General features: G+C 36.6%; 1 protein-coding gene and 1 long non-coding RNA gene across 2 annotated transcripts; both read right to left on the bottom strand.

The window, feature by feature from the left end:
* Positions 1-57,200: 57,200 nt before the first annotated feature.
* LOC131669740 (uncharacterized) lies at positions 57,201-197,908 on the bottom strand. The gene is made up of 4 exons (XM_058944850.1): positions 197,803-197,908; positions 197,540-197,713; positions 197,233-197,433; positions 57,201-57,329 (listed from the first exon to the last, which is right to left on the bottom strand). The coding sequence occupies exons 1-4, from the start codon at positions 197,830-197,832 to the stop codon at positions 57,294-57,296; spliced, it is 441 nt and encodes a 146-aa protein (XP_058800833.1). The 5' UTR covers positions 197,833-197,908; the 3' UTR covers positions 57,201-57,293.
* Positions 74,124-74,723, bottom strand: LOC131669779 (uncharacterized). The gene is made up of 3 exons (XR_009302395.1): positions 74,596-74,723; positions 74,284-74,518; positions 74,124-74,184 (listed from the first exon to the last, which is right to left on the bottom strand). It is a non-coding gene; the product is annotated as an uncharacterized LOC131669779 (long non-coding RNA).
* Positions 197,909-282,120: the final 84,212 nt, after the last annotated feature.

The raw sequence follows: 282,120 nt of genomic DNA, 5'->3' as shown, positions 1-282,120 counted from the left end.
GCTTCTCCCGCACCAGCCCTTGCCTACTCCAACGCGGTAGGGGATGACTCGGCCAGCGAGACACGGGTCTCGTCGGACGACGACAGTGGCGCAAGCTCCGCGGAGACCACACTGGATTTCCCCCAGAGGAAGCTGCGCAGGCCGCTCCGGCCAAAGAATAGCGAGGGCCGTAAAGACGAGGATTCGCCGGACCGCAGCCCAAAGCGCACCAACGCGTCTCCCAGTTCCGCCCTGGCGGCCGCAGAGCGCTTGGAGGCAATCCTGCGTCAACGCCGCTACGGCGACCCCAGCTCTACCAGTGGCTTCAACTCCGGTCCCGAGGAACGCGACGTCGCTACGAGCCTCAAGGCCAAGATAGATCCGACCCCAGCGACGAAAGAGCCACCCACTCTCGAAGAGAAGTGGAAGGTCCTCCATGCCCATTTCACCGCCTGCAGAAAGGCGCGATTAGCCGCAGAAAAGGAGGAGGAGAAGGCCTACCGAGACGGACTCGCTTTTATCAACCGCCATGGGTCCCGCGGTCTCACCATCGCGGGAACCTACACGACCAAGCTACAGGAGGCCATAGAGCTTAAGGCCTACACCCAGGAGATGATCTCCGAATAGCGGAGGGAACGCGAGGAGACGCGACAACGCTTGCAAGAGGAGCAACGTCGAGCCCAAGAGCATCTCGAAATGGTGAAACGGCAGCTTGCAGCCTTGGGCGACCCGCCGACGTCCCACTCCCGTCGAGTGTCCAGCCAGGCCATCTCAAATGACCGGACGCGCCGCACGCCAGGCTTCTTTGCCCTGCAAGGAGCCGCAGGAGACGAGCCGTGCAACCGCTGGGCTGGTCCCCGTCCTGACCTCTTCGGCATGCGGGCTTGCTCCAGTTGCGGTCTTACGGGAGTGCCGCGAACCTCCGACTGCCCGAATTGGTCGAGGCACGAGCTTTGGAGGAGCGGCGGACAGCAGCCGTACTCATATAGCACGGTCGAAACGCGCCAACGCAGAGAAACCTTCCTTCGAGATAAGGAAGAGTCGTCGGCCACCCACGCGGACGGCGGCAACAGACGAGGCGTGACCAGGCACTATGTCTGGACCTAGGTGCTACGACCATCCTCGAGTCCTCGCTCTCGAAGTTCCCCCCCCCCCCCCCCCCCTCAAGAATCAGGCATTAACGCCCACGTTTTTTTTTCTCTTCTCGTTTTTTTTATCACATATTACTCTATAAGATTTGCGACCCGCGCAAGTAGAGAGAGTCGCGATAAGCTACATTCCACCCAAAGCTTCAAGTGTATAAAATGTTGAAAAAATATATTTTTCTACCACTTTAATGTTTTGATTTTTTTTTACCAATTAATTTTCCTTACTTGGTGGAGAGAGACAGGTTTTTCGACCTGGTACACCCTGCTACTCAGTTCTGGGGGAGGGGCATATAACGAGTGGCTAGACCCTCGTTATGTCTCTCTCTCTATACATAATTATAATTATCCTCATATGTATATGTATACTTATCATATATTTATTTCACATGTATGGCAGCCAAAGGTATGTCAGAGAGAGCGCTAATAGATGGCGAGCTAGAGAGAGAGAATTCGGGAAGCCGGCGCGATGCTCGCGGGAACGGGAGTGGGGCAGGAAAAAGCACCGCGAAAAGAACTCACTCTTGTACCGGCGACTTCGAAGCACGTGGACGTGTTACGAGCGGCTATACACGTGCTGATACCGCCTGCAGGGCTAAAGCCGAGACATCCTTGTAAGTACCATCTCGAATACGTGTCTCTCTCGCTAGCTTTTCGCCGCTCTGTCTCCCGCTTACGCTGCGTCCTAACTCTGTACCTTTCTCTGTAGTAAACTCAATGCTTTTGTATATCTGCTCTCTTTCTCCGTGCTTTCTTTACCTATCGTAATCAATCCCGTTCCGTCCGGCTCTCGCCCCCTGAATTTCGTGATTGCTCAAAAGCGCCCAAAGGACCACACGACGCTCTCTGCGGGCTAAGGCAACAGACGCTGCACCACGCCGTTCCTGTTGCTGCTGGGTTAGGCTTCGCGCAGCCTATTACGAGGCCCACTCCGAGCTGTTTCTAACTCCCTCGTAAATTATATAACGAGCGACCCGCGCTGGGTCAAAACCCCGTTATAAAATTTATTTTCAAACTTAGATATAAAAAACGAAATTACATATCACGACTTTTGTGAACGAGAATATATATATATATATCCATCTACTGATAGTCAGCGCGTTTTTAAAGGCACACGGTGGATTTGATAGATACGCGTTGTGGTTACTGCATACGGAAATGCTATAGTTTGAAAGATACTTGAGTGATGGACAACCCAAATCTTCAACGTTAACCACAGTCGTTCTGTAACAAAAAAAGTAATCATTAGATATCATTTTTTTCTCTTTACGATGATCTGCGACAAAAAGAAACTTACTGTGCATTGGTCAACAAATTTCTCAGCCATTTTGTTTTTTCAAGACCTTTGACAAAAATAGTTGCTCCAAAAAGTGTTTTTTTCATTATTTTTCCAAGATCGTCGTACGGTAAATCGCCAGATTCCCATGGAATACCATGAAAATTTCTCGCTAACACCGGTTTTTGCACCGATTTTTCTTTAATAACCACTCCCATGGGTAAGGTGGTTTCAACAGAAGCACTGATGGAGTTGGATCTTCTTCCAGAGGACAAACAGCAATCTCCTTGAATACGAATTCGTTCAAGGTAGTTTTGAAGCCCTGTAAGTCTACATCAAAATCCATCATAGTAACTGAGGAATCGACGTCGACGACTGCGTCAATGCAGTCGAATGAATGTCTTTTTATACTGAGCTTGCACTTATTGATGCCCCACTATAATTTTTCGATCAATCACAATCGTTCACCCCCTCCATACTTTTTCCAACCTCTTTGCATTGTCGAGTAGTGAATATAACGCGATGGATTTGTCAAATTTGCTCAGTTGAGGAACTAGTAACATAGCTGAGTATTTCAAGAACACAGCTTTGTTGCTTTTGCGCGCACATCGTCTGGCGAATGCAGGTTATGCTAGTGTCAAAGACATCGAAAGATGGTTAACACTGGGTTCATTGGCTTTGCGCAAAGCCGATGAGCTTTCTCTTTCTCCTAGCTTGATCGTGTATGGCAGACAGAAGCTGCAGGCAGTTATGTGCATGATTAGAAACGTTTTACATCTGCTAACGAATACAAGAGTAGGCTGATGGCACAGACCCCCATTGCCACCTCATCAATTGCCGAACCTGTCGTGAGCAAGCGAACAATCGATATACGAACCTTTCGTTATTTTGGATGTAGTTGGTGAAGGTCTCGAACCGGCTACTACTACTACTACTACTACTACTACTACTACTACTACTACTACTACTACTACTACTACTACTACTGTTGCTGCTGCTCCTGCTACTACTACTACTACTGCTACTACAGCTACTACTGCTACTACTACTGCTTCTGCTACTACTGCTGCTACTACTGCTGCTACTGCGGCTACTACTGCTACTACTACTGCTGCTACTACTACAACTACTGCTACTACTACTGCTACTGCTTCTACTACTGCTGCTACTACTACTAGTACTGCTTCTACTGCTACTACTGCTTCTACTACTGCTGCTACTACTACTACTACTGCTGCTGCTACTACTGCTACTACTGCTACTACTACTACTACTGCTTCTACTACTGCTTCTACTACTGCTTCTACTACTACTACTACTACTACTACTACTACTACTACTACTACTACTACTACTACTACTACTGATGCTGCTGCTACTACTACTACACCGGCTGTTGTCAATCCAGCTCAAGACTCAACAGTTCGCTGGAGCGATATCAATAGTTTGTTCAAAGGCAGAATAAAGACTGGTGTGATAACCAATATGAAACATCTGGATTTAAATGCGTTTTTGAGGCATGCCAAACCATTATTCGATGCTCAAATTAAGAAGACCTTGAAGATTCATAGTTCTTTAAAAGTGAATGCCGTACTGGATGCCGAGTATGCAGCCGAAAAGAATAATTGCGATGAAAAGCTCAATGTGAAGTATTTCAATACGACGATGGCGCCGATATACCTAACCACAGACATAGACGAGTGGTTCGTCGAAAACGTTTTGCAACCAGTCAGTAAGAGCACGGAAGAATTTCAAGAGCAAGACTCGGACTGGTCTCTTCGCGTTATATTAAACTTAACCGTAAATATCTGCAAGTACAATCCTATGAGGGCTGGTTCTTACGTTGACTTACCCAAGCCTATTAGAAGAAAGAGAGCCTGTGTGAACGTGCGGAATAACGATAACGAATGCTTCAAATGGGCCATCCTTTCGGCGTTACATCCAGTCGCAAGGAATGCATGCCGTGTCACTGCCTATATTGCTCATCAAGATAAATATAATTTCAAAGATCTATCATTTCCCGTACACCCGAAAGAAGTCGTGAAATTTGAAAAGCAAAACAACGTTTCAGTGAACGTGTACTTTTTAAATTTGAATAATGGGTCCTACGATGTGTTGCCGCAACATTTAACCGATGAGAAAAAAGACAGGCACGTGAATCTCCTTCTAGTGGAAAATTAGTATATCGATGTTGATGCCGATGTGAACGAAGAGCAGCAGCAGCAGCAGCAGAAGCAGCAGCAACAGCAAATATAACGTCCCGGTATATCTTACAAAGTGCACTACGTTGGGATAAAAGACTTATCTCGATTGATGTATCGACAGTTGTCATTTCGCAAATGTAAGTCGTACAAATGTGATCGTTGCTTGCACTATTTTCTAACTGAAAAGAGATTGAAAACGCACAAGATCGACTTTAAAAATGTGAATATGTGTAAAATTGTGCTTCCCAGTGACAAGGATAAATTTTTACAATTTGAAAACTTTAAAAATGAGTGCGCGGTACCGTTCGTCGTCTACGCCGATTTTGAGAGTCTCTTGGAAGCGGTATCCAACGACGAGCGGATCTATCAACGTCACAAACCTTACAGCGTTGGCTTTTTCGTCAAGTGTAGCTACGATGACTCTCTTTCGCGTTATCGAAGCTTCAGACAGAAAACCGTCGATGACGTTGGTCCGGCCAAGTGGTACGTTTGCAATCTTCACGATTTGGCTAAGTATCTGCACGAGTTGTACAGAAGCCCGTATCCTATGGAAAATTTTACGTTCCAAGAGGCATTTAGCTTTTTTTGTGTTACGCTATTTCATATATGTAATAGGCCTTTTGTCGAGAAAAAAAAAGACAGAAAAGTTCGCGATCATTGTTACTTTACGGGAAAGTATCGTGGAGCTGCTTACAGCACGTGTAACATTGCTTATCAAGAATCGCGAACTATACCCGTTTTTTTTTCACAATCTCCGTGGATACAATGCGCATCTATTTATCCGGGAAATCGCGAACGAATTTCCCGGTCGAGTGAGCCTCATTCCTGAAACTAAGGAAAAATACATATCTTTTACGAAGTACGTGGAAGGTACCGATATAAAGCTGCGTTTCGTCGATTCGTTCCGATTTATGGCGTCTTCACTCGACAAACTATCGTCGTACTTGAAAAACACGACATTCTAGAGCGACATTTTCAACAAGATGACGGATACACTCTGCCGCAGATTGCCCTACTCAAGAGAAAAGGTGTATTTCCGTATGACTATGTGTTGTCGTTTACAAAACTCGAGGAGACGACGACGCTTCCACGAAAGCAAGATTTTTACAGCAGTCTGTACGATTCGGATATCAGCGACGAGGAGTACAGACACGCGGAGAACGTTTGGAGAACGTTCGACATCACCGATCTCGGCAATTATTCAGATTTGTATCTCAAGATGGACGTTCTCTTGTTGGCCGAAATTTTTGAAAATTTCAGAGCCAAGTGTCGAACGGCGTATCGTTTGGATTCGGCCCACTACTATACGACGCCCGGATTGAGTTGTAACGCCATGTTGAAGTATACGGGAATAAGGTTGGAGCTCTTGACGGATATCAACATACTCATGTTTGTCGAGCGCGGCATTCGCGGTGGAATTAGCCAGTGTTGAAACAGCTACGCTGCCGCGATCAATCCATACATGAGCGACGACGACTACGATCCACAGAAAGATGACAAATATTTGATGTATTTCGACGTATTACCTTTATGGCTGGAGTATGACCGAGCCACTTCCACTCGGTGATTTCGAATGGTGCGACATTGACGTCGCCGCCAACTTTGTGAAATTTATATTTGTAGAATAAAGATATAACGTAAATATTAAGCTGAACTTAAATTAAAGGACCAGCGTAAACATCGCATTTAAATGTCGGTAGAGCATAGATGAAAAGGCAAACAACTAAGAGCTCATGAACAAGATCGTGGCAATAGCAAATTAAATTGATTAAAATTAATAATTGTCAAATTTATTAGATATGTTTATGGTTTACGTGATCACGCTTGCAAAATTCGCAATACTTCGATACAATAAATGATTCTAGATTAAACGGTAATCGTAATTATTACACTTTCGTCAAAAGCCATCTCGGTTTCGCTAAAATCTTTCTATTTTCCGATTGTTCTTATTAGAAAAAGTGCGTCTTACATGGTTTTCGTTTATCATCGTGCAATAATCCGCCGTTCGCAGACCAATCCTCCAAATTTTAATGTAAAGTAGATGAGTTTCTCCTAATTTTCCCTTAAAATCTGCGGTGGACTCGTAGATTCAAGGTCACTGTCAGTAGTTGATAATTACGAGATATCTGCGTACGCGTGTGTATGCTTGAAGCAGCAGGTAGATCTCTTTATGAATCTTGTTTGAGGATAATCTTGAGCTACAGTTGACACACACACCACGTCCTTATCAAAGACAGCGAGTCTCAATTACTTCTGACACAGCGCTCGGCTGTCGTCGCTTTTAAAACCTTGCGAAGCGGATTAAGGAGCGCTCATAAGCAATTTTAGGAGGAAATTTGGTGCGCAAGATGGCCATCAATGGGCGAGAGACCGCTTAATACCGATCAAATGAGAAAGAAAATCTCATTGTTACATATACTCCGGAAATTTGTAGTTACGAGTAGCAGAGACAATGATGCTCCGGATCTTTGTGATAATCCAAGAACAAATTTGTAAAATTCAAAAGACGAACAGCATTCTCCATAACCTACCAATCAACCATGTACATGATTTAAATACTGATACTGGAAACGCTTAAGACATAGTAATTTTACAGTTATTCCATCTGTCAATCAATAATCCAGATCTGCTACAAGACCGCTGCTCGATGACTGATATGATCCAGGCTAAGATACATATTCAATCTGACATACCCGGAGTCAGAACACAAAGTTATAAAAAGCATAAAAATTTACTTTTATTTTTCATTTGATATAGCAATATCAAAAATACAATGATACTAGAAGAAAGGACAGAAACAGCATATGACAATCTGATAATTAATTATTTGACCGATATAGACGTAGATTCGTGCGATTATAGGTGCCCTTAACCATCTCAGAGTTAACCGGATCTACCAGAACAAAAGCGTTTTCCCTACCAACCTCCGAGACACGGTACGGACCTTCATAGAGGTGAAAAAATTTATGCGTAACTTTGTCGAGTGAGTTTGATAAATGCCTGATTCTCAGCATCACTAAGTCGTTTATTTTTATTTTTGCCTTCGAAATCTTTTGCCCCTTTAATCGATGTTTAAAGCATCGCTCTATATTTTCGCGTGCTAATGTTATCATTAACCGCTTATCAATAACAGGTTGAAACGAAAACCTAACAATCCTCATTATTTCATCTTGAACCGATTTACCAAAATGCAATTCTATGGGAGCATAACCAGTCGTAAAGTGTGTAGTTATGTTTAATAGATTTTCTATTAATGGCACATAACCAGCCCAAGATGTATGAATTTTTTCGCAGAAGTTCGGAATAAATGCCCTATTTCCCTCATCACGCGTTCCGTCGGATTAGACTGGAGGTGACGAACACTACTGAAAACGACCCTAATACCCAACTCCTCCAGTTTATCAATCCACCGACGCGAGGTAAACTGAGTGCCATTATCGCTCAAAATTCTTTTCGACTTGCCGCACTCCGGGATATAAACATTAATTATTTTATTGATCGAAACAACCGCAGTAGCTTTTTTCACTGGATAAAGTCTAACCAGTTTCGAAAAGGCATCAAGGACAACAAATATATACTCCACTCCCCCCGGGCTCGAGGGAGGGATCCATAAAAATCTACAGTGACAAGATCTGAAGGGGCTTCAGATGCCACGAGATTATATGGTCCCTCCATCGCAATCGAGAGATATTTTACCCTTTGACACAAGTCACAAGCCAAAAGATACTTTTTAACATCTTTGTGCATAAATCGCCAATAATAAAAGCGTTTTGCATACATCAATGTTTTAAATACTCCAGGATGTCCAAGTTTATTATGAATGTATTCAATAATTTGGTCTTTCAGTGATACCGGGATCATTGTTCTGTAATTTTGATTATTTCGATCATAATTAAATAAAATTTGTTAATACAAGCAAAAATCTTCATTAGTTTTATTATTTTTATTTTTATTTAAACTATCTATCATACTTTTACAAATTTTATCTTCCGACTGCAATTTATTTAAATTTTTTACTATTGTTTTTAATGTAGGATTATCATGATTCACAGTCATGATAACCATGGCAGAAATATTTTCATCAATAAGAGGCAATGAAAATTGATTTAACAATCCAATCATAATATTATTATCATCCTCAGAAAATTTACCATTAAGATTCCTACTTAGAAAATCCGCGACAATATTATCTGTGCCTTTGCAATATTTGACATCAAATGTATATTGCTGCAATAAAAGACTCCACCTAATTAACCGAGAATTGTGATATATTGTAGAGGCCAAAAATGTCAAACATTTGTGGTCAGTAATTATATCAAACCTGGTACCAATCAAATAATGTCTAAATTTAGTTACACAATAAATTATAGCAAAAAATTCAACCTCGGTAGTAGTATACCTCGTTTCTTCTGAAGATAAACAACGACTACTACAGAAACAATACAATGATTATCATTATTATCAATCTGATATAAGATCCCACCTATTCCAGCGAGACTACCGTCACACTGAAGTTTGAAAGGCACATTAGGTATTATACAGGGTGTCTCAGACCACCCGTCCACCCCCCAAAGTGTGCCGAAAAAGTTTTTTTTTCAAAAATTGATAACGCAATTATATATAAATCGAGTACGCTCTATCGATTGGACGTAAAATAAACTTCCGGTTCCAACCGGAAAAGGCCTATTCAGACCGGAAGTGCATGAAAATCCATTTTTTTTAAATGGACCATGCATACTTTTTTTTCAGATTCAGATTCTACGGTAAAAAATACGAAAATTTCATAAGAATTTTTTGAAAAAAGTTGATATTTGACCTTTAATTGACGTCTGAAGTCTGTAATCCACCAGTTCGTACTCAAGCTGCGAATATGCACGTTTTAACAATGGAATAGGATAATATGGCTCCTCTAAGAGGTTTTCGGGGTCGCTGAGTCCAAAGCCAAGGTGAGTTTGATCTTATCAGGTCATTTTGAGGTCAATTCAAGGTCATTTAGAGGTAAAACAAAAAAAAATATTAGATTTATCAAGAATGAAGTACTTTTAAAATTTTAGCCTTAATGTTACAAAAATATGAATCTCGTCGTTTTTTCATTTATTCTTGTTATTATTAATCTATGTATTTACATAGCGCACTTTTATGAAATTAGGGGAAATGAAATTCCAAAACAAATTAGTTTAGCGAGATAAAAATCTTTATTCTCAAAACATAATAGATTTCGTTGCAGTAGCAACATTTGTTTATAATAACATAATATAACGGGGTTTCTGCTCATCTTCGCCTGGACAGGAACAGTATATAATTTATAAGTCGCGGGAAATAAATTAGGTTGCTCTCCAGAGCAGCACGGTGCTCCTGCACCGGGTGTCCTGGGTCCAGCAGCTCAGTTGCCTCCTTTTCGGTCAGAAAGCTTGGCCCGCGGAGAGTGTCGTAGGCTACGCGTGAAGATGCGCGACGTCCAAAGAGAGAGATTCGCGCGTGTATAGTCGCATACACAATTGCAATTCAAGGAACAGGGAGTCGGCGGATAATAAGCACTCGAATATAATTAAAAGTAGAGGCGTATAAATTTTAATTAGCAACAAAGGAATACATAGTATCGGAACGCGTCGATATAAACAATATTAATCGCAACGCAACAAACTCGCAATAGTTTGACAGTGAAGCGAACGGAACTGCGCACGCGCTACGCGGTTAAGGTCGCGCAAGCACCCGCTCTGTTGTGAGTTGTGCACACTGGCGACAGCGAATCGGCGCGCACCGTTCGAACGTGGAAGCGACAAAAGAAAAGGCGAGCGTAAACGCGCGGTTTAGTTAACGCAAAAAGGGAGAGAGCGGTATAGAGAGAGAAGCCAGGTACTAGATCTGCTACTTACAGTATGGTCGCTTGTACGCCTACTCTAACCCGCAAACCGAGGGCACACAATAGCGGGCTCGCTTCTGCCGCGCACTCGCTTCCGCTGGTCGGCTGACTCGCAACAACGCCTCTCTTATTGTGTAGGCAGCGTACGTAGGCTGGATGTCCGCGGTAGGCCTCGGCTCGCCAGAAGGAAATTGAAGAATACTCCTGACGACTCGCGCGAGGGACGTTAACCCGTCGATCGTCGAAAACGGACTATCTCAATATTCGAAACTCTCTCTCTCTCTCCTCGCAAGGAAGCGTCTCTCCGCGAGGTCCGCGCCGCGAGTCGATATCGATTATCGTACGCAAGTCGCGTCGCTTACCAGTTCGCTGACGTCCGTAATGCTGTAATTATTCAAACAATATGGTAATTTATAATGATTATTAAATATATTAGTTACTGGCTTCTTGGGGAGAGAGAGACATAACGAATATACAAACGATTCGTTATATCCCCCTTCCCCAGACGCTGGTTGCCAGTGGGTACCAGATCGAAACCTAGTCTCTCTCTCTGCATGCATATGAGTTTATTTACCTCATAGGGAAAATTTAAGACGCGGGCCATCATATTGGGGCGGAATAAGCGCAACCACAAAAGGATAGGAAGGGTAAGGTAGTTAGAGTAACTCTCTCCTTTACAAAAATGGGCGTTTATTCGCAACAAATGTAGTATAAAGGTAAAACAAATAAATACATTTTTTTTTTCCATCGATTAGGGGCACAGCCCTCGTTTAGCGTTACGCGCGCCGCGTAACAATCAAGTACATGAAAGAGAAAAAAAAAAGATGTGGTAGCGAAACTCGCTTTTAGCGTGTACGCTATACGTAACGCTTATCTGCTGCCCTTATGGGCGCGCAGCTCATTCGCCGTATAGGCGTACTGCGCCTGCTGCTCCGACAACCACAGCGGGTGGAGCGAAAAGTTCGGGCAGTCCGTGGAGCGAGCAACGCCAGTCAGGCCGCACATGCGGCAGAACCTCACGCCTATGAGGTCGTCGCGTGGTCCATCCCACTTTCCGCAGGGTTCCGTGCGGAACGCGTTCTTGAGGGCCACGTGGTCGGGTGGCCGTTTAATGGAGTCCCGCGCAAGGCTCTGAGTCAGGCCTCCAGGCCTGGCCGGAGCCTGGGCGACGACCATTTCTGCGCACGGTCCCGCCTGGTCAGAGGTAGACTCCGTGTCCCAGGGTCTTCCGGCTTGGCAGATACGGAGCGCGTGGCGACGGGGATCCACCGCCAAGCGATCCAGCTGCCTCATCTGGGCACGGAGGTCGTCCACCTCCAGCAGCTTGGCCTCGACGGCCTCAGCGAGCGCTCGCTTCTCCTCCTCGGCTATGCGCTGCGCCAACCAGTCGGTACGGACGTCAGCGACGTACGCCTTCCAATCCAGCTCCTGCTGAATCTTCGCAGCGTATTCGCCAGCGACCCGCCTTGCCTCGGGGCCAACGACGCGGATGAAGTCCGCCGCCTCCGTAAAAACGGCGGTCTCCTCCAGATTGGCGGCGATACGGGCAGCACGGGCGCCTTTTACCCGCTGGAAGAGTTCCTTCCAGGTCTCTTCAAGGGCCCTTGGCCCATAGACGGGGTAGGGAGCGTCGTCGCTGGACTCGGTGTCGTCCTGGGCCGATGACGAAACGGCGTCCACGGCAACCTCCGAGCCTCCCTCAGCGCTCTGCTGCGCAGATTCCATCTGAAAAATCCCAAGGTAAAAGTGGTATCTCTTGGAGCTATCAAGATGACTCAGCAAGCAGAAGAAGATCAAGCATTAGAGAGCGATGGAGTAAAGCAGCAAAGCAGAAGTTGAAAAGGCAGTAGATCGAGTAAAAGCATAAGCAAAACAAAGCAAAGAAAAACAAAAATAAGGCGCAATTGGGTCGCTTAATTTCGGTTGGAACGGAGTCGTCTCGGTGACGGCGGATTCGTACGCAACGCGAGTCTCTTCTTGCCTTTCGGTCGGCCACGTTTTCTCCGCGGTTCGGAGTTCGTCTCGCAGTTTTCCGACCTATTCGGTTTAAACACGCTCTCGACGGGTACTGGAGAAAACAGATCGTTGAGATCAAACTCTTTTTCGAACTTAGGTTCCTCTTCTACTTCTTTGTCCGCGTCCGGACATTGATCCTCGTCGTGGCAAGGTCGTAAGTCGCAAACGGCAACTTTACCCACATCGTGGCCTTTTTCAGTACTCAATTGGTATGAGTTCATGCCTAGACGAGCAGTCACGACGAAAGGTCCTGCAAACTTCGGGCTCAGCTTAGCAGCTATTTTCATCGCTGCTGAAGAGAGTAGGCGGTTCTTAGCCCAGACTTTATCTCCAATGCAATACTCTACGTTTCTTCGTTTTAGGTTGTAATACTTCTGTTGACGATCTTGCGCAATCCGAGTGTTTTCCATGGCAACAGCGCGGAAATCATATAGCTTTTCCATCCTCGTGTGCCAGTGTTCTATTGCAGCAGCTTCAAGGTTACGAACTCGGTCCCTGTCCTCTTTCCTTTTCTCGGAGTTAGGAAGTTCGGAGTGCCGACCATAATTGAGGAAAGCTGGACTAGCGCGCGTCGCTTCATGTATTGCCGTATTGTAAGCGAAAGCGAATTCCGCAATATGAGCATCCCAGGTGGTGTGATTTTCTTGAATGAACGCACTAATCATAGTTTTGATAGTGCGATTCACTCTTTCGGTCGGGTTGCTCTTTGGTGAGTATGGCGCGCAGGTACTATGCGTTACGCCAAACGAATCCAAGAATTCGTCCACCAGTTTGTTTTTAAACGGCGTACCGTTGTCCGATAAGAACTTATCAGGCACCCTGAATCGCAAAAAGATTCGCTCCTTCAGCTCGCGGCGAATCGCTTTTCCATTAGCCTTGCGCAATGGAACGCACTCGATCCAGCGAGTGAAGAGATCAATAAAAATCAAGAGATGTTCGTGACCTTGTGCTGACCTTGGAAAAGGGCCCATAGTGTCACCTGCCACTATTTCCCATGGCCGAGAAACTATGTGTCTTCCCATTAAACCGGCGGGAGCGACTTGCTCTACCTTGGTTTGTTGACAGACAAGGCAATTACGAACGTAATGGGCTACGTCTCTATTCATGCCAGGCCAATAATATTTTAAGGCTACTCGCTTCAGCGTCTTATATCGCCCCAGATGTCCAGTTGTCAGACTATCGTGGCTTTCTACTAGCGCTTGGGCTCTGCGTTCTCTTGGAAGCACTAGTTTCCATGCGTCCTCATCCGCGCCCATCAGATCGTCAACAAGAGGATCTGGCTTGTAGATATACAGCTTGTCTCCGCTATATTTCCGATATGGGTGTTCAGTTGGGTTTTCTTGAATCTTTTCGACCCATTTCAAGTACCAAAGGTCCTTGATCGGAGATGGCGCTGAAAGCGATGCTAAGTTGGTGGCCGTAGTTTCGTTATCTTTCTCGTACATCCGTGACAAAGCATCTGGGACGACGTTGAACTTTCCTTTGCGGTGCACTATATCGAAACTGTACGATTGTAGAATCAACGACCAACGTCCAAGCTTGCCGTTAGGGTGCTTCAAATCACGTAGCCATTTTAAACTGTAGTGATCAGTTATCACTGTAAAATGGTAGCCCTCTATATAAGGCCTAAATTTCTCGATCGCCAAGATTACTGCGAGACACTCCCTCTCGGTTACAGAGAGTCTTCGCTCAGTAGCGCTGAGTGCCCGACTGGCGTAACAGAGTACTCTGTCCTCTTCTCCAATTCGTTGCAGGAGGACGCTGCCCAGTCCTGAATCGCTTGCGTCACATTCCACTATAAATGGAGCCGTGAAATCTGGCCGTGCCAAGACAGGGGCGGTGGCGATCATTCCTTTTATTCGCTCGAAGGCGTCTTGTTGCGCTTCACTCCACTCGTACTTGGCGTCTTTCCGGGTTAACAGGGTAAGCGGATCGGCTATGCTTGCAAAATCGGGCAAGAACTTCCGATACCACGACGCCATGCCCAGGAATCTGCGCAACTGCTTCAGATTCTTAGGCGGCGGATAATCCAGAATAGGACGAACCCTTTCAGGATCAGGACGAGTTCCGTCCTTGTTGACTAAAACGCCTAAGTAGCGAACTTCCGTCATACAAATGCGCGACTTCTTATAGTTGATGGTTAGGCCCGCCTTTTTGATCCGGTTGAGGATACACGAAAGCCATTTCAGATGATCAGCATAGGTCTCGGTGGCTATGATGAGATCATCTATGTAGGCGAAGGCATAGGGCTCCATCTCAGGCGGTATCAGCATGTCCGCCAGCATTTGGAAGGTAGCGGGTCCTCCCGCCACTCCATAGGGCATTCGCACGAACTCGAATAACCCTAGGCCAGGGACAGTAAATGCTGTAATCGGCGTGGATCGCTCCGTAAGAGGGATCTGGTGGAAGGCTCCTGAGCAGTCGAGTGCGCTAATGTACTTAGCATGCTGCAGTTTTCGCAGGATTACGTCCATAAAGGGAAGCGGATAAGCGCTAACCTTGGATACCGCGTTGACCTTCCTGAAGTCTACGCAAAAGCGATACGACCCATCTGGCTTTTTAACCATAACGACTGGGCTCGACCATTCGCTTTTCGAGCGCCGAATTATCTTCGCCTCAAGCATCTTATACACCTGCGCGTGCATCTCCATTTCGATGACATGCGAGACAGGGTAGTATTTCTGCTTAATTGGCCGGGCATATCCGATGTCGATGTCATGGGAGATCCACGACGTGCACCCAACATGGCCATTCTTCGACTCCGGCAGTATCTCTTCAATTATTCGGTCAATCCCTTTTCGTTGTTCTGGAGTAATCTCTGCAATACCAAGTGCGGACAGAGCGAGCGGACTATCAACGCTCAGAGACGACAGGGTGAGCGGCACTCGTTGGTCGCACCCCTTTACCCGTAAGGTATTCGTCTCGGGATCAAGACAAGCGGAAAACGTGCGAATGAAGTCTCCTCCTAGAGTACATTCAGGCTCAGCTTCGCTTAGTATAAGGGCATCTATCATATAAGACGCTCCTGCGACCGAAAAAGGTAACTGAACACTGCCGATGATGGGCACGTAATGTCCATCGATAGCGCGTGCTCCTGGGCCATCGTACAGTGTGACTGGACGATCCAGGGCTGCTGCTATTTGAAGGTCAATGGGGCTTAAGACAGTCCGAGATGCACCGCTGTCATAAAGTGCTCTAAACGTGAAATGGCCTACTTGTACTGGTAGCCACCACCGAGGGTACGTTTCAACTAAAGCGCACGTCGCAGTACTTTGGTCTGGCAGAAGCGTAATCGCTTGATCGTTCCGTGCCGGCGAACGGACGACTTTCGCTGATTGCTGTGCCTGACGGTCTCCTGAGTCGGCGTTCGTTGATGAGGCCCTCGCAATAGGGGGAGCGATAGGGACCCCGTCTACTCGCTCCTGTCCGCGTTTTTTGCGCGCTTATTCTTCGAGCATTCAGGGCAGGTAGCCTTGGTGTAGCCGGGCCAACTACACTCCCAGTAGAGTAACTTATCTGCATCTGGTCCAGGAGCCTTATCCTTATTTTTGTCTGAGCGTGGCGTAATAACTCTCGCTTGACTTCGAGACCTTTGGTCACTTCCTCGACCACCTTTAGCGCTCCATCGCCCTCTGTTCCTGCCTCCTCTGCCTCGAGTATCAGATCCTCTTCGTTGCGCCGTAGATGACGATAGTACGGCAGTTTTTGTCGAAGTTGGAGTAGTATCCACACTAGCGATAGGCAGGCTTTTGGGAGAAGACACTGTAAGCTCCTGGTATTTCTTCAGTAGGTAATTGTGGAGAGATTTCTCTAACTCAGCATCTGATAAACTCGAAGTTTCCGCCATTGAAGCGATATTCGCCTTTGACTTCGTCGTTGTCTTGGTCTTCGGCTTATATGCGGCCTCTGGGAGCAAGCTCTGCTCTGGAGATGGCGGCGGCTTCCAAAGTTCATCGAATTCCGCGATTTCCACCTCTTGTGCTCAATGGAGGAGCTGAGCTAGCGATGCGATGATGTGTTGCTGCTTCTTTAGCTCCTTCTTGAGTCTTGGAACCATGTTATCTATTGCCAAGTCCACTTGGTCAAGGATACTCCATGGTCGCTCAAAGCGGCTGAAAATCGTATGTAGAGCTGACAGGTAATGTCTCACGGGTTCATCAGGTCCTTGCGTCCTTAAATGCGCTTCCACCGACAGGTTTCGGCTGTACCGACGTGACTTGCTATAAGCGGTTAGCGCTGCATCTCGAAACTCTTGGTAGATATTCCATGTTGGTCTCAAGAGGCGGTACCAGTGGAGCGCTTGACCTCTGAAAAGCGTAGATATTGAATCCAGGATTTCATCCTCCGTGATACGGTCTAAACAGCAGTTTTCTTCTACACGCTCCAGGAATTCCTCGATGCTGGCACTCGAGTCGTTGGAGAACTGGATCTTCCAGTCTCTGACCGTTTTTCCCAGGTTTCTTGTTTGAATTCGTGTATTGTCGAAGCCGTTAGCGTTTGTTCTCCAATTTGGAAGTCCGTGACTAGTGGTCGCTTGCCGTGTTATATTTGTTGGTTGCGATCCCGTAGCATGCGAGAGCGAAAACGCTTCGTCTCTTAGGACCCCCCTTCCCCAGCTCGAAGCTGCGGGGGTAGAAGTCATTCCGCAAGGCCGAAGGTCTTGCGTACTTGTCGCATTAGCTGTTCCAGTAGGTATTGTATTCCTTAGTATGCTTGTTCTGTTGGTAGCTATTTGCGATCTTCTCGTTGATGAAAACAAAGCTGCATTCGGATTCAGTTTTGGCTTTTCAATTACTGTTAAATCGTACTCTGGATCTATAAGACTGTAGGTATCACGAAAATTCACATTTTTGTCCTGTCTTGTTGCTTTCCAGTTACTGATAGTTTCCGACATCGACTTTATCTGTTGTTGCTGAGACTCGATTTTGTGTTCGAGTCTAGCGTTCTCGTTTTGCATTCTTGATAAGTCGTTTTCCATGTTATCGACTTTTTCTTGAAGCGTAGTCGCAGCAATTATGGCTTTTTTCAGCTCTCTAGCCGTAGATTCTGGTATGTGCTGCGTTTTCCCTGTTGGTAGCAAACACCATACCATTTTCTCCGGCGTCTGTGATATTTCGCTTGTAAGTCTGTTCTCCCATGTCGATGTCCTCGGCCTTGTATTGACAAAACTTGTTGTTGTCATTGTCTGTGCCGTATGTGTGCTCCCCGCGATCGTATTGTTGATTAAAGTTTCCTTTGTTAAAATTTGTGTCGTGTTAGATGTTGGTGTTAACGACATGTCCTTGTGTATGTTGTCTTCCTCATCGTTGGTGTTATCCGTGTTGTCAAAATCTTCTTCCTTATCCCATTCCGCAATAATTTTAAGATCGTCGCATAAAGATTCTGGTATGACTTCTGATTGCATCAGCGTCACCCATAATTTATCGCGTCTTTCTTTCGCTTTTAGCGTTAAATTATCGATCGTTTCCATGAAGTCATCCGTTGAATAATCGCCTTGTAGTCGCCTGTAAAGTTTATTAGCGCGCTCATACATTGAACCGTTATTATCTATTTCAAGGTCATTTAAAATGTTATTTAACGTGTCGCTGGGTAAAGATTTTGTCCAATCTTTAATTTTGTTATCAATTTCATCTTTAAATATCGTTAAATCGCTAATGTTATCCATCTTTAATTTAATTTAGTTTGTTAATTATTTATACTTTATTTATTTATTATTAATTATTATTTCTTGTTATGACTCTTGATTTGGTTCTTGTATTTCTTCTTAGATAATTTTATATTATTTAATTTAGAATTTATTTGATTTATATGCGCGTTTTAAATAATTATGGGTTATGTTATAATCGCTATAAATTATGACGATATATAATATAAATCAGGATTGACATGCATACACAGTAGAATTCAAAATAATCGCTTATATTCGCAGTAACTATATACGTAATATATAGCGCAAACGCTTAAATTGAAAATGTTCGGACAATACGCATTAATATAAATATACGCTTGGGTAGCGATTTTCGCTTCGAACGCTTTTCTCGCCGAGTATGTCTGTACGACGTAAACACTCTGAATTCCTCAACACTATTTATATCGCAAGCAGCTTTTGTAACTAGCTTGGTCAATTTGTTGTGTTTGCGTTACCACACGTACGTCTCTCTAAATTTTCCGCGAAGGATATCACAGCAAAGTCACACGAAAATCGATGAACACGTTGGGCGCCAAAATATAACGGGGTTTCTGCTCAGCTTCGCCTGGACAGGAACAGTTGTATAATTTATAAGTCGCGGGAAATAAATTAGGTTGCTCTCCAGAGCAGCACGGTGCTCCTGCACCGGGTGTCCTGGGTCCAGCAGCTCAGTTGCCTCCTTTTCGGTCAGAAAGCTTGGCCCGCGGAGAGTGTCGTAGGCTACGCGTGAAGATGCGCGACGTCCAAAGAGAGAGATTCGCGCGTGTATAGTCGCATACACAATTGCAATTCAAGGAACAGGGAGTCGGCGGACAATAAGCACTCGAATATAATTAAAAGTAGAGGCGTATAAATTTTAATTAGCAACAAAGGAATACATAGTATCGGAACGCGTCGATATAAACAATTTTAATCGCAACGCAACAAACTCGCAATAGTTTGACAGTGAAGCGAACGGAACTGCGCACGCGCTACGCGGTTAAGGTCGCGCAAGCACCCGCTCTGTTGTGAGTTGGGCACACTGGCGACAGCGAATCGGCGCGCACCGTTCGAACGTGGAAGCGACAAAAGAAAAGGCGAGCGTAAACGCGCGGCTTAGTTAACGCAAAAAGGGAGAGAGCGGTATAGAGAGAGAAGCCAGGTACTAGATCTAGTACTTACAGTATGGTCGCTTGTACGCCTACTCTAACCCGCAAACCGAGGGCACACAATAGCGGGCTCGCTTCTGCCGCGCACTCGCTTCCGCTGGTCGGCTGACTCGCAACAACGCCTCTCTTATTGTGTAGGCAGCGTACGTAGGCTGGATGTCCGCGGTAGGCCTCGGCTCGCCAGAAGGAAATTGAAGAATACTCCTGACGACTCGCGCGAGGGACGTTAACCCGCCGATCGTCGAAAACGGACTATCTCAATATTCGAAACTCTCTCTCTCTCCTCGCAAGGAAGCGTCTCTCCGCGAGGTCCGCGCCGCGAGTCGATATCGATTATCGTACGCAAGTCGCGTCGCTTACCAGTTCGCTGACGTCCGTAATGCTGTAATTATTCAAACAATATGGTAATTTATAATGATTATTAAATATATTAGTTACTGGCTTCTTGGGGAGAGAGAGACATAACGAATATACAAACGATTCGTTATAATAAATAATGATAATTTGTTTTATTAGAACCTAACATAATGAAAATTTTTATAACATAATTAGATTTTATCTTCTATTGTTCTGTAAATAAAATTTTTTTACGAATAACGCTGAAATAATTGTGCGAAAATAGACGGTGAAGATTTGACAAAAACTTTAATGTTCAAAATGCGCTCCGCTTTGAAAAATACATGCTTCAACTTTTCTTTGGAAATTATCAACAGTCTTTTAATTTCTGCTGCCTGCAGCGACCGAATTGCATCCGTGATTCTGTCTATCATATTGGCTCTCGTTGTCGGACGTTCTTGGTAAACTATGTCCTTTACTCTTCCCCACAAATAGTAATCCAGGACAGTCAGATCTAGAGATCGAGGTGGATAATTGACAGGACAAAACCTTCCAATCCACCTATTGGGGTTGGGAACATAAGATTTAAACTATTTCGGCAGATATGTGCCATATGTGCAGGATATGCATCTTGCTGAAACCACATGTTACACCGTAACTGCAGCGGGAGGTTTTCCAAGAAAACAGGTAACTCATTTTCAATGAGATTCACGTATCTGAACCGATTTATATTCTCATTAAAAAAAATTGGACCTACTATTTGGTTATCAATAATTCCGCACCATACATTGACTTTCCAAACCCGCTGGTGATCTATAGTTCTCAACCAGTGGGGATTTTGTGGTGACCAATAACGACAATTCCACGTATTAACTTCTGCATCACTCTTGAAGATACATTCATCCGAAAATAGAACAGATCTGTGAAACTCATTTCTTTGGCGGATTGACCAGTTGTAAAACTCAAGTCGTTGGCGAATATCATTGTCGTCCAGATCCTGATCAGTTCTATTCGGTAAGGATGGAATTTTTCTGCATTAAGAATACGCTGAATTGTGTCTTTACTAATGCCAAAATCAAGTTCCCGGCGTCTTAAAGAATCTCGTGGTTCAATGATTGCAGATGCGATAATATCCGCTAAACGTTCATCCCGAACTCGCCGCCGAATAACCCTTCGTTTATTATGATGCGGTTGAACAATTCCCCCAATTCTAATTCTTCTAGACAGTCGACTAAAAACCTTTCGAGAATGAGGAAATCTGTCAGGGTAGTGTCGTCGCCACAATTGTTCAGCAGCGGAAAATGATCCTGCTTGAAAGTAAACTTGTAACATGTCGTGTGCTTCTTCATTAGAGTAAACCATATTTGTAACTTGTTTCTTTTAACTCTGTGTGGAAAAATGATGATACAATTAGTTTTAAAATCGATATTAAATGCGCGTTTAATTGAATCAACAAACATTTTTAGTCGAAACCTACCTTAGCAAATATTGATGAGCCTGTATGCCGCCCTACATGTCAAGAGAAAATGTACTAAATATGATAATAAATTACGCAGGTATTAAAAAATCAGCATACTTAATCGAATGTTATGTATTTCAAACTCTGCGATCGCGTTATACAAGATAGGTCTTAAAAAGCAGCTTTGAAAATTTTCGCCAACGACTTGAGTTTTGCAACTGGTCAATCCGCCAAAGAGATGAGTTTCACAGATCTGTTCTATTTTCGGATGAATGTACCTTCAAGAGTGATGCAGAAGTTAATACGTGGAATTGTTGTTATTGGTCACCACAAAATCCCCGGAAAACCTCCCGCTGCAGTTACGGCGTGACATGTGGTTTCAGCAAGATGCATGTCCTGCACATACGGCACATATCTGCCGAAATAGTTTGAATCGTATGTTCCCCAATAGATGGATTGGAAGGTTTGGTCCTGTCAATTATCCACCTCGATCCCCAGATCTGACTATCCTGGATTACTATTTGTAGGGAAGACTAAAGGACATAGTTTACCAAGAACGTCCGACAACGAGAGCCAATATGATTGGCAGAATCACGGATGCAATTCGGTCGCTGCAGGCAGCAGAAATTAGAAGAGCTGTTGATAATTTCCAAAGAAGAGTTCAAGCATGTATTTTTCAAGGCGGAGCGTATTTTGAACATTAAAGTTTTTGTCAAATCTTCACCGTCTATTTTCGCACAGTTATTTCAGCGTTATTCATAAAAAAATTTTATTTACAGAACAATAGAAGATAAAATCTAATTATGTTATAAAAATTTTCATTATGTTAGGTTCTAATAAAACAAATTATCATTATTTATGTTATTATAAACAAATGTTGCTACTGCAACGAAATCTATTATGTTTTGAGAATAAAGATTTTTATCTCGCTAAACTAATTTGTTTTGGAATTTCATTTCCCCTAATTTCATAAAAGTACGCTATGTAAATACATAGATTAATAATAACAAGAATAAATGAAAAAACGACAAGATTCATATTTTTGTAATATTAAGGCTAAAATTTTAAAAGTACTTCATTCTTGATAATTCTAATATTTTTTTTTGTTTTACCTCTAAATGACCTTGAATTGACCTCAAAATGACCTTATAAGATCAAACTCACCTTGGCTTCGGACTCAGCGACCCCGAAAACCTTTCAGAGGAGCCATATTATCCTATTGCATTGTTAAAACGTGCATACTCGCAGCTTGAGTACGAACTGGTGGATTACAGACTTCAGACGTCAATTAAAGGTCAAATATCAACTTTTTTCAAAAAATTCTTCTTATGAAATTTTCGTATTTTTTACCGTAGAATCTGAATCTGAAAAAAAAGTATGCATGGTCCATTTAAAAAAAATGGATTTTCATGCTTCATGGATTTTCGGTCTGAATAGGCCTTTTCCGGTTGGAACCGGAAGTTTATTTTACGTCCAATCGATAGAGCGTACTCGATTTATATATAATTGCGTTATCAATTTTTGAAAAAAAAAACTTTTTTGGCACACTTTGGGGGGTGGACGGGTGGTCTGAGACACCTTGTATGTTCGAGACACACAGAATTAATAAAATTTTGTTTTAACAGATTGAAATGTTTTGAATGTTCGGCAGTCCAAGTGCATACAGAATCTTTGCAAAACAAATCTCGAAAAGGGGTAGTGTAATTGTTGTGATTAATTGCAAATCGACGGTAATAATTACAATTTCCAAAAAATTGTTGCAAATGTTTTTGATTTCTCGGTTGTTCAAAATTCACAATTTCTTTAATACGCAATGGATTTGGCTCAATACCTCTATTTGAAAGTTTCTATCCAAGAAATAATGTTTCATTTACAAAAAATTCCGATTTTTTAATTTTTACAGTAAAATTAGCTTGAATCAACTTAAAGAATCTGTATATGTTCGGTAAAAGTTTCAGTGGCTATTATTGTATCATCAATATACGTATGTTATGCATTTCTTTGGAATATCATAAGAATTATTAAAAGCCTTTATTGATTTATTATTGATATCTAATGGCAACAAAAACTTAAAATCCCGAGGGAGAGGAGCTTGCAATGCGATACTAAAAGCTCTAATAAACGCGCTACCAGCTGTTTTTATTCCGTACGGTACGCGTATCTATTGAAGCATCCTTGATTCAAATCGAAACGCTGTAAGGGAATGCGATTCAGTTTCAAGTTCAACCTGCCAAAAGCTATTAGTTAAATCCATTTTTGAAAAAAATTTACAATTAAAGCACTGCTGCATTGTTTCTTCAATTATTGGAGGAGATTCATAATCATCCTCAATATATTGATTTAATTCGCGAGCATCCAAACAAATACGAGGAGAACCATCTGCCTTCTCGACTATTCTAATAGGATTACAATACGGACTCGTAGATGGTTCGATAATACCAGCATGAAGCATTTCCTGAATAACCTTACTAACTAATTCTCGATAAGTAAATGGTATGGGGTAATAGCGATTTATTTTCGGATTTTGTTTAATAAGTTTTAATTTGTGTTTATAACCAATCGCGTATCCAGTTTTATCTGAAAATAAGCATTTCGAGTTTTGCAATAATTTATTAATGACAAATTTTTCCCTATCATTCAGCATTACAGTTGAAAACGCGATACTCACGAAGTCGTTTTGAGAGAATTTTAGACTCATTTTTTTTAATACAATATACATTGAGATTTTCATTCTGAAGCCTCTCTTCATATTCATTATCTTTAATAATTTCATTAGATAAAAGTTCAATTATATTATCAACACCAATATTTGAATAACAATTATCGTTATCTTTTTTAACTTATCTAGGTTTGTATTTGTGTTTTCAACAATTTCAATGTCATCGCATTGTTTCTTCTTTTTCTGCGAGGCATTTAGAATTTTCTCATCACTTTTTCTATTCTTTCTTACATTTCGTGAGCGATTATTATAATTATATTCAATTTGATTATTCTTATTTTCTAGATTAGCATCAAAGTTTAAATTCTCATTACACATTATTAGTATATAAGTTACTTCATCTTTATTAGATAAAATAATTCTCTCTGAATTTCTTCGATCGAATAACACTGAATGATTCGGGATTTTATCTTCTCTAATCCTAAGTTCCGTGTTCCAATAATCAATCACTAATCCATTCTTTAAACAGAAATCATTTCCCAGAATTATTTCGGTTGTTAAAAAAGGTATTACTAAAAATGTATGGTTTATGTTAATACACTACCGTTCATAAAGATTTGCCATCCCCTTGCTGAAATCATCAAAACTTTAGAGTTTTATGGCTCAGTTTCTATAAGAGCTATCAAATGCGCCACTCAGAATTTAAAAAAAAAATTTTTTTTTTCACGTTTTTTAGAATTGAAATTTTTCTAGAAAAAAAACTGAAATTACATATATTTAATAAAATTAGTAAGTAACTAGTATTTATAACTGAATGGGCTTACAAACAATAATAACAAGATACATTTATTGAACCATAATTTATTACTTACTCAGAATAGATTAACATAATTTGGTTACAATTTTTCTACAAAATTTATTTATTACAACGTTTCAATAATAACATAACAATAATAATTTCATTTTTATAATACTAATAACGCTTGTAATTAATATATTATCACAATCTGAATATAAATTTCAGTTGTAAACAAAAACGAAACAATACTAATTATTTAAACGTTTTTTTCATCGAAATGTCCACCTTTGTTTGCTATAACTACTTTACAAATTCGAGGCATTCGTGCTACAAGTTTCTCTAAAGTTTCTGCACTTATTTTTTTCCACTCAATTTCTAACAAGGAAACCCCCCCAACCCGACCTCACCGATTTCAATAATCTTTTGATATGTTATAGTTCATCAAAAAATAAGACATACGTATTTTTTTTATCGGCGGAAAAACACTTTGAGGGGGTGAAAACAACCCTCAAAGTTCACCCCCAAAAATAGATTTTCCAATGTATCTCAGCATCTAATTGATATTTTACGACCAAACAAATTTCATATCACTTCTCATGTGAAAAGCAAACTAGCACATGCAATTCCGACCACAAGAGATGCAACCCTTATTTTTTTTATTTAAAATACTATCTATTTCATGGCTATTTTTATGAAAAAAATTAAAATAACCCGAAAAAAATTGGAAAAAATATTACCCTACATAAAATACAAAAATAAAGTTAATCTAGTCAAGCTTTTTTTCAAACTACCCCCTTAAAGTTGAAAAACCACCCCTAAAAAATTGTTTACAATACATTACAGGTGGTGTTGATAATTTAGTGTAAAATACGTTAAGCATCATTTATACTGTACAAACACAACTATCTCGTGCAGTTTCGACCACAAGGGTTGCAACCCCTAATTTCTGTCATCGAAATTTTTACCTTCTTTGTACCTATTTTTGAAGAAAAGTTCATAATGAGCTTAAAAAAATTAGAAAAAATATTACCATGGATAGAATAAGAAAAAAAAATTTACTTCTCATTTTTAAAACCACCCCTAATGTTGAAAAACCACCCCAAAAAAATTGTTTCCAATACATTACAGGTCCTGTTGATAATTTACTGTAAAATACGTTGCTCATCACTTATAATGCACAAACACATTTATCTCGTGCAGTTTCGACCACGAGGGTTGCAACCCCTAATTTATGTCATCGAAATTTTTACCTTCTCCATTCCTATTTTTGAAAAAAAGTTCATAATGAGCTTAAAAAATTGGAAAAATTATTATCGTGGATAGAATACGAAAAATATGTACCAATTCAAGATTATATCACCCAACAAGACCCAGAACTGGGACAACGTTTTTCCAAAGTATTTTGTTGCGCCGATTCCGAATCTGTCCGGAAAAATGATCCATCACCCAGTAGCAATTTCTAAAACTCCCCTTATATCCCAATGGTAATTTCCCGCACTAACCCGCACTATCAGAATGCTTACAACCCCCCCTAATAACCCCCTAAAAACCTCCAATGAAAATGCCGTTAGCCCCCCACTAATAGCCTGAAGACATAGCTGAGCCCCCTTGCAACCTTATGGCAATGCTTGCAACCCACCGAATAACATAATGGCAACGTTATCAACCCTGCTAACTACTGGGGTTATTAGGGGGTTATTAGGGGGAGGGTCTTATTGGGGGGGGGGGGGGGGGAGTTATTAGGAGGTTAATGGGGGGTTGTAAGCAATGCCATTGGGGGATATTAGGAGGGTTATTAGGGGGAGGTTTATTACCATCGCCATTCGGTGATTAGGAGGGTTGATAGCATTGCCATTGTTTTTGTTGGTTGAGTTTTTCTCCTTACTTGTGACTAAAATTGTAAACTGCCAAGTAATATATATTTAATTGATTTTTATATGCGTTACTATCATTCATTCAGTTACCAATTAAAAACAATCAAAAAAATTAGGACGGATTTATTGTTCATACTTCTTACAATAATGATATTCTTCATAGAAGTGCTCGAAACATAATGATTTTTTGCACCAACCGCAACGTATAATAGCCACATTTTTGCATCCTTCTATGTCACAATGTGTATTGCAGGAATCTCCAAAACTGTAAGCAACAGGATTGTCAACATTTTCTGGTTTTTTAGTGAGGTAACCACTCTTGAACCAGGAATATTTAAAAAGATTAGTATATCTTGGTGAAGATAATTGATTGTGGACTAACGACTGAAGTTTAATAATGTTGTTTCTTTTATGTAAATCCAAATCATAATTCATCAAAATTACGGTATCTGAAAATTGGCGGACAAAGTTCTTCCATATGCGAAATCCAAAAACATCAAGTGGCTGAATTTTTCCCGTTGTGCCAGTCGGTATTTTTTTAAAATTTATAATTTTATCACGTGGAGTTACAGTTTCTATGGCACTGTCACAATGACCGCTCCAGGAGTCAAGCAACAGCATCGTATTGGAACCTACATTAGGGAAATATACTTTTTGCAGCCATATTTTAAAGAGATCTAAAATCAAAAATCTTATTTGTAAAATCATTTATAATGACATTAATTGTAACTAGATGGGATTATGTATACCTGTAGTCAACTTTCCAGATTTAGATGCTTCTACGTAAACATTTTCGGGTCTAAATAAAGTGGTTTCAACAATGGGTCCAAACTCACCGCTAGATTCCTTCAAAACTAAAAAGAGTGGTGACAGTAATTCTCCTGCGGCTGATATGAGTGGCTGTATAGTATAACTGTGGGTTGTTGAAGAAACTGACTGTACTAATAAACACTGTACCTGCTTTTCTCCTTCAACCGCTAGCGTTCTTCCGGAGTGCATTTCCAGTTGGAATCCGCTCTGATCAGAATTAAACACATTATGAATTCCAATTATTCTTATGCCTGCTTTAACATCAGCAATAAAAGTATTTGCTTTAATCGTTAGTTCTGAATTACTTTCTAGTGTTTTCTTGGTTATAAACTTATTTATTTTCCGGGATACTATTCTATGAGCTTTCTTGAATTTACAAAGCCAGTTATCCGAAGCTTTGAATCTTACATCTTCTGATCCTATAATCTTTTGAGCTTGCAATGCCCATCGACGTATGTCACGATCATGAATGATTTAACCAGCGTCTACTGCTGCTTTAAAATTATCAAAAGTGTACTGACAAATTCTTGCAATTTTTTCTCTATAAGTACCACCATTGTTGACTGTATGAGCCCAACGTTTCAACTGACTCACAGATGAAACTTTCTTAAATTTTTGACGTACACTTTCAATACCTAAATTTTTTTTTTTGCCACTTCTCCAGTATTCTACGGCTCTTTGCTTATATTCAAAACTGACATCTTCATTGTCTTTGGTACAATGGTCGGTGGGTGCTTCGAAATCGTCAGGAAAATGGTGTTGAACTTCATCTTCTACTATTTTTGCAGCATGATCTTTGTAATCTTCTTGAAAATCTAATGTATCTTCAACGATCATATCTACTTCATTGAAATCATTCACGGAATCTATTAAAATGCTTTTAATTCTTTCCGACAATTGAATCTCTTTATAATTTGTCTCACTTTCAGGTATTTGTAGAGTTTGAAAGTAAGCTAATAATAAATTTAAAACGTTCAGAGCGTTAATTTTCATTTTTTAATCTGAAATAAAAAAAAATATATATATATATATCTTATATATCTTCTATTATATTAAATAGAAGACGCGAAATTCTCCGTGCGTCCGTCCATCCATTCGTCCCCTTTTTTTCCTTATTTTTCCTCTGTATAGGTCTCTCCTGATATCGCTGGGGAATAAGAAATAAACTGAATAACAAATAAACAAATTAGGATAAAAACAAATAAATAAACAAATTGATAAGTAAACAATAATGATAAACAAACTTATAGAAAACGGCCAGGTTGTCTTTAGACACATAACAATTCTACAATGTTTGATTCAACATAAATTTATTAGTTCAATTTTTTGTACATAATAGCATTTTATTTGAACATAACAAATAAAATGTTATTTATTACAATGAAGAATGTTATTGGACTGCTGAATTTCTAACACAGACATTAAATAAAATTTCTACACATCAAGTTTGTACATTTGTTATAATAATTACTACTTTCAATATCTAAAACACATAAAAATGTACAATCTTGATGTGAAGGACTTTTCATTTGTATTTAAAGTCTGTGTTGAAAATTAAGCGGTCCAGTAACATTTTATATTACGATAAATATTATTCTATTTATTATGTTCAAATAAAATACTATTTTGTTGAATAAATTGAACGATTAAATTTATGTTGAATCAAATAATGTACAACGGTTATGTGTATAAAGACAACCTGGCCTAGAAAACATTCATGAAAAAAATTAATTAATAAATTAAAAAGTAAACATATTAATTAATAAACAATAATAATAAACAAATCAATAAGTAAACAATAATTATAAACATCATTAATTAATAAATCCTCATAATCAGTGTAATTTCAATTTTTTTAATAATAAATATTAAAAAGCCGTAAAATTATTTGCATATAAAAAATAATTTTATAGTTATACTTACGTAGCAGGTACTACGAAATACGAATTAACGAAATAGTATCTTATTATTATTTGTACTTATAATCTTATATTCTTATTACTATTTATTATGCTGTTAGTTCAATAGTCGATACAATACGTTCAACAACAAGAAAGTTGTGTTGGCTACTGATGAAGAATTACTTACTCATATTTATCAATCATGAAAATAACAGACAATCGTAAGAGACGCTGATAGTAGGACGTAAATAAAATTCTGATAATACTATCACTCATATACCAAAACTTTTGCGTATCCGAGAAACTATACTTATCTTCTAGGTATACTTATAATATTATATTATTCTTGACTTTTTTTTTATATAATAAAAGTTATTTATTTTTTGATAGAATTAATAAACGATAGAACGTAAAAAATTTAAAAGAGAGCAACAAAATAGCTATGGAATCATAGCTTATTTGATTTAGAAGAGATTGCAACGATATGTCAGAAACTTTTTTTAGGATGGTTTTTCAACATTGAGGGTGGTTTTGAAAATATGTTTGAACAGGTAAATTTTTTATTCTTATTCTATCCACGGTAATATTTTTTCCAATTTTTTTAAGCTCATTATGAACTTTTTTTCAAAAATAGGATTGGAGAAGGTAAAAATTTCGATGACATAAATTAGGGGTTGCAACCCTCGTGGTCGAAACTGCACGAGATAAATGTGTTTGTACATTATAAGTGATGAACAACGTATTTTACAGTAAATTATCAACAGGACCTGTAATGTATTGGAAACAATTTTTTGGGGGTGGTTTTTCAACATTAGGGGTGGTTTTAAAAATGAGAAGTAAATTTTTTTTTCTTATTCTATCCATGGTAATATTTTTTCTAATTTTTTTAAGCTCATTATGAACTTTTCTTCAAAAATAGGTACAAAGAAGGTAAAAATTTCGATGACAGAAATTAGGAACTGCACGAGATAGTTGTGTTTGTATAGTATAAATGATGCTTAACGTATTTTACACTAAATTATCAACACCACCTGTAATGTATTGAAAACAATTTTTTAGGGGTGGTTTTTCAACTTTAAGGGGGTAGTTTGAAAAAAAGCTTGACTAGATTAACTTTATTTTTGTATTTTATGTAGGGTAATATTTTTTCCAATTTTTTTCGGGTTATTTTAATTTTTTTCATAAAAATAGCCATGAAATAGATAGTATTTTAAATAAAAAAAATAAGGGTTGCATCCCTTGTGGTCGGAATTGCATGTGCTAGTTTGCTTTTCACATGAGAAGTGATATGAAATTTGTTTGGTCGTAAAATATCAATTAGATGCTGAGATACATTGGAAAATCTAATTTTGGGGGTGAACTTTGAGGGTTGTTTTCACCCCCTCAAAGTGTTTTTCCGCCGATAAAAAAAATACGTATGTCTTATTTTTTGATGAACTATAACATATTAAAAGATTATTGAAATCGGTGAGGTCGGGTTGGGGGGGTTTCCTTGTAAGATATTCCAAAGATCCTTCTGGGAAGTAGGTTCTACCTTCCTTACATCTCTATCTAGATCATCCCACAACAGTTCGATAGGGTTAAGATCAGGAGAGTAGGGTGGCCATTCCATCACAACTAATTTTTTTTTCTTCTCCAATTGAGCAAGATAACTTTTACATAACTTTGAAGTATGCTTTGGGTCGTTATCTTGTTGGAACGTAAATTTGCGACCAATTATTCTTGTTCCGGAAGATACAACATTTTTTTCAAGAATTTTTTGTAACCTTCTTTTTTCAACTTGCCATCAATTTTAAGAAGGTCACCAACCTTAGAACCACCAAAATAACCCCATACCATTACTGAGCCGCACCATGTTTAACCGAAGCACACATATTTTTCTCTAAATGTTTTTGCTTATTTTTTCTCCGCACAAAACATCTGCGTTTACTACCAAAAACCTCGAATTTGCTCTCATCAGACCACAAAACTTTTTTCCAGTCATCAATGGTCCAAATTTTATGTTTTCTGGCCCAAGCTAATCGTTTCTTTTTATTAATCGGTTTTAGTAAAGGCTTTTTAATTGCTATTCGACCGTATAGTCCATCTTCATGAAGTCGTCTCTTTATCGTAGTAACACTAAGTTTAACATCATACGCTTTTTGAGTTTCAATAGCAGGTTCGGGTGCCGTGAGTCTTGGATTATGTGTACTTGTACTACAAATGTGTTTATCAGTAGCGCTCGTAGTTTTCTTAGGCCTTCCTGAAATTTTTTTGTTTTTGATATTTCCTTGAGTTATGAATTTTTTAATGTTATAATCAACTGTTCTTCTTGGAATATTCAAAATTTTGGAAATTTCATTATTACTTTTATTCACTTTATGCAAGGCTACTATCTCAGATCGCTCTTCAATGCTTAAGTTTCTTTTTTTCGTCATTTTTAATGAACAAAAAATACATGCATAATTTACTGACTAGATTGGAGACATTGATATTTCACCCATTAAAGCTGATAAGAGACTGAATTTCCATACGTATTCTCTGCTATATGTATACATTCATGAAAGTCAAGTAAATCAAACCACGTAAACACTCAGTGATTATCACAGTGATTATCGGTGAGCACAATACTGTAGAAAGTCATTAAAAATGAAAACAATGCAAATTCCTCTGTTACAAACGTCGAATACAATAAATGTATCTTGTTATCATTGTTTGTAAGCCCATTCAGTTATAAATACTAGTTACTTACTAATTTTATTAAATATTTGTAATTTCAGTTTTTTTCTAGAAAAATTTCAATTCTAAAAAACGTGAAAAAAAAATTTTTTTTTTTAAATTATGAGTAGCGCATTTGATAGCTCTTGCAAAATGCTACATTTTTTCTCCTGAGAGTTTTTTCTTTAGAGTTGAAAATAAAAAAAATACAGCCTATTTTTTGAAAATCTTTGTTGTTGTATAAAACACCATATAGCTCATAAAAAATAAAGGTAAAAAAATTTTCCGGATATGGATTTTGTAGCTTTTTGAAAGCTCTATCTAATGGCTTATACAGTTTTTCTATCGTAGAATCCGTTATATAAATAAATCGGGGTCGAAGTTAATGTGAAAAAATTAAAAAAAAAACAATTTGTTTATGACGTCACTAGTTGTACAAAAAACAAATAAAATCAATTATGTTTTACAACATTTGAAAGGTCTTGGCAAGATGAATTCAAATGAGACCTCGCAGGATTTTCAGGCTCTTATAGAAACTGAGCCATAAAACTCTAAAGATTTGATGATTTCAGCAAGGGGATGGCAAATCTTTATGGATGGTCGTGTATGATCTATTTTTAAATTCAATAATACTTGTTTTTTAATATTAGTCGCGCGCTTACCGATAGCTGTTGATACAACTATATTTGAAACCGGCAACTCCAGCAGGTGCATTTTATTTTTTAATTTATTATAAAAAACATCCAAGATAGCGGTGATTTGACTACCGCTATCTAGTAATGGCCAAATACTATAATCTAAAATATTAATTAAAATATGTGGAGATGAAGGTATTTTCTGTACTAAATTATTATTATTATTATGACCCTTATTATTTAATATTCCATGTGTTAGATCGTTTTATAAATCTTCATAATGACGCATTGCCGGGTCAATGTTCAATACGTCTGCTCCTAGTTTAAATTATTTTGTTGAGTATTTGTTGAATTTAATATATTGTTAGAATTATAGTTTTATATATTTGGCGGTGGACACGAAGTATCAGGCAGATTAAAGTTCTGATGACTATTCGATAAATTGTTTTGAAAGGGATTATAAGATTGTCTGTTTTGATATGTGTTACACGGAGCCCGATTATTCACGCGACCTCGTCGTCTGTTATTATTATTCATATTGCTGGCTTTTTCTCCCTTTATTTTGATTTGAATGTTGGTATTGTTTTTGTTTTTTATGTACAACGAATCGAGATTTGACAAAGTAGAAGTTAGGGCATTTGAATCGTTACAATCCGCTACAGCCAACGCTTGTCTTACCTTGAAAGGCAATTGTAGAATTATATTGTGATTCTTTTCAAAATTTGACATTGCCGGCTCAATAAAGCTAGCTTGTTTCAATTGTGAAAAATAATAAGATTGCAAGTTTCCATCCTTTTCCTTACTAAAATATCTGGTTAACTATTTATTCTTTATTTTTACCTGAATTTTTACCAATTTCTAGCATTGTTTTTTAAAATTATACTAATAATACTAATTTTTCGACTTTCATTAATTTGTTTAAAACGGAAATAACGCTCCAGTTCATTTAAAAATTCTAAAGGATTTTTCGTATCTTCATCGTGAAATTCTGGCACTTTAATATTAATTTGGTTAACATTTAAATCACCTAGAACCGCAAGAAGATCTGCAGCAAAATTCGTATGTTGTTGATTCTGTTGAAATTGAGGCTCATGATAATTGCAATTTGCTCTAGCCTCTTGGAGTTCAAATTCAAGTCGCTGTATCCTTGCCTGAAGTTCGTTTGTCAAATGTAAACTTGTAAAAATACACTTTCTTTATATTTTTTTCAAATCAAAAAATGTTTGTGTGTGTGTGTGTGTGTGGGTGTTTATTTATTAATTCTTCAATCTACATAGTTTTCTTTTTTTTCTCTACAATTCGGTTCTATCTATCCCACTATTGTGAGAATCATCAAATCCTAACCACTTTACGAAAACTTGATTACCACGCCTCTTAATAACCTTTTCCACTACATAGATGTCGGGATATTTGGCTTTCTGAAGTTACTATTCCTAGCCACCTAGGATAGGCATATTTTGATAATCTTCCAAATGATAAGTAGTTGGATTTGTTGATGCCACGCGCACAATTGTAAATATTTCCGTTGACCAATTTAGTGTATATCCCTTTTCAAATATTTGCTTCGCTTTGCTCACTCTGACTTTGTCGCCAACTTTGAACTTTGGCTTTCTTCTTTCTCTTCTTCCAATGTATTGTATAAATATTTTTAATAGTTGAGCTTGATTCGCCACTGTGACTTGGATAGGTTTTATACCAATAGTTTTGTGTTTGCGATTATTGTAAGCAGCTATGAGCTCCGGCAGTACGTCGAATCATTTGTAGTTCCCACGGAGACTAAACTTTTTCCACATAGCGTTCTTCAACGTGCGATTAAATCGTTCGCATATTGAAGCTTTGAGCGAACTATTGGTAGAATACAGATTGATATTATATTTTTTCACGAGAGCTTGAAAATCTGCATTGTAGAATTCCTTCCCTCTATCCGTATGAAGATTCTTTGGCCGTCTACCTTTCGCTAAAATAGATTTCATGGCCGCTGTCGCGACTGGTTTTCCTTTTCACTGGCACAGTCCACGCATGCTTGGAAAAATTATCATTTATCGTGAGAAGTCAATTGTAGCCGCGATTTTGTCTAGAATAGGCCTGCATATCGACGAGATCGATTCGCCACGTCTCATCGATACCTCGAACGTCGTACTTTCGTCTCGGATAATTACGTCTCGTTGGTTTGTGCAACTCCTCCACCACCACTTCCATCTTATCGACTGTTTTCTAAATTTTAAAACACTTGACTTTATTCGTGGTAATTCCTCCTTTGATAATTGCATCCAAATCCTCAAGATCACTCCTTAATCGTGCGATCACGTCTCTCGTAGATTTGAGTGCCATCTGAACGATGTTTTCTGCAGTTTCCCAATTTATAGCGTCTTTAGCCTGCCGCGAAGGAGCAAGATTTTCCAATCTTTTATTCTCTAGATCGTAATGGTACCCGCTCGTGAGCTTGAACCTAATACCGGGCGGACCGCGAAGACCGTGGACTCCTTGCTCTTTATATTTACGTCTGAATATGTCGACGTTCATTTTGATAATGCTCGAACGATAGGTGTGCTCTTAGTGTATATATCTCCACCCTCGCGTAATTCTTCGATTATCGAATGAATTTCGTTGATGTGATTATTGTTACCAGCTAATTGCTCAGCCACTAACAATCGAAGACGATCAACCAGCTCATTCGGATCATCCCAGTATACGTAATCCATAGAAGTATTGTTTCGCGCAACCTTGTAGATAGGCAACGACGTACCAGTCGTCTGTAGCAGCCCCTCGCCTCTTTTTGTATTTTTTTAGTCAAACCAAATAACGGATCAATTATGTTATTGAATTTATTACTATTGTGCGCTCGTATAGCCTCGTTTGGATTATTTTTCTTCCTATGAATATTAGATATCTCCAAGATTTCTTTGTAACTCTTGAGATCATTGGAAGTGATTAAACTTTGATCAGGTTGCTTTGCAACCAGTAACTCCATTAAACCCTGTGTTTTTGGATACTTGAAACCATCGACGTCTACGTTATTTTTGTCAAAAACCACCGTAGATTAACCAAGCGTGTATGATCCATTTCGTTCTTTACGTACTCCATAAATCAAGTCCACAAAATTCGAATCACTTTTATCCATTCGTGTACTTGTCGCCAGCTAAATGTTCATCCTCGCTCGGCTCGTCGGATAAACTGTTATAAAACTGTGTAGTATTATCGCGTATCGTATTATAAAACTGTGTAGTATTATTAGTGACAGTAGTATCGCTATCTCCGCCACTAGACTAACCGGTTTCATACTTGTCGACATTATCAGCCGAATTAATTTCGTATTTTAATTTTTTTTTGTTTAGAAATTTCGGCTTTTTAATAACTGTAACGGGAGTTTCGGGGGGAAGATTTTTTTTCCTTCTCACTTATTAAATTTCTGATTGGATCCACTTCGCTTATTATGACTTTAAGAGGATCGACTATTGGTTTGAATGTCTTATTCAAGACTTCGTCGGTATACTCTCGACTATGCTTCAATAAACTATATCTCTGTCTTTGTCGATCACTAAAAACCCATATTTATCATCCAACCAGCATTTTGCACAAAGTTCTTTAAATTGATTGTAAGTCATATCTAAATTCACATGACCGTCGTATATATGTTTCATATTTGCTTCGTCTTGTTGAAAAATTGCTAATAAATTGATGTTATCTCTCACGAGATGCTTAGGAATACGCGCGTACATTTGCGAGAGATAGAAACAGTTGAAGCTCCTATGTCTGCCCATACAAAAGAAAGCGCGTACGTTGTCCTGTTTCTCACAGGCGATGTCGTCGAATATCATAAATGAATTAGGCAATGCATGCTCGGGATCGATCACGGATTCGTGCTCCTTGAATGGAAAATACGTCACTCCGTCGATCGGCTTTAACATCTCTTCCAATAATTTATACTTTGGCTGATCGAACGATTTCGAGTACACGTAAACATTTTCGAATCTAACGCCATTGGGGTGAGTGATAAGCGCCAAAAGACTGTTGGTCTTGCCACAGTTGGACGGACCACAAAAAATAGCTCTGATGCTATTCGGCAGTAAATCTCCGTGATGCTTTGGTTGCTTATCCTCCCGCACGATGACGTCAAAATTTTCTACGGGAAGTTTCACAGTTTGTTTCTTGAAATTCATACTCACGAGACAGAGTTCGAACGATAACTGACCACATGGCTATATATATACCTGTGTTTATAGTTTCAAACGTTAGTCGTGTTTTGGACATGATCCAGTGATGATCATATGCAAACGTCAAAGAGTAAAGAAAGGACGAGGATTCGTCATTGATATCATTAATAAACTTCCATTTGAACTCCATATTCCAGGCTATCAATATTGCGGACTAGGAACTAAGTTACAGACACGTTTAGCTTGCGGCGATCCAGGAATCAATCCTCTCGACGCTGCTTGCAAGCAACACGATATAGCGTACTCGAAAAATCGAGAAAATATCCAGGCTAGAAATATCGCAGACAAAATTTTAGCTGAAAAAGCGATCAAAAGAGTCTTCGCTAAGAATTCTAGTTTTGGTGAGAAAGCAGCTGCTTACGCTATATCTAACGCCATGAAATTAAAATCAAAGTTTGGTATGAGTCTCGCGAAGAGAAGAAAAAAAATCAAGACGAAAGGATGCAAGAAAACGAAAAACTTAGTTAATTTGAAAAGCGTGATCAAAGCGGCCACATTCAAATGGTCCAAGGGTAAATGTGCGCGCAATGTCATCGGTTCTGCTTTGAAAGAAGCTCGTACAACCGTTAAAAAAGCTGGTGGAAAAGCAAACATCAACGTTCCACGAATTCTGCCAATATCAACTAAGATGGATGGAGCTTTGCCCTTCCTCATACCACTTTTTGCAGGCTTGAGTGCAACTGGCACTCTAGCTGGTGGTGCCGCGGGAATCGTAAAAGCCGTGAACGATGCAAAGTCTGCAAAACAGCAATTGGAAGAGAACAAGAGACACAACAAAACGATGGAGGCCATTACTCTGGGAAAAGGCTTGTATCTCAAACCTTATATAAAAGGCTGTGGACTTTATCTCAAACCTTATAAAAAAGGCTATGGACTTTATGTCAAACCTTATCTGGGATCAGGTTTGAAAAAAAAAGTTCAAAATAAATCTACTGGATAGAGCCCTCACAAACACCGACTTGATAAAGCATGCAAAAATTTTGAATACACCATATCTTCGCGGAGTCTTCATGAGAAATGACTTACCAAGTTCTGGACCATATTATCACGAATCAGCTATAGTCAATCTTGATGGCGTCGAAGGAACAGGAACGCACTGGGTGGCTTATCGCAAAATCGGAAAAAACGTCACATATTTCGATAGCTTTGGTAATCTTAGGCCACCTATTGATTTAATGATGTATCTTGGCGATATCGAGATAAAATATAATACGAAAAGATATCAAGATTTCAATTCTCACGTATGCGATCATCTTTGCTTACAGTTTTTGTATGAGGGTATAAAAGTAAAGGCAATGTGAAAATATCGGTAGTCATGTTCGGACAGTCATGGAGGATTCGTTAACTCTGACGCTCTCAAGTAATTCTTCACTGTTGGAAGAGCACTATTTCCCACCAATCGAACTATCACAGCATAAACGTTACAAGTTGGGCTTAGTCGAGTTCCTAACGTTCAACTCGATACCTAATACGACGTACATAATAATAAATTTTACGTCGCAAATCAAATTATCGACATACCTGTCGGGACCTACGAGATCGACGACATTGTTAAAATTCTTCGCAAAGCTGTGCAGCCTCTCCGTACTGATAATAATAATAATAGTATAATAGTACAATCAAGTATTTCAAACCTATCGATTTTCGTCCGCAGAATTCTATCGGACGATTGTTGGGTTTTTCACAACGTACATTAGAGGCAAACGTTTCTCACAACTCTGATCTGCCCGTCAGCATTCTCAGAGTGAACGCTGTGAGAGTCGAGTGTAACATAACCGCTGGAGCTTACTTGAACGGAAACACCGTTCACGATATTTACGAATTTTTTCCAGCAGTACCGCCTGGATATAAAATTATTGAAATTCCCTCTCACGTGATTTATCTTCCAATTACGAAAAAGTCTATAGATTATTTACAATTACGCATCGTCGATCAAGACGGAAATTTAATTAATTTTCGCGGTGAAGTCATAACCATCAGATTACACCTCAAAAGCGTATAATGGAAATTGTTTACGATTCAAAGAGTGGTAGGGGCTATATAAGCATTGAAAAATGCAAACCCACCATCAGTCGTCGACTGCAATTGAAAACGTCAACACGACGAACTCCAGTCATCAATCGTCATCGGAAAGCGAAAGCTTTAACACGTGAAAGCATAAAGTTTCTAAAAAGTCTTGGGTTAAGAGTACTTCCGGGTGGAAAACAAATTGCCTAATTTTTTTTTTGCTGCTGCTTTCAACGAAACAATGGAGAACATTCTAGAAATACAGTCACCTGTCATCTTCGATGAATCTTTGGCTCATTACGAGATCCACGCTCATCAACCTTACACCAATTCATCGTTCAAAAATAGTGACGAGATTTGTATATCAATTCAACATCAAGACTTGTACCTTTTACCATCTCACAGCTCGTTACATATTTGTGGACGATTACGTAGCAACAGTAACACTTTGTTAACGAATACTGATTTTATTAATAATACCATTTATCACATGTTTGAAAAAATTAGGTATGAGCTGAATGCTATAGAAATAGATAAATGTAAAAACGTTGGTCTCACAACCGTTATGATGAACTGGTTATCTCTCACTCCAAGTCAAACCTTGATTGCCGAAAATGCCAGATGGATAAATACCTTATAACAAGAGGACCGTAAATAACTAATGCGAATGGCGACTTTGACATTTTGATTCCTCTGAGCTTCATACTTCGATTCGCTGAGGACTATCGCAAAGTGCTAGTGAATATGAAACATGAATTAATTCTCATAAGATCGAGTACCGATTTAAATGCAGTTTATCAAACGAAGAAGACCGTGGCCGACGTTGAAGCTTACGAAGAATTCAAGATTAATGTAACACGTCTCGAATGGCTTATGCCATATGTGATTGCATCGAATGCAAAGAAAATACGTCTACTCGACTTTCTAAAAAGCGAACGAAGTATTTCAATGAGTTTTTGTAGTTGGGAACTGTACGAATATCCAGCGCTGCCTGCAAACACAAATCACGTCTTGACACTTAAAACGACAAATCAGTTGGAGAAGCCAGGCTACGTCATCTTAGCCTTCCAAACCAATCGAAGAAATGAACCAAACTCTAACGCTAGTATATTTGATCCCAACATTGATTTCAATAAAACCAATACGCAATATTGTACAATATGTATGCCAATTTTCAAAACGTATACTACGGTAAGGATACCGAATCGAAGCTCAAAAAACTCGAATATAAAAATTACATGCCACTCGTAGTGATTGACTGTTCGAAACAAAATGAATCATTAAAGACTGCTCCAGTAGATGTGCGCTTTGAGTTCGAAACCAGAGAAAATATTCCCGAAGGAACTACAGCGTATTGTCTTATTCTACACGATCGCATCGTTCAGTATAATCCGATAAATGCTGATGTGAAGAAACTTATTTAGGAGAGGGGGGAAGGGTATTAAAGAATTGACTCTTTCCTTAAGCAGCTCAGTAGTAGCTTTCTATCGCAATGGAGTACGTAGTGGATATGCAAGGCTTCATGATGCCTGGCAAAACTTATGCTGTGAAAGAGTTAGCGATACTTCCACTTATCTACAACGAAGAACCGCTCATACGCTTGTTCAAACCTCCCTTTCCATGGCGAAAACTAACAAAGAAATATAAGCGAGAAAATCTCTGGTTAGAACTCTACTATCATAGATTAACATGGAACTCTGGCGATTATAAATACGAAGAGCATAAATTCATCATCACAGATACACTCAAAGATGCCACCAAAATTTTCGTTTCCGTAGATTTGAAAAAAGAGTGGTTAGAACGATGTGGCCTCAAAGTTTTCGATTTGAATGATTAGGGCTATTCACCTTTCGAAAGATTAAAATCAGTTACCGTATGTCCTAATCATAACGGCAAATACGTAACGACATGTGCACATCAAAACGTTAAATTCATGAAAAAGTTTTACATCGATGGCTGTTGTATGGATTGGGAAGAGAGCGATGAAGTCGTTGAAGGATTTCTATAGTGATTTTGTTTTTTTTAAGTAAGTACTTTGTAGAATAACATGTATTTTTTAAGAACATGTAGAATAAAATATATTTTTTATCAATAAAAAATTTTTGTTTCAATTGATACAAAAAAAAATATTCTTTTATTTTTTTTATTAAACCATACAAAAAAAAAGCTAAATTCTTCGCTGACTCTGACGATGACAGCAGCAGCAGCAGTTCATCTTTTTATAATAAATTTTGTATTTTTTATCAACAAAAAAAATTTATACAACATAGAATTTAGATGAAAAAAAATGTTTATTTATTAGTTGAGGTGGTGTACAATGATGACATGTATACATATGATTATTAGTTCTTCTTTTCGTTATTGAACTGCTGATAGCCTTTTTGTTCAGGAAAATTTTTAGTATTGCTCGAAAATTTGGAAATACTTTGTTTCCAAGTCAATGATTCTTTGGTCTTCTTTTTGTCCGGGTCTTCCTGTGGAAGACGAGAGTACTTTACTTTAGAGTAGCGATCCATTTTATTGTAATGCCGGTTGACGAATGATTCGATAATTCTTAGACTGTGCTATTTATAGTAGCTTACAATCACGAAGGCTACAAATAAAAGAAAGTAAGCAGAATTTTCAGTTGCATTTTTTTCATTTTTGTCTTCACAGGTACTTGCATGTTTTTTCTGTTAAACCATCTTCGGTAGAGGAGACACGCACGCACACACACACATCACACGCGCGCGCGCGCGCACATTGAATAGCAAAAGAAATTATTCATGATATACCAATTATAATAAATTATTTATGTATAATATTTATTAAATTTATTATCATTTGTATGTATTAGCGCTTGGGCCCTCCCCAGCAGCCGTTCCCCACATATCAATCGTGTAGCTAGTATACGCAATACGGTATTGCCCGTAGTACCAGTGGCAGTAGCTCTAGCGGTAGAACATCGGCCTGCCGATCCGGAGGACGCGTTCGATCCCCCGATCCGTCCGTCCATTTTTTTTCCGATAAATCTAAAAGTTTAACACACACACACACAATAAAAAATCAAAATGCATAACACATAACGCGCTCGCATCGAGAATACATCAGATCACGAGGAGAGAAGGAGGAGGAGGGGGAAGTGCAGAGAACGCACGTTGCGTCAGAGAACATCACCACACAGTATATAGGAATTAGATTAGTAGGCTGGTAGGGGGAAATGCAGAGAACGTGCACGGGCGTCAGAGTACATCAACATAGTATAGGAGAGGGGAGGGTGGAGTGCGTAGAACGCTCGGGCATCACAGTAGAGCAGGGGGAGGCGGAAGAACGCACGCCATTAGATCAACTCAGTAGGGAGGGGAGAGTGGGTAGAACGCATCGGTATAAGTTAGTGGGGGGGGGGGGTGAGTCGACAATGTATGGGCGGCTCAGTAAGGGGGGGGGGTGCGGTGACAGTGCTGAGTTGAACATGCACACACCTCAACTCACACACTTCAACTCAGTGAGCTGATACCCCTCTGAGTTAAGGCCCCTCTGGTTTACCTACTATAGTCATGGGAATTGTCTACCAATCGAAGCTTTATCTCCTACAAGCAATTCTATTAAGCTACATATCCTTCGATCATTTTACATAGTACATCTGCAAGCCAACTGTTTTTAGACTAACATTAACGGATTAGATCCGCTATTAATTGGATGGGTTTAGGATAATAACTTGCTCTTATCAGAAAAAATTCACGTACTCACACCCCCTTCTAGCATTCTAGTTCCTCTGTGTTCTGGAAAAGTATTCTCAAGCAAAACTTGTATTTGTGTAGCTAATGGATTAACTTCTATTACATTTTGCGAGTGCCAAAAAGAACATATGTGTAGAAATGTACATAATCCTTGTAAATAGTGTGAATAGTTATTATGAATTAGTTTAATAAATAACCAAAAAAAAATGATGTGGCTCTTTTTTTTTATGTAAACAATATTTATATTTACAAATATTTGAAATAATTATACACTTTTCAAGCGAATACTTGAAAAGTATAATTATTGATATATAATTATAATTGAAAAATATAATTTATGATGCGCACAAGAAATTTACTGTCATATCATATCATACGAGTCATATCATACAAGTGAAATAGTAGCAAAAATCAATGCAGGAAATGCAATCAAACTAATAAACAGCTCATTCATTATATGCCAGGAGCATCCAAATTTTGCACTAACATCAAACTTGCCATATGGGGACCTAAGTGAACAAGCTAGTGCTTTTATAACACAATTCAAATTTGTAAGCAGAGAGGAAATAAAACAAGAAATACTAAATGAGCTCGTGCATGAGAAACAAATAATGAATGAAAACGATGAACATATGGATTTAACACAAGTAAGTGAATTAGATGAAATACAACAACTAAAAGCTGAAAATAACTTATTGAAAGAACTCTACAAAGAAACAAAGGAAAAAAATGAATTACTAAATGAATTACTCATCAAAGAAAAGCAAAATAGGAATGAGTTATTAGCAAAAGAAAAGAAAAATAAACCAAATAACATATTTAAAAATTCATATGCAGAAACATTGAGTTTACCAAAGCCTAAGCCAAAAAAGGTACCAAGACTTATTATCAAACGAACTAATAAAAATGATACCACTAATTTAGAAAATACCGTAGCTCATTATCTTATCAAAGATAAAACAATACAAAAAAAAAATTAAAACAGTAAATAACGATACTGTCAAAATTAACTGCATGAATGAAGAGAGTATTAACACTATAGAAAAAACATTACACAAAAAAATACACACTTTTGCTAAAATTGAAAAAGAGCAAATTAGGAAATCAACAGTTAAAGTTACTGGCATCAGCAAATCTTTCACACAAAATATGCGAGACATTGAGTCAGATATAAACCAAAGAAATTTCCACAATTATGATGACAAAGGTAAAGTAATACACACATACACAAATGATAAATTGCAAACTATGACAGTTATAATGGAGGTATCAGCTAATTTGTACAAACACATTAGAGAGAATAAAAGCAGACTTTTTGTTGGTTGCCAAAACTGCAAAGTCTATGACATTATAAATACAAGCCCTTGTTATAACTGTGCTAGGTTTGGACATAGTGGGAGCAGATGTAAAAATGAAGCCACGTGTTACAAATGCGGCGGTAATCACACTGGTAGTCAATGCAACAATAAAACACAAACATGTCCTAATTGCACATACCACAATACTAAATACAAAACTAAATTTGATACTAAACACAGTGCAATTGACAGCCAATCCTGTGAAATTTTAAAAGCAAAAATAAACAAATACATTGAAATGACAGACTACCCGATAATGCCAACGCACCAACGCTACTTCGGAAAAATAGAACACCCGGCTGCAGAAAAACCAACAATTAACGCGCGTCCTGCTCTATCAAGCGGCGCATCATTAGCGTCATTAGCCTCCATATCCTCGCTCAACTTACATGGTAACAATAATACGAAATACAAATAAAAATGCATCCCATCGATGAAAATATTAGCAACGAAATTATTATTAATAACACTGATGAATTAAATGAGCACATAATAACAGAAAAGGAAATTATTATCTGTGTTAATATCAGAAGTTTGAATGCCAATTACACCAAACTTCTAACATTTATAAACAACCTACAAAAAAAACCAAGTGTTATAATATGTACTGAAACATGGAATTTACAACATTTCCTAGTCTTCAATATTGAAGGATACAGTATGTACTATAACAACAGTAGTATTAATAAGGCTGATGGCGTGGTGACCTATATCAGAGACGACATAATTGAATCAACAGAAATAATTCAAATACAAAATTTAAAAATTTTACAAACTACAATACAGTTAGAAAATGAAAAAACTATACTGTTAGCAGCTATATACAGATCACATGACCTACACAAACCACAATTCATACAATCGATCAAAACATACATAACTCAACACATAAAGAAAAAAAATTCAATACTAATAGGCGATTTCAACTGCGACATTTTAAGCCAAGATCCTTGGGATCAAGAATTCTTGCAAATGTTAATGGAAAAAGGACACCATCCAGGATTTAATACGATTACCAGACCTTCGCTGGACAACAACAACAGTGGAACATGCATAGATAATTTTTTTATAAAAATGGAAAATAACGCATACAAAACTTTCAACGTCAACACCCCGTTCAATGCCCATTATCCACTAATAATGGCGTTGCAGAACCAAACAAAAAGCATAAATCACTCACATAATAAAAAACAAATTAATTACCGAAAACTTCAACATATAGCTCAAACTATAAACTGGAATGAAAATAGTGAAACTAATGATACAAATCAATCTATCAATAACTTAATCATGAAAATACAATATTGCCTTAAACAGGCAGAAAAGAAAAATGTCACAAACAAAACTATTAATAGCTTGAAGCCAAGAAAAAAATGGATCACCAAAGGCATAATAAACTCATGTAAAACTAAAGAAAACCTAAATATTGAATGGAAAAATAATCCTCACGATACAACAACAAAAAATAACTATAAAAATTTTATCAAAATTTTAGATAAGATAATTACAATAGCAAAAGAAAATTACGATAAAAAAATCATAGAAATGGTGCAACATGATCCTAAAAAATTATGGTCAGTTGTCAACAACAAACTAGGGAGAAATACTCAGAATAACAAAACTATTGATTACATCACGGACAAAAATAATAGAATCACCAATCCAGAAGAAATTGCAAACAAAATGAACACATTTTTTTGTGAAATCGGAACGGAACTTAGCAATAATATAATACAACCGCAAAATGCAACGCTCAACCTCCCAAAAATAAACCCGAAAACAATATTTTTAAATTTTACAAATGAACAAGAAGTAAAGAAAATAATTGGCAGACTAAAAAACAAAAAAGGAGGAGTTGATGGAATTAATTCATTATTATTAAAATCATTAATCCACTACGTATCTGAACCACTTGCACTTGCTATAAATAAGTGCATTATTAATGAAACTTGGCCTGATGCTTTAAAAGAAGCGGATATTATACCAATCCACAAATCAAAAGAAAAACATTTAGCAAATAACTACAGACCTATTTCTCTAATCTCCAACATAGCTAAAATCTTTGAAAAAATAATACATAGAAGAATTCAATCTTTCATTGACAACTGTAATTTGCTTTCCACAAATCAATTTGGCTTTCGAAAAAACAGAAGCACAAAACATGCACTAAATTATATTTCAAACAACATTTATGAACAATTAGATGCAAGTAAACCTATAGCAATAACTTTTCTGGATCTTGCCAAAGCCTTCGACACAGTTGACCACAAGATACTGTTACAAAAATTATACAACTATGGTATTAGGGGTAGTGCCTATAACCTTATCAAAAGCTATCTAACAAATAGAAAACAATGTGTGAAGGTAAATAATGCAAGTAGCGATAAACAAATAGTAAAAATGGGAGTTCCACAAGGAACTATACTGGGTCCGCTACTTTTCCTACTATACATAAATGATCTACTAACGATACTACCAGAAAAATCCATACTATCTTTTGCAGACGATACAGCAATCATAGCAAAAGGTAAGAATTGGAAAGAAGCTGAAACTAATATGAACAGTTATCTAAAAATAGTGGGAATTTGGCTTGCTCTTAATAAACTATCTTTGAATATAGACAAGACAACGTACATGGAATTTGGAAATTATCATGACAGTACGCCAAAAAACCTGAAAATTGAAATCTTAGGACATCCAATACACCGAGTTGAAAACACAAAATATCTTGGAGTTACTTTTGACAGTAATATGAAATGAGATTTACATCTACAAATCCTATACCAAAAAACAAAATATCTATCATTTGTCCTATATTAGCTATCAAAAATAATGAATACTAGTACATTAAAAATGATCTACTACGCACTCTTTCACAGCATAATGACCTATGGAATTATAGCTTGGGGAGGAGCGTACACAGGTCGAATTAAAGTAATACAAAACTTGCAAAACAGATTACTAAAAATAATCTATAAAAACCAATTTGTGACACATGAATACCCACTTAACTTAGATCAATGCTTTTCATTGGAATCTCTATTATTCCACTACGATACTTTTAAGGACAAATATATTGGAAAAGAAAGAAAAACAAGATTCGCCTCAATCCAACACCCAAAAAGAACACTAACTATCAGCATAAAAAACAGTTATGTAAGAGCAACTATGTTATACAATAAACTACCAAATGACTTGAAAACAATTAGCAACACGACAACTAGGAAAAACAAACTTAAAAAATGGATCAAAGGAAACCCAATATGGCAAATAGATTAAACTGCAAAAATATAAAACAATTAATTGATCTCTATGGTACTCTGTATCCGACATCGGAAGTCCATGAGGATGCAGTAGACCACAACAAATTAATACTAGATATTAGAACATTTATTTGTGCAAATAACAATTGCAATTTATCTCATAAAAGATCACACAAAAGAATCACCCAGTATAACTATGAAAAAATGCTGAAAGGATCAACACAAGAAATCAACAGGATCGCAAAGCTAGCTAACAGCCTCTTGAATAATATGAAAACAACGACAGCTACACAAATCAACAGAATAAAATTCACTAAGTCCACACTCGAAGAACATAACATAAACAGTAATAACAAAATGTCCATAGAAATAGTTTTCGATGCAATTGATGAGATGGCAAATGAAAATAACTATTAGAGCACTGTCAAGAAAACCGATGCCAGCCCCTGGAAAACTGATAGAACAATCAAATTGTATCAGAATGACCTATGGAGACATAAACTATCTAGGCAACAATAAAGCCCTGTTAAATTTTGACAGAGGTATTCAAGAAGCACAAATTTTCAAGAACTCAGCATCACCTCTAGAATATCAACCACAACACCTAGACATTGTAGTTGTCGATGACATAGTGTTCACCTCAACTTGCAAATGTGTCTCGAACAGACAACACAAAGAAATTTTTCCACACTATAGAGAAACTTGCGCAATAGGACTAACATGTCCAGCAAGATTAACAAGCTTAGAACGTGTCATCTACAGAAGAACCAAGAATGCAACAACAGGATATTTCACTACAGCCAGACAGATGCTAAATAGAATATGGGATTAGAACAACAAATCACGAATATTTTTATACAAATTACTAATTAGTTTTAAGTATTAGTATTAGTTTATTAAACATGCCAGACCAGCGTACAGGAAGAAATTCCTCTGCTGGATTACATGTATATGTAATGTAATTGTATATTATTAATTATTATTAATGTATATATACTCTGGACTTAAATAAATAAAAAAAAATACGGAGAGTGCGGCCAAGAGTCGCGCCGTGCCGCGCCACGCTTGCGCGCCGACGAATTTCCATTCACAAAAATCGCTGTAACTCCAGTTCTAATGAATATTTTTGCTATTTTCAAAAATCAGTGTATTCGTCATACAATAAGAAATCTATTCGTAGTTAGCCAGCACACTTAAATTATGCAGGAACAAATTCACGGGTTTATAAACAATTGCATTGTCTGAAAATGAGAAATTTTTGTTTAATTAAACTGCAATATTTTCGTCGTTAATCAATATTTTTGCAAAATCAAAAATCTGACGTATTCGCTATAGTCTAACGAATATTTCAATACCTTGCTTAGGTTTCTAACTTGAATAGAACCAAAGTTATAGCCTGTTAAACAACAAAATTTACTGCTATCAAGCTTTTTGTTTAGTTAATTAATAATATCTCGGGTTCTATTTCATATTTTTTCAATCTGGAAAAACCAGCGTCTTTGGAATTAAATTTGCAGTCATTCAACATGTTGCACATTGTTACAAGTTGAATAACAAAAAAGTTATGGTCATTTAAACATTTAATTTGTTAATAACAAAGTAATTTCACCACTTACAGCTTGGTACCTTCGAAATTCGGACTCAGCATGTCAAAATACATAAAAGCCACCTATAAGATCCCATGGACATTAAAGGGCCACGAAAACCCCCCTGGCGCCTAGACTAATACTCCTGGAAATAATATGACGGTTGATGAACAGATGATAAGTTTTCGCGGACGGCAAAGATTAAGAAATATACGAGGTATGTTCAAAAAGTAAGGTGACTTTGTATTTTTAAGAAAAAATATTTATTTATTTATCAATATTTATGTTGTCCCCTTCAAAGTAATCCCCCTCAGATACAATACACTTATGCCAACGGTTTTTCCAATCCTCAAAGCACTTCTCATAAGCACTTTTCGGTATAGCCTTGAGCTCTTCCAGCGATGCAGTCGTTATCTCTTCAATCGTTGCAAATCTTCGTCCTTTCATAGGTCTCTTTAGTTTTGGGAACAAGAAAAAGTCACATGGGGCCAAATCTGGTGAATATGGTGGCTGAGGCATGATTGTGGTGTTGTTTTTGGCCAAAAAATCTCACAAGCAAAGATGAGTGAGCAGGGGCATTATCGTGATGCAAAAGCTATGAATTGTTTTTCCACAATTCTGGGCGTTTTCTACGTATTGCTTCTCGCAAACGGCGCATAACTTCAAGATAATACTGTTTATTGACCGTACGTCTATATGGTAAGAACTCCTGATGCACCACGCCATGGTAATCGAAGAAAACAGTGAGCAAAACTTTGACATTTGATCGAACTTGGCGTGCTTTTTTCGGTCTTGGCTCATTTGGGCTCTTCCATTGGGACGATTGGACTTTGGTTTCGATATCATAACCATATACCCATGATTCGTCAACAGTTATGACCCTTTTGAGTAAATCTGGGTCGTCGTTGACGTCATTCAACAGTTCTTGAGCGATGCTCATGCGACGGTTCTTTTGGTCAAAATTTAGCAATTTCGGAACAAACTTCGCTGACACACGTCTCATGCCCAAAACGTTAGAAAAAATTTCATGGCACGAGCCAAGCGATATACCAACATCCTCAGCAACTTCTCTGATAGTGATTCCACGATTTTCCAGAACAATTTTTTTCACTGCTTGAACGTTTTCATCAGTTGTTGACGTGCTTGGGCGTCCAGAGCGAGGCTCGTCATTGGCATCTTCCCGGCCATCTTGGAAGAGTTTGTACCACTTGTAAACATTTTTTTTACTCAGAACAGTTTCACCGTATATCACCGTCAACATTTCAAGTGTTTCGGAGCACTTCATTTTATTTTTTACACAAAATTTGATGCAAATCCTTTCCCCATATTTTTCGATAGCAAGAAATCACCGAGCACGCAAAACACTTATAACCTTTACGCCTCTCACAACCAAACAAAAAATGCTATACACTTGAAACTTGATACAGATGTTTGAGAAGAGTGTACCAACATAACAAAATAAAAAAATCGATAATCGAAAGTACGTTGCCCGTGAAATTTGAAAAGTCACCTTACTTTTTGAACACACCTCGTATAGATGAAACTGTTTACAGTGTGGAACCAATACTACATAGGTATCATGGTAAAACAGGTTTTATGACAAAATGGATTGATGCAGAGAACAATCCTATCATACTAATTGATAAATCACGAAAATGATGGCTAATTCAAATACAAATAATGGTATACTGGAAGAAATAGAAGTTATTAGTAACAATAAAATAAATACTAAGAGTAAAGGAAGGCAAACCAAAAATGGAGGACAAGCATAAATGCAATAGTAATATTGACTTCGATTTATTTCCTGAAGAAAGCTATATAAATTATGCTACTGATTTGAATAGTGTCGAAAAAAATAATTTCAAAAATCTTGAAAAAATGGTTATATCAATGAAAATAAAATCTATCGTTATAGTTTGTACTGAAACCTGGAATGTTGAATGGCTATAAGCTAAAAGGATATAACATATTTTATAAACAGAGTAGACTAAATTAAAATGATGGGGTTGTAATTTACAAATTGAACTCTATAAATGAAAATACTGAAATAAAGGAGTTTGATAATTTTCAAATTCTACATACAAAAAAAAACAATTTCAAATAAGATTATTGAGATATCGGCGATGTATCGCTGTGAAGTGATATCTAAGACTGATTTTTTACCGCATAGTAATAACATTTTCATAGACTTTCAAAATTCACATAATTACCTTGTGACTAGAGATTTTAATATTGATATAATGGATTTAAATGTAATCAGTCAGAAATTCATAACAACTTTTTATATACCGTGCTTTAAGAAAATTACAAGACCAGATAATTCAGGGTTAAAAGGCGCTTGCATTGACAATACATTTATGAAAACGAATCTCTTGAATTACAAAACATTTAAAACGAGTATATCATTTTCTTATCACCATGTACTATGTCTAAGCTTTAATAATATAACATTACAAAAAGATAGAGAAAACAATACTGGCGATAACATTAACTATAATAAGCTAAGCAAAATAGCAAGAAGAAGTAATTGGAATGATTTATTATTAGGAGATCGGAATACAACTGTGATGATGCGTCATTACGCGAAAAATATACACTACCGGCGCTAGCCCGCTCCGGCTAGAAAATGCGACCGAACAGCTACGGCCGCATGCACCCGCCCACGCACATCCGGATCTCGCGATTTATGGCCCCCAGAAGTCTCCCTGACCGATGCGCACGACCCTTACGCCCGCATACAATCCCTCGCGCACTCACGACCCGATCCGACACTCCCCCGGGAAGCTGAAAGCCCTTAAAGTTTCCAGCCGCGATCAGCTGATCGCAAGCTCCCGTTAACTGAGGCAGACTTAGCTAGACTAAAGTAGGGGCAACCGAGCGCGTGAGAGTAAGCGAGACCGCCGATACGAGACCGATCGGACGCGAGTGAGGGGAATCGGCAAGACCAACGAGCACCAGATAGACAAGGATAGACAAGCGACGCTAAATGACCAACCAATCGTTATCGGCTTAGGGGAAGCTAGACTAATGGAGCGAAACCGACGCTATCCCTGTAGCCAGTAGGCAAATTAGGCGCCAACGTCCGACCAATAAACAAATTACGCGGGCTAAAAATATCGGTATAGACGGCGCTGACACCCGGCTTAGCAACAGGCCAACCAATCAGCTAATGACTAAGGGGAGGTAAGTGAAGAGAAGCGGCGCGTCGCCGAAAAACGGCGCGCCAGTACCCGCTGAACTCTGGTGACGAATAGTATCCGCTGAACTCTGGTGACGAATAGTACCCACTGAACTCTGGCGACGAATAGTACCCACTGAACTCTGGTGACGACCAGTACCCGCTGAACTCTGGAGACGACGAGTACCCGTTCAGCCCTGGTGCCAACTAGTGCGCCGCTGAGCCCTGGAGCCAACCAGGGAAATTCTGTGCAAGCATTAGCAAGTGAGCAAGCATTAGCAAGTGAGCAAGCATTAGCAAGTGAGCAAGTATTAGCAAGTGAGCAAGCATTAGCAAGTGAGCAAGCATTAGCAAGTAAGCAAGTATTAACAAGTGAGCGAATATTAGCAAGTGAGCGAATATTAGCAGTGACCGAGTATTAGCAGTGAGTGAGTAGTAGCAGTGAGTTAGCATCAGAGCAGCAGCAGCAGCAGCAACAGCATTAACAATAGCAGTAGCCCTAGTAAAACAGCAGCGACAGTATTAGCAGCGGCATCAGCATCAGTAATAGCCACAACGGCAGTACCAACAACGACGATCGTAGCAGTAGCTACAGCAGCCTTAGCGGCGGTGACCGCGACCGCAATTGCCCTAAAAAACTGTCGGAGTAAATACGCTTCTCTACTCTTAATTTTAGCGTGATTGCCGAACGTCCGCGTTACGGGAGTGCCGCACGACCCTCGCGCGTCCAATGATGTCGTTTTCGCGCATATTCTTGTCGTACGACCTTCGCGCGCCTGAAACTTCACTATCATGTGTGTTTTGTCGTTGAATTTCCGAACATTCCCCTTGTTGCGCCGTCGCATTGTCCCGTGTCCGAAAGACGAGATCGCCGCGTGATTGCCGAACGTCCACGGCGCGGAAATGTCGTATGACCTTCGCGCGCCCATCTTCGTTATTATGCGTGTTTTCGTCACCGACCTTCCAAGCATTGTCTTGTGCGTCGTTATACTGTCTGATATCTGAGGAACGAGTTCTCTGAGTGCGCACGTCTATAAATTCCTTCTCTGAAGCCGGTTGAATACATTGCGCGAGTCGCGCCCGACCTTCGTTCGACCGGCGAAGTTTCGGGCACACATCGCTTGTCTTTGTTTCGTTACGCGATTATTGTTGTGAGGCGCTAACAACATCGCGAGCAGTGACTAACCTTCGCGCGATCGACCGAATTCTTGCGCGTGTTTACCTCGGGCGAGCTGGAATCCTCGCCGCAAATAGACGACTCGACAACGCGTAATTGTGTTCGAAATCCGCGAAACTGTCTGCCCCGGCTATTATCCGCCTAAGTCGACTCTGCGTCGAGGTATGCCACTCGTGCCCTTGTTAACCTAGATCAGGCTGACCATCGCGAGGGGTTGACTACTGGGCTGACCTGGGAATGTTGGCCTAATAAATTCGAGTCTTATTAAAATAGGTTTCACCATTGACTACACCCACTTGATTGCCTCATCCCCCGTAGCTTTCGCGATCGGTCTCAGGACTAGTAAGCGCGTACGCGAATGATTTAATCGCCAGTTCATTAGATAGCCTTTGTCGTGGAACCACGCTGCCAGTCCACGAAGGATCGGAAGGAGCCTCTTTCCAGACCACTGACCCGTTAACCGAGGTGCCCTGTGACGCCTCCCTCGATATACCCGCTTCTGAGCCAAGAGTCATCGTGCCCCGAACCACACCTGACTAGCCGAACGAGCCGCAGCCGTGGGTGGCCTGTAAAAACCACCCGTTGTCCCTTCTCTCTTTCACTCGATGTGTTTCCCTGTCTCGAACCCAACCCGAACGATCTCAGTCTAGGACTTCGCGCTCCCACTTTCATCTTCTACAGGTGATAGCCCGCGCGGGACCGACGACGACGAGGAAGAAGGCAGCGGGGAAACCACCCGTCAATCATCAGCGACCAGGACCGCCGAATCAGCTAACGTTGCAGCGCTACCTGCTCTCCTAACGCGAAAGCCCAACTCAATTAATAAATAAAGCTGCATACGTTATTCGGCTAACTGCGCCGTTGGCGGCAGTCGAGACCGGAGAAATTTGTGTCTACCAACTCACTTATTTTTCCCCTCCTCTTCCCCGTCGCACAACAACGGATTTAATAATAGAAGAAATTCAAAACTGTATTAGTCTGGCAAAAGAGAGTAATAAAAAACATAGGAATGAAGACATGCCAAGAAAAAGTTGGATGTCTAAAGCTATTATTGTATCTTGTAATAGAAAAGAATACCTATATAAAGAATGGAAAAAACAACCATCCAATATAGAACTTAAAAATAAAATTTAGTAATAACTCTAGAAGGTTATGGAATAATATAAATAAAAAAATTGGTAATATTCAGAAAGACACTGTAGATATTGATATTTTACTCATAATAATAATGTTAGAATAGAGCACAAGGAAGTAATAGCGGATAGGATGAATAACTACGCTTGCTGAGTGGGCAGGAAGCTAAGGGATAAATTATGTTACTCAAACAATATATTAAATCTACCTAAAACTGTTGATAAAACTATGTATATTAAATATACAAATACTGATGAAATCAAGACTATTGTGACGGCCAGCTGTAACTTAGTTCTTTTTCAATATTAATTAATAGAAATAAATATGAAGAACGGAGCGGGAATCTTCCTGATTTCCCACGATGAAAACGCATTCGAGATAAAGAGTTTATATAAAACTTGATAGTGGCCCGAGCCTGCGACGCTCTATCCTGCTTTGTCCCACGCGGATGTGTTGACAGGAGCCTACGATCATCGCGTATACATCGTGAAGCGTTATCGCGCCGATAATGGAAGAGGGCCATAAAAATACAATTTACTTTTTTTTTCCCACCGAATTTTAAGAAAATATCCGTAATATTTCATGGATTTTAATCAATTTTGTAAGTTACTATTGTACCATAATGCGCATCTTTTAAAAATATATCATTTATCAAGTTCAATCCTTGCAATAACAAAATAACTAATAAATAATTTTATGTTTTAAGCGAAAATAACAATAGTAACGTAATGCATATTATAATAACCCTTGGAAGTTTTTGGATTTTTATAATAGTTAATTATTGAATTATTGTAATTTATAGTTATTAAATAATCACTATGTATCGTTAAAATTAACTAAGTTTAGTACGATTTTGTATAAGTAATTCTAAACTATAGCGTCACTTTTGCTCTTAAAAATGGCACTCCGAGAGACATCTCTGGAGAAAAGGGCCCAAGTTAAAAAGGGACCGCCCTTTCTCTCACTGAACATTCACGCCCACAGACCAATAAAGAAATCCTAGATACGATTAGAAAATTTCCCACCAATACAAGATTTGGCCGTTATCGCTTCATGGGCCTGAGGAAAAGGATTTCCACCCAACCACCCACTGCTTATAAAAAGCTCTGTACAAGACTGGAGGAATGGAGTGAGTACCAGGAAGTGCCTAACAAGAAGTGACTACCAGTGAGTGAGTGCTGGAGGAAGCATTAGAGAAGAAAATTTTGAAGAAGTCAGACAAAATTCAATCAAGAAGTCACCTAACTACATCTAAAATTGAGAGAAAGAGAGATAAAGAGATCAAAGAGCAGAGAGAGCGCAGCCTTAATAACAAATAATTAAATAAAATAAAAATAAGTAAAACCTTATATCTGGCTATCCTTTTCTTTCTTTAAGCAATCCGTTTTTTTGGAAATTCATTAAGCGTGAGTCTGGTGAATTTTCATTAAAGTCCCTTAAGAACACATTAAGCGTGAGTCTGGTGTGTTCGTAATAACATTTGGTTATTACATACCGCGCTAGCATACAGTTTTCTCCACGCAACAATATTGCTCGTCCCAGTTTATGTGTTACACGATAGCCAAATCAGAGCAACCCTGAGTTTACGCTTACTCCAAGAGTACCTGAGAGTGACCCCGATGTCACACTATTGTTAAAAAAATGACGATAAAAGCTGGAGGAGTAGATAATATAGGTACGAAAGTTTTGAAATCAATTGATATTTTGGTGGGACCATTGGCTTGTCTCTTTAACAGATGCATTGAGTTAGGAACATGGCCAGAAGCATTAAAAATATAAAAGTAAAAGTAGTCCCGATTTATTAAACGAAACAAGAGGAAAAAATTATTAATAAATAGGAAAGCTCGCTCGATTTCCTTGTCTTCTAACCTAGCTAAAATTTACGAGAAAATAATGTACAGGAGGATTTACCACTTTATTCAGAGCCAAGGAATCATATCCAAACAACAATTTGGTTTCTTAAAAAATTTGGGAACAAAAAATGCTTTAAGCAAATTAACATTAATTTTAAATGATAACATCGATAAGAATATATCAACAATTGTTACTTTTCTGAATCTGGGCAAGGCTTTTGATTCAGTCGATCATGATATATTACTGCAAAAGTTATTGAGATATCAGCCCCCAAAATACAAAAAAACTTTCGTCAAAAACTCTAGTAAAATAGTAGCTATATAATATTTTAATTTATTGCCTAAAGACTTACAGACACTAGAAAAAAATGAGAAAACTATAAAAAATAAATTCAAAGAATGGATAAAAAAGAATACGTGATACAATATACAATTTTTTTTTTTTTTTTTTTTTATTTAACGTCGCTCTATTTATGCTCCATCAGTGCTAATCAGCGACGGAGGCTTGCAATGTGTTTGAGAACAAAGCATATGAAACTTTTTTCAGTGGTGCTTGTATCAATCAGCAGGAACTGGGAATCGAACCCGGGCCTACCGGGTGCGAGTCCGTCGCCCTACCGACCGAGCCATTGCAGGCCTCACAATATACAATTTATAAATTTATAAATGCAGGAAAACATATATCTTACATTTATAAATACAATATACAATTTATAAATGTAAGATATATGTTTTCCTGCATGTATAAATTGCAATGATATACGTATTGTGAATAAAGATTAATTGGACAGATTGTTTTATTATGATAAATTGTTACAGCTATATACTGAAAAGATTTATATTAACTTAAAGCTAGAGTTTAGTTAAATGCGTAATTTTCGATCGACAAAAGTTTGCTACGAAATTTTGAAAAGCGTAATTTTTCAATAGTTAAATATTTATTCCTTCGTTAATTAATAATAAATAACACGTTTTTTTAATTTCCTTCCCCTCACCATAAGAACCTATGTATAATCTATAAAATTATGCACTGATAAGTTGACTTTAGATATATTTAAAAATTATAATTATTAATGATTGAATAATTGATATGCGATACTGAATGATTATTAATAAAAAAATACTTACAAATATAGACTTCGGAAACTCTTATTTGAATACCAACAATAAGCAATACTAGCAAAACTTATTTTGTTTATTACTTTGTTTTTTTTTTGCCTTGTTTTTTATAATTTAGATTCCTTTTCTGATTTCCTTGTTTTTGTAATTATTTATTGTCCTTATTGCTGTAATAATTTCTATTTGCCAACTATCTTATTCTACATTTTTTCTTTTTGACAACAATGAAACCTACAGTAGAAAATAAAGGTCTTTATAACAAATGTAAATTATAAAAATTATTTGAGATACACACAGATATATATACATATATTTATATATATATGTAGTTTGAAGATATGTACAAAGTTTGCTCGAATATATATATATGTATATGCAATTATGTGCTTTGTCAACCATACCAGGAAGTACAATTGACGCTGTTATATCAGTACTTTTATTATAACTAGAATCACACAGCGTGCTTCGCGCGCCTAATATTAAGATTTACTAATAGACAGAAGAAGATTTTTAAGAATGAAGCTCTTTGAAAACATAATTTTTAATATTATTATTATGTTGTTGATTTCCAAGAAAAATTTTTAGCTTATCCCACGAGCGCACTTTCGACATTGCTACGTACAATTTACCATGATTAAACACATCTCTACAAAGATCACTAATAATATCATCAAACGTTTGACCTTGAGCTTTATTTATTGTCATTGCAAACGATAATTTAACAGGAAACTGGTGTCTTTTGAAAGTAAATGGATACTCATTTGTACAAAATAATGAAATTCGATTTAAGAATACAATATTCTTTGATTTGTCTTCAGTTAAAATTTCACATTTCAACAAATGGTTAAAAAAATCTAATACTCTCAAACGTGTACCATTACACAAACCTTCATGAATACTTCAATTCCTAATTAACATTACAATACAGTTTTGTCTTAATCGTAATTCGTGTAGAGGCAAACTGGAAGGATTTAATGAGTTTAGATATTCTGGTAAAAGTACTTCGTCAAATTCACCATTGTCACAATTTTCGGTGCTATCAATACAGGTATAAATATGTTCAGTAGTTTTGTCTAATAAATCAGTAACTAATCTATTTAATTCATCAACGTCAATGTTTCGCCGAACAAAATAGTACATTTACTCATTGCATCGAATTTCTTTTCTATGATCAATCGTTGAAACACACTAAGAACTATATCATCATTTTTTTTAAAAGACAGTGATCAGGTAAAACTAAATTGTCATTTTGATCGTTCAGAGTTCCGTCACTAACTAACAATAAGAATTTAGCGAAATTAATTTCATGAGGTAAGACTTTCATATTTGTGGTAAGATTATATTTGTGAAAATGTTGCCATAATACGCTATATTTAATAGAAAGATTTAGAGTTTCCGTGCGTGTTCCATTAAGTTTAATGGGAAGAAGTTGTCTAAAATCACCACCTAAAACCATAATTTTACTTTCAAAAGGTGAGTCATTACCGATGATATTTTGTAGAGTTCTGTTTACTATTTCTAGTGCATATCTCGGAGCCATAGGCACTTCGTCCCAAATAAAAACTTTTGTTTCCATGAGTAGACGACCTTCCTTAGATTGTGCTGTAATGTTTGATGATGAATCGCTATACATTGGAACAGGAAGACCAAATGTTTTGTGCACTGTTTTTCCTTTTGGAAGTAATATTGCTACAATACCAGTAAAAGCCATTGAAGATACTTTAATATCTTGTGAACACAATAAATTGTAAATAGTTGTATAAATAAAAGGTTTTCCGGACTCTCCTGGGCCATTGATATATATGCAATTATTGTCGTGATTATTGTTATTAATAGCTTTATTCAAAACAATATCAACAATTTCTTTTTGCTGTTCATTCAACAGCTCATATTGTTTTTTACCAATGTCTGCAAACTCTATTTGTGATAATTCATTATCATTTTCCGGTAATAAATGTCTAATCACTGTTTGGTCCATAGAAGGGAACTCAGACAAACTTTTACCTTCACAATTTAACAAATTATTTATTTCAGTGTATGCCATTTGATGACTCACAACAGAATTATTTGTCCGTGAAAAATCTTCAGATAACGCGTCTTTAAATTTATCCCATAATTCTTCAGGATGTATTAGTTGGCAGTGTATTAAAATTCGAGTAAATAGTTGTCTAAGTTGGCGTGGCATCATCCACATTGATGCTTCTTCAATTGCTTTGGCCCATTCTTGATCATCCTTTATTAGCCCAAGTTCTAAGCACGCTGCTGTAAACGTAGGTTGGACTATGCCATCAGCTGGTCATCAAAGCTGGTAGCTCCTTTTACGTGCAATAATAACAGTCGCAAGTGAAAGAGCTCTATTTGTGTAGGACTGACAGAAAACATTCGCCCAATATAGTTAAACTGTTTTTTACGTGTAGCCCATTTAGATATCATGATCCCATTAATTTTTTCTTTTTTATAAGTAAAAAAAGATGGAATATTGCTGTAAAAATACTTGCGTGTATTTTCATTTTCAATGTTTAATTTGAAAAAATCAAGTAGCTTACTACTTGCTTGATTTAGATTTTCTACAAAATTGTTTACATTAAAAATTATAACGGACTGTCGATTTGGTAAATGAACTGGTAATCTTTCTACAGCGTGACTTTTATCTTGTAATGGCTTACTGAAAATTCTATAACATGGGTCCGACATACCGAGTTTATATAAAATTAGTAACTTCATCATGGCTGATAGTTTTAGATACATTTTCACTTCCAATAGTTATAGTAGCTGCGTTGTACCCTTTATAAATGTATGGGAAGATGGGACTGCAACCGAGCCGCGTAGGAAGAAGCAGCGGCGTGGTGGCCGTCTCCGACGTGAGAGAATAGAGAGGAAACGAGCTCTCGAAGCTGAGCAGGCCGGTCCGGACGCTGCAGTCTTAAGGCTGCGAGAGGACGCGCGGCAAGAACACCAGGCTGCGAGTTCTCTTCAGCGAGATGCCAAGATTGCCCTGCGGCACACTCCGCCAGGATCCGGCGACGATGCGGAGAGGGCTGGTCCTGCCCCTGGTCCCTCTGAGGAGCCTTTTCAACCCCAAGCGGAGGTGGTAGGATCGACGCTTGGGGAGCCATGGACGGACGAACAGGCCGAAGAGTTAGGTAGACTGGCTGGGGCGGTTAATCCTAGCCACCCCACCACGGCCGAGTACATCAGGATGGTACGGCTGCGACGCTTTGCGTTGCAAGCCAGCACACCTGATGCCCGGAGTACCGACTAAGGCAAATGGGGTGAGTAGTGGTGAAAGTTAATTTTAATTAGAGTAAATGTTGAGTTTGATGGTTGACGTGTGCGGATGTTACCCTTGTGTTATTTCCGTTTAATGTCCCTCTGAATTCCCGAGACCGGTGGCGGCGGTGCTAGGGAGGTCGAGGTGGTCGTCCACCGATGATCGGGGGTATCGTTGGACTTGGGAGGGGGTGTGACGGGCGAATCGATCGTTGGGTTCGATCGCCCTGTTCGCCTCTCTCTCTCTTCCGCGTGCCTTCCCCTGAGCTGCTGCCACATCGGTCTTGGTTGATTAAAACCGAGTATCGACGCACGATGTGGCTTTGTTGCAGGTTTGATTCCTGATCGGCGGAGATGCCTGGCGTTGGAGGGATAGGGCAAGAGCGGCGAGCAGAGGAGGAGAGAGAGAAGTAGTGTCGCCGGCATGAGTCGCACATGTGTGCGTAGCCGGCGGCGCTCGGCCGTTTTGGGTGCCTGTGGGGAGGGGCGCGTAAGACGTCGCGGAAGGCGCGAGATCGGACAGTAGTAGGGTTTTGACCGGCAACTAATTGCTAGCTGGTTGAGCCTCACGACAAAAACCAGTGTGTATGCAGTTGATTGCCATCGAGCGACCATCATCAAGGAGGAAGACCAGCTACATCCATCTAAATCCGCCTTTGAGGACGACATCGTTGGCCCAGTGGACGCGGACTTTCGCAGTAGCGCTCCCTCCCAAGCTCAGGTACCCTTTTTGTTTTTCGATGAGCGCCTCGGTTTCTCTCTCTCCAAGCATCGTATCGGCCGGACGCGGATGAGTGACTGTATGCGCGAATCCGCATCACCCTCGTGGAATTCGCGGGATAGTTGTAAGGCGACGGTCTGTTTCCTGTGAATTAATTCGCACGGAATGGACTTAGCCCGGACTTGGCCGACGCACACACGTCAACGCCATATGTATATTGTTATTTTAATAAAGCGTAAAATATCCGAACCGATAAGTTTATTTATGCAACCTGTCTCTCTCGTAACTAGTCAAACCGCGATTATCGATATTACTGGACGACATAGCCCTCGTTAATTTTCCGCGACGAAGCGAGTGCGCCTTCCGAGCCTTTCCCCTTAAATAATTTGTGACGCAACGTTGTTCGGGCTTAAATTATTAACGTACGTGTTACAAAATTTTTTGGAAATTTCTTTGAACATTTGTTGACTATCATACACCAATCACCGCAAGGTCCATGAGTCATATTTTCTACAACGATGTCATATAAAAAAGGATCGCGTTCTTTATCAGGAAGTTCAGCTGATATGAATTTATTAATAATTTCAGGTGTGGTTATTTTATAAGCATATTTTGAAGTAAGCAATAAGTGCATATGTAGTAGACCACGCTTTTGAAATTTAATGACATAAATGTAAGATGCTACATCTCCAAAAAACTTCCCTTTCGCGACTACATCAAGCAAATAATTTCTGTTCAAATGGAGTACGCGAGCTACAATATCAGGTCTATCACAGGTTTGTTGACCTGATAAAAGATTTTCCTGTAGCTCCTTCCACCTAGAATTGCAAGTCATTGTAAGAAAGATGTCAGGCTTACCAGTTTTACTGACTGAAGCCATTGCATCCTGATAATTTTGTTGCATATGGCGGGAATATGCATTAGCAGATTTATGTAAATAATCGTGTAGTTCTTGGTAAGTATATGCTTTTATCTGTTTTTGATTATCTTTGCACCACTGAATCCTGTCTTTTTCAATTTTAACAATCCACTGTTGAAATAATCGACGACCAAATAAAATAGCGTTAAATTCATCTGGCCTTACAGCAATTTTAAATTTAGTGTAAGCCAAACGTGTTACTCGACGATTTATATCATTATCGTTGATCTTGATACGTTCTAAATTTCTATGCCATTGTGACGGCGGACCATTTTAAAATTTTAATTTTTTGTAAGAATATTTTGTTTGTATAGCATCTAAAACAAGCACAGAACGAAAACAGCTGCTCAAAAGTGACTGGGACCGAAACAAGTGTATAAAAATTTTCCTCGAAAAGCAATAAAACAACGACTGTATCCGAGCCAGCGTTCTCCAACGCATGCAAAGACCGTGTAGCCCCCTTGCACGTGTTTAACAAGTGTCAACATGTCGATGAGAGGAGAGAGTTGTAAAACCGCGACTGCATCCTGTATGCTACTTTTCCCAACGGATTTTTCCTCCTTTTAAAATGCTCAAAAATTTACCATTGAAATGAAATAAAATTTAAAATTATCCAAACGTAATTATTTAACTATCGCAATACATCCCGGATAATTATAACTTTTCAAACCTCTCATCGAGTTCTCATTTCGAAGCTTGGATTAGCTAGAAAACGAGAAAAACAGAGAAAATAAAAACGAATATTATATGCGCGCGCTATGTTATTAAACAAATTATTGTAAAGAATTAAGAAATAAATACCTTGTTAAGTTGCATAAGTTTCTCCGATTAAAAATAGAATTGTATGATTAATGTAATTTAGTAAACCGCCCGTGAGTCTGTACGATACAGCGTGCGATATAATAAATTACATTTTATTTCCTATTTGAATACGATTTATATACTGATAATTATTTATAATACTTAAAATTATAGTTACCTTGATACAAATTATAATCAATTATAATTGAAAAAAAGCTTATAATATTAATCCCTAGTACTAGGTAATTTGTAAGTTATCAAGTTTAATTTTTAAGTTATTGTAAACCCGCTTATTAGATAAATCTTGGTTGAGAACGGTATCGGGGAGTCATCTAGCGAGCCAAGGCCTGTATCTTTGCGTCCGCTCCCCCGATTTTCTCCACGCCCTCGCTCCAATTAGGGCCCCGAAAACCCAGCGAGGAAAATAGAAGAGACAAACTAGCCAATGAACGCATCATCGTTTGCTCCACTCCTCCCAAAACCAAGACGCCGGGAGAGGGAAGACTTACCACCCAGCCACCCCCAGTGTATAAAAAGAGATGTACGAGCCTCAAGCGACAGTAGTGGAGAAAAAAAAATCAGAGTGTAAAAAAGGGATCACGGAGAAGAAAATCCTACAAGTGCTACCGGTGAAGGAGCAGAGAGCCAAGCAGCCAAGCAACAGAAAAAACCAGGAATAGGACAAGGAGAAATCGACCGGCACCAAACTCGCCAATACTTTTTAATAAAAAAAGACAGTAAGCAAATAGAGAAAAATCTTTTTTTCTTTTCTTTTATCTCTCTTTCCTCTAGTGAAGAAATAGCTCGTACTTCCTTTTCCTTTTATTTTATATCTGGAGACTACTTTTGATAGGCTCCAGGTATTACTATCGTTAGGAAAACCCGGGTACTACTATTGATAGGACCCGTGGTGCTTCTCGCCCAAAGATTACGACTATCGATCGGAATCTGAGAGTAGAAGTGTAGGCTCTGTGGCACTATTCCCCTCGATTTAGAAAATTTCTTGACGAGTGATCCACGCTAGTTTAGGCGAGAAATCGCTGTTCTGGCGACAACGAAACCTAAGACTGCGCTAAGCCTCAGACGCACCTGAGCTGTGTCGTTGCCACGACGTCACACCATGCTCGTGATCCATAAGGGTAAAATAATGGATAAATCCATGGTTCAACATTTGGATCCATAGTACCAACGTATTACAACATTTTGTATTTTTATTTCTAATAGTTACATAAGACTCTGGGATTTCTCCATCAACTGTTGTCGAAAAAATAGCAGCAACTTCATTTGTTCGCTGTAAATTGAATCTTCGTCTATCAAATCTCGGTTTTAAGGAAAATAGTAGTTGTAATTCTGGTTCATGTTCCTCATTCATAAGCGATCTCTGATTGTTTATTTCTTGTTTCATCATTTCGTTAGATTGTGCAAAAATATTATTCTCTCTTATTACTTTATCTAACTCGAGGGGAGTGTGGACGTGACTTGGATGTGAGCGCGAGTTTTGGTGGGAAAGTTAAAATGGAAAAGTGTTTGACAAGAGAAATAGAGGTGAAAAGAGCGTGGAGGCGGAGGAGGAGTGGAGAAGAGAGAGAGAGACCTGGAGAAGAGCAGGAAAAAGCAGAGAGAGAGGAATAAAGAAAAAAATAAAAGTTGAGGTTAAGAGAGAAAATCAGAAAGCGGGAAAGGCAGGCAGAGAGAAGGGACGGTAAGAAGTAAAGGCAGAGACAGAAAAGGTAAGACAGGGAATAAAGGTGGCATCATGGGTAGATATAAAGAGTCGAATTAGGGCGTACGGGATAGGATGGAAAGATTTGTGACAACAGAAAAATTAAGAAATAAAGGTGGAAGGTTGGATAAGAAAGGCCCAGAGGAGGAAAAGAAGAAAAGAGTAAAGGAGGTGAGGGGGAGAGAGAGCGGGGAGGGGCTGAGGGAGAATATTAGAGGAGAAATGAGAGAGGCAAAGAGATGCAAGAGTGAGAGCGAGGGAAGCGAGATGGATGGGGAGGGGGGAGAAGGATTGGACAACACGATAAGAGAAGTGGGAAAAAGTAGTGGTGCAGAAGATATAATGGAAAAGATACGGAGAGATATAAGGGAATTAACAGAGGTATGGGAGGAGGAAAGGAAAGAATGGACAGAAATGTTTAAAGAAATAATGGGAAAAATGGAAAGAATGGAGGCAGAGGGGAAAAGAAGAGAAGAAAGATGGGAGAAGGAAATAGGAAAAGTTAGGAAAAAACAAGAGAGAGAGAGAGAGAGAGAGAGAGAAGAAAGAAAGAACGAGACGAAAGAAGAAAGGGAAAAAGCAGAACGTAGAGAAAAGAAACTGCAGGAAAAATGGGGAGAGAGGATGGACTAGTTGGAAGAGGAGTGCGTGAAACTAAAAGAAAGCATAGAAGGAGGAAACAAGAAGCAAAGAGGAACAGAAGTAGGCAATAAGGAATAATTAGAGCATATGAGAGAAAAAATGGATAGAGAAAGTAGGATAAACAATATAATAGTGACAGACTTAGAGGGTGAGTTAAGATGGGAAAAGAGGGGAAAGGCAGAGGTCTGGTTAAGGCAGGTACTAGAAATGAAAGGAGAGATAGTGAATCTGAGAAGAATAGGAGGAACAGCGAAGAGGGATGATCGGAGAGAAAGAAGGAAAAACATGTGGCAAATTAGATGCACTTCATGGGAACAAAAAGAAAGAATTGTGAAGAAGAAAAAGAATCTGGCACAGAAAAAGATATACATAGATCAGAACTGGACGTGGAAGCAGAGAAGGATAAGAGAGGAAGTAAGAAGGAAAGCCAAAGAAATAAAAACTAAAGGTAAAGAGGTAAAGATGTGGTATAACGGGGTGAAGTCAGAGGAAGAAGAATGATGGTGTAGCGAGAGAGAGGGAAAAATGGTAGGAAAGGGGGTGGAAGGGTTTCGAAAACAATAGAGATAAAGGAGAGAGAGAGGAGAGAAGGGATGAGTAAGGTTGAATGGAAGAAAGAAAGGACAAGTGAGGTAATAGTAGGAGAAATAAAGATCGGAGGGAGGGAATACATGATAACATCGGTGTATATGCAACATGAGAAGAAGGAAAACTATGAATATCTAAGCGAAGAGATAGAGGAGAACAGAGGAAAAACAATAATTATAGGAGGAGACTTCAACGCAAGAACAGGAAACGAAGGAAGAGAATGGGAGACAGAAGAAAACCTAGAGGAAATAAAGGCCAAGGATAAAGTGTTAAACGCAGAGGGAGAAGAAATGATAAAATGACTAGGAGAAATGGGCTTAGTGATAACGAATGGGAGAAAAGAAGGAGATGAAGAGGGAGAAATAACATATATAGGAGCGAGAGGAATGTCAACGATAGACTATGTAGTAGGTAACGAGGAAGGTGATGAGGCGATAAAAAAGGTTCAAATAAAGGAGAGGGTAAAGTCGGACCACTTACCAATAGAGGTGGAATTGGGAGACAAAATAGCGGAAGAAAGAAAAGAAGAGGAAGAAAGAATGATAGACTACTGGAGCGAAGAAGGTATAAGGGAGTATCAAAGATGGATAGACGCAATAGAGGGAACAGAAAAATGGAAAGAGATAAAAAATAGAGTGAAGAACGCAAAAAAGAAGATAAGAAAAAGAAAGGATCGAAAAAAGCTGGTGGAGAAAAGAATGCAAGATAAAAAGGGATAGGGTGATGGCAGAGTTAAATAAGGTAAGAAAAGGGCAAGGAGACAGAGGCAAATACTTAAAAGCAAAGAGAGAATACAGAGAGGAAATAAGAAAAGCAAAAGAAGATGAAGGGAAAAGAGTGGTAGAAGAAATAAGAAAAGATAAGACGGGAAGAATTCTGGGATAAAGTGAATGGCAATAGGAAGAAAAGAATTGGATTAGATGAAAATATAGGAAAAGAAGAATGGATAAAGCACTTCAAGGAACAATTGGGAGAGAAAGAAAAGGAAGAAAGCAAAGGGGTAGAAACCGAAGACAGCGAAGGAGAGGAAGGTGAAGAAATCAAAGAAAGAGAAGTAAAAAAGGTAATAAGAAAAATGAAAAAGAAAAAGGCGACAGGAGAAGGTGGTATAGCAAATGAAGCGTGGATGAAAGGCATGGAAGGCTTGATAAAAGATATGACAAAATGCTTAAACGGAATATGGAACGGAGAAGGATATCCGGAAGAATGGAGAAAGGGAATAATAGTATCAATATATAAGAAAGAGAGGAAAGAAGAAGTCGGAAATTATAGAGGAATAACGCTGATGGATACGGGGTATAAAATATATGCGGAAATACTAAGGAAAAAGCTGGAAAGAGAACTAGAAGCTAAAGAAACGCTAAGTGATACACAGATGGGATTTACGAAGAAAAAAGGAACAATGGACGCAATATATATATTAAAAACAATAATAGGGAAGAAAATAAGGGAAAAAGGAGGAAAAATGTTCGTATTCTTTGCAGACATGAAGGCCGCTTTTGATAAAATAAAGAGGAAGAAAATATGGGAAACAATGAAAGAGAAAGGGATAAATAGAAAAATTAGAAAAAGAATAGAAGAAATATACAAGAAAACAGGGAGTAAGGTAAAAGTTGGAGGAGAAATAATTGGGGAGTTTGAGACTTACAAAGTTGTAAGGCAAGGGTGCCCTTTGAGCACCACGCTATTTAATCTTGCCTTCGCCGACCTGGAAGTGAAGATCAAGCAGGTGCAGGAAGGAGGGGTAGTGATAGGAAGGAAGAAAATATGGACATTAGGATACGCAGATGATATAGTGATGATGGCAAAGAGTGAAAGTGGAATGAAAGCAATGCTGGAAAAATTAAAAAGATACCTGGAAGAAAGGGGATTAGAGTTAAATGTAGGAAAATAAATAAAGATGATGAAATGCAGGAGAGGAGGAGGAAGGGGGAAGGAAGAAGAATTCGAATGGGAAGGTGAGAAGATAGAGATGGTGAAAGAGTACAACTACTTGTGATATGTGATAAGCAGAAATAACGGAAATGAAAAGCAGATAAAGAAGGTAGAAGGGAAAATAAATATGGGACTCGGAAAGCTATAGGGGCTAGGAGAAAAGCTATTTAGAGAAAACTGGGAGCTAAGGATGAACCTGTTCGATGCTCTGGCGAAAAGCGTGATTATGTATGGAGCAGAAATCTGGGGATGGAAGAGTTATGAGGAAATAGAGAGACTACAACTAAAATACATAAAGTGGGTATTAGGATTAGATAGATACACGCCAAGTTACCTAATACGATGGGAAACAGGAAGACAAGAAATGAAAGAAAAAGCATTAGAAAGAGCAATGAAGTATGAAAACGAAATAAGAGAAGAAAGAGATGGCTCAATAAAAAAAGAAGCATGGAGAGAATTAAAGAAAAGGGAAAGAAATGAAAAAGATAAAAAGGGTAAGAAGGAGGAGAGAGAGGAAAGGCTGGAAAAAAGTTAAATATACAGAAAGAGGGAAGAGGGAGATGAAATGAGAGAAGAGTTTTGGGAAGAAATAAGAGATGAGCTAAAGAAAAAAGATGAAAAAGAACTAGAAGAAAAACTAGAAATATCGAGATACATAAATGAGTGGAAAGAGCTGAAAGAAGAAATGAAAAGGTATAGGTTAAAGGAAATTCAAGGAGAGGGAAGAATAAAAAGCCTGCAAATAAGGAAAAGGTTTGGGTTAGGTAATGATACGAGAGGAAGCAGGTATTGGGGAAAAGAAGAAAATAACAGATGCAGAATGTGTATGAAAGAGGAAGAAAATTGGAAGCACATGGTAGAAAAATGTGAAAAAAGCAGAAAGGAATTGGGAGAATGGGAAAAAATAATAATAGGAAGCAAAGAAAAGATATCGTGGATGATGGAGACAAAATGGAAAAGAAGAAGAAACGAAGAGAAGAAAGAAAAAGAAAAGCAAGAAGACGAAGCTGAAAGACCCTAAGGAGAGACGTAAACAGAAAACAGAGAAGCAAGACTCGCAGACACATCTACACACACACACATACACACACATACACACAAAACACGAACATACGCGCAAACATAAACATACACATGCACATACACACAAGACACAAGTAACAGTAACTATACAAGTGAGAGGAAGCAGGTATTGGAGGATGGAGCAAAATGGAAAAGAAGAAGAATCGAAGAAGAGAAAGAAAAAGGTAAACTAGAAGATAAATCATAAGATATTAAGGAAAAATAAGTGAAGTTGAGGAAAGGAAAGGCAGAGGGTGCAATAGGAAACAGGAAAAAGGTGTCAAAGCTTTAATAAGGAGAAAGATAGATGAAATGATTAGCAAGAAGGAGAGCAAAAGCAAAGGAAAGGCAAAGGTGAAAAGGCAAAAGAAAGTAATAAAGGAAAAGCTGAAAAGAAAACAGAAGAGCGGAAAAGGCAGATCTTGGAGAGAGAAAGAGGAAGAGAAGATTAATCAGAAGAAAAATGAGAAGAAAAGGGGAACAGGCAGGCGCAGAAGACAAGGACACAGGAGTTGCAGAGACACCTACAAATGCACATATTTACACAACACACACACACACACACACACACACACACACACACACACAAAACACATACATAATCAACTACACAAACTGGATACGAGACACAAATAGTAATATAAGAAGTGTAAACCAAATGTAACATATAAGTTGTAAATAATTAAACTAACTAACTAACTACTTTATCTAACTCAAATTGAAAGCGTTTCTTGATCAAGATGATGTAACGGAGAATTCCGGCCGTACCCAACTGGGTTGCTCGCGACCGTCCGCACAAATTATTTCTTCGGGGATTCGGAAAGCAAAAGACGTTCCCACGACTGAATAACGTGTCGAACATGACTACGTTAAACGCACAGATTCGAGATCGGGATGAGGAGTGATACAGCGGCGAATAAACACAACAGCGGATTAACACACTAGTCTTTTAATTGTCAACAATCGATTACAATACGGCGACCTCGGACTTATACACTACGAGCGAAATGCCCGACAAACACTTTCCGCCGATAGACTACCAACGGGTAGCCAGCAGGTCTGCCGTGCTACCAGCCATAAGCTAGCGCCCAAACATGCAAGAGAGAGGGAGGTAAGAGAAAAACACGGCACCGACCTCGACCTTCAACCTCTCCGACGGCTAGAGCGCTCTGCACCGTGACGTCACTGATGTGCTCCCCGCTGACCGTCTCGCTGATGCTTGTTGTCGTCGCTATTTTCCTCCTTCTCGTTCCCTCGTTCGCTCCACAATACTGCTGCCTCAATCCGTACCTCGCTCGTTAATTGTTGTTGTTGTTGTCTCCGCCGCCTCTTTATTGTTCGGTACTGCAGTACGTCCAGACTGCTCACGCGCGCACCCGCACACCTCGCCGGTTACCCACATGCACCGGTGCCGGTATACTTCGGAACACGGCTGGGCGCGACCCAGCCTCATGCTCCAATACTCGTCCGCGCACCGGGCGGGTCTCCGAAACGAACGTCAACGAGGTCGCGGGGCCAACTTGGAAAACCGTGACCTTTCGGTTTTATCTGCGCGCGCGACTTCCTCTGCTCATCGCTAGCAGAGACTCCCCGAATTTTCCGCGGCGATTCGCAATTCGAGCTCTCTCTCCCTCTCTCTCTCTTTCTCTCTTTCTCTCTCTTCTCCTGTGCCATCTGCATCGCTCCGGTCGTCAGCTCAGCCCGTGTTCAGCACCTCGTAAACAAAAGGTCCAAACATGAGTGTGTGTACCAAACGCACACACTCTCAGCCTGGCGCGGCGCACGGACATGTGCGAGAGCCAAACGGACGAGATCGGTCTAGCCGAGATTCTCCGTTACAATGAGGATTTTGAGTTTTTCTAACATTAAGAGCTTCTTCTTGATCAACCAAAAACAGTTGTCCATACAGCGGATTTTCATTTTCACAAGGATAAAGAGCTGTATTAATTTGATAGTATACTCGTATTTGTCCACGAGTTTTGAAACAAAAAGGTCCAGGACGGCGTGATTGAAAATTAACCAGATTAGCATTAAAAGAGGCGAATAAAGTGAATTATTATAATAATGAATGTTTTCAAAAAAATTATTTGATTTAGGATAATTTCCATTAAATAGCCTATACAGTTCTGGAGGAAAATCTAATATACTTTCTAAACCCTGCTAAAACAAGGACATTCAACTGGATTAAAAATCCACTCCGCTTTGAGTCTATTTCTGAATCCTATAAATGATAATTGAAATTCATTAAAGTAGAATGAATCTTAATTCACTTTAATGTTTTTTTATCCCGAAATTAATTTTACATATTATAATAATTAATTTCAGGATAGAAAAATATTAATGGGGATTCAGATTAATTCCAGTTTAATATATTTAAATTGTCATTTGTAGGATTCAGAAATAGACTCGAAGGGGATTGGATTTTCAATCCGGTTGAATGACCTTGTTTTAGCAAGGAAGCTACAGCCTCATGAGAACAACAATCATTAAAAGAAAAACCTTTATTTGCCACCTTTTCTGAAACAAAATGTACTGCTTTACAATGTATACATAATATATCCATTTTTCCTAAATAATTTTCTTCCACTACAGCATTTAGTTGTTGATCACTTACACCCTATTGATAATAATGACGTATTTTCCTGACGTCTTTCAATGACGTCAAAAATGACGTGATTTGATGTCATAAATTGGAACACTTATGACGTCATTTATAAAAAATTTTTTTCATCACTTCCCCCGTGAAAAATGACGTCATTTTATTAAAACTTTTGTCGGTGGATTTTGGCCAAGAAAATGATGTCAGTTTATAAAACTCAATACCGCTCTGTCTTCACAAATGACATCTTTTTTATAAACCCTTTTGCTGAATTCCCCAAAAAATGATGTCATTTTTTAAAGACTTTTGTCGGTGGGTTTTGGCCAAGAAAATGACGTCAGTTTATAAAACTTGATACCGCTCTGTCTTCGAAAATGACGTCGTTTTTATAAACCCTTTTGCCGCTTTTCCGTAGAAAATGACGTTCTTTTATAACAACTTTTTTCATTGCTTTTTGCCTAAAAAAATTACGTCATTTTTTAAAACTTCTTCAACTTTTTATTTCTCGAAAAATGACGTCTTTTCGTAAATTTTTTCCCATAAAATGACGTCTTTTTGAAAAACATTTTTTATTCGCTTTCATTGGTAAAAGAATGACGTTATTGACAAGCATAACAACATAATATTCCCATTGATTTAAATATTAGAATAATGACGTCATCGATTGCTATTATTTTCATTGGACAATGACGACGTCATTTTCCTACATAATTCTATTTTGTTTAATATTATTATACGTATGCATGAAATTATAAGTTAATTCTTTATTAAATTATCCATTATACATCGTTTAATAAATGATAGCATAATTAGAATCGTTTTTTTTAAACTTACATATAAAGTGTAATTTAAAATTACTTCAATAAAAAACATTATGTAATTTTCTATATAATAATTAAAGCTCGAAGACGAGACATTGCTTGATTCTCGTGAAATTAAATGTATGCTTATGAATTAATATCTGTAACTTAATCATTAAATAAGAAAAAGAAATATGCTTACAGTGTATACATCGCTACAGTAATATAAGTAAGTCATACAATAATAATTGTATACAGTATATACAGTAAGTACACAAATCAGTCAAGGAAGATTACTAATGCTGATGTAACAATCGTAGATGAAATTAAAAATGTAAATAGAGAGAGAAAAAAATAGTTCTCATTTTGAAGTTCAAATAGAATGATCATTAGTGCCACACGAGAAAACTTGAATTTCACGCTAAAAGAGAAAATGAAACGAGTACTTTTACATGAACTGATACGAATGAATGTGCACGTATTTTGTTGAAAGTTTGTACAGTACTATACAAAATCGTAAAAAAACTGTTTCTTATTTCGCGGTTTATTCATCACAATAAAATGAAAGTGACGCCGTTTTTGAATAAATGAATTCAGCTTACTCAACAAATATTTCTTCTACTTCTTCTTCACTGGCATTCCCTTTTTCAAATTCTGGCAGCAACCCTGCCTTTACTAGATTGAAATTAAGTCCGAATTTGATTGATCACCACTCCCAGTTAACGACCAAACCCATAAATAATTTTCTGACGTGCTCGGGTTTCTGCAGCATCAGTGCATTTAGCCTTGGTCATTTTCTTCTTTACGAGAAAGTGTAGCCAAACTTCTGCAAATTTATAATAAATTAGTAATCATGGATAATATTTTAATTTTTGTACAAATATAATAATAAAAAGTGTCATACTTCTCAGTACGTTATATTGCCTTGATGGCACATATTTTCTGTCAGCGGATCATGCAATCCTCGTCACTTATACAGAAAAGGTCGTACACTCTTTGGGCTCAAAAATCTGCAACAGCATGACCTTCAGGAATCTCGGCGCTGATTTAGCAGCCAAGGCATTACGCCAACTATCCATGCTAATAGAAATACCGAAATGCAAATGGATCATCTCGACCTGTAAGAAATACATAGATTATGGATGTGAAGATTCGAATAATTATCATTTTGTAAAAATGCATACATATGTGCTCTTCTTTTCCGTTTTCCAATATAACCTTTTTAGTCCATGGAGATAACTCAGTTCGTATTTCTAATCCTGAATTTTTATAATCTTCTAAAGTGTAGGTGAAATTGTGACCAGTTTTCACGACTTAGATCCTTTTTTTTCTCCCCTTCATCCAAGTTTTGCTTCTTTGCTTTCGGAATTGAATTTTCTTCTTCAACCTTCACTTCGACGTCCACGGTTCTGTCTCCATCAACCACACATGGACTTGTTGTGTTCCCAGTGAGTCCTCTTGCATTCAATCTCGGAGTGGTACCTAAAACAAATAGTTATGACGTAAGTAAAAATACAAAAATGAATTTCGATGCCATATACGTACAGTATTGTGAAGACTTGGATGAAGAACTGAGATTCGATGGACTCTCAGTACTTGAAAGTTTTTGTGCCGAAATTCGAGGACTTTCTGTTACCAGTGAGTCCTCTTGCATTCAATCTCGGAGTGGTACCTAAAATAAATAGTTATGACGTAAGTAAAAATACCAAAATGAATTTTGATGCAACATACGCATAGTATTGTGAAGACTTGGATGAAGTACTGAGATTCAATGGACTCTCAGTACTTGAAAGTTTGTGTGCCGAAATTCGAGGACTTTTTCTGTTCCCAGTGAGTCTTCTTGCATTACATCTCGGAGTGGTACCTAAAACAAATAGTTACGACGTGAGTAAAAATACAAAAATGAATTTCGATGCAATATAATACGTACAGTATTGTGGTGATTTGGATGAAGTGATGAGAACTGTTGGACTCTTCGTGCTTGAAAATTTTTGTGTCGAAATCAGAGAAGTTCTCCGAGGACTTACTGCAATAAAAAAAAAACATGGTTAAAATGGCATGTACAATATAAAAATATATGCAAGTGTAGTGAAGAATATCTGATCTTCAGCAGATGGTACATTACTATGGGATTCAGGGCTGCCTTCAAGCCAAAAGTTATTCTCACTTTTCTCTTGCTGTTTTCGTAAAGCCTCCATCAGATCTGCAATTTTGGCATCCTTTTCTGCTAATTCTCGTGCCATATCCTCATTCCTCGAGCTACGAGCATTATCCAAGTCACCGAATTGCAACTTCTTAGTAGGTATGATGCCGGAGCAATTCTTGAGTGCAACGTCGAAAGTGTTCGGAGGTGCCGGTATCTACAGCATATAAAGATCAAAGGGGTTAGAAACAAACAGACAAATATTATTATATTATAAGGGTGTGTGTGTTTTACCTTGGATACATTATTCTTTGGATTATTCCCTTTTAGAGTACTCTTTTTAAGAGATTTTTTGGAGTAATTTATTTGTTACGTCGAATTTGTTTCTTCAACTTCCTGGACTTTTACGTTTTCAAGTGCTAGTTCGCGCAATACATCGCTTTTCCTGTAGTTTGTTTTTGGCCATCTAGTTTTCTTCTCTTTCAGGTAAGTTATACTATCTGAAAAAGAAATACAAGTAATTAAAATTCAGCCCAAACAATAGTTCATACGTATCGCTTGAAACGTGCGCAAGTGCTGAATTACATCACAAAATGCACAATGAAAGCATCGTAAGAGAAACCCTTGCGATTTCGATCAAAATTTTTAATATCATCTTCCGAAACAAACTGGACTTCTCTGTGGCCGAGGTGTATGCCTACTGCAGCATATACCTTCGCAGTCTTTCCTTTACATTCCACTTCTTCGGCAGGCTCCGAATCGCTTCCAGAGAAACCGCTTTCGTCTTGGACTTTGGATATGATTGTCTATCACAAAGGAAGAAACAGAGATGAGGTACGGAGTATGTACATTTGGTTGAGAATTATGACATAGGGAGACTTTACATGATGACTTATACACTTATTAATTTACTTTCAAATATAATTTCATATTGTCAATTCAGTCATTCGAATACTGATATTCAAGTCAATATCAATTAGTAATAATTTATTCTTTCGATGAGAGTTAAATTTTATTTTAATAGTACTAGTAACAATATCAAATCAATTATATCAGTCTCTATTTGAATTGTGCAAGCTTTTGTTATATAAGATTGTTTAATCAACTTTTAAAGCTCTGAGCTTCATCAAAATACAAAATCAATATCAAAACTAATGAGCCAGTTAAACATGACTATACGAAGAACTGAGCTGGCATAACATGAAACTATTCGAATGTCACTATACGTATAAGTGAGTTGATACTTTGTTTACCTATGCGGCCTTTACCGCCAAATAAATTATATAGACTTATAGAGTACACTGATATCAATATTTTTGATCTCTACACTTTTTCCTCTACAATTAATAGATTTTGAGATACAGACAAAATGAGATTTTCAAGTACGTAATGACAAAATTGAATATTCAACTATTTTGAACCAAACTGACAATTATTAATAGTAGCTGACTATAAATAGTATTTTATTATGGTATTTCATCATACCAATTATTATGCAAAGCCTCATTAAAAAATATCAACTAGTACTAAAGTTATGATCAAAAAGAAATGTCATATTCAGTGGTAGACATGCATACCATGGACAGATTGAAAATATAAAATCTCTTTTTCATTATAACTTTAGTACTAGTTGATATTTTTTAATGAGGTTTTGCATAATAAATGGTATGATAAAATACCATAATAAAATACTATTTATAGTCAGCTACTATTAATAATTGTCAATTCGTTTGAAAATAGTTGAATATTCAGTTTCGTACTTGAAAATCTCATTTTGTCTGTATTATAACATAATTGCTCAAATATTTGGACGAGTCCTATCCGAAGTAAGTAATTCAAAAGTACTGACGAATAATACAAATAATGGATTCTAAACGTTATACCATATAGGTTAACTGCGCGCGAATATTCACATTCAATGAACTAGCTTTCTTTTGCATTACGTACTCATATTGACCACATTTCAATAAAATTCCAATTTGCCTTATGTTAAGCCTTTCCACTTAAGCTTATGTTAATAAACGTAACGAAATTTATACTCCATTTAAAACTGCAGTTCCGCTAACAAACGAACTGGGCGGCTACTGACCGGCGTGCTGGGTGACGTCATGAAGAAATGGTGGCGCATGCGGCGAAAATTCATATATCCGTTTGTCACTATTTTCAAGTAATTTATAGCAGAGACGACGTACTTGTAATTGAGGCCAATGGTTAGAAAAAAATTAATTTAAACCACAAGGCATCTTTCCTTGTTACGTTACAATTCAAAATTATAGGTATAAGAATTTCCCACTAGAATTGTTAATACTGTGACGAACGGACACGTCACGTTACGTCTATAACATATGTATATGACAGGTATGAAATAAGGCGCAAGCGCAAACAGCATATGTACACCCGCGAGATTTATGAACGTCGATAATATAAGCGAAAACGTGTAAATGGTCACTTGAAAATGCAACGCTTACTACGAATATTCAAAGGGAAAAACAAACGAATAAAGAAAGATTTATTGCACTACAATAAATCTCGACTACGGCATCTACTCGAGCGTGCCGACGTCTGCGCTACACATGTTGCTCACCTGGACAAATTGCGAGCGCAAGATTGGCGTCGGAGCAAACAGCAGAAAAAATGCTCTAAACCGGCAATAAAGGATGAAGCACGTAGGTCCGAACGTGCCGCGAAAACTTTCCCTTTTTACTGCACCCTTTCTTCGAGGCCTTTCTCGAAGAAAGGATGACGCCCACTTCATCAAATGACTGGATGCCGAAAAAACTCTTACTCTTCCCTCTCTTTGGAGGTGTTGATGCTAAACCTACCCCTTTGGGAGTGACAGAGGGGAGCGCCAAGGAGAACGCTCCAGGACAACGACAAGTCAGTCAGAGCAGAGCCCTCACGAGAGAAACTTGTGAAATTTTTCTTGTATCTTTCGTCATTAAAAAGCAATTGGCAGTTTGAAGCATAACTGATCTCTCTTTTTTCATTTGAATTTTCCACGCTACCCAAATTATAAAGTCGGTCAATGAACGCTCTCATTCCTTATTTTATCGAGTCACGTTCAAATTCATCACGCGCTTACAACTAAATACAAATTATTCATTGTTCGCGCCAACGGCAAGGGTGGGGTTATTACAATACCGTGCATATACGAATACTGTTGAGATGGCGCTCCTTCAAATAACATCGAGCCAGTTCGCTGTTCGCGTTACCTCACTCTCACTTTACTGCTCGCTCCGAAAACACGATACGAGTAGCCCACGAGTTCGCGGCAGTTCTTTGTTCTCAGATTCACTTGTTCACGTGCCACGCTGTTTCCCGCGAAATTTCCCGGTCAACCAGCAAGTAACATTCTATGAGAATGTAGCGAATTGTATTCCTGTTCGTTAACGACATACGTATGCGCCGAAACTCGAAGTGTAATATTGGCTTAGCATGAATACCTTTTCTTTGTTCGTTAATCTTTTGTTGAAGCAGCAGAGCAAAATATTTCTGGTAAGGTATTGCATACAATTAGTTCATTATCATAAACTTGCGTTTGCAGTGATGAAAATAACAAAAAAATCTGTAAATGACTAAAAGATGGATTTACCGCAAATTTCAGTATTCGTGTGCAACGTTGCGTCGATTATCTTTTTGTATTCGATCATTTATGTTTATTTCATGCACGAATCCGTGGAGTGGAATATTTTGATATTTCATCGATTTTATATAAAAGAGAAATGACATTGAGTTGTGGCTGTCAATATCATTGCTCGTGTCACATTTTTTTCACATTATTTAAAAATACAATATTGAAATATATTATTTTTCTGTGCAGTTCACCTATTGTAGTCGTCAAGGTTTTTATCTCTCAGTGGATAGTGAAACCATAGAGGAGTCAGCGTTCATACCTATCAGTTTGTCTAGTCATCACTTTGATTTGCCTGATTGTCGAGGATAATGGTGAGATTTTTACATGTACGTAGTTTTTATATTGTTTATCTATCTTTTTTAGACGTTGCTCTCATTCTCTAACAGAACAATTCAGATAGAATTATTAAAATATTCAACAGAATACTTCTTTTGAAGTACAAGATACAATGCAGTTTTTATTGTATTTGTCATTATTGTTTCTATTGTCACTCGTTTCTCAAACACCATCAAGACATATCTTATTATTGTTTTCAATGTGTAGAATACCTGGTGTGAATATCGGTCAATGCTCTTTAGAATAGTTTTTTTTCATCAATTCATAGTAGAGTAAAAAATAAATGCTGTATAAATGAAGTGTACAATCTCAGTTTCATATCATTTACGTAAGACATTAAAAATCAATGTACTATATTGTGTTTATTTCACTATGCGGCCTCTACCGCCAAAAAAAATCAACTCTTTCAATTTTTCATTTAAGACAAAATAAATTATATAGACTTATAGAGTACACTGATATCAATATTTTTGATCTCTACACTTTTTCCTCTACAATTAATAGATTTTGAGATACAGGCAAAATGAGATTTTCAAGTACGTAATGACAAAATTGAATATTCAACTATTTTCAACCAAACTGACAATTATTAATAGTAGCTGACTATAAATAGTATTTTATTATGGTATTTCATCATACCAATTATTATGCAAAGCCTCATTAAAAAATATCAACTAGTACTAAAGTTATGATCAAAAAGAAATGTCATATTCAATGGTAGACATACTCGTACATACCATGGATAGATTGAAAATATGACATTTCTTTTTGATCATAACTTTAGTACTAGTTGATATTTTTTAATGAGGCTTTGCATAATAAATGGTATGATAAAATACCATAATAAAATACTATTTATCGTCAGCTACTATTAATAATTGTCAATTCGTTTGAAAATAGTTGAATATTCAGTTTCGTCTTTACGTACTTGAAAATCTTATTTTGTCTGTATCTTAAAATCTATTGATTGTAGAGGAAAAAGTGTACAGATCAAAAATATTGATATCAGTGTACTCTATAAGTCAATATAATTTATTTTGTCTTAAATTAAAAATTGAAAGAGTTGATTTTTGGCGGTAAAGGCCGCATAGATGAATCAATACAATACATTGATTTTTAATATCTTACATGCGAGATCTGAGATTACGATTTTACGCAGAATTTTGTATGAGTATATAGTTCAATAAAATGATTAGAGTAACATGATCTGATAGCTTTTTTAAGAATTAGATAAAAATTACTTCATTAAATTATTTTAAAAATAAGAGATTTTTATAAAGGTTTACAATATTCAATTTTCGAAAAATCTTAAAGTTAATATAACATTGATCAAAGGCATTTACCATTTCGTAATTTTTAAAGAATATCTATCACAATTCAGGTTCCTTTGCTGCATAATGGTACTGTACAACGTAAAAAGGATCAATCCTAATGCAAACACCAAGAACAACAAGATATAATCGTCGGATGCGACAAGAGCTTCCAACTGGTTCGAATTCAGAAGATGAATATGCTCGGTGGAGGGCTGAATATGCGGTTAGTACTAGCCTTTCACGGATAAGTAATGCAACAGCAATATAACTAACATGAATTTTTTTCATTTTAGGACGTCCAAAGAATTGAAAACAGCGACGGTAGTCTTAACGAGGATTCAGCGGAAGACTTACCTGAAGTATTGTCTGATGCATCACATAGAGACAATCATGTACATGAACATTCAACTAACGTAAACGAAACATAAATATATTACAACTAATATGTCATTTTATAAATTGTTCCTATTCCTATATTCTTAGTTCAATTTTTTTTCAGGGCTCACATTCGATGTCTGAAGATGCTCAATCATCGCATGATGAAAGAGTTGGGATAGATGGATCATCAGAGGATACAATATCTGAATTCGAGGTAAGCTGATTCATTCATTCATTCATAGTTTCAAGTGAGCCATGAGTCGATACCATTTTTGTTACCATTACCATGGCTAGCCAAATGTAGCTTTTGTTTTTTCGCAAAATTCATATTAAAAGTTATATATTCCTCAAACAGACTCAACGATTTTCCATTTTGAGTAACTTTTGATGTTTTTTTTACTTGTGTAGCATAACGTGTACTTACATACTTTATGAAAATAACGTAGAACAAAGTTGAAAAGAAAACATCATTGTTGATTAAGTTTTCCCACGACTCGAAAAATATATTTTCTCGAATAATATATCTAGATTGAAAATTGAATATGTGTTAAAGGAGGCTAGAATAAATTTGCGATATCTATTACTTAACCACTTAGACGATGAGTACGCTACTGGAAGACCTCTTTGATTATCAGGAAATAATTGATGATCCCTTGTTGCCAAACGACGGTCCTGGGAACAGACTGCGTCAAATATTAGTCGATGAGGACACGAATGATGTTATGAACACCCGAGTGAATGTATCGAAAGTCGAAATTTTGTCATCAGTTTTTAAGTTCTCTACGGTTTACAATTTACCGCAATCGGCGATTGCTCACTTATTTAAAATGTTGAACATATTTTTCGATACAGCTGAGTTTCCTGAATCTCGATATCTAATCGATAAAATTTTCAATTGTGACACTGATGTCGACTATTATGCATTATGTCCTTGTTGTAAAGATTTCGTGGGAAGATTCGATAGCGAACAAGACCGACTTGCTGTTTGTCGTGCATGCGGTTTACAATTTTCTTTAAAAGATCCTACATACACAGACTTTTTTTGTTTTATTGATCCAGAATGGGAGATAGCTCAATGTCTTAAAGATAATTGGTCTCATTTCGAGTCTGTTGTTAGAGCCCGATCACGCGATAACGATGATATCAATGAATTTCATAGCGGATTCGTTTCTAAAAAATTGCGACAGTGGTTACCATATCACAAAAAAGATCGATTCGTAACTGTTATGTTCAATAGTGATGTTTCACCGGTATTTGAAAGCTCTGCTTTTTCTGTTACGCCAATTCAAATAGAGATTATGGAACTGCCATATAAAATAAGAAATTTGCACCCCATTGTTTGTGGTTTATATTTTGGAAAGACAAAAATTGACATGAACATATTTTTTGAGCCATTCGTATGTAAAATGAATGTATTCGCGGATGAAGGAATACAATGTAGTGTTAATGGTACTGTTCACACTGTATACGTATACGCAATATGCTGTTGCTCGATGCAGTAGCCCGCGCTCCAATGCAAGGACTCACCCAATTTAACGGCTACTTTGGATGTAACTGGTGTTTGCACTCAGGGTATTATATTGCTGTAGGTAGAGGCGGAAGTGTCTAATATGTAGTAGTAAATGACGAAATACCTGATAGAACTGACGCGGATACTCGTGAACACATGAGACAGGCTGTTGAGTCGGGAGATACCGTATTTGGCGTTAACAATGAATCAGTAATGATATTTTTGACGTATTTCAATATTATATTTGGCTTTGTTCCTGATCCATTGCATTGCATCGATTTAGGGATCGGAAAACAGAGTGTTAAATATCTTGTAGATGTTAGACATTTACTTTGTTCGTTGACTAACGCGGAAATCGAAGCAATAGATAATCTTCTTCGAGCCTTTCTGGTGCCTTCAACATTGGTTCGTAATTCTCGCTCTATAAGGGATCGAAAATTTTGGAAGGGGAAAGAATATCAAAATTGGCTTTTGTTTTAAGTACACCTGTTCTTTTAACGATACCCCAAATACGAGTTTATGTTATACTTTGGTGTCATTTGATAAGAGCTTATTATATTTTATTGCAAGAAAATATTACAAGAGATAAATTACGCGAGGCACATCGTTTACTAACAATTTTTGTATCGCTGTATGAATTTTTTTATGGAAGATCTGCGATGACTTTCAACATTCATCAGCTACTTCACGTTGTACAAAGCGTTATAAATTTTGGTTCCTTGTATCAGCATTCTGGATATGGCTTTGAGCATGGGAATGGACTAATTGTAAAACAGGTGCAAGCTGCGAAAGGTATTTTACGGCAGCTATATAGAAATGTTGGTCTGCGAAAAAGCCAGTTACTTTTGAAAAATTTCTTGGTGGAAAGAGATCCACATTGTAGTGCTCTTTCATATGTTCAGTGCTTAGAGAAAAACGAGTGTGCAAAAGTGCTAAAAACTGACATTATTTTGGAGGTGCCGAGGTATTTTGGAGCACCTGCTCGGCCACCAGTCGACATGATTAGAGAATTTAATTTATCTGACTCAGCCGTGATTTATCTTAAATTAGTCAGAAACGAATGTACTTACTTGTCTTGCAAGGCAATGCGTTTGCGATCTGATAATTCTTTTACAAAGACAAGCGATAACAAATATATACATGTTTATTGTTTTATCATCGATGAACTGCACGGTCAGGAATATACTGTATGTAAGAACATTGATGTTGACTATATTGCTGATATTGAAACCTACGTACCAAACTTCCAAATGAAAAGAATACTTGTTATCGAAGAAAAATTGCGAGTAATAAATACTAGCACCATTAATAAAATATGTGTTTACATGGATTGTGGCAATGAATCTTACATTTGTGCAGTTTCGAATGTATCCTCATACTAAAGGTGTATTTTACAAATCTGCATGAATCTTTTCAATATTGTAAAAATTTTATTTGGATGAAATTGTAAATAAATGAAAATATTGTATTATAATCCTCACAATAAAATACAATTCTATATTTAATTTAAATCAAATATTATTCATTCTAATATAAGTTATTTGTTAAAGGGGGTATTTACAAGCTGTTTTCCTCGGTGGAAATGGTAAAAAAAAACGTCATCAAGGTGTTGTGAAAATACATTGTATTTTATGTTTTCTAAAATACGTTATTGCTAGCCCGTGAAATTCAACAGGAAATGACGTCCACTTAATGACGTCATTCTTCTGCTAATAAAATTAAAAAAAAACGTTTTATAAAATGACGTCTTTTATGGGGAAAAAGTAGTAAAATGGTTTTATAAAATGACGTGATTTTGGGACAATAACCGCAAAAATATTTTCCAAAAAGACGTCATTTTTCAAGAAATTAGCCAAAAATGATTTATCCGTTGACGTCATTTTCAAAGACAGCGGTATCGAGTTTTATAAACTGCCGTCATTTTCTGGACAAAAACCTACCGACAAAAGTTTTTATAAAATGACGTCATTTTTCACGAGGGAAAGTGATGAAAAAAATTTTTTATAGATGACGTCATAAGTGTTCCAATTTATGACATCAAATCACGTCATTTGTGACGTTATTAAAATACGTCAGAAAAATACGTCATTATTTTCAATAGGGCACAGTAGTTACTACGTACAGCTTGTTCATTATTCGTAATATTATCATTATCGCGTATAGCTTGACGTCTATTTCTCGTATTTTTAAAACGTTTTAACCGCTTTTGAATTTGATAATTTTTTTCCTCTTCTGGAGTACGTATAATTTTTTTTTACCCATTTAGAAAAATCAAAATGACTAAATCAAAACTTTTATCTTTACAATATATACAATAAATACAAAGTTATTTATGAATATATGTATAGGCTATTTACGGGAAGTCGAGGATTGGTAACTAAAATAACTCTTATTAACATATCATAATGTCACAGGGATTGTGTTAAATGAGTGTGTTACGTCTCACTTTTCGTGAGGTGAAGATTTCTAATCCTTTTTGGGCTGTGATTTCTCACTTTACCCGGGTAAGGAAAGATTGGTGTTGGCTAAAATACAGAAAAATTTAATGCACACGGCGTGGGTGCTTTTCTAATTCCTGAATCTAAATCGATTATTCTAGCGCCAATCTTTTCGGAAGGCACAGAGAATTATCAACTATAGATTCCACTCAGACATATAAAGATCCTAATGATCCAAGTTCTGAGCGTTAAACTATTGTATCAACTCTATCCAACTCGTTTTTCAACGAGAGGACCGAGCGATACGGAATTGGGAAAAATGGATTGTGAAAGGTGAAGAAATAAAAAATTAGTATTAGAAATAAAACTTACTTTTATATATTTTTTTACTTTGTAGAGTCCTTTAAAACGATCAATGGAAACTTTGATGATTTTCGAAATAGAATCCTTGGGCTTCTTCAGAGAGAGTGTATCCTTTGAGCGTGGCACTTCTTGCTGCGGGTGGTGTAGCAGCAGTGGCGAACAGTTCGCGCCTTACTTAGCACATTCCCTCGTGATGCGCTCTCTTTCAAAATAAGGCCGCAAGGGACTCTGAAGGATTTGGGCATGAAACCTTCAAAACTGATTGGTGGAAATTTTCCCGCATTAGGAGAACGTACAGTTTCTTTAAGACAGATGGAGTTGCTCATGCCAAATCGCGTATAAAAGTACCCCTTTCTTACCGTGCAAGGACTTAACATACTTATTATTTAATTATTATCTATTATTCGTTACTAAATATATATAAATAACAATCTGAGAGTTATATTTAATTCTCAAATGTTATTTATTCACATCTTATAACGAGTCGCATTCTCGTTATGTCTCTCTCTCCCTGCAGCCAGTTTGTTTATTAATCATAATTATACTTTACCATGCATTATAATAATTTGTAATTTGTAGCGCAGTTGAAATGTCAGCGAACAAGGTAAGAGTCGAGTCCTACGATCTATACTATCGATAGTCCTTAGCGCGGATGTCGCGGAGAGACCGCGATCACGAAGGGGAGAGAGAAAGAGAGCGCGTAATGGGTCAGTTGGCGAGCGAGCAGGGACGAGTACGGACGCTAACATAGTTCGACAGTAACACCTTCTTTTACGTCACGAGAGACTTCGAAGGAGTAAGCGAGTACGCAGTGGCGGTTACACGAGCCCAAGGATCGCCAGTGATAATCGAAGACGTACGGTTGGTGCTGACAGGAATCCCGTCGGCCGCAAAGCTTAGAAGAGAGGACGCTCGTGCGAGTATAGGGCAGGAGTAAGCGAGATCGCGATCTATTGTTCGCGCGATACCGCCGTCCTGATAACCGGCGATGACTACTGTAAGTACCTGCTCGATTTCCTCTCTCTCTTAGGCTCTCTCTCTCCTATCGCTTGCTAACCGCATTTGTTGCCCTAGTCTTTCGTCCGACTTGCGCACTCTGACCTTTTGCTCGGCATTGCGTCTTGCCTCGAGCCGCTCTAAGTGAATTCGTTGTCCGATCTTGTTTGGTCGCTGACAAGATCGGTACGCTGCGCTTCGCCGCCGCCTCGTTCGCTGCCGCTCACGTGTCGCCAACGCACGCGCGCTTGTATGTATTCGTTAGTGCCTGAAATATACGATTCGTTTCTATCAAAATCCGCAGTGACTTATTCTGATATACCCGTTTTATTGTGTAACTACCTCGCCGCGAGACTCTTTAGGTTATCCCTCGCCAAGTAACCTGTAGCTCACGACACTCTCCGCGGGCCGAATTTCTACGTAAGGAAGGAGGCAAGCTGATGCGGCTGGACCCAAGCACTATTCGCGCTGGCGCACAGGGTCGTCTTGGATAGCGCACTTCGTTTTATCAAAATATTAATCCGCGAGAATTATTTATTATGTAACTGATTTAGCCCGAAAAGAGCTCGAGCTAAAACGTTATAATCTTTAAACTTAAATGAAACGTAGTTTAAATGATAAATCGTACGACTTAATTTATCTAACTGCACAAACTATTCAATAGAATAAAATAATTTTTAAACTTTTGATGACTAAGCTAAACGGAAAAATGAAAACTCAGTGGAAAACGCATGAGAGGAGGTTTCTCTTTTTTTTCTACATTCCGCATAGGGTTTGGGCGTCGGCAGCCCATGCTGTTAATACAAGGACATCTTAAGCATATGGACGCACATAACAAAGTCGTAAAATTTCTTATACCTATTTTCTAATCGCAAAATATTTGGTCAGCTTGTCTTCTCTTGGAATTTGTAGAAACCTTGAGAAGAGAAACTTTCCAACGTATTTTCGTTTCTCGAAATTGTGCAGTTTGAACCATTGAATTCGTAATAGAAAAAAAATAGTACTATTAATTATCCGACGTTACAAGTGTAGACGGTAAACGTTATTTATATTTTATTGATTTTATTTTTATGGTTGTAGAATAGTGTACATAGAATTTTGATTGTAAGCTATAACGGGGTTGATACCCGTCGTATTATTTATGCGCGCGATCACGTCGAAGAGCGCGCGGGATTATCTACACGTTCAAATTCGTAAACCGGAGAACAGGAGGGAACGGGTGTCAGTCAACCAACTTTCTACTAGCGCGAAATAATAACATCAAAGTTACAATCAATATCACATTCGAGATCGTTTATTCCCTCTTATTTCTACAATGTATTCGGCCCGCGTGTTTATGTTTACAAAGCGCGCGCGCAACGATAATATGCAGTGTCGGATCGCTCGCCGCTCTTTGTTCGCTGGGTTAATACATGCACGCTTCTTATGGAGTACGAGAGATTAGTTATTAGCAATTATATAACAATCGCGAAATTAAGCTGGCCAGTTTACCTTATTAGCAGTCGCACGGTGAACGAGAGAAAGTTCAAACTCTAATTTCGGGAGAACCTGTTTTTGTCACGAGGTATCTCGCGTTTTCGCCTTCACTCACGCACACTAGCACGCACTCGATCTGGTGTGGCTCAGGCGAAGGCACAGCTCCTGTCGCTCCTTATTAGCTCGTCTCGACACTCAGGAAAACTCAGGAAAAACTCTAATTGTCAATAGCCGCAACTGAGTGTGCGGGTTCTAATCCTCGACTGGTTCATTTTCATACGCGCGCGTTCCGTCCCTTCGCGTGCCGAATTCGCTCATTACATTTGCCTCAACCGGTAGGTGCTGCCCTCGCAGGCAGCCGCATAGTTGGGCTGTTAGCGCTAATAAGACGTTTACCGTCACAAAGCAAAAAATTGTTTGTTTTTTTTTATTCTGTATTTTTTTTTGTCAGTATATGTTCAATTTATTTATTATATATAAATGCTTACTTGGCTGTAACTTAAATTTCAATAGTCAGAAATTTTGATTCATATTATAAATAAAGGCTTGGTTGATTATCAGTAAAATTGTAATAGTCAAAAAGTCAGATTTAATGTCAGATTTTATTTTGTGTGACTGTAGACTTTTGAAGTAAAAGTCCAGTAAAATCTTTTCCTTCGTTTTTATTTGCTCATGTTTCTCTGTATTTTTAGATATAATTCTCTGTATTTCAGATATAATTCGACGACTGAATCACAATATTTTCTGTAAAAGTCAAATTTCTTATATAGTTTAATTTTTCTCATAAAAATACCATTCTTTTAAAATCAAAAAAATTATGGCACCACAGCAACCTGAAAAAAAATCAAATGACTTATAGAATCATAAAAATAAATTAGAAAATAAGATAGATTGGTATATTTTTAGAAAAATTTTCATGTCAAATGTAAAGAAAGTAATTAAAAAATGTATAGCATACATCATAATCACATATTCTTTGTGTAAAAAAAGTGCAATGTATTAAACATTCATGTTGGCTTATTACTATTAAATTTAGAATTTTTTAATTGACTCAAATTTGGTAAACTAAATTTTTTATATGGATCAGCTTACCATTGTAGTGAAAAAAATTATTATGTTTGGTATAATAGCACTCCCTTGATAACATCAACGTAAATTATAAATAAACTGGAGTTTCCTAATAGCAGGTACCAAATATAATTTCTTTTCATTGTGATGGTAAACGTCTTATTAGCGCTATCACCTCAATCATGCGGCTGCTTGTCAGGGCAGCACCTACAGGTTGGGGAAAATGGAATAAGGGAACTCGGTACGAGACGGGACGGAACGCGCGCGAATATAAATGAACCAGTCGAGGATAAGTTATCTGAGCATCCAGCCGCAGTTAAGAAAAGCCAGAGTTTTCCCCAAAGTTTTCACGAGAAATACGAAGTGAGCCAGCCAGAATTTCCAGGACGTTGCGTGGAAATGACACCTCCGAGAAATTTGTTTTCGTCGCTGTCTTAGCGAGTGTGTGTGTGAGCGTGGGTGAAGAGTTTCGCCATCGAGGGCGAAACCGGGAGCGGACAGTTTCCTGTGTAGGACTGATAACGAACTTGTCTCCTTTCCCCCTCGCTAGTAGTGCGACCGATACGAAGGTAAGCTGGCCAGCTTTATATCGCAACTTTGTCTTATTTTTCTCACGACAACGCGGAACTAATTGCTAATCCCTCGTACTTTGTAAGAATCGGTAGCGTGCATGTGCTAACCCTGCGAACAAAGAGCTGTGATCGCTCCGACGCTGCATGTTATTGACGCGCGCGCGCTTCGTAAATATAAACACGCGGGCCAAGTGTACTGTAGAGAATAGGTAAATAAACTAACTCGCATGTGATGCAGATTATAATTTCGCTGTCATCATTTCTCACCAGTAGCAAGTTGGTTGACTGACTCCCATCCCCTCCTGCTCTCCGATTAGCGAATTTGAACGTTTCGACAACACCGCGCGCTCTTGGATATAATTAGGCGAATAAATAATCAAAATAAAAGACGGAGTATTCACCCCGTTACATTATATAAAACAAATATGTTACTATATATGAAAAATATTAAAGCATAAAAAATGTGATATTTAATATTCACTAATAATAACAGGACTAATGTAAATAATTTAATCCCGGATAATTAAAAACCTGATTGTAAAGTTATACCTGATTGAAAATTATAATTCCGATGTTTTTCAATGAAAAATTAGTTGAATATTCATGTGCTAATAAGGTGCTAAAACTTATCTAATAGGTTATAATTTGATTGCAAAGTTGTACTTTTTAGTAAATAATGTATTCGACGTATACTTACGGTTGGAGAGAGGGGGCGCGCAATCTTTTGAATAGGTAGTTACGCCTCAGCTGTGAAGGCGAATTTACAGCCGATTTGTGTTGCACTTTGTTTTCGCCAAATAATTAGTTTTCTGGGACAATTTCGTGCGTGAGTGCAACGGTATTCTCGAGATAAAAAGCAGCAGCAAGTAGCAGTGCAGAAGCAGCAGATTATAGCTAATTGGAGGCATAACAAGGCAGCGGAGCTGATAATCAAGGGCAGCGGCAGTTGATATTTTTGCAATAACAATTACGGCTGATCACCGTAATTGCACCGCATGGTAGGTGCACCTTCCGTCATTATAAGCGATACAAAATACATTCGGTATTTTCGTGATCGCGTTATTTTTTTGTATTCGTGTCGAGCGTTAGTTCGCGGTATAATTCGAATCTTCTCTCTCTCTCTTTCTTACCGAATATAACTAATTGTAAAATCCTATTCGCGTGCGTTAGTCTTTCGACCCTACAAAGACTAGTAATTTTTATTAATTAAAGTCTGTTAAATTTATTCGCCGTTTTCGTAATTTAATTTTCCTCGTAGCTTAAGTAATTGAAAAAGGCTTAGGTTTTAATCCAATTACATCTAAGGGATTAAAATTAGGAGTAAAGTCACTCACACTTAAAACTCAACGAGTGTCACAAGACACGTGACTTAACCCATTAAGGCCCATGCCAAACCTGGGAAAGATAGCGCCAAACTAACTATGCCAATCGTAGCTAAATCGAAAAAAAAATACCCGTGTTTTTTCTTTTGCCATTTTCAATTGTTTATAAAAAATTATTTAAACAAATTATCAAAAAGTTATTATTTTCAAAAAACTGATAGCGGCAATCGATTCTACGGGAAAAAACATGAAAGAAAGGTATATAACGTTTTTTTGTCAGACGTCAATTTGTTAGTGTAAAACGGCTATAAACAATTGCAAGTCTGTCAGGTACATGTGTATACGCCAAATCCCAAGCAAAGTCTATTGCCGATAGCGCCAAACTAACTATGCCAATCGTAGCTAAATCGAAAAAAAAATACCCCTGTTTTTTCTTTTGCCGTTTGCAATTGTTTATAAGAAATTATTTAAACAAATTATCAAAAAGGTATTATTTTTAAAAGACTGATAGTGGCAATCGATTCTACGGGAAAAAACATGAAAGAAATGTATATAACGTTTTTTTGTCAAATGTCAATTTGTTCCAAAAACAAATAACTGTAAAATAAATGTACTAGAAATGTCCAAATATACTAAAAACTTTTGTAATGAAAACTGAATCCATAATATTACATAAAACCGTTAGCCCGCCACTCAAACGTGATCTCTAACACAGTTTCAATAGAAAAAAAATTTTGCAAACTCTTTGCAGCTTCGTAACCCAACAATTACTATGTTAGTCAAATTTCCAAATGTACAATTTGTGAAAATTCAAAGCTTTCTGTCCTATTTTCTTAAACAAATTGACGTCTGACAAAAAAACGTTATATATATTTCTTTCATGTTTTTTCCCGTAGAATCGATTGCCGCTATCAGTTTTTTGAAAATAATAACTTTTTGATAATTTGTTTAAATAATTTTTTATAAACAATTGCAAACGGCAAAAAAAAAAACAGGGGTATTTTTTTTTTGATTTAGCTATGATTGGCATAGTTAGTTTGGCGCTATCGGCAATAGATTTTGCTTGGGATTTGGCGTATACACAGGTACCTGACAGACTTGCAATTGTTTATAGCCATTTTACACTAACAAATTGACGTCTGACAAAAAAACGTTATATACATTTCTTTCATGTTTTTTCCCGTAGAATCGATTGCCGCTATCAGTTTTTTGAAAATAATAACTTTTTGATAATTTGTTTAAATAATTTTTTATAAACAATTGAAAATGGCAAAAGAAAAAACACGGGTATTTTTTTTACGATTTAGCTACGATTGGCATAGTTAGTTTGGCGCTATCTTTCCCAGGTTTGGCCTGGGCCTTAATGGGTTAAGGTGAGTTCAACTCCGTTTGATAGAAGACAACTAGAATAAATCATCTGACGTTAAGGCGAATACACGTACTATTATACGTGTGTAACGGAGCGGCGGTTTGCTCTGCATCGTAGGAATTTATTCTTAAATAAATTTCCCATTTTTCAGATAACCTCCCCCGTTACAAATAATATATTAAATTATTTATTAAATTAAATTGAAATAAAACCAGAGTCTTATTAAAATATTTGTTTATTTTAGTTAGTATGGAAAAGGATGAAGGGCAAGGTTTTTTTATTAAAGTTTTCCGATTCCGTTAAAAAATTTACACTTTTGCAATGTATTTATAAAAATAAATCAAAATTAATATTTTCAATAATAAGTAAAAGTACTTTGTAGTATAGTTAATCATTATAGCTAATAATACTATTTTATATTCTATACAACTACATCTGTCAGTCAGTCTACATTATATTATTTACATATTATTGAGAATATTTCAACTTTGAAGATTGAAAACTATGGGGCATGAAGCCCTTGTCAGTTATAAATATTATTTGAACAATAAATTAATAAATTGAACCACACATTCATAATTACATATAAACACCTTATGTAGTCGTCTATATAACAAATTTTAATCTTTGATATAAAACCTTGAAATTGTATGATCTGTATTGAAAATATAGAATTATTTATTTATATCCGCTCAAATAAATAACTTTCAAACATATTTTTAATAAATACTTTTTTAAGTTAATAATAATACTTGTTATTTTTACTAAAATTACTGTAATTTGAATTTGAAGAAACATTATTAAATTTGAAAAAAAAAAATGAATAAACTAAAAAGTATTTTAGAAAAAAAACTGCTTCCACAATTGATTATTCAGCAAATTTTCTTTTTGGGAATCTATTCCCACGCATAAGTTCTGCTGGTGTCATTTTGGCAGCTTCAGAATCTAAAACAATACCTGTTATGTCTTCGCATTTGATTGTACCCAAACCATCTAAAACATTAAAAGAATTAATTAAAGGTTAAATTAAAAATAAAAAGTTTTTTCACATTCATTATATCTGTGTTGTTGAACACACCAGTCACTGTCACACGTGAGCCAATTTCATATTCAATGGAGGTGTAATTTGTCACATCGACATTGACTTTTAGTTCTATCAGTTATGGCAGCACTCCCATAACTCATATTTGCATAGCGACTCTCAATGACTCTAAATGTCTGTTTTAAATAGCTATCGATAGCTGTAATATAAACAGAGTATTAATTAAAGAATTAAATTGTTATGTGACACTATAAGCACACATAAGGAACACACACTACAGTCATACATAACAAAATAAGAAAACAATTTAAAATATGCTTGAAGAGCATAATAAATAAATTTGAAATTATACATAACGCAATGAAGAGTATACTTACATATCAATTGATTGTTATGGTCCAGAATATTGTCAAAATTAACAATTCTTGCCGGTATAGGATGTGGTAGTTAAACCATGTGCTGAGTATAATAACCGAGATAATCCACTGCTGTACTTTGCATTATTGTAATTTCAAACGGTATCAAACTGCTGTCTTTCAATTGATACACCTTGGAAGATTCTGTCAAGCCATCAGTAACATGCACAATCTGCAGAAATCAAATATGTTATATTTATTCTCTTTCAAATGTCACAATTTATATTCTGTCAGTGTTCAATTTACTCACTCTGTTTAGTTTAATTTCTGGCTCATATTTTGCAACGACGTCATTCCAAATAACACATGCCGCTTGTCTCTCCCCATTTGTTAAAATAAACTTGAAGAGTTTGTATTCCAGTTTTTTTCCATCTATCGAGTAGCATGCAATTCATTTACATAGCCTAGTATCTCACTGAAACAAACAAAATTAAATGTTTTATGTTAATTACTATTTTATAACAAAGGTAGCACATTTAATAATAAACTGTAGTATAAAAATACTCACGTAGTTTTGTCCTAGTCAGTCAAACTATCAAAAACTTCATTGGGAGAAAATGGGATAGAATCAGCCATGATGAATAGGTTATCTGTATAATATATACAAGAAAAAATTAGTAACTGCGTTAAGGACGTTCTCTTGAAAATACTTTTCTATAGATTTTTCTGTAACTCCGTAGATAAGTACTTTTTATCATTATCTAAAAAACGGTAAAAAAATTAGTATAGACAGCGGTATTCAATTTCGAGATATTTAATGTTCAGTTCTTTAACACGTGTTAGATAGGGCTGCCTCACTTCCAAGCTACATTTTCTGAGATTACAAACACAATTTTCTATAGAATTTTTTGAAAAACTAGTATATCATTCTAGAGGTTATAACGAATCATTTGCAATAATAAAAAACATAGGAAGCGGTATTATTTTTTATGCTACACTTTCTCAAAGTTTGAAACTTCGCGAGTCTTTGATCGGATCGGAGAGAAAAACATGGCGATTTGGCAACACCGCGTGAGCTGCGCCGGCCGAAGCGTCGACGCGCGCGATGGAATTGTATATACGGTACGACGTGTTACACGAATGACATATGATTTTATTTCAAAGCTTTGAAAGTAATTGGAATATATTATAATAATAAATTAGGAAAAGCAAGAAATGACTACTATATATAAAGAGTAAACACTTAAACATAATTTAATATCAACAACAATATATAAACATTATTTGCTGCAAGCTTCACAGGTCAATTCTAAAATCTATTAATCATCAAGTATTTATTAATTACTGTCAGTCTCAAGAAAGTAAACTAGTGCATTTAATAATTTTTTATCCTTAGTAATTTTTATCTTACCTTTCTTATTCTCGGTAAACATTTTATGAATACCATCAGACCCTTCATTTTTGTACAATTCGCGAATTTGTTTGTATGTTAAATCATATTTAGCTAACTTTTTTAAAAAAGTTAAAGATATAACACCTCTTAACTCTCTCCAATATTGCAGTTTGAAGTTAATCATGTTAATTTCGATCATTTGATTGCAACAATTGTAGAATGATTTCTGTAAAGTTTTAAGTAATTTTGCACACGAAAAGTGTCTTACAAGTTTTTTCAGCATTCGAACATCAGCGAGAGCATCATGAAAATTTTCCAAATCTGTAGGCGCTAAATATTTTGTTGCTAATGCTTTCAAAGTAAATTGTCCTTGAGTCTTCGTCTTTGGAATCCATTTTTTAAAAGCTTTCAAAGTGTCTGAAAAGCCTAAAATTATTTCAAAATCACGCAGCATATTGCAATTCGCTAACTGTCGTAATAAAATTCTAGTATCAAAAGTAGCATTATGAGCCACTAACAAACATTTTTTTGACTTCGATACTGATTGTAAAAATTGATTGAAAGCTATCAATGCTTCTTTGAGACAGACACTTTCAACAGGCTTTCCATGATGACATAGCATACCTCCGCTATTAGATAACCCTGTTACTTTAGTAGCACAGCGTGAAATTTCTTTGGTCGTATTTACATAGACACTGAAGTCATATCTATCACACTTGGCAGTAATTTGAACTATTTCGGCAGTCGATCCAGGCCAGTAGTTTCTAAATCAAAATATACTATACGATATTTAACATCAGTATTGCATTTCTCTGGCATATCCATAGGCTCCGTAGGCATATAAATATCCATTCCACAATTACTTTGATATGTGATACCCTCTGCTTGCTCCATACTTTTTCTCAAAGCTTCTCGTTACTGTTTCAATATAATTCTTCGTAATTTAGCTTCCTTCGATGAGATCTTTGTTTTCCTTTTTAAACGCTTGCCATCAACTAATTTAGCATATTTGATCGTGTAAAAGCCTGGGCTTAAGCTTAGTTTCATTCGAAACTTAGTGATACAATTTTCACCATCATTCCAGACGCATACACCATCGCCGACTCTAAAGTCGCAAGCTCCACTGTGACTGAGACATTGATTTTTGTGTGCCTTATGTGCAATAACATTATTAAAACTTTCATTACCTTGACTAGAAGCTGCTACTGAAAATTTTCCAGCATTTGCAGCATATTTATTGTAAAATTGCACTAGCTTTTCATGTAAAGTTTCATCTGCAAGCTTAATCGTATGGTTCTCTTTATTTTTATACCATAAGCCACAGTTTTCATGACGATCATACAAATGGTCTGGCATCCGGCGAAGTTCTCTTGCTAATCTATCACTATTGCCTTTATTTTGAGCAACAGCATAAGCAAAGCATTTTTTTATGTGAGGAATGATACGCTTTCTATTCAATTGTTTATAATCTTCGCTCATCTCATGCAATTCGCTAGCAAAATTTTTGACTAAATGATTTTTATCAGCTAACTTGTGAAAAGAAACAGAAAGATTATCTTTCCTAACAGCTGCAATCATGGAGCTATCTTCGTCGCCAATAATCACACGTACTTGTACTTTAGCATCTTTCAAAATATTATACTGTGGTTAATTAATTGTACACCTGCATCCGCTTCCATCCCTTTCGCACTACCACGATAATTAAGACGGCAATCGTGATCACTTTTGTCGTGACCCAGTTCACACATCCGACATTTTCGATTTCTTGTTGCATAATCTAATATCTTGCCCGTCAAAAATCCAATGATTGCACTGTAGCCGTTTAGGCTGTCGTAGCTCCGTCCGTTGCCGCGTTTAGTCCAACCTGTATCGTATGAGACTATGATATTGATAATTTCACCTAGAGCTGAATCAAATGTTGAGTTTGTACTTTCATTAGTTTTATTGGATTGAAGAACTTGTAGGTGAGGATATATGTCTCGAGAAAAATACATGCATATACGTATATAACATGTTTATGATTTTTTTTCTCGAAAACTATCAACTTTTGGAAAAAATTAGAAAGAACAAAAAATACTTAGAATTCATCAAAAAATATACTGGAATTTTTCCAGAATTTTTTATAAATTTTTTAAAATTTTCAAAAATCAAAAAAAAAAATTTTCAAAATTTCATGAAAAAAAATCTGAAAAAATTCCAGTGTATTTCTTGATGAATTCTAAGAACTTTTCATTCTAAGCATTTTTTCAGAAAAGCTCATAGTTTTCAAGTTATAGCATCCTGAAATTTTTCAAAAAAATTATCACTTCGGACGCCATTTTGAGAACGGCCATGTTGGATTTTCGATTTCGTACCCCATATGTCTTAAAATTTAGGACTTGAGGACACATTTCTAGCTGTAAAAAGATGTGCATCTTTATCAATTTCTTAAAAAAATTTTGAATAAAAAATCTTTTTAAGTTGAAAAAATCGCTTTCTTTTGCAAATATTTGATTATAACTTTTTTAGCAGTGACTTTAGACAAATTCTGAAGCCATATTTTGAAAGAACATCAAATTTTACGTCGGATATGGTGTGTTGGAAATTTTTTTTGGTGCATATAATATGAAAAATAACTGCATGAAGATTCGTTGAAAATTTAGGACATTTGGGCCTTAATGGGTTAAAGTAACTATGATAGTTGATATTGTGCAAATATTTATCACGAAATTCGTATAAAAGTGTATAAATCAAAAGTGTAAAAATAGACTAATAAAAATAAAATTTTTAAACAAAATAACAGTAACTATTTCACAAACTGACAAGAGTAGAAATTTCAACAGAAAAGAAGTAACATAATGTATAATCAAGTAAAAACAAAGTAATTGTAGCAATTGATTTAGTAAAAATATTTTCAACATTTTAAAATATATGAACAAAATAATTGCGAAAAATTGTAATTGAAAAGAAATCACGATTTATCAATATTCACATAGAAATTTGATTGCAGATAAAATGCATTCGATACAAATTGCAAACCTCTAAGCATAATACTTTTTTCATATCAAATAAAATTCTTACAGTTCTTTTATACACTTATCAATATTTTTTATAACTAGTTCTCTCTCTTCCAACGCAGCTCTCTTGCAGCTATCCTTCGCCTCTTCTTCAATAATATTTCCAATCATTTTTTCATATTGTTTATAAATATCATTGGATAATTGGGGAATATTTGCACAGGCAAGAATTTTATTCAGTGCTGTCTGTCCTGCGCCAGAATGTATTGCACCTGAAATAATAATAATTTATGATAAAATTTTTTTCATAGTTTCATATTGAAAGTATTTATTTATTAAATTATTTTTGGTCGTAAAAAATGAACTTTACACAACGTACCAAGAACTAGTCCAGCATTTACTTCAGAAATTTTTTTTTCTGTTACTTTTGCAGTATGTACTTTGGTTACAATGTTGCATTTATCACAAGGAATCGATAATATGGAATGGCAACCAATCAATCTTTCTTTTGATACTTTTGACAAATCTAAAATCTTATAACATTCTCTGCATCTCAGATTCTTTCCGAGTTTATTTATATTCACGAAGCGTACCCGGTTGAAAATAATAACGTTATTTCCTGACGTCATTCGATGACATCGAAATGACGTTATTTGATGTCATAAATTGGAACATTTATGACGTTATTTTTTAAAAAAAATTTTTGCTAATTTTTCCTTAAAAAATGACGTCATTTTTCAGAATCTTTTTGGATCGCTTTGTCCCCTGCAATAACGTCATTTCAATATAACTTTTTAACCGCTTTGTTCTCGAGAATGACGTCATTTTTAAAAACTATTCTACATTCTTCGTCTTGAAAATGACGTCATTTTATAAAACTTTCTTTAATTGTATTTTTTCATCAAAAGAATGACTTCATCTAGCAGACATCATTTCTTGTCCATATTCACGGCCCAGCAAAGACGTAATTTAGGAAATCAAATTTCTTTTTTTACATGGTACTGATGTTATTTTTAATGATATACACCAAAGAAAACAGCTTGTATGTATCCCCTTTAACAAATAAATTATGTTAGAATAAACAATATTATCAATGCGTTAAATATAGATTTGTATTTTATTGATATCATTATAATACAACAGAATATCATTGTGCAATGACTTCACTTTGATTTTTTAATGTTACATATAACAGAAATGCATTTTTTATGATTATTTACAATTTATATAAAATTTATACAATTTAATATGATTCATACATATTTTTATAAATACAATTTTGTACATATTTATTATCAAATGCAATCGCATTTTCCTACAAAACAAGTAAGTACATTCATGTCTTACTAATTTAAGATAAACTACGGCAGAGTCTGATAAATTAAATTCTCTAATCATGTTATCTGTTGGACGTGCAGGTGCTCCGAAATACCTTCCAACGTCAGTTATCAGTACTTTGGCACACTCGTTTACCTCTAAGGATCGAACGAAGGAAAGTGCATCAGAATGCGGATCTCTTTGCGACAAGGAATTTTTCAAAAGTAACACGCTTTTGCGCATACCAATATTTCTGCACAGCTGGTGTAAAACACCTTTCGCAGCATGCACCTGTTTTACAATTAATCCGTTTCCATGTTCAAAGCCATATCCCGAATGATGATACAAGGAACCAAAGTTTATAACGCTTTGTACAACATGAAGTAATTGGTGCATATTGAAAGTCATTGCAGATCTTCCATAAAAAAATTCAGTCAACGATACAAAAATTGTTAGTAGGTGATGTGCTTCACGTAATTCATCCCTTGTAATATTTTCCTGCAGTAGAATATAATAAGGTCTTATTAAATGACACCAATGTATAACGTAGACTCGTACCCTGGGTATTGTTAAAAGAACAGCAGTGCTGTAAAACAAAAGCCAATTCTGATATTCTCTTCCTTTCCAAAATTTACGATCTCTGATAGAGCGGGAATTGCGTATTAAGCTTGTTGGCACTAGAAAGCCTCGAAGAATATTGTCTATCGCTTCAATTTCTGCATTAGTCAACGAACAATTTAAATTTCTAATATCTATAAAATATTTCGTATGTTGTTTACCAATTCCTAAGTCAATGAAATGCAGTGGATCAGGAACAAATCCAAATATAATATTGTAAAAAGTCAAAAGTGCAAGTACCGATTCATTATTAACGCCAAATACAGTAGTTCCAGACTCAACAGCTTCTCTCATATGTTCTCGAGTTCTCGCGTCAGGTCTATCAGGTATTTCTTCATTTATCACTACGTACTTCACACTCCCACCTCTACCTACAGCAACGTAATATCCCGGGTGTAAGCACTAGTTACATCCAAAGTAGCCATTAAATTGGGTGAGTCCTTGCATTGGAGCGCGAGCTACTGAATCGACGCAACAGCATATTGCATATACAAAGACAGTATGAATAATACCGTTAACATTACAAGATATCCCTTCATCCGCGAATACATTCTTTTTCTGCACGAATGGACCAAAAAAGACGTTCATGTCTATTTTAGACTTTCCAAAATAGAAACCACAAACAATGGGGTTCAAGTGTCTCGTTTTAAATGGTAGCTCCATGAGCATTATTTGGATCGACGTTATAGAAAAAGCAGAGCTTTCAAATACCGGCGAAGCATCACTATTGAACATAACAGTTGCAAATCGATCTTTTTTATGAAACGGTAACCATTGTCGCAATTTTTTCGAAACGAGTCCACTGTGAAATTCGTTTATAAACTGGGAGTCGCGTGACCGAGCTCTAACAACAGACTCATAATAAGACCAATTATTTTCCAGGTAATGAGCTATCTCCCATTCCGGGTCGATAAAACAATAAAAATCGGTATATCTCGGGTCTTTCAAAGAAAATCGTAAATTGCAGGGACGACAGAAAGCATCACGATCTAGTTTGGGATCAAATCTTCTCACAAAAATTTTACAACGAGGACATAATGCAAAATAATCCACATGACTATTGCAATTGAAAATGTTATCTATTAGATATCGAGATTGAGGCAAGTCAGATGTACCAATAAAAAAATTCTGCATTTTAAATAAATCAGCAATCGCTGTTTGCGGTAAATTATAAATCAATGAGAATTTCAATATACATAACATCATTTCTACTTTAGATACATTAATTCGCGCGGCCACAACATTATTGGCTTCTTCGTCAGCTAGTATTTGAATCAGTCTGTTTCCGGAACCGTTCTGTTGTAAGAGGGGATCATATACCATTTCTTGATAGTCGAAGAGATCTTCTTCGCTGGCATAATCATCATCTAATTGATGCAGTATTAAATCATGCAAATCGACTCTTGCTTCCTTGAACAAATATTCAATCTTTAACCTAGGTACAATGACGTTATTCAAAACTACATTATTCTTTATCTATTTTCCCGACGAAACTCATTCAATAATGGTGTTGATTTAAGAAATTTTGTGTTCATAGTTATTTCCTTTGCATATAATATGTTCAAAGTATATTCACAATATGAATTCTGTTTAACGTATTAAATAAAATAACGTCATTGTATACAAAACATTAAACGACATTTCGCTTGCCAGTTGTTTGAAAATTCTCAAATTTTATCTCAAACGTAATATTACCACTAAATAAATCAGCCTACCTCAGATTCAGGTATTGTCTCTCCTGACGACTCACTTGTTCAGACTCTCTCATCATCTGGCGATTGAGCAGATTCAGACATCGAATGTGGGTCCTGAATATAAGAAATTGAACCATCAATACATTAGAACATAATACAATACCATAATAATTATGTGAAAGCTTTCGATTACTTCATGTAATTGTTGGTTAGGAGGGTGATCGACATCAGATAATGTATTAGGTAAATCTTGCGCTGATTCCTCGGTAAGACTACCGTCGCTATTTTCCAAAATTCTTTGTACATCCTACAATAAAATATAGTATATTAATTCCGAAGGCCGCGAAAGTATTGGCAGGCCCATAGCACGATGTTAAACCCAGATATTCGTGAAACGCTCTATACTAACCGCACTTTCGGCCCTCCACTGAGCATATTCATCTTCTGAATCTGAATCCGAATTAACTTCTTGCCTACGTCTTCTACGATTGTATCTTGTAGTTCTTGGCGTTTTTGCATTGCGATTAATCCTTTGCAAGTTGTATGGTACCATTATAAAGCAGAGAAATCTGTAATTTCACATATATTCTTTAAAATTGTCATGAATGATTACGTGTTATTTAAAAGTCAATTTATATCATTTATTAAAATGATACAGTAACATTATTTTTTTTAAAAAGTATTATCATGAGTAGCCTTTCACTGATAATTTTTTTGGCAGAATGGTGTGTTTACCTCTATTCAGAAAATCAATACTGATTTAAAAAATCAATACCAAGTTTGTACGTAGGCACTAAAAATAAGTAGCATATTACCTGGAAAATAATATCTCCAATCTCCTTCACAACCAAAAAAGTGTTAACGATGGCAACAGGAATTCAATATATCCTGGTAACTTTGAGCTACCTTCGAAGAACCCACTTCTGCTCCAGGGTGTAGTATAAAAAAGGTGATCTCAATGTTTCGTGTCAACTGGTTTTCTTCGACAACTGTGATCTGCATAAAACAAGAATATATTAGAGAGAATATATGAGTATAAATGTATGTACGCTTTCAATTCAGCAATACATCAAAACAAAATTAGTTATTTAATTCTCTACAATACTATAAATTTAAATTTTTAATAAAAATATTTTCATGAGTGTCCTTCAAATTATCAATTGTTTGGTAAAAAATAATATGTAATATTTTACCTGAAAAAGTATATGTGTAATTTTTTGATAGCTGCAGAACTGCTAACGATGATATGAGATCCTTAATGCTCCATCGATGTTAAATCCTTCAGAAAACTCTCATCATGGGCTTAGGACAGCGGCTACAGCTTCTCTTGCACAACTCTTTTCTGTACACAATAAAATTATATGTCAGACATAACTTTAATTTTGAAAAGATAAAGAAAATTTGACATCACTATTAGCAGTCAACAATTGAACACACCAAGTTATCCACACACAGAGTGCGTTTGAGAAAAGAATGGTTACATATATATAAATTTTCTTATTGTTATTGTTGTTATCACCGTGTCGAAAGTAATTATTGTAAAATTCGAGTTCGTTACTTTACATACTAGGAATCTATTTGAAAGCACAAATTTTTACGTAGGTTATGTTTTATGTTTGTGTTTTTACCTTTGATAATAATTATTATTATCGAAAATAATTATTGTAATATTAAGATGAGGCATGTGTCGAGTAATATAAAATTATTAACGCGTGATTATTAGCGAGGGAATGAGATCACAATATTACTGATTATTTTCGCGCGATAATTCACAAGTGTGATTTTCCTGAAATATTTCGTAATCACATTTAGTACACTTTATTAATATTTACGCACGTTCCAATAATAATTCAATTAATAATTTACAAATAAAATTTACATTTTATTTATCTCACCTATTCAGACAACCGGCAGATGCACGAAGCGTGTAAAGGTAGTCACAACGAATATAAAGGCTTAGCCTCTATGTACGTTGGTAGTCATTTGCACATGTGACGTCAAGAATCACGGACGCGCATCTGCGGAAACGATACATATAAATTTATGTATAACGGAGACAACCAATATATTTTATTTAGATTAAATTGTAACATAAATTTTGTATTTTCTTGAATTGGTTTAATTGTAGTTTTATCTTTTTTTACAACTCATAATGCTACTTATAAACTTTTGGCGTCAAAAGTGCATTTCCCGCTCAGTAGGCTGTGCCAATACTCCAGTCAACTTCCTTGCTGACTTCCTTCCCACTGCCTTCCCATTGTTCATACTCATGCGTTGCCGGTCACACATCATTGCACAGAACAGAGAACGCCGCGGGGCGGCTTCCCGCTAAAATCTTAAGGGTGAGATAAATTAGTTTTTCGTACGTACTTACAACATACATCCGAAGCATATATGCGATCGTGTAACATAACGAATCCGTGTCTATGATAATGTAAGTATCAATAATTAATATAAGCAGTCGTATCTCGAACGCTTATCAAAGGCAAAAGCAAAACATAATTTTTTCGACACGGTAATAACAACTATTACAAAATTGGTACACATGAATAACATTAACTTCACAAATATTATTAATTATATTTAGATTATCACAATCATATGAATTATAAAATAATGAAATAGGTTAATTTTTTTGTGCAGAAACACTCTCAATATATACTTGCTATATTTTTTATTTAATGTGTGTATAACGTGGTGTGTTGATTTGCAGTTCTTATGCAGCCTACTTTAAGCAAGCTCGATGTTCAATCTCTTGTGAATACTGCTGAAAAGTCTGTAGTTGATGACAGAATTGGTGATATAGTTCAATGTATGTAAAATAATACGTTTGCAGCTTGCATGATAAGAAACTTTATATACATGTGACCATAATTTTATTATTTACAGAAAAGAGTTGTGCAAGAGAAGCTGTAGCCGCTGTCCAAAGCCCATGGTGAGAGTTTTCTGAAGGATTTAACATCGATGGAGCATTGAGGATCTGTTATCATCGTTAGCAGTTCTGCTTGATAGTTAGCAGCTTGACGCTTAGCAGTTGACACGAAACATTGACATCACCTTTTTTATATTACACCCTGCAGCAGAAGTGGGCTCTTCGAAGTAGCTCAAAGTTGACATTATATAGTGAATTTCTGTGGCCATCGGTAACACTTTTTTGGTTGTGAAGGAGATTGGAGATATAATTTTCCAGGTAATATGCTACCTATTTTTTGTGCCTACGTACAAATTGTTTGTTTGGTATTGATTTTTTAAATCAGTATTGTTTTTCTCAATAGAGTTAAATACACAGTTTTGCCAAAAAATGTATCATGAAAATACTTTTGTAAAAAAGGAATGTTATAGTATTCTTTAAAAAATGAGATACTTTTAATACATAAACATTCATGAAAATTTTATAGAACAGAAGAAAAATTTTAATTTATAGTATTGTAGGGAATGAAATAACTAGTTTTGTTTTGATGTATTGCTGAATTGAAAGCGTACATACATTTATACTCATATATTCTCTCTAATATATTCTTGTTTTATGCAGATCACAGTTGTCGAAGAAAACCAGTTGACACGAAACATTGAGATCACCTTTTTTATACTACACCCTGGAGCAGAAGTGGGTTCTTCGAAGGTAGCTCAAAGTTACCAGGATATATTGAATTCCTGTTGCCATCGTTAACACTTTTTTGGTTGTGAAGGAGATTGGAGATATTATTTTCCAGGTAATATGCTACTTATTTTTAGTGCCTACGTACAAATTGTTTGTTTGGTATTGATTTTTAAATCAGTATTGTTTTTCTCAATAGAGGTAAACACACAGTTTTGCCAAAAAAAGTTGTCATGAAAATACTTTTGTAAAAAAGGAATGTGATAGTATTCTTTAAAAAATGAAATACTTTTAATACATAAACATTCATGACAATATTATAGAACAGAATAAAAATTTAAATTTATAGTATTGTAGAGAACTAAATAACTAGAGTTTTGTTTTGATGCATTTCTGAATTGAAAGCATGCTTAAATATATACTCATATATACTCTCTAATATATTCTTGTTTTTTTTGCAGATCACAGTTGTCAAAGAAAATCAGAATCAGCAACAATGGAAAGTGGCTACTCCGATAATGAATCTGAAGGAGCATGGAATTCAGAAGATGATGGAACTGCAGAAGTATTATATGCTGCAGTACGCATTTACATTGGAAATCGATCAGTCCAATTCGTCCCTGTCGATGACATACAAAACTTCGATCCAAAACGTACAAACTTCCCATATCGTGCTTTCATTGCAAATGATGTGGATGAGGATGAAAATATTGTGTATGAGCCCGGTGATGTTCTAGATGTATCAGGTTAGTATATAAAATTGTTTCAACACTTACCTTGGTCACGAATCTCGACTATACGATGGTATAGCCGCCCATGCAGCTTGGCGATAATTTTTTTTTCTTGCATTGTTTATTTATATTTACTTTTGCCAAAATCTAATACAAAAAACGTTTTATGTTTTGAGACCTAAGAATGAATAACACTTTTTTCTTTCGATGAGTTGAATTCAATTTTTAATTTTTCAAAAATTTCACTTTTTTGTTTATGTTCATCGGTATATAAATGAAATGAAAAAAGATAAGAAAAAAAGTTGTTTGCAAAATAACATTTCACATTTTTAGACAGCAAATCGGAGTTGGAAAACAAGAATGTACGATGGCGAAAGCCAAATTTAAGAAGAAGTGATGCTTTGCGCGAACTGGCTCGTGATAATGTAACAGTTAACGAAGTACAGGTAGAAGCGGAAGGTACTTTGACAAAATGCAAAAGTAATCTTAAGATTGTTCCCAAAGCTCAGCAAAAAACATGTTCCCGCAATAAAACATCACATGTAAAACACATAGAAATAATATATTATAACCATATATTTACAATTTATAATATTCATTTCTTTGCATTTCTATGTACCGTAGATACCAGCAGTTCCCAATACTTTCGACGAAGTACTGAAAAATTGCCATGACGTAATACCAGCTAAAGATTTGAACTGTGGTGGAACACATAATGTGAAGAATAACGAACATATTGCTCAAGAATTGTCTGATAAAGATGCACAAATTGCTATGCTGATGGCAGAATTACAAAGAGAGCGCAACAAGAATCAAAATGTGCAGAGCAGTGCTGTTGAAAGGACTATTTCAATTACAAACTTCAGCAATGAAGAAACCAACAATGACACGGAGGCAGTTGTGAATTCTGTGACCTACAGTAAATCAACAAGTGGGCGTCGGTCTCTTCTAAAACCAAAGAAGTTAATTTTGGGTAAGTAACACATTATCTAACTGTGATTATATTAAAAATTGGATTTTGACTCGATCCTCTTCATTGCAGAAACTCCTCCTCGTAGAAGCCCTCGAAATGTAAAAGATAAATGTGCAAATACTGAGAGCACGATGGAAGCGACAACTTCATCCTACTCACAAGGATACTGTAAGTTTTCTCTATCAACATGTTATTCCTATTCATTTTCATATTTACTTAACAACAATTTTTTGTTGTAGCCATAACTCCGAGAAGAAGTCCAAGAGGACATACTCAGAACAGCCAAAGTTCAATTGTAAGTCCTACTGTCAAACCACGTGATAAGATCGATGTTAAGACAAGAAGTGAATCGCCAGAAGTAGAAGTGAATGTTAAGCAAGAAGATTCAAGCCAAGAAAATTCATCTGAGCCACATGTCAAGAAGCAGAAGATAGGAAAATACGTAAAAAAAACACACAATTTTAGTTATACCATTGAAGATTATGAAAAGTCTGGCTTAGAAATTCGTCAACCAATATCTCTCTGGACCAAGAAAACTATTAATCCAAACACGAATGCAGAAACGAATGTACGTATGCATTATTACGTAATTATAACCATTCGAATTGTGTATTTAAAATATATAACTTATTTTTCATTGTTGCAGATTGATATGATTCACCTTCATTCTGGCGTTTCAATTAGATTAACTGCTTGGCGCGATGCCTTAAAGGAAAAAACGCATAAGCAATTCTTGAAGAATTTTATGTTGCAGATATTTGACCCAAATGAGTGTATAAACTTTGCTGTAAAAGTTCAACGAACACATTCATCTACCAGCCGTAAATATGTACCATCTAGAGAATACAATGTTCTAAAGAGTATGTTTCTTATTTTGCAAATGAGTCGTGTCTTAATAATAATGAAATTTTTTTTATTAATTTTCAGAACTTTGGCTGCAGTATCTCAGAAAAAAAACATCATAAAGGTTAAATGTACAAATGCTGCAGAAACTGCGGAACGCCAAAAGATTATTGCTGGATTTGGTCGGGAATTGGGCATAGTGATTAGCCAAATTCGTACGCAGTATTTTGCTGCTGAAAAGAATGGTTTGCTACACGAATTCTGTAATCGTAACGACGATGAAGAAGAAGAACCGTACGAGGATTTTGATGAGTAAACTTATTATAATTTTTAGATTATTAATTTCTGTTTTGTTTATTTCCTATTATTGTAGTTCAGTTGGTGGAACACTAAATGAGAGTCTATTTTTAAATTTACGATTTTTGTAACGAATTTAGTGCCACGATTATCTCTATTATATTTTGAGAATGTCATAAATTTACCTAGAAATAGACGCAAAAATACTTATTATATTTCTGAACAATTCATTTTATAATTATGACTTTGACCGTCAACATTTTCTATTTTCTATTAGAAAATAAAATGTGTACTTATTTACGTCGACTAATGTAATTAGTGATGTAAGAACGACAGACCTTATCTGAGAGAAATTCATAGATTTAACTAGAAAGAAATGCAATACAAATTTTTCATTTGTAGTACAATTTCAACATTACATTTTCTACTTGTTTTCTACGATCTAAGCATCCATATTTTTATTTTTCTGTTGGTGGATTATGTGTATAATTTCCGAGATGACTGAAGTAGTGATATAACAAAGATAAAGAGTTTTTAGAGGGGTTTAAGAGATTTAAAGAAAATGTGGACAAATTATTTCCATTATTTAGTTTTTATAAACACGTATTACACTTGTACTGAAGCAATTTTAAGTTGCAATTTAGTTATAAGCTATAATGATTGTAATTCCTATTAACTCCTGTTAATGTTTCTATGTACCAATAAAAAATTTAGTTTTCATTTCAAAAATAGAATAAAATTTGATAAAAAAAATTTCTAGAAGAATCACATCATTGTTGCCCAATATATGAAATAAATAGCAGTAAATGACGATTCTTTTGTTAATACAACTTACAAAAAGGTTTTTAAAAATGACGTCATTCTCGAGGATAAAGCGGTTAAAAAAGTTATATTGAAATGACGTCATTGCAGGGGATAAAGCGATTAAAAAAGGTTTTATAAAAATGACGTCATTTTAGGGGACAAAGCGATCCAAAAAGATTTTGAAAAATGACGTCATTTTTGAAGGAAAAATTAGCAAAAAATTTTTTTGAAAAATAACGTCATAAATGTTCCAATTTATGACATAAGATAACATCATTTTGATGTCATCGAATGACGTCAGAAAATAACGTTATTATTTTCAACCGGGTAGACCTTCGCAAATATTCTTTTGACTGTTTAATGATATTGGTTCTAGAACGCGCTGTTTTTTCGCATTTGCCATGGCTTGTAGTGCTTTATTTATATGTGCACGCCTTTTGTTAAACACAATCCGTCCATCTCTTATACGGCAAGGACTCGACATTATATTCACTTATAATTATTATAAACTAAATTACGACGACAGTACAAAATCAACGCGTTCATAACCTCTTGTAAACATACTTGCAACTCGCGAGTTGATACACACACAAAACCAAGTACGGCGGTGTTGGCGGTGTTACCAAGTCGAGGAAAACGACGCGGAAACCGCTTTCGGGGTTCTGCGCATGAAACGGTGCTCGTTTCATTTATGCGGAGCCCGGGGGGAAAAGGCCGATCACCTATGATGCTTAAGATGGGCACCACTGATAGGCAAGGGAACGTCCTTAAACTAAATGTATTGTAGAATAACAATATGTGCCAATATATGCCAATGTGAGGCCAAATGTTGTGCAACAATACAAATTCTAATTGAATTACGATGAAACACTAAATCAGTATCTCTATCACTAATCTAAATGAAATAATTAAGTAGATTGTAAATCAACCACGTGTTCGGTGAGGTTAAAAAATTGTTTAACGAATTGCATCTCTTTTTATTTTCTCGGAAACAAAATTTCAATATATTTTTTGCCGGTAACTTAGAAATGAAAGAGGCGGAAGTGATAAGCATGACATCTGACCACGGTGTAAGATAGAAAGGTAGTTATCTCCCTACCTCCACCACGGATTTCATGTGCCGATTTTGAGGAGCCGTCAGTCACGGCCACGAGAGCGGCGCCACAGGAAAATATTACTCCTGGCCCACACCTATAACAAACTCTCAGACTCGTGCATGTGTGTGAGTGAGTAAGCGCATTGCTCCTCACGATTGTTTCTCTTTGCAAATTTCGAGAATTTTTTACAGGTTTTTCATGTTTCTTGATTCTATTATTCAAATTCGATGATGATTCAGTATTATATCGAATCCATTAATGTACCTGCTATATTAAATAGAAATACTTATTGGATTTTGCATGGATAAAAAGTTGTTTTTGTTTATTCTGTTATTATATTGTGTGCATTAGTAGAAATTGTTACACCAATTTGTTAAACCTAAGCACCGAATAACTTAAGCAGGACAAGAAAATCTAATTACTTAAACTCAAGCCCCCAAGCTCATAAGTTTATCAGATACTTCTAATCATATTCAAACGTACAAGCACGGTAGCCGAGCGGTAGCTTTTCGGCTTACAGATTTTGCGTCGTAGGTTTAAATCCCATTGCTATATTTTTTTTGACGTCATTATTTTCACCTCAGCCACTCAGATTACGACTGACATTGACTTACGCACTTTTTTTTGAGGTCACACTCGGCCATTCACATCACGAATAAAAAGGCTACAACATGGCTTCCATCACTTTTTTATAAAGGGATAACTACGTAATAACTTGATGTGACAAAGCCAGAACTTACAAACTTTTTTTTTATATATCTTAAGAAGCATACGACCTGTTCTCATGCCATTTCCTCAAAACAAGTAGAGAACACGAGCAATTAATTGTGTTCAATGTGAACCATAGCTATTATTAACATAATTAATTACTTATGTTCTTTAATTAGTTTTCATTGGTAGATATACTCCGTGAGCTGGTGGTGGCTCCAGCCTCCATCGTTGTCCAACTGTGGGACCCCAGGATGTTCCATGCTCATCTGAGCTTCCCAGTTCTCCCAACTTAGCATTAATCGGTCCATTGTTGCTGCCGACGTCCGGTTGTTCAATATCTGTTCCGTCGTCCAGGATCTGTTGGCCCTCTTGTGCGGCGGGCCGAGTGCGGTAGTTGCGGTACGCTTCATGGTGCTGGTTTATGGTGTATCTCACATGACAGGGGGTATGTTAGTGCTTTTATACCCTTTTTTTTATAAAGTGAGGAGAGGTGGAGGAGTATCTGTTGTTTCGGATTCTTGGAGTGGGATTGCTTGCGCGGCCATGGGTGGGGAGTGAGGAGTGTCGTAGTTGATTGGTAGCCTAAAATACTTTCCGTCAAGTAATGTCTGTACAGATTTGCAGATCATTCTTTTTTGAGGGTTTAAGGGCTGATTCAGTTCTTGCATTGGTATATTTTCGAGCCTATGATCTTTGTCACTGCACACTCTATATGCGCAGAGTATGCAACTTACTGCTATTACAGATGCGATAATGATTACAGTGGTTTCTCCTAACGCTAAATACGCTTGTAATAATTTCACTCGGTCCGAGTGTTCGTATCTGTTCTAATTATTATTTATTTTTGGGCTTTTTTATTATTATTTCGTTTGTTGTTATCAGAGAAATTTTCGGAATCACAAAATTTTCTGCCTTTAGTTTTTTTTTAGCCACCAAATAAATATGGTGGTCCGTTCTAAGTTCGCACAGCTGAGGAATCTGTATTAATCCAGTGCTATTCAAAAGAATGGGATGTACTACGCCGTTACAATTTACATCAAAAGAAGTAGTGAGAGTCACTGAGTATAACAAAACATTATTTTGTAACGTCGGTATAAGATAGTAGTTAGTTTCAGAGCTAGTTTCAAGTTGAGAAAATACAAGATTTGACTCTTCCGATGATGTTAACAGACTAAACTCGCAGGAATTATTGTTTGACTTGCGTATAGTTGGGCGCGGGCACAGATAGAAGGAAATAATACGTTTACACTCTTTATCAATTGAATTTTTGCTTACAAAGGCATGGGTAGTTTCTCCCTTTGTCACAGTCAGGTAATCATTTTTTGGTCTAATGAATTTAGCGACTTGGTTAGTTTTGTTAAGATACTGAAATACTAGTAGTAAATATAATTTGAAACTCTGCGTATTGCTGCTTGCGACAAGAGGAAAAATTACTTCGACAATGATGTTCTTACGAAAGTAAACTACGTTAACTTCTGCAATTTATTGTAGTATTATGATATTGATTTTTGACATATATACTGGCAACTTTGAATTAGTAGTTGCCCTGATAGTTGTTATTGCGTTTAGCAAAAATTGCGGATTGAAAGAAAATTGTTTGTTTTGCAGGAGTTGACGTACTTCAGTTGATATGTAAATAAATTTATGTAACATGTCGTTAATTCCGGCTAAAATAAGGCTAATGCGTGTAGAATTATATACTGGGTTCATTGCGCTAGTAATGAAATCTGCGCGAGCTTTTCTAAAAAGCAAAAAATTTGTTTCTAATTGTAAATTAATTATTTTCGGTAATATAAGATGAGTCATACTCGCCTATGTGTTCGGTCAAATTACTCTCGCGCATATAGAAAACATCTTCAAGGGCCTTATCAGCATGTTCGAGTAAGAGGCTGTCTGGCGATACTAGGGCATCCCGTCCCCGTTGAGTGTGTCAAAAACGTACCCGTTGAGAGAGGTGCTGACGACTTCGTTGACGTGTTGGAGTTTTTTTGTTTCTTCGTAGGCTGTGTATATAGAACTTTTGATGAAATCGTTTATCTCGATTGTCTTGCAAGCTGCAGATATTTTTTTCAGCGTTTGGGTGAAATTCTAATGTGAGTTAAGTACTGAGTTGATGTAAAGAGCGGTGATAATAGTCCATTTTTCTTGAATAAATCATATGGTAGGTCCTTTTTCAAAAGCGATTCCAGGTTGACTATCATATTGCTTTGTAGTTGGTTGATTTGGGCATATAACGGTAGTTAATAGACTGATGAGAAGTACTCTGGGTAAGAGCATTTTGCTGGTGTTAGCTGGAAGAGTTATTTTTTTATTTTTAAAATTTTTATCTAGCGCTGTCAGTGATTTGGTGAAAAGCTCAATCCATTCCCAATTATCTATTTGGTCAAAAATGTTTATTAGTATGACTGGGGAGGTGTTATAATTTCTACGGAGCAGGAGTGGTGCCACTCGTGGGGGTGTGTCAGAAGAGTAATTAGTACTGGGTTTGAGTAGCTCGCTGAGCATTGTATTTTTATCTTGGACGTCGCAATGATGACTCATGGTGTAATGTGTCTGTGTAGGGGCGTTTTTGTAAGTGCATTTCTCAAAAATATCTCTTATTTCTGTTATATACTTCATGGCTATGTGTAAGCAGTTAAAGTAGTATTCATGAAATTGTTTTAAGGAGCGAATGTTTTTTGTTCGGAAAGGTAAAAGGTTGCTAATGCCGGGTGGTTTAGGAAATGAGTCCATAGACAATTCGAGGTTTTGATAGTGTCGAACGACGTGATGTATGCAGTTTGTGCATTTGATGCATCGTATGGTGTATGGTGGTTTGTGAGGGCCGATGATTTTGACGTAGACAAGGTTATATGATAATTGTTGTTGTATGGGTAGGGCCCATTGACAGTTTGTGCAAGTAGGTGAAAAGTTATTATTTACGTAATAAGTAACTTCTGCTTCCATTACATTTGGTTTGTTATTTATAGTGTTTTCAGTATGAGGTACTTTGCTGGGGGGTGATTGTTCATTAGTGTTATTTTTGTACATTTTTGTAGGATTTGACGGAAGGAAATTGATAACAGGTAAGGTCTTTCAGTGTTTAGCAGCTGGTGACTACTGCAATGTGTTGTAGTTACTTGTCGGTATCCTAAAAAAAGAAAATAATGCAGAACAGTTGTTTTATGTGTATTGTTCAGTGTTGTTATTTTCTAAAAGACTCTGATATGGGGCGGATTGAATCTCTTTTGATGTGATTGATGTCTATTAGATTTTTTTCTATCCGTACCGCATGTAATCGTGCGTCTTGTAATTTGTTGTAAAAGGTAAAAGGGCAAGCGTAACGTCTGATCTCATGTTTGAGGCTCTTAATAAAAATGAAAGTAGCTAATTTTTCTCTCTGAGTTTCGTCTTCTGTAACTTCAAATAAGAACATTTGCGTGACCTTTCTCATGACAATGTATTTTTGTAAATATGCATTTATTCTGTGTCCGAACTCCATTGCGGTTTCTTCCTGCATTTGTGTTGATAAACTTAGTCTCTTTTTTTCTATTATTAATTCTTCGAGTAATTTTCTTTTGGCTCTGTGATCCATGCTTTCAGACATATAGCTATTGTTGACTTTTATGTTTTGTTGATTAATGGTGAAATTTCTGGTTCTGATAATACTGGATAGATCTGTCTCTCTGTGTAGCTTGGTTTATGGGTCAGTTGATTGTCACGTTCGATTTTAAAGATTGCAGTTCGCTCTTCGGGCTGTATTGCCGGCGGGCTTCCTTGTTTAGCTTGTCTGAGTTTGTTTCTCTTTCAGATTTCCTAGCTAAGTAAAGTAGCAAGTTAGTCAAAGAATTCCAGAATCCGGCAAGCAGGTGTATGCTAAAGCCATAGAGAGAATGAAGGGCATAACTATGTATAATGGTACCAAGAACAAATTTAATTGCTCTAAAGATCATAAGGATGGACAAAATAGCGGCGCTCGCTGATCCGAACGTAATGAATCGACTCCATAGCGATTCCCACGTGGAATTCGCAATACGATTCACAGTATCTTCGTCAAGCAGTTTAGATACGGATATTCCCGGAGCTAGATTGGATTTTCCAGCGAAATCAAGCGCCATTTGATTAAGGACCGCGTTCCGTTATGTAGGGAACATAATAAACGTACGAAGGTGTTCGATGTCGTTATATGTGTAGATTCCGTTTGTTACTGTGTTTATGGGGCTATTATATTCCCAACTTTGCTTGGCCTGAGGTTTGATTACGTGCGGAGCTTCTTGGCTAGTGACATCCGGAATAACCTTTACCCATGTGTCACCGAATTTATACATTACCGACATTTTAGTATCGCAAGCTGTTTTGGTTCCGTATTGTTTTATTATATGCGTACGAGGTGTGATAAACATCGGAGTCTCGCCGCGCGTGACCAGTAGTTCTTGGTAGCACGTTTCAGCTTTTTTGGCTTTGACTTCTGCTGGTACGTATTTGATAATGTACCTCACCTGCCATCATGGTCATGTATCCGGGTTCTCTAAAAGATCTGGTGATAAAGTGGCAATATTTAATGCGTTTATAATAACTTTTCTTTCTAATTCGCAATGCTGTAATAGTATATCATGGTATAATTTTTGCAGGTGATTTTTAATGTTTTTCAACGAATAATATTTTCGAATTTACATAAGTGAAAAGATCCAGATCGTGCATATTTTTAACTTTGTTAGAAATGAAATGTTCACCGGGACTATTTTCTAATATGAATAATATCGGGTGTTCTGTTTTAATAATTTCAAAACCGCACTGAATCATTCTACCGAGGTTTTTGAAAGCAAAAGATATATCCTCAGAATACAATACATAAAGTGGTCTTCGTTCATAACCGACCTCTGTTACTTTAGTGACGGGTCCTGAATATAGATAAGTATACTTGCTGGCTTGGCATGTCGAGACTCGGTTCTGTCCCAGAATGCGTATCCGAATATGCTATCAATGCAACGTTCTTTGGTAAATTGACAAGAAGTTCCGGACTCGAGTTTAATTTTATTTGTTTCCAGCGTTACGGAATTAAGTCTTTCTTCGAGTGATACTTTAACATAGCCAGTAACGTGTACATTGCTGAATGTGCCGTAAGGGTCGGAGAAACTTCCCGCGTTAGTGCATGTGTCGTCTATGGCAATGTATCCTGCTAACTCTATAGGGTGTACGGTTGTTTGATTATCATTAAGTTTTATACTAGATTATCTCCGATCGTCATTATTCGATAAGAGTGCATTATAATGTATTCTCCTCCTGTTACTTCCTTAATATATTCTATTTCGGAAAAAGGAGTGGACCATTCATGAGAGTGTGCGCCGCATGTCTTGGCTGATCGTTTGACCTCTATTTTGCAATAACGAATTTTTACAGTTGCAAAATCATTAAGTTGGAGGAGGCATATTTCAGTTACAGTAGAATTGATTATCGGATTAGGAATGTCGCATTCAGCAATATCTACAAGATAGAAGGTAGTAAAGTTAGTAAAACGTTGAAAACAATCGTAGGCTATGAAAGGAGTGACTATTTTGAAGTATTGTTGGAAAAAGATGCTGAGAATTACTGCTTTTATCTGAAACATAATTTTTCAATAACTACTTGTTTCGATGTATGATTTTTTTAAATGATTGGCGTGGACTGTTTGAGTTTCTTTTTCGTTTATTTTTATTTTAATATTTTCTTTTTCTCCCACTTCCAGGACCAAGTAGGAACCGGCAAAGTGACTGCCTATGAGTTTATGTGGCTTTGAACCACTTTTTAGAAAAACTCATTGACCGACTTTGAATTTGCTAGGATTTGTTTTTTTATCACAATGCATTTTGGTTTTTTCTTTAGATGTTATTAATTTTTCTCTAGCTATTTCATGTATATTATGTAATTTTTTGACCAAGTTTTCCACGTAACCTTCGTAGGTAGGTAGTAAATAATGCTTTAGTAGGGGCTCTGTGCTTGGTAGGCGTGGCTTACGAGCGAACAGCAGTTCCCATGGCGAGAACTGGTAGCTGCTGTGCCAGCTTGTATTATAATTAAATATAGCAAGTTCGACATACTCGTCCCAATTTTTGGTCTTGGAAGTGAACATTTTTAGATATTCAATTAATGATAAATGAATTCGTTCAACATTGTTAGCCTGCGAGTGATAAGTCGTTGTAGTAATATGCTTAATTTTGAAGCGAGCTGCAATACGTTTCATTAGTTTTGAAGTGAAGTTAGTGCCTCTGTCACTTACTGTGACATTAGATGCTCGAAAGAAACATATTAGTTTTTTAATAAGGTTATCAGTTATAGTAGTAGCTGTTTGGTCTGAGTCTGGGTCTGGCATGGGTGCCGCTATGGCGTATTTGTTAAACATGCACATGCAGGTAAGTAAGTAAGCATTGGCCGTTTCAGTAGGTTCGAGTGAGCCTACTATGTCTATGCTGACTTTAAAAAAGGGAACCGGCGGAGTATCGGTTATGATCATTTTTTGTTTGACATTATGTCTATTTAATTTTCTCAATTGACATGGTAAGCATTTTTGAATGAACTTGCACATCTTCCTTCAAATGTACCCAGTAGTATTTATTCTTGATACGTTTGTAAGTTCTATTGCAACCGTTATTACTGCCTATCGCTGAACAGTGGGCCTTTTCGATTATTTGTTGACGATGCTCGATGGGGGCGAAGACTATAAGTCCCTGACATACTATAATCTTTACTTCAGAAGGACCCAGTATATTTTTTATCATTCGTAAAATTTCAAAGAATTCGACGAGTTTAATTTTTTTACTTTGGGCTATATTGACGGTTTTAATTTTATTCTCAGTTAAATTTATTACTAATTGCTTCAGTGCCAGATATATATAATTTCTAATGTTTTCAGTCGTCTCTCTATTTTCATGACAGATTGGGATAATAAAATGCATCTTGTTCCCTATTTTGATTACAGTGGGAACGGCTAATTGTAATTTGTTCATTTGTGGTAATTTATCATATTTAAATAAGCTGAGTGCACCTTCATCCAGGGAGGTACCAAAGGTGTCAGTGAAGTATAAGTAATTGTCTCGCCTCATAAATAGTGCTTCCCGACAATAGATAATGTTTTCGTGAGGTAACGTCACGAGTTCGGTAGGGGAATTGACTGAGTTTTTAAGCATCACGTCTTTTAAAAAGGTCATATCCTGTTTTGGTTGTGTATCCAGTTTATTCTTAGAGTCTTCATTATGCGTATTATATTGTGTGCCAATTTTATTGCCTTCGGAGCAGTACGTGTTTTCGGTAACTGTAGGATAATTAGTATGCGTGTCTGGTTGTTACTGGCTTGTCTACTTCCTGAGGAGGCGGATTCTTTTTCTGACGCGGTAAGAGGGACTTGATGGCTTCCAGGTATTTTGTACTTGGTTGTCGGCCCCTCGCGCGTCGCGTGGTCATGGCGTGCATGTTTCCTGGCCTTTTGGTGTCATCATCTAGTTGAGCTGTCAAGACCAGCGTTTGAACCGGATCTTGCCTAGTTGCTTACAAATGCTTATTGAGCTGTTCGACTTCCTGTATAGGATTTCAAGAGAGTGCGTCTACATTGTCATTCGACACGCCTTTTTTATATCTGACTTCGAAATTAAAATTTTGAAATAATAGTCGCTGATGAGTTGCTTGTGAATTTGGGTCGCTTATCGAGTATAAATGTACCAAAGGTCTATGGTCAGTAATGATGATGAATTTTCGGCCGTACAGATATGGTCTGAATTGTGAAATATTCCATACTATTGCTAATAGTTCGAGTCGAATAACAGGGTAATTACTGTCAGTAGGCGTGAGGGTACATGAGATGTATGTTACAGCGTGTTCTCGCTCTTCGTCATCAAATTGAGAAAGCGACCCTGCGATTTCGATTTTGAATGCGTGAGTGGTAAGAAAAAACGTCCTGTCGAAATCCGGGTGTCTGAACAACGGAGGTTTACATAATTTATCACGTAGTGTCTCGAAAGCTCTTTGCTGCTCTTCCGTCCAAACGAACGGCTGGCGTTTCTTTAATAGAATAGTAAGTGGTTTAGCGATTTTAGCAAAATTTTCTATGAATTGTCTATAGTATCCTGCCAGGCCGAGCCATTGTTTAACATTCTTTGGCGTGCTCGGGAATTCTTTTACTGCGCGCAGTTTGTCGTTGCACGGGCGTAGTCCGTCTTTCGAGATTATACGTCCGAGATATTCAATTTCCGGGCGTAGAATTTTGCATTTCTTCGGATGAAGGACCAGATTAGTTTCGCGAAGGCGTTTCATTAACTCGATGATGCTCTCGCAGTGTTCGTCGAATGTTTTAGAATATACGCAAATATCATCGAAAAATGCTACTACATTTTTTAAGTCTGATACTAGTATATTTATTAGTGACAGAAAAACTGGTGCTCTAGTTTTCAGTCCAAAGGGCGAGCGACAAAACTGATATAGGTCTGACTCGCATTGAAATACCGTTTTATGCCTGTGTTCCTTTTTAATGCTTATCTGATGTTATGATGAATACAGATCGAATGATGATGTAACAAAACTCGTTCCTTTGTTACCAATTCTTTTGCGAGGTAAGTTTCGCTCATGACAATTGAGGGAGAAGAACGAGGGGAGGTTGATAAATAAATTATACAAAGACAGGAATCAAATCTCACTTACAACCTATTACTATTAATAATTAATCACACTGAACATACGCGCGCATAACATAATCTAAATTACCGACCAACAAACTGCAAATAGAACAATAAACTACTTAAGATAATCACAAATGAACATTTCGCATTTCACTAATACCTAATCGCGTACTTAATCTATTACAAACTTACTTAAACTACGCGAACTAATACCGGGTAAATTGCCCGGCACGTGGGCGCCTGGACAATTCACCGGTCGCAGCTTACGTCACTATGAATTAAACTTAGCGCGAACCTTCAGATAGCCGGCACGTGAGTGCCAGGCTATCTCTTTCAACGCGCACCGGTCGTCGCATCAACAGAGAGAGAGAGTGTAGAGAGAAAGAAGAAAAGGAAGACTTGACCTTTTATCTCCTGTTCCTCGCAACGTCGAGAATCCTGAGCGATGCGCTGCCGCAGGAAGTACCGGGTGTCGTCGCTGGTCAGATCGTCGCTAACCGCTGTCGCTGACCAGGTATCCGTAGGCGACGTTGACTCTCCTAGCAGGTGGGCTGGCTGCAGTTGCTGGCAAGGCCGTTGCCGGTAGGGTTGATCTTCCTTCCTTCCGGCTATCCCAAACTGCTCTCTCTGCTGGGCTCGGACTTCCGCACTCTAGTAAGACTAGGCTTCGACTCCCTCACTCTAGTAGGACTTGGCTGCGACTCTCTCACGCACTAATTCTTGCGCGCATCTTGCAGCCGCTCAGCGGCGCTCGCTCCTCTGCCTACCTTGACCTATTAGTTAGGCGGCACGCGACGCGTCGCTTATCGGTCACGCGTTGCGCGCCTGCCAATCCCGGCATAGGCCTAATACTCTCTCTCTCTCTTTTTCTCACTCTCTCTCTCTCCGCGCTCTTCAACTTTTCTTGCGCTCAACTGCGCTGGCTCGTCCTTGGCGCTGAAACAAAAGGCCAAGTGTTAGACGCATACTTTAATGCGCCTAACGTTGGCCAACACGCCTTGCCGAGTGGGGGAGGGAGAACGCAGACGAGAGATCGGCACGCGGCCTGCTCTCGTCACAATGAGAATAGTTGCGCACCGGCCATCCGTTCAAATAAGTCGACAGGTAAAGGGACTGGGAAATTATAATCCGGAATAATTTTATTCAGCGTGCGATAGTTAAATACGATGCGTGGCGGTTGCGGTTCGCCATCTTCCGTATTCTTTTTGGGCACGCAAAAGACTGGTGCGCGGTATGCGCTAGTTGATTTTTCGTTAATCCCTCTTTCTAATAATTCCTGCATTTATTCATTTATAAATTTACTGATCTTCGGGGGGTGCCTAAACTGTCGAAGTCTGATTGGTACTTCGGAGGTAGTATAGATCTCGTGCTCGATAATACTCGTGGCTCCGAGCTTTTCGCCCTGAACAAAAATTCTGACGCTGTAATTTTCGACGATTTCTTCAATCTTTGCCCGTTGATCTTGTTTGACATGGTCCAATTTAATCAATTTAAATAACTGTTTGATTCTTTCGTCATGATTATTAATTTCTGGGTTAACAGGTAGTGCTCCACGACGCGCTCTAGGTACTTTTCCTCTAATAATCGAGAGGGCTGTTAATAATGCATTTAATGCATTACTAACTACATTTAGTTTTTGTAAGTTACTTTGTGGATCGAGGTATCTATTTAGTATTTCGAGCAAGTATACGCGATCGCTATTAATTTTAGATTCTTTATTATTTAAACAACTAATAATACTGTTTTTAATTCTTGTATTAACGGATAATCTGATTCTGATTTTTCTGATTTTTTAATAATTTCTGATGCTTTGTTTAAAGCGTAGAATAAATCGGATTCGTTTTCCAGAGTTTGCATGCGCATGCCAGAAGTTACAGATACAGAATTAATTTTTTTTGAGTTCTCGGATTTTGTTTTCAGACAGCTGAGGTATATACTCTTTAGGAGTCAGTGTGTCATTCAGTTTTATGGCATCGTTACTATTTTTTTTAGATGGGTTTTGTATACAGGCGCGTTCGTCCTCTGAGTTTCGACCGCTAGGTCCGGCAGTTTCCCGCTAGGGCCGTCGACCGAATACAAATTATCGCCAGGCTGTGCCTGCCCTTCGTTTGCGAGGGGTATCTTGCTGGGTGCCTGGTTAATTTTTTTTACTACGGGATTAGCTCCAATGTAACAGGATTTACTTTCGGTGAGATTTGGAAAAAACAAGTCGTTAATTTTTAAGAGATTCCTGGCGTAATCAATATGCACTCTGTACTTTTTTAATGACTCGCTTCCTATTATACCGTATTCTAAAATAGGACAATTTTCCGGTACTAGGTGAAAATCTAGTACAAAGTTATGAAAGGTCAATGAAATTTTTCCTAATTCGAGATACTTTCTTGCGAGATCCCTCGTAGTTCGTATCTGCCTAAAATATTTATGTGGACACCGTCTGATTTGCTTGAAATTTTAAGTAGTGAGACTGCTACCCCGGTATCTACGATGAAGCTAAATTTTTGTTTAGTTGTATTTATTTCAAGCTGTATTATGGGTGACTGACTGTTAAGATGCAAAAGGATGACTTTTTGTGCGTGCGAAGTTTGAGGCGCTGTATTTACAGGGGTTCCCGGGCAGTGCCGAGGGTCTGGGAACCCTTGTCTTTTTCCGCTTGTTGCAATTTTTGATTTCTGAGTTTTAGTTTTTCTCAATCACTCTTCTAGTGTCCCGTTTCTTTACAGTAATCGCAAATCGAGGAATTAGTTTGTTGCAATTTTTCTTGCGAATTTAAATTGGCTGGGGCACTTGTTTTTACTTGATTTTGGACGGCCTAATGTGGCTGCTAGTTGGAGCGGGGACTAGTGCTATTGTTAGCTACCGCGCGAGGCTCCGCCCACGGCTGCTGTTTGGGCTGCTGCCGTTGCTGTTGTGTAGTTGGCCAAGTCTGATTTTGACTCTGCGGTATCCGATACCAACAGTCTTTAGCTGTGTGTTTTGGCTTATTGCAAATTTGGCAGATGTTAGTATCCTCCGCTTTTATTAATCGAACCGGCTCTATTTTAGGTTGGATTAGCGCTTTCACTGTTTCCGTTATTTCCTCAGGTTCCTGTACGTTGAATTCTCGTTCAATTTCTATTGCTTTAGTTGTGGCTAATTCTAAATTTTCGGCTTCCCCCATACGCGCTTTTATGACCCAATATAAACCGCGGATGAAGAATTTTACTTTATCTTTTTCAAGTTGGCTTTTAAATCTAGCATAGTTTCGATTTTCCCTTACTGCTGCTTCAAAAAATTTGTCAGCTACTGTATTCACTCTATTAGAAAATGTGACTACATTCTCACTACGTTTTTGTTTTAAGGTTGCTAATTCGCCTGTTAATTAATTACATGTTTTTGCTGATCCGAACAGTAGATCTAAAAATTTAATCATTTGTTCTACATTATCAAAGGTTTTTCCTTGCGCTCTTTTAAGTGCCTCACCGATTAGTTTGATTTTAATTAACTTGGTGAGATCATTTTCATTGATTGTCGGGTCTATGCTGCGTGCCTCTCGACAACCGTCGATAAATAAGTGTAAAGGTATGTTAAATCCATCGAATTTCGGTACGAAGTTAACAGCGTCTTTCAAGCTAAAATTTTTTATTGGTGATACTATGTTTTGTGTGGAATTCATTAGTCCTATTCTGAAAGTCCCCGGCGTATAATACGTAGTAAATGGGCTGCTTGCAAAATTAGTTTTGTTTGTAGTGGCAAAATATCGAGTTGGAGTGAAATCAACTTTTTCCGATTTATTATGAGTCATTTCTGGTGATTTGGAAGCGGATGGTGTATTAGTCATAGACACGTTTGTAGTGGGCGCGTTATACGTGTCTGAATTTTCAATTGCTGTTTCGTAACCTGTTTGATTTTCAATGAGCTCAAGTAATGGAATTTCAGTTTTATCTAATTTTAATTTTTCGAAGTTTATATCCGTAATAGCGTTAAGGAGGAATGCTGGATTTTTATTTTTACTAGTCATTTCAATGAGGATGTCGAATATTAGGTCATCTTTGCATACAAAGTCCAATGGGTTTGTATCAATGTAGTCTTGTAAATTATATTTTAATCTTTGTCATTCCTCGACTCGGGTAATTTGCTTTGTTTCGGCGGGTGGATGTCTTTGATACAGATATGTGAGACATTCTGTAAGCGTAGGTTCCCTGTTTGTCGCACAGTTTGGTTCTATTTCGCTAATTTTTTTATTTAGTATTTTGAGTGTAATTGGTTTTTATTCGTAAGGTGTTTCAACCATTGTAATTTTTTTGCGATAAGATCCTAATTAACAAGAATAAGGGGCCCCTAATTGTTATGTCTAGGCGAGGAGATGTTATAACTAGACGTAATAATGTTTAAAATACTGTCGCGTTGGTAAAAGTTGGATCTTAGTCAGGAGTTAAGCGGAGGTTGGTTAAAGGGATAGCGCCTTTATTATATGTAGCGTGTTTAGGTAGATAACTTAGTTTGTTACCTTGTTAGGACTGGGTTTCAGAAGAGATTTTTATAAACAGTCTCAGGTGTTTGCACTTGAGTAAGATTTATTATTTAAAAACAAGTTTATAATGCTTAGCAGAGTATAATTCCGATTCTGAGTAGCCGGATAGCGAAATTTAGAAATAACTAAATCAGTATAAGTACGAATATAAGTACTAGCTTAAATATCAACTTGAATATGAGTGTTAATCTGAGCTTAATCTGAACTTAATCTGAGCTGCTAATATGAGTGATACCGCGGACCCCGATCCAGCCTTTTTATACCATAGGCTGATGTGCCCCTTCCCTTGTTTTAGCTGAATTAAGATACGGTGAGTAATATTATGTTGTTATAATATTATTATGCGGAAATATTATGGAATGTGCTTAGACTAATCTATCTCGCTAGATAGATTTACAAATGTTCCAGGGAGAGTTGATACGATAGGAAGTTAAATTACCGATACCTGGTTAGTTACTATAACCCGTTATGTGAGACATTTACTTATCATAGTTCGTCACGTACGTTTTCTTAGTATCGACGTGATACAAGTAATTAATTATGTTAATAATAACTATAGTTCACATTGAACACATTGACAAAGCCAGAACTTACAAACTTTTTTATATACCTCAACAAACACAACTATTATTTTGTCATTATTATATATTATTTATTTTGTCAACTATTATTTTAAGTTCTGGCTTTGTCAGCATATATAATAGTTATTATAATAATACTGTTAACAGCAAGATAATTGTACTTCCTAGTGTTGCTGACGAGGCCAGAATTTACAAACATAATTACTCGCGTGTTTATTACTTTTTCTTTGGGGGAAAATGACAGAAAAATAGTAAATGTACATCAAAAATAATAATTTCAAAATAAAAAAACTTACCTATGAAAATGTTCAGCTATTCATTCGTTGCGGATCGCTATGTTTCTCTCAAAAAATCAAGTTTTATTATAAAAAAAATTTTTACAACGTGACTTGGTTCGCGAGGCTGAATCGGAAAGAGGAATTGTTATATATATAAGTATAGTAAGAAGAGAGCCACACTACATGGCCATGGCGAACAATAAACTTAAACTTAATAGAAACTTTATTGGCTCAACGTATGTTACATTGCCATGATACATAGAAATATGCCTTCAGGAGGGCGCGCAATACAATTGTAATATCTTTAACATTTAAGTTGTATATAAACGCTTATAAAATTATAAAATTATTAATTATTAATATTAATAATATATACAAAGAGAATTTACATGTAATTGTCTAAGTATGTTCGTGCTACAAAGGTATTCGGTTAAGTTAAATAATTAGAGCTAAATCATTATACTTTTATTTTTATGATTTCTAGAAATTCAGCTATAGCACCGATAACATTTTTATCGTTAGACGCTAATAAGGATATAGCGGAGTATGGTCCATATTTATACATTTTTCTAATTTCCTTGAGGAGTTTTTTCCTCGGAAGGTGTGTCAGTTCGCATTCCCAAAAAATGTGTTCTACCGAGTCTTCAGATGAGTTACATTCGCAGTTTTTATTTAGTACTATGTCTTTGCGGAATAAGCTACTATTCAGAGATGAATGATTACTTCTAATTCTATTTATAGATACAATGGCTTTTCTTGATAGCCCTAGATCAAAAAACCAGGGTTTGGTTTGATCTCTGTAAAAATTTTTAAAGTAGAAAGTACCCTTTGTAGAGCTTAACTGGAGAGCCAAGTTCTCATTTTCCTTTTTATATTCTTTCTTATATTTGGAGAAAAAGTCCGAAACGGGTATTGGATCGTCCAATAATATCCCATTTTTGGCTGCATCTTTGGCTAGGGAATCGACTATTTCATTACATGGCGAACAATCGGCTGAACCATAATGTGGCGCCACCTCGCGGGCTCGCTTCGAAACTTCAGCAGCATTATATAGTGAACTTTAAAAAATATAAATTACTAAATCGATGAAATTTGCTTAATAATTTTTCCAAAAGATAATTCAACAATGGAAATTTATTGTCCATAACAAACCCCGTTGGATTTCTAAAACAAATCACACAATAATTTTTAGTAAGGTAAGTGGTTTTGTTGTGGGCACGGTTCGGTTGTGGACACCCCTGCGTTTCTGCTGACAGAAAACAGATGAGGTTTGTCTAAGAAATGTCATTTATGTATTATGGCAGCCTTTTTTTTATGCCAAATATTGAATCGAAGAAACGCGTTTGCTTTGTTTTGTGAGTAATTTAATTTTTCTGTGCTTGAAAAAAAATCACAAAAATTTATTTAAACTTTTTCAATAGTATTAGAAATCTAAGTGAATCATAGAAGGTAAGTGTAATGCATATTTATTCAGTAGGAAGTTACTCCTACTTTGTCATGCAATATCGATTGCAACTTATATGTTAAAACCAAAAATTTCTTTTCGCCACTTCTTAAAATACCTGGCAAGTTCAATTGTGGGCACCGAAATTAGTTCTGTTGTGGGCGCCCGTTTTTTTTTTTTAAATGGTGAAATATCGACGTTAATTGAACCTAATTACTAAGTTAACAATATCTAATGAAATATACGTATGTTGATAATTTTTTTATGTTCCAATGTATTTTTAAATTAAAATATTAATGGTGTTTTCATGTATTTTTCGATTTTTTTAGCCATGTCGCCCAAAGATAAATCGAAAAAATCGTCCGGTATGGATTTTAATGTGCTACTTGTTGCGATTAAACGTTGTTCTGTCGATAAGCTGTCCATAAAATCGACTGCCGCAATGTATGCCATTTCCCGAACCACTCTTCAACGCTACGTGAAGAAAGTGGAAGAACATTTCGAAGACATCGAAACCGTCGAGGATGATGCTTTATTGGATTTTCTTCGAGCATGTAACAAGTACGTGCCACCGAATCAGGTCTTCTCGACAGCCCAGGAGAATGACTTGGTCACATACATTTTGAAATGTTCCGATCACTACTACGGACTTAGCATAAATGAGGTGCGTGAGTTAGCATACCAGTTTGCTGTAAAGCTTGGCGTTGATTTCCCCAACAGTTGGAACAAGGATGAAAAAGCGGGCATGGAATGGTATAAAAAATTCAGGCGTCGACACCCTCAATTGACTTTGCGCACCCCGGAGCAAACATCGTTGAACCGAGTAAAGGCTTTCTGCACAACTAAGGTGCAGAAGTTTTTCGACCAACTCAGCGCGATGTACGATGAGCATCATTTTCTGGCTACGCACGTCTACAATATGGACGAGTCGGGGTTTTCTACCGTTCCAACGAAAATTGGCCGAGTGATCACCTTGAAGGGCACACGGCGTGTTGGTAAGGTGGAAGCCGCTGAACGAGGCACCATGATTACCATGGCATTGACAGTCGACGCTAATGGAAACAGTTTGCCGCCGTTTTTCTTGTATCCAAGGAAAAACATGCAAAGCTGCTACCTACATAATGCCTCTTCGGGTACGGATGCTTTGGCAAACGGCTCTGGATGGATGGATCAGCCGTCATTCGTTCGCTACATGCGGCATTTTATCGCGTTTGCCAAACCAACGCCAGCTTCTCCTGTTTTGCTACTCCTGGATAATCACTCCAGCCATCTGTCGGTAGAAGCGCTAGACCTTGCCGTCGAGAATAGCGTGCATATTCTTTCATTTCCACCGCATTGCAGCCACTGGCTTCAGCCTTTGGATGTTTCTGTGTTTGGACCAGTGAAGACTTTTTACAAGTCACAGTGTTCGGCTTGGCAAAAGAACAATGCCAATAAGGGCTTGGAAATCCGTCACCTGGCCAGCTTGATCTGCAAAGCGCTTGATCTGGCGTTGACACCAAAGACAATCAAGTCTGGTTTCCGCGCAACAGACATCATGCCATTCGACCCAGACATTTTCAGTGAAGCTGATTACGTTAAAGACATCGGACAAACTCCAGAGCCATCTACTTCGACTTCGCGTGCAACGTCAGTGAGCAATCTTTCGATTTTGGATGACGTCGGTCCATTGCGCGGTGCGACGCCGAAGAAGCCATTGAATCGCGGCCGCAAACTAATGGAGAGCTCGATACTGACTTCTCCGGACGTTCTTTCTGGTTTCAAGAGGAAAGAAGCTGAGCGGAATGCTAAACAAGCAGCCAAAGAAGCGACAGCATCTAAGCGCGCCAAATTAACTCCAGGCAAGCGCACCAATCCAACTTCATCTAAACCACCAGCTAAGCGCGCCAATACAACTTCATCTAAACCACCAGCTAAGCGCGCCAATACAACTCCAGCCAAACCATCGGCTAAGCGCGCTAAGCCAAACAAGTCTCCGCTATCTGACGACGATGTGGACTTCTGCCTGATTTGTTTGAAGCTTTTGCCACGCAAATTGACGGACGCCAACTCCATCAACTGTAGCGAATGCGATCGGCCCGTCCATCTGAAATGTGCAGGCATGCGCGCCAAGTATTTCACATGCAAACATTGTGTTTCAAACGAAGAATAATGTCACAAATTTTTAAAATGTTGTTCTAAAATAGTTTGTTCTAAAATGTTAAGTAGTTGTTCTAAAATGTTAAATAGTTGTTCTAAATTGCAAAATAGTTGTCTAAAATGTTGTTCTGCAATATTCTTCGAAAAGAGTTATATTCTAAAATAAAAAAAACTTTCACTTTTTCTATATTCTTGGTGATTTTTCTTCATATTTTTCCATTTTCAGCAGATTTTGCAAGGGTGCTCACAACCGGACCAAAAAACTATTTTGGCCGAAAATGACCACTTCACAATATTAACAAAAAAATGTTTCTATTTGACGGAATCAATTTTGTCCCTTCGTTGGTAGTTAGCTAAGGTCTCTAGCTTTCCACAGATACCCATATGCCGAAGAAATATGCACTTGGTGAAATGTTATGAGCCAAAAAAAAAGTGGTGTCCATAACCGAACCCTTTCCCCTAGAGTATATCATTGTCAACCTTTAAAAGTCTGCAAAGGTTCCAGAAAACTTTTGCAACCTATTTTGGAACTACGTTGTGCGCAAACTCCAAACTCGCCGTGCAACGTTTTTGAGAATATATCTCTTTCTATTTTTCTGTCAAAAATAATACTACTATGGAACCTATGATATTTCCAGACATTTTTTCTAAATATATTATGAAATATAATAAGAAAAACTGGGAAACGATTGTAGAAACATTTCCAGGAAGTATTTTAGCCATTATTTCATAAATATTGTGGCAATAGTTCTAGAAATATTCCCTCCAACTTTCCTGAAATTTTTCCTAAAATCTGTCGTGCAATTTGTCTGTAAGTGTCCTGCTAGGTTTCACCGAAATATTTTTAAACATGGAAAATAATATGTCAGTGGACGGTTTCAGCAAGTTTCGGAAATATTCCCTGAAACTTGCTTGAAATTATTCCCGAGATATTCCGTGCAATGATTCTGCAAGTTCACTGCAATGTTTCACTGAAATATTTTTAAACGTGAAAAATGATATTTCAGTGTAAAGTTTCAGCAAGGTTTCTGACATATTTCCTGAAACTTCCTCGAAAGCTTTCCGGAGATATTTCATGCAATGTTTCTGCAAGTTTTCTGCCAGGTTTTACCGAAATATTTTTAAACGTGAAACATAATATTTCAATGAAAGGTTTCTGCAAGGTTTCTGAAATATTCCCTGAAACTTCCTAGAAAGCGTTCCTGAAATATTACGTGCAATGATTCTGCAAGTTCACTGCAATGTTTCACTGAAATATTTTGAAACGTGAAAACAATATTTCAGTGTAAGGTTTCAGCAAGGTTTCTCAAATATTCCCTGAAACATCCTTGAAATTTTTCCCGAGATATTCCGTGCAGCTTCTGCAAGTTTCCTGCAAAGTTTCACCGAAATATTTTTAAACGTGAAAAAAAATATTTCAGTGAAAGGTTTCTGCAATGTTTCAGAAACATTCTCGGAAACTTCCTTGAAATCTTACTCGAAATATTTCTTGCAATGTTTTCGCAAGTTTCCTGCAACGTTTCACCGAAATATTTCTAAACGTAACAAATAATAATTTAGTGAAAGGTTTCTGCAAGGTTTCGGAAATATTCCCTGAAACTTCCTCGAAAGCGTTCCTGCAATATTTCGTGAAATGTTTTCGTAAGTTTCCTGCAATATTTCTAAACGTAACAAATAATATTTTAATGAAAGGTTTTTGGAAGGTTTCTGAAATATTGTCGAAATATTTCACTGAAATATTTTATATAACTTTCCGAAACCTTCCTGCAATATTTTCACAAGGTTTCTTTGAAATATTTCCTGGAACTTTTCACAGAAAAAATATTTCATGCTATGTGAGACTTGTTGAATGTTCTAATCTGTTTTATTGATTCTTTGGTTTTCGCAGTATCACATCATCCTCACTTTCTAAGTTATCTTGAGCATAATATTCATCAATGATTGACTGGTTTAAACGAGGAAATATTCCTCTTAAACTTGCAAACTGTATTTTTTCCTCATCACTTTCTACAACTATCTTATTTTTTTATTATAAGATGCATTATATACTCATATATATTATGTCAAGTAACCAAAATTAATACAAAAAACTAACCGCCTAGCAACCAAATTTGAACAGGTAATACCAATGCTTCAGGATTTTTGTCATCTTTATATAAACAATCGTACAGCCAATTTTTATCAAAATCCATTATATTTTCTGGAGGATTGTCTTTAAATCGTAAAATATTAAAAATATCAGTGTCTATCATAGTTTTATCATCTAAAAACTTGACTTTAGCTATGTTTACAACTTTAGACATATTTATTAAAAACTTTCACACTGGACGTAATACTGACGATTTGATATCCTACAATCAAAAAGTATGATAAGAGGATTCAAAGCTATATAGTACACTATAAAAAAACTTGTCAGTAGTTCTTTATTTTTTCTTAGAAACATGCTTTTGTTCTCTGAGGCTTCCTTTACATGAGTATAAGCTGGATTATGGCAAATTCATGACATTGTGCAACGAATATAGACGCTTATGTACGATTCTCGTATATACAATCTCGTATATTCATTGCATTGTATCATTGTATGCATAATATCACTGTAGTAGAAGTGCAACGAACATCGATCAGCCGATTAGCGCCACCATAATGCGATGAACGTCGGTAATATTTGAAACTGTTTTTCGAATTTGATTGCAAAAAATTAGTGTCTATATAAAATTTGGAGATTTTTGTGATGAGTGAATAATAAACTGAAATGAATGAATAATAAATTTCTTTCAATTCAGCGATTTTAACTATATTAATTCGTTAGTGCAACTGTTATACCGCAACAACTGACTATATTCCCTGGCTCGGATATCAAAGTGATTATTTTTGAGAGTAAGTATGTAATAGTATTATTTACAAACAATTAAAATTAAAAATTAAGATTTAAAATTTTATATAATTTTGTTAGAAAGAATATAATGTAGTATTAACAAGTTGTGATGTTTGTATCACTTACAAAATAATAATTCGTACTCCCGTACCTAGTTACGTTAATGAGTAAGAATTCGTTTCTAATAAATCTCCTCTACTTGTCAATAAAATAAATTGATAAATTAAATATATGCGAATATGAATAAGATTTCAAGGAAAGTCAGACGATGCCCTAGTTTCTTATGGTGCGAATTGTCCCATAAGCAGAGCTAAAGTCTTTCTTGGATAGGATATAATTTGGCCCAAGTTTCTTATAGCGCGAGATGTTCTATAAGTCGAGCTCGAATTATAAGGAAGAAACAGTCTTGCTCAGTTAATCACAATGAGAGAAAGAACTTAGGTATCAACCAAGTTTATTCAGACTCATGCGCTCACCTTGCAAGGCTAGAAGTGAATGCTCGCCTGTGCAAAGGTGGGCGTATTTATAAGTACACAGATTTTCCCGCTTATTTTTGCAGGAGAGATGTCATCGAACATTCGAGAGACATTCGCGAATTTTGAGAAATGAGTTTTCTTAATTTACAAGTAAATAACCATTAATAGTAAGCTTTTAACACATGTAAACTTTACAGAATTTGTTATTTGTTGATTTTATATTATATACATTTATCGCAAATAGTGTCGTCAAAAGTTATTAACTAATAAAGTTAATTAACGTGATATTACAATATTTACAATAGAAATTTATTAAATATTTATATAATTTTATAGTTACTTAATTTCGGAAGTATTTTCTAAAAAAAATATTTAAATTAGTTAATAACGTTTGAATTATAACTAATTTTTCATATTTGTAACGGTTTTTTCTAATCTTATAATGCAATTATTAGATTAATTATCTGAGATTCCTAAATCATAAAGTTATTATTATTAAGTATAAAATTAATACTTTTGTTTTATATATAACTTATTGTTTAAATAAATTATTAATTGTTTATTTATTAATAACAGTTATTATTCAGCTGTTATTAATGAAACCAATTCTTACTCATGTTCTATATTTATTCACTTTGCCTATGGATTATTTACATTTTTCTAATAATTCATATTTTTAGCGTAATAAATAAATCCACTTTGCATGTTGAAATTCATTATTATTCAATAATTAAATACAATTTGTGTTATTATAGTCTGAATCTATGTACTAAAATCTATATAATAAATGCTTTGTTATATTAAAATTATCTCTAATTAACATATTTTTCTTAATATCAAAAATCATTATACCTATATCTATTACTTTGTAACGTCACGCTATTTATTTTGATTATGAAATGAATACAATCGAGTAAACAGTGAGATAGCGCCGCTTAATGTATTGATTTGAATAAACAGATAGATGCGTTAGACTGGTTGCAGTGATTCAGTGATATAATAAACTAGCTCATAGATAGGACCATTACAAAGTAAGGTATTGTTTTTTGCTTTATTGATGCATAAATATAGCAGAAAGATAAATCTCCTCCGACATAACCTTATTTTTATAAATTGCAACTGCTTTCGATTTCATATATGCATAACATAAATTCTATCACTGTTGCAGAATATGAATCCGAGTACTAGTTCAAGTTCAGATGATGTAAATTATTCATTGTCGATAGAATTAAGGAGGCTCCAGGGCAGAAAGTCAGTATATCAGTAATAGTGATTTCGATAGATTAGATTGCGCTGAATCCAACGATATATTTATTTACCCCGCAAGCCATGAAAAATTTTGAGATATTTCATTTTCAAGTTTACACATTTAGCATGTCTTCATATGAAACCAACTGCGGATAAGATTTAAAATCAAATTGTTACTAACCTGAAATGAGTAGTTATAAAATAGAAAAGTAGTATTCTTATAGATTAAGAGTTCAGCTTTCATATCGTATGTTTAAAAGTATAGGTAGTCGTGGAAAATATCAAGATATTTCTGAAAATTGTTTAAAAAATTTATTAGGCCCTCGGATATCCGGCGATTGAACGGCAGCCATATTTGTTTTGCTGTTAAAGAAAGTCGTGCAAGTTTGAATTATGCGAAATATGTTACATATTCGCAATGAAAAGTTTCTATAACTTACGGCTGAATATTTCGATAATTTAAAATTTATTAAATAACACAGCTCGTGACTGCGCGATATGCAATTAGGTTACGATAGATATAAATAAACATTTCGTATTAACCATATGCAGTATCAATAAAAGCTAATTGCTGATTGGCTCATTACAGAAAAAGATTAATTTGGAGAATATTTATTACATTTATAAATAAATTGTTAATGGCTACTTTTGAACAAATACTATTTTAAAAATAGTTATAAGATTTTTTAAACTAAATATATACTCCGTTGCACAACTTTATTTGTTTAAGCTGTTTTGACTTTTGCTGTAGTCTCTGGAGCTTCCTTAAATAATTCTTCTCCTACAAATTCAGAAGATGAAAATGCAGTTATTGAAAGCCTTCGTAAAATATCAAATGATGGCACTGACTCAACAGGAAATGTAACACTTCGTTTAAGGAGTCCAATCTCATCATTTACTGCAAATAGTATATAATATTGCAACGATTACCGAAAATCCTTCGACTCGCGCGAGGTTAATAAGCGGCTGAACGAGAAAAGCCGCGATCGGTTCGCGAGAGAGAGAGAGAGGGCGCGTAGGGGCAATGACCGGGAGGGGAGAGTTCAACAGGCAGTATGACTGTGTCACTCAGTCCGCCTGTGTCGAGCTAACCCGTTTTTCCGAGCCGTTTACGCGTTTTCTTTCGGTGGTGCGAGATCCAGAGGCGAAGCAGCTTATTAGCGACTTGAGTGCGGCGAGAGCAGCAGCAAGAGCAGCAACAGCAGCAGCAACAACCGTAGCAGCAACAACAACAACAACAGCAACAGCGGAGAGCAGCGAGTGGCGGAGCAGCAAATTAGCGACGCGTACATCGGATACGGTTGGCCACCGTATCCTCATCGTTCTCGCGGTAGGTGCACCTTCCCTTCTTTATTGTTGTCAGCGTGCGATCCCGCGCAGCGTGCGCGAAGAAATTGTTTGTTGTGCGTGAGCGGTTAGTTCGCGGCGATCGCGATTTTCTCTCTCTCTCTCTCCCTCAGCGTGTGTTGTCATTCGCGCTAGCGCGCGCAAGTCTCTCGGCAAAACCCCCGTGTAATAGAATCGTTTAAATAAAGTGAACGACAGTTTTTACTTAATCAAGTCATCGTTATTTTGTCTTTCCTTTGTCCGGAGGTCGCGTCTGTTTACATTCGGTTCGAATTAGCCGGTAGTCTGTCGCGGACCGTGTGGAGGTAACTAGAGGCGCACCGCAAACCAAGTTTCCAGCAGCGGCCGCGCGAGCGCTACTAAGCGAGGGCGACAGCGTCGCCAAGCGGCGAGATGGGGGAACCCAACTCGGATTAGCAAGGAGACTCTGCGCAGGCGCACTCCAAGACAAGGTAGGTTGATGTGCTTCGAGCACATAGATAACAAGGCGTCGTTTAGCCATTGAGTAGGTATATTCTAGGGAAACTCACAAGTTAAACGGTAGCCTGTTACAATATATAATTCTAAACTTTTATTTTCTGCTCTGTTCTTATCCATATGTTAATATTATTTCAATATTGTTTAGGTAATTCTATGGAAGGAAATTCGACTAAAGAGCACAATATAAATAACGAAATAAGGTACATAAATGATCAACCTGCCATAGATATTGAACAAGATAATTCAACTATTGTAAAAGTAAACGATATCGATATGGATAATATAAATGAAAGGCGACAATTAAATAGACACGGTAATGACAACATTACTATTGAAAATGTATATGTGAGTCATAAGTTTAATTTTAGTTTTTTTATTTACAATGTTATTTGTTAAAGTAGTTAATAAAAATCGATAAAAAGATTTGACTTAATTGAAAGAATTTCTGCCATTGATATAATGAAAATAAAACACAAATATATAACTGAAATTATTTAGACTACTCCCCACACTTGTTCAAAGCCTGAAAATATCTTACTATATGTTATAGCATTCAGCGATTGACCACTGTAGTGTACAGACGTGCAAATACAGCGCTCTAGCCGAAAAGCGAAAGTATAAACCGATCTAAGTGAGGTGACAGTGAATTTACAAAAATTGATTGTAATCAAGAAGTTAAGGAATGTAATTAACAAAGTTAACAAAAGAAACGGCAGAAATGGCCACTCAGTCGGGAGATATTACTCCCAATAAAAACACCAAGGACTGGAAAATAGCAAGCGTCAAAAGAAAAAGAGTTAGCCCTGACAATCAAACCCACGACAGGGAAAGACAATCAAAATTACCTGAGTATTGGCTAAGTAACACGAAAAACAGGTACGAGCTTCTGCAGGAAAATAATGAAAAAGGAAATGAAGAAGAAAACGGAGTAAGTAAAGATTTAAATACACCTAAAGTCAAATCACCTCCGATCTTCGTATATAATGTAGAGGATATTCGTTAGAAAAACTGCTAAATGAGATAGCAAAAGACAGCTATACCTTAAAGATAACCGGTCAAAACAAAATAAAAATACAACCGTTAATAACTGAAAAATACTTGCCAATTGTTAGCGCTTTGAAAAAAAAACACACGCAGTTTTACACATATCAACGCAAAGAAGAAAAAGGATTTAGAGTAATTTTAAGAAGTATACACCCTTCAGTAGACATAAAAGAACTGAAAGAGGCTATAGAGGAACACGGTCATAAAGTGATGAACATCAGCAACATTCGACATCGTACCACAAAAATACCGTTACCATTATTTTCGATGGAAATAGAACACGATTACAAAAGTCAAGAAATTTATAAAATAAACAGGCTATTAAATACAGTAATCAAATTCGAACCACCGAACGTTAAGAGAGAAATACCGCAATGTCATAACTGTCAAGAGTTCGGACACACAAAAAATTACTGTTTTAAGAGCGCAGTATGTGTTAAATGTGCTAAACATCACTTAACCAAAGATTGCCCAATAAAAGAAAAAATCAAAGAAATAGTATGTGCAAATTGCCTAGGAAATCACACTGCTAGCTATAAAGGATGCCCTACACGAAAACAATTACAGCAAAAATTATATCCTAGACTCCGAGAAAAAATATTACATCAAAATCAAAACAATACTCAAATTCAGTTAAATTCAAATTTAAATCTCGACAACAATAGTATCAGACCAAACACATCATATGCTCAAGCTGTTTCAAAATCAAAACATAACGATCAGAGAGAGACAGATATACCAAAACAAATAGATGTACAAACAGACTCAAATAATTACTCACAAGACCAAACAAATAACAAACTTGTACGCATGATGGAACATCTAACGCAAAAAATGGACAAAATGGTAAACTTACTAACAATACTAGTAAATAATATGGCAAAACAATGGAATATCTAAAAATTGTAATCTGGAACGCAAACGGTCTTATGCAAAGGCATCAGGAATTACGAGCATTTCTAACGTACGAAAACATTGATATCATGCTGATTTCAGAGACTCACTTCACAAGCAAAAATTTTCTACACATACCAAAATATTCAGTATACAAAACAAATCATCCACACGACAAAGCACACGGAGGTACCGCAATCATCATCAAAACAAAAATAAACCATTACGTCAATGTACACATTAGTGAAATAAATATACAAGCAACTAGCGTAACCATCAACGACAACAACGGTCCTATAACTGTAACAGCTGTTTACTGCCCCCTAAATAAAGCAATAACAAAAGAAAACTGGACGTACTTTTTCCACTCATTAGGAAATCGCTTCATAGCAGGTGGCGACTACAATGCCAAACATCCGTGGTGGGGTTCGAGATCATCAACTCCAACATTCAGAGGCAAAGTGCTATACGAGATAATACAAACAAATAATTACACCCCAATATCCACTGGAGAACCAACATATTGGCCAACTGACATGACAAAAAAACCAGATTTGATCGACTTCGCAATAGTTAAGGGTATTAATAAATCACACATTACAGCTTCCTCATGCTTAGACCTTACTTCAGATCACTCGCCGATAATAGTCACTTTAAACTCCACAGTAAACAGAACAGTAAATAATCTCACAATAACAAAATGGAAAAAATATACAAGCTTCATTGAGAAACGTATCAAATGTAATGTCTCTCTTAAAACAACAAGGGATATAGATAACAGTATACAAACACTCAATTCTCTTCTAACTGAAGCCATCAATAAATGCTCTACTACTGTAACAAGGAGAGAATCTCAACTAAGTATCTCCTCAATAGTAGAGAAAAAAATCAAAGAAAAAAGACTACTGAGTAAAAGGTATCAGATTACAAGATCGAGCCATGACAAAACAAATTTAAATAGAGCAGTAAAAGAACTGAAGCAAGTATTGATTATAGAGAAAAATGCAGAGATACAGAAAAAACTCAGAACACTTAGCCCAACTGATGCAACGGACTACTCACTGTGGAAAGCAACAAAAAGGCTAAAGAGACCAACCTCATTCATTCCACCCATACGTAGAAACTGTGGAACTTGGGCCAGATCGGACGAAGAGAAAACGGAAACTTTTGCTAAACATCTAAGTGAAGTATTCAAACCACATAAACGGAAAATCACAAAACAAGAAGAGGAAATATTACTCGAAGAACATAATGCACAGGACAGCACTTCGTTTGAACCAGTTAAACTAAAGGAAGTATACAAAATCATCAATACCATAAATAATAAAAAAGCCCCCGGTTATGATAGTTGTTAAAATATATGAATTAATATTTCAAGAGTATGTATGTAGTAGCGCATAAGATGTATGTAGTAGCGCATGCGCAAAAGCGCTTAAGTACGCGGCGAGATGTATCTGTACATAACTTTAAGTACAGTCGTAAGAGAGCGTTTGCTCGAGGCAGACCGTGTCTCTAACTATGAGACTCACCTTGTACATATTTGCATGACATTATATTTTACTTAAAAACAAACTCAATCGTTCTTTTATCCCAGTCATTTTTAACATGGTAGCAGAGCCTTGGTTAATAGTGTGATCGATTAAAAGTGAGGTTGATTCAGTGTATGGTTGACAAAGTGAATGAAGAAGATAGGAATGAATGAATGTTGTCTGAAATTTGTTTTTAAAGTTGAAAAAGTGTATAAAATGCGAAAGTAAAAAAATTATTGAATGATCAAGAAGATGCAAGTGAATACGATTGTGAATTTTGCCGTCATGCGGTGCTTGGCAGGAACACATGGAAATTTGAGGCTATACGACTAAATGAGGAGAAACAAGATAATATAGTACTCAACGTAATGAAACACCGAGGATATTGATAAGTATACTGTAAATATCAAGGTAATAAATCTTTTATCGAAAAATGAAGTTGTTTGAAACAATAATAAACAATTAGAAACGAAAATAAAGTTAAAGCATTGAAGCTTAATAACATATCAACAAGAAGTAATAAATATTTTATTAGATATATAAAGATAGATATATAAAGATATAAAGATAGATATATAAAGATATAAAGATAGATATATAAAGATATAAAGATAGATATATAAAGATAGACATACTTGCATGAACGAGAACGTTGAGTAAAGTTGTGAAAAACTCTACCTGATTCACTCGCATACATTGGAGACTTACAAGGAAGGTACCCGAGGTGTACCTCACCGATTTTCTTGAAATTGTGATATGTTGTAGAACATCAAAAAATATTCGACGCGTATTTTTTTATACGTGCCCATAAGCCCATTTAAGGGGTGAAACCCACCCTTGAAGTTCACCCCTAAAAACAAATTTTTTTTAATTTCTCGAATACAATTCGTAATTTTTTACTGAAACAAAGTGGGTAACACTTGTTATTGAAAAGCACATATTTATGCATTGTTTTTAGTCATCAGACTCGTAACCCCCGTTTTTTATTAATGAAAAACTATATTTGATAACCATTTTTTTCACTATACACATTCCAAAATCTGTTAAATCTTGACAAAATTAATTGTTTTATGCACAATAATCAAAAATAAAGTTGACCTGTTCCGGCATTTTCAAAAAAAAAATCCCTTGAGGGGGTGAGCTACCCCTAACATTTATACTATTATATTTCATTATTCCATTACGATATCATGGTGTAAATCTCTTGGATACTATTAAAATTGTTAAGTAGTTGATGTAGTTTGAAATTTTCTGAAATCAGCCCTTACAAATGAATTCATCCCTAAAACTCAATCTCAAGTATTATTTTTTCATTACTTGAAAATACCCTAGGACTATTCAGTGGCGTAAAACGTGTAATAATATTAGTTCACATCCTTGGTATTGAATTAGAATTCTTCACCCCACTAATGTATCAACCCCTATTTTTCAATAAAAAAATGACACCCTTTTCCATATGAAAATATTAGTTTCTTCAGTTTGACGAAAAAAATTTTGGCAGTATGCACAATATTCAAATACGAAATCGACTGTTCTCACCTTAATAAAAATAACCTATAATAAGGGGTGTACCAGCCCCACAGGAGATATTGTCGTATCTCTATGATTTTATTCTTTTTCTATGGGACTTTCAAAAGTAATAAAAAATTAATGATTCAAAGTACAAAAAAATTTTAAATTTAATATTTCAATAGTTTCGAGTTTTAATGTTACTTTTTATAATCCTGGCAATAATGATAATCATTAAAAAAATGTTTCAAGCATAATGATTTCTTACACCAAGAGCATCTTACAATTGCTGAGTTAGAGCAACCAGGAACTTCACAACGCTCATTACAATCATTACCAAAACTAAAATCTACGGGGTTATCAAATTTATCTGGCTTTGATTCAACGTAGCCACTTTTATACCATGAATATTTGAATAGGTTATTGTATCGAGGAGATGACAATTGATTATGTACCAAGGATTGGAGTTTTATAATGTTATTTCTTTTATGAAGTTCTATATCCTCATTCATTAATGTTACACTGTCCTCGAAGCGACGGACGTAATTTTTCCACACTCGGAAGCCGAAAGCATCTAGTGGCTGAATTTTGCCTGTTGTTCCTTTTGGAATTATTTTTACATCAACAATTTTGTTTGGAGGTGCTGCTTCCTTTACAGCATCAGGGCAATGCCCACTCCACGAATCAATTAATTTAACCGTTAAGGTTTTTCCCACCGTCCAATCTCGACAACAACAACAAGAAAATGATAAATTTAATCTTATCTTGTTATTTTAAGCTGTTCACTTCTCTTAATTTGTTTTCCAAGCGTTTATACGTTTATTCTTCGTATGCATTTATTCGATAATTAGTTAGTTCTTCTTGCTTTGAATCATTAATTTTTTATTACTTTTGAAAGTCCCATAGAAAAAGAATAAAATCATAGAGATACGACAATATCTCCTGTGGGGCTGGTACACCCCTTATTATAGGTTATTTTTATTAAGGTGAGAACAGTCGATTTCGTATTTGAATATTGTGCATACTGCCAAAATTTTTTTCGTCAAACTGAAGAAACTAATATTTTCATATGGAAAAGGGTGTCATTTTTTTATTGAAAAATAGGGGTTGATACATTAGTGGGGTGAAGAATTCTAATTCAATACCAAGGATGTGAACTAATATTATTACACGTTTTACGCCACTGAATAGTCCTAGGGTATTTTCAAGTAATGAAAAAATAATACTTGAGATTGAGTTTTAGGGATGAATTCATTTGTAAGGGCTGATTTCAGAAAATTTCAAACTACATCAACTACTTAACAATTTTAATAGTATCCAAGAGATTTACACCATGATATCGTAATGGAATAATGAAATATAATAGTATAAATGTTAGGGGTAGCTCACCCCCTCAAGGGATTTTTTTTTTGAAAATGCCGGAACAGGTCAACTTTATTTTTGATTATTGTGCATAAAACAATTAATTTTGTCAAGATTTAACAGATTTTGGAATGTGTATAGTGAAAAAAATGGTCATCAAATATAGTTTTTCATTAATAAAAAACGGGGGTTACGAGTCTGATGACTAAAAACAATGCATAAATATGTGCTTTTCAATAACAAGTGTTACCCACTTTGATTCAGTAAAAAATTACGAATTGTATTCGAGAAATTAAAAAAAATTTGTTTTTAGGGGTGAACTTCAAGGGTGGGTTTCACCCCTTAAATGGGCTTATGGGCACGTATAAAAAAATACGCGTCGAATATTTTTTGATGTTCTACAACATATCACAATTTCAAGAAAATCGGTGAGGTACACCTCGGGTACCTTCCTTGTTAGTCGATACTTTGCAAGATAAAGATAAAAATTGCAGTTATATAAAAAACAAAATTAAAATGTATGAAATTCAACATAGCCAAGATAATAATAAAAAGTCAAATTTATTTAAAGTCGAAAAGAAGGATATTGAATGCTTCATTTGCCACAAAAAAGGGCATACAAAAAAGGATTGTAAAACTAATGCTTTTCCGAATTTCCGAGCAAGTTGGCGAGGAGGTGCTATAACCCGAGGCAGCTGGCGAGGCAACAACTCTCGTGGAAGCGGTCAAAGGGGCAGCTACAATCAAGAAGAAAATTACCAAAACAACAACTACAGAGGTTATACAAACAACAACAATAGAGGTTACGGCAACTACAGAGGCTACAGCAATAACAGAGGATATAATAACAACAACAATCGAGGTTACGGCCAACGAGGAGGTCACCGAGAGTTCAACAATCAACGAAGTTTTCAACAAGAAGGTCAACACGACGCACGCTATAGTTATAATAATAGGTATTGCGATAATACACCACAGACGTTTTATTTGCATGCAAATATTGATGTTAAAAATTTTAATAGTAGAGTAAATTCCATAAATCGGAGTCAAAGTACTCAAATAAATTGGATCTTAGATAGTGGTTGTACAGACCATATAATAAACGATGATTCTTATTTCTCAGATTTTAAAAGATTAGAAAGACCAATTTATGTAACTATTGCAGACGGTAGAAAAATAAAGTGTGAAAAAGTTGGAAATATTATAACATCATTTTATCAAAAAAGTTTTAGAACAGAAATAATTATGACAAATGTTTTTTATGTAAAAGAATTGGATAGAAATTTAATAAGTCAAGCAAGAATTACAAATAATAAAAATTTTAAAATCTTATCTCAAGGAAATCGATCTGAAATTTACGATAGAAACAATAATATAATTTGTACTGCGTATAACGATAATGGTCTATATAAAATTTCGTCATATGTTGATAAAAGAAATATTAGCGTAAATAATTCTGGAATAATAAGTCAAAAAGAAAAATTGCATAGGATTCTTGGCCATGTAAATTTTAATTATTTAGAAAAACTTTGCAAATATGAATTAATCGAAGGACTTCCAAAAAACTTAGAAAAAGAATATATGAAATGTGGAATTTGTATCAAAAACAAAATGCATAATTTACGTTTTGAAAACAATAGAACAAAAGCAACAGAAATCCTTCAATTAGTTCATACTAACTTAAATGGCCCACACAGAAATACGAGGTACGAAGGTTCAAAATATTTTCTCACATTTATTGACGACTTTAGCAAATGTACATTGATTTTTCCAATTCAAAGTAAAACTGAAGTATATCAATGTTTTCTTGAATACATAAATTTAGTAGAAAATTTAACAGGTAAAAAGATTAAAAAATTGAGGTGCGATAATGGTAAAGAATACATAAATAACAATGTTTTTAACTTGATCAGAGATAAAGGTATATATCTTGAACCTTGCCCACCGTATGTTCATCCACTAAATGGAACAGCGGAGAGATACAATAGAACGGTCATGGATACCGCTAGATGTTTATTATCGGAAGCAAAATTAAATATTAGATACTGGCCTGAAGCAGTAAAAACTGCAGCGTATTTGAAAAATCGTTCAATTGCGAATACACTTCTTAATAAGACACCTTACGAGATATTTTTTGGAAAAAGACCGAGTATGAAGTATTTAAGAATTTTTGGTAGTAAAATCATTGTAAAAACTCCAGAAGAAAAAAGACATTCAAAATAGGACAGAAAAGCTGATATGGGAATTTTAGTTGGATATGATAACGTAGGTTATAGAGTTTTAATGAATGGTAGAATTATAATTGCTAGACACGTAGAAGTAGTTGAAGATGATGTGAAATGGATAGGAATAGATACTGATAATGAGAGTGAAAGTGAATCTGAAACGAGTTATGAGAGTATGAGTGATGATGAAGTATTTTATGATAATGAGAAAATTAAGAAAGAAAACAAATTTAATAAAAGAAAAAAATCTAGCCCAAATTCAAGTGGAAATGATAATGAAATAGAAAACTTAAAGTTTGAAAAGAGAGAGTCAACGCGAGAGAAAAGAAAACCTAATTGGTACGGTCAACCAGTGACAAGTTTTATTTATGTAAACACTGTTAGTGCTGATTCACCTAAGATTTATAATGACGCAGTAAATTGTAATGATTCTGCTTTGTGGAATGATGCTATGGCAAAAGAAATTCAAAGTATAGAAAAAAATAAAACTTGGACAAAAGTTGACAAACCAATAGATAAGAAAATTTTAGATTTAAGATGGGTTTACACAAATAAATCTGATGGTAGAAAAAAGGCGAGACTTGTGGTACGTGGATACCAACAAGATCAAATAATTGAAGACATATATTCACCAGTAGCTAGACTGCAAACTTTGAAATTACTTTTAGCTTACTGTAACCAAAATGAATTTTATATTGAACAAATGGATGTTGAAACAGCGTTTTTGAATGGAAAAGTTAAATCTGAAATTTATGTGAAAATACCATAAGGTTATGAAAATGTTAATGAGAATTCTGATAAAGTCTTAAAGTTAGAAAAAGCTTTGTATGGCTTAAGAGAAAGTCCTAGAGCTTGGTACGAATGTTTTGATAATTTTATTAATAGTATGAATTTCAAAAGAAGCGAAAGCGACTATTGTTTATATTATAAAACTGAGAATGGAGAAAAAATTTATATATTATTATTTGTTGATGATTTGCTAGTTTGTTCAAAAAATCAAACTGTCATTGAGAAAATTAAAAGGAAATTAATCAAAAGATTTGCTATGAAAGATCTAGGTAAAATAAAAACGTATTTAGGAATTAATGTTGAATATGATCTTGAAAAAGGAAAATTGAGCCTTGATCAAACTGATTATATAAACTCATTAGGAAATGTTTATAATTTAGAAAATACTAAACTGTACTTAACACCTATGGAGGAAAGGTTACATATACCTCCAGCACAATCAGCATCTAATGAAATCAAATATAGAAATTTAATTGGAGCACTTTTGTATATCAGTACATGTACTCGACCAGATATAAGCTATAGTGTAAATTATTTGAGTAGGTTTCAAAATTGTTATGATAAAACTCATTATAAATATGCTTTAAGAGTACTGAAATATTTGTATTTAACCAAAGAAAAAAAATTGAATTTTATAAGAAAATCGAATAATAATAATATTATAGATTGTTATGTTGATGCTGATTGGGCAGGTGACAAAAATAGTAGACAGTCAACGACAGGTTTTGTTATACGTTATTATGGGAATACGATTTTTTGGAAAGCAAAGAAACAAAGTAGTGTAGCTAAATCTTCTACAGCAGCAGAATATGTAGCTTTATCTGATGCTGTTAGTGAGATAAAAGTAATTAAAAATTTATTAAAAGATTTAGACGTAACTATTGTTAAGCCTATAAAGATCTATGAAGATAACTCTGGTGCAATTGCTATTGCCAAATATAGTAATCTCACAAAGAAATCTAAATACATAGAAACACATTTTCATTTTATTAACGAAAGCTACGTAAGGAATGAAATTGATATTGTGAAAGTTGAGAGCGAAAAGAATATTGCGGATATATTTACAAAAGCACTAGGTAAAAATAAGTTCGAAATGTTCAGGAAAGATTTAAATATTGTATAATGAATTGTAAGAGAAAGAATGTAAGATTTTTTTTTGAAACCTGTGAATATTATTTTATTTGAAAATGTTTACTGTTAAGAAATATAAATTCAAGGAGGTGTGTTAAAATATATGAATTAATATTTCAAGAGTATAAGATGTATGTAGTAGCGCATGCGCAAAAGCGCTTAAGTACGCGGCGAGATGTATCTGTACATAACTTTAAGTACAGTCGTAAGAGAGCGTTTGCTCGAGGCAGACCGTGTCTCTAACTATGAGACTCACCTTGTACATATTTGCATGACATTATATTTTACTTAAAAACAAACTCAATCGTTCTTTTATCCCAGTCATTTTTAACAATAGTATTACAGGAAAAATGATTAAAAAGCTTCCAATGATAGCAACTCGATACATAACAATAATATTAAATGCATGCTTCCGTCTTTGCTATTTTCCATCACAATGGAAAAAAGCTGAGATCATCGTGATACCAAAACCAGGTAAAGAAAATGAACTTGTAACATCATACAGACCAATCAGTCTACTGCCTGTACTTTCTAAAATCTATGAAAAATCCATACTCGCACGAATAAATCCAATCATAACAGAAAAAAAACTCATCCCGGACCACCAATTTAGATTCAGGAGCCAACATTCTACGATCGAACAAGTCAACAGAATCGTATCAATAGCAAGGAAATCAATAGAAAATAAACAATTCTCTACAGGCATATTTCTTGACGTCGCGCAGGCGTTCGATAAAGTCTGGCACAAGGGGCTAATACACAAACTGAAGGGGTCTTTTCCAAAATGCTATAGTGATTTGCTAGAATCTTACCTGCAGGATAGAACATTTTAAGTAAAGATCAACAAAAAAGTGTCAACATGGCAAGACATCAAAGCAGGAGTACCACAGGGCAGTGTCTTAAGCCCAACACTATATCTGCTATACACATCCGACCTACCAGAATCTTCAAATATATCGACAGCAACATATGCAGACGATACAGCAATACTCACAACACACCAAGAAGCAAAAATAGCATCGGAAACAATTCAAAACTATGTAAATAACTATCTTCAAAATTGGCTAAATTCATGGAGAATAATAGTAAACGAGGGGAAATCAATTCACATCACATTCACTCTGCGTAAAGATACCTGTCCATCTATTTCGCTGAACGAAAAACAAATACCACAGAAGGACCATGTTGAGTACCTAGGTATACACTTGGATAGAAGACTGACATGGAAAGAACACATATTCACCAAGAGGAAACAATTAGGATTAAAATGGAGGAAAATGTACTGGCTAATTGGAGGAAAATCGGAGCTACAAATTGAAAATAAACTTTTACTGTACAAAACTGTACTCAAGCCAGTCTGGACCTACGGCATCCAACTATGGGGAGCCGCTTTGAACTCGAACATTGAAATTTTAGAAAGATTTCAAGCGAAAGTCCTACGTAATATAACACGCGCACCGTGGTTCGTTCCCAACGATATCATTAGAAATGATTTACAAATTACATCAGTGAAAGAAGAAATTCAAACCTTCTACGCAAAATATTACACAAGACTACAAAACCACACAAACAAACTCATTAGCACACTTTTGGAGGAATCGATTACAAATACAAGACTAAAGAAACACAAGATAATGAAACCATGACATAACTCAAGATAAAAAATAGAACCTTTTTTAATTCATGAACCTTTTAATTAAAAAAAAAACAAGATAGAATACTTATTGGAGTACTCTGCTGATATCTAGTAAAATTCTCTGTATTAAATAATTTACTTATTGTCATTTAGTCTTACTTGGTCGACAGATTGTAAATATACTTAAGAAATAAATAAAAAAAAAAAAAATATGTTATAGCAGCAGAAAGTGCGATAGTTGCTTATGAAAAATGTGGGTAGTCAGATTTTATTTAAAATTAAAAACTGCAACGGTAGTCGATTTAATTAATCGAACCGTTCGCGATTCTGCTTCTCGTGCGTTAGTTCTAATAATTAAGAGAGAGATGGGGCACGCGATCTTTTGAATAAGCAGTTACGCCTCAGCTGCTCACGCGAGTTTACCGCCGATTTGTGTTTCGCACTTAGTTTCGCCAAAATAAAGTTTCCTTGGGACAATTACGTGCGTGTGTGCAACGACAGTATTGCAGCAGCAAGCAGCGGTGCAGAAGCAGCAGATTGCAGCAGATAAAGGCAGATCGAGGTAGCGCAGCTGATTAATCGAGGGGCAGTGGCAGTTGAAATTTTTGCATCAACAATTAAGGCTGATCACTGTAATTGCACCGCATGGTAGGTGCACCTTCCGTCATTATATGCGATACAAAATACATTCGGTATTTTATCTAATCGTGTTAGCGTTATTTTTTGTATTCACGTCGAGCGTTAGTTCGTGGTAGAATTCGAATCTTCCTTCTCTCTCTTTCTCACCGAACATAGTTAATTGTAAAATCCTATTCGCGTGCGTTAGTCTTTCGGCCCTACAAAGACTGTAGTGATTTTTATTAATTACAGTCTATTAAATTTATTCGCCGTTTTCGTCAGCGCGAAAGCTATTTGGTGGATTTAGAGCTGCGCAAGGATGGAAGTGTCACCTAGCAAGCGGCTAGGCTTGGGAGATAGTTGCTAGGAGAGTACACCATCACAGATTTCGAAGAGACCACACGTAGTAAAGAGGTGGCGGGGCGCAGGAGACGCACCCGACAAGAGTGGCTCGACACGGTCTGTGACGAGTTGCAAAACTATAGCGCAGACGAGAACAGCGACCAGACCCTGAGAATCATCAATAGGGGGAGGATATCCTTGACAGATATGTCAAGAACATTCGCCTGCCCGGATGAGGACTCTGAGGGTGAAGCCAGCCGTCGAGAAGAGGATGAGCTCATCCAGAAGGCCCTTCGTACCGAGGAGCAGGAGGAGGGGGAGAGGCGACGGAACAATCCGGATCTCAGGTCGCAGGAATCCTGCACCCGGAAGGAACCTCAGGAAGAATTAACCTTGAGTGAAGGCTTCCGGGAAATAGAGTACCTGAAGGAGGGAGTCGACCGCAACCGCAAGCTGGTAGGTCGAATCCTAGAAACCCTTCAGACTCTGCAGGGAATACAGAGGAGTCGAAGCGGATCATCTGGCACCGGTCCTCAACTATCCTCAGGGCTTTCCACAACCTGAGATGTTGGGAAAATTGTCTGCGGATGGAAATTGAGGTTTGCGGGCAGTAGGGCACAGAGTGTAGATACGTTTCTTTCAAGGTTGGAAGATCTGCGCGTGGGCGCAGGGCTAACTGATGAAGAAGTGCTTTGTTCCGTATCAGAGTTCGTCGCTGGCGCCCGGGATTGGTTCGGCACTAGTACGCAACAGTAACAAAGGCTGTTGCGTACTACTACGTGTCCAACCTGGTGGCTCTCGTCAATAGACTGGAACCACCAATGCCCTTGGAGAGGTTATTAGACCTACTCCATGCAAACCTCCTTCCAAACATCTAAATTCAGCTGCGTTGGAGCGAGATGAAGTCGATACGCGAATTCAACAGGAGGGCGACCGAGGTACAGAACACCTTATCTTACGGTTGTCGTCCACGTGTATTCATCGACCCCAACTCGACGATCTTCCCTGAGAACGCCTACCAGCCGAGCAAAAGAACAGCTGGTAATAAATCCGGAACCGCTGCAATGGCCAGCGAAAGGAAGGCGCGTGCGAAGAAGGAGGGAGATCCGCAGCGCGGACAAGGCGTGGAGAACCCTATCAGGAGACCTACCGAACAAGCATTGATATCGACTACGCAAGCTTCCACTTCTGATAAAAAGATGGAAGAGCTTCTGGAGGGCATCGAGCGGATGTTGTGCAAGTTGGCCAATGAGAAGCAAGATAGCCCTCCAGAGCAGCGTAAGAGCCGATGGCGTGGGGGAAGGAAAAATTGTCCTTCTTCCAGGTCTCCTGGCGAGCGGCGAGAAGGACAGAGGCAGAAGATCGACTTCACCAAGCCTCTCCAGTATTCCGCTTGTGGTAAACTTATGGTAAACTCCCAATCCTAATGAAATTATACGATCTCCGAAAAAGATTGCTTGGCAGTGGTATGGGCTATTGGAAAGTTCCGGCCGTACATTGAAGGGCATCACTTCAGGGTCATCACTGATTATAGTTGCCTGAAATGGCTCCACAATATGAGAAATCCCACGGGAAGACTAGCGCGATAAGCGCTAGCATTGCAAGGCAATGTCTTCGATATTGAATATCGAAGGGGGGATTTCAATGTGGTGCCAGACGCATTGTCTAGGGCCTATGAGGAGGAGGGGATTGAAGTGAGTGCCATAAATAGTCGACCGAAGACCACTGACGCCCGGTATTTACAACAATACCAGGAAGTATGCCAAGACCCACACTCTCACCTTACTTGGAAGGTAGTGGGAGGGAGGTTGTATCATTATTAGCCTGATGATGACGGTGAAGAGTCCATCGACAACGATGAAGCTTGGAAGATTGCAGTGCCTAGGGAGAAAAGGTACCAGGTGCCCCAGGAGGTCCATGATGCTCCTACAGCAAGACATCAAGGACGAGAGCGTACGTTCTCCAGGGCTAGGCGCTTGTACTACTGGCCTAAGATGTATGATCAGGTCAGGGAGTACGTAAAGAGTTGCCCGGTATGTCAGCAATACAAGGTGGAACAGAGTGCACATTGCGGGCTGATGGGTCGTAGACAAGTGTCACGACCCTGGCAGGTGGTGGCCGGTGATATCACTGGTCCATTTCCCAAAAGCTCTCGAGGTTTTAAGTACATCTTAGTCTTTGTAGACTTGTTTACTCGCTGGGTAGAGTGTGTTGCAATACGCAAAGCCAATGGGAGGACAATCGCAAGGGAATTACACGAGAGGATTGTCACTAGGTTTCGCGCGCCAGAGGTATTCTTGTCGGATAATGGAACCGAATTCAAGAATCAGGAGGTCGATTTATACCTCCAGATGAACGGCATCCAGCGCGCCTTGACTCCCGTGTTTCATCCCCAAGCGAATCCCACAGAGCGAGTAAACAGGACACTCAAAACCATGATTACGTCTTACGTAAGCCGTGATCATAAGAGCTGGGAGGAACACCTGTCAGAGTTCAACTTCGCGTTGATCTCGGCAACTCATAGCGCCACGGGATATAGTTCTGCGATGCTCATGTTTGGACGTCAGCCGGTACCTCCTTTGATGTTCAGAAGAACGCAAGATTAGCAGGCTCTTAAATGTTCGGAGGGTCAAGCTGTGGTGGATTGGGCTTAACATATGGATAAGCTCCCTAATTTATGGGAGAGGGCCAACTCCAAGTCAAAGGAGGAAGCTGCGCGTCAGGCGGCTTATTATGACCGGAAGAGACGGCAACCCGTGTTTAAGGTCGAAGATTGGATTTGGAAGAGGAACAGGATTCTCTCTTCGGCTGCCCAAGGCATTTCAGCCAAATTGGCGCCGAAATATGCCGGTCCGTACGTGATTGAAGAGGTTTGTGGTTCCAACACGTATAGATTAGGCAGTCAGCTGGAGATCGTACCCGAGCTCTTCCATTCCAAAGACCTTAATCCGTACTACGGTCCGGGTGAGGATGAGGAAAGCGAGGAGGTCATCGATCCTCGCGAGCCGCAAGTTGAATAGCCGTCGTAGGCGAACGATTTCGCGAACGCGTGCGAAGATCCGGGGAGAGATTTATCGGATAGCTAGCGGATCGAATTAGTAGCCCCCCACGGCCGTAGATAAGGATCCCACCGAGACGTCGGATATACCGGTATCTGCTCCAACCAAGAGAGGTCGAAGTCGACCTCAAAAGGTCCCAGAGATGGTCACCGGTCCAGTAAAAGGCAACAACTCTCCCATGAAGGAAACAAGAGGGAGAGGTAGGCCTCGAAAGACCGTGCCCGTCGTGTAAAGGACGGTTGGGCCGATAAGCCCGAACGGTAGCGGACGAGGGCTAGGATGTTCCCGCAAACAATCGCGAGGGAACGTATAACTCGGTGGGATGCGGCGTATATTAGGGTTTTTCTTCGCGCAGGGAGTTTCATCCGAGATTTTTTGTTTTGGATACTACAGATGAACCGGAGAATCGTCGTCGAAGAAGAGACCTTCGAGGTGGTCACGCAGATGCTATTAGATCAGCAACTGGGCCCTGATGCGACTCAGTTAATTGAAGATCTGCGGAACTTCGCCAGGGTCCAGTTGGAGGGGACTACTCGAAGGGAGCGCCATAATGCTTCGGTGGTAGACGTTCTCCGGGATTCATCGTGGGTCGCCCCGAAGAAGGCTTCCCGGGACGCTTTGACACAGACGGAGGACCAGGACAGTGTCGAGCGTCCCAAGTCCACAGTGGACCAGGGGGTGCAGACCCTCAAGTCCGGCGTACCCCAGACGTCGGACAGTGCGAGGCAGTGCCCAGGACCCAGGGAAACCTGTGGGGTATCGCACTGGGTCTGCAACCACCCCCGCATCCCAGAGCAGCCTACTCTGCTCCTCGACTTCATACACGTACGTCTGGGGATCAACGAGGTGGAGAGTACCTGGCGGTTCGCTCAAGAGCTCTAGTCTCAGGTGCAGGAGCACCTGAGACGCTTCATGAGCCGCCAGGACGTAGAAGAACTGCTCGGGGAGTGGGCAGAGATGGCTCAGCGTCAGAGGGCATACGGAGAGGCCCTGGTGCGGGTGGACAAAGGACAGGAGTTCCCCGCAGCGCTCCCGGCACCGGCTCAGGAGAAGAGAGCCCCGGGCACTACTGGCGCTGGACCAATGCTCACGGTCCATATGGACGGGCGTATGGGTCCAGATACCACAATCGTGGTCAGGTCGCAAGATGGTCGTGCGACCGCCACGGTGGGAGGCGTCACTATTACCGCCTGCCAAGGAGCCAACGTCCAGCAGCCCCCTCTGACTGCTGAGCAGCCTACAGAAGATCGGGAGGCTGCTCAATCTCGATCGCAGCTGAGGGGCTGCTATATCTGTGGGGAGCCTGGGGTTACCAACTCTCAGCGGTGCCCGAAGAAGGCTACACACTTGCGCTACCCGAAACATCGAGCGCCAGATGTAGCCAAACGATGGTGTAGGCCCTGGAGGGCAATAAACTTAGTCAAAGTAAAGAAGGGAGTTTGTTATTTGATCCCTTTCCTTCTTTATTTTTTCAGGTTCCTGATGGCAGCGAATCTCGGGTATTCGTCCTGCCCGGGTAGTCAGGACTCGGAGGGGGCTACAACGGTAGTCGATTTAATTAATCGAACCGTTCGCGATTCTGCTTCTCGCGCGTTAGTTCTAACAATTAAGAGAAAGAGGGGGCGCGCGATCTTTTGAATAAGCAGTTACGCCTCAGCTTCTCACGCGAGTTTACCACCGATTTATGTTTCGCACTTAGTTTCGCCAAAATAAAGTTTCCTTGGGACAATTACGTGCATGTGTGCAACGACAGTATTACAGCAGCAAGCAGCGGTGCAGAAGCAGCAGATTGCAGCAGATATAGGCAGATCGAGGCAGCGCAGCTGATTAATCGAGGGGCAGTGGTAGTTGAAAATTTTGCATCAACAATTACGGCTGATCACCGTTATTGCACCGCATGGTAGGTGCACCTTCCGTCATTATATGCGATACAAAATACATTCGGTATTTTGTCTAATCGTGTTAGCGTTATTTTTTGTATTCGCATCGAGCGTTAGTTCGCGGTAGAATTCGAATCTTCCCTCTTTCTCTTTCACACCGAATATAGTTAATTGTAAAATCCTATTCGCGTGCGTTAGTCTTTCGGCCCTACAAACACTGTAGTAATTTTTATTAATTAATGTCTGTTAAATTTATTCGCCGTTTTCGTCATTTAATTTTCCTAGTAGCTTAAGTAATTGGAAAAGGCTTAGGTTTTAATCTGATTACCTCTAGGGGATTGAGAAGATTAGGAGTAAAGTCGCTCACACTTAAAACTCATCGAGTGTCACAAGATACGTGACTTAAGGTGAGTTCAACTCCGTTTGATAGAAGACAACAAGGATAAATCATCTGACGTTAAGGCGAATACGCGTACTATCATACGTGTTTAACGGAGCGGCGGTTTGCTCTGCATCGTGGGAGTATGTTCTTAAATAAATTTTCCATTTTTCAGATAACCTCCCCCGTTACAAAACACATATTTAAAATATTCACATAAAAATACAAATAACTTATAACTATTGAATATAAAGCATTATTAATGCTAATAAAATTGCAAAACGTACTTGTCTGTATGCCATAGCTCCAATAATAATAGTAATTAGTTCGTCTTGAGGAATTAAATATATCTTGGAATGATAATTGATTTGGCACTGAAAGCCATACGTAGTTTCTTGCATCCGACTGACAGATGCTAAATAATTGGGTTTTTAATGATTTTTAAGAGATTCATTTTATTATCTGATGCCTGGACATTGTATTTGAAAAGAAGTTGTACTGAAAAAATACCATAATTCTCTGATTAATACGTATTATTTGATATAAAAAGCATAATGAGAAGAAACAATGTTTATTATTTATCTTACCCATTAATTCTACAGATCGTTTGCATGTTACTATTATTATTTGAGCTATGGCACACAAACAAGTACGTATTGCAATTTGATTAACATTAATAATGTTGTATATTCAATAGTTAATTATGAGTTATTTGTAGTTTTATGTAAATATTTTAAATATGTGATTTTAATTTTAAGTAAAAGCTGACGAAGAAATGTGGGGAGTAATTTAAATAATTTCAATTATATATTTGCATTTTATTTTCATTATATCAGTGGCAAAAATTCTTTTTCGACACTCCGTGCGGAAAGTGCGTTTTTCCCGCACGCTTGGCAAAAAATATGCATTGAAAATCGCACTTTCCACAAAAAAATACGCTACGGCACATGTTTGGAAAAGAGTTTCTCGTCTCGTATACTTTTCCACCTTCGCTTCGCTCGGGCCCCTAGTGATAAAATCCATGTGGATTTTTATGCGGATTTTCCATGTGGAAATCCATATGGAAATCCACATGGAATTCCACTCGGTCATGTGGAATTCCATGTGGAATTCCATGTGGATTTTCCATGTGGAATTCCGCATGACCGAGTGGAATTCCATGTGGATTTTCCATGTGGAATTCCGCATGGAAATCCACGTGGATTTTACAATCAATGTGGAATTTCGCATGGAAATCCACGGGGAAAATGTTGGTCGATGTTTCACATGGAAAATAATTTTTTCAGTTCTCTGAATATAATAGGTATGATGATTAAGGTAAATAAAATAATAACTTTGCTACTCCTTGTTTTTATTATAATAATTCTTTTATAAAATTATTACATAAAAATCGTAAATTAAAATAAAGTGATATAACATTTGTTTAAGAGATCTAAAAAATAAATTGTGATGTAACAGTTGTATAAAGATCGAGAATAATGAATAAAAAGCAGAACATAATGTATAAGTGATAACAAATAAATAAAGTTTTTGATACAAATTAATAAGTAACTTTTATAGGGCTTTTCCTGACGAAGAAAATGAACCCTCATGTGACTCTTTTTGTCTAACCGGGGTGCACTTGGAATATTTTCCGTAAAAAGTATCTATTCAATTTTGATTGCCTGTAATGAACAAACGCAAGTTCAGCTACTGGATAACTTTCTAAATTAGACTCTTTGTTTTTTTTTTATTTATAAAACATATTTGGCAGATTAGTAATAAAAGTTACTTCTCCTACTTTCATAAAAACACATAGTTTGTCAATTTCTTCGGTTCTGACGTATTCGTAATCGTTACCAATGTAGACAAGTTGTTTCATAGAATTCAAGTCGCTGCAAATGGAATTATCTTCAGTATGTATTGGTTGATAAACTGTGTACTCTTCATTATTTTTAAGATCGACTATAAATTGTATTATTTTTATAAAACCGCCACTCTTTAATTGAGCAATTGAATTATCACTTCTGTAGCATACTAAATTAGAAGATTGGAACAAACAGTGCTCCTTGACTATTTTATTGAAGGCTAGTGAATCTTATTTGACAATGCCCAATTGTTCAATTACAGCAGTATTGGGATCAATGGGTTTTCCAAAATATCTAGCAAGTAAACCTTTGTACGTATTCTGTGTGCTTATGCGATCCAAGTGCTTGAGATACATGAAGACTGGCGAATCTTCATTCTTTTTTATATGCTTTTCGAGTTTTAAAATGCTGCCATTGATGGAAAAGCCCCTACATACTGGATTCAAAACACCTTTGCCACTTTTGATGGTTTGCAAAATTTTGAAATTACCAGATTCAAAAACATAACCGGAATGCATCGGTATGGGTCCCCAGTCAATGACACTTTGAACTAGGTGTAACAGCTGATGCAAGTTATACGTCATGGCATCAGCTCCGTAAAGTTCCTCGGTTTCTGCAACAAATCTTTTTATAAGATCGTGCGCTGTTCTTTGTTCGTGTAACGTTATTTTGTCTTGCATCAATATCCAATATGCCTCGACGTACAATGCCCAATGATCACGATATATTTTAAAGCGTGGTATCTGCGACAGTGCAGGAACGCTGTAGAACAGTATAAAATTTTGACATTCAATAGCTTTCCAAAACTTTATATCCTTAATCGATCTTGTTAAACGGGTAACGTGTGTAGGCACTTTAAGATTTTTTATGAAATCGTCGATCAATTCCTTTTCTTCTTTTGTAAGAGAATAAGGGTGTCCGGTGGTTCCAAACCAGTATCCAGGAAATTGTCTTCCAAGCCCTTCATCACCGAAGTGTAAATTGTCTGGGACGAATCCATCAATAATATCAAACTCTTCTAATCGAATTAAAGGGGAAACTTTCTTAACTCCTGCTACGGGTCGGTTCAAGCTTAGTGCCTCTTCCATTTGTTGTATTGTTTCTTCTGCAGTTCTTCTTGGTGGCACTTCATCCAATAAAGGATATTTCATCGCGTATCCTTTGTCGTGCTGAATCCTTTGTCCAGGGTGTAAGCACCATTCGCAACCAAAATAGCCGTTGAACTGCATTGTTCCCTGCATTGGTGCACGGGCTACAGCGTCATCGCAAGAACAAATTGTGTACATATATACTTTTTTGGGTCCATCACTGAATTTACAAATTATAGCATCACGTGAGAGGTCGTTCAAACTTTCTACAACGGTTCCTAAAAAGTAAGTCATGTCTGGTTTGTCTCGACCAAACCATAGACAGATAACCACAGACTTTTGACTTCTCAAATGCATTGGTAATTCATTCATAACTAACTGAACCGGCCAAACGGAAAATAGTGAACTTTCCCACAGTGGGGCACCGTCTGTATTAAAAATACACGAAACATAGCAACGACGCTTGGCTTCGGGTATGGAATTAACAAATTCTTTGTATTTCCTACCGTCATAAATATCTTTTAAGGTCCCTTCTTCAACATTCTGACCTCTATTTCCAGAAACTATATTCTTATAATAATCTTCATTACTTTCTAATAAATGTATGACTTCATCTTTAATATCCATTAGTACATAAAAGTTGTTGTAAGATGGATCTTTCAAGTCGATTTTGTGACGACAACGTTGGCACACGATACTCTTCATGTTTTTGTCGAATTTGAAAACAACTTTGCACTTTGGACATGTTCCATAGTATTGCCTTCCTTCTTCTGGGAAAAAAAGTTGATCGACTTTATAACGTGTTTCTGGCAATACTTTATCGCCGAAAAACATATTCATCATTCTGAATAGATCAGCTACGGCAGAATCAGGTAAAAAATACGTTCTGCAAAACTTTAAAATGGAAAGCATCATTTCAGCTTTGTTTACTACCAAACTTTCTTGAAGGACTTCATTGGATTTTTCATCTTGTATTATATCATCTAATTTTTGAAATTTATTATTGTAATTGTATACCTCCTGTTCGTATACTAAATATTCTTCCTGATCGTCTTCATTTTCCATGTTCAACTCATACTCAGAATCCTCAAGACGGAATGATTGTACAGTAACCTGCAATAAACAATGATTATCATATTCCAGCAAAGTTAAAAAATTGAAAGTTTATCACTTACATCGTTTTTTTCACTTTCATTCATAACGTCAGAACCTTCTCTTTCAGTAACCTCATTGATTATTATTCTCTCGCCTGAAGAAACAAAAATGACATTTATGCATGTGTAAAAATGTGAAATAAATTTTAAATTTTATGTCAATCTTCCAGAAAATTTCAGAGAGTGATTAGTTTAGATTTACTTATCACTTACGTTGTAAAGTATCATTGACTCGAAAAGGATAAGGATAATATACATCTTCCTCACTTGGGCTTGGGCGAATATGTTTTTCCTCTGTAGACAAAAATGATTCCATATCTTCCATCTCACCTACGAAAAAATTATTTACAATGATTTTTCACGCTACTAGCCATATGATTAAACTACAGTAAACACTCTATTACTAGTATGTAACAATTGAAATTGTGAATCAGTCGATGACTGACAATTTAAGTTGAAATTCGAGGGATCCATAATATTGACCCTTCGAAACAAATGTAGTATGTCACTTGAATTCGCAAGATCATCATTTGGTGTTACATTAAAAGAATTTATAGTTTCTTCGTTGGCTTGATTCTGAGCTGCAAAACATAATTATAGAGATTGAATAGATATTATACTAAAATGTACAAAAATATTATTGTCTATATGTTTTGAGAATACCTTGTGATAAAAAAGACCTACGTAAGGCCATTGTTCTATTTGTAGGATTATCTTCATAGTCATCTTCCATGTCAGTAGAATATTGTGAATGATTGATCGTACTGTCTGACAATCTTGACAGTGAATTATTGTCGCTCCAGTCTATTTTTGTCTCTAAATCATTAATTAATAATAAATTAATGTATTCAAGATTTAAAATAATTGTTAAAGTGTATTCATACAATTTTGTGCTATTACTTTACACAATAAACTTTGTATTATTGTGTGTAAATATTATAGTTATAGAAATTGATATCATTTTTATATGGTCAACATAACCTCTAATCTATAATATTTTCATTTGTGAATAATTATATTTTTTTGTTAACTGCTTACCTGGGTTAATAACAAAAATAATGTGAATGCAAATATGAGTAACCAGTACATTTACGTGGAATGATCTTCATGTTTTATTAACAAACGGCAATAGCCGGTATAATTATATAAAATATCACAGATTTAATTAACTAGGAATCATCATAAAGTCGACAGGTCTTGCTTTCAGTGTTTTCAAAATTATCGACTGAACGAAGACGTCAATTAAAACAATAATAATATCATATAAAAAGTTACACGATTTAGAGCGCGAAAAGTAAACCCGAATACCGCATGGTCAAGAGGTATAAGTATGTTAATTCAGATACAACGGAATATCGGAAGCGGTAATGGGAACAGCCAATCACAAAGAAGCTCTTGGAATGCTATTTCCCATTTCCGCCCTCCAGAATTCTGTTGCCGCGTTTTTTATCCGGCAGTGTGACTATACTTATTGCGATTTTATATCTTTGACTAATTGTCCTGCACTTAACCACTAAAATGTAAAATTATATTATTCACCGTTTTAGTATATTAAGTTAATTTTATGTTATAATTTTAACAAATAGTTATTTAACAATAGTTAGAAGAAATATTAGTCATGGAAAAACCAACTTTTTCTAAAGTTAAATTTATTGGTTTAAAAACTGTTCAGACATGAGATTGTATGGATAAAACTCAATTTGAAGAATACAGTTTGAAAAGAGGTCACTTCAAACGTCTAGATAGAACTACAGTTGACGAATATTATTCTAAAAAGTCTTCAAGTACTACCCACACAATACAAGCAGCTGCTAAAAGGAAATTACAAAACAAAGAAAAAGAAAAAGAATTGAAGAAGCTTAAGCTTGTGAGTAGTTACGTTAAAAATAGTTGTTTATTTGGAAATTGTTACTTAAATCATGATCTTACATATACAGGAATCAGATAGGAAGGCTCTGAATGATATTCTGAAGCAAAGACAACAAAAGCTTTTGCGAGCAAATGATCTGATGATACATTCATCGAGCAATACTTTTGACAAAAGATTAGACAATAGTGTCCAACTTTTAAAAACACAATTAAAATCTCTACAAGAATCGTTCAATAAATCTGAAGAAGAGCGACAGGCTCTGGTTGAAAGGAATTCATTGTTGTCAGAAAGGAATAACATGTTGAAACAAATCAATGAAAATCTTCAGTTTGATAAGTTTCATTTGGAGCAAAGAATAAATTCTCTTACAAGGCAGTTGCAAGAAAAAGAAAAAAATGCAAAACATTCGCCAATGATTCAAGTAAGTTTGTCTTTATAATATTAGTACTTTCACTTTTTCTAAATGTATCACTGTGACTTTCGACATTTATATAAACTTTATAGAAAAATCTTTACAATAATTTACAAATAAATTATTTAATAATTTGACAATATTTTTTTAGACTGTCAATGAACATCAGCTTATGGCCTCAACTCCCATACGTAACAATCTTTTTGTATGGTAGTATAGATAGATGGTACAGTTCGTAATGGAATTTCCAATTCATTCGTTAAGGAAAAAACTCCAGAAATTATACCAAGTGTAGCAAATACTCCTACTACTACACAAGTTCCAGGTAATAAATTAATAAATAACCATAAAATTTAAATTTGTGTTTAAATCAATTATACATAAGCAGTGATAATTTTTTTATAGATGATCATAGACATATAGAATACATAGACAGCATAAACCAAAAGCACGTACAGCACTCTTTCAAAAGAAGATCGATAAGGATGATCTAAATTTGTCACCAATAAACAAAGAAATCGAAGAGCAACACAGTTTGAATAATGTTGAAGAAGAATCTCTTTTACAAAATGAAGATGGAGGGTTTGATTCTGAAAATCATTTACCTGCTCCAAATGAATTTGAGAATTTGTCTCCCGTGAAAAGAAATACTCAACAACAGAATAAATTGAATGTCAGCTGGAACGAGAAAGAATTATTAAGATTCCACCATAGATTTATGAAAAGACGAAATGCCAAGGATAATAACGACAAACCAAAGAATAAATGTGTTAGAAATAAAAATCGTGAGGATGATTTGGAGAAACACTCTAATAAGCCTTCTAATGGTCAATGTAGAAGTAGTGAAGAAACTAATGATGTAAGCACAGAAAGTACTAGTCATTCATTTGATAAAGCTTATGAGAATCTTTTGCAACCTATAAAAGGTAATGATGACTATAAGGATGTAAGGAACAGATTCACCAAATTTTTGAAGAAAGAAAAAGTAGATGTTCGTGGCAACTTAGTATGTTATTTATTATAATGATAAAATCATAATGATAGTTCTTTAAATATTATGGAGATTTGCGTTTTGTTGTTTACAGGTTCAAATAATATATTTGAATGATGATTTCTCTATGGATCATTCAAAATGGTACGAGGCTTTCCATAAAGACTTTAGCAAGTTTATTTTGAACATCTTTCGTGAGCTTTTCCCCAGTCGGGCTGAGAGAGCTCAATTGTGTTTGGCCGAAGGTAACAATGTATTGACTCCCAGAGGAAAAAATAAAAGGAAAAAAATTCTACCACTTGAAATGTTAACTTTGGACAGTGAGTTAATTATATAATAATTTCTATCATTTAACGATTTTAATTGTCCTAATTAATATATTTTCAATCATTGTTTCAGAATGCGCTATTTATTATTTTTGGAAAAGGAATAAACCTGTTCAAGAAGCAAAGGAAAAGATAAAATCCAAAAATCGTACGATAAGCGATGAAATAAAAAAAGCCGTTCAAGATGAAAAGAAAGATCTCGAGAAAGTGGCTGCACAAAATGTTTAAGCCATATAGGATAAAGCAAATCTGTTTAACCTTGTTTATACTCTGAAAGATTACTAGATTCTAATTACGTTTTTTTTTAGTTTAACATTTTATAAAGAGCTTTCTTGTAACACGATGTCATGGCAATGACAATGTTTACTCGTGACACTAATTTTTAACTATACATTAAGAATGTATGTAGTAATGTATTTGTTCCTCTTATGACTACAGCTAATATTAGAATATTTGAATTAAAAGCTGTAATCATTTCTTAAGTGTCTGTGAAATTTTGAATAGCCAAAAAGCATACCAAACATATTTAATTATCTCCCATTGATGATAAGTTTAGTTAGAGATCGTTTCACTGTATAGAAAGAGAGATTAATAAAGAGATGTAGTAGCAACATTATTAATATTTTACTTACCTTATTCATTAGTATGATTTTACCATTATTATATTTACAGAAAAATGAACTGAAAAAATTATTTTTCCATGTGGAACATCGACCTACATTTTCCACGTGGATTTCCATGCGGAATTCCCCATGGAAAATCCACATGGAATTCCACTTGGCCATGTGGATTTTCCGCATGGAATTCCACATGACCGAGTGGAATTCCATGTGGATTTCCATATGGATTTTCACATGGAAAATCCGCATAAAAATCCACATGGATTTTATCACTAGGGGCGTTAACGCCACACGAGACCAAAATCTATTTTCCCGCACTTGTATCGTAATGTACTTTTAATCAAGTCAAATCTTTTTATTGACATTTACATGGTAATAAAAAGACGTACAATGTTATATATTAAAATAAGTAATTAATGCTAATATAAAAATTTTATTTGCTTATAAAAATTTATGTCACTAATATAATGAAAAACAATAAAATTAAATCCAATTTAAGACATCACAAGACGTCTGAAGAAACGTCTGGAAAAAACGTGTTGCAGACGACACCAAAAGATATCTGAAATAGACGTCTTTAATTTCAGTAGAGTACAAATGACGAGTTAAAGAAACTCAGCGGTAAACCATCGAAAATCAATCCAAAAATTTATAAAAAAAACTGCGCGTGATTAACAAAGATAGAAAAAACGATTTATAACTCCGCACAATTTAATTTTCTTTGATAAAAAATTATCTATGTTTATCACTCATAGATCATCGATAATTGTATCTGTATGGTGTTTTAATACAGTTTTTACAGAAATCAATCGTTCAATGGTTAGCAAAAATCTCGCGCAGTTTTTCTATGTAATTTTTTTCTAGAAATATCGTTGCCATTTGTTCAGAAATAATTAATTTTTATTCAGCGATGCCAATACGTATCTGTGTTGCCTTGCTTAGTAATTTTTAATTTTATATGTTACTCTGAGTGAACACAACTTTGAATTCTACTTACGCAATTTTTAAATATTAAAGGTGCATAATACGCAATTTTGAAATACTACAAGTGAATAGTTTACTATAAAAATATCTACACACTGCTGCACCGCCACCTTCATATCTGTCCAGCAATAAGGATGGGTTATTTTTTCATAAAACACTGCTCATTGATGTAATCTTTCGTTATTATTGAAACAAAATAACAAAAATTTTTTCATGAAGATTGTTACTGTGAAAAATAACTTATCCTTATTACTGGTCGGTCACAAAAGTGGAGGCCCTCTTAAAATAATCCAGCTGGATATCTATGTGGATTGACCTATATTCCATATAGATTCCACATGGATATCCATGATGGATATCAATGTGGAATGCAGGGGTTTTTAACGGAGAGATTTATTAATTAAGAACGTTAGTTTGTGATGATGCGTCATCACACAAAAGTATACACTACCGACACGATGCGGCAGAACAGCCACGACCGCATACACCCGCCCACGCACTCTCGGATCTCGCGAACTATGACCTCTAGAAGTCTCCCTGACCGATTCGCACGACCCTTACGCTCGCGTACAACCCCTCGCGCACTCACGACCCGATCCGACACTCCCCCGGAGAGCTAGAAGCCCCTAAAGTTTCCAGTCGCGATCAGCTGATCGCAAGCCCCCGTTAGTTAAGGCAGGCCTAGCTAGACTAGAAGTAGGAGCGACCGAGCGCGTGAGAGCGAGCGAGACCGCCGATGCTAGACCGATCGGAAGCGAGCGAGGGGAATCGGTAAGACCAACGAGCGGTAGATCGAAGAGGATAGACAAGCGACGCTAGTTGACCGGCCAATCGTTATCAGCTTAGGGGTGGTCAGACTAATGAGTAAAAACCGACGCTATCTTCGCGACCAGTAGGCAAATTAGGCGCGAAGGACCGACCAATAAACAAATTGCGCGGGCAAAAAGCATTAATATAGACGGCGCTGAGACCTGGCTTAGCAACAAGCCAGCCAATCGACAATAACGAAGGGGAAGTAAGCTAGGAGAAGCGGCGCATCGCCGAAAAACGGCGCGCCAGTAACCGTTAAGCCTCGACGGTGTGTAGACCCGCCGAGCCTCGCTGACGCGCGGTACCCATAGAAGAGTAGAAAGTAGAGAGAAAGCAGATAGAAGTGAAAAAGCCGATAGAAGCAGAAGTGAGAATTAGAAAAGAAGATAGAAGCAGAAGTGAGAATTAGAAAAGAAAATAGAAGCGAAAAGTGAGAAACAGAAAAGAAAATAGGAAGTAGTGAGAAAAGTGAGTACAAAAGAAGGAAGTAGTGAGAAAAGTGAATACGAAAGAAGGAAGTAGTGAAGCAGCGAAGTAGTGAGAAGCAGAGAAAGTAATAACGAAAATAGCGGTAGAGAGAGATAGTAATAACGGCGACGCAAACAGCTATAGCAGCGGCCGCTACAGCGGCCTTAACAGTCGTAGCCGCAGCGGTAATTAGCCGAAAATTTATCAGGAGTAAGTACCTTTCCCTACTACTGATTTTTGTTGCATGACCGATGATCGCGAGATTGCCGCGCAGTTACTGACCGCCGCGTTTCGGGAGTGCCGTACGACCTTCGCGCGTCCGATAATAACATTCGCGTCCATTTATTGTTGACCACCGAAAATCTTTTATCGAGCCGATGTATGATCATTGTCCGCAAAACGAAGTTGTCGCGTAATTACCGAACGGGAGTGCCGCATGACCTTCGCGCGCATTACGCCTCGTGATCAAACATGTTTGTCGTTGTCTCCGAGCTTTTCTTTGTCACGCCGTTCCTTTGTCCCGCATTTGAAATTGTCGCATGATCGCCGAATATCCGCGCGCGAGTATGCCGTATGACCTTCGCGCGCCCGTTGCCGTTGTTGCGCATGTTTTTGCCACCGACCTTCCGAGCATCGTTTCGCGAGTCGTCGTATTGTTGTCATCCGTGAAACGAGTTTTCCTTAAAGTGCGCGTCTACGAATTCCTTTCCGAATCGACCTAAACAGTATACGAGTCGTGTTAGACCTTCGTTCGACCGGCAGAATTCGAATACATTGTCGCTTTTATTTTGCTCGCGATCGTTGCTATAAAGCATCGTCAACACCGCGAATAGTAGCTAACCTTCGTGCGACCGACCGAATTCCTTCACTTATATGCCTTGAACGAACTGGAATTTTCGCCGCGAGTAAACAGACCGACGTCGTGTAATCATTTCCGAAGTCAGAAGTATTCAACTGAATTATCGTCTGCCCAGACCGACTTCGCGTCGTAGTACGCCACTCGCGTCCCCCAGTAACCTAGACCAGGCTGACCATCGCTAGGGATAGACCACTGGGGTTGACCTGGGAAATTCTTTTGCATAATAAATCTGAATTGCCTTTACATCCGACTTGTTATTGACTGTACCCAATTGATCGCCTCATCCCCCGTAGCTTTCGTGATCGGTTTGAGATCGGTAAACGCGTGCGCGACTGCCCTGATTATCACCTAGCCGATAGCCGCCGTCACAGCTACTACGCCACCAGTCCAGGGAAGGAGCTACCCCCCCCCCCTGAACCACTAGCCCGTCAACTGGGGCGCCCCTGCGACGCCCCCCCTCGATGTACCCGCTTCTGGGTTAGGAGCCGCCATGCCCCGAACTTCTTCTAGCTAGCCGAACGAGCCGCAGCCGTGGGTGGCCTTGAAAACCACCCGTTGTCCCCCTTCCCCTTTTCGCACGATACGATCTAGATTCGAACGAATCGTCGCCTAGGACTTCGCGCTTCCGCTTCATTCTTCACAGGTGATAGCCGGCCACACGCGCAAGAACACCGACGGCGACAAGGAGGGAGGCAACGGGGAAACCACCCGACCTCACAGCGACCAGCAGGAAGTTTGCCGAGAACCAGCCAACGTTGCAGCGCTACCTGCTCTCCTAACGCGAGAGCACGGTAGCTGGCGCCCAACGAAAACTAAATAAAGCTGCAAACGTTGTCTCGGCTGACTGCGCGCCGCTGGCGACAGTGCGAGACCGGAAGAATACCCGTCTATTATTTTTCCCCTCCCTCTCCCCCGTCGCAAGTTGAAAAAATAACCCATCCCTATTACTGGACAATTATAAAAGCGACGGTCTAGCACCCGTAGATATTTTTATGCTGAACTATTCACCGGTAGTATTAGAAAAATTGCGTATCATGCACCTTTCATATTTAAAAATTGCGTAAGTCAAATCCGAAGTGTCATTCACTCATAGTAACATGCAAGAGCAAAAATCACTGGGCAAGGCGACGCATGTATGTATTGGAATCGCTGAATGAAAATTAATTATTTCTAAACAAATGGCAATGATGTTTGTAGAAAAAATCACATAGAAAAACTATTCGAGATTTTGGCTAACGATTGAACGGTTCAATTTTGTAAAAACTTTATTTAAACACCATGCAAATACAATTATCGATGATCTATGAGTGATGAACATAGATAATTTTTTTATCAATGAAAATTAAATTGCGCGGAGTTATAAATCATTTTTGCTATCTTTGTTAATCACACGCAGTTTTATGATAGTTTTTTTTGAATAAGGTGATTAGTAATATATGCAAACACTGTTTTAATTATAATGAACCCTAATATTTATTAGTAAAGTACAATTTATTACGTAGATCGCGACGTCGTCTCTAGTGCGGCTGCAGTAGGAATGCCGCGCTTGGTTCAGGAGCAATAGAGAACGAAATAAGTGGCGCTGTAGACATGCATACACACACAAGCACTTCCAACAATTTTTTTGGATAGATTTTCGATGATTTCCCACTGAGTTCCTTCAAATGACGTCATTTTTATTCTTCAAAAATTGATTATGTTGAACAGACAAAATACGTCATTTTCGTGATTTGAAGATGTGTTCTGTCCGTTCAATACAATGGTAGGTGGTAAATTATTATAGGAAAACACTGCTGCGCAGTCGCAATAACATTTAGGAGTTTTTTACGTTTTTGATAAACATACATTGTTTTTGATGTTGTTTAGAGTTACTGATATGTACATGTATGAAATATCAAAATCGTACCATTTTCCTACCTCGAAATAATCAATTTTTGAAAGAGACATCGTTCCATTTACTCGTAAAAGACGTCAGCGTATCATAAAAATGACTTCATTTGAACTCTAAGAATAAAAGTTATGTTGAAAAAATGACGCCAAAGATGTTCCAAACCGAGACATCTAATGTTTTGTACTAACTATTTTGACTTCTGCTGATAATTTATTTTATATAGCCTTTTTAATTTGTACATAAATGGAAGTCAAATATTTTCCATCGCAAATTAGTAATTATTAATTTCTTTTGGATATCATTTGAATATCGATAGGATAACAAATAAATAATATTTAACAAAAAATATAAATACAATACAAAATAAACTATTAAAATAACAATATATTTCAGCAAGATTTTATTTTTCCTGATGACATTGATGAGGATATTTATAATAGTTGAAGAGATGACGATGATTGTTAGGAAGTATTTTTTGATAATGATTTTCGGAGAGGAAAAAAACAGCTGCTATTATAGATTTAGATGATTTAGTAGAAAATGAGGAGCACAACGAAATTTTAAAAACGCGGTTAAACGTGAGTCCAACAGAAATGATTATAGATTTATTAGAATTTAGTAGAACATATTCTTTACCGAATTCAGGGATCGCTGACTTATTCAAATTAATAAATGTCTTTTTCACTGATGATATTCTACCTGATACGCGATACCTAATAGATAAATTGTTTTACCCCAAAAATAATAGTACTGATTATCAGTATCATGCAATTTGCCCACTGTGTAAAACTTACCTTGGCACATTCAATAATGGAACCACAAAAATAATCTTTTGCGATGTGTGCGAAGAGAATATTAATGTAAAAGATCCCTCGTATATTGATTTTTTTGTAATTTTAGATATAAAAAATGAATTGAAACAAATTATCGAACAAAATGAAAATTACTATAAAAAAATCAAGAATCAAAATAACGAAAAAGGAGAAAATATAGTTTTCAATGATTTTTATAGTGGGAAAAGGTATAAATAGTTTATTGCAACACTACCAAATGATCGGAAAAATAGTTATGGAACTTTGCTTTTTAATAGTGACGGTTCTCCCGTCTTTAAAAGCTCCAAAACCTCGAGATGGCCCATCCAAGTTACGGTAAATGAATTGCCAGTAGATGCACGTCGAAAAACCATCGTATAGGGATTGTGGTTTGGCCGTGATAAACCGTCGATAGCATATTTTCTCCGTCCATTTGTAAACTACATAAACGATTTGTCAAGTGATGGTTTGGATTGTCAATTTACTGATGGCACGATGCATTATGTTGTTGTGTCGACGCTGTAGCAAGACCACTGTTGCAGGGTTCTAGCCAATTAAATGCATATTATGGTTGCTCATGATGCTTATACGAAGGTCAACGAATACTTCATAAAACTGGATACGCAATGAAATATTCTCTTACAACCGAAATTCCTCCTCGAAGAACGCCTGAAGAAACATTTCAGCATACAGTTCAAGCAGTAAACAGTGGAAAAAGTCTTTACGGTATTAAAAGAGCAACTCCGCTATTATATGTAGATAAATTTAATATTGTAGATGGATTTGTGCCAGATGCAATGCATTGTATAGATTTAGGTATCGGAAAATAATTTGTAGAGTATTGGTTCAACACTCACGATATCCTTTATTCCATCCCACCAGAGTCTATTAAACTTATTGACAATTCCATCAAAGCATTCGCAGTGTCAACACAATTAGTTCGATTATCACGATCGATAAATGACCGACATTATTGGAATGCATCAGAATAGTCTAACTGGATTTTATACTATAGCATTCCATTATTATTGAGTATTTTAAAATTAAATGATAATTTCCATCAGTATCTTCAACATTGGACTCTATTAGTAGAAGCATATTCCTCATTACTTAAAGATAACATTACTCTCATCGAATTAGAAAGAACAAACAACCTTCTAAAAAGGTTTGTTGCATTAACAGAATTGTATTACGGCAAAGATGCTGTGACGTACAATGTACATCGGCTGATACATTTACCCATAGTGTTATCAATTGGGGTCCATTATTTGCACATTATGGATATAATTATGAAACTGGTAATGGAAATATCAAGAAAACAATAAAAGCTGCTAAAGGAGTTGTCAATCAAATGTGTAGAAATTTATCGCTTAATTACAATATTCTAAAATTAAATAAATATTTCCAAATGAAAGAAAGTTCACAAATTGTAGATTATGTAAATTATTTGCGAAACAGAGAAGTTTCTAAAACAGGCAAGTTTGATTGTAGATATTTTGGATCAAATGTACCTGTAAATAAAAATGTCCTTGATCGCTGCCACAATACGCTAAGCAATATATAAGCGTACACGAAAATGGTAAAAGACCAATGTTTATTTAAAACAAAAAAAAAACGTTAGGTCTAATAATTCATTCGCACAATTGGTGAATGGAAATTTTGTACAATTACAGCAATTCTTGATCAATGTAAATACGAGGGGGGGTCAATAAGTCTTTACAAAATGCAAGAGATGGCGCTCGTCACGCTTAAATTATGATGTTTTTGGCAAACAATACTAATAACTAGATATCGTACAAAGTTTCAGCTCGATTCATTAAGTCGTTTTTTTGTGAGTATTGATTGAACAAAAAGTTATTGGTTTATTTGAAAAATGGAAAAATAGAGTTTCGAGCGGTGATAAAACATTTTCATTTGAAAGGCCTTACACCAAAAGAAATCACAGTTGAGTTGAACGCCGTTCATGGCAAGTCTGCCCCCATGTTTAAGATTGTTTATAACTGGGTAAATGAATTTAAATGCGGCTGTACAAAAACAAAAGATGAACCTCATTCAGGACGCCCTGTAGAAGTGAGTGCGCCCGAAATGATCAACAAAATCCACGATATGGTATTGAGTGATTGAAGATTAAAATTGCGAGAATTAGTTGAGGCCACAGGGGTATCAAAGGGTACAATCATTTCAATTTTGCATGAAAAGTTAGGGATGAAAAAAATATCAGCAAGATGGGTGTCGCGTTTGTTCACTGTTTAAAACAAACTAACCCGCGTGGTCACCTCTGAGGCTCTTTTGGCACGTATACGTCGTAATCCGGAAGACTTCTGGCGTTGATTCGTAACTGTAGATGAAACACCACTACACTCCTGAAACCAAAGAACAGTCCAAACAATGGATTACCGCAGGAGAATCAGTCTCAAAGAAGGCAAAGACAGTAAAGTCAGCTGGCAAGATTATGACCACGGTTTTCTGGGATGCGTATGGAATCATCTACATCGACTACTTGGAAAAGAGCCAGACGATCACTGGACAATATTATGCGTCATTATTAGGTTAGCTGAAAGAAAAAATCAGAGAAAAACGTCGTCACGTGAACAAAAAAAAATGCTTCTTTCTTCAAGATAATGCTCGAGTTCACATGTGTGCAGTTTCGATGGCAAAAATTAACGATTTAAAGTTCGAATTAATTAACCATTCACCATATTCGCATGATTTGGCTCCCAGTGACTTTTTCTTATTCCTAACCTCAAAAAATGGCTTGCCGGACAACGATTAACGTAGAATGAAGAAATCATCGCCGAAACAAATGCCTATTTTGAGGGTTTTCAGAAATCATATTTTTCTTATGGCTTAAAAAAACTGGAAGGCAGTTTAATAACATGTATCGACCTTCAAAGAGATTATGTTAAAAAATTAAAAAAAATTACTCACGCAAAACTTTTTTCCTTCTTTTTGTACAGACTTATTGACCCCTCTCGTAGTATAGATGAATATACTGTTTATCGTAAAGTAGAAGTTGTATTACAGTCTATAATTAGCGATCAGTTAACTTGCATTAAAAAAATTATGAATATAGCAACAAATGAAGATATTGTACGAACTAAAAGTATTAAAAAATTATATGTATATATGAAAATTAATTCTGAAAAATTTATTGTGGCTATTCCAAATATGTATTGGAAATAATTTTGTAAAAAATAAGAAATAATAAATAAAATAGTCGTATAAATAAAAATCGATGCATACTAGATAATTTTCTGATAATTTATTATATAAAATTTTAGAATATATTATCTTGAAAAGAATAAAACTTCTCCATATGAATTTTCAAAAATACAGGCGTGGATTTTTTAAAATCCAGATGGAACTTTTCGAAATCCATATGGATTTTAAGCAAAATCTATTTTAAATTTTCCAAAATCCATTCGGATTTTAAGGAAAATCTATCTGGAATTTTCCAAAATTCATATGGATTTTTGGAAATCTAGATGGATTCTATTAAATCCATACGAATTTTAAGTAAATTAATGTAAATTCTATCTGGAATTTCCCAAAATCCATATGAATTCTTGGAAACCCAGATAGGTTCTACTAAATCCACGTAAGTTTCCGAGATAAATTTCCACACTAGATTATTGAAAATCCATCTGGATTTTATCATGGATTTTTTGCCCACATAGAATTCTGGATGGAATCCATTCAAATCCATGGGCACCTATATGGAAATCCTCATGGAAATCCATATGGAATCATAAATGGAAAAAAGTAAAATCAAATTATTCGTGATGTGTCGGCATGTGTCCATATATAAGAGGTTATATTTTGGGATTTTGAATATGAAAAGAAACAAAATGTAAAAAGAGAATTTCAAGAAAAGAAATATAAAATACGATGAGATTGTACGGAGCGCGCCTGGTATGTCTAGTAACTACAAATGTACAACTTAAAAGCTGATGTAAATCAGATTAAAAAAATAAAATAATAAGTTTGATCGCCGTATTACTAAGTTTTGAACTTGGAGAGAATTTACCATTTATTATAGCTTCTAAGGGATTAATTACCTACTTCACAGATAACAATTTATTAATTCTCAATACCTACATATACAAACAAAAGAAACCTGGACAATCCAACGTGTTTAGACTTATCGTTTATTTCTTCTCATCTACACGCTCTTTGTTAATGGACCATTAATGAAGATAACTTGAGAAGCAACCACTACCTAATATTGATTAATATAGGTATCCCCCGCCCTCAAACTAAAGGTACAATCTTCAAAGATTCAAATAGACTAAACACTGATTACCTTTCCGTATCTATTTTGAAAAAGTCTCATTTGACAACCTCAACATCATTAACGTCTATCAAAACAACTATACCCACATAATCTCAACCATAGTTCAAGCCATCAAATACATCTTCTCACACTGCAAACCATCTCAGAACCACCTGCCAGATACTGAAAAATTAAAGCGTACCCCCACAGAATCACGCTCGTTGGTGGAATGAAGATTGTAAGTAGGCTAATTGCCTGTGACAATCAGCACTAAAGGATTTTCGCCGAAACCCTAGTATAATTGTAGAACTTACTAGAGCTGAAAAACTTGCCAAAGAAACATTCAAACAAGTCAAAGCTGCCATCATTTTAGAATTTTGCGAATCAAACAGCCCCTTCACTCCACTCTCAATCGTTTTCGAGACTATTAAAAAATTCCAGCTTGTCGCAAACCACATCTTCATCTCGTACAGATTTATAGGAGGAGATTTGAGTTTATTTTGAAAGTCTTCGTAAAAAGCCAATTCTTTAATCCGACGTAGGAAAAGTTAATTTGAAGAAGTAATATTGGCAGGAACATTATCATGCACCACTTTCATTAGATGGTTGTAAATATACTATGTATAGTAAAATTGAAACCAATCGTTTAAAATTCTCTGGACCAAAGCATTAATTCGGTGCGACTAATTGATTTTAGAATAGGTATAATAAAAAACATCATTAAAATAGCTGACGACAGTAACTATTATATAGCAATTCAATGTTTCCAAGAAGTTAATAATTTTTTCAATGTTGATCAATTTGGATCCCTTATGTTTGGTAGCTTCTTAGTGCACCCATTGTCATCCGAAATCTGCTTAATTAATCTAGAAATAATCGAATACAAGTGTTTCCGAATACTTTATTACCCTGCACATAATTCTACATTAAAACCTGAAGGCGATTATTATGTAGTTTCAAAAATAATAATAATTTCGTTGTCGTAGGTTAGATGGTACTTCGTACGAGAATTAAAATCTTCGAAAAAAATCTAGCTTACTCCTTGAAAAGTCTTCCAACAGTTCTCGAAATTTTGTTCTTTATATGATTCTTTTTTATTATAACTTTTTATCTCCCTTGTTATAGGCTCTATGGTATCTAATATTGAAGTATTAAATATTAACTATCGAAATAGGTGTCACTAGTCAACAAAAATCTTTCATAGCTTTGACTATCCACCAGTGAATGAAGGTTTAATGTTATACAATTGATACGTTTGAATCTCAGAATCTACGTGTTAAACTTATCTGATTTTTTGTAAAAGATTTCTTATGAAAGTTGTTCGGAATCACCATTATTCTTTTTTTTATTCTAAACATTACGCGCCTTATCTTTGAAGTATTTTTGTAGGGACCTTGTAGAAATCTACCTGAGCGACATAAATTATTATTACTAGCGCCACACCGATACCGCGTTCGACTCCCGCAATCAACAAATCAATCTCGTTCCGTACGCCACTTGATCTAGATGCTCGCTGATTTTGCGCTGTTGTACCATCGCCTAATTCCTTTATTCGATTACTGCGAGTACATCTTTAATCTTTTGATGGCCCCTTGGAGACGAGAACGCTACATTCTCGCTGAATCACGCGACATATATCCAAAGTAGGCCGCTGATTGTTCACACATTCACATTGTATAAACGAATTAATTATAAAACTATTGAAAAAAAATTTTTGATGAAAACTAACTTGAAACACCTTACGTTATATATAATATAACTTTATTTTAGCCATAAAGGCCCAGAAATGAACTTGGTTTACATTTCTTTTTTATCCACACTCATATATTTACCACATACATAACTTATTAACATGTTCATGCATCATTTCAATTTTTCATTAATACAATTACCACTTTCATTACAATTAGACAGGTACTTTTGTTTTATATCAAACATAGATTATTTCGACAAGATAACTAGTTCAAACATAGTCTATACTATATTCGCATTTTATAACACATATTGTACAAATATAGTTACATATCCATATTATTTCGTATACATATATATCACTTACATTCTTTATAATATAACTAATTATCACAGATAATCACAATTGTTTTCATTTTGGATTTTGCTTTAATTAAAACGTTTATATTACATCTGTCAGTTGATTAATCTATCCATACATTCTCTTCTTATAAAATCGCATTTACATACTTTACATTAAATGTTTAAAACGATAGAGTTGTTGATTTAGTTTTTATAATTTTTTTACTATATTCTTTATAATGCAACCAAAAAGAATTAGAGGACATGAAGCCCTGGACCCGGAAGAATCGCTGCAGTTTTTGGAGGACGATCTGGGAAGACTCATTGAATAGAGGCCGCTACCACAAAATACGACACAAACACAAGACACTATTTTTTTATTATTATTCAATTACAACAAATTAACCTTCTGACATTCCTAACAAACAAAGAACAACTCATCATTAATTATAATACAATCTGGCACAGCTGTTACATCGCGACTACGTAACCGTGACGTGTAGTTTTAGAGTATGTATGATCATTCATTTATTAATAATTATTATACTGACAGAAACTTACCTGGGTTATTATTTCGAGTTAAATTGGCTTCTTAGCTCTATCTCGATGAAGTATATGTGAGGTCGGTCGGTAATGATGCACGAACACTCGATTTAAGTAATTATTTATTTATTCAAGAACAGAAATTATTTCTCAAAAATAACAATAGATAAAATGTACGTTATTCGGCCGTCGCGCGTCGCGAATCAGCTCGTAAGACCTTTAATAAATTTTAATGCTATTGAGTAGTCGCGCGTCGCGAATCAACTGCCGAAAAGTCGAGTCTCTGTTTGGACATTGACTTTTCGGACCGTATTAATGTGTTGAGTAATCAGAAAATCAAAATGTCGGGCGCCCCAAATTTTCGGACTACTCATCTTTTAATTTCGCTGAGTTTGTATTTCGTAAAAATGCCGTTCGTCGTTTATACATTATTTCGTTTTCAATCGATTTCTGATGAAATCAAAATGAAGAAATATTTACGTCTCAGGACGTAACACAGCAGCCACCAGTTTTTGCCATGGGAGCTGCTGTTCGCACGTAAGTCACGCCTACCAAGCGCTGAGCCTCCACTAGCCTCACAAGACGTCTTGCGATACTAAAATGTCCATAGTGTATAAATTCGGCGACACATAGGTAAAGATCATACCAGACGTGACTAGCCAAGAAGCTCCACACGTAATCAAACCTCAAGCCAAGCAAAGTTGGGAATATAATAGCCCTATAAATACGACAACGAGCGGAATCTATACGTATAACGATATCGAACACATTCGTATGTTTATTGTGTTCCCTACAGAATGGAATGCGGTCCTTAATCAAACGCGTTTGATTTCGCCAGAAAATCCAATTTAGATCCGCGGATATCCGTTTCTAAATTACTTGGATACTCTGAACCGTATTGCAAATTCCACGTGGGAATCGGTATGGAGTCGATTCAGTACATTCGGATCAGCAAACGTCGCTGTTTTGGCAATCCTCATGATCTTTAGAGTAATTAAATTTGTCCTTGATACCATTATACATGGTTATGCCCTTGATTCCCTCTATGGCTTTAGCATAGAGGTGCTAAATTCTGGAACTCTTTAACTAACTTGCTACTTTACCTAGCTAGGAAACCTGAAAGAGGAACAAACACAGACAAGCTAAATAAGGAAGCCCGCCGGCAACACAGCTTAAAGAACGAACTGCTATCATTAAAATTGAGCGTAACGATCAACTAATCCAGCTCAAGCCTGAAAAACCAAGCTACAGACAGAGACAGATCTATCCAGTATTATCGGAACCGGAATTTCCACCGCTAATCAACAGAACATAAAAACCAAGAAATAATTATATGTCTAATAACATGGATCACAGAGCCAAAAGAAAGTTACTTGAAGACTTAATAATAGAAAAAAGAAAACTAATTATATCAACACAAATACAAGAAGAAACCGCAGTGGAATTTGGACACAGAATAAACACATCATTACAAAAATACATGGTCATGGAAAAAGCCGTATAAATGTTCTTAGTGGAAGTCACGGAAAAGGAAACTCAGAGAAAAAATTAGCTATATACGTTTTTATTAAGGACTTCAGATATGAAATCAGACGCGATGTTTGCCCTTTTTCCTTCTATAACGAATTACAAGGCGCATGCTTACATACTGTACAAATAGAAAAAAATCTAATAGACATCACTCGTATCAAAAGAAACTCCATCCGCCCTATATCAGAGTCTTTTAGAAAATAACGAAACTGAACTTACACAAAAAAAACAACCGTTTTGTATTATTTTTCTTTTTTTCTTTTTTTTAGGATACTGACAAGTAACTACAAGGCATCGCAGTAGCCACCGGCTTGTAACAAAACTCGACAACTACAAAACACCGAAAACCTTAACTGTTATCAGTTTCCTTCCGTAAAATTCCACAAAAAATTACAAAAATAACATTAATGAACAATCACTCCCTAGCAAAGTACCTCGCACTGAAAATACTTACATAACAAGTTAAACCTTATTTAAACAGAAATTACTTATTACGTCAGTAATAGCTTTTTACCTACTTGCACGGACTGTCATAGAACCCTACTTATACAACAACAGTTATCATATAACCTTGTCTACGTTAAAATCATTGGCCCTCACAAACCGCTGTACGTCATACGATGCATTAAATGCACAAATTGCATTAACCATGTCATCCGACACTATCCCAACCTTGCATTACCTATAGACGCATCTCCTAAACCACCCGGTATTGGCAGCCTTTTACCTTTCCGAACAAAAAACATTCGCTCTTTAAAACAATTTCACGAACACTACTCTGACTGTTTACACTCAGCGATAAAGTATATAGCAGAAATAAGAAGCATCCTCGAGAAATACACTAACAAAAACACTCCTACACAAATACATTACACCACTGGTCATCGTGACACAAAAAACACCGATACCCGAGACAAAAACACAACTAAATTCAGCGAACTACTTAAACCTAATACTAATGAGCCTACAGACACGTTCCCACGAGTGGCACCACTCCTGCTTAGTAGAAATAATAATACCTCCCCAACCATACCAATAAACACTTTTAACCAAATAGAGAATTGGGAATGGATTGAGCTTTTCAACAAAATTGCTGTCAACGCAGGACAAAAATTTTAATAATCACCACTTTTCCAGCTCATACTAGCAAAATGCTGGTACCTAAAATACTTTTCATCTGTCTACTAACTACTATGAAACAATATAATAATCAACCTGGAATCGCCTTTGAAAAAGGACCTAACATACGAATTATTAAAGAGAAATGGAACATTATCACCGTTGTTGACGTCAACTCAATACTTAAGTCACATTACAATTTCACCCAAACACTTGAGAAAATATCCACAGTTTGTAAGACAATCGAGGTAAACGACTTCATTCAAAATTCTATATACACAGTCTACGAGAAAACAAAAAAACTTGAACATGTCAACGAAGCGATCAGCACCTCTTTCAACGCATACGCTTTTGACGCACCCAACGGGGGGCGGGATGCCCTAGCATTACCAGATAGCCTCTTACTCGAATATTCTAATAAGGCTCTTGAAGATGTTTTGTATATGCGCGAGAGTAATTTAACCGAACATATAAACACAAATATTAATAGTATATTTTTCACAGTTGGAATAAAACTTATCTTAACTTTTTAGTTGGAATACCGATATGGTATTATATCTTGGTTTGGTGGAAGGTAATCGCGAAGACGCAGCTCGAGAATACCATCTTCGTGTTTAGGGTATAAGAGAGAATATGCCCACACCTAAAGCTATTGTGGTGACGGAACGGAGGTTACGCGAGACAGGCAGCATGACCGTGCAGAATCCTGGCAATGGACGTGCAAGAGAGCTACGCGATGCCCTTCACGATCCGATAGTCGAAACTTTTCACCGGGACCCAACCAACAGTTTGTACAACGTTGCCCGTGAAATGCAGAACAATTTTGGCATGAGATGCTCGTACAGTATGGTACAGCGAATCATGAAAGACGACGGACAACATCCTTATCATTATAGGCTCGTTCAGGAACTTGGTAAATTTTGATGCTAATTATTTAAAATATGAATTCATATAATTTGGATCCCAAAAATAAATATTTTTAATTAAATTATTTAAATCTTAAATAAATATATATATTTTTTTAAATTAAAAAATTTAAGATGAACCATAATATTAATATAGTTAAATATTCTAAAATATTATTTCTATTGCTATATTTTATTGAAGAAATAAAATTACTATGATAAATTGAAAAAAATAAATAAACACAATATAATGCTCTTATTGAATTTTAGTACTTCCAAAAGTGCGCATTTGCACTCACATTCACCATGCACATGCACGTTCACACGCACACGCGCAAACATATACAAACATGCTACATTGTTAGTATTCCGTTTTTACACATTTAAATATAATTAAAGTTGATGGCGATGCTGAACGATGCGTAGCTTATAGTTGATGGCTATTTGGTGAAATCGAAATTAATGAAGGTATCTTGGATCGGATTTTATGGCCGGATGAGTCGACTTATGGAAGAATTGGAATATTTAACCAGCATAATGAACATTCGTGGGATTATGAAAATCCTAATTTGATCAAAGAAGGTATATCGCTTCATAATCCATTAAACCATTAACGGGACCAGCCAGTGTTGTATAAGAAAGATTTAAAGTTAACTTTATTTATTATAAAAATCATTATAATGACAATATTATCAAGAAATTTATTTAGTTCTAAAGGGTATAGAATAATCTTCCATTTTTATAACTCGTAATTACTTGAATAACATTTAGGGTTCCTAGACAGTTTCCTTAACTGTTATCTTTTTTTTATTTTGAACGATCTTACAGGCTTTTTGGAATTATAATCAATACAAGTGTTTTTATGAGGGATAATTTTCTTTGCTAATATCTCTGCTCCAACGTGAACAAAGCAATTTTGTCAATGGAATCTTTCAGCTAGCTTTCAACATCGCTTCACTGTAAATATTTGGACAGGATTTATCGGTAATAGAATAATTGGTCCGTACGAGCTACCGGAACCTCTAAGTGGGAAAAATTATTGATATTTTCTTCAAAATGATCTCCCGGGTTTACTGAACGATCACTTGACGCAAGAGCAGCAGAACAACATGATCTTCATGCATGACGGAGCACCAGCTCATTTTGTTGTGAATGTCCGAAATCATCTTGATCAGGTAAAACTTCGATTACACAACACTCACACACATACATGTAACATACCCATACCCGAACATACAAATATGTAATACACATTCACACACACACACACGCGTAATATTCACACGCTATACACATAACGTACACGCATAAACACGTACGCAACACATACACAAGCAAGCACGCGCGCACGCGCCTGTAGCAGATACGAATACTGAATATTTGGAATTGAGTACAGAATTTGGGAATTGGGTACAGATATGTCCTGGACGCTGGGTTTATCGTAATGGTCTAATTGAATGGCCTGCAAGATCCACGGATTGTAATCCATGCGATTTTTTTTGTGGGGTTCATCGACGGAGAAAGTTTACCATGGCGAGGTACTTCAGAACATTAATAAATTGCGTCTACGAATAGATGACTTCGCCGATCATCTTGATCCAGACGTCATCAAGAGAACGACACGAGACGTAAGGTGTAGAGCGATCATGTGCATTCAACAGCACGGCGGCCAATTTGAAGAGTGTTTAGACAACCCGAATTCGATAGATGACGATAGCGATAACGATGATGATGACGATGACGAAGACATTGACGACGACGACAACGATTCTGACTGGGACATGAATGAGTGATTGCGAGTGTGTTAGTCTGCGAATGAGTAAGTGTGTGTGTGTGTGTGTGTAAATAATTTTTCTATGTTCCTTTTTATTAATAATTTCTGTATTCTGTATTCGTTATGATATTTAAGTTATATTTTTCATTTCCTACACATTTTATTCTATTGTAACGTCGTGGCAACGACACAGCTCAGGTGCGCCTGAGGCTTAGCGCAGTCTCAGGGTTTCGATGTCGCCAGAATTGCGATTTCTCGCCTAAACTAGAGGGGATCACTTATTAAGAAATTTACTAAACCGAGGGGGACAGTGCCACAGAGCCTATACTTCTGCCTTTAGATTCCGATTGAAAGTCGTAATCCTTGGGCGAGAAGCACCACGGGTCCTATCAACAGTAGTACCCGGGTTTTCCTAACAAAATTAATACCTGGAGCTTATCAAAAGTAGTATCCAGATAAAAAAAGAAAGGGGGGGGGGGGCACGAGCAATTTCTTAATTAGAAGAAAGAAAGATTTAAAAAAAAGGAAATAAAAATTGTTTCGTTTGCTTACTGTTTTTTATTGAATAATACGCCTTTTTCGGCCTGCGCGTCCTTATTTTAAATTAGTCGATTTTCCTTGTTTTCTCGTTCCGCTTAGCTGTTTGACTTCCTGCTCCTCACTGATAGCACTGCGTGATTGTTTCTTCAACTCTCTTGATTTTTTTCTTTTACACTTGATTTTTTTCTCCACACTCTCCTTCTCGAGGCTCGTATACATGGAGACTATATACAGGAGTGGAAGCACCATGGTAAGCACAATGTATAACCCGTCGGCGTTAGAAAGTGCCCAAAATACTCATCGTGTAACGATCGAACATGGGTGCCATCTTCCGGTGGAGCCGCAAATAATGTTACCGACGGTAGTCGATATGCACGATCGATATTATCGATCAGAATACATATATACCTACATAACATAATATGACTTATTTTTATGTTTACGATGTAACGAGTGTTACAACGAATATCGTACTTTAAAATTAACTTAAACATGAGCTCTGGATAGATCTATGAAAATGTGATTTTTATTTAAGTTATGAAATGAATTCATGATTGTTATTTTAGCGTCATGGGCTAAGGAAAAGTTCGCTTTTTTAATATTTATATAATTGCATTTTATACTAAAGAAAAAATAATTTCATATAAATATGATTGAAGTAATAAATAGATTAGAATAAATGCTAATAATCACACATGCATATAAATATACTGAACGGTATTTATGCTGCCATGTATATATATATATATATATATATATTGCAACGGTAGTCGATTCAATTAATCGAACCGTTCGCGATTCTGATTTTCGCGCGTTAGTTCTAAGTATTGAGAGAGAGAGGGGGCGCGCGTCTCAGCTGTTACTTGTGTAGTACCGCCAAAATAGTTTAGCACAGTGTTCCAACGATTTGCCAATAAAAAAAGTTTACTTGGATTTTGGATACGTGTGCAAGGGTGAGCGAGGAAGCAGCAACAGTAGCAGCATCACGGAAGCAGCAGCAAAAGCGACAGCAATTATACAGCAGATTTGCAATCGAGGCAGCACAGCTGATTCGGATCGGAGGAGCACCTTTAATTTGCTTCAACAATTACGGCTGATCACCGCAGGGTAGGTACACCTCCTTTAATTATCGCGTGACAAAATACATTTGGTATTTTGCCCAACCGTATTAGCGTTAATTTTTTGTATTCGCGCCGAGCGTTAGATCGCGCCAATATTCGTATCTTCTCTCTCTCTCTTTCTCACCGAAAGTTATTTAATTGTAAATCCTATTCGCGTGCGTCAGTCTTTCGGCCCGACAAAGACTGTAGAGATTTTTTTATTAATAAAATCTATTAAACTTATTCGCCGATTTCGTCATATAATTTTTCCTAATAGTTTAAACAATTGAAAAAAGCTTAGGTTTTAATCCGATTATAGCTAGGGGATTAAGTGGATTAGGAGCAAAGTCGATTACACTTAAAACTCATCGAGTATCACAAGGCACGTGACTTAAGATGAGTTCAACTCTGCTTGATCGAAGACAACTAAGTTAAGTCAGCTGACGTGTTAACGGAGCGGCGGTTTGCTCTGCATCGTGGGAGTTTGTTCTTAAATAAATTTCTCATTTTTGCAGATTTATCCCCCCGTTACAATATATATATATATATATATATATATATAATAACGAATTTAATTCATTCGTTATGTCTCTCTCTTCCCACACATGCATGTACACAATTTATATATTTATACTATATTTGAATTATATTATTATATTGTACAGCGGCCTGCAGCAGCCGACAACGTCGAAGTGTAAGGTAAGAGAGAGCCCGGCATGTCTACTAACGAGCCTACAAGCAGGGAGAGTCGCGTCCGCGTGTATGCGTGTATGCGTGTGGTCGCGCTGCCGAAAAGCGCGATGAAAGAGTGGGGACGCCTCCCGCGGCAATTGACTGGCAAACGTGATACGGGCGACACGTGTCTGGACGCGCATTGAAGTAGAGGCTTTTCCCTTTTTTTTCCTGCTTGGGCAGTTGCCGCGGTTTAGCGTTCCTCGACTTCGTTCTCTTTACTGGAGTGCTTGGACTTTCGACCTGGCTTTGCCCGGGATTGTTTGCGAGTGCGTACAGTGGTGCGGCGATTTGACAGAGTGGTGTGCGCGTGCTGGAGCCTAGTGCTAGGCAGTCCCGCGCTTCTTCACCACTGCATCCGGCGTCCGGGAACGCCGTTCGGCGAGCGAATACTTATTGTACAGAGGGCCTGGCCATTGCCATCGCATTGTAAGTACCGACTCGTCTAGCTCTCTCTTGCTGGCTTGCCGCTTCTCTCTCTCTCTTTGCCGACTTACTGCTCTGTATGCTTTCCCTTGGATGATTTATATAAATTATTTCTATCTTTTTTATCCTCTGTGCTTCTCTGGCTTTGTACCCGACTCTCACTCCCTATCCTTAGCGAATTCTCTGCGCTCGTCGCTACTTTTCGCGCTTTTCAGCCACTGCTACCTGCGACGCTCTACGCGGGCCACGAGGCTGCTTGACATAGTGGCTAGTTGAAGGGCTTGGCCACACGTGCACCAGCGTACTAGCCTCGTGGCATTCGTAAGTGGATATGAATAGAATACGAAGATGCGCCAAAAATGGTCCGAAGAATTAGGGCTAGAATTAAAAGATAATGATAAAGTGTGCGAGTTACATTTCTTATATGATGATTTAAATATAGCCGATAACTTAATGACTATTAATGGTGAGGTCGTTGTTATTCCTCGAGGAAAGATAACTCTGAAGGATAATGCCGTACCTCTAAGAGATGTAAGCTCAGTGGTGAGTAAATAATTATTACTGATATAAAGGGTTTGTTTTTGAAGCTACGCTTTTTACGGAACTTTTAGATTTTTGAGGTTGAAAATGAATTCGGAAAAACTATATCATTACAATATTCAAATAACTGATACGATATACATAGTTTAGAGGCCCACAGGGTTTTAGATTCAAACATAGGTCGAAAAAATTGGAAAGCTAAATGTACAAATAGAAATTTCGTGAAAATTGTAAAGCTATTTTTCATTACATAAACATTTGAGATATTATTTTCGAATTCGCTCTTATGATCAAACATTTGATACAAGTTTATATTTATGGTATTCTATTCAGAAACTAAATTTAAATTTCACTTAGCACAATGGAAAGATTGTACAATGAAAAGATTGACCTGAAATTAAGTAGTAAAATTGACCTGAGTTATTGTATTGCAGTGCGGAGTCAAACAGGTACCAAATCCGCCCTGTCTACCTGTTATTGTTCCGCAGTCTCTTTTGAATATTAAAATCTTACTTAAAATGAAAACGATGTTAAGACAACTATAAATTCTAAAAATTTATGATAGCTTAAATGAAGGTCTAGTATGCAGTTTTGAAGAAATCTATAATCATAAATTTTACTCATTTTAAATGTTTGTTACAAGAATCAATATAATAAAAAAGTTTATAACTTTATTTTAAAGCTATAAATAATCATTAGCTATCACTATGCTGCTTAGTTCTTTATATTTTATTTGTAACTACAATATTAACTGAAAGAAGTATCGCTTATGTGACAACTGCTCTCCTTTTTTCACGTTATGATTTTATTTAAGCTGTAATTGAAGAAAATTAATAAGTTTATTCCAACAAATATTTCTTTTAGTATGAAGCAAGAAAGGCACAAGAACTTGAGTATCGCGTAAACAGGATAAAAACATTCCAAGCGCCTTACCAGCAGGTAACAAATAAAAAATTGAAAGTACCTCATGTCAGCAGTGCTAATATTGTGTTGCAAGATGTACAAATGGAAGAAGTCATGGCTTTTCGAACCAGCACTATTAATCAAGAGGATTGTTAGATGGATGTTGAATACACAGTCGATAAAGTAAGTACATGAATTTATAATTGTTATTTTATAGTTAGTTAGTTTATTTATTTACAACTTATATGTTACATTTGGTTTTTATTTCTTACATTACTATTTGTGTCTCGTATCCAGTTTGTGTAGTTGATAATGTAAGTGTTGTATGTGTGTGTATGTGCGTACGTGTGTGTGTGTGTGTTGTGTTTTATTTTTTTTTTTTGGGGACGTCGAAGGCTGGGTAAAACCTTCAGTGGAACCCCAGGAATGTTGGATCCTGACAGGTACTAACGTTAGTTACGACTTCTGCCAGGACCTCCTCTTCATTATCTTCATGATCTTCTTTCTTCACCCTATTTTGTTAGACAAGAGGCCATCTCTTTCCTGCGTCTCCCCCACTTCGGAGGAGTTCGGGTCGTCAGATGTACACCTCAGTCTTATCTTCTCTCTTCGTCGTCAGGTCTGTATCGTCCTGTTCTTCGTCCGAATCTGCTCTTCGTGGCGTAGGTCTATGAGAACCTTAGTCGCGAAGGTTGTCATCTTCTTCCATGCTTCTTCTGAAGAAAGCATGATTTCAACCATAGTCTCAGGTGTTAGTCGCTGCCCCAGTGATGACTCTAGGTCATGTCTGTATTCCTCGAACCTGGGACAGGCAAAGAACACGTGTTCTGCATTCTCTTCTTGTCCGCTGCAGGCTGGGCACTCCGGGGAATCCTCGTATTTGTATTTATACAAGTACGCCCGAAAGCACCCGTGGCCTGACAGCATCTGCGTCAAATAGTAGTTGCTACTACCATGCACTCTGTTTATCCACTTGTCCACTTCGGGAATCAGGCGGTGCGTCCACCTTCCCTTTTCAGCTTTGTCCCAAGTCTTCTGCCATCGTGATAGGCTTAGTTGCCTCTCCCTTATTGTTATTTCATGCGCATCCTCGTTTGGTTCTCTTCTCCCTCTCTCGTAGACTCGTCTTCTTTCTTCAGCCAGCTCTTCCAGCGGCAGCATGCCCGTGATGACCTCTGCAGCCTCCTTAGACAACGTTCTGAACGCTGCTGCCACTCTAAGTGCGCTCAGTCTACAGACTGACGTAGCCATTCTCCGAATCTCTGTTGTTTTTAACGCTCCTGCCCAGATGGCAATGCCATATGTCATTACCGATGTTATAACTGACGCCAGGAGCAATCTTCTGTTCTGCTTTGGTCCTCCTGTGTTTGGCATAAGCCTTTACAATGCTGCTCTAACCACTGATGCCTTTATAGCGGCTTGCTTAACTTGCTCATAGAAGTTTAGACGGGTGTCGATCACCACGCCTAGGTACCTTACAGAGGGCTGGGATGTAATTTCGTGTGGTCCCACCTTAAGTGTAATGGTCTCAACTATCTTCCTGCTTGATATGAGTACCGCTTCGGTTTTGTGCTCAGCAAGTTCTTGTCCGATGAAGTCTAGATACTCTTTGTACCTGCCATAACTTAATCGAAAGAGGTTTTTCAGTTCATCCAGATATTTGCCGACTATTACCAAGGCTACATCGTCAGCAAAAGCTACTGGTGTAACAGCTCTTGGTAGTTGGACTCGCAGCAGTCCATCGTACATGATGTTCCAGAGAAGTGGTCCAAGCACAGAGCCCTGAGGCACCCCCCCAGTAACCTTATATTCTTGCGGTCCCTTTTCTGTATCGTACATTAGGATTCGGTCCTTGAAGTATGATGCCACCATCCTTTGTAGGTACTTTGGTACATTGAACCTTTCTAGTGCTTCCATTATTCTCTTCCATAGTGCTGAATTGAAGGTATTTTTTATATCCAAAGTAACTACCAGGCAGTATTCCTTGTTTCCACCTTTCCACCTTTTTCCAGCTATGGCTTTGCTTGCTGTTTCGACGACCAGATTAATGGCATCAAGGGTTGAGCGGCCCTTACGGAATCCAAACTGTCGTTCCGAGAGCTGTTTGTCTGTCATTTTTTCGATCTTTGCGTATATTATTCGTTCCAAGATTTTGCCGGCTGTGTCAAGCATACACAGTGGGCGATATGATGAGGGATCATCCGGTGGCTTGTTTCCCTTGGGGAGGAGAACAAGTCTTTGCTTTTTCCATTCTGCAGGAAACACGCCTTCGCTTAAGCACTTGTTGTACATCGTGAGGAATAGCTGTGGGTTAGCTTCTATGGCTGCTTTTAAGGCTATGTTTGGGATTCCATCCGGGCCAGGGGCCTTCGCGTTACCTATCTTGCTGCATGCTCTTTGCAACTCTCCTAGGGATATTAGTGGAGGCGCATCTATGCTAGTTTGCTCAACTCGGAACTGGTATTTCTCCCTCCGGGGAAAAGTACTTCCACTATCCTTTGCAGCATAGTAGGGCATGTTGGTGATGGAGTTGCCCGCTTTTTCAGGCGAGCCATGACGGTCTTGTAAGGTCTCCCCCACGGGTCACCGTCAACCTCTTCCACTAGCTCCGTCCAGCATAGCCTTTTGCTCGACTTGATTGCTTTAACTAGCTCTAATCTTGCTCTCCTGTGTTATTCTTTTAACTCCTCGATGTTCGGTCTCTTCTTCTTTCTTCCTCTTGTTTCGGCTCTTCTTGCTTGGATGCAATCCTTCCGTACGGCTGCAATGTCATTATTCCACCAAAAGGCAGCAGCTTTTTTGTTGTTTTTGCCACCTTTGCGTGGCATGGTTGCATCACACGCATCTGTAACTCTACTCATTACCTCTTCCACCATCGGTGATACGCTTTCTAAGCGTGTGGGTGTATTTGATAAAGCTCTCTGTTTCGAAGACGCTGATCTTCCATCCACGGTGGCACTGATTTCGACTGATTTGACTTAGCTGACGCTTGGTCGATACTGTCCATGTGATGAGTTTGTGGTCACTTAATGTGTACTCATCAGTCACCTTCCAATCATTGCCGTTTGACACCAGCCTACTGCTAACAAAGATTAGGTCAACGATCGAGAATTTACCATTTCTTTCGAACGTTGGCTCATCTCCCACATTTAGCAATACCACATCGAGTAAGGACATTGCCTTAACCAGTATGTGGCCTCGTCCGTTGTTTCTCTTGCTGCCCCAGTCCGTTGCCCAGGCATTAAAGTCACCAGCAATAGCCGTAGGGACATGTTCCTCAACATCTCTTGTCAATGCATTTATGAAGCTAGTGAAGTCTTCACTCTCCTAGGTTGGGGGTGGCGGAGCATAGCAACTGTAAAAGTAGACACCTCCGATCTTTGCGCGAACAAACCCTTTTTTCATTGTATCTGCTGCTTCTTGAAAAGGAAGCTTTCCACACGACCAAATAGCCGCCTTTGTTGAGCTATCTGTTGCCCAGGTCGGGAGATCAAGCTGTTTGTACGGCTCTGAGATGATGGCCACATCTGCTTGCTGCTCTCTAAGTGACTGCTCCAGCATGCTTTGTGCATCTGCACAGTGATTCAAGTTGATTTGCACCACCTTCATTTTCTTCTTTGGTTTTGTTTTCGGAGTTCCTCCCTGCGTACTCTACAGGTAACGTTACCTGCGACATGGTCGCAATCCTGTTGCGGGTCTGCCTCTGCACAGAGCATGCAGTGAGCATCTTCTGTGCACTGGGCTATTTTGTGCTCGTTTTTACCACATTTCAGACAGCAACCCGAGCGGTTCATGTCACTTTTACATTGTGTCGCGATATGGCCCAGATGCCAACACTTAAAGCATTTAGTCGGTTTGTTTACAACTCTAATAGGGCAGCTGATGGGCCCTATTAGTACCTTGGCTCTACCGATCGTGAGCTTATCGGCGAGCAGGGTAGGTAGTCGAACCAATGCCACCTGCATGCCGCCGTAGTAGTCACGCAGTCTTTCGATCGAGTCTACTGTGATGTTCCACTCTGGGCCTGCCACCTTCTTCAGCGCCTGTGCTACCTCCTCCTTGGAGGTCCCTTCCATTATTTCCTTAATTTCCAGGTCAGCCTCCTGTACTTTGCTAAATACTTCGGCTTCTCCTTCCAACTTTTCCATCACTTGCTTTCGGAGCTCTTCCGTTCTGCTCGTATTTCTGTTCTTCAGGACGAGGAGCATGTCCTTCTTTTTGGTTTTCCTGGTTTGCTTAAGCTCACTGCCCACTTCTTCGTTATCGCCGCCAGTAAACAGTGGCTCCACTTTCTTAAACAAGTCCGCAAATGACTTGTCTTTGGCTCGAATCAGGAGAGCGTTTGGAAGATTTTGGGGACCTCGTTTGGTCGGAGAGTGTCTCCTAGTTACCTTCTTCTTTTTTTCCTTTTCTTTCTTTTTCTTCCTCACAGTTTCCCAGCCCTGATCCTGACCTCGTCCGCTGCTGTTCTCCTTGGGTTTATCCATTTGTTGTTCGGGGTCATGCGCCCGTCCAGCCCGTGCTTCTGTACTAGCTTCCTTCGTTTCAGGTGGTGCTCTTACGGCGTGGTTTTTCCTTTTAGCAGCCCTGTTGCCTTCCGCGAGGGGCGGTGAGTTCGCCTTTCGCTTCGGCGTTCCATTGAGGGAGGACGGTCCGAGTTTTTCTGCCGGTGTCTGGAACAGCTCCCTTCTAGTAGGGGTGGGATTTATATCCTCCTCCTGCTCTTTCAGCATCTCCTTCTTCTCGCTCTTGAAGGCGTTCTTCACTTTCCGAGCCCGTTCGCGTGTAGTATTATTCACCGTTCTCTGCTGCTTGTCCTCCAGCATTTGCAGGAGGTCAGCTATAGCATCCTCGAGAAAGTTGAGTTTTTCTCCTAGATCACTTGTAGCTTTGGATGCCACAGGGGCCAGGTGACCAACACCTGCGGCACTGCGGTCATGTGATGACGACGCCGGGGAGCCCGCTTGCTCATTCCTCACTTGCGCCGGTACTAGGGTATCCCTCCCTTGCACCGTAAACGATTTACTTTGTGTTGTACACGCCATAATTGGTTTATATTCGGAGCTCCTACTCCTAGTCCGAGACCCTGGACAGGGTTTGTGTTTGGTCCGCGAAAGGTATTTTATTTCTCTCAGACCCTCTCGCTATTGGCGAACCAATAGTAAGCGAGCCTCCCTATCCGCCACCTGGGACGCGCCACGTCGGGGTTCACCTCCCCGTCCACTTAGCCTACTAAGTAGATCCGTGGTGTGTGTGTTGTGTATATATGTACATATGTAGGTGTGTCTGCAACTCTTGCATCTCTGTCTTCTGCGCCTGTCCTTTCAGCTTTTCTTCCCATGTTTTCTATTGATTAATCTTCTCTTCCTCTCTCTCTTTCCGAAATCTGCCTTTTCCGCTCTTCTGTTTTTCTCTTTCTTGCATATTTTCTTTTCAACTTTTTCCTTTCGGAGGCCTGCAATGGCTCGGTCGGTAGGGCGACGGACTCGCACCCGGTAGGCCCGGGTTCGATTCCCAGTTCCTGCTGATTGATACAAGCACCACTGAAAAAAGTTTCATGTGCTTTGTTCTCAAACACATTGCAAGCCTCCGTCGCTGATTAGCACTGATGAAGCATAAATAGAGCGACGTTAAAATAAAAAAAAAAAAAAAAAAAAAAACTTTTTCCTTTGTTACTTTCTTTTGCCTTTTCACCTTTGCCTTTCCTTTGCTTTTGCTCTCATTCGTGCTAATCATTTAATCTATCTTTCTCCTTATTAGGGCTTTGATACCTTTTTCTTATTTCCTATTGCTCCCTCTGCCTTTCCTTTCCTCAACCTCACTTATTTTTCCTTAGTATCTTATAATTTGTCTTCTAATTTACCTTTTTCTTTCTCTTCTTCGATTCTTCTTCTTTTCCATTTTGCTCCATCCTCCAATACCTGCTTCCTCTCGCTTGTGTAGTTGCTAGTACTTGTGTTTTATGTGTGTGTGTGCATGTTTATGTTTATTTGTTTGCGCGTGTGTGCGTGTTTTGTGTGTATGTGTGTATATGTGTGTGTATGTAGATGTGTCTGCGAGTCTTGCTTCTCTGTCTTCTGTTTCCGTCTCTCTTTAGGGTCTTGCAATTTCGTCTTCTTGTTTTTCTTTTTCTTTCTTCTCTTCATTTCTTCTTCTTTTCCATTTTATCTCCATCATCCACGCTATCTTTTCTTTGCTTCCTATTATTATTTTTTCCCATTCTTCCCCTTCCTTTCTGCTTTTTTCACATTTTTCTACTATGTGCTTCCAATTTTCTTCCTATTTCATACACATTCTGCATCTCTTATTTTCTTCTTTTTCCCAATACCTGCTTTCTTTCGTTTCATTACCTAACCTAAACATTTCCCTTATTTGTAGGCCTTTTATTCTTCCGTCTCCTTGAATTTCCTTTAATCTGTACATTTTCATTTCTTCTTTCAGTTCTTTCCACTTGTTTATGTATCTTGATTTTTCTAGTTTTTCTTCTGGTTATTTTTCTACTTTTTTCTTTAGCTCATCTCTTATTTCTTCCCAAAACTCTTCCCTCATTTCATCTCCCTCTTCCCTCTCTCTGTATATTTTACTTTTTTCTAGCCTTTCCTCTCTCTCCTCCTTCTTACCCTTTTTATCTTTTCCATTTCTTTCCCTTTTCTTTAGTTCTCTCCATGCTTCTTTTTTTATTGAGCCATTTCTTTCTTCTCTTATTTTGTTTCCAAACCTCATTGCTCTTTCTAATGCTGTTTCTTTCATTTCTTGTCTTTCTGTTTCCCATCGTATTAAGTAACTTGGCGTATTTCTATCTAATCCTAATACCCACTTTATGTATTTTAGTTGTAGTGTCTCTATTTCTTCATATCTCTTCCATCCCCAGATTTCTGCTCCATACATAATCACGCTTTTCGCCAGTGCATCGAACAGGTTCATCCTTAGCTCCCAGTTTTCTCTAAATAGCTTTTCTCCTAGCCCCCATAGTCTTCCGAGTCCCATATTTATTTTCCCTTCTACCTTCTTTATCTGCTTTTTATTTCCGTTATTTCTGCTTATCATATATCCCAAGTAGTTGTACTCTTTAACCATCTCTATCTTCTCACCTTCCCATTCAAATTCTTCTTCCTTCCCCCTTCCTCCTCCTCTCCTGCATTTTATCATCTTTAATTTTCCTACATTTAACTCTAATCCTCTTTCTTCCAGATATCTTTTTAATTTTTTCAGCATTGCTTTCATTCCACTTCCGCTCTTTGCCATCATCACTATATCATCTGCATATCCAAATGTCCATATTTTCTTCCTTCTTATCACTACCCCTCCTTTCTGCATATGCTTGATTTTCACTTCCAGGTCACTTGAAGGCAAGATTAAATAGCGTGGTGCTCAAAGGGCACCCTTGCCTTACGCCTTTGTAAGTTTCAAACTCCCCAATTATTTCTCTTCCAACTTTTACCTTACTCCCTGTTTTCATGTATATTTCTTCTATTCTTTTCCTAATTTTTCTATTTATCCCTTTCTCTTTCATTGTTTGCCATATTTTCTTCCTCTTTATCTTGTCAAAAGCGGCCTTCATGTCGGCAAAGAATACAAACAGCTTTCCTCCTTTTTCCCTTATTTCCTTCTCTATTATTGTTTTTAATATATATATTGCGTCCATTGTTCCTCTTTTCTTCCTAAATTCCATCTGTGTATCGCTTAGCGTTTCTTTAGCTTCTAGTTCTCTTTCCAGCTTTTTCCTCAGTATTTCCGCATATATTTTATATCCCGTGTCCATCAGCGTTATTCCTCTATAGTTTTCTCCTTCTTCTTTCCTCCCTTTCTTATATATTGGTGCTACTATTCCCTTCCTTCATTCTTCCGGATATCCTTCTCCGTTCCATATTCCGTTTTAGCATTTTGTCATATCTTTTATCAAGCCTTCCGTGCCTTTCATCCACGCTTCATTTGCTATACCATCTTCTCCTATCGCCTTTTTCTTTTTCATTTTTCTTATTACCTCTTTCACTTCTCTTTCTTTGATTTCTTCACCTTCCTGTCCTTCGCTGTCTTCGGTTTCTTCCCCTTTGCTTTCTTCCTTTTCTTTCTCTCCCAGTTGTTCCTTGAAGTGCATTAACCATTCTTCTTTTCCTATATTTCATCTAACTCAATTCTTTTCTTCCTATTGCCATTCACTATATCCCAGAATTTTCTTCTCGTCTTATCTTTTCTTATTTCTTCTGCCACTATTTTCCCCTCATTTTCTTTTGCTTTTCTTATTTCCTCTCTGTATTCTCTCTTTGCTTCTAGGTATTTGCCTCTGTCTCCTTACCCTTTTCTTACCTTATTTAACTCTGCCATCACCCTAGTCCTTTTTATCTTGCATTCTTTTCTCCACCAGCTTTTTTCGATCCTTTCTTTTTTTTATCTTCTTTTTGCGTTCTTCACTCTATTTTTTATCTCTTTCCATTTTTCTGTTCCCTCTATTGCGTCTATCCATCTTTGATACTCCCTTATACCTTCTTCGCTCCAGTAGTCTATCATTCTTTCTTCCTCTTCTTTTCTTTCTTCCGCTATTTTGTCTCCCAATTCCACCTCTATTGGTAAGTGATCCGACTTTACCCTCTCTTTTATTTAAACCCTTTTTATTGCCTCATCACCTTCCTCGTTACCTACTACATAGTCTATCATTGACATTCCTCTCGTTCCTATATATGTTATTTCTCCCTCTTCATCTCCTTCTTTTCTCCCATTCATTATCACTAAGCCCCTTTCTCCTAGCCATTTTATTATTTCTTCTCCCTCTGCGTTGAACGCACTTTATCCTTGGCCTTTATTTCTTCTAGGCTTTCTTCTGTCTCCCATTCTATCCCTTCATTTCCTGTTCTTGCGCTGAAGTCTCCTATAATTACACAAGCCGACGAGGAAAAAAACCCAGAAATCAGACAGTACGTTCCCAAAGGTTTTTGGTGCGCTGAAACCGAATCTGACCTCAGAAATGCTCCATCACCCTAGGTTTTCGAGAAATCCTAACCTAAAAGTTCAAAAAATACGATTTTTCACTATATTTCGCGTAGTATTACGTCGTAAGCCAATTTTATTTTAAAAAACGAGTAATGCTATATCAAAGTACTACTCTTACCTTTTAAAATTTTTTTTTCAGATTTAAAAAATCTTTTTTTTCCATCGAGATATCGTAGATTGAATTTGAGTGATTTAGCGATTTCGTTATAGCAAGAAATAGTGGCGAATTTCCGAATAAAGAGTTATAGTGTAATTATATGTTTTTTGGGTCACTGAATCCAAATTTAACGTCAGAATAACTCTATAATCTCAATTCTCTTAACCCTAGAGCCCCATAACCTGTGACGCTGTAACCCCTGACCGACATACTCCAAAGTCCTTAACTCCCGAGCCCTTTAACCTGCTGCGGTATAACCCCCGACCTTCACACCCCAATTTCCTTAACCCTCGAGCCTTTAAACTGTGAAGCTATAACCCGCAGCCCTATCGAGGGTTAAAGAAATTCGGGTTTGGTGGACGGGGAATACCGCTGGGTCAATGGAACAATGATAGACGTCATTTCTGCGGTAAAAGAAGGTAGAAGAATTTGTGTCTGTGATAGGAAAATTCATATCCAACTTACGTATACAAGTACAATTTACGTTTACATGCAAGTGTCTATAACTTGCGAAATCGATCAGCTAGGATTTTTAATCTTATATTTTTCTGGTCTACTATCGATGAAGAAAGTATCTACGTTAGCAGATATCGGATTCACTTAGGGCCTACATTTCCTTACTTGAGGATAACCGTGTATGACATTGCTCAAAAACTACAAATTTTTGTGCTTCGTTCTTCATCCGTGTTAGGGATCGTGTTTGAGCGGCAGGCTAACGGATAAGTCACTGGAATTGAATTATTGGTATTATTTCTCGTACAACACTGCGTGCAGTACTTTCATTGATTTTTATTATAACTTCATTTTTCAGAAATTTTATCATTACCCCATTCCGGTATTAGAATAAGTTTATAATATTATTCGTGTTTTAACACTGCTTGAAAACTCCAAGTTTTTGTGTTTTACTCTTCATCCGTGTTAGAGATCGTGTTTGAGCGGCAGGCTAACGGAGAAAACACTGGAATTAAATACTTTCTATTATTTCTCATATAACACTGCGTGCAGTACTTTTACTGATCTTTATTATTACTTTGTCTTCTAGAAATTTAATTATATTTACCCATTTCGTTATTAGAATAAATTTATAATATTACTCGTGATTTCCAATTAACTTATAAGTTATTAAAGCAATAGTCAGCCATCATGCTCTCATTCCGTCTACCTTGATAATGTTCCTCTTTGTTTCTGAAATCTTGATGAAATCTTTCACCCATTTCTTCACTGAACGCCCCAACATTGTCCGGAAGTATTCCAAATGTGAAAACTAAAAGTGTATTTTCAGGCTCATCAAACACCCTAATTTTTGAAAATTCTGTAGCTTGATCGACAGAATAGTTTTGTATTTAGGGTCCCGGTGGTTTCCGAGAAAATTCTCGGTGACACTTTTGAAACTTATCCAAGCATTTCTCTAATTAGTCGTCATTGTCAAGAGGAATTCATCATCTTTTATAAGTGCTCGAATCTCTGGCCCTACAAATATGCCTTCCTTAATTTTCGCTTCAGACAATTTAGGAAATTTGCCCTGAAGATACTTGTAACATTCGCCTTCCTTATCTAGTGCCTTGACGAATTGCTTCATCAAGCCCAGTTTTATATGGCGTAGAGGTAACAAGATATGTTTAGTATCAACAAGGTTCTCATGGACGACATTGTGTGATCCAACAACCATTCCGATTCTTTTCGTGCATTCTTTCCGAACCCAATGCTTGGATATTGAAGGGATTGATATGTAGAGACATACGGTTATACGATAGCAGCTTGAAGTGCTGATTGAGGAAATTCTGGCAAAGGAGTCTGAGGTTGCAGACTTGCAGGGCTCGGGGGTTGAATATAATTTGGAGGCTTGAGGTATTCTGCGTAGCGAATTTCGGTATGAGGGTTGGGGGTTATAGCGTCGCGGACATAGGACTCGAGGGTTGAGGAAATTGGGGTGTGATGGTCGGGGGTTATAGCTTCGCAGGTTAAAGGCTCGAGGGTTGAGGAAATTGGGGTATGAGGGTCGGGGGTTATACCGCAGCAGGTTAAAGGGTTCGAAGGTTAAGGAAATTGGGGTGTGAGGGTCGGGGGTTATACCGCAGCAGGTTAAAGGGCTCGAGAGTTAAGGACTTTGGAGTATGTCGGTCAGGGGTTACAGCGTCGCAGGTTATGGGGCTCTAGGGTTAAGGGAATTGAGATTATAGAGTCATTCTGACGTTAAATTTGGATTCAGTGACCCAAAAAACATATAATTACACTATAACTCTTTATTCGGAAATTCGCCACTATTTCTTCCTATAACGAAATCGCTAAATCACTCAAATTCAATCTACGATATCTCGATGGAAAAAAAAGATTTTTTAAATCTGAAAAAAAAAATTTTAAAAGGTAAGAGTATTTCTTTGAGATAGCATTACTCGTTTTTTAAAATAAAATTGGCTTACGACGTAATACTACGAATAATATAGTGAAAAATCGTGTTTTTTGAACTTTTAGGTTAGTATTTTTCGAAACCCTAGGGTGATGGAGCAATTCTGTGGTCAGATTTGGTTTCAGCGCACCAATAACCTTTGGGAACGTACTGTCTAGTTCCTGGATTTTACCACTTTTTAAATTTTGTCGGCCTGTGTTATTGTTTTTCCTCTGTTCTCCTCTATCTTTCCGTTTAGGTATTCATAGTTTTCCTTCTTCTCGTGTTGCATATACACCGATGCCATCATGTATTTCCTCCCTCCGATCTTTATTTCTCCTACTATTACCTCACTTGTCCTTTCTTTCTTCCATTCAACCTTACTCATCCCTTTCCTCTCTCTAACCGCCATTATTCCTCCCCCTATTTCTCTCCCCCTTCTTCCTTCCCTTATTGAGTTTCTCCACTCTATGTTGTACCCTTTCAGTTGTTTTTCCACACCAGTTCTTGCCCCTTGCCTCTTCACCCAGGTTTCCGTTAGCCCTATTATGTCGAATTCCCTAACATATTCCCAGTCGTCTTCCTCCATACTTCTCATCCCCGCCACGTTCCAGAATAGTATCTTTATTGCCTTCCTTCCCTCTCTCTCCCTTTTATCCCTATTGTTTTCAAAACCCTTCCGCCCTTTTTCCTACCATTTTTCCCTCTTTCTCGCTTCACCACCATTCTTCTTCCTCTAACTTCACCCCGTTATGCCTCATCTTTACCTCTTTACCTTTACTTTTTATTTCTCTCGTTTTCCTTCTTACTTTCTCTCTTATCTTCCTCTGCTTCCACGTCCAGTCTTGATCTATGTATATCTTTTCCTGTCCCAGCTTCTTTTTCTTCTTCATAATTCCTTCTGTTTGTTCCCATGAAGCGCATCTAATTTGCCACATATTTTTTCCTCTTTCTCTCCGATTATCCCTCCCCGCTGTCCCTCCTATTCTTCTCAGATTCACTATCTCTCCTTTCATTTCTAGTTCCTCCCTTAACCAGTCCTCTGCCTCTCCCTTCCCATCTTTTCCCATCTTAACTCTTCCACTAAGTCTATCACTATTATATTGTTTATCCTACTTTCTCTATCCATTTTTTCTCTCATATACTCTAATTTTTCCTTATTGCCTATTTCTATTCGTCTTTGCTTCTTGTTTCCTCCTTATATACTTTATTTTAATTTCACGCACTCCTCTTCCAACTAGTTCATCCTCTCTCCCCATTTTTCCTGCAGTTTCTTTTCTCTACTTTCTGCTTTTTCCCTTTCTTCTATCGTCTCTTTCTTTCTTTCTTCTCTCTCTCTCTTGTTCTCTCCTAACTTTTCCTATTTCTTTCTCCCATCTTTCTTCTCTTCTTTTCCCCTCTGCCTCCATTCTTTCCATTTTTCCCATTATTTCTTTAAACATTTCTGTCCATTTTTTCCTTTCATCCTCCCATACCTCTCTTAAATCCCTTATATCTGCCCATATCTTTTCCATTATATCTTTTGCATCACTACTTTTTCCCACTTCTCTTATCGTGTTGTCCAATCCTTCTCCCCTTTCTCCTTCCATCTCGCTCCCCTCGCTTTCACTCTAGCATCTCTTTGCCTCTCTCATTTTTCCTCTATTATTCTCCCTCAGCCCCTATCCGCTCTCTCTCCCCCTCACCACCTTTACTCTTTTCTTCTTTTCCTCCTCTGGGCCTTTCTTATCCATCCTTCCACCTTTATCTCTTAATTTTTCTGTTGTCACAAATCTTTCCATCACTATCCCGTACGCCTTAATTCGACTCTCTAATTCTACTCGTGATCCCACCTTTATCCCCTGTCTTACCTTTTCTGTCTCCGCCTTTACTTCTTACCGCCCCTCCTCTCTACCTACCTTTCCGGCTTCCTGATTTTCTCTCTTAACCTCAACATTTCTTTTTTCTTTATTCCTCTCTCTCTGCTTTTTCCTGCTCTTCTCCAAGCCTCTCTCTCTCTCTACTCCACTCCTCTTCCGCCTCCACTCTCTTTTCACCTCTATTTCTCTCCTCAAACACTTTTCCTCTTTAACTTTCTCACCAAAACTCGCACTCACATCCAAGACACGTCCACACTCTTCCACCGGCATTCTTATTCCTCTAATTGTTATTTTATGTTTTATATACTTACAAAACAATACATTAATTTATCGATGAAAAATTTGTAGGGTATCACCAGCAACCATTTTACAACTGGTACACAGTTGAATAATTCTGACGTCAATTTTAGCATACTGGATATAGTGCGAATTCTGAAATAGACTCATCTGAGATAAAATTAGGCTTGGGGGGAAAAAGATAACAACATTTTTTTACACTTACTGATTTCAGCCTACTCGTTGTAAGGTGTTGTTTACAAGTACATTCAAATATGAATGTAACAGTTGAGTTCTTTTAACATTTTCAAAATTTTAAAATATTATATTATATAAAATTATTAATTTGTTATCTTACTTTTCCAGATTTTGCTGTCTGACAAACAAAAGGTGGCTAATTTTTCAGGAGTAACCGTAATTACATCATTTGACGATATAATTCAGATTTTACAATATTTAGAAGATCAATATTTATGTCTGGGCACTGGTATTTCGCAAAAAAGGTATTGTTATGAAAAAATAAACTATCAACTCTCGGTAAATGTAAAAACTATTTGGACAATAAAGAATATTTCTTTTTCTTTTTCCCAGCCGAGCTGACACTTGTTCCATTAGTGAGAACATCGGTGGAAGGTGTACATTTTGTTTGAGAGAAAAAATTAAATTAGAAAACAGTAAGTTATCTATTGAGAAGAAATATAGTGATTTATTGAAAAGCAACAGATCCTTGCAGAAAAAGTACGATTCTTGCATTAAAAAGGTAATGCTTTACTTAATTAATTTTTGCAAGTATTTAAATATGTCTATTTTAATTTATATATTTTATTTTGGTTTTTAGCTTGACGAGGCGAATTTGCTTTGTATTTTATTGGTAATTATAAGCACTTTTACTCGTTTTTTCATGCTGTCCGGTTTTTAACATTCTGGCGCCAGGTTTATTCTTTTTTTTAGTATTATATATAAAAAATCTGACCCTATTATAGGACCGTATTATATACTATAGGAGAAATATTCAAGGAAGCATTCGGCCAATCTCGTTGGCTACGTATTTTCTTAGTAATTTTCCTTACCTCGATTGGATCAGAGCATAAACAATTGGTCATCAAATACTTATATCCTTCTTCTTGGTTCAAGTAGTCAAGTAATTCCAAGGTTGCTTTGAGAGTGACAATAAATCCTGTATATGTGTTGTTAGTCAAAGGAAATTTGAAATTATTTTCGTGAGCTTTTGACTTCCACTCCTGTAGATATGTAATAAAGCTCACAATTGCCTAAAAATAAACATAAATAAGTGTCAAATTAATGTAAAACAAATAAAAAGTGAATATTAAATCATTAGCTATAATTTTTTTTATTATATTTGTATTATATTTTTACCTGCCGTCTGGAGCGATTTTCATTTATGCGCAAAGCATCACCTGATGTACGGGATCTCATTGCATCTATGACAGCTTTTACTTTTTTAATAAAAGCAATGGTCGGCCCTGCATCTTTCAATTTCTCATCATCTTTGTACATTTCCATAGCCACAGAAACTCTTGCGGAAAAGATCTGTCACATTTATCGTTTATTATTATTTTTATTTAAAAAAGAACTATAACAAAATTAATTTAGCGTAAATAATTATAATCAGTTTTTACCTGCATAGCCATGAGAACGTTCATCGTCATATAACCTTGAGGATTAAGATGATCTGGCGTCAAAAAGTAGGCAATTTTCAAGGTATACTGAAGAAATGATTCATGGTCTAAAACAGCTTGCCAATGAGCTTTTTTTACCCAGCCATCAGGAGTCTAAAAAAATACATACGCTTTCATTATAATTAGTTCAGGTATTAAAAGAAAAACAAATATAACATTGTTATAAACATTATGATAAAAATAAAATAAATTTAAAAATATTTACCCAAAACTCAAGCAGCTTCATAATAAGATTGCATAAGTTTTTCCATAGATGCGATGGATCTGAAATAAACCATAGTCTTCGTATGTGATTTATGGGATGTCTGTAGCTTACAATATTTTCGTCAATACCCTTACTGGTCCATATTTTTCGATTGACGTTTGCAGCATCCATTCCAATCGCATCTACTGTCAAACCTGTTTTCGCGACACGTGCTATAGCCTCTACTAGTAAATTATCTAATATGTCACTAGTAGTCTTGCTTGCGGCAAAAGCTCCTATTGGCTGTAACATAACATTTCATTTATTTGAATTGCAGACGAAACAGATGATAAAACGTTTATGAAAATTCCAATTTCTCTTACCTGCATCCACGATCCAATAAAGGGCTTGAACACTAAACAAAGGGTTTTGTTAGTTTGCGTGTTCTGTAAGCTATGAGGTGTCCAGAGTCCGTAGTCGATATATCCTCGTACTAGCCAATTTTTATCAAGGGCAATAATTTCACTAAGAGCTATTTCGTCTGCCAATATAATCACTAAAAACAAAATGAATATGTTAATATAATATAAAAAGGTATATATAAAAAGGTATATATAGGATATACAGGGTGTTTCAGACCACCCGCCCACCCCCCAAAGTATGCCGAAAAAGTATTTTTTTTCAAAAATTGATAACGCAATTATATATAAATCGAGTACGCTCTATCGATTGGACGTAAAATCAACTTCCGGTTCCAACCGGAAATGGCCTATTCAGACCGGAAGTGCATGAAAATCCATTTTTTTAAATGGAACATGCATACTTTTTTTTCAGATTCAGATTCTACGGTAAAAAATACGAAAATTTCATAAGAAGAATTTTTTGAAAAAAGTTGATATTTGACCTCAAATTGACGTCTGAAGTCTGTAATCCACCAGTTCGTACTCAAGCTACGAATATGCACGCTTTAACAATGGAATAGGATAATGTGGCTCCTCTAAGAGGTTTTCGGGGTCGCTGAGTCCGAATCCAAGGTGAGTTTGATCTTATCAGGCCATTTTGAGGTCAATTCAAGGTCATTTAGAGGTAAAACAAAAAAAAATATTAGATTTATCAAGAATGAAGTACTTTTAAAATTTTAGCCTTAATATTACAAAAATATGAATCTCGTCGTTTTTTCATTTATTCTTGTTATTATTAATCTATGTATTTACATAGCGTACTTTTATGAAATTAGGGGAAATGAAATTCCAAAACAAATTAGTTTAGCGAGATAAAAATCTTTATTCTCAAAACATAATAGATTTCGTTGCAGTAGAAACATTTGTTTATAATAACATAAATAATGATAATTTGTTTTATTAGAACCTAACATAATGAAAATTTTTATAACATAATTAGATTTTATCTTCTATTGTCCTGTAAATAAAATTTGTTTATGAATAACGCTGAAATAACTGTGCGAAAATAGACGGTGAAGATTTGACAAAAACTTTAATGTTCAAAATGCGCTCCGCCTTGAAAAATACATGCTTGAACTCTTCTTTGGAAATTATCAACAGCTCTTCTAATTTCTGCTGCCTGCAGCGACCGAATTGCATCCGTGATTCTGCCAATCATATTGGCTCTCGTTGTCGGACGTTCTTGGTAAACTATATCCTTTACTCTTCCCCACAAATAGTAATCCAGGATAGTTAGATCTGGGGATCGAGGTGGATAATTGACAGGACCAAAGCTTCCAATCCACCTATTGGGGAACATACGATTCAAACTATTTCGGCAGATATGTGCCGTATGTGCAGGACATGCATCTTGCTGAAACCACATGTCACGCCGTAACTGCAGCGGGAGGTTTTCCGGATATTTTGTGATGACTAATAACGACAATTCCACCTATTAACTTCAGAATCACTCTTGAAGGTACATTCATTCGAAAATAGAACAGATCTGTGAACTCATCTCTTTGGCGGATTGACCAGTTGCAAAACTCAAGTCGTTGGCGAAAATTTTCAAAGCTGCTTTTTAAGACCTATCTTGTATAACGCGATCGCAGAGTTTGAAATACATAACATTCGATGAAGTATGCTGATTTTTTAATGCCTACGTAATTTATTATCATATTTAATACATGCAGTTGCTTAACTCAATCTCAGCGTGGGTTTACGACTACGTCTCATCAGGTAGGTCAATAACCAAGAATTTAGACCATATTTACGGGGTTGTTGATACCAACGAAAGGGTAATTTCCGATGTGTCGGGCTGGGTTACCCGTGAAATTATTAAAAAAAATCCTTGTGAAGCTGCAATTTGCAATTAGAGGCATTTTCGAGTACATCGCCACGTCATCAACTCACTAACGCTCGAGAAATTTTTGGCGGTTTGGTTCAGGCAAGCGACAATATATTTGAATTGATAAAAATGCTGGAAAACGCTATTACTTTTATACTCATTCAAAACAACGAGATGCGTAAAAATGTAATGTCTCTGATTGTGCAGCACATACAGGCAGTAAACTTGTTAATTCTTGTAGGCTGCGAATCACACGTAAAAAATTTAACCTTTAAGTTTATTATTTATTATTTAGAAAGGCGAGCAAAGATGGCGTGCAACCGGCACAATGTCATTCACAGCGAGCGTAAAAAAAAGTAAAGCTTTAAGAAAGCAAGTAAACCTGGTGCCTTGTAAGTAATAATTAAAACTTGTAAATACATACGTATAATTGTAAGAATATATATTAAGTTATTATGTAAATTAAACTGTATATATGTTGAATATACACGATTGAATATATTATACTATTATACATTGTATTTTACTTAATTAATTATTTTACACATGTTTATGTATGATTTTACGTAAATAAATTTACTTATTATATATGTTCTTAATCTATTTATTACATCAATCATATCTATATGAAATTATTTTTTCTGTAGTATAAAATGCAATTATATAAATATTAAAAAAGCGAACTTTTCCTTAGCCCATGACGCTAAAATAACAATCATGAATTCATTTCATAACTTAAATAAAAATCACATTTTCATAGATCTATCCAGAGCTCATGTTTAAGTTAATTTTAAAGTACGATATTCGTTGTAACACTCGTTACATCGTAAACATAAAAATAAGTCATATTGTGTTATGTAGGTATATATGTATTCTGATCGATAATATCGATCGTGCATATCGACTACCGTCGGTAACATTATTTGCGGCTCCACCGGAAGATGGCACCCATGTTCGATCGTTACACGATGAGTATTTTGGGCACTTTCTAACGCCGACGGCTTATACATTGTGCTTCCACTCCTGTATATAGTTTCCATGCTCGTACAGCTCTTTTTATATACTGGGGATGGCTGGGTGGTGAGTCCCTCTCTTAGCGTCTTGGTTTCGGGAGAAGTGGAGCAAGCGATGATGCGTTCATTGGCTCGTTTGTCTCTTCTCATTTTCCTCACTGGATTTTCGGGCCCTAATTGGAGCGGGGGCGTGGAGAAAATCGGGGGAGCGGACGCAAAGGTACAGGCCTTGGCTCGCGAGATGGCTCCTCGAGTACCGTTCTCAACCAAGATATATCCAAAAGCGGGTTTACAATAACTTAAAAATTATTTTTTGTATAAACTCGATAACTTACAAGTTACTTAGTGCTAGGGACAATATTGTAGGGTTTTTCCGCAATTACAGTTGATTATAATTTGTATTGAAAATAAGTAATAAAGTATAATCTTATTATTTCGCACGCTGTATTGTACAGATTTATGAGTGGTTTATTAAATTCTTCACTAATTATGCAATTCTATTTAAGTTTTAATCGGAGTATTAATACAAGAAAAAAAACTTATGTAACTTAATAAGGCGATTATTTCCTAATTTCTTACAATAAAAATTTGTTTAACAACATAGTGCGCATATATAATTTTTTTGGATTTTCTCTGTTTTTCTTATTTTCTAGCTAATCCGTACTTCAGAGTGAGAACTCAATGAGAGGTTTGAGAAGTCACAATTATCTAGGATGTATTGCGAAAGATAAATAATTACGTTTGGATCATTTTAAATTTTATTTCATCTCAATGGTAAATTTTCGAGCATCTTAAAAGGAGGAAAAATCCTTTGGGAAAAGTAGCATACAGGATGCAGTCGGGGTTTTACGACTCTCTCCTCTCATCGACATGTTGACGCCTGTTAAACACATGCAAGGGGGCTACGCGCTCTTTGCACGCGTGAGAGACGCTGGCTTGGATGCAGTACGAATTTTATTGCTTTTCGAGGGAAATTCTTATCGCGCCCCCCTCGCTATTGAGCAACTGTTCTTGTTTCGCGCTTGTCTTAGATACTATACAAAAAAAATATTCTTATAGAAATTAAAATTTAAAAATGGCCCGCCGTCACACTATTAAAAAAAATTCGTTATTCTATTAAAAAAAAAATCCGTTATAAATAAAAACATTTGTTTTTGTTTCCCTCCCTAATAAGTTAAAAAAGTCCTAAAAAAGTCGTAGAAACAAACACAAACCTTTTCGTTAACCAAATCTGGGACATAAGAAGAAGAATAATGATGTTTTTTTAGAATATTATTTTATAAGTTATTTATTTACCCAATACTCCGTCGGAAATAACTTTGGGAATGGCCACCGTGCCGGCTATCCCAGTTGAAGTCATACAATGAAGCTCTTCCTTCTTGATTAATAACTTCATTAATTTATTGATCATCTTTTAGTTGTTATATTTATATTTCGCGGTTGTGTTGTCCAATTCAATTTGGACAACATAAACCGCGCAACCATCGCAAAGCCGTACCTATAACAATAATAAATAATACATTCTGTTACAATATAGTACATACTATTCTATCAATATCAATTGAATGTGCAAACGTGTGTACGAATGCCTAAGTGTATAGGCGAGTATGCGTGAATATGCTCGTGTGAACAAGGTTGAAAACGAGCGCGGATCCGTGTGCGAGCGTGTTTGGTGTATGAGCTTGCAAGCGTGCCTGAGGATATGTGTGCATGCGAGCGTGCGCGGCTGTATACCAGCTTGAAAACGTGCGTGGATCCGTGTGCGAGCGTGTTTGGTGTGTGAGCTTGGAAGCCTGTATAAGAATGTGTGTGTATACGAGCACATGTGAATGCATATGCTGTATACGAGATTGCGCCTTAATATCTTTTTGTTTCCAGGTTCAACTCCAGCAAACTTCTTCCTCAAAATTCTTCTTAAAATTATCTTCTCTTCATTATCTTCCGGTCCTGCAATAAAAATCTTTTATTATTATAATTTAAATATTAATTTGTAACTTAAATTATCTTCATTGTGCCTATCTCCATGAATCACTTTTCCATCTGTCGAAACCTCCAAAGTGTTTAAATAATCCTTGTCATCTAAGTAAAAATCTCAATTACAGGTTTCACTTTTTAATATAATTTTTTTAATATAATTTAATAATATAATATAATTTTTTAATTTTAATAAGTACGCTGCCCGCCAATCACTTTTGCCATGCTTACCTCAAAATTAGGCAAACTTGAAAGTTTTGTATCTCGGTCGGAAATCATCGTATCGCAAAAAACAGCAGGGCATTTTAAAGGTGATTGCAAAAGATTCCATTTAAGACGTGCAGAGACTTAAAAATGAAAATATGTGTTTTTTACAGTAAAAAAACTGATTAAAAAAATTTCAATTTTTTTAACCTCGACTTAAATCAATGCCAATTTAGAACCAGGCGGTGGAGGGCAAATTGACAGAAGGGGTTCGGAGGGTAATGTCTTTCCCTTTAAAATTAGCCCCCGCGGGGTTCTATCCGATGTTTTTTAACCGAGTTACGTTGACAGCCGAGCGTGCGCACGTGAAAGAGAGCAAATCAGACAAAAAAGCAGAGGACGACGAGCAGATAGCAGCGAGGAAAGAGGACTTCCCATGACTCTAGCATTGAGGAATCCGTCTCCGAGCCTACCACGAGCCTGCTAGCAGTCCAGCAGTACGAGGTGTGATCAAAAAGTAAGGTGAATTTTTATTTTTCTCAAAAAATATTTATTTATTCATCAATTTTTATTTTATCTCCTTCAAAGTAATCCCCCTCGGATATAATGCACTTGTGCCAACGCTTTTTCCAATCCTCAAAGCATTTCAAAAAATCATTTTTTGTGATCTTGTTTAGTTCATCCTTCGATGCCGTCTTTATCTCCTCAATCGTGGCAAAACGCCGTCTTTTCATGGGCCTCTTCAGTTTTGGGAACAAGAAGAAGTCACAGGGGGCCAGATCTGGGGAATACGGTGCCTGTGGCATCGTTACTGTGTTGGTTTTAGCCAAAAATTCGCGCACAAGCAACGATGTGTGAGCAGGGGCGTTATCATGGTGCAAAAGCCAATTTTTATTTTTCCACAAATTCGGACGTTTCTGGCGGATTGCTTCGCGCAAATTGCGCATAACTTGCAGATAATATTCCTTATTTACTGTTCTACCCTGTGGCAAGAACTCATGATGCACCACGCCCCTGCAGTCAAAGAAAACTGTAAGCAAAACCTTTACATTTGATCGAGTCTTAGTCTCGACGTCATAACCGTATACCCATGTTTCGTCACCTGTTATAAGCCTGTTGAGTAAATCTGGATCATCGTTGACGTCATTCAGTAGCTCTTGGGCGATGCTCATGCGACGTTTCTTTTGGTCGAAATTGAGCAATTTCGGAACAAACTTCGCTGACACACGTCTCATGTCTAAAACACTCGTCAAAATTGATTGGCACGAACCAAATGAGATGCCAATATCATCAGCAATTTCTCTAATGGTAATTCGACGATTTCCCAACACTATTTTCTTCACTTCTTCAACATTCTCATCAGTTGTTGATGTGCTGGGGCGTCCAGAACGAGGTTCGTCATCGGTGTCTTCTCGGCCTTCTTGGAAGAGTTTATACCACTTGTAAACATTTTTTTGGCTTAAAGTAGACTCACCGTATGCCACTTTCAGCATTTCAAGTGTTTTGGAACATTTGATTCCATTTTTCACACAAAATTTAATGCAAACTCTTTGATCCATGTTTTTAGACAGCAGCAAATCGTGGAGCACGCAAAACACTTCTAACCTTGATGCCTCTCACAAACAAACCAAACATACTACAAAGCTGAAATTTGGAACGTATGTTCTAGACGAGTGTACCGACATAACCAAATAAAAAAGTCGAAGATCGAACGGACGTAGCCCGCTAAATTTCAAAATTCACCTTACTTTTTGATCACACCTCGTATTTCCTGCCTACGGCGGAATTACCAGCAATAGCCAGCAACTTCAGCAACAGTTACTGCAGCGGCATCAGCGGCGATTCCTGCCAGCAGCCCTCACCAGGTCAGGTCGTCTCTCTCTCTTTCTCTCTATATTAGCCAGTGCGCAACACGTCGGCGAAGTGATCGCGATCTTCCGCGAACACAGCGAATTCTATGATTGTAACGAGTTCCTCCTTTGTACTCTCTCAAATCATTGTACCGTGCACCCGTGCGATTGTCCGCACGAGCGCAAGCACGCGACATTGAAGACGACGCGTAAGCTCGCGCCGTCACTCTTTATTGTTAAATGTCGAGAATAAATATTGTTAACGGTTATCGTGAGTGATTATTGTGTGCGTCTGTCATTCCTTTCCTCTCAATCCGAAGCCCAAAACGCCAATTTAGTGGCGAGGCCCATCGTCATCGTTCAGAGGAGCGAAAGAGCCTCCCTTACCTTCCCCTTTAAAAATAATTTATGATACGACGCTTGGGCACGGGCCTTTGCATTGTTCGTGGGAATTACCATTCCCCATAAAGCGTTAGATTTTTAATCATCAGTGTCACAATTATATTGTATTATATTATATGATATTATATTATATTATATTATATTATATTATATGATATTATATTATATTATATTATATTATATTATATTATATTATATTATATTATATTATATGATATTATATTATATTATATTATATTATATTATATTATATTATATTATATTATATTATAATATATTATATTATATTATATTATATGTTAATTGTAATATATATTCTAATATTTGTTTATTTTTTAATAAAGCAGTTTGTATTTTAAATAATTGTAATTTGATTTTAAGATAACCTTAAAATAACCCTAAAATCGATTATTAAAAATTTTGAAAAATGTAGTCACAATGCCTGCACGATGTAAGCATTCCATGCTGCAGAATATGAAAGCATTATGACGGCATGATCCGCATGATGCGCGTACGTTGTGACAAACAATGGTTTCCATAAGTGGAGTCACAATCCGGGTACAGTACGCGCACGCCGTGCTCTCAATCTGATGTCAGTATGCGGATACACTTATTGGGAATCATATAGACGCCCATTCTGACGACAGAGTGCTGTCACAGTGCTATCTGGGCTGCAGGCGATAGGCATAATAATCAAACAATTTTTTTTATTATACTCAAACTTGTTCTTAAATCTTCTATAGTTTTGCATGCTATATTGGTTTCCTTGAATAATTTTATTCTAGCCTTTTCTGTTGAATATCATGCTGTAATATTAAGAATAGTGAGTTATTTTTTAAATTATAACGGTTGTAACGGGGTTGCTACCGTTTAATTAATTTTATCCGCGTAATCGTATTGAAAAGCACGCGTAATTATCTATATTCAATACGGAGGTCGGAGAGCAAGAGGGAACGGGTGTCAGTCAACCAACAAATCTACTAATACGGAATAAACACGTCAAAAGTACTGGTTAATATCACATACGAGAACTCTTTATTACTTCTGAATGTTACACTAGAATTGGCCCGCGTGTTTATGTTTACAATGGCGCTCGCACGACGACAACATACAGTGTCGGATCGCTCGCCGCTCTTTGTTAACAAAGATAATACATGCACGCTTTTCGTCGAATCGAATGATTAGTTATTAATGTTGCTATCACGGTCGCGAAATTAAGCTGGCCAGCTTACCTTTTTAACAGCCGTACGCAGGGCAGAAGAACAAGTCATACTTTCGTTGTGATAAAGTCTGTCTTTTGTTTATCGCGGATCGCGAATCCGCACGCACGTGGTTTCGCCCTCGATGGCGAAACACCTGGTTCACTCTTGGCTCTGCAGGAGATGACGCTGCTTCTGCTGGCTCGGGCGACCCTCCGGATAACTCGGTAATGACAACCACTCGATCTCTCTGGTGCGCGCAGGTAATTAGCTTGCGAGTCTCGATTTTCGCGACCTCCGCGCTGGTAGCTAGTTCCGTACTGGTTCGTTTTCAATCGCGCGCGCTCTGCCTCGTCGTGTGCCGAATTCCCTCGTTACATTTTTCGTCTCCCGGTGAGTGCTGCCCCCGCAGGCAGCACTTAGGTTGGACTATTATCGCTAATTTGACGTTTACCGTCACACGGTATTTAAAATTTTTAAATATTAACGGTGAGTTATTTTTTAAATTATAATTCTTTTCTTTTTCTTTTCGCATATTATTGAAAATTAAGAGTAAGAAATGAGAACCTTTGTCTTGTAAGAAAACGAGATTGAGTATCCTTGCTTGAAAACTATTTCTCAGAGTTTTCAAACGAAAATCGCAGGCTAGAGTTTAGGAAAGATATTCAGAAACCTATATAAAAAACCTTCCATAAAATAAGCATTAGCCACCGCTATCCGGCATGCTCTATATCTCTCGCTCCCCAGACTTCTTGCCGGGCCTAAAAGCAATAAAACGCAACCTGTATCCTATTTACCAAAATTTTTCCTCGAAACTATCCCGTTTTTTTGTAGCATGAAGAACGTGAAACTATTTTATTTACAAATATCACCTTTCAAAAGATAATTGTAAAAATTACAATATTACAGCCGGCTAAAATACTTTTTATAACCTACACTAACTATATCACATTAGACTCTTCCCCGTATTTTCTCTGTTCAAATAAATAAAAATAACCTGATGGTTTAAGTTAAATGTATTTAATTATTATTAAGACCTTTTTGTGCTTAATACTTCAATATACAGATATATGAGGGTGGGCCAATAAGTCCTTAGATAATATAAGAGATGGCGATCAAAGCATCCCAGCTTGTGTTGCACCAGCAAGTGTCACTATTAAATAGAGTACTGCTGAAGTTTCAGCCGGATCCATCGAGTAGTTCCGTTTTGTTTTTATCGTCGATCAAAGTGAACAACTTTTGTTTCTTGTTAGCAATGGCAAAATGTGAGTTCCGAGCGGTGATAAAACATTTCTATTTAAAAGGCCTTACACCGAAAGGAATCAAAGCTGAGTTAGATGTAGTTCATGGTTTATCTGCCTGTATTTGCAACTGTTTATAATTGGTTAAATGAATTTAAACGTAGCCGTACATCGACTGTAGATGAACATCGTTCAGGACGTCCTGTAGACATGAGCACTCCGGAAATGATTAATAAAATCCACGACAAGGTAGTACGTGAACTGAAGAATAAAATTGCGCAAAATAGTTGAGACCACAGGGGTTTCAAAAGGTACAGTAATTTCGATATTGCATGAGAAATTGGACGTGAGAAAATTTTCGGCAAGATAAGTACCGCGTTTGCTTTCAGTAGAGAAGAGAGCAGTCGAGTGTATCGATTCATAACTGTAGACGAAACGTGGATACACTACTACACTCCTGAGACGAAAAAACAATAAAAACAGTAGATTATGAAAAGTCAATTAGCTCCAAAGAAGGTGAAGACAGTAAAATCGGCAGGAAAGGTTATGGCCACTGTTTTTTGCATGTACGTGAAATGATCTTCGTTGACTATTTAGAAAAAGGACAAACAATCATCGAAGATTTGAATAAAAAACTTCATTTGAATAAAAAAAATTATGTTTCATCAAGACAATGCGCGCTAACTACAATTTTCAGCGATTTAACAATTACTTGAATTTATATAAATTATTTTATTCCACATCAGTCGACGAATTATGACAATTAATTATTTTGTAACGGGGTTGCTACCGTTTAATTAATTTTATCCGCGTAATCGTATTAAAAAGCACGCGTAATTACCTATGTTCAATACGGAGGTCGGAGAGCAAGAGGGAACGGGTGTCAGTCAACCAACTATCTACAGGAGTGAAATCAATACGGCGTGAATAAGGTTAATATCGCTAACGGAATCTTTTATTATCTCTTAAATGTTACACTAGAATTGGCCCGCGTGTTTATGTTTACAGTGGCGCTCGCACAACGACGACATACAGAGTCGGATCGCTCGTCGCACTTTGTTAGCAGAGCTATTACATGCACGCTTCGCTTCGAGTACGGAAAATTGATTATCAGGCATGCAATCGCGGTCGCGAGATTAAGCTGGCCAGCTTACCTTTTTAGCAGTCTTGCGGTGAACGGATGAGCAACTCGCACTTTCGTAGCGGTAAAGTTTGTCTGTTCTTTGTTGCGGATCACGAATTCGTGCGCACCCGGTTTTCGCCCTCGATGGCGAAACCACACACACACACTTGATTCCGCAGGGAACGATGCTGCTTCAGCTGGCTCAGGTCGACACTCCATATAGCTCGGTAACAACAATCAGTTGATCTCTGGGACACGTTCGGGCAATTAGGGCGCGAACCTCAATTTTTGTGGCCTCCGTATCGGTTGATTCTCCACTGGTTCGTTTTCAATCGCGCGCGTTCCGTCTCTTCGCGTACCGAATTCCCTCGTTACATTTTTCGGCTACCGGTAGGTGCTGCCCTCGCGGGCAGCCGCATGCATGGGCCGTTAGCGCTAATATGACGTTTACCGTCACAATTTATATTACTATAAGTAACTCGAAAATATAAGCGTTTTTAAAAAATTATGCTACGTAGCGTAAAACAAACTATGCTATTCGTAGACAATTGGAAAAATACGATATTTTTATCTTTTGTTATTTTCTAATGATTATGAAAATACTTTAAAACAATTTTTCATTTATAAAAAGAATTGGTGTGATTTTTTATCATGATGTTTTAATAATAAAATACACTGCCGCTCAAATAAATTTGGCCACCCCATCAAAAATCTGTCAAACTTTGAAGTTTTGTACCTCTATAAGGAATCAACCGATCTAAAAAATTCAAAGTACGTTTTGATGCTTGTACCAAGCCCTTTAATATATGATGAAAATATTTCAAAAAATAATGTTTAATTAACTTTTTATAAACAAATGAAAAAAAAAACTTTTCAATTTTTTTCGTCCATTTTCAAATTGGCATAACTTTGTTAAAAATAATCGGATTAAAAAAAACAAAATGGAGGTTAAAGCTATGGTACTTCTCTTTAAAATGCGCTATGCAGAATTTTGGTGCATTTATTTTTTAGGGAATTTTTTAATTTTATGTAAAAAAAATCACATTTTTTTCAACAGCTTATAACTCAAAAACTATGAGTCAAACTAAAAAAATCATAAGAGCAAAAATTATGCGTTTTTACTCAGCGAATACGAATTCAACGTAAAATATTCAAATTTAAAAAAAAATTTTTTATTTTTTACCAGGAAAAAAAGATTTTTATTTATAATTATTTATTAAACTTTTAGTGAAATATTATACAAGGTGTCAAATAAGTAACGGAACAAGGCTGTAGCTTTTTAGGTACACATTATTAGACCAAGGTCAAGGTCATTCCTTTAGTAACTTTCAACGCGGAATCCAATGGTGACCTTGGATTTGACCTTAAGATTGACCTTCAAGGTTATTTCAAGGTTTACTTTGTTTTTTTAAATGGGAACCCCTATTTTTGACAACGGCAATCGAAAGAGCGGGAAATTTTACGTCCAAAACGGTATTATAAAATTTTTTTTCATGGCCTTGAGAAGGTCGATTTAAGGTCAAATGCTTGAAAAACTGCCTAAAAGCGTTTTTTTAAAAATTTTTAAGATATCGAAAAATGACCTCTACAAAATTTGTTCAGACCAGAGTGGGCCACCCAATGCACCAAAAACCTTTGACCGTTACCCTCATTTTGAAGCTCATTTCAAGGTCGAAGTGTTTTTTGTAATGGAAACCCCTATTTTTGACCCCGGATTCGCACATAGCGCGAAATCAGAAAGAAACATTCAAAACGCAGTGAGTGGAAAAAACTTATGCGGCAAAAAAACTGTACCTATGTCTCTGCTTGCTCCTCATTTAAAACAACTTGACTTTCGGTTTGGATAACCCGTTACTTTATTATTCAAACAATCAAAGGTGACCTTGAAATAACCTTAAAATGTTCTTGAAGGTCAAAGATAAGGTCACTGTAACATGCTCCCAGTAGAATTTAATAAATTTAGCCCGAAACATTTTGTAAATGTTTCGCGAATAATATTGGATCTGAATTTCACATGACCTTAGCAATGAACATCGTGGATCAATCGAAACTCAACATAATACCTTATCCAAACGTCGGATTTCGCGCTATGTGCGAATCCGGTGTCACAAAGAGGGGTTTCCATTACAAAAAACACTTCGACCTTGAAATGACCTTCAAAATGAGGTTAAAGGTCAAAGGTTTTTGGTGCATTGAGTGGCCCACTTTGTTCTGAACAAATTTTCTAGAGGTCATTTTTCGATATCTTAAAAATTTAAAAAAAAACGCTTTTAGGCAGTTTTTCAAGCATTTGACTTTAAATCGACCTTCTCAAGGCCATGAAAAAAAATTTTTAAATACCGTTTTGGACGTAAAATTTCCCGCTCTTTCGATTGCCGTTGTCAAAAATAGGGGTTCCCATTTAAAAAAACAAAGTTGACCTTGAAATAACCTTGAAAGTCAATCTCAAGGTCAAATCCAAGGTCACCATCGGATTCCGCGTTGAAAGTTACTAAAGGAATGACCTTGACCTTGGTCTAATAATCTGTACCTAAAAAGCTACAGCCTTGTTCCGTTACTTATTTGACACCTTGTATAATGAGTTATACGACTTGTATACGTAGTATTGATTAAAATAAATAATGGATATTTTTTACAATCAGTATACAATCTACTTTATAATGATATCGTACCTACGATAATAGTAGTTCGTATACAATGAATGCACGTATATATGTTGTAACGGGGGAGATAAATCTGAAAATGGGAAATTTATTTAAGAATAAACTCCCACGATGCAGAGCAAACCGCCGCTCCGTTAAACACGTATGATAATACGTGTATTCGCCTTAACGTCAGATGATTTATCCTAGTTGTCTTCTATCGAACGGAGTTGAACTCACCTTAAGTCACGTGTCTTGTTACACTTGATGAGTTTTAAGTGTGAGCGACTTTACTCCTAATCTTCTTAATCCCCTCGACGTAATTAGATTAAAACCTACGCCTTTTCCAATTACTTAAGCTACTAGGAAAATTAAATGACGAAAACGGCGAATAAATTTAACAGACTTTAATTAATAAAAAAATCACTACAGTCTTTGTAGGGCCGAAAGACTAACGCTCGCGAATAGGATTTTACAATTAACTATTTTCCGAGAGAAGATTCGAATATTACCGCGAACTAACGCTCGGCGCGAATATACAAAAAATAACCATATCACGAATATACAAAATATCGAAAGTATTTTGTATCACTTAATATGACGGAAGGTGCATCTACCATGCGGTGCAATTACGGTGATCAGCCGTAATTGTTGTTGCAAAAATTTCAACTGCCGCTGCCCCTCTATTATCAGCTGCGCTGCCTCAATCCGCTTTTATCTACTGCTTCTGCACCGCTACTTGCTGCTGCAATACTGTCGTTGCACACACGCACGTAATTGACCAAAGAAAACTTTAGTCGGCGAAAACAAAGTTCGAAAACAAATCGGCGGTAACTCGCATTCAGAGCTGAGGCGTAACTGCCTATTCAAAAGATCGCGCGCCCCCTCTCTCTCTCAATAGTTCGAACTAACGCGCGAGAAGCAGAATCGCGAACGGTTCGATTAATTAAATCGACTACCGTTGCAATGTATATATGCATATATAAAAATATCTATTATTTATTTTAATCTATTTATTATATTTAATATCTATTATTTATTATATTATTATTATATTTATTGTATACTACGTATACAAGTCGTATAACTCATTATATAATATTTCACTAAAAGTTTAATAAATAATTGTAAATAAAAATCTTTTTTTCCTGGTAAAAAAAAAATTTTTTTTTTAATTTGAATGTTTTACGTTGAATTCGTATTCGTTGAGTAAAAATGCATAATTTTCGCTCTTATGATTTTTTTAGTTTGACTCATAGTTTCTGAGTTGTGAGCTGTTGAAAAAAATGTGAGTTTTTAAAATAAAATTAAAAAATTCCCTGAAAAATAAATAAACCGAAATTCTGCATAGCGCATTTTAAAGAGGAGTACCATAGCTTTAACCTCCATTTTGTTTTTTTTAATCCGATTAATTTTAACAAAGTTATGCCAATTTGAAAATGGACGAAAAAAATTGAAAATTTTTTTTTTTCATTTGTTTATAAAAAGTTAATTAAACATTATTTTTTGAAATATTTTCATCATATATTAATTTTTTAGATCGGTTGATTCCTTATAGAGGTACAAAACTTCAAAGTTTAACAGATTTTTGATGGGGTGGCCAAATTTATGTGAGCGGCAGTGTAATTCAAAAAAATAAACTAAAAAAAAGGCACAAGTTAACGTATAAAATTAAATTAAATTCATGCGTTTCAATTACGAAGTTTAATAAAAATAATAATTTTCTCTTCTTTTGATGATCTCCGTAATTCTCACTCCATTTATCGCAATTTCCCTTGAGAGTAAACGTGTATATGTACATTTTTTCACTGCGTATTCTCTTGCAGATGGTAAAATAGTCCATAACATAATACATAAATCATTTTTTCATACATATTTCTAACTTTATTTTTCAAGTAAGTTTACGTTTGAACCTCAAGAAGGCCAGACGTGTTATTTGCGCTCTGCTCTCTTGAAAGTAAACCTATAAGCTAACTAAGTGAAGTGATAGTTTGTAAATCAAGTGGAGAGATACACAAACTACGAACCTCATAATAAAAGAGCATAACAGCCAAAAAATGGAAATAAAACCAGGGGACGATATGTCTACCCCAACAACGATTCAAACGGAAAAATGGATACGCGGAAATTATAAAAGGCTACGTACCAGCCCAGGAGAACAAACTCCCAATAAAAAACAAGCACAATAGTAGTATAGGAATGTATGTTCCAGCACACTTGCGGGGGGTCTGTAATTCTTTGGCCCCACCGGGCTTAACCCTTTAGCCCCCCTGGCTTAACCCTTTCATGTTAATAATAATTATTATCGTTAACAATTATTATTAACAATATTCGTCGGGGGTCCCTGGTTTAACCCTTTGATTCCCTGGCCTAACCCTTCCACGTTAATTATTATTAATGTTAATAATTGTTTATAATTTTTTGAGGAAGGTTTCTAGGGCTCCTAGTCCCTAGGGACCCTATACCTAGTTCTTCCAGTCTAACTAAATTTAAATGTTTTTTTTTTAAAGTTATAAATATATATTATTGACAATTTACTTGCTACATTGAGAATGAAACGAATAGAAAATAGCAACGATTATTTGAAAAAAATGAAGAGACAGACCGGAGAATCGAACCGGGGTCCTCTGGGTTGGCAGGCTAGCGTTCTACCACTAGAGCCAATGCCACATGTACCTTAGAGGATGCATATTGTGTATATTAGATACACACGCATACATTTGGTATAGGGCCTGAGCGTGCGGAGGAGGAGGGGAGCGCATGCTGTCTATAGTTCTGGCCTGATGGGGATGCGCTACTATAGTAGTAGTAAACGTGCGCTCTCTCTCTCTTTCTCTCTCTCTCTCTCTCCTACGCTCTAACTTAGCGTGGACCATAGTGCGTGGAGGAGGAGGGAAGCGCATGCTGTCTATAGTTCTGGCCTGATGGGGATGCGCTACTATAGTAGTAGTAAACGTGCGCTCTCTCTCTCGTTCTCTCTCTCTCTCTCCTACGCAGCTATGCTTACTACCTACCCTCTTATCTTAAGCTGACTATGTCTATCACAAATGTAGATCACAACTGGTTTGAGGGTGATCAAGCTTCTCCACTACTTTCTTGAAGAGAGAAAAAGAGAGCAGCTATGTTTTGCTACCAACCCTGTTTATCTTATCCTCATATTATAGAAAATATATTACCTGTTAATATTACGAGCGTTCGGTAGAATTTTCAACAGTCAGTCTCAAGGGAAACTTTGAGTTGGTGACAGCACATTGTGAAATTAGTTTTTCTATTTATTTGTGAAAAAATTTTTGTTGGTGAAAAAAAAATGGAAAATATAGTTAATATTTGTCAGCTTCTAGAAACCGTAAGTAAACATTTTAAAAATAAAAAATAATTTATGTATATATATATAAAATTTTAATAATTTTTATTTATAATTTATAGAGTACTAATAATATCCCACGCGAGCTGCTGTATCGGCTGCTCATTGTTATTTTAAATGTAGTAAGGTCTTTTTTTTGTATTATTTAATATTTAATATTTTAATATTTATTTATTTATTTATTTTCAGTTGCTTAGGTGTGCAGGCAACGCACAACACGTTGCCCAACTCATCCAGATTATTGCGATTGTTCGTGAAGTAAGTATATTAATATTATTATTTAATTCTATACATTATAACGAATCTAATTCATTCGTTATGTCTCTCTCTTCCCACACATACATATACATAATTCTTATACTTATACTATATTCAGATTCATATTATATTATACAGCAGCCTGCAGCAGCCGACAACGCCGAAATATAAGGTAAGAGAGAGAGCGCGCTATGTCTATTAACGAGCCTATAGGCAGAGAGAGTCGCGTTCGCGTGTATGCGTGTATGTGTGTGGTCGCGCTGCCGAAAAGCGTGACGAAAGAGTGGGGACGCCTCCCAAGGGAATTGACTGGCGGACGTAACGCGGGCGACACGTGTTTTGGGGAACGCGCTGAATAGGTTTTTTTTTGCTTCGGCCGTTGCCGTTGTTCAGCGATCCTTCGTCTTTTTTTTGCGTACTCGGACTTTCGATCTGGCGTTGCCTTAACTTATTCGCGAGTGCGTGCAGTGGTGCGGCGTTTTGACAAGACAGCGTGTGTGAGCAAGGACATAACGCTCGGTAGCCCCACACTTCGTCACCACTGCAACCGGCGTCCGGGAACGCTGTTCAGCGAGCGAGCGTTTATTGTACGGAGGGCCTGGCCATTGCGGCCTCATTGTAAGTACCGACTCGTTTAGCTCTCTCTAGCTTGCTTGCTTGCTCGCTTCTCTCTTTCTTTACCGATTTACTACTCTGTACGCTTTCTCTTTGATGCTTTATATAAATTATTCTTATCCTTCTTATTCTCTGCGTTTCTTTGACTTTGCGCCCGACTCTCATTCCCACTCCTTGGCGAATTCTCTGCGCTCGTCACTACTTTTCGCGCTTTTCAGCCACTGCTACCTGCGACGCTCTACGCGGGCCACGAGGCTACTTGATATCGTGGCTGGTTAAAAGGCTTGGCCACACATGTGCCAGTGCACTAGCCTTGTGGCATTAGTTATTTATTAAGCCGAGCTGTCAACTAATCCATCCTCTCGATTGTAACGGCGGGTTAGCCAAAACCCCGTTATAACATGTACTTATAATGAAAAATCTGTATTTTTCATTTTTCAGTGGATCAAAGAATCAATGACTGAAAGACTGGTCGCGCAACAATTGGCCTATCAAATTGAGAAGACCGTAGAAGAGCGAGTGAGGGCGCAGCTATGTCGCCAGAAGCGCGCAGAAATAATGAGAAAAAAACAAGAATTCTCACGATTAGAGCGCAAGAGAAAAGCTGAGCTGGCCAAGACGGTGCAGGATGAATTAGCGGACAAAATAAAAAAAAGATTAGTTCCAGCAAAATCATCGTCATCAGCGTCGCCCTCATCTACATCATCTTCAGGATCGGAGACGTTGTCATCGTCGTCTACGTCAGCATCGTCTACGTCTGCGTCATCCACATCTGCGTCTGAAACATCATCGATGCCTTCGCTTGACATCTTACAACATGATGAGGCAATTGATTTGCCTACTAAGGTAAGAAAACACTTATATTTATTATAAAATTTATATATTTTATGCGTTTATTTTAAACAAATTTAATTAATATTTTTAATATTTTACAGAGAACTGTGCCGAAGAAGCCACAAATCAAGAGTAGTGAGGCTATTCGGCGTAGAACAATTATGATTCCGGCTAAACCGACAACGAGAAAGCCGACTCGCCCCCTCAAGGTAGTAGGAACGCATAAGAAGAAAGAAGACAAAATAAAATAAAATAATATTGTTTTTATAATAATTAATATAAATTTTGAATAAAATAAATTAAAATAAATAAAATGCTTAATTTTTTTAATTAGAGAGAGGGAGAGAAAGAAGTGAGAGAGTGAGAGAACTAGTGGTAGAGAGATAGAGAGAGGGAGAGTTACATATGCTGTTATGATTAGGTATTATATATTTAAAATTAAATTATTATTATATTTAAAATTAAATGCTTTTATTCATAAAATTTAACGTGATGTACTGTATGTACACATTTAAATTTATTTAGCTTATATTTAATTGTATTAATTCTAATTTATTTATAGAGTAAACTATATAAAACTAATTTCTTCACATCACCGCTGATTAGTGGGCCCAGCAGTGGGCCCTCCGACAGAGTGCCTTTCCCAACCACCCATCCACCTACTCCACCCACCCACACTCACCCACCCACCCACACCAGTCAACCTCCCCTCACCAACCCACACACCCACACCCACCTACAGAGGTTATTAAGGTAGGATGCTGTAGAAGTTGGTAGGGTATTTAATAAGCTATATGATGGTTTCTCTCATTCTCCTTCTATAGTAGGGAGCATAGTAAACTTATGCTGGTTAAGTTTGGGCCTTCGGAGAGGGGGTAGCGTCTCTAGCTTACTAGGTGCGTACGCCGTTTAGTGTGGATGCTGTTCTCTCTCTCTCTCTCTCTCTCTCTCTCTTTCTCTCTATGATTATAGGTAGTTTGTATTAAATTCTAACAATATATATAGTGTATATGTATATATATATAATTTTATTTTTTTATTGAAAAGCATTGTGTACATTGATCATATAATGTCTTGTTAATTTTAATATTAAGCAGTAGGCTGCAGTATCTTCAGGAAAATCGGTCCGAGTTTCAAATTCTAGGCGAACATCGACTGGAGTGCTTTTTAATGTTTCATTTTGTTTGTAGCAGTCTATAACTATTAACGGTACTTTATTAATGAAATCCTTTTTATTGAGTAACGGCTCGTTTTCTTTACCATAGTAAGCGTTTTGAAAATTAGTATACATATCGTAGAGAACAGCAAACTGATTTTGTGAATTGAGCAGCATTGTGAATTGAGGAATAGCTTCACATTACTAATATTACAATGATCAAAATTACTAGAATTAACACTTGCTGAACTTTTACGTTTAGTTTGAAAAGCTAAAATAACAAAGCGAGACTTTTCCAATTGATTGGAAGTCTTAACACTCCAAACATGCTTTGATGTACGAGGTAATTTTGGATACTCATACATTTCCCAAGTACGATAACTCATAGTAATTGCACGATCTCGTCCAATCTGATTGAGTAATTTGATTTTTTCTTTGTCTGCAACCATCACATATGGCATCAACCATTCAACCTTAGTTAAAGTAATTTTTTATTTTTCTGAAGCATCAGGATTCCTTACTGGAATACTTAAAATAGCATTCAAATCATCTTTTGATCTTGTGAGAATAAGTTCATGCTTGACATTGACTACAATTTTCCGATAATCTTCAGCAAAGCCGAGCAACATACTGAGAGGGATAGTCACATCAAAAAAACCTTGAACGTTACATATTAAAACTTCATTGTTATCACCATTCCATCCGGCATTTTCAGCGATAGAGCTTTGACATGGAATGAGTGAAAACCAATTTTTCATGAGGCTCGTTAAGCCTACATTTTTCACTTTATCAATTTCAATAGCATTTATTTCATTTCGTATTTCCTCGAACAAATGACAGAGGGCGTTGTTGACTAATAAAGTGTTCTCCACTGGCGTAATACCGTCCGGCTTGGTCAACCGACCACAAATATGAATCATACTGCGTGATAGAAGCAGAGATAAATCTTGATGTTGAATTGCTATATGGATTTCATCACTATTATTGAAATATGATAATGAATAAGGCTGATGCGTATGAACTTCATAATGAGCTATAGACTCATCGAAAGCGACACCTGAATAAAGGTCTAGAATTCCCTCCATATTGTTGTTGTTGTTTTATACAGCATACTAATATGCACAATATTTTCTTCCACGATTTTCGACGACTTTCAGTCTCAAGCTTTTCAGGAATTGTCTGTTCTGAGGCGTGAGCGGTCTGATAGCTCGCTGTTGACTGGTTGTTGATTGACATTTTTGTCTCTTAATATAGCCTCGACCGGACTTTATATTGTAAATGATACCCATTACTAAGATATGGTCTTTATATGTACTCGCACTGTGATGACTTCTCCTCGAAAGTTAACTAGGTTTCCGTCTTGATCAACTATACGAATTTGAAAATGATCAATGCTCCTCACAGCGACTGGAAGGTAAATGACTTGAGAGGGAACTTCTATAATCTTATATCCAGGTGGGACTGCTGGGAAAAATTCATGTATAGTATGTACTTTGCGATCGTTTATGTAAGAGCCTGTAGTAATATTACACACTACACGTAAAGCGTTGACTTTGAGAATAGTGACGGGTAAGTCAGAACTATGTGTTTTGTTTTCAACGAGCGCACGTCTAGTGAAGCCTAAAATTGATCCAATAGAATCTTCTGGTTCAAAATGTATTTTTTGACTACACTGAATGACACTACGTAAAGTATTATTATTTAGTTTTAGGCTAAACGATATACCTTTAGATGCTAATGCTTCTTTGAGAAAGCTTTCAATATCTTCTATTTCGTAGCTACCAGTTAGTAAAGTGATAGCTTCTTGACCTTCAATGTAAAACTTATTATAACCAACGTCAATGTTTGGTATTGAATTAAATGTTAATAGCTCAACTAGACCAAGAACGTATTTTTTGTTTGGTATCAATTCGATCGGTGGAAAATAATATGTTTCGAGTACGGATGATGTTCCTGAGAGATTCAATGTCAGTGTATTCTCCATGACAGATTCATGTCAAATGATAGTCATTCTTTGAATGAGTATTTTATACTTTCTATAGTTTGTTTAAAAGAAATTTGAGACAAAGATGGCACAATTATATGTATTAAAATCTTGATATCTAATATAATTATTCATGATTCTATTAACTTTGAGGTAAAGCAATAGATCTATAGGTGGTTGTAAATTACCAAAACTATCAAAATACATAACCTCATCACCATTCTTTTTGTATGCCACTCAATGAGTACCTGGTCCACGTTTATCATCTAAATTTACAATAGCTGTCTCTTTATATCGTGGTCCATCAACTGGCAGAGCATTACGCATGAAAACACCTCGAAAATTTGCAATTTTTAGTATTTTAGCATATTTTCTTATATCATGATCTATCAGTGTTCGATTAGGCAAAGTTATTTCGAGCTTTTTTTTTAAACCTTTTCCACTTGAATATGGTTTCAGATGAAGACCATAACCTTTACGATATGGTTTCAAATAAAGTCCTTTACCAATAGCAATAGCTTCCATAATTTTATTATGTCTATGAGCTTCTTTCAATTAATTTTGAGCGGCGTTAGCACTGTGAACGGCTTTTGCTATTAAAGCAGCTCCTCCAGCTAGAGCTCCAGTGGCGCTTAAAGCAGAAAATAATGGAATTAAAAAAGGAAGCGCTCCACCAACTTTACTGGGAATAGGTAAAATACGTGGTATATTTATTTTACTTCTACCGCCAGCCTTTTTCAAAGCTTCTTTGGCTCCTTTTATAGCCGAACGAATAACTACAAGAGCTCTATTGTTAGGCACACTACTTTTCGAGACCGTCTTAATAATTTTATTCAATGTAACTGACGGCTTTTTGATTTTTCTACATTTCTTTCGTGCTTGGCGTTTTTTAAATCCTCTACCTCGTTTCTTACTACCTTTCTTCATAGCAACACCCATACCAAACTTACTTTTAACTTTCATAATGTTGGCTACAGTGAAGGCAGCTGCTTTCTCACCAAAACTGCTATCTTTAGCTTGCACTCTTTCCCAAGCTTTGTTAGCTAGAATTTCGTCAGCTTTATTTCTTGTCGCAATATCCTCCAGATTTTGCGCATAAGCAATATCGTGTTCTTTACAAGCAACGTCTAGTAGATTTTTACCAGGATCTCCACGTGCCGATCGTTTGTTCAATTTTGTACCAGGACCACAATACTGATATCCAGGTAAGTGAACTTCAATAGGCAAGTTATTTATAATCTTGTTCACTAGATCACCACCAGTCTTTCTTTTATAGTACGTGATCATACTTCTTCGAAAGACAGCATGTTAATGAAATAAAAGATATATAAGCAGACTTTTTATACCTAACAAACTCATTCATTGAGGTGTCGATGATGAGTAAACAACATGGATTTCAAAGAACAACCTCTTAAGCTTCAAGTCATTAATTTCGATAGAGTGGTGGAGACAGAAAAACAAGAAAAAAGACATGGTGAACTATTGCCTAATAGTATCCGTGCCGTTTTCTGCGGACCTAGTAATTGTGGAAAAACTAATTGTTTATTAACATTAATCACTCATCCTAATGGTCTTAGATTTGAAAACGTATATGTCTACTCAAAATCCTTTAATCAGCCTAAATATACATTTTTGAAAGATTTATTAAAGCCTATTAATGATATAGAGTATCATGCTTTCAGCGAGCATGAGACAGTTGTTTCACCAGATAAAACACGACCAAATTCTATCATGATTTTTGACGATATGGCCACTGAGAAGCAAGATAACGTAAAAGCATTCTTCTGTATGGGTAGACATAAAAAAGTAGATAGTTTCTATCTCTGTCAATCGTACGCTTGCATTCCGAAGCATCTCATTCGAGATAATGTGAATTTACTTGTTTTGTTTCGACAAGATGGCGTGAATATTAAGCACATTTACAATGATCATGTTAACTCAGATATGTCTTTTGAGAAGTTTAAAGCAATTTGTTCAAAATGTTGGAAAGACGATAATCATGGGTTTTTGGTTATCGACAGAGACAGACCAATAAATCATGGACGATATAGAAAGGGATTTGATTCTTTTGCTATAAATATAGATGAGTGAGTGGATGAAGATTATTTAACTTCAGAAATTAGAAGCGTAAACATGGCTGACTTTGAAAGAGAAAAGAAGGTGCTCGAGCAATTATCCATGGCTCGTGATGCCATAAGATGCAAGTATCAACTAATAAAACGTGGTAAAGCTGATTTAGAAAAGACATTGCATGAAACTTTTAAACCTATGGTTGATCCATTGAAGAAACTCGTAGAGGCAACTACTGATAAAAGTAACGCTACTACTGCTGAACAGCCAACGAAAAAGAAAAAGAAAATCGCGTTCGATAACGTTTTTAAGTCAGAAGTAGCAACTGACACTCCCTACAAATATAGATATTTCAATAGTACTGCTAATGAATTAAATTCTACATTACAACCGCTTGATACTACATTTGAGTCTGCTATTTCTATTGATGATAATGATGATGATCATGATGAATCATCACTTGATACGACTGCTATAAATTTGAACAAAAGTAATTCAAATGTAACTACAGAACAGAGACAACAGCTATTGGATGATTCGATTGTAGGAAACTATGTTCGACTATTGCATGAACCTCAGCAGAAAAGTAATTTAGACAAGACATTTGGTGTTCGCTTACATGAAAATACATATGTCATAGGTAATTCTCCAATTTCCTTCCAAAACGATAACATGACTGTGAATGATAAAGTATACAGCAAGACGCTTGGTTTAATGGAACTTCTCTTTCGTAAAGAACCTGATTCTAAATTAATCAGTTCATTGGATATTGAAAATTATATAAAAATTCTTGAAATCACTAACGCTCATCGAAAGAGATACGAAACAAATGGAAAATATCGTAATAAGCATGTAAATAAATTCAAAAAGTATATTGGTCCAAATTTATCTTTGAGCAGTAGCGCTAAGAAGCGAAAATCGACTATTGATGGAAGAGGTCTTTTTCCTAACTATAAAATAGCTAGAAAAGGAACGTTATTTGATTATGTATATTGGAATGATCCAAACGAGCTCGTTGATCGATTGAGATTGCTTATTGCCGAACAAACCGCCGGTAATTCTAGTCATGTTAATGAAATTCATTCAATTATTGAAGAATTACGTGAAGCTGGCCATATATATTAAGAGAATCCTAAATATTACTCTGTAATAAAATGAGTGTTGATGTGTTTGGACGTATATTGAATAAGAAAAAGGAGGGTAATCGAGGTCCTCCTGGTGTAGGGTACAATATCACTGAAGACGGACAATACGACGCGAATGACGAAAGAATTTGTTATATAGCCGATCCTCAGGAGAGTAACGATGCTGTAAACTTACGAACGTTGCGAAAAACTAGTGAAGCTAACGTTACTACGCTTACGAGTATGATAAATGATCTCTCAAAATCATTGGATACAATAAGATTAGAATTAGTAAAGCATCGAGTAGTTATTACTCAGTCAGAAAAAGATAATATTAGTATTCATAAAGAGAAAGAAAAAACTATTGGACCGTTTGACTTTTTAAAAATAACGTTAAAAATAGATTAAAATGAAACATCAAAGAGTGGTGGATGAGTTACATAAACCAGCACGTCGAAACTATCCCCGTAGAAAAGTTTATGTACGCGGAATAGATGAGACATGGCAAGCTGATCTTGTAGAGATGCAAGGCTACTCGAGAGAGAACAAAGGCTTTCGATATCTATTAACTGTCATTGATATATTTTCAAAGTACGCTTGGGCAGTTCCTGTGAAACAAAAAACTGGTGTAGATGTTGCTTACGCAATGAAGTCTATATTAAAAAAAGGACGCACTCCTAGAAATCTACATGTGGATTATGGCAAAGAATTCTACAATTCAAATTTTCAAAGACTAATGACAAAGTATAAAATAAATCTATATTCAACCTATAGCAATCTTAAGGCAACTATTTGTGAACGTTTCAATCGCACGCTAAAAAATGTCATGTGGAAAAAATTCAGTCTTCAAGGAAATTACAAATGGATCAACATTCTAGCTGATTTATTGAAATCTTATAATAATCGAAAACATCGTACGATAGATATGAAGCCTAAAGACGTAACTAAAGAGAATGAAATACAGGTGTTGAGACGATTCTCTTACGACCGACGTCTTTTCGTTAAGAGCCCTAAATTTCAAGTAGGCGATAAAGTACGTGTGAGCAAGTCTAAACACGTTTTCGAAAAAGGATACACTCCTAACTGGTCTACTGAGATTTTTACTATTCAACGAGTTACGAAGACAAAGCCTATCACTTATCATTTAAGAGATTATAAAGGCAATCCAATTGTTGGAGGTTTTTACGAGCAAGAACTACAGAAAGCTATGTATCCTGATGTATATCTCATTGAAAAAGTTTTAAGGAAACGTGGTAATCATGTATACGTTAAATGGTTGGGATTCGACAATTCGCACAATTCATGGATAGATAAGACTTTATACGTATGAAAGAATAAAGACGTTTATGTAAAATAACTTTTATTCAAATAAATATCATAATAATAATAAATAATTTTTGTTTTATTTTAATGGTAAGAGCCCCAACCTTCGGTCTCACCTGTGAGGTACTTCCATTTGAGCATCATCACTTGTGAGTCCATTAGAACAAGTCGAAACCTGCTTTAGTAGAAACACCTGTGACTCATTTACCTCTCCACAATATATTTTATAATAAATTTATTGTACATACTTTATTGAAATAAAGATACATTGTTGTTACATTAAATAATAAATTGAAATCTACTAGCGCTATGATATTCAATCTGTAAACAATATTTTTGTACATGATCTGAAAGTAATATATAAAGATCATAATGTTTCATGATGGCTCTTGAAATCCGATCTGGTAAAATAAGTTGGAATTCAGAATCGAGCTCGAGAATGATTCGATTGTTATCTTCTTCCTTAAAGTTTGTTACTAAATAACAATGATTTTCTTTAAGTTCATAATGATTTTTCTCCGGTAGTGGTTCAAAGGGCTTCATAGCTATTTTATTTAACATTGCTAAGTCCATCTTGCTATCGAAGACTTGAGAATCGTGGAGAAGGAAGTAGATACTACTGGTAATGATTCTTCTAACAGAATGACGTTTTCCGAGCTCTTCTCTCTCTCTTAAGACCTTTACCCCACTACTACACTTTTTTTCTAGCCGGCACGACCGCCTCCCTCCACTTACTACTTCTTCCACCTCCACTTGCTGCTTCTTCCACCTCCACTTAGATTTTTAGTTTGTTAAGTGTATATACTATACAATGATTTTTTAGTATAGGTTCAAGAATATGATTCATCATTATTATACGTTTTTTAAATAGTGCTCGCGATATTATACTACTTAGTTGCATAATACGACGTTGGAAGCGTTCTCGATCTCGCGCAAGCTGCTCCCACACTCCTTTCCTCGAGTCATTGTCTTTAATAGGAAGATGATGAATTTGAATATTATCCGAGAACCATACATACTTCGAAGCATGAATGCTCTTCTTGTTTCTTCTAATAAGCACCATGATGAATCACAAGAGGATAGTCTTGCTATAGCTATTTCTTCTCACTGAATGATGGTAAAGCAAACTATGCATCCTTCTTATAAATATATTAGAACTCGAATGACTGCCCTTTATCGGAACTTAAGGTTAATTATAAGAATAGTGAGAGCCACAACCTTCGCTCACACCTGTGAGGTACTTCCTTTCGAATCATCGCTCATGAGTCACCTTTACATTGAAAAAAAATCATTGGAAAGGGCTACATTATGAAATTTTTTTTACCTCTCCACAAAAGGAAATAAAAGGATAGTTAAATAAAGGAAAAAAAGAATATTCAATTAGATATATTTTTTTTTTTATTATTCATAGTGCAGCTATTTACATTAGTATTATAATACATTTAATTATTATTCATTGAAGATACAATTATGTTTAAATTTGAAGTTTGAACCGACAATATGGTAAATAAATAACTCCTCCTTTTTACTAGTCTGACGTAGGTTTTTCAACATTTCTTCATCTTTTTCGAGTACTATATTAACCCTTTTGGGCAGGAACACATCAAATTCGTCATCTATTGTAATAACAACGCTAAATCCATATTTCGTTGTTAATGATCTAACTTTAGTAACTTGATATAATGTATTCGATGTAAGTTGGGACATCGCCTTCCGGGGAAGGAAAGTCGTCTTGGAAATTTTATTTATTGCTGAGAAATCCATTCTGTAAAATAAAAAATTAAAGAATTAATTATTTATTTATTTATTACTAAGGTATTAATAAACTAAAATTATTTAAATATCTTACTTGTTTTAATAGTTAGTGGAAGATGTATTAGAGGTTGAGGTAAGATTGTTGCTTGAGTGAGAGCTGAGCGACTGTTTCGAACAAGAGTGAGCTCTTTGTTTTATAAGTGACATCCCCACTCTTAAAGCTCAAGCCGCCGTCGCCGCTTCCCTCTCTTTCAGTCTACCCTCTCTTATGATTCTTCATCTAAAACCATTCTCCCACTCTGTAGACTCAGATATCCATTGTTTCTCCCTCTCTATTACTAGTCATCAGCTCTATCTAGTAACTGTCAAAGAAGTAGAATTCTTTCGCTAGTGCTGCCCTCTAGAATTATTTTCTTCAATTCTGGATCTTTTCATATTACTATTTTGTTCTATCACTTCGTCTTCTTCTCTATACCTCTTTCTTCGTAGCTGTTCAACTCTTTCTTTCATTTCAGCAATTTCGAGAGTTTTATAATGCCCGCATGGAAGTGTGTCCGAATTATTATCAAAAATACAACGTTTATCATCATGAAGGCTTAATACTGTCTTTTCCTCTCACTCTCTGTTATTACTTGATGTAATTTAGATCAAATATTACATTGAGTACGTTTAATAATTTCCATTTCGGTTAAACACTTTCGATAATCTGAGTGAGTTATTGTATTTTTTACTGTATGTCTTTTCACTCCTTTTACCTTTTTCAAGGGATCCTTATTTATTATTTCGATACTGTATAGTTTACTTCGTGACCCAATATACTCCCTCATAATAGCAGCATTACACTCATCCTTTATAACACCAAAAACTTTTTTGTTAGCTAGAGGCATTCCAAATTGATTATCAGCAGGATAGTCCGATGTGTCAAATTTATCAATATCTACTTTCATGATCTCATACATATCGACATCTTGAATTTCATAAATGAGGCTGTCAGTATCAGTATAAAGTAATTTACATTTTTCACCAATTCGTTGCTTCATGTAACCATAATGAAAGTTATAGACTAGTGTTTTTGAAAGATCTAATACACATAGACCGATGTATATATGTTTTTTAATACTGATAGTTGTCCAGGATAATTGAATAGCAGCTAAATTTTCATGAAAGATGGAACTACTATGGAAATTTGGTTGGGCAATTCGAGCTTCAGCGCCATATCTACCACCCCATTGATTGATCAGTTTGACATCTTTTCGTTTTCTTTCGTCTTCCATTGTTTTTCCATATACTGCATTAATCATAAGCTTGTAAAATAATTTTTCAAACTCATTTTTAGCTTGCTTTCTTTTTTCAGTATTTAAATCAACATATGGTTTCAGCCATTGTTTTTGTTTGAATTCTAGCGCTCTATATATCTTTTTGAGTTTTAGTCCATATTTAAGAGCTTGTTTTAACGCTCTATAATGAATAACATATCGTTCTTTATCATAAAGCGTTGTCAAAAGTTTTTTCTGTTTTGATCCGGGTGGTTTAGTATGTTCAGGATAAAGAGGTAGGTCTTTATGATCATCATGCAGCTCTTGTGGATACTCTAGATCTACTTCTAAAATATAGCCTACGTCGCTATCATCAGAGATATTGAAAAAATTTAACATATCCACATTTGAAACCCATTTGAAGCCCTCAAATGGTAGTGATTGAGTCATAGCCCAACTGTTCGTGTCATTTTCGCTTTGAGAATAAGAGAGACAGAGAAAAAGAGAAAGCGACCGATAACAGAATACAAGGAACGAAGCACGGGCAATAAATCATCGACGTCAGCGTTCGGTCACGTTTACAGACGGGAATACGCGCGCGTCTGTTGTTTATTGCATGTCGCCAATTGCAGCGCGCATTTCCCACATCTGCGCACCACATGTCCCAATGTAGTCATTAGGCCCTTCTCTGGGGGCCTCAAGAGTAGGGAGAATTTTTCCGCCTATTCTTCTCGCGTCTTCGAATGATACGACGAAGAGTTTAGTTACTTCCGGAAACCCGACAGCTACGGTCGACACTCTCTGCTCTCTAACGTGTATTCCGTATCTCTCGAAACGTTGTACACGACCCGTCCTCTTTTCATCTACGGCAAGTGCGTGTCTGCAACACCGAGCCAAAAGAAACTGTGCGCGCTCAACTGTGTGAGTGTGTTTGTGTGCGACTGACTCGCCAGTGTCTCGTGATCCCAGTGACGCATTTCAAGGGGACTGACTACGTCAGTGGAGGACGTTCTCATGTCTCCGGGGTATTACCAGATCTTTCCTGCCCATCAGTCGGCAAACTAGGTGGCATCGCAGCTTTGTGTGCCCAAGATGTTGGGGCTGCGGTGCGCCGATGTATGTATGTGTGTGTGGTAGCACCTTCCCTCCCTCTACCTATGTTGGCGTCGACTGGTAAGCGAACACACGTTTTGCTTTGAATGGCCATTCTACCGTGCGAATTGTACAGGCTCAGCGAGCCTCAGGTAACTTATTGTAAGCGCATTCAATATTTCTCTCTCTATTTCGTATTAGTGTCGTAGCTTTCTATTTTATGATTCAGTTCCACATTGTTTATAGGAAATAATAACTGGAAAAGCTCTGTAATTATTATATCGGAACTCGATGGCTTTTCCCCCACTGACGACTGGGGTTTTTTATGCCGGATGAGTATCCCCTTCTTTAATAATCTCATTAAAGTCATATTTGTGTATTTTTTCATTAATTAAGACTTATCATTTGTAACACGCAATCATCCATTCCTAATTCCGAACTTATTTAGTGCCACGTATTATCTCCTCGGCACCTTCAGCTTGCCCGTCCGGAGAATAATAGGGGAAAGGGTTCGGTTGTGGACACCACTTTTTTTTGGCTCATAACATTTCACCAAGTGCATATTTCTTCGGCATATGGGTATCTGTGGAAAGCTAGAGACCTTAGCTAACTACCAACGAAGGGACAAAATTGATTCCGTCAAATAGAAACATTTTTTTGTTAATATTGTGAAGTGGTCATTTTCGGCCAAAATAGTTTTTTGGTCCGGTTGTGAGCACCCTTGCAAAATCTGCTGAAAATGGGAAAATATGAAGAAAAATCACCAAGAATATAGAAAAAGTGAAAGTTTATTTATTTTAGAATATAACTCTTTTCGAACAATATTGTAGAACAACGTTTTAGACAACTATTTTGCAATTTAGAACAACTATTTAACATTTTAGAACAACTACTTAACATTTTAGAACAAACTATTTTAGAACAACATTTTAAAAATTAGTGACATTATTCTTCGTTTGAAACACAATGTTTGCATGTGAAATACTTGGCGCGCATGCCTGCACATTTCAGATGGACGGGCCGATCGCATTCGCTACAGTTGATGGAGTTGGCGTCCGTCAATTTGCATGGCAAAAGCTTCAAACAAATCAGGCAGAAGTCCACATCGTCGTCAGATAGCGGAGACTCGTTTGGCTTAGCGTGCTTAGCCGCTGTTTTGGCTGGAGTTGGCTTAGCGAGCTTAGCCGATGGTTTAGATGAAGTTGTATTGGCGCGCTTAGCTGGTGGTTTAGATGAAGTTGGATTGGTGCGCTTGCCTGGAGTTAATTTGGCGCGCTTAGATGCTGTCGCTTCTTTGGCTGCTTGTTTAGCATTCCGCTCAGCTTCTTTCCTCTTGAAACCATAAAGAACGTCCGGAGAAGTCAGTATCGAGCTCTCCATTGGTTTGCGGCCACGATTCAATGGCTTCTTCGGCGTCGCACCGCGCAATGGACCGACGTCATCCAAAATCGAAAGATTGCTCACTGACGTTGCACGCGAAGTCGAAGTAGATGGCTCTGGAGTTTGTCCGACGTCTTTAACGTAATCAGCTTCACTGAAAATGTCTGGGTCGAATGGCATGATGCCTGTTGCGCGGAAACCAGACTTGATTGTCTTTGGTGTCAACGCCAGATCAAGCGCTTTGCAGATCAAGCTGGCCAGGTGACGGATTTCCAAGCCCTTATTGGCATTGTTCTTTTGCCAAACCGAACACTGTGACTTGTAAAAAGTCTTCACCGGTCCAAACACAGAAACATCCAAAGGCTGAAGCCGGTGGCTGCAATGCGGTGGAAATGAAAGAATATGCACGTCATTCTCGACGGCAAGGTCTAGCGCTTCTACCGACAGATGGCTGGAGTAATTATCCAGGAGCAGCAAAACAGGAGAAGCTGGCGTTGGCTTGGCAAACGCGATAAAATGCCGCATGTAGCGAACGAATGACGGCTGATCCATCCATCCAGAGCCGTTTGCCAAAGCATCCGTACCCGAAGAGGCATTATCTAGGTAGCAGCTTTGCATGTTTTTCCTTGGATACAAGAAAAACGGCGGCAAACTGTTTCCATTAGCGTCGACTGTCAATGCCATGGTAATCATGGTGCCTCGTTCAGCGGCTTCCACCTTACCAACACGCCGTGTGCCCTTCAAGGTGATCACTCGGCCAATTTTCGTTGGAACGGTAGAAAACCCCGACTCGTCCATATTGTAGACGTGCGTAGCCGGAAAATGATGCTCATCGTACATCGCGCCGAGTTGGTCGAAAAACTTCTGCACCTTAGTTGTGCAGAAAGCCTTTACGCGGTTCAACGATGTTTGCTCCGGGGTGCGCAAAGTCAATTGAGGGTGTTGACGACTGAATTTTTTATACCATTCCATGCCCGGTTTTTCATCCTTGTTCCAACTGTTGGGGAAATCAACGCCAAGCTTCACAGCAAACTGGTATGCCAACTCACGCACCTCATTTATGCTAAGTCCGTAGTAGTGATCGGAACATTTCAAAATGTATGGGACCAAGTCATTCTCCTGGGCTGTCGAGAAGACCTGATTCGATGGCACGTGCTTGTTACGTGCTCGAAGAAAATCCAATAAAGCATCATCCTCGACGGTTTCGATGTCTTCGAAATGTTCTTCCACTTTCTTCACGTAGCGTTGAAGAGTGGTTCGGGAAATGGCATACATTGCGGCAGTCGATTTTATGGACAGCTTATCGACAGAACAACGTTTAATCGCAACAAGTAGCACATTAAAATCCATACCGGACGATTTTTTCGATTTATCTTTGGGCGACATGGCTAAAAAAATCGAAAACTACATGAAAACACCATTAATATTTTAATGTAAAAATACATTGGAACATAAAAAATTATCAACATATGTATATTTCATTAGATATTGTTAACTTAGTAATTAGGTTCAATCAACGTCGATATTTCACCATTTAAAAAAAAAACGGGCGCCCACAACAGAACTAATTTCGGTGCCCACAATTGAACTTGCCAGGTATCTTAAGAAGTGGTGAAAAGAAATTTTTGGTTTTAACATATAAGTTGCAATCGATATTGCATCACAAAGTAGGAGTAACTTCCTACTGAATAAATATGCATTACACTTACCTTCAATGATTCACTTAGATTTCTAATACTATTGAAAAAGTTTAAATAAATTTTTGTAATTTTTTTTCAAGCACAGAAAAATTAAATTACTCACAAAACAAAGCAAACGCGTTTCTTCGATTCAATATTTGGCATAAAAAAAAGGCTGCCATAATACATAAATGACATTTCTTAGACAAACCTCATCTGTTTTCTGTCAGCAGAAACGCAGGGGTGTCCACAACCGAACCGTGCCCACAACAAAACCACTTACCTTACATTGTTAATAATAACATTCGTAACATTAAATTAGAGAATAATCACCAACCATAAAGGTTGTTTACGTCATAATACATTAAAATTTTGTTTGGCTCATCCTTATTGAATTCTTCACCTATATATTTATTGTTTGCTTTTGAAAATCTATTGCAGCATTGATTAATACCTCCACGAATACCTTTTTAAATGAATAAAACCATATCTATATCTGTTAATAGTTCAAGCTTCATATTTGTATATTTTAACATCGCGTCCCATGTTAATCCAGGGGTAGTGTAATAATGAGCAGGATCGAGATCATATGCATTCTTACAGGTTGATCGAAAATTTTCAAAAATATCAGCTAGTAAAAGTACATCAGTTTTTAGATAGATATCAGAATACATTCCTAAATCTATTTTCTTCCAAATACTACCGAAAATATTCCATACGTTTTGAGCATGCTTATATTCTACAGTAGGAATATCCCTATCTGTTAATTAACTATGAAATTTTTCAATAAATGGTAACTGTGTCTTAGTTAGTCTATTTAAATTTTGGATGTATTCATATGGGAAAACTCCTTTTCTTTTGATTAAATTAATCTGTTCTAAAGTGTAATTATCTTTCTGAAATTCTCTCTGTACAATGTCTAGCTGAGGTAAATAATATGCTAATTTATCTAGAGATGTAGGCATAAATCGAAAGGAATCAATGAAACGAAAGCTAATTCGACTGTTTGCAACTTCTTTTGTGAAGGAAAAGAAGATTTCCTTATTTTCAGCGAGAATAGAGATCTTTCCTTCAAATTCTGATTTAGTAGCAATTTCTATTATAATAAAATGTGAGTCATAGCTTGTAAAGTTATAAAATACGACTGGTATGAAGGCAGCATTTTTATAATTCAAATTGCAATGATTGTGAGCTGCACCTCTAAATTTTCCTGTTAAATGACAATGATCACGAACTCGTTTTTGGTTATCGTAAAAATATTGGTTGCAAATATGACATATTCTTGCCGTTTTGAATGCCTGTTCATTAATAAATAATAAATCCATTTTTATTGCATTATTATATATCTTTTCTAACTCAATCACTAGGGACTTCAATTGCTTTATAAACCATAATGCTGGTGATTCGTCTTCATTTAATTTTTTTCTATATGACTTTTATATCGACTTACTATCATCATAACGGCATTTTACATATAATCTAATGCTATAGGCTTCATGTTCTTGGAAACTATGTCTCTTAACATCGAGATTTCTATTCGGATCTTCTGTAGGTTTTAACAGACATTCAAAATCAGCGTATATAATAAATGGATCTTCCTCTTTATGCTAAAAATTTTTAAATTCTAAAGTAGCATCATCAAGTAAATTAATCCGACACTTTTTTATTTTAGAACAGTCAACTTCATGAGATTTCAAATTTTCCTCGTTAGTAAAATAATGAAGGCAACGTTCGCAAAGATACATTTTTTCAGTATGTTGAGTAACTTGTCTACGAAGGAGAGCAGATAAAGTTTTAATCCATACGTAGTGAGTTTCTAATTTGAATTTTTCATCATCTATTGGTATTCGTAGTTTATTAGTATCATTTTCATCAATATATTCGTTTTGTATTAAGAGTAAGTTCACATGTTTAGTTTGTTTTAATTTCGTTATATAGCATGGTGAGACTTCATATTTCAATCCATATTTTTTTAGTATATATAAATTTACACTTATATTATTCAACTTTTCAAATTTAGGTATACTCTTTATTTTTACAGGGAAGCGTATACCATCAAAATTCAGTTCATTCTCATAGGGCTTGTACTTAATTACTCTGTTTGGATTTCTTTCATCTAGATGAAGGCATGAAAGTATAGCCCATTTAAAACATTCATTGTCTTCATTTTTAACATTAACACAGGCTCTTTTATTATCTATGCTTGACGGTAATGGTATATACGAGCATGGTTTAAATGGATTATACTTATTTATATTAATAGTGAGACCAACAATAGTTTTTAACGACCAGCCTGAGTCTCTTTCTTGAAATTCTTCGATTTGTTTAAGTATAATATCTTTAACGTTATTTTGAAACCATCTATCAAGATCAGTAGTCTTATAAATGCAAACATTTTCTGTATTGAAATACTTGATTTGAATATCTTCTTCTTGATTTTTCTTTATGATAAATTGTGATACCATTTCTGTATTTATTTTTAAGTTATTATGGATAGCTAGATATTGAGGTATTTTAATTTGTAATAGTTGATTTGTGGCAAATAGAAATGTTTTTATATCTAAATGATGTTGATTAACTATACAGACTGTATTAATTCGATTTTCAAAGGCTAAATGAATTGGTCTCCAAACAACTCCACCTCCTGGAATTTCATCCTGAATAGCTGTTAATGGTTGTATACTTCCACCAACTTTTATAGTTTTACTTAAATTAACTTCAATAGAATTCAAATGATAAGCACAAGTTTGACACTTTTGTCGAATGGCTCTACTTAAATCAGATCGTTTCATAAATCCATTAATTGAAATTATAGCATTAACTGTTAGATTTCTCCATCTAATACAATCGTCTATATCTAAATCGTCCGAATGATTATAAGCTTTCCATAAATTTTTAACTGTTTCTTCAAAATAGGCGATAGAAGTCATGTTGTTAGTTATCTAGTTTTTATTGTCTTGTAGAGTCACTTGTCTATAGTTGTATAAAGGATTATTATGATAAAAGGATGGAAAAGGTAGTGAACAGCTCTAAAATGAACTTGTTCTCAGTTGGTAATTAATATTGATTTGTTTAACAAATCAATAAGGATTCAACTAACTACTGAGGATCTACTTGCAAATGGTGTAAGGTAAGGCAAGCTTAGCTCGCAGGCTGTCTCGAGAGACTGCGCTCTTTTGCTAGGCCAAAGCTGTTTTTAAAGGTTAAGTGAGGGCGCTGCCAGCAAACTGAGGGCGTTACCTACAAAGTGTGGGTGCTGTAGGCAGTATATGGAAGGGTTAGCTCAAACGAAAGAGTGGGGGTGAACCGACTGTAGCACCATCTAACTTATTAATTTAGTATTAAAGGGTTTAGATATAGATCTTCAGAATAAAAATATAGTCATTATTGCTTTGAGATACGATTCAGCTCCCATATCATAGAGAATAATGGGATTTATACTCTAAGATGGACTATATTTTAGATATTCAAGGCTTTCAGAGTCCTAATAATATTTTTATTTGTAAGGAGTTTGCCTATTTACCAGTATGTTCTAATACTTCACCTACAGTACTACTTTTTAAACCTCCATATCATTGGCTCAAACTGCCTATTGAATATGAAAGTGTTAATAAGTGGTTGGAATTACATCATCATGGTATTTATTTTTATTATCGTTAATTAACATTGATTTTATTTGAAATATTTAATATAATCAATTTTATAGGTATATTATGGAGAAATGGTATTTTATCATATATAAGTGACAATGAAATTCAAAGTCAAGGAGAGAATCGTGTAAAATCGAAGGAAGATAACATCACACAAAACAAAGCACCCCCGATCGTCTATTACGTAGAGAACATACGTCCGCTGGAAAACGTTCTTAACACGGTAGTCAAGGACAGTTACACTTTGAAAGTGTTAGCTAACAACAAAGTGAAAATACAACCGACGACGTCCGAAAAATATCTGCTGATCGTAAACGCATTAAAAGAGAAAAACACTCAATTCTACACTTATCAGCGCAAAGAGGACAAAAGTTTCAGAGTCATCCTGTGAAGTATCCATCAGTCGATATTAATGACATTAAAAAAGCTATTGAAAAATACGGATATAAAGTGATAAGTATTCGCAATATGTTACACCGAGTTACAAATCTTCTGATGCCATTATTTACTGTTGAAATTGAACACAACCACAATAGCCAAGAAATATATAAAATTAACAGATTATTAAATTCAGTAATTAAATTTGAATCACCAAAAGTAAAAAGAGACATCCCTCAATCTCAAAACTGCCAAGAATTCGGGTACACAAAAAACTACTGCTATAAAAGAGCGGTATGTGTCAAATATGTACAAAATCACAAAACAAAGGAGTGTCCAATCAAAGAAAAAATTAAAGAAGTAACATGTCTAAATTGTAAAGGTAACCATACAGCAAGTTACAAAGGATGTCCAATTCGTAAAGAATTACAACAAAAATTATTTCCCAGATTAACCCCTTCACAGGCAGTAGTACAAATATGTACCACCTTTTTTGTCTTAGTTTTCTTTATATTTCCAATAGATTTTGGCATTTGATCTATGCAAATCTATACTTATTAGACTCTCAGGAGTCTAAGTTATTATAATTTGGTGAAATATTGCTTTATTTTATTTATTTATTCGTTAGTTATAAAAAAAACACGAAAAAACTCTTTTTTCAGAAAAAAATCGTTTTTCATGTAACCTGATAAGCTGAACCTCTGTTGATTTTTTTACGTATTCTGTACACTTAGCTTCGCAATATATTTATTTTAAAATTTTTTCGTACGCTAGTTTTTTCAAAAAAATTTTTTTAATATTTCAAAAAATTGATTTTTTTTATAATTCGTAATTTTTTTATTTTTTTAACATTGTTTAAGGGCAATTTATTTATAATTTCATGAATATATTTATTCAGCTTTATAAATCTGAAAAATTATGTCATCATTCAGGTCCTAGTAGTTTTCTCTACACTAAATGGTCAATGTGCCATGTTACACGCACTATTGCTCTGGCCACGCAACAACGGATAAAAGTTATACAATTATTCGTATTTTCTTTTTCATTTAATTTTCAGTATTTTCAATAGTAAAATTTCTCAATTATTTTTTTTCCGTGATTGCTAGGTGAATATTAGTAAAAAGTGCCACTGCGGTCAAACAAAGTGATACGCTCGCAAACGACAAATCTAACATATGTCATTGAAAAAGTACTATTTATATTGAGTACTTTCATTATTAATTTTTGTATGAACAAATTTATGTATCATATTACTTTCTTCGCCAGATGGCAGGCCATTGAAAGTGCTATTTTAGTGAAACTAAAAATTTTTTGAATTTGTAAAAAATAAAATTTATGTTCTAAAATATAATTTTCTCATTTTTTTCGTTTCGTTCTAAAATTTTTTCCGATAGTGTTTCTTTACTGCTATTATCAGTAGAGAAGTCGAATTTCTCAAATTGTTATTTAAGAAACGAAGGTAATTGCAAGTTTTCTCTTTTATAATTTGAGAGCGTTTTTATTTCTACCGAAATAAATGATTTTAGTCACTGGTTATAAAAAAAGTTTATATTATAAAATGAGTGATATGCTCCGCGAAGAGATAGAAATTCCCAGTTATAATGATTCAAATGATGATATTGAAAATAGCGAAGATGAATGCTTTGCCAATGATGATCCGGAAGAAGAAGCTTCTGAAACTGTGAACGATGAAATGGAAGATGCTGTAGACTTAGATGCAAGTGACGAAGATGATGATATTTCTTTGAATATTCGGCTTGCTGAAATGGATGGAATATGGGAAAATAAAAGAAAAAGTCAATTCGATCCACCATTTACTGAACACTGCGGCCCCAAAAATTTACCCGAAAATATCACGAAACCTGGGGAAGTATTTTTATGTTTATTCTCAGACGAAAACTTATGCAGGATTGTAGATCAATCAAACCTTTACTGTGCTAAAAAAAAGTGAAAGATTTTCAGCCTATTACGGGCGAAGCAATAAAAAAATTTTTAGGAATCAATATAATGATGGATATAAAAAGATTACCATCTTATCGTGAATACTGGTTGACAAATATGTAACTCAATGATTCTTATATTAGTTCGGTTATGAGTGTAAAGAGAATTTCTTTTTTATTATATTTGAATGATACTGCTAAAGAACCTAAAAGAGACGATCCAAACTATGATTAATTATACAAAGTGGCACATTATTTGAAAACTCTTTCGGAAACTTATAAAATGTTTTATGATCCAATTAGAAATCAATCGATTGATGAAAGTATGATCAAATTCAAAGGCAGGTGTTCCATAAAGCAATACCTGTCATGAAACTAATCAAGAGAGGCTACAAAGTTTGGATGAGAGCTGATGATTATGGCTATGTATGCGAGTTTCAAATATACACAGAGAAATTGAAGAATTCATCAGAAAATTTTCTCGGAGAAAGAGTGATAACAGATTTGACTCGGGATTTAGTGCAAATGCACTATCATATTTTCTTTGACAATTTTTTCACCACTGTAGATCTAATGATAGCTTTGCTGAGTGATGGAATTTTAGCATGCGGAACGGTAAGGAAAGACAGGAAAAATTTACCAAAAATCCAACAAGCTGATAAAAACATGTTTCGTGGAGATAGCGAATTTCGTACTTCTTATAAAGGAGTTCGATGGCTCAAATGGATTGATAAAAAACCAGTGAATTTCTTGTCAAATTATCATGACCTATCAGTTGCGTCAGATGGTCACCGAAGAGAAAAAGATGGTACTTTAAAAACAGTTACAATTCCACAAGTAGACAAAGATTACAACAACCACATGGGATGCGTTGACAAAGCTGATATGTTCAAATCATATTATGAAATTAGTCGCAAGAGTACGAAATGGTAGCAGAGGACTTTTTTGTGGGCCAATCGTGGTCGATTCTCTAGTAACTCGATTTTCAAACGATCCAATAACGATGAATAATATTCGCCTGTAATGGTTTTACCCTTTTCCAGATAGTCGATGAAGATTATTCCTTGCGAATCCCAAAATACAGTCGCCATAACCTTCCCGGCCGAAGGAATTGTCTTCGCCTTTTTCGGAGCAGATTCCCCCTTGGTAACCCATTGTTTAGACTATTCATTGATCTCAGAAGTGTAGTGATGTATCCATGTTTCATCTACAGTGATGAAACGACGCTTAAAGTCTTGCGGATTTTGCTGGAACAGCTGCAAACCATTCTTGCAACACTTCACACGATCTCGTTTTTGGTCAATCGTGAGCAATCGCGGCACGCATCTAGCGGATAGTTTTTTCATGTCCAAATGTTGGTGCAAAATATTATGTACCCGTTCGCTCGAGATGCCTACAGTACTAGCAATCTCACACACCTTCACTCTTCTGTCAGCCATCATCATATCATGGATTTTATCAATGATTTCTGAAGTGGTAACCTCAACAGGGCGTCCACAACGTTCAGCGTTTTTTGTGCTCATATGGCCACTCCGAAAATTTTGAAACCACTTATAAACCATTCTAATCGAAGGTGCACAATCACCATAATGTTTATCAAGTTTCTGTTTAGTCTCCTGAGGCGTTTTGCTTTTGAAAAAGTAATGTTTAATCAATACACGAAATTCTTTTTCGTCCATTTTTTTACAACCACTCGATTTCTTTGATTGAAACGAATATAAAACGAAAAGTAATTGGCCGATCTGGCTGAAACTTGGTGTGTGCTCTTCCGAGATATGCCACTAACTAAAAATAACCTTGATACGCACTAGTAGCGCCATGTCTCTGACTTTGCACGGACTTTTCAAACGACCCTCGTATTAATAACAGAAACACATTTTACTAACAAAAACTACCTACATATTCCAAATTACACTGTTCATAACACAAATCACCCACTCAACAAAGCCCATGGAGGAACAGCGATATTAATTAAAACGAAAATAAAACATTTTGTTCATGCGCAATCAAGTGAAATTTATCTTCAAGCAACTAGTATCATCATACGCGACAGCAACGGCCCCTTAACAGTATCAGCTGTATACTGTCCTCACAATAAAGCAATAACAAAACAAGACTGGGTAGACTTCTTCAAAACATTAGGAAATCGCTTTATTGCTGGAGGTGATTACAATGCGAAGCACCTGTTGGTGGTTGATGACCTGGTGGGGATTCAGATCATCAACTCCTACTTATAGAGGCAGAATACTTTACAATGCTACACAAAAAAAACAACTGTTTTCTAATATCAACCGGTGAACCAACATACTGACCAACTGATATCAATAATTTACCGGATTTAATTGACTTTGCAATAGTAAAATGTAAAATAAAAAATATTTTGAAACATCTTCATACTTAGACTTAACATAAGATCATTCTCCAGTATTAAGGAAGTATGGTGGGTACGTAGTTAGTTAGTTGAGAGAACGCCTCGACTTTATATTGACTCGCTTAGTATCAATCGTAAGTTTGGCAACGTCGCGCATATACTCCGCTCTAAACGCTCAACGTATGTACGTCTGCTACCGCGTGTATTTATTATGCTTGCGGGCTAACCTATAAAAGGTAACCTGATGTTATACAGACTGAAAAAATGAGTGAGAAAAATAACAAGTGGTTTTCGAAAGGAAAAAGAGTGACAGAAAAAGTTTATCAACAGCGATGCAAGCAAGTACAGATTGGAAAAAATATAAAAAAAGTACGGAGCGAGAACATCGAAAAGAGTAAAGCATCAGTAACAGCATCAGCATTTTTTATTAACATGAACAGAATACTTTTTAATATAAAAGTGAGCTTCGCTGTTCAGAAGTTCGTAGCGTCATTCCGAAATCCGCGCCTATACCGGGGCACATGGAGTACATGCGACGTTGCCACGTCGTCAATTCACTGACGAAAATCGTAAATTTACGATATAAATTAGTAAATATCTTTTGTTACAGGCTCTGATTGATAGTTTTGAAAGCACCAATGGATTCAGTATTTTTTTCTACGTCCCTCAGAATTTTTTCATAATTTTCTCATTTTTGAATATCTTTATAATAAAAAAAAACAGCGTTTTCCCATAAGATCACATGTTAATTTTAAACATTAATTTCTCGGGTTTGAAGCTCTGAAGGGTCACCAAACTTGAACCATAGCTTAAGTGAACCATAATACACATTGTGTCCAAATTACAAGCAATTCTCATTTTTAATAGTCTTAGCCACTATACTCCCTTAATCACTCTACACTCGCAAGTAAATCAAAATAAAAACAACTTCACAATAACTGACTGAACATGGTATGACATGCAATGTTCCACTTAAAACAGCTACTGACATAGAAAGCAGCATTACAACTTAACTGAAGCTATTTGTAAGTACTCCACTACTGCAAATATTAAAAAAATACAGCAAATCATACCGAAAAATATTGCTAAAAAAATAAAAGAAAAGATATCACTCAAAAAAAGGTACCAAATAACAAGATTGACTCAAGACAAAAAGAAACTAAACATAGCAATTAAAGATTTAAAGAAAATATTATACGAAGACAAAAATAACAAATGCAAAATAGTCTAAAAGCTCTCGGTCTAACAGAAATAACGGATTACTTATTATGGAAAGTAACTAAATGACTTATGAGACCAATCTCATTTATACCACCTATCAGAAAAACTTTGGTAATTGGGCCAGATTTGACGAGGAAATAACAGAAATGTTCGCAAAACATCTATACTCCGTCTTTAAATCTCATCAAAGATTAATCACTGAACAAGAAGAAAAAATTCTATTAGAAAACTCAGATATACAAGAAGACATACCAATAAAAACAGTGAAATCAAAGGAAGTATTACAAATAATTAACAATATCAATTGCAAAAAGCTCTCGGATATGATAAAATTACAGGGAAAATGATAAAAAAACTACCCTTAATGCAATAAGATATATAACAATAGTTTTAAATACATGTTTCCGCCTTTGCTATTTTCCCTCTCAATCGAAAATAGCAGAGATTATATTAATACCTAAACCTGGTAAAGAAAACCTGGTACCTAAACCTGGTATACTTCATATAGACCAATCAGTCTATTACCAATACTCGCAAAAGTCTTCGAAAAATTAATCCTAACACAATGGGCTTCTGTATAAACTCAAGGGAATGTTTTCTGAACGTCACTATAAGAAGTGTTTTAGGTCCAACGCTATACCTGCTATACACGTCGCACCCACAAAAGTCCCCAAGCATTATAATAGCAACTTATGCTTGTGATACAGCAATTCTAACAACACATCATGAAGCAAAAAATACAACAGAAATATTACAGGAATACATAAATCAACATTTACATTACTGGCTTAACTCGTGGAGAATAGTAGTAAACGAGAGCATATCATTACACACTACATTTACTCTTCGGAAAGAACACCTGAGCACCTATTGAATAAAATGACAAATACATTCCTCAAAGCGAACAGGTAAAATATTTAAGTATACACTTGCATCGAAGGTTAACACGGAAAGAGCACATATTTACAAAAAGAAAACAGTTAGGATTAAAATGGAAGAAAATGTACTGGCTTATCGGAGAAAAATCGGAGCTGACAATCGAAAACAAACTTTTACTATACACAGCTATACTAAAACCAGTATGGACCTACGGCATTCAATTTTGTTGTGCTTCTTCAAATTCGAACGTTGAAATTCTGGAAAGATTCCAATCAAAAGTACTTCGTAATATTATACGCGCGCCTTGGTTTGTCCTAAACGAAATCATTCAAAAGGATCTAAAGATTCCAACAGTAAAAGAAGAAGTTAAAAATTTTTATGCAAAATATAATACTAGACTCCAAAACCACACAAACGAACTTATCAGCAAATTTCTCAAAGATTCAATCAAAAACACGAGACTCAAGAAACATAAAATAATGAAAGTTTAAATAGATTATTGTAGAATGTCTCTCGATAATGTTAAGAACTAGTAAGAATACTCACTGGAGTAATCTTCTGTATCCATGTAAATTAATCATACAGTTATAAAAATTTACTTATTGTCTTCATGTAGATCGATTGTAAAGTACTGTAGGAGTAAATAAAAAAAACAACAACAAAAATTTTTTTTCAAGTCTACTATACGAGATTTAATATGCGCTTGCTTTTTCAAGCGTGTGTAAATCGAGTTCTCGCGTAAGGAGTATCGAAAAAATACAAGAGCAGTACAACGAATATCATATTTCACTAGCAACATGAAAATAGTACAAGTAATATCATACTTCACTCACGCGTACAAAATCTTGATGTGCGATAACATTTTACTAGAACAAAGTCCGTTGCATTTAAAAAATGTGTACAATCTATCAATTTTATGGTGTGAATCGTGAACGATTCACTAATTATGGTGTATTATTAAATTATTGCGTATATTAAATTATAACTCTCTTTATTCTTGATACGAATGTGTTAATGAGAACAATTCCAGTATTAAAGGTAAGTGAAACATTTTTTAAGTAATGATTACCCTATAAAAGATAGCTAGTTTTTATATAGACTTCGTTATTTATCTTAACATTTTTAATTCTTATCTAACGTAGTATCAATACTAATGTATTAAAATTCGAAAAATCTTTGTTACTTAAAATAACAATTGAATAATGCTGCTAGAACTCACAGTTATATGTAGTTCAGTCCTCTCCTAATAATTCCTTTGTTTAAACCTTTTTATGTTGCCATTTATTAATTTATCGTGTGAACGTGTTAGTATCCGTGGTCATAGTGTGCGTATAATATACCACTGCGGAGTATACCGAGATGGTATTATGCGTTGGTTGGGCAGAAGGTAATCGCGAGCAGGCAGCTCAAGAATACCGTCGTTATTTTGGGGGTATTAGGCAAAATATGCTCACACCTGAAGCTATTGCGGCGACGGAACGGAGGTTACGCGAGACAGGCAGCACGACCGTGCGGAATCTTGATGGTGGACGTGCAAGAGATATATGCCCTTTATAATCCGGTAGTCGAGGCTTTTGACCGTGACCCAACCAACAGCTTGCGCAACGTTGCCTGTGAAATGCATGAAAATTTTGGTATGAGATGCTCGTACAGTACGGCACAGCGTATCATGAAAGACGACGGATGACATCTTTATCTGATGGGTGACTACTCGCGCGAGGCGAGTTTGTCCCGTGCGAAGGCCTTTCAACAGCCGAGCGGCCTTTGACTCTGGCGGCAATCAGGCTCTCGGGCACCTCATCCCGTTCGCGCGTCAATGGGATATTCGATCGGACGTATATATTTATCCGTAATCAGTTATATATAGAATAAACAATGGGGTAGCATATGGATACCCTCGAGTGCGTTTAATAATACTTATAAAATTTATTGTTTAAAGCTCGAGTACATGAATAAATTATAGAGCGAGAATAGAAAAAGATATAAATAAATATAGGCGCGTGTTCTTCGCCTCGCGTTGTCTATAATTTATAAACTATATGGTACTCACTTATTTTTTAAATAGTGTTACTGACAATCGGTCCTTCATATATTAATATTATTTCCTATTTATTGGTCCTCTGTTCAAGCGGTTTCTGTTTTCAAGTGGATCGTATGGTCCGTTATATGTATGTATATTATAAATATGTGTCCAGTGGATTAAGATATTTTTTTCGGTCCTAATAGCGTGAACAAATTTCCTGTATAATGGTTGTGTTTCCTGGGGTTTTATTAACACTAGAATTCTGCTGACGTGATCTGAACTGAAGCTTTCAATTAAACTTTCAATTAACTAAAATAATGACGCCGAATAACACGGACAAATCAAACTTAATTTATATTTTAGTCGGCGAGATAAACTCTATAATGCGGCTTAGTTGCTCTGGCGCGCAGTCCTGGCTGACTATTCCAGCCTCCGTTGTTTTCACCGGTTTATTATATATTCTTTGTCCCTCGTATTCCGTCTCTCTCTCGCACATATGCTTTAGACGTTTACACTTCTCGAATCGGCTCATATTACTTAGCTAAGCACGCTGACTGCAGCATGCTGCGACAGTATGCTGCAGCAGCGAGAATCAACCTCTGCCGCTCATTCCCACCGAGCCGCGCACACGAATACTGCTAGCTATAGTGTTTTATTGCTATGTCCGAACGGAATTCTTGAGAGCGAAATCTTAATCGTAAAATATAATTATAACATAATGGAACGTTACGTAACACTATCATTATAGGCAGGTTCAGGAACTTAGTAAATTATGATATTTCTCATACTGTCTATTCTGCATACTCGACTCGGCGCGTAAAATCCTCGAACGGATCTTGTACGCAAGAATAGAGGTGATAGCTGAGAAACACCTGTCGGACAGACAGTACCTACAGTTTCCGCAAAGGAAAGTTTACCGTCGATGCCATCAACTTGGTGACTAACATTGCAAAAGAAGCGACTACAGAGACCAGATAGAAAAACAGTAAACGAACTACTGCGCAGTAGTGATACTGGACATACAGAATGCGTTCAATTCTGCGAGATGGGACCGCATCATGGGAACTCTCGAAGAGTTCGGCACCTGCAGAAGATCGTAGCTAGCTACTTCAAGGATAGAATCTTGCAGTGCAACATTGACGATGGATTTAAGATCTACATAGTCACTGATGGAGTGCCACATTGTGGATCATAATGTACGAGGTCTGTTCAAAAAGTATCGCGAATTTTGAATTTCCGCGGGCTACGTAAATTTGATTTTTTATTTTTTTCTAGCGTTATGTTGGTACTCATGTCCCTTATTTTGAATGTTTAGTTAATTTTTAACAACTGTTTTGCTTGGATGTTTTTTGGCTCGTCTTCGATTTTTGCCTATCCTAAAAATTGGATCAAAGAATCTGTATCAAATTTTGTGCGAAAAACAAAATAAAGTAAGCGGACGCATTTCGAATGTTGACTGTGGCATATGGTGAAGCTACCTTATACCAAAAGAAACGTTTATCGGTGGTACAAAATTTTCTCAGAGGGACAAGAAGATGTAAACGACGAACAACGTGCCGGATGCCCGAGCACGTCAACAACAGACGAAAACATTAATAAAGTGAAGACAATAGTATTGCCAATTGTCGAATCACCGTTAGAGAAGTTTTTGAGGATCTAAACATATCGATTGGCTCATGCAATTCGATTTTAACAAATGATTTGGGCATGAGTCGGGTCGCCGCGAAATTCGTGCCAAAACTGCTCGATTTCGACCAAAAACAGCATCGCGTTAACATTGCTCAGGACGTGTTGGTCTCGGTTCGTGACGACCTAAATGTGCTCCAGAGGATCATAGCTGGTGATGAATCATGGGTTTATGGTTGTGATATGGAAACCAAAGCTCAATCATCCCAATGAAAGTTGCCGCATGAGCCAAAACCGAAAAAAGCGCGCCAAGTTCGGTCGAACATAAAGGTTTTTCTCACAGTTTTCTTCGATTACAGGGGCTTGGTATATCATGAGTTTTTGCCACAGGGTAGTACATAATTTGTGCGAAGCAATCCGCCAGAAACGTCCGGATTTGTGGAAGAACAAAAACTGACTTTTGCACCATGATAACGCCCCTGCTCACACATCGTTACTTATGCGTGAATATTTGGCCAAAAACAACACAGTAATGGTACCGCAGCCACCGTATTCCTCAGACCTGCCCTCTTGTGACTTTTTCTTATTCCTAAAACTGAAGAAGCCCATGAAAGGACGACGCTACGCCACAATTGAGGAGATAAAGATGGCATCGAAGGAAAAGCTGAACAAGATCACAAAAAATGATTTTTTTAAGTGCTTCGAGGATTGGAAAAAACGTTGGCACAGGTGCACTATAGCCGAGGGGGATGAATTTGAAGGAGATAAAATAGATATTCATGAATAAATAAATGATTTTTGAAAACATATAAAATTCACGATATTTTATGAACAGACCTCGTACAACGGCCTATTGAAACTGTAAATCTCAAGAACAGTAACGCCCGTCGCGTTTGCGGATGTTGTCACCCTAGTAATTGTCGACAAGTATCTTGAGGATATGAAGAACCTACTCAATCAGACATTAAGTATGCTTCCTGGATGGACGAATCAGGACTCAATATGGCCAAACATAAAACACAGTTAACGCTTATAACTAGCAGAAAGGTACGCGAAACAGTGGCACTACAAGTTAAGGAACGTGAAGTAGGATCACAACCATCCATACGTTACCTCGTAACTACTTAACATACAACGTATCTATTCGTAATGATTGATGCGCGCCTTAGTTTCAGTGACCAAGTCTAGCACGTGAGCAGTAAAGCATCTGCAGCCGCGGAAGCGCTATCCCGCTAAATATAGACGAGCCCAAACCGAGACACCGAGCCCTCTTAACGTCAGTAGTGACATCAATACTGTCCTATGGACCAGTGCGCTGGAGAGACACGAATGCCAAAGGAGGATATGCCCAGTGAGCCGGCAAATAGCACTAAGAATTGCTAGTGCGTTCAGAACCGTCTTCAAATATGCGGTACATGTTATCTCAGGTCATTTAAAATCTTGGAAGAACATAAGAAAATGTACCAGCGCCGTAGCCAAAAAGAAATGGTTACAGATGACTGCAAGAAAAGAGAAAGACAGAAAAGCTTTAAACGCTGTCAGATGAAGTGAGATAGTTCTGAAAAGGGCAGACAGACTCACCAGTTCATCTCACGAATAACGGAATAGGTCATCTTTCAAAACGGTGTGAGGTTGGTCTCTCTTAGGAGGAAAGAGCAACACGTCAGAGTCAGACAACGCGAGATCGTCACAGGGATTACCTTCGATGAGGAAAGGGGGTTTTCCTCAAGGTTACCCGTAGTGCACACGGACGCCTTGCCGTGCGGACCGAGGGTGCCACCGAGGGGTAGCGGAGGGACAAATACTAGGTTTTATGGAAGGACGGCTATCCTCGATACCTAACCAGGGCGGCGAGGGGGGCCCGTCTGAGGAAGTTGTGTTAGGTAGGATATGACAGGGGAGTCAGGAAACGAAGAAAGGTCTCGAATACGCCTGATCACCGGTCGCGAACCATGTGCTGGCGGTGGGCGTCGGTATCCGAGTCCTTGTGGTGGGATCCTTGTCGTGGTGCCTTCATTCTTTGTACATTGATTACTTATTAGATATACATGACTACTTCTCTAGCGCGACAGTGGCAAGCGGGGTCTTAGACAAGTGCGACGCAGGCGCGCAGTCCTCAGTCAGTGGAGACGAGAATTAAATTAAATATGTCTATTTACTAGAAGTTCTGCGCGAGGTTGAGTTGTCACAACGCCCCCCACAAACAAAATTGAAAGCTGGTGCTGAAACTTTGTTTGTTAAGCAGAAAGAAGACCAGAGCGGGCGAATTCTCAGCAAGCTATCGTGTATTTACAGATACAGTACATGTTTTCATTGCCTCCCGCTATGGGGCAATGTAGAGGTCATATAAAATCAAGTTTTGTTATATTTAATCATTTAGTTTATTTATGTTCGATTTCGGCGAGCCATTCGTCGATGTCTGCCGTCGGGTCGTCGATATCGTCCCGGCACGCCTCGATACCTCTCATCATCTTGTTTTGGAATTCCCACATATCCAGCTGATGACTTGTCGACGCTGGTTCCAGAACACGTTTCGCCGGTGTCGGTTTTGATCTTCTCGACCATGCTGCTGCTGTCGGAGTTTGGGTGGTCATATTTTTAGCCATGTTGACCTGGGTATCTGTTCCTGCTTCATGCAGGTTGAAGTAACATCTCAGGAACCGCTGGCTTTGACCAAAAATGATACGCTCCGTTCCCGGCGAAGTAGTCTGCTGCAGGGGCACTGGCGAAGATGCGAGTTCTCGCAACTCGCCATTCCGCACCTACACGGATACATTGTATTTTTCTCCTTCAGCACTAGTTTACGTTACCGCACTTTTCTGGCGTTTCGGCATTGTGGCGATGGTTGTCCGGCGCTGGTTGGAAGAATACTGTGGCGTTCTACGATTTTGTATTAGTCTCGTGGTATGTAGATTTGTAGTTGTGTTTATGTGTAAGAGGTATTGAATGTTATCCCCCTCCCATTTAAGTATATAATCCGATTTTTATTTCTCAAAGTCAAGCGCACTGTTTTGGTTACGTAATTGTATATTACATGGGTATGTCGCGCGTTGACTGTTACTTGATTATTACGCTATGTACGGAATGTCACGTCAAGTTTTTGATGAATTTAATTTTGGTTTTGAGATTTTCCGGTTAATCTTCTTCTATGTTTTAGTTTCCGTAAGAGTAGCTACGCCTTTACAAATTAAGATATTTGTGTAATCGCTAGTACAATTATATGCAAGAGAGTTAGAAAATGAAAATTTTAAATTTAATTATTTTCATTGAATGGGCGAAGGTCACGCATGTGAAACTGTCCTTTGTCGTTGTTTTTCTCATCGACGATGATGTATGTGTCCTCGGCGATCTTCTTTTTTATTATGAAGGGACCTATGTAAACGTTAAAAAATTTGTGGATTTTATCGTTTTCCACGCTTGAAACATTGGAGGCTTTAATCATAACTTTATCGTTTACTGTATAGATTTTATGAATTTTATTTTTATTTTTTCTGTTCGCTCTATCTTTTAAACGTTTGTGCATTCTTTCTCTTGCTAGAAATAGCTTTCTCTCATATGAAATTTCGTCCTGAACTGGAATTTTTATATACTTTTCCCATACACGAGTGGGTCATTTGTTGAAATGTAATTCAATCGGAGTAAAGCCCGTTGTGTCATGATGAGTTGCATTGATTATTTTAGAAATGATTTCTGTATACCGAGCCCAACCTTTGTGCGAGTTTTGCGTGTAATATCTAAAGAATCTTGAAAGCTCTTTATGTATATACAATATTTGATTGAGGGTGGCGTATTGAAGAGAATGTTGCTTTTATGTCGTTTTCCGTGAGCTTAGTTTTCCACTTACTCGACGTGAACTGGGTGCCGTGATCCGTGATAATGCCGGACGGTTTTCCGAATTTTATTATGTAATCTTTCAATATTTTGTTTATTACCGCTAGAGTATTAGCTTTTTTTAATTTGTATAAGACTACATATTTACTGAAAATGTCAATTATCGATAAAATATATTTTACACCGCCTATTGAGGTTTGCAACGGGCCGTAAAAATCTATAGATAATAATTGATTTGGCTTGTCTATTAATATTGGTTGAAACATTTCCTCGTAGCGAACTGTCAAGTGTTTTGTTCGTTGACAAATTTTGCATGATTTTAATAATTTTTTAATTCTTTTATGCATTTTTCGTGCGAAAAATGCTTCGCTAATAATTTTGTAGGTTTTAAAAGCCCCTACATGGCCATAAGCTTCATGTATCTCATTAACAAAGTCAAGAAATATTTTATCTAAAATGATTACTTTGTTTATAGAATGTGCAACTTTATAAATTAAATCATTTTGCATTTTATAATTTTCATTGTTTTTAAGTTTTTCTTTAATTTTCATGCAGTAAGGGTCTACGCGTTGGAGACCAACAATACTTTTTATTAATTTGATGGTTTCTTTCTTTAATTCAATTTTATTTATTGCGTGTATCAAAATATCGGTTTCATTACTTTCATTATTTTGAGGGTGCATTTGTCTACTTAAGTAGTCTGCGCTAGAATTTTTATTCCCTGCTATATGTTCTAACTGAAAATTGAAATCTTGTATTGACAAACACCAACGCGTTAATCTTGAATTATTGAATCGGCTTGAATTTAAAAAGGTGATGGCTTCGTGATCCGTGCGTACGAATATATTTCTCGCGCCTCTCAAATATGATTGTAGCTTGTGCAACGACCATACTATTGCCAGTAACTCTTTTTCAGTTGTATAGTAGTTTATTTCACTTCCCTTCAATGTACGACTATGGTTGCAAATTATTTGTTCCTCGTCTTCATCGTTTAATTGAGACAAAATTGCTGCTATCGCATAGTTGCTCGCGTCGGTTGTTAGAATGAACGGTTTATCCTTATCCACGTAGGCTAATATCATGTTTATATCAAACGCGCACAATATTTTATGAAATGCTAATGTATGTTGCTCGTTACATTTGAACTTTGCGTCTTTTTTCAGCAAATCCAGTAGAGGTAAAGTTAATTCAGCGTAATTCTTTACAAAACGCGTATAGAAATTAACGAATCCTAGAAACGATTGCAATTCTTTAATATTTTTTGGTTCCTTGAAACATTTGATAGACGTGATTTTATCGGGATCCGGTATTATCCCATTTGGAGTCAAGAGATATCCCAAAAATTCTATGACTGCATGGTAGAATTTCGACTTTGCAAAATTAAAGGTAATATTGTGTTTTAGCGCTCGTTGAAAGAGTAATTTCAAATGCTGTAAATGTTCTTCGAACGTGCTAGATCTTACATGAACATCATCAACAAAATTTAGTATAAAATCATGAAGGTCATTAATCACTTCACCGAGTACTCTAATTAGTGCTGCGGAACTTGTTTTTATTCCGTACGCTGATACGTTAAATTCGAAAAGTCTATTTAAGATCATGAATGCAGTATATTTTCTACTGTCTTCTATTAAACCGATTTGACAATAACTACTTGTTAAATCAAGGCTTGACATGAAAGGTTTTTTGGTACATCTACTTAAAATTTCAGTAATAGATGAAGGAGATTCATAATCATCGTACAATTTTTCATTTAATTTTCTCGCGTCTAAACATAATCTTATTTCGTCGTTTTTCTTTGGTACGACTATCATTGGATTTATGTATATACTTTGAGACGGTCGAATTATACCCATTTGAAGCATTTTATTTATTTCCGCTTCTACCTTTTTTCTATAATGAATCGGTACAGGGTATTGTTTAGTAAAAAAAGGTTTATCGTCTTTTAAATGGAGTTTGTGAATATAAGTGTTAATCAAACCAGGTTTTTTCAAAAATACAGCTTTATATTTGAGTATGAGATTACCCAATTGCATTTTTTGTTCAAATGAAAGTCTATTACTTATTTCAATTTTTTGCTCAATTTCGGCATTGGAGATATCGAACTCAGAATCAATATAATCCCGGCACTAAAAATCCGTTTCCGAACGCAACATGTGATAGTCATTATCGCCTTTGTTGCGTTCTATCAGGCTCAGTGCCAAAGTATTTGTAACCGAGTTAGTGCCGTATGACATTTCAATTGTGCAATCGTTTACTGTAATTTCAACCCTCTTAGCTTTAATATGAATTACCATTTTTAAAATTTCTTGCGACTCGATACCGAGTGTACAATGTTTTAATAATTTTGGTACTACGATATAGATTAGATTCTTTTTCAAACCGTTAATTGCGGTTGGAATTAACTTTTGTATTTTTAAACGAGTTGATTTGCTACCGGTTGCGGCCTTAATGAATTTTCCGGTCAACGGTAGAGTTGGACAATCTTGAAAAAATTTCAAGTTTTCATTATAAAATCTTTCCGAGACAGCAGTTACTTCACTCCCAGTATCTATGAGTGCTCTCACGTTTTTACCATTCAATTCGATATCAATTTCCGGGCATAACGAATCGATCATTGTTTCTCCTACTGGATTAATTTCGGGCGCTAAATCTTCGTGAATATCTATTAATGCTGCTGATAGCAATTCAATTTTGTTAGGTAGTTTTGATGAAGTTGTATTTTCCAATTTATTGCTATTTTGAACTGCTGTAGTATCCGAGTTTAAAAATGCAACTGTTTCTAGTTTTTTGCGACATTACTCGGGTTTAAGTCGATATTTAAAATATCAATTGACTCATGTGATTCCGTGATTCGTTGATTAGAAACTGGTGGATTCCGTATTTCTTTTTGATTTTTAGTTTTGATAGATTGTAATTGTTGAGTGTTGATAGATTTTTGCCATGGCTTTTTGTTTTCAATTTTGTTTTCACCTTCTTTGGGTTTTTCTTTTTTGTCTTCGGCAGATTTTTGTTCCGTTTTTTGTTGACGCGCTATAGCTTTCTTGTCATCCATATCATAACCGAACAAGATTTGAAGAAGGTTAGCTAAATTTTTCACTTGATAGCCGTTTAATGCGTGCCGAATACCCTTTTCAAAGTGCTCACAAATTTTTTCTGACAACTCAGCCTCGTCGTACGGTAGTTCCAATTCTTTTGCGTACCCGCAAATCGTTGTCGCGTAACTTACTCGGGTGAGTTTGCCCCCCGGAAAATACTGACCAAACTCGATTTTGCGTTTCGTTTGCCGTTGAATTGTGGTATTCCAGAATCTTTCTTTAAATAATTGCTTGAAATGTTGGTATTCCAACTGCTCAGTATTCTGGTTATACCACCACTCTTTGGCGACACACTCATGAGCTTGAGAGACGATCTGAATGCTTTGATCCGGCGTGATATTTTTTAAATTAATATATCCGTCTAACTCATTCAAGAATTTTATAGGTCTCTCTTGATCAGTACCTTTGAAAGTAGGGATTTGTATTTTAATTTTTGACGAAGTGTCAATATTTGCATTGCTGCCGAATCTAGATAAACTGTTTTTTAGTGCTGTGATTTGATTTTCAAATTCTATGCTAATTTCATCGATTTTCTTTATTAGGTCAGATTTTACTTTACAGATTAAGCCGTCGTAATCTGTTTCTTGCACTTCCTGTTAGAGTGCAATTATTTCTTGCTTAATGTTGCTGATAGATTCCGACAAAGCGTCTATTTCGTCTCGACGTGGAGTTTCAAGAAGATGATTTGGCATTGTAGTAAAATCTGCGGGATCGGATAAAATTGCCGCAAAAATTTTATCTATTTTCTTTTCAGTTTCGACTTGCGCGTTGTATAAATCCGTAACTTCGTTAGTTAAGGCTTTAATCAATTCATTTTGCTTGTTTGAATATATGTTCGCGTCGATTTCAAATGACAAATCACGCAATTCATTGCTTAATGTTATAGATCTACGACTCATTTTTGATGGTATTTCAGAAACGGATTTAATTTAAGTTTATACTGACACGCTCTCTCAAATGAAAGACGCTGTTTTAGTTCTGGGCATTTATATAATAGCTTCGAAAAACAATTTCTAGAACTATGATGACTCGCCAAAAATGTATTATACCGAAATACATTTAAATGCAAAATTGTTTATTATTTCAATGAGAAAAATCCATTCCCCAAAAGAAAGAACGTTCCGTAAACAATCCTCAAACGCGTTGTCCCTGTTCGGGCGCCATTTGTGAGGTTGGTCTCTCTTAGGAGGAAAGAGCAACACGTCAGAGTCAGACAATGCGAGATCGTCACAGGGATTACCGTCGATGAGGGAAGGGAGTTTTCCCCAAGGTTACCCGTAATGCACACGGACGCCTTGCCGTGCCGACCGAGAGTACCACCGAGGGGAAGCGGAGGGACAAATACTAGGTTTTATGGAAGGACGGCCATCCTCGATACCTAACCAGGGCGGCGAGGGGGGCCCGTCTGAGGAAGTTGTGTTAGGTAGGATATGACAGGGGAGTCAGGAAACGAGGAAAGGTCTCGAATACGCCTGATCACCGATCGCGAACCATGTGCTGGCGGTGGGCATCGGTATCCGAGTCCTTGTGGTGGGATCCTTGTCGTGGTGCCTTTATTCTTTGTACATTGATTACTTATTAGATATACATGACTACTTCTCTAGCGCGACAGTGGCAAACGGGGTCTTAGACAAGTGCGACGCAGGCGCGCAGTCCTCAGTCAGTGGAGACGAGAACTAAATTAAATATGTCGTAGGTGTCGAGGGCGAGGCTGTCCAGAGGATGATCGGACGATGCCGAAAGAATACGATATGATATTGTAAGAAGACGACACAACAGTACTTAAAGAAGAGACCACCGCTTCCTGAACCTCCAATCAAATAGCAGTGAGTAGAGGACGTATGGAAGAAAAAAGAAGATAAAGCGAATGAGCTCGTGTCTCTCCCGTGAATTAATGCTTAGCGGCGGTTCTGCGGGGAATAAAGGACTACAAAAGATAAAGGTAAAGAGGCTGGAGTTTAGTGGGTAGGGATTCTAACTTGAGAAAATTAGGATCTGGTCCGTCCATCCGACCAGACAAGTTATCTAAACAACTTGGCGAGTCCCGCGCACGGAAAGCTTCGTAAGGCTCCTGGCATGGTACGTAAAAAGCATTCTCCACCTCTTCGAAAAAAAAAAATGCATAACACATACACACGTGCGCACGCGCCTGTGGATATGTACACAGATACGAATACTGTATATTCGATCTCACACACGTAAACTCTCGCACACATGACGTGTAACCGATAAACATACTACCCAATTTATGAGTGTTACGATTGGAATCATTGGAATTAGGTACAGATCCTCCTACCTAGATGCTGAATTGGTTGTAATGGTCCAAATGAATGACCAGCAAAATCTCCAGATTGCTATCCTTGCGATTTCTTATTCTGGGCATCTTCAAAGAAGAAAATTTACCATGGTGAAGTACCTTAGAATATCGATGAATTGCGTCTACGAATAGTGGACTTCGCTGATCATCTTGATCCAGACATCATCGAGAGATCAACGCCAGACGTTGGGCGTAAAGCTACGCTATGTATTCAACAGAACGGCGGACATTTCGAACAATGTTTAAATAGAGAAAATGGCAATGATGACGATGACGATGACGATGATAATGACGATGACGATGACGATGACGATGGTGATCCTGACTTACAAATTGAATGTGAATGTATGCTTGTGGGTGTGTTAGTCTCCGAGCGAATGGCTGAGTGTGTGCGTACGCATCTCTGTATGTGTGTATATATGTATGTGTATGGAAATAATTGTTGTGTTCATTGTTATAAGTAATTGTTCTCTGTTCGTTTTTATAATTATTTGTTGTGTTCGTTGTAATAAGTAAATAATCTTCTGTGTTTGTTGTTTGAAATAATTGTTCTGTGTTCTACTTAAATTTTCTACATTTCTTGTTCTGTTAACACAGTCCGACAAGATTTTTGCACAAGTAAACCATACATGGTTCCCGGAAGAATTTTTGGCGTTGAAACCGAATCCGGCCTCAGAATTTCTCCAAAACATCAGAATTTTGAGATATCCTAACCTAAAAGTGCGAAAATAGCGATTTTTGCCTATATTTGAGGTTATGTAGCACTACGACATTCTCTATACACAAAAAACTATAAACGACATCTTAAAGTAGCAGCCTAGTCCTTTCAAATGCCGTTGAGTTTGCTTAAATAGCTTATTTTTTCTTTGAGATATTGTATTTTAAAGTTTTTCGATTTCATAAATATTGTACCTCTCAGAACATACTCGTACAGCTTTGAAAGTTTCGACGTCGAATTTTATGTCAAACAACTTCAATCAACTACTGTTCTGCAAGAAAATTAAGATATACGAGGTGTGTTCAAAAAGTAAGGTGACTTTGTATTTTTATGAAAAAATATTTATTTATTTATTAATATTTATGTTGTCCCGTTCAAAGTAATCCCCCTCAGATACAATACACTTATGCCAACGGTTTTTCCAATCCTCAAAGCACTTCTCATAAGCACTTTTCGGTATAGCCTTGAGCTCTTCCAGCGATGCAGTCTTTATCTCTTCAATCGTTGCAAATCTCCGTCCTTTCATAGGTCTCTTTAGTTTTGGGAACAAGAAAAAGTCACATGGGGCCAAATCCGGTGAATATGGTGGCTGAGGCATGATTGTGGTGTTGTTTTTGGCCAAAAAATCTCTCACAAGCAAAGATGAGTGAGCAGGGGCATTATTGTGATGCAAAAGCCATGAATTGTTTTTCCACAATTCTGGGCGTTTTCTTCGTATTGCTTCTCGCAAACGGTGCATAACTTCAAGATAATACTGTTTATTGACCGTACGTCCATATGGTAAGAACTCCTGATGCACCACGCCATGGTAATCGAAGAAAACAGTGAGCAAAACTTTGACATTTGATCGAACTTGGCGTGCTTTTTTCGGTCTTGGCTCATTTGGGCTCTTCCATTGGGACGATTGGACTTTGGTTTCGATATCATAACCATATACCCATGATTCGTCAACAGTTATGACCCGTTTGAGTAAATCTGGGTCGTCGTTGACGTCATTCAACAGTTCTTGAGCGATGCTCATGCGACGGTTCTTTTGGTCAAAATTTAGCAATTTCGGAACAAACTTCGCTGACACACGTCTCATGCCCAAAACGTTAGAAAAAATTTCATAGCATGAGCCAAGCGATATACCAACATCCTCAGCAACTTCTCTGATAGTAATTCGACGATTTTCCAGAACAATTTTCTTCACTGCTTAAACGTTTTCATTAGTTGTTGACGTACTTGGGCGTCCAGAGCGAGGCTCGTCATTGGCATCTTCCCGGCCATCTTGGAAGAGTTTGTACCACTTGTAAACATTTTTTTTACTCAGAACAGTTTCACCGTATGCCACCGTCAACATTTCAAGTGTTTCGGAGCACTTTATTTTATTTTTTACACAAAATTTTATGCAAATCCTTTGATCCATATTTTTCGATAGCAAGAAATCGCCGAGCACGCAAAACACTTATAACCTTTACGCCTCTCACAACCAAACAAAAAATGCTATACACTTGAAACTTGGTACAGATGTTCGGGAAGAGTGTACCAACATAACAGAACAAAAAAATCGATAATCGAAAGTACGTTGCCCGTGAAATTTGAAGTCACCTTACTTTTTGAACACACCTCGTATACCATAGACAGGCTAACCTACCTTTAACCTAAATTATATCAGTCCCACAAATCCTTACAACCCTAAAAAATCATGCCTGCCAACCCTCAAACAGGCTAACCTACCTACGATAAATCTGGGTAGAGTGAGTTTAATCGACTGCTTTTCTATGAGGAACCTAAGATCTCAACCACAGATAGGCTTATTTGTTTTCTCCTTGACGTACTCTATCTCCAGATATCCTTACAACCCTCATAAACCGCCCTACTAACCCCCAAGCAAACTAACTCACCTAACCCTTGGTAGAGCGAGTTTAATCAACTGCTTTTCTGTAAAAAAATGAATATCTCATTGACATTGTCTCTGATATACCCCTCCTCAGGTAGGAGTGGTTTATATGGGCTGTAAGGGTTCGTGGGGATGACGTAATTTAGGTTGAAGTTCGGTTAGCCTGTCCATGGTATATATCTTAATTTTGTTGTAGAACAGTAATTGATTGAAGACGATTGACACAAAATTCGACATCGAAACGTTCAAAGCTACGAGTATATGTTCTGAAAGGTACAATATTCATGAAATGAAAAACTTTGAAATTTAATATCTTAAAGAAAAAATAAACAAACTGAGCAAGCTCAACGGCATTTAAAAGGACTAGACTGCTCCTTTAATATGTCGTTTGTAGTTTTTTACGTGTAGATAATGTCGTGGTGCTACATAACCTCAAATATAGGTAAAAATCGCTATTTTCACACTTTTAGATTAAGATATCTCAAAATCCTGACGTGCTGGAGCAATTCTGAGGCCGAATTTGATTTCAGCACTAAAAATTCTTTGGAAAAACATATATGGTTTGCTTGTGCAAAAAATTAAGGTATTTTTGTAGGACTGTGTAATTAAAAATTTGTTATAAATAGAAAAATAATAGTTTTTATGTCCCTCAAAAAACAACATTGAAGACCTATGTAAGTCGTAAAATAGTCTTAGAAAACTCGTAAAACAGTCGTAAAAAAAGACGTAGAATAGTCGCAAAAAAGTTGTTAAAAAGTTGTAAAAATATTTAAAAAATGGCAAAAAAGTTGTAGAAAAGTCGTGGAAAACTAACAGAATAGTAGAAAATTCATAGAACTCTACTTTTTAATAATTAAAGCTTTGTAAAAAAGTGGTAGAAAAGTCGTGGAAAACTCACAAAATCCATGTTATATATTTTTAATATATTATTTTGTAGTGTATTTAAAATATGTAAGATTATTTTAGTAGCATCCTTTCTCATAGTCTTCGATGTGATTTAATAGATTTATATTACACTTTGTATGGAACTAAAATGCCATTGTGCCTTCCCTTATATCTATCATGCAAGATGATGTCGTTTGATTGAATATCAGTATCACTACAAAATGCTTTATAACTTACAGGAAGTCATTACTAATAAACAAAAAAAAAACAATAAATAAATATAACAAATAAATAAATCACAATAGGAGAGGAAAGGTTTGATTAGCTATAATCACAAGAGAGAAACAACTTAGGTATAAGCCAAGTTTATACAATCTCGAGCGCTCACTTTGCATGAGTCTGAAGTTTGGATCGTTCACAGTGAACGAAAATTTCAAAATTTCAAGTTTCAATTTTCAATACGACATAATGATTCTCAGCAATGATATATTGATATGAACAACCATTTTACATCATTATCTTAATTACAACCCCTATAAACTACCCTTACAGTAACTGGCGTAATGAATGTTAATGTATTACGTTGACACCTGTTATTACCAATAAATGAGAGGCAGCATAATGCTTTTCCGTTGAAGTATAATTATAATGAGAATGCGAAAAAAAATTTTCCGGTCGGCGCCGTCACGAACTACCCCTACAGTCCGTCAAATAATCGCTAAACACAGAATTCTATCATTTTTTTGTTCAGGCATCGAACCACCAAGACATATAATGTTGAGCAATGGTTTTTTATATACTTATTGCCCTAAGGAAAGGGCTCGGAAAATATCTCTGGTCGGTGCCCTCGCGAACTACCCTTACAGTCCGTCAAATAACCGCTAAACACAGAATTCTTTCATTAAGAAGAATAAGTCAGTACCTGTATCAAAAGTTATTAAAAAAAATATTAATAAAAATCTTTGTCGCGGCGCAAAGCCTACGTACTAAATTAACATTCTATTTTTTTCTAATCAATATCAAGACTTGGCAATGATAGGTAGATTCTTTAAGTCGTAATAAATAATGTGTAAATGATAACATTTAAATATTTGAAATTTCATAACACACTTTCGTTAAATGAAGTTATAAATTTTGCAAGTTTTGAAGTTATATTTTTTTCAGATAAACAAAAGTACATTTCGAATTCCGACAGAGGCTATTAGAAAGCTGGCCATCCAAGGTATAATTCAAAATTTTCTCTCTTCGAAATATCAATAATTTTCTTAATACGAGCGAGTAAATTACGAAAATCGCTTTTTTAATGCGCGGGAGTTGCAGTTGAGGACCCTGACAATAGGGAATTTCCTTAAGACACGCCGACACGTGAGAAAAAGAGAGAGAGAGAGAGCGCGCGAGAGAGAGAGCAAGAGAGAGAGAGCAAGAGAGAGAGCGAGAGAGAGCGAGAGAGAGCAAGAGAGAGAGAGAGAGCGAGAGAAAGAGAGAGAGAGAGAGAGAGAGAAAAATAGAAATGACGATCACAACACCGGAAACACGTGATATGGCATAGTTCGAGAGAGTGCTCGATTTTCATTTCTTTCCAAACTCTGACAACAGACGCATGGACAGAAAAATAAAAATGGGCCAGAAGCATTCAAAAGACGAGGTAATTATACGATTTCTTTATTTTAATAAATATTAAATAATAAAATTATACGTATAATATGATAATTATATGTATTTCAGGAAAACGAGACCAAAAAGGACGATCGGCAAAAAAATAATTTATAGCAGCCTCCATCACACGGTGAACAATCGCCGCAGCAGTTCTTAGCGCAAGCTCAACAGCCGCCACAGTATCCACCGATATATTTTACCCAGGAGAATAGGCAACTTGTTAGAGGAGCACGGTGGAATCCGAATAGAAATTGAGTTGATTATTATTAAAGAGATACAGTGCGTGTAAAAATGAAATAAGTGAAAAAGGAAAAAAGTGAACGAAACGGAAACACATTATTTATTTTTTTTGAATAAACTCGCTGTTACTCGGTCAATTTTCATCCGATTATATCGATTTCTTGTTTTAAATACGTGTAATTATCTCGCATATACGTTGAATCTGTACAAAAATAACTGTGGAATATGGTTAACTATTTATTTCAATGTAAGTGAACAAATTCGGGTGTTATGGTTTTCGTGCATTCAACGACGAAATGTGTGCGGGGAAGTTTGAGACTTGAATAACGTTCAGCGAGACATTTGTTGGTTAACAGTCAAGAAAGATTTTTGGAAAGTTTCAGATCGATTCTAGTAAAAATCAGTGAAATATAACGATTTCACCAAAACGGCGCGCTCGCGACAATAGCCGCACGGAGTTGCAGAAAACGAGCAGCGTCGCGGCGCCTTGCTGCGCTTAGCAATCAGATAATAAATCATCGAGAACAGTAAATGCAATATGAAAATTATACTGACTGTTATAGAATTTGATATTTCAATATTACTGAAAGCACGAAATTGTCATAGAACATTTTTTTATTAATACATACTTGTAATTTGTTTTAAGCGTCTGTTTTTAATTGCAAGTTGGTATGAAAAAAAAAATGTTTTATCACAATTTCGTAATTTGAATAATATTAAAATATCAATTTTATAACAGTCAGTATAATTTTCATATTGCATTTACTGTCCTCCGTGATTTATTATCTGACTGCTAAGCGCAGCAAGGCGCCGCGCCGCTACTCGTTTTCTACAACTCCGCGCGGCTATTGTCGCGAGCGCGCCGTTTTGGTGAAATCGTTATATTTCACTGATTATTAATGAAATCGATCTGAAACTTTTCAGAAATCTTCCTTGATTGTTAACCAACAAATGTCTCGCTGAACGTTATTCAAGTCTCAAATTTCCTCGCACACATTTCGTTGTTGAACGTTGCGAAAACCATGTGACCCGAATTTGTTCATTTACATCGAAATAAACAATTAATCATATTCTACAGTTATTTCTGTATAGTTTTAACGTGTACGCTAGATAATTACACGCATTAAAAAAAACACCATGTAATCAGGTAGAAATTGATCGAGTAACAGCGAGTTTATTTTTAAAAAATAACTGAAAATGTATTTTGAAATTTTACAGTTATTAATATTTTTTATCGGAAACTTGACATTTTACAATGAAATAGTAAATTTTAAAAAGGTAGCATTTACCATTGGGAACCTAATGGTAAAATTTATTATTTCATTTTTAAAATGTGGATAATCGATGATCGATGAGTCTTGATTCAAAAAGGTCAAGCGCTTAGCCCTTTAGTGCATCCGGCACTTAAGTTAAAAAATAAAAATATAAAAATTCACACGGACATGCTTAATTCATAAATCAAAGAGCGAAAGTTTTGATTATTTATTTATATATATCTATTTTATATAATATTGTCGATTTTTTATTACAGTTTAAACAGCGAGAATAGCGAACAGAACATCATCGCGAGATTGCAGTTTGTGAGTTATATACATACATATATATATACATATATATATAACATTTTTACAATAACAAGATATAATAATTTTTTAAAATATTTTCATTTTTTAGAAACTTTCTGCAGAAAGAAGCACCTCCAGATATTAGAAAAAACAAGCACAATATTAGGAAGGCTAGCACTGGGGCATAGCTAACCAGACAAATTCAAGTGTGAGTATGAATTGTTTATGTGTATAAGTTCATACCCGATAGTGTAAATAATATATTTCATTTCTTTTGGTTTACAGATTATAATTCCATATCGAAAATGATATGAAAATTGATAAAAATAAAAATATTATAAAGTATTTAAAACTATATTTTTTTTATACCTTGACCATGGAAGCAGCACATTGACCAACTCACAAAAAAGGTCAATATGGCGCTTTATAGTTTGCGCTTTACAGGCCGTGTACCGTGTACATTAAATAAATAATATTATAAGATGATAATAATTAATTGATATTTATATTCTATATGAATTAAGGCTAGGAAAAGAGATTGAGGATACGAATTTACACGTATAATTTAGGGGTGTAGGGATAGTTTACTGAGACGACGAGGAGGAAACTTTCAGTTTCCTTCTTATTGAAAATCTTACGGAATGAGTCACTCGGCATTTTTTTTCCTGATAAATATAAATTAAAACGTAAAAATAATCAAAATCAGCGTTGAGCAGTCGTTTGATTGGCTTCAGAGGTGGTTCGCGAGGGCGCCGACCGGAGATATTTTCCGAGCCCTTTCTTTGGAGCAATACTTACGTAAAAAACCATTGCTCAACATTATATTTCTTGGTGGTTTGATGTTTAAACAAAAAAACGATTAAATTTGGTGTTTAGCGGTTGTTTGATGGGCTATATGGGTAGTTCGCGAGGGCACCGACCGGAGATATTTTTCGAGCCCATTCTTTGGAGCAATAATTACATAAAGAACCATTGCTTAACATTATATGTCTTGGTGTTTCGACGTTTGAACAAAAAACGATAAAATTCTGCGTTTAGCCGTTGTTTAACGGGCTGTAGGGGTAGTTCGTGACGGCGCAGACCGGAAAATTTTTTTTCGCATTCTCATTATAATTATATTTTAACGGAAAAGCATTATGTTGCCTCTCATTTATTGGTAATAACAGGTGTCAACGTAATACATTAACATTCATTACGCCAGTTACTGTAAGGGTAGTTTATAGGGGTTGTAATTAAAATATTGATGTAAAATTGTTGTTCATATTAATATAGCATTGCTGAGAAGCAATATGTCCAATTCAAAATTGAGACTTGAAATTTTGAAATTTCCGTTCATTAGGAACGATCCAAACTTCAGACTCATCACTTTGCAAGGCTAGGATAGAATACTTTCACCTGTGCAAAATGAGCCTATTTATACACAAATTTTAAAGCCCCATTTACGCAGGATAGCCCTTTTTACGCTATTTCTCCAAATGTGCAAAATTATTTTCACTTGTTTACAAGAAAATGGATAGCGGTAGAGAAAATTTAAATAGTGTAAAAAATACAGAATGTAATATAGAAAATTTAAGCATCATTTGCACTTATCGCAAAAATCATAGTTGAAAGTTATTAACTATCAAAGTTAGTTAATTCAATAACGCAATTTTTACAATAAAATAATAAAAATTTTTTACATAGAAAAATAACTTATCGCTTATAGACATCATTACTAATAAAAAAAATTGGTTAATAATGTCTAAGTAGTAATTAATTTTCGTTTTTTGCAAAATCTTATAATGTAAACATAAAATCGGCTAACTAAAATTAATAAATACTAACAATTTTGTCAGTAAGTACAAAATCAACGCTTTCGATTACTATACTTTTATTTATGTAAATAAATTATTGATTTATTATTTATTGATAAAAATAATAACTAAGTTGCTATCAATAAAACGAATTCTTACTCATGTTCCTCGGATCGTTATCTCGAGCTCAGAGTATTCGCTTAATTATAATAATTAATATTTGTAAAGTTATAAATAAATTAAGCTTATACATTAAAAATCAATAATATTCAATGTCAAAAGTACTTGAAAATATAATAATCTTGATCTATGCCCTACAATCTATACAAAAAATACTTTGATTTATAGAAATTACTTCTTAATAACACATTTCAATTGAATAATAAAAATTGGCATATCTATATCTATAAGTAGAGTGACGTCACGCTCCTTATATAATCATGAAATTTGACTCTTGCTCTAATACAATCATATAATACGTGAGGTGGCGCCATTTAAAATACTAATTGATAGGTGTAGATTTGCGAGTTTAGCGGGTTGCCGTAATTCAGTGAAAATGAGAAAATAATCTAGGAACTCATAGATAAGACTGTTACAATGATGTTGTTCGATTGAATTAGCATCACTATACAAAATGCTCTATACTTACAAGAAGAACTTACAAGAAGTCATTACTAATAAAATAAAATAAAAACAATATATGCTTATGAATAATATAGAGATCAGCATATGAGTCTGCTTTGCTAGTAGAATTCAAGCCTTAACCCTTTCGTACCTTACGGGTCCTGTAGGATCCACCTTGTTCAAGATGCTGTAGAAAACTGAAATTAAATAAATTTCTTCAATCTACCGATTTAGTGGTGTTCTTTTATCCCCTCTGGTCATTAAAATTAAATTTTTTTGTTTTTTTTCCGTTTCATTGAGTACATTAAAAAATCGCTCAGTGATGAAAATAGGGATTTTATGAAAATTCGAATCTTTGATGGTTTACTTTTGAATAAAAAAAGGGTTAATGGAGATTTTTGTTTATTCTGAGGGGTGGATTTTGTTGATGAGACAATGTTTTGTAACGGGGGGGGTAAAGCTGCAAAAATGAGAAATTTATTTAAGAACAAACTCCCACGATGCAGAACAAACCGCCGCTCCGTTAACGCGTATGTTAATACGTGTATTCGCCTTAACGTCAGCTGACTTAACTTAGTTGTCTTCGATCAAGCAGAGTTGAACTCACCTTAAGTCACGTGCCTTGTGATACTCGATGAGTTTTAAGTGTAATCGACTTTGCTCCTAATCCACTTAATCCCCTAGCTATAATCGGATTAAAACCTAAGCCTTTTTCAATTGTTTAAACTATTAGGAAAAATTATATGACGAAATCGGCGAATAAGTTTAATAGATTTTATTAATAAAAAAATCTCTACAGTCTTTGTCGGGCCGAAAGACTGACGCATGCGAATAGGATTTACAATTAAATAACTTTTGGTGAGAAAGAGAGAGAGAGAGAAGATACGAATATTGGCGCGATCTAACGCTCGGCGCGAATACAAAAAATTAACGCTAATACGGTTGGGCAAAATACCAAATGTATTTTGTCACGCGATAATTAAGGGAGGTGCACCTACCCTGCGGTGCAATTACGGTGATCAGCCGTAATTGTTGAAGCAAATTAAAGGTGCTCCTCAGATCAGAATCAGCTGTGCTGCCTCGTTCGCAAATCTGCTGTATAATAGCTGTTGCTTTTATTGCTGCTTCCGTGATGCTGCTACTGTCGCTGCTTCCTCGCTCACCCTTGCACACGTATCCAAAATCCAAGTAAACTTTTTTATTGGCAAATCGGTGAAACACTGTGCTAAACTATTTTGGCGGTACTACACAAGTAACAGCTGAGGCTTAACTGCTAATTCAAAAGATCGCGCGCCCCCTCTCTCTCTCAATACTTAGAACTAACGCGCGAAAATCAGAATCGCGAACGGTTCGATTAATTGAATCAACTACCGTTGCAGCCCCCTCCAAGTTCTGACTACCCGGGCAGGACGAATACTCGCGATTCGCTGCCATCAGGAACCTGAAAGTAATAAAGAAGGAAAGGAAACAAAATAATAAACTCCCTTCTTTATTTCGGCTAATTTATTTGCCCTCCAGGGCCTACATCATCGTTTGGCTACACCTGGCGCGCGATGTTTCGGGTAGCGCCAGTGTGTAGCCTTCTTCGGGCACCGCTGGGAGTTGGTCACCCCAGGCTCTCCACAGATGTAGCAGCCCCTCAGCTGCGACCGAGATTGAGCAGCCTCCCGATCTTGTGATGGCTGCTCAGCAGCCAGAGGGGACTGCTGGGCACTGACTCCCTGTGAGGTGGTGATAGTCACGCCTCCCACCGTGGCGGTCGCACGTCGAAAAAGTAAAAAGTAAAAAGCTTGACATACTCTGACGCAACAAGACTTTTACCACCTTATCTAGTTGATCAATTTTGGAAAAAGCATCAAGAGATATTTTCTGGAAAAGCTGTAAGTACTACTGAGTTTTTGTACAGCTATTTATTAGATAGAGCTAAGAAAATCAAAGTTTAATTAAAAAACGTATTAAATATTTTACCAATGATTACAGTTTATCAAACTTTTACTAGTTCAATTTGGGTAAAATATTCTAATTTCATAACCTTATCTAAAAAATATATACTATTCTTTTTTAGAATAGTCAACCTCATTCAGCAAAGAGCCAAACAAATGCTATATCTACTTCTCAAAGAAATTATTCACCTTGCACACAAGATGTGGTCGATAAAGAAAACAATTTATCTAATGAAGCTGTAAGTATGGAATCTATATTTATTATTTTTTATTTTATACTATTAAACAGCAATAAAAACATTTTCATTAAAAACGTTCATTTAAAAAGTTAGAAAAATTCTACTAACAAGCAAAATTATAAAACTTTTATTAGTATTAATTATTTCCTGTAAAAAAATTGTCTTATGAAAAATACTATAAATTATTAGAGCAGTCAGCCTCAGCCAGCAATGAGTCAATCAAATCAAATTAGCCAACAAAGGAACTGTTTATCTCCTCCAAGAGCTGTTCTCCAACAAATTAATAATAATCAGCCAAGGATCAATGATATTTTTATAACTGAAAATGTTGATGTATCAGAAATTTTAAATAAATCATTCGAAGGGAAGTTCATAATTGATATATATGCTGCTAAGAATCGATTGACGGTATCACAAAGAAAAAAAGTTGTACACCTCATCATTTGTGCTGTTCTAAGAGATTGTTAAAGGTAACGTAAACGCGCGCGCGTGTGTGTGTGTGCGTGCGTGTGTGCATGTGTGTGTAATTGTGTTTTAAATAAATTTGTTTTAAATAAATATGCGCTTCTAAAAAGTTTAATTGTAATTTTTTTAGAGACTTACAGGAGAGTGATTTTATGATACTACGAAATAAAATTGTTGATGTATTTCCGACGGAATTGCGCAGTATTTATTACTCACCAGCTGTAACTAAAACAAAAGGAAAAGCTCAGAAAGCTTGCGGTAAATTATTAAATAAATATTAGGATTTGAAGAAACTTCCTATTGCAGTATATCAATCAAACCAAAGAAATTTAATTATTTAGAAGATATTGTAATTTCATTAGAAGAACAAGAGAGTCTGGATTGGCTTAATATGCACGAAGAGCCATGGGACATAGCAAAAGTTCATTGGGAAAATACCTTCAATTATAGACACCACCCAAGCGAGTGTGATTGCAATAAACTAGTCAGTATAGTTTTTACTTGGACTGGCCAATTTTAAAGAGCTGTAAAGGATACGAGCTTATAAAAATTGATTTTATTAAAAATGGCATATGCATTAAAAAGAATGCAATAGAAAATTTTGATATTTTTTTTTCAAAAATTTATTTGAAAAAACCATTTCCAAGAGATGAGATATGTAAAAACTTGAAAGATTTATGTGATGATGAGAATGTAAATGCGGGTATGTTCAATTTTATTTGAATGAAATATTATTATTTAAAAATAAAATTTTATAAACTAAGGATGTTTTTTTAGACACAAAAATATTTATCAAGCTCTTATTGCTATCTTTTATGGTTCTATCGACTATCAAAATTTCGCAAGGTTTAAAAAAATTTTGGAAACCTTGTTTAGAAAGTTTTGAGGGTATGATTACTCACGTCAAGGTTTGTAAGCTTGATTTGTAAGCTTGTTTAAGCTTATCTAAAAATGAATTTTGAATTATATTATTACTAAATATTAATCAATTTGACGACTTTTCCTATTTTTATAAAATAAATTTGCAGACTTATGGTGATATTGAAAGGGCCAAAGAAAATAAGAAAACATATTCAATATTAAAAACATCTGATTACAACCATATGTAATCGCTGTAGGTGAAGAAGACTACAAAGTCGAATCGGCGTATTTGATTATTGATGACTACGAATACAAAGTGTCGTCGTTAACTGAAGCTATAGATATTTGTTTTCAATCGTTTCACGGCTTCAGAGCTCAATACCCACCGCAAAGTGATCACCTTTGGCTGTTACTGCAATATGCAATTTATGAGATTCGAACTCGATGGGATCGGTTAGCTTTAAATGTGAAGGAAACCTTGAATGATGCAGGTTATCTTGTGCCAGTTTTAAATGCTAGTTAATTATTAAATCTTATACCTTTATTTGAATGGTTTTATTTAAAATTAAAGTTTATATTTATTCTTACTCTTTAGTTACTTGTGCAAGATAATTTAAATAATTTTTTCAGTATGGTTTTACTGGAATGTCTATCTTGTGATTTAACTTTTAGTTGTTTAAACAGTTTTTCAACTCATTTGAAGGTATGGCATAAGAACTGTGTTACATATAAGTGTAAAATACCTAATTGCATGAGAGTATTTAGTAGAAATAGTGCGTTTATTAAACATTCAAAAGAACATTTTAATATTAATTCACAAAATATAGTAACAGTTGAACCGTACTAAAAAGCTGAAACTAGATATTGAAAAACCATTCTGTTCAGAAAAAACCGATTCAGTAAGTGGAAAAGTATGTTTAGAAATACAAAACGAGTTACAGCAACCATTAAATTTATCAAAAAGTAGTGATGATATGGAAAGAAATAAAAAAGATTTTGAAAGGCAAATTGCAAAAGAAACGGATATTTTTGTATCTCAATTATATGCGAAAAATGGCTTATCGATAAATTTAATTACGTTTTTAAATGCAGCTTTTTCAAATTTTTATAACAAAAATTTTGTTGCAGAGATTGAATCTCTTAATGATAAGACATTTAATTCTAAACCTTTAACAAACATTTTAAACTATATGAAAAATACATTTAATAATTATTCGAATCATCGCAAAGCTTTGAAAAATTTACAGAATCTGTATTATATTGAACCAAAAGTGTTGCATGTCGCTAATGTTTTAAGATGAAAACGATTTGGTAGAAAGAAAAATTACACATCAGTCGAAATTTCTGTTGTAACATACCTATAAAAAATGTTTTGAAACATTTTTTAGAATTACCGCAGGTATTTTCGTCCATAGTTAATTATATTAAAAATAAAGAGAATTGTCATTGCATTTGTTCTGCAACGATTACCGAAAATCGTTAGACTCGCGCGAGGTTAACGAGCGGCTAAGCGAGAGGAGCCGCGTTCGGTTCGCGAGAGAGAGAGAGCGCGTAGGGGCAATGACCGGGAGGGGAGGCTCCGACCGGCAGTATGACTGTGTTACTCAGTCTGTCAGCGTCGCGCTAACCTCCATTTTCGTGAGTTTTTCGTTTCCTGGTGACTTTGAGAACTTGCGTGCTGTGTGCTAACAGCAGCAGCAGCAGTAAGTGCAGCAGCAGCAGCAGTGAGTGCAGCAGAAACAGCAGCAACAACCGTAGTAGCAGCGACAGCAGCAACAACCGTAGTAGCAGCGACAGCAGCAACAACAACAGTAGCAACCGCAGCAACAGTATACAAGGCGGCACAGCGAGCAGCGAAGCGGCGTTTAGCAATTTGTTGTTCGGATACGGTTGGCCACCGTATCCTCGTCGTTCTTGCGGTAGGTGTACCTTTTCCCCCTTTCTATTGTTATTACAATTTGCGTGCGATCCCGCGCAGCGAGCGCGAAGAATTTGTTTGTTGCGCGCGAGCGGTTAGTTCGCGGCATCCGTGGTTTTCTCTCTCTCTCATTTTCAGCGTGTCTTGTCATTCACGCGAGCGTGCGTAAGTCTCTCGGCCAAACCCTCGTGTAAATAAGTTGCATGAATAAAGTGCATATTAACCGTTCCATTTAAATCAAATAGTCGTTATTTAGTCTTTTCTTTGTCCGGAGGTCGCGTCAGTGTTTATTTACGTTCGATTCGAATTCGCCGGTAACGTAGCACGGAGCACGTGAATCGTTAGGCGGGAATCGACAACTTGGGTTCCAGCGGCGGCCGCACGAGCGCTACTAGCAAGGGGCGACAGCGCCGCCAAGCGGTGAGTTGGGGGAACCCAACTTGGAATCGTAAGGAGACTCTGCGTAGGCGCACTCCGAGGCAAGGTAGGTTACTGTGCTTCGAGCACAGAGATAACAAGGCTTCGTCTAGTCGTAATACGGGCACTTTCAAGAGATTATCGACTAGGCGGCAGCCTGTTACAGTTCGATATTTCAAAGTAAAAGGTGTAGAAATATAAAAGAACGATTTTCAAACAAAATTGTATTCCCATTATCATTGTTCGGTGATGATTTTGAAATAAATAATCCTCTCGGCTCGCGAAAGGGATACAACAAGTTGCATAGTTTTTATTGCAATATCACTGCAATACCGCCTGAGTACGCTAGTCAACTCGACAATATATTTTTATTACAAATTTTTCGTTCTCAGCACAAAAAAATTGTTCAGCATAGTAAACTTTATTTTCCAGTAGTTCGACAACTAATAGATTTACAGAAAAATGGCGTGACTATAAATGTAGATAGTAAGAGATTCACAGTATATTTTGATATTTTTAACATAAGTGGTGATAATCTAGAGTTACACAATCTATTAGGTTTTAACGAAAGTTTTAATTCTAATTTTCCATGTAGAATGTATTACATGGATAAAGATCGTTGTAAGATAGCAGTTAAAGAAGATTTGAATCTTTTGCGCTCTACTGAAAAACATACGAACGATATTAAACAAAAAGTAAATGGTGTAAAAACTGATTGCGTATTTAGTAGTATCCCTGGATTGGATATATTTGAATGTGTCTCTTTCGACCCTATGCATGATGTTCTGGAAGGGATTTGCCGATATGAAGTTGCTGAAGTTTTGAATCAATTAATTTTTATGGATAAATTACTCACGTTTAATGTACTTGAAAAAAGAATGGCCAATTATTTGAATATTCACGCGTCAAATGTTTGTCCACCGCTCTTGTTAGATCACATAAGAAATAAATGTTTGGTAATAAGTGCTGCTGAGATCAAATTCTTGATATTCAACTTAACTTTTATAATTGGCGATCTCGTACCGACAAAAAATAAAGCGTGGAAGTTATATTTGTCATTGCGGAAAATAACATTTCTTTAAGGTAGCTCTATAGTTTATTGAGTTATCTTAGAAAACATGAGAACCTATTGATAAATATGCAGGACAGTGTATAGAATACACACAAAAAGTTTAGAAGCCAGTTATCGAATAAAAATAGAAAATAATAATAATCCAAGTCAAGCTATTCAACATTGGTCGCAATGGTAACGGTGCTCTTAAAGAAAGGAAATGAAAGATTTTAGTATCGATAATCGTCTTAGGAATGATTACAAAAATACCTTGTAGTAGATTGATGTTTCAGCTTTTAAAAATATAAAAGATGTCATATGTTATCGTGTAAAATCAAAAGATATTCATAATCAAGAGAAGCAAATTCTCACTTTTATCGCTAGTTCCCACAGCTTATAGAAATGTGGCAACGTCGCATCACGGATTTTACAATTGGCGCAGAATATGGTGTCGTGAATGTTATTGAAAATAAGCTTACATTTATTTTATTTTAATTAAAATGAATAATGCTTTCGGAAATATTTTATTGCGTAAATAATTATTGATACGAATAAAATCTATTGAAAATTTAATTTACAAACTGAAAAAAATAATAGGAAAAATAATAATCCCACGCTCATCTTATGAATATGTTATGATTTAGATACAATGGTACAGTAATAATCAAATTAGACAAATATTGTTTTTTATTACAGTAATATATTTTTTTAGTTTACAGGAAATAAGCTAAAAATTTGTTTTAATGTTTTTGTAGTTAATTTCACTCGAGCCTAACCATTTACACTTTCTTGGAGCAAAAATCTTAAACCAGTATGACCATTATTGATAAACGCTGTTTTAAGAATATGTTTGTTAATACCAGCTGCAGAAATTTTTTTAATTAAATTGTCTGAAATTTTGCCATTGTAAACTTGCAAAGAACCTTTATTCAATTCAATAATCTTCTTATTTTCTTGTTCACCGATAATTCCCTGAATACTTTTAGCGTTTTCTTTGAAAACTAACGAAGTAATATTACAGTAATCAATAATTTTTTTTAATAAAGTTACATCATCAATTGCATTGTGTAGATTATCCAGATTTTAGTTAGGAAGAAAATCTTTCGATAGAGCTTCTACTATGAAACGAAGTTTGTTTTTCTTTCTTTCTGGAAGTGAATTTCTCAAAATCCCCAAAGAATCTGCAAACCCACCTACTACAGATTGAAAATCTTGCATAAAACCGACTCGAAAAATTAATGACAAGATTCTAGGAACATCAAAACTGTAAAAATAGAGTATAATCAATATCAATTAATTAGTATGCACAAAAAAAATAATTTAAAACTTTCTTATACGAAACCATTATGAGCTACGAGTATAATGCTACAAGAATCGTTTTCTCTACTATTTTTCTCCTTTACTCTCTGTAAATACAATATATACTTCTGAATGGCAGATCTGCTCGGAATAGTTGTTACTCGTAATTCATGCACATACATTTCTCCATCTATGATCTACATTCCAGTTTTTTCAGCTGCGCCTTTAGAAATAGGTTTAGATGTTATAATATACGAATTGAAACTTGAATCTCCATCGGATGCTGCTATCTAAAAATTATAAAATTTTATTTTTACATTCTTTATTTTTAGTTTTATTTTTTTTGCATACCTGGCATATTTGATCATCAGATTTCAAACCTGTCGTTTCGATGTCGAAATAAACCACAGCATAGTTACTAACATTTTTTAACTGTTTAGTATCAACTTCTTTCAAATTGTTTGTAGTTTGCTGTGGATGAATATTATCTGGAACATCTAATAATATCCCAGGTTCATATGTAATACCTTCTTGTCGGTGTTTTCTTGTTGTTATTACAGATCGCATTTTTTTTCTAAGATGCCTTTTTTTCTTAATTTCTTTAGTTTTACTGAGTTTTGCTTGCAGTTCTCTTTTTTTATCTTTTTGCAATCGATATGTGCGTGTATAAAAGCCTGGAGACATACTCAGATTCTCATTCATTTTCACGACATATTGGCATCCAATATTTTTTTGACATACTGAGAGAGCTACTCGGAAGTTTAATGATTCAGAACCACTATAATGCCGAGATTTGTGATTTTTACTACATACTACATTATTCATTGACTTATTTCCTTGAGTAGAGGCGCATGGTGCAATTTTATCAGCTGACTTGATAAAACGGGACAAAAGATCTGTAAGTTTTTGTCGCAGGTGTGGATCATCAAGTGGTTTGCCGCCAGGTAGATTTTTATGAACATAACTTTGTAAATTACGTCCATGGCACCATTCTCTACACTGGTCATGCTCACCATAGGCGTGAGGAACTATAGCTTGTAAAGCAGATCTTACTCCATCTATGTTATTTTTATTTGTTTTTATCGCGATAGAAAAGCACCGAGAGAAATATTCCTTTAACGAATCAGATATTTTCATTTGCCATAATGATGATGTAAATAATTTGTATGTGTGATTGAAATCTGATAATTTGGCAATATCATGATTAGCGTTTCTTCGAACAGCTGCTATTGTACTTGAATCTTCGTCCCCGACAATGACTGAAGCATAGACATTTTCTTCTTCAAACAAGAGATTATTAGTAAATAACTGAACAGCCATATCTGCCTCCATACTCTTAGCTGACCCACTGTGATTTGCCCTACAGTGGTGATCTTCTTTAGCGTGTCCAAGTTGACACAACCTACATTGTTTACTTCTTACAGCATATGAAGCTACTTTACCTGAATAAAATCCAATGAGCATAGCTTGTCCTGCAGATAATTACACATTATTTATTTAATACACAGAATAATTTTATTCACAGGTATGTAACTTTTAATGCGAACGATAAACAATATTTTTATTGCAACTCTTAAACATGCAAAAAAATTAACACACGTAACAAAATTGCTACCATAAAATTAATATTATAATAAATAAAAATAACTATTAATATCACCTGATAAACTATTATAAGAACGCCCTGTACCTCGCTTCTGCCAACCATTATCAAAAGAAAATTTCAATGGAACTTTGTTATTTAATTGATTAGCTTCACCTGAGGAGTTTGACAAAATATCTGCAATACTAAAACACCCAATTCAACAAACATGTTCCAAGAAAACCAAATAAAATTTTATTCTTAAGAACATGCTGTTTCACATTTATAACATCGAGTGTTAATTTTAAAGAAAAATTAATTTGAAACTAATAGAGAAATTAACGAGGAAATTATTTAAAGTATTGATAATATTTGTTAGTAATTGGACAATGTTACAAAGAATACATTACAAAGAAAAAAAAAATATCATGTAATCTCCAGGCAATAAAACAAAACATGCATCGCTCTCACTCCATTATCATTTTCAAACGTCAATAGGTTTTTTAAAACTTACATATTACGTACATTTAAAACTTACAAATCATCATATGAAGCTTCGTTTGCAAGTCAATATTTACACATATTTCAGTTTATACATATATTGTCCCAGGTGACATCGTCCGTACCCGGTACGTACCTGGAGGGTGTTTTTTGGTACTTTGGTACCAAAGCGCGATCGAATAGGGAACGTACCAGATGCGTACCCAGCTGGGGGAAATGTCCGTATTCGTACCGAGAAAGCGGTTCCTGGTACGTACCAGATTGAGTGCCCGAAAGATGGTCAGCCACGTACCCAGCACCGAGTTTTGGGGACGTTCTTGATACGTAGCCAGAACGTCCCCAAACGGATCAAAAAATTTTTCACGGCACAGGTTCACCGACAGGGAACGTAGGCGGTACGTACCGAGCATGTAACATTGGTACGTTGCCGCCACGCGAGCGGTACGTGGATGGTTCAATTGTTTTCTACGCTGCAGGAACGTATTGAAACTCCCGGTACGTACCAGCTGCGTACCGGGAAGCCAATAAATTTTAGGTACGTTCCCGCCACGTGTACGGTACGCAGCTGTCTTGCTGCTGGAACGTTGCGGGTACGTACCGAAAAAAATTTTCGAAAATCAACAAGTCCGTACCTTTATTCGAATAAACAAGCCAAGTAATTGAAAATAAGATTATTTTATTTTACTAATGCTTAAAATAAGTACATAAATAAATTTTAAGAAATAAGTACATACAAAGAAAAGCGCAATGATAAACTCGCATACAAAATTCTCTGCCTATTCACTACAGACTCGCGCAAACGACTTGCAAAACCCGTACATCTAGATTGCGTATTCAGTTTTTATTGTACAGAGCTCTATTAAACCATTAAGTCCTGAATGGACAAATTTTCACAACGGTTTTCAACGTATGTACTGTCCCCAAAAATGGTTTGAAAAAACAGTGAGGATACACGTATCCGATGTCAAATTCAATGATCTTTCAGAATCTTTGGTCAGATTTTTCAAAAAAATCTATCTGTCGACGTGTGTATCCGATTTTTCGCAAAAAAACATGGTTTTTTGAAAAACAATTTTTTATTATATCGATTTTTCACATAGAGATCATTGGAGATTTTATATTTGAAGTGAAGAAATTGCGTCCTCCAGACCTCATCTTCAAAACGTGATACCGGGAATTTTGAAAAAACAAGTGAAAGTACACAATATCGCCGCTGAAACACGGGAAAATCGTCATAAACTTTCGGAATTTTTTACTCGAAAACAAATAACTTGACGAAAAATTGTTACTGATGAACAAGTTCTTAGAATTCATCAAAGAACACGCGAACATTCTGATAAGTTTTGAGCGTATTCTCTGATTCATTTTAAGAATTTTCGCATCAGTAAAATTTTTTTCTTAAGTCCATCGTTTTCAAATAAAAAATTTTTGAAGTTTTCAACAATTAATATAAGGTTTCCCTGTTTATTCGAAAACGATGGACTTAAGAAAAAAATTTTACTGATGAAAAAATTCTTAAAATGGATCAGAGAATACGCTCACATTTTTTCAGAATTTTAGCGTGTTCTTTGATGAATTCTAAAAACTTGTTCATCAGTAACAATTTTTCGTCAAGTTATTTGTTTTCGAGTAAAAAATTCCGAAAGTTTATGACGATTTTCCCGTGTTTCAGCGGCGATATTGTGTACTTGCACTTGTTTTTTTTAAATTCCCGGTATCACGTTTTGAAGCTGAGGTCTGGAGGACGCAATCACTTCAAATATAAAATCTTCAATGATCTCTATGTGAAAAATCGATTTAATAAAAATATTTTTTTCTAAAAACCATGTTTTTTTGCGAAAAATCGGATACACACGTCGACAGATAGATTTTTTGAAAAATCTGACCAAAGATTCTGAAAGATCATTAAATTTAACATCGGATACGTGTATTCGCACTTTTTTTTCAAACCATTGTTGGGGAAAGGACATACGTTGAAAACCGTTGTGAAAATTTGTCCATTCAGGACTTAATGGGAACACAATCGTGCCGTGAGCTGTGTAAAATCGTATTGTTTCAACTAGCAACCTTACCGTGTATTAGCAGCGATCTTTCAAAAAGTTAGGAATTTATGCTCTTTTCACGCACAATCCCGGACAGCCTATTTAAAGCCGGACGATTTCCGCTTTACTTACTTTAAATGGTGCCTCTTGGCTAAATATTATCTCTATAACTTTCACTTTCAACAAAAAAAATACGCAATTTTTCAGTCCGAAAGCGACTAACGTCACACGACGCATCTAATTCTCGATTTTTTTTTTTTTTTTTTTTTTTTTTTAACACGCAAACGAAGAAACTTTCTCCAACAAATTTCTATTACGAGGAGAAACGTGAACGAGGTTTCAAATTGTACAAATACGCGAGTTGTAGGTTGGTTTTGTTACAAGAAGTTGAAATGATTACTCGAACGATTACTGAAAACTATTGTATCAATTTTGCTTCGACTGTAAACTATTATGTACAAAAAATGCGTAATTTGGAAGTGACATAGAGATGCATATAGCCTATTTCATTCACTACAAAAGCTCAGCTGTTTTTGAAAACATATTCGTAAGAATCGCTATCAAATTACTCTTCCTCGAAATCGTCGAAGCTCTATTTCTCGTTATCAGTCGCGGAGTGAAAAAAAAAACAAGCGTAAATCGATCGAGTCAAGACTTGAAATGGCAGTTGATTGTAAATTATAATAATACTTTGTCTGTACGGTTTTGTTTCTATCACGGGCTAACCGAACTAGCCTGTACTAATAATAACAATTTGGTTTAATAATACGCAATTTTTCATGCCAAAGTGCACGATCGGAAAGCCGACGATTTCTTTTTTGAATTACCGGATTCCAAACATCACCCGACTTGTTTGTACCGCTTGATCATAAATGAATGAAATTAAAAACTCATCATACTTTTTAACGAAATAAAAAATTTAAACTGCTCAAAAACTGAATAGTTTATCCTTTGGTACAGCAAATCTTGTGAAGTGAGTTGCAGCTCGTAGAAATAGTTCGACATCCTTCAGTTTTTTGCAGTAACAGTAGATACTGAAATTCAAAAAAATTGATTGTAGCACACAGCTTATTGAAAAAAATTTCTATTATTTCGAATGCTATATCCCAGTATTGACGTAAATTTCTTATAGTTAACATACCTATTATTTTTTAGATTTTATAGTGTGCAAAATTGGGAATGCAACTACATTTGTTTTATATGGTAATATGAATAATTTAGCAGTTATTTCATCGATGCTCCAATACTGTAATTGTGCGTCCGATGACTGTGGATTCAAAATGTTGATACCTAATTTACTAGACGAAATCGGACGTTCGTATAACGGACCAATGACTTTCAAAATTCGGCCAATCACGTACACAGCCCCATTTTGTTCAACAAATCTTGAAACCTCCACAGCGTGTGCATTATTGATATAAACGTAACTGTTTTTAACATCATCACAATTTATTTTATAGTTTTTAAATAATGCTACTTTGTACTGTTGTGCATTTTTAAAAATACTTGGTACCTCGCTGCAGTTGTGCGGTTGTCTCAGATCTAAATTTTGTCGAGAATCCAAAGTTTTTTCTTCCAACAACTCTAGTTCTGAACATCTATTGAGTAACTGTTCTGGTATTCTATTGTTACTGTGTAGTAATCGTTGGATTCGAGCTATACAGTTTTCAAATCGGAATGCCGAAAAATTTTCCAGTTCTCCATATCTTCTCACATTATCTGCCAAATGTTGTACGTTATGCACATTATGCGATACGTATCTTGAGCCATACAAGTTTTTAAATTCTCCGACAAAAATTGTTCCAAGTTTCTCTGCGTAGTCAATCCACTGAGGAATATAACACAATATTGGATTGCTATAAATACTGACAGCTACATGAAGAGTAACGAAATTTTCATATATATCCTTGTGAACGTTGTCTTTTAAAGCGACAACACCAGTATACAGTTCTATTTGTCTGAGTAAAGTAGCTTTAAATTTTTTAATATCATCCAGAGACCTTGGTTTCCGTGCAAACTCGTAGGGAACAAATGGTTTGAACTTGAGAAAAGTATTCGATAAGACTTCTACATGCGCAGTAGATAACCTCCACTTGGTGGATGAATATTTCATAATCAAGAAAAATTTTCTTGTGACTCCTAGAAAGATAAGGTGCATCGGGTCCAAAGGTATTTGTTTCACTAAATCAAGCATAGGAATTTTTATAAAAATAGTGAGTTTTTCTTGATATCGTTGTTTGTTGTAACCAAACGATCGAAACTTTTCATCTGTTCGTAACCTTCCAGCTTCTCCAGGAAAACATACACATTCTTTATACACACCTTCAATTTCACACTTGGTACAGCTATAGTAACCACTGTGGCATTTAACTCCTAGCACATAAGCTTTAGCAGGTGCGTCAAGAATAAATCCGTCTATTAAAACGTTATATTTCTTCTCCCCAACAAATATTCCATTATTTACAAAATAAACTGTTTCATCTACGAAGGGACTTAAATATTCATTCACGTCGGCGGGCTTTTTTTTACCAACGTACACACCAATTATGTATACTTTTTTGGTTATTCTGTCGGAAGCCAAGATGGGCCATGGATTTTTTTCAGCGTCGTATCCGGTGGGGCACCGTCGATATTTATTAACAAGGCAATGTTATAATTTGAAACACCCATAGAGATCTGTTCGTAAACTATACTTTCCAAAAGTGACTCCATTCCAAAGTGACAATATTCCCCACCCTCTATTTGATGAATTTCTCCTTTTCTAGGAGCTTTGTATAGAGTCCGTGGATCCACAGGTAAATTTAACATGGGGACATTTTCACGAATTCTTCGCAAAAATCTCTTTTGCCTTGCTTTTGGTATACACGATTCCAGTGACCATTGTGAAAATTCATGTGTAAGTTGAGTTGATATCTTTTTGCAGATTTCCTCGGCAGATTCACGAAATTCTGAAATGCTACCGGAATTATTTTGGTTATTTTCCTCGTCGGAGTCGTCACAGTCGCTATATCGATAACTGAACTCCTCATCTTCCAGAATAATGTTATCATCAGTCGCACTACCTTTTACATTTTCAACTTCGTCGATATTAGCAGTAACTACGTTTTCATAATTTTGCGGGAATTCTTTTATTGCATCACGAGGTTTTTTTTCGGTTAAAGATTGGACCAGGTTTTCTATATTTGCAGAATGGGCACTATTTTCATCTAAAACTTTTGTGGACAAGACACTACTTTGTGGATTATTTTTCGAACAGCCTTGCTTCTCTAACATCAGTTGTTCAATGACCAATTTATTGCGTTTAGCATCTTTTTCATTTGCTTGTTGTACCAATCGCCTTTTATGTCTTGCTGAGTAAGAACAATTAAAAGTCTTCAGTTTTTTTCGTTCCATCTGAAATGATAAAAAAATACATAAGTATTTAGAATACGGTGTAGTATATGAAGAAAATATGGTTTATGTATCAAATTTTGAATATGAGGGTACATCGATTCCTATCAATGACTTATGTTGATAAGTTTTGTAGCTATCTAACAAAAAAAAATTATCATAACATACGCTACACCTACAAAACCTAAAACCCAAGTATTATAACCTAAGGACCCGGTACTCTGCGGGTCACAGAATTGAGATTTTCATAAAGCCCGGTCAGAGAGTTGAAATCCAAGTAGCCTACATGTCTTACGACTCACTTTTAATTATGTTCTAAAAAAAAGTATTGCAAAAATAGTGTTGCGAAATTACACTGCAACCAGCGAGTTTTACGCTCCAAAACTTTACAGTACCATTCTTCAAAAATAAAAAATAAAACCAGCCTTCTCTACAACCTAGACAGGTAAAACTCAAGAGCCTAATCCTAAGTACCCTGCAACTAGCAAATCTTACGCTCCAGATTTTTCCATTTTTTTTTAACAAAGTACTACATAACTGTGGACTAGGTTTTCAAATAAATTATTTTGGCCCGCTCAATCTATATTACCGAGCTGCTTTATTTATGATCATTATCCTCGTTGGAGCAGTCGCTAAGTTGGAATTTTTTCCCGAGTCGTTAAGCAACGTCAATGCTACTCTTCTCTTATACCACTAATTTGGTGGCGCGACTTCATGAGTTGCCTATTTTTTGTTATACAACCTCATTACTACGTCGCACGGTTTTAACAGCTACTTTCCATACGAATAAATAGACGTGAAGGTACAGGTTTTACCTATTCGTGGTTCAGAAAACAGCACCTTACGCACACGTGGGGAGCAGGAGAGGGGACAGTTGCCGACATCGATGAGCCAAAATCTACATTATGTAATTATTTTCTTCATGGTATTGAATACTTCATCAAACCAATTAACAATTAAAAGATAGAAGAATGAAAATAAAATGCATATAACGAAATTATGTAGTAATGCTATTATTTTTGTGAAATAAATCATAACGAAAACTAAAGTACTGTATAACAATTAATTTAATCTAACAATTTCTGGGGATGTAGTACTCAAGAAGTAGATTCCGTTTTACCACTCGGTCGGTACATTGTCGATTTTTTTTTTAATTTTTTGTTTCCGAGTTAAATTGAAAAAAAAAACTGAACGTCAGCTTCTAGATATCAACATAAGAAATGATTCGATGTCATAATTTATTATTTTACTTTTACTACGCAGTTTCAAGTTTAATTCCTCAACAATTTTCTCCATAATTTTTCTACGCTCGTTTATATTATTTTTGAAACAATAACTATTTAAACAATTAAGTTTCATTAAAAACAATTTTTTATATATTTTCGTTGCGCTCGTATGTCAAAGATAAGGCGATAATCCACCATCAGTCCGGCCGAGTCAGGCTGGACCCGATGGGGATCCGTTCGCCATTAATATTGGATCCAGCCAGGGTCAGGATTCAGACTTGGCCGGACTACGTTAATCCGAAAATGGATCCGGACCTGATGTCTGCCTGATTGCAATTTTCAATCGGGAGTGTTGCAATTTTTAAAATAAAAACTTTGATTTTATTAAAAAGAAAAAGGATAATATGATTGGGTTTTATCATTTTCATCAAAGTTGTGATTTTTTTATTTTTATTTATTTTCAAGATTGTGGGTAACCAGGTGAACTTTTAGTTAATGAAACTGTTATTCATTTGGGGATCGAAATGACTTTTTGAAGATATATTCAGAGTCTACTCAGAGCAAATTTTTTAGATAGGGATGTAGGAAATGTTCATGATATATGCTTTTCCTTATA

Source organism: Phymastichus coffea, unplaced genomic scaffold (assembly GCF_024137745.1).
Source record: "Phymastichus coffea isolate CEN01 unplaced genomic scaffold, Cenicafe_Pcof_1.1 PCOF00008, whole genome shotgun sequence".
Lineage (NCBI taxonomy): Eukaryota > Metazoa > Arthropoda > Insecta > Hymenoptera > Eulophidae > Phymastichus > Phymastichus coffea.
This window is presented reverse-complemented; position numbering and strand designations above follow the sequence as displayed.

Bases quoted from the DNA above. Each gene is read 5' to 3' on its own strand.
- LOC131669740 (XM_058944850.1), bottom strand. From the start codon at position 197,832: ATGACGATGAACGTTCTCATGGCTATGCAG. The intron at 197,434-197,539 runs GTAAAAATATAA...GTTTATTTTTAG, and splicing joins AAAATCGCTCCAGACGGCAG to GCAATTGTGAGCTTTATTAC. The intron at 57,330-197,232 runs GTAAGGAAAATT...TTTCTACTGTAG, and splicing joins TATGCTCTGATCCAATCGAG to GTTTCATTGTTGTCAAAAAG.